Raw genomic sequence first — 258,424 nt, forward strand, 5'->3', positions numbered from 1 at the left:
ATCACCCGCAATAAGATTGATCTTTTTTTACTTCTCTGTCTCGACGAACACCTTGTTTGGTACAAAGCTTCCCAACCTGTGCTTAGTTTTGAGACGAATCATTCAGGACTGGATTGCTGTAGCTTCAATTGTCCAATTTGCAAATAAAAACATGCCAAGCAAATGATAAAGCAAGTTTATAAGATGCATTAATTTCGCCTGGGGAATAGGCAAGAATTATATGCATAGAGATGGAGCAGAAATGAATCTCTTTAGGTTGCCAAATGATTTTTTCTTCCCTTTTATCAAAGTGAAACACAAGTAGTAGTAGCGGTTTTAGCTTTTGTCGAAAATGCCTTTTGCTTTCATCACTCGTCCATATGCTTATATCCACTATCTCTAACAAATTTCAAAAGCTTATGATGACAAAGGGAATGTCCTTTTTCTAGTGACCATTTGAAAGAATATATTCTGAGTGCAACCCTAACCCTTGAGAATGAGCTCACAATCATGGCTGCTGCTCCTTTTTTGGTAGCTCATTGACAACCGATTGACCTTTTGAGATATACGTATCTTAATTTTCAAGGATATATCTTGTCTATAGGCATATCCAGAAGAATTTGGGCAAAACGACGGCCATTTGTCTCCACGATTCATCACAACCCAAATTTTGTTGGCCGTCTCTAGCCTTATCACGGAAAATATTCCCCCGTCCCTTTTACTCATTGGAATAAAATCCGATCAAACTCTAGATTTGATTATTATCCTTCTGTGTGTGTGTATATATATAATATAGTTTTTGTAATTGTGAGGCGGTTTATCTAATTTCATTATTGCGTAATTCATTATGAATATATATATATATAGAGAGAGAGAGAGAGAGAGAGACTTGTATTTGGAAATAAAAGAGGAGTCCGAATCACCCACCATTTATTGGATCAGAATTAATTTATAAAAATTTAATTTAAGTTCCTAATTAAGAAAGTGGGAGTTATATCCATTTATTTCAAGAGTTTTGCTATACATCAGTTATTATTCATTCCTACATTTTATACTTACAGTTTTTTTTTTTCATAAAATATGGAATAATTTTCATAAGGTGTGGATTGTGGGGTATGGGCCATGGGGTAGTAAATAGTAACTGATGATAAAAATTATTCTTCTTTCAAATTCAAGCAAACATTATTTGTATGAAAAATTATTCTCATCAATCACTATTTACTACCCGACATCTTATGAAAAATACTCACACTTTATGAAAAAAAAATTATAAGTATAGAGTGTGAAAGTAAATAGTAGCTAATGCATATATTTATATTAACGAAAGAAAAAAAAAATACTCTAGTCACAAAATGATTTTATAAAAATAATTTCATAAGCTAATGTGATTTGATGTGATTTATTAGATTATAAAATTATTTTTATTATAAAATATATGTAATAAATCATATAAAATTAGGTTAATTTGTAATATTATTTTTAAGTATTTTCTTTATAACTGCCTCAACAAAAATTGATGAGTTGAGGAAACGAATACATAAAGTAGCGTAGCGTGCATGATGCACGACCAGCACGAGGCTGATGTATGACGAACTTATCTGTCCATGTTGATTGCACACTCACACTTTGGTCTACGAAAATTAATACACCATTTCCATTGACCAAATAGGCAAATACCCCTTTTTATAAATTTGAAGACATCCAATAATTCTATTTGCGTCAACTGTGTGGGACCCGACCCATCTTTAGATAATTAAGGAATAACTTGAATTGCGGTGCAGTTAACCCCCTTTTGGCCCCACATATTTTCTGGTTAATAAGGACGCAAATCCATACGAGTTTCTCTACCAATTACCAACTAATGCTCGTGCTTCGTGAGAGGTAAGATCTAACAAATCTTAATTTCAATTATTTTATTTTTATTTATATATTATCATATCTCATCTTATTATCGATAAATAATTTTTAGATTTTTTTTTTTAGTAATGATATACACAATATTTTTCACAATATATAATATAAAATGAAAATATTTTTATAAAATAATATTACTTTTATATGCTATTTTATAATAATATCCATCATTTTAAAACGTGATTGTAAAAAATATTATGTGTTTAGCATTTGTTTTCTTCCAAGTTGTAAAATTATTTATCCATTATTTTATGACAATCTACCATTTCTACGTATCACATTCTATCATTTTCCGTCCATTGATCTTTCAAATTAGAGTCGTGCTACACCCTTGGTTGTCCCTTTTATATCCTTGAATATCTAAAAAAAATCACAACATCATTAATCACTGAGCAAAACAAAATGTCGAGACCCATCATCGGGAGAAGTAGCATTATTCTTCAAATTAATCTATGAATGAGGTAATGTTTGGAAACTAAATTGTTCTTAGACTACTTCACCATTATTTATCAATAGTTCATTACTATTCACAAATTATTTACTATTATTCAGAAATTATTTACTATAACACTATTAATATTTTATTTGAAAGTTTCAAACTAATAATTTTCTTTCTCGAACATCACTGAAACACAAATACTTTTAAACTAATCATTACAACTTTTTCAAAGTAAACATTACAACTTTTCTAAACTTCAACATAAAAAAAAAAAAATAACTTTTTCAAATTAAAAATTAAAAATAATATTTTAATAATATTTTTTATTCAACATTTTATCTCTTATTTTCTAACAAATCGATTCAATTATATTTGTGTGTTATTTGGTGTTATTTGAACACCATTCCAGTTTTGAAAAAGATATAATTCAGATAAGTGATAAGAATAATAAGAAAAAAAATTATATTTTATATAATATTATTTATTATTTGATTATAGTATTAATAAAAAACAAATATTTTCTTATGATATAAAATATGTATTCTAATACAATATATATATATATATATAATCTGATATGATATATCACAATGAGAAATGATAATTGTAGTCGTGAATGTGCAAACGTCGTATAGTCATTTTGAAAAAAGTGAATAAATATGAGATTTACATAAAAAAAAATTAATTTTTTAATAGTAGACCCCACTCTTTTTTAAAGCGACTGCACGGCGTTTGCATATTTTACGACTGTATATAAAATTACTTTTTATAAAATTTTTATCTCATCTCATTTCCAAATATTTTCTTAGATCACTATTCTCTCTTTCTCTTTCTTAAGTTATATAAATCATCTCATTTTATGTTATATAATTATTATAAATTTTTTAAATTTTTATATAAAATATAATAAAAATTATATTCTAATATTATTTTTTTAAAATTTTAATTTTTATCTCATCTAATTATAATCTCATATCTCTATGGCCATTACGTTGACAGGACAATTATGACAGCTTTGACCGATGAGAAAAGCCAGGCCTTCGTAGTTCGTACTTCTTCAGAGCATGGGGTGATGATTCATTGACCAATGTTTAGAGAGGGAGACAGAGATCACTGTTCACCAAAATGATTTGTTTGAAAACTGCAAAAGTAGGTGCCCAGAAATTTCGTCGACTATCGTGTAACCAAATTCCAAAGGGCACTGAATTCGGGACCCATTTAGTGTCCCGAATAAGCTTTTTATTTTTTTTGTTTTTTTAATTTTTTTTTATGTATTTTTTTAATCATCATAAATATTTTTTTAAAAAATAAAAAAATCACAACATCATTAAAAAATATATTTTTAATCATTCAGTAAAAAAAAAAAAAAAAACCTTTCGGGACACACTTTGGGTCCCGAATTCGGGACCCAAAGCATTTCCCAATTCGAAAGGGCACTCCAAAACCTCGTGGAACTCAAATTTGTTTAACTTTTCCTCTGTTCTATGTTTTTTCCAATATATAAATTGACTAATCATTTTGAAATTATGCTTCGACGAGTTTTTCAAAATTGATACTTTTTTCTTTTTAAGTATAAAACAATATTTTTAAGTATAGAAAATTTAAGCTTACTCGTTTTCAACCATGACAGGGAGATGAAATGGGCAAAGACGGAAATGAAGACCCATCTATGAAGGAGAACGATGATGATTAAAAAACAGAGCACAAAATCGAGATCATAGCCATTTAAATCAATTGTCAATGCCGAGATTCTTGCTTTTTGTAATAGCCAAAGTGAATTTAAATACATACGTTTTTATTGTGTTTATTACCTCTGTAACAGTGGTATCTTTTTCGAATTTTATAGATAAATTTCTAAATTATTTGATTATGAATAATAATTATATAGATAAATTTATCTTATAAAAATTAATTTAAAAACAGAAAAAACAAATAAAAAATTGTTGTGCTCAAAATTTTATCTGTAAAATTCTAAGTACAAATTATTAAATAAGAATTTTATTTGTTATGCATTCATACTCATTGATATGAAACTTTTTAGATGGTATCATTTAAGAATGAAATCTGAAACCACTTAAAAATTTCATCATCTTTTTATCTAATCCCAAATAATTGAAAAATCATAAATGATTTATACTTGTCTACTTCTCAAATGATTTCTACAAGTTGAGGACTTATAATATAACCCATATAAGTCCATTAAAAAAAGGGACCCACTTTAAAACCCACTTTTTTATGATGGGTTCCATTATTTTGGAAGGGGGTATCTTAGTTTTTTATTTATTTATTATTATTTCGTGATAGACCTTAGTTTCTACCGTTGATCTATATGTGGGGGGACCACTAAAGTTTCTTCCGTGTGGGGTGGGCTATCACAAGCGGCAAGTGTTTGGGGATAAACCAGCCCCATCTAAAGATTCTGCAGCGTCGTTCGTCTAAAGCCATCCCAATTAAGGCTGGAATGCGAAGTCGGTCTCGGCCGCTCGAATAAGTTGTTGTACTTGTTCTTCAACCAAGGTTTGGATAGTGAAAATATTTTATATATTATTTTATTTTATTATTATAAATTTTTAAAAAATTTATATAAAATATAATAAAAAATTTAATTTTTTTTTTATTTTAAAATAATATTTTTTTCAACTTTTATCTTAATTTACTATCCAAACGATATCTTAAACTGTGTTTGATAAGCAAAGTAGTCTCATCTTAATTATTTAATAATTCATTATTATTCACAAGAAAAATTATATTTATCATTATCTACATCACACATCAATATATAATTTTTTATTTTTATTATTTTATTTAAATACACTTATATACACATCAATATGTTTTTGTTTAAATATAAACATAAAAATAATTAATCACATATTAATTTGTGGTATAAAAATAATGAGTAATATTTTTCTTATTCACAAATTATTTATTAATTTTTTTTATTATTTATTATTATTTATGAATCATATAAAATCACGTAAATATCCAAACACTAGTTGAGCATCGAGTGCAGCCATTGTCCGTGGTCAGCTATTAGACTTTTTTTTTTTTTATTGGAAATCAATCTATTAGGCTCATTGTTGTGAGAAGCAGTTGACTGACCCAATTGACCATAAATTTCCACCTCCATGCCTCTAACATTAATCTCATTTTTATTTTATTTTTCCTTTTTTCTATTTATTTCAAATTATCTTCGTCCATCTACCTCCTCGTGATTAGGGATAGCAATATATGACATGATCCGTTAATCCAATATGAATACGACACGATAAAATCGAATTAGAGTTTAACCTTAATGGGTTCGGATCAAAACGAGTTGACCCATTATGATCCGTTAAGAAAATTAAATTTACCTTTATACCCTTAAACCTAAAGGGTAAGGAGGACACTCTACTTTCTTATTCAAGTTCTAAATTTGTTTAGATCTGTATTTTTAATTTTTTATTATATTTAAGATTGTAACATTAATATATTTACAATGTATGTTTTGTTTATTATATTTGAGATGTAATTTTAATAATGAATATAATTACAAATTATGTGGATCATATTTATTTGGATTGTAATTTTAGACTTATAGTTAGATTTTTATTTTTTGTAGGTATTATTTATATTTAAATATTTATATAAAATCAATCAAGTCAAACGGATCGTATCACGTCATATCGTGTTAATTCAACCCATTAACATAAACGGATTGAAACAGAACGGGTCGTGTCATGTTAATTTATTTCTTATTCATTAACGGGTCATAAAGGGTCGTGTCGTGTCATCCCGTTATCTTACCGTATCATGTTCGGATTTAAAATTTTGACACAAAATTCTTAACGACTTGTGTTTGTGTTGACCCATTAAATATAATGTATATACATTGACACTACACGAACACGACCCGTTAACACAATTTGACACCTCTACTCGTGATTATAAAAGAGAAAATATTATTTACTTCCTTGTATTCAAAGAAAATATGATTTTTTTTTCTTTAAATAGTATTCTTCAAATTTTTAATTGACCCATTAAATATAATGTATATACATTGACACGACCCGTTAACACAATTTGACACCTCTACGGTCGTGATTATAAAAGAGAAAATATTATTTACTTCCTTGTATTCAAAGAAAATATGATTTTTTTTTCTTTAAATAGCATTCCTCAAATTTTTAATTTAATAATAATAAATAAATTTAATTAAATATTTAAAAGTATATTTTGACTTCTCTCAAGCAACACCAAAATATTTAAGTAAATAGAATTCAATTTAAATTCTTACAATATTTCTTAATAGTCAAAACAAAATCTGCATAAATACTAGACCTGATCGGAAGCATTCCTCTCGTATGAAAGGAATGTTTCAGCTTTCAATGAAAAGAACGATTACACTTCCAATAATATTAAATATTATATTAAATTGAGAAACAACCTAAAGCCGGCCGAGTCCAAGTATTACCAATATCAAAGCTCCAAAAAAGGCAAAAAAAAAAAAAAAACAAAACAAAACATAAAAAAGAAAAAAGTATAAAGTATTTTCGTCGAACTCATAAGCCCAATAATATCTTTACGACTCTCGTGTTTGTTGACTCGGCGAACTCAGTGGGAATAAGGTCAAGAGCTCTGGCGGCTCGATGCCTCTCGGCGTACTCAGCGGCGATGGGTGCAAGTAAAATCCCTTATCGGCTATAGCCTTATCCTCGTCCGAGATGGCCGGGGATGACGGAGACTCGGTACCTGAACTCATTCGGTACAGTGACTCGGACCTGAGGGGGGTGACAGGACAGTGAACCGGTGAGTCAAATCGGTTGTTTTGTCGGGGCGAGTCGTGGCTATGTGAGTTGTTGCGGAGGGTGGTGAGGCCCAGCTTGATTTCGAGCTTTCTCATGGTGTGGGTATGTCTCCGCTCATGGAGCTTGAAGGGTGACCGGCGAGGGGCCGTGGGATCACCGGGAGTGAAGGCCTTGGAGGAGAGTTTTGAAGGAAGGGTAACGGGAAGCTTCTCCGAGACAGCGGAGGAACCGGTGAGCTTTTGGACAAGGTCTCTGAAGGTGTTTGCGTCGGCTTGCACAAAGGTTGTTGCCGTAGGTGATGCCGGGGACGAAGTCATTGTGTTGTGTTTTTCCATCTAAGAGAGAGAGAGTGGGGAATGTTTAAAGGGTGGGTTTGGGAATGGGTTTTATATACGGGTGAGTTTGGGTCGAGGAATTTTTCGTACGTGAGTTTGAGTGGAAATTGAATATCAGTATCAAGAGGGAGAATATAAGATAATTTGATAAAAAAATAAAAAAATAAAAAAATCTAAATTTCATTTTGATGAGACTGACATATTACTTACATGGAAGTTTCAATTAGAATTACTGTAGTATTTAGATTTCAAGCCCATGTAACACGTTTGTTTATTGGGAATGCATCTATTTTCGTTTAAATTTGTAGATAAAAACTCCGTTATTAGAGCATTAGTATTAGTTTCATTAAATTCATCTTCAAAATTTGAAGTAACAATCAGCCAGCTTGTCCATTAGTTTTTGTATGAAATGTTGTATCCAACAGTCATGGACTATATTATTTATAAGTAATGATATACACACAATACATGATATAATATATTGCACAACAATGTTACAAAATGAAAATATTTTTATAAAATGATGTTATTTTTATAAGATATTTTACAAAAATATCATTCATTTAAAACATAATTGTGTAAAATATTATAAAAAATATTATGTATAAATCATTTTTATCGGTAGATTTAAAATTAAGGAAAAACCAGAATATAAGGAAAATACACCAAAATTATAAAAACAATTTGTTTTAGACTTTGGGATACCGAAATCTTTTAACCATTGTTTTCAAATTAAGTAATCCATCGTAAGGAGGAAAAAAAAAAAAAGGTACGTTTAAAACTGAAAAAGAATAGACATAAACACAAGATGTGTTTTGGCTATGCATGAATGTGGATGGGGTGGAGTATCAAGCAGTGAGAGTGTATAAAACATGCGTCACTTTGCCTGTGTGATTCTCGCATGTTGTTGGATGGGGCCAATGAATAAGTCGTCTGGCCAACCCATACCAGTTGGCTTATAGTTATAACTGACTCACTCCGTCTACGTATTTTCGCAGGTACGACGTGTTTTCGCAGGTAACTAGACGTGTCCCTTGGACCACTTCGGTACCACACGTCTACCCATGTTGTCTGGACCAGTTAAATCACCACGTCCTCTCTTTAGTTTATAGCCCCTTTGATATTGGCTCGGCTTAGAGCATTGAAATTGGTTTTATTAAATTTATTTTTAAAATTTGATAAAAATACATATTTTTTATAAATTTAAAATTTTTCTACTCATAATTTTATATTAGATTAACTATTAAATTAGTCAAAATAATAATATAATATTATTTTTTTCATATTTTACAATTACACTAACTATATGTTAATTAATAATTTAATTTGATACTTAAATTATTATTTTTCAACTTAAATATATTGTGGCTCAAAATTGAAAAACAAGAATTTAAGTAAATAAAATAATGGTTATAAATGGTAAACAGTTAGTCTTTAAATTTAGAAATTGACTTAAATGTACTGTAGCTAAAAGTTGAAGATTTTAGTATATACCGAATTCAATGCAGTAATTTTAAACACAAATCCTTCAAATTTTAAAGATGACACTCATTTGATGTGTTCAATGCCAAGGCCATAATTTCAGCTAGTGTTGTTAATACCGTATCCGACCGGTATTTTCCATACCGACCACTGGGCTGGTACAGGTACTATATGTATTTCGTACTGGTCGAAATGCCAGCCATACCGGCCTGTATTTTGGCCTGAACCGGCCGATATTTCGACCTGTATTTTTGTTTTTTCATTTTTTCAAACTCCAAGTTCATTTTTTGACTCCCAATTTAAATTAAACTATTTATAATTTATATATATATGTATTTATATATAATTTATTCATATATAGACTATTATTTTAAAATATAATTTATATATATAATTTATTGATATATTGACTATCCCGAAACGGTACTAATATAGAAATATTTCATTCCAGTGTCTTGACCGATACGACATCCGATATAGTATTCAAATTTTTTTTTTTTTTTTGCAAAAAATACCTTCCTTGGAATAAATAATGACATATTTTAAGGGTAGTTTACTACCCTTTAAAAAAACAAAATTTAGCAATTCAGCCCAATGTTGGTCATGTTTTAAATAAGAGTTCTTCTATTAAGTAGTCCTACACTACATATTTGTTAATATGAATTTTGTTTTCTTCAACAAGTATATAGTATAAGATTGTTGAATATTATTTTTCTTTAAATAGTTGATCTATAAAGTCACTTAAAACGTGTCACATAAACCAATGTCAGTAACGATAATAAAATTAAGAATTAAGAGTAATATTGATCTCACCACTTAACTATGCAATTCGTTATAAAAATGTTTTCTAGGTGCCACAATCTCATACATATGGTTAGGAAAAGTAATCTTTTTTTTTTAATTTTATTTTTCGTGTATGATCCGTGCATCACTTTTGAAACTAGAATGATAGGATATCGTGGCTTACATTTGTGGAATTTGTATAAGCTTAATTTATAAAGGGTAATGATATTTTTACACTTCATTTATTACTACTTTATTATTCAACTATTTTTTTTTTTTTTGCTATTTGAATATGAATTAAAAATTCTAGAATTTGACTTTTTTACATAATTTAAAAGAAAATAAATTCAAACAACCAACGTAATTATGTAAATTAATCTAAAATAAATTTAATTTTATAAAAATTGATTCAAAGAGCAAAAGAATGTCAATTTTTATAAAATTAAATTTATTTTTAATTAAATTACATAATTACGTTAATTGATTGAATTTATTTTTTTTTATAGATTATGCAAGGTCATGTTCTTAAATTTTTAATCCAGATTTAAAAAATAAAAAGAAAAAAAATTGAGTGGTAAAATAGTAATAAATGAGATGTAAAAGCACCTTTACCTATATATAAAATAAGTTATTCTACTCATCAATTTTACACTCCACACCTACTGATGCGGATATTTATTTTCTATTTTTTTTTATCAGGCCGAAACCGGTGGGCAACAGAGCGGAGCGGAGATTGGGCTACACAGACAAGCCCAGTTTAAGACCTTGGTTGAGGGTCAGACTTTGCCTCTTGGTCCAAAGGGAATGAATGGGTCAAAGTTGTAGGCTGTTCTTAACGTCTTGAATTAGAAAAACAAAAGAGTTCCGCTACGAATAGCAATCAAAGTTTACGGGAAAGTTATCCCAACTGTGAATATGACTAACCCTAATCCGGGATTAATTATTATCCATCTGCTTTACCCTTATCTGAGTTATCTCCCTCCCCCCGGCAGTCTTCTTCCTTCTTTAAAAACTAGGGAACTTCCTCGTAGCTTTGTGCCACAGAGAAAGAGAGAGAAAAAAGAACAGAAAGGTGAAGAGAATAAAATAAATTAAGAAATGAGGAGCTGTTGTACTAGGCCTGCGATTGTGCCGACACCAATTGAAAATAATACCTTCGGGTCTCCGATTGCCTTTCGGGTCCTTGTTCCTCATGCTAGAAACACCACCGCAAGGTCCGCCACTTCTAGGGTTTCAGTTGTCCGGGCTTCTATGGTGGACTCGTACGGTAGCTCCTTCGATTTCGTCAACCGCATCGAGAAAACCTGGTTAATCTCTCAGGTAACCGTTTACCCTTTTCTTTTTCTCTTACTTTTCCGCATGTATAGTGGTATTGATCAAAACTTATAACTTTTTTAATACAGATCAAAACTGATAACTGAGATATATATTTTTAATCTCTCTCTATCTCTCTCTCCATCTACTAAACCCTCCATCTTGGATTCTTTCTCCATGATTCACAAGGCGGATTACTGAATCTAAATCCCCGTAGCTATTTGTGCAAAATCCTCATGTTGTAATGGATAAATTCTGGCTTTATATCCATTAAAAAAAAAAAAAAAACCTTTGTCCTCAAACCTGGTTTAAGATGGGAATTAAAGAATGTTAGAAATTTTGGGGCAGAAAATGATCTCATACACTGGGTACCAGAGTAGAGTGTACCACAACAATGGAGTAGCAGAGATAAAAAAATGTAAGTAAAATGGATCGGTGCTTTTGTCTTTGAAAACACCCATATCTTTTGGAATAGCCCAAACAAGAAAACGCAACCATCTATTATGGTCCAGAGGGTATATATGAATTGTTTCACGCTACCAGCATAATTCTCGGTTTCTTGGGTCAATGAGATTTTATGCTTGTGGGACTCAAAAGAACAGTAGCGTGGTTGCTCTTTTTTAAGCAGCTCGTGTTTTCTTGATCTTATTCACCATGCTGGCTTTGGGTATTCTTTGATTCGATTAGTATTTAAAAGAGGATCTAGGAAATGGTTCGAGAAAACTCCGTCTTCAGTCGTTGGATAATATTCAATTTACTTCTAGGAAAGATAAGAAAATAAATAATTAATGATAAGAGAAACTACTTTGTTTCATCCTGAACCATATTAAATCCAGGTTTTGTGCTATGAAAAGGTACAATCTTGATAAGATTTGAAGTTTTATATTGATTGACTGAAAAATAGATATGTTGTTGATAGCATACTTTATATCACAAGTGGAAGAATACAGTTTTTTTTATTATCCTGGTGCTGCTTTGTAGATCTGGCTTGAAGTTGAGTCTCACGGGTTCTACAATCTTTGTATCTCTATTCTGATTGTTTTCTTGTTTGTCTAATGTTTATACTATATACAGCAACCAAGGCCAGTTGGTTGTTCTTCTTGCAACTCAAATGGGCATGTTGAATGTAAATGGTGTGGTGGTACAGGCTTCTTTATTCTTGGTGATAACATGCTCTGCCAAGTACCTTCAAGAAACACCAGTTGCGTTATTTGTGGTGGAATGGTAAGTTAAATGTACAAGGTTTCTAAGCTATGACTGGTATAATTCCATAGTATTGAGTGCAAAGTATAATTGCAGTATGGATGACCCTATTATGTTGTCTTGATACTTCCAGGGATCAATGTGTTGCTCGGATTGTAAGGGAACAGGTTTTCGTGCCAAGTGGTTAGGAGAGCCTCCTATTTCCAAGTAGCAGCATTACTTCTCGGTCAGTTAAGAGATCCATCAAGGCTGGAATAGATTTGAAGTGACATCCCATTCATTTTCTGATACCATCTCTTGTTTGTTGCAGTATATGAGGTGAAACAATGATATCTGTAGCCTCTTTCCCCATACTTAGGATTTACACCCTTAATTTTACTGTCTACTTCAATCAAGCCACTCCATGATAGATCAAAAACAAAAACATTGGCCTGCATGGATGTATCATATTCATTTGAATTATTACAATTACAACTATATTCTTTTACAAAAAAATTAGCTGGTGTCAATGTGTCAAGGACTGTTCTCTCAGAGTTTTGTTTTCTGTGGGTCAGCGAGGCGCAACTGCCGATCAAATGTCTCTGCTAAATTATTATGCATACCGATAATATCGAATCCAATGGCAATAAGACTCGCAGAAAAGCATTAGCTCACTCCGAACTTTAAACCAGTGCTTAGAAATTTTTTTTTTTTTTTTTAATAAATAATGCTAGGTACAGTCATAAATTGCGTAAACGTCGTATAATCGTTTTGAAAAATAGTAAAATTTACTATTAAAAAATAAATTAATCTTCTGGCAGGTCCATCTGTTATTCCCTAAAAGGCAATCCTCCAATGAGTGAGTGCCAAGTAAGCTTCCCAACTTAGCTCTCATGTGACTGCATGCCATGAGATCACACATCCTCTCTAGAGCTGTAACCGATCTATGCACCGATTTTGCATTTTCAAGAACCGAATTCGTACTGGTTATCTTCCTAAACTGGTACTTTCGATTTGGTCTGATTTTTCAGTTTTAATATACTATATTATATGTTATATAAGATATAGTATTAGTTTAACTATTAATACAATAGACTATAGTGATAAAATTTTAAAATTTAATATTAATTTAATAAGAAATTTATCATATAATACAAAACTATTTTATATATAATTATATATTATATATAAGAATATTATATGTTATATAAGATATAGTATTAGTTTAACTATTAATACAATAGACTATAGTGATAAAATTTTAAAATTTAATATTAATTTAATAAGAAATTTATCATATAATACAAAACTATTTTATATATAATTATATATTATATATAAGAATTATATACAATATAAAAAATTATAATATATATAAACTGGTTCGGTTTGGTCCGATCTAGTTTTAGAAAAAGAAAAACTGGAACCAGACCGATTTTGACCAGTTTTAAAAAAAATAAAACTGGTACCGGACCAAACTCACTAGCTTGATCCGGTTTACCGATTCACCCGTTTTTGTTTTTACACCCATAATCCTCTCCAACCCTTCATCCCCTCTCCCCCCTCTCGCACGAAAATTGCACAGACCAAAGGTTGAACGAGCAACTAACCAGTTGTACATCACCATTTTTATTAGGATCTTCACCATTGAAGATTACATTAATAGTGGTCTCCTTTGAGATCATATATATATCGGATACTAAATTATACAATTTCGTGCATCTCAAGAGATTGAAGAAGCCGTGGGAGATCCACAAAACAACTCCCGTCTCTCTCGAGGCTTCCATGAACAAACCAACATAATGATGGAGATGGTGTTCAATGGCGAAATTACTAGAGGCTGACGTAGTAGGTGATGTGCGGCAATGGGCGACGACGACAAGATCTAATTTTTGTGATGACTGAGGTTGAGTTTTGCATAAATTTCTTTAGGTTCGTGCTACCATGGCGATGTACGATTGGGGCTTAATGCGAGGTTAAGTTTTGCAAAATGAGTTTCTATTCTATCCAGTGTGATGCGCCTCTTATATTTTGTGTGGAATCACTAACATGGCAAAATTCTATTTTAAGAGCTCCTGTAAATATTCCAAATAAATTCTTCTCTACAGATGCCTATAGTATTATTCAGAATTGAGCATAATAGTGACGTAAAAGATTTTGGTATGCTTGTAATCGACCACATCTGATGAATCTACATGATTTTAAAGAAAAATCACATGAACTTGATCATTCTTCTTCAAGAACAAGGTGTCTTGTCATCTCAAATTATTTGTCAGAATCTAAATTAATAAGTGTCATTTCGTGAAAAAACGAACAATCCATTGAGAGAAAATAATAATAATTAAAAAAAAGATTTCACATAGACAATTGACTTGAAGTGAATAAAAGTATTGATGAAATGTTATGTTTTATAGTGAAAGAATATAACTGTTGGAGAAATATAGTAGTTAAAAAAATATATCATTTAAAAAAATATAGTCGTTTGAAAAAATAAGGTTAAAAAAATATATCTATTGAAAAGATGTGATCGTTGGAATAATATATCAGTTGGAAAGAATGTGACCGTTGTAAAAAAAATACCGTTAGAAAATTATATTCGTTGGAATAATATGAACGTAAGAAAATTAATGTATATTTTTTTAATAACGAATAAATATTTAAATTATAATTAGAATTAAAATAAAAAAATGATAAAATTGATATTTTAATAGAAACTTTATTATTTAGCATTGTTAAAAAGTACATAGCTAAATTTATAAAAATAATTTTTTTAGTTAAATTTTAGTCAAATTTTGGCTAGAGGCTCGTTTGGTTCTTTGACTACACTCAGCTCAGCTGAGTTCGGTTTAGATTTAGATCTATTCTAATATCCAAATATCAAACTCTCAAATTATTAAACTTATCTCAACTCAAAACCTCTTTACATGTGAGACCTATAATTTTTTTCAACTCAACACATATTTACACGTGAGACCCATAACTTTTTTAAACTTATCATAAATATATCTAAATTCATCTTAATATCCAAATACATCTAAATTCATTTTAGATGAGCTCCACAGAACTCACTTCACTATCTCAATTTATTACTACTAATAAAGAACTCAATTCAACTTATCTTAGTTCAATACCCTAATCCAGCATACTCTAGAGATGATAAAAGTATAAAGTTGGTTTAGATTTAAAGATGAGATGAAATTATTTTATTATTATTGATATTTCATTTACTCTCTCATTTTCTTTTACTTTAATTTTTATCATGTAAGTAAATTCCTTTTTATTGTTCATCATCTAAAACACATATATTTCATCTTATTCTAAAAAATAATATTGGAAATATTTTTAAACCAATTTTTTTATATTTTAATTTTTATTTGGTTTATATATTTTTATTTTACGTGTATAAGATTAAATTATTTTATATTATATATAAAAACAAATTGTAAATATAAAAAATATATGGATATTGTAAATTTATTAGTAAAAATAAAATATTTAAAAAACATAAAAAAGAATAGTTAAATAATATAGAAAAAAAATTGATAAATTTACAGATGACATGCTATAAAAGTTAATAGGTAAAAAAAAAAATTAATAATAATAAATTTTAAAAAATAAAATAAAAAATCCGTTGATATTGCATTTAAATCTGCACACTTTAAAAGCGAACTTTCTTCGAGGACCCCACGCCAAGTTGTCCCAACACTGTATAATCTACTTATTTGGCTAAGCATTCTACACGTGTCGTTTTCGAATTGGCTACGCAATAGATCTCGCTGGCCCCACATGATAAACCCTATTATCAATAGCACAGATGAATCAATCACCACCACAAAATAGAGAGAAGAGAGAGAAAGGAGTGCTGCTTACTACTGAGAGAAGAGTACAGAGTGTGGGGTTGGGTTATGGCCTCGAAGCTATGCGACTCGTGCCAATCGGCCACCGCCACCCTCTTCTGCCGAGCCCACTCCGCCTTCCTCTGCTTGAGCTGCGACTTAAAGGTCCACGCTGTCCACAAGCTCGCGACACGCCACGCGCGGGTTTTCCTCTGCGAGGCCTGCGAGCATGCCCCCGCCCACGTCACCTGCAAGGCTGACGCCGCCTCCCTCTGCGTCACGTGTGACCGCGACATCCACTCTGCCAACCCTCTCGCCCGCCGTCACGACCGCGTTCCGGTCACCACCTTCTACGACTCCGTTAACCGCTCGTCTGGTGTCAAAGCCACAACCGCCGTTAGCTTCCTGGACGACCATTACTTCTCCGACGTGGGCGGGGATGGTGACGTCTGCAGGGAAGGGGCCGAGGCTGCCTCCTGGTTTCTCCCGAACCACAATAACAATAATAATAAGGTGATGGCGAGTCAGGATCCTAATTCCGATCGGTTTATCTTCACGGACATGGATCCTTATTTGGATCTGGATTATGGGCCCGGGGAACCGGAATTGGAAGCTCAGGAGCAGAATAGTTCCGGTAATGACGGAGTTGTACCCGTTCAGAGCAAGAGTGTTCATCAGCCTCCGTTGCTGAATGACCACTGCTTCGACATGAAATTTTCGGGCTCCAAGCTCTACGCTTATGGCTGCAACTCTCGGTCTCTCAGTCACAGCGTAAATGTCTTATCCGTTTCTTTCTGAAATTCATTGTTTGGTTGCTCGGAAAACAAATCCCAATTTCTACCATTTCATGTACCTTTTTTGAGCGACCAAACTGCACTCCATTTTTTCACAGATAGGCAAACAAATTCCTCGCTAAGAGATTTTCTGAACCCGCAATTTGCTCTCAGGTGTCTTCCTCCTCCCTCGACGTCGGCGTCGTGCCAGATGGAAACACGGTGACCGATATATCCGATTCTTACTGTAAGCCAACCTGCATCGGAACCGATTCAGCAAACCTGACGGTTCAGATATCAGCAGCGGATCGGGAAGCAAGGGTGCTGAGGTACAGAGAGAAGAGGAAGAACAGAAAGTTCGAGAAGACGATCCGATACGCGTCGCGAAAAGCCTACGCGGAGACGAGGCCACGAATCAAAGGAAGGTTTGCGAAGCGGTCGGACATTGGGGTTGAAGATGATCGTAGATGTGGATACGTCGTGGTTCCTACGTTTTAAGTTGAGTTATCCGTCCTGAACGCAAGTGTTTTTGTATATAGATGATGTGGGATTGGAATGCTGATCGTTGATTTTGTAGACTATAAAATTAATGTTTAGTAGTGGCAGTAGAAGTAGGAAGCTGCAAATCGAAGCTCACACCTCCTGCCTTTTCATTTTGGCGATGCTCTTTCCTCAAAATGTGTATCAAAAGCAAGCTAAATCCTAATTACTGTAGTGTCTGTCCGTAGTTACTGGTTAGGATTAAATTCTAATAATTAAGTCAATTTTCTTTATGCAGGATTAGTGGGAACTTCGTATTTAAATAATTCTTTTGGACAGGTAAATTAAAGTTGTATTTGAATATTGAACTGAGTTGAGTTGAGATGATAAAATATTGTTAGAATATTATTTTTTAATATTATTATTATTTTAAAATTTGAAAAATTAGAATTGTTTATTATATTTTATATTGAAATTTGAAAAAGTTGTAATGATGAGTTGAGAGATGTTTAGTAACCAAACGAAGCCTAAGATTACATTTAGATGTTGAGTTAAATTCAGTTGAATTGAATTCTTTATAAATAGTAATGAGTTGAGTAGTATATAGAGTTATATGAGACCATCTAAACTAAATTTAAAGTGTATTTGAATATTAAAATGAGTTTAATACTTTTTATGAAAAATTAAAAAAAAATTATGAGTTCTATGTATAAAGATTTTTTAAGTTGAAAAATGTTATAAGTTTCATATGTAAGAAGAATTTGAGTTGGGATGAGTTTAGTAACTTAAGAATTAGGTGTTTGGATGTTACACTCAGCTTAAAGTTAGATTGAATTCAACGAAGTTTAACTGAATTTGGAAACTAAATGCAACCTAAAGATGCAATACGGAGGCCACCACTTTCATTATCAATTGTGGCCACTTGCATTTTCCCTAGGTTACCACTACTTTTTATGAGGATCAATTAGTGTTTCAAATACCATACAGTACGATTGAAATATGTCGTATTGGCCACTGGTTCGGTATAGGTATTGTATATATTTCGTATCGGCTCAAATACCGGCCGTATATGCCGGTACCGGCCATACTGACTTATATTTCGACCTGTACCAGTCGATATTTCGACTTTTAATTTAATTTAATTTTTTCATTTTTTTAAATTATAAGCTCATTTTTTTACCTACATTTCAAACTAAACTATTTATAATTTATATATATGTATTTATATATAATTTATTCATATATAGATTAGTATTTTGGAATATAATTTATATATATAATTTATTTATATATCGACTATCCCAAAACGATATCGAAATATTTTGTTTCAGTGCCTTGACCGATACGATATTTAAAATATTGTTATCAATGGCTGATATACATATCTATGAATGATAAGATTTAGATGAATAGTACAATTTCTGTGTGTTTTACATTTAGGACACCTAGAAAAGCAAACAACTATTGTTTCTAACAATTTCAAAATGGGATTATCACTCGTTTATTATAAGAGTATTCACATCTCATTCCTTATAAAATTTCTTAAATGTTAACTCAAATACATCATTCTATAAATTTTATCCTAAATTTTACAAATCTTTCAAAAACATCCTACATCTCATTCCTTATAAATTCTCTATTCTATTAAAATATTAATTTTCTATTATTTATATTATTTTCTTCTCGCACCTATTTACAATCTTAACTACTACCTCTTTTATCTTTTTCCTAGGTTAAGCAATATTAGTTTTTACTTTCTACATAAATTTAATTATTGAACACGAATCTTTTTTTTTTTTTTTTTCATCCTGGTACGAGAATAGTGACAAAATTATTATAATTTTAAAACTAATTAATATTCACATTTTCAAAGGGCATTTTATTTGTAACCGAGAAATAAATGAGTGCATAGCAAATTCTTTTCTCTGAGCACATGTATGTAAATTGCAAGAAAAATCCTAAAACAACACAAACAAGAACAAATCAGTACATCAAATTATCAAAATCACAACAATAACAAGTCTCAATTCAACAACAGAGGCTTGTAAAAAGCTAAGATTTTTTTTCGAGCAAGCAATTCAATGCATAACAAATTGCAATCACTGAGCACATGTATGTAAATTGTAAGAAAAATTCGAAAAATCACAAACTAGAACAAATCTCACTATAAAGCATATGGATGTGTAAGCAATTTCAGTGTTGGATTTGTGCGAGAGAGAAGGATGAAGTCCAGTCATAGAGGATCCAAAAAATGAAATGCGATAGAGAAGCTCGATGGCCAGCCTTTAAGGATCCCGATTCTCTCAAAATCTAGCCATGGAGGAAGTTGAACAAATCAGTATGTATGAAAGAGAATGAGGGAATCCAGCCACAGAAGAAACCGAGAAGGGATGAGGACTTGCATTGATTTCCAATGGAAAGGTTGACGTCGATGGTAGCTGCGATGCGAGGGAGGGGCGAAAATGACGAGGACACCCAATTGTCGAAGAGAAGAAGATGCGAAACCAATGATGGGGAAAGCACGAAATCAAATTTGGAGATGTACAGTAGATCCCCAAATATGGGGAACCGCTGTAGCAATTCCCATTTTAGGGATTCGGCTGGAGGGGGTTTGGGGTGAAAACCCTAAACTTTCTCCCAAAATATAGGGGAAAACATACTTTGCAGCACCAAATGTGAATGCTCTAAGTGTAAACATTAAATCCATACAAAAATTAACATATAACCGTACACCACATCACGACCAAAAGAATAAAAAACCAGAACGCAAAAATATAAATTGTATGAAGGCGTGTTCAAACGCATTTACAGCAAATGATATTGGAATTTCGAGGTTCTTTACAGATTCAAACACCAACATTCTCTAGCTACATTCAAGATCCAGCACAGAAACTAAGCTTTAGGATACAGCTCTATGCTAGAAGCTGATAATATGTAATACACATTAGCAGCCTGATGATCTCTATCTTTAAACAGTACAACGTTATGATTTCCTATCACTATGAATCACTGCATTTTTTGTTGCACCCCATCCTCCACTCTTGTAGGAAACCAAACCCTAGCACCAAGCTAAGGAAGGGCGCTTACCCAGAGCTGCTATAAGAGCAACAGCCTTGATTGGCCAAGAAACGGACAACGACAATAGTAATGTTATCTGCACTACCTCTCTGATATGCTTCCTGCATCAGCCTCTTTGCTGCCTGTTCTGGCTCCTCAATTGGCATAACCATTGCAACAGCTTCCTGAGAAAGTGGGAAGAATCAGAGTTCAAAGGTTGGGATTACCCACACATCTGATTAACTCAAATGTCACCCTCGTTCAAAACAAGTAGCCAGACTTTCCACAACTGACCAGTCACTATCCATTAGGGCTAATGAGGTAGAGAGCCAAGAAAATAATTTTCAAGTTCTGAAGACATAACATCCACTCTTGGTCTTAGCAACACACGGGCATCATCAATGCATGAAAGAAACAAAAAGAATTCCAGAGTTGGAAAGCGTGGCAAACCTCATTTGTGACAACATCCCACAGGCCATCACTGGCAAGGATAAGAAACTCAAGGGAGCTGTCAATCTTTTCCTCCTGCAAGTTCCATAATTGTCAGTGTTTAATGATTCTCACAAACTTAAAAATTGGAGGAATAGGAAACAAGTTTTCAGGCAGTCTACCCAACCATATTCATCAATTAGAAAAACCCCTCTCTTAGATAGGGGCTTACAATAATCGGCAAATGGCATTTCTCTAGCAGAAGCGTATATGAAATTATGGTAGGTAGGTTGAGAAACACTAACAAAAAGCTATATTGTCGAGATCCTGTTTTTGTTTTAGAATAGAAGGATCTAGCATTTTTAATACATGCTCAAAGGTAATATTTTTTTTTTTTTTTTTTGTTGAGGTAATGTACAAAGGAATGCTACCGCTGCAGGCATAACAACATTGGAAGCTTCATTAATCTTCCCCCCCGTGTGACCTTTAGTTTTCATTTAAAACATTTGCCATGTTGAAAAACTAAATCACTTCACTTAAAATTAGATAAGCGTTAAAAGTTAACTTTAAGAATGACACCTGAATTTCTGGATCAGCAACAACGTATTGCTTCAAGAGCCTATCACCAAATGCACGAGAAACAGCAAGAACTCCTCCAACTCTCCAAGTTCCTGATGATATATTTATTAGCCACCAAAAAACAAACCAATCCACCCGATCACTAGAGAGCCTGAAGAATAATTTACACCACATACCATCCATATGGCATAATTTGATTTGTAAGATTCAAATTTTAAAATTTATCTTCCAAATCAAACTATGCCATGTGAATGGTGTGTGGTGTAAAGGCCTTCAAATAGAATTATTCGAAGAATAAAATTGACCTTACCAGCCCACATAACAAATCCTCCTGCATCCTCAATCCGTTGCCGCTCATCAGTTTGGTCCGGCTTGTGATCCCGAGAAACAGCAATAGCTGCGGGAAATCAAAAGATGATAAGCCAATGACATAACAAGAAAGCAGAATAGGAAGCAGATAATGTATCAACAGAATTCTCTCACATAAGAGGAAACAAACTTGAAAATATACCAGCCAATCATTAAGCAGCCCAAGATGATCTGTTCTAACCCAAAACCTTTCATCAAAACTCTTGCATGTTCGAAATGACGTATGAATGATAAAGGACTTCATAGTAGAAAATTGCACCGTATCAACCAAAAAGAAATGGCAAAACTGAATCGCAGGGGTTATCTAATAAGCACATTCCTAAAAAAAAAAATTGGGATGGGGGGTTACTGCATCCTTTCTTTCCTTTTCCATTTTCCATTTTGGAAAGATTTCAAGGGATTTCACAGATGATTAAACTCCCCTAAAGTAACCAAACATAGATGATATATTCCCTCAATTGGAATTATGCACAGTAGAAAGACATAGTTTTGAATGGGATGGTAAGGAAATAACATAATTAGAAAATCCTAGCTACGAAAAAAAATCCTTTGTTGCCGTACTGTAGGAAATAACTGAGTCACAAGGGAAATTAGAAACCAATATTCAAGCAAACACCTATAAACTTATACCTAGTGCCATGTAAAAAGAAAAGAGAAAAAAGTGAGAAGAAAAATGATGAGGAGAAAATAATGAGAGACGGAGATTGGATCCATCTGAATTGCGCTTAGGATTTAACATACGACTACCCAATTGAAAATGATTGAAAAATAGATATGACACAAAGCACTGTAAAGGATAAAAGACGGGAAAAAAATTATAACTCCATTGAACAACAATACAGTAAACACAGCAGCTAAGTATAAATGTAAAAAACCCATTAACACCATAAACAAAATAAAAAGAGCATGGGAAGATTTAGGTTGCGTTTGGGTAGTGAGGTGATCTCTCCACTACCCAAACGGAGCCTTAGATGACCAACTCTATATACATACAACTATAGGCATCACCATCATACTACTCAAAACTTTGAAAGGGAACCATTTCATTAGTTGGTTGGGGGGGGGGGGGGAGATGGGGGAGAGAGAGAGAGAGCATTTCGATATAACCGGGGGAACACTAGTTTCCATCAGATGATGAATGCAATTTCATATGTTAAGGAAGTTTGGCAAGTACAAAACTTCTCCAAACTCCAAAGCCTTCATAATAATGAATGAGTGCCAAAAATGGAAATGCAATCTCTTTAAATGGATCCTAACAAGTGTTGGAACCCAAAAAAGAAAAAAAATACAAATGAGATTTATGATAAAGACAATATCAAATCAACAACTTGAGTAAGGGGGGTGCATGAAACAATGACTAAAAAGTGGAAAACAGCCTTCTTAAAATCAAGAATTTTGAATTTGTCTTGGTAAAACAGATATGTCAAATCCCTATTAAAGTTGAATAGATCTGAAATTACTTATGAACCTTACCATTACCACCCCTACATATTACTGCTCTTGAATCCCCAACATTTGCAACAAGCAAACGGTCACCTACTAGGATAGCAGTGGAAGCAGTTGATCCAGCATCTCTGTTCTGGCTATTTTCCGATTTCAGAAACTCTGAGTCAGTATGGTTGTATGCATCAGCTGTACAGAGAAAAGGATGAGAAAAACATGGAAGTAGAATATAGCAAATTTCAGAACATTAGAAAAGTCATCATAATAGTACAAAAATAAGGAGCGACAGACCTATGGCTGATTTGGTATCAGAAATAAACTTTGGATGCCTGATCAAATTGCTAAAAAGGTTTTGCTTGACATATTCAGCAGCTCGGGCACCACCATGACCTGAACAAACATAAAGGAGATGTTTGAATCATCATCAATCTTTGGTATTCAAAAGGAAAGAAAAATAAGGTAAATTAATGTGAAAAAATAGAAAGTAGGAAACAACACATGGATTTAACTATTTATGAAGTTTGGAAAAGTGACATTAACTTCATTAACAATGTCAACAATGATTACCACAAAATAATTTCTCGTCCAAAAAAGAAAATAAATCCTACAATTAAAAAAAATGCTGAAAGTACGCTCACAAAGAGGTACACATATTATCTCTAAAACACAACGCTCTCATATGAAATGCTCTTTAAGCTAATAAACCATTATGACTAGGTTAAGCAATAGGAGGTTGAAGTATCCACAAGTCATGCCCATGACAAGTGAAACAAAAGTCACTGTAGTTCCACTGTCCCTGATGTTTCTGCTGAAATTATGAAGGGGAGAGAGAGAGAGAGAGAGAGAGAGAGAGAGATACCATCAAAAACTCCAAACAGACCAACTATCTCCCCTTCAACACCATCAATTCGTGTCTCATAAAAATCTTCCATTGAAGACCTTTTTCCTGGAGAGCTTGCATATCCATAGCTGAACTTTCCATTCTGACTGTTGCAACATATACTTTTGGTATTAAAAACATCCCATACAATTTCAAGGTCGAGAGAGAGAGAGAGATGATTCACATTAAATTTGGCCCTAAAACTATTTGGTTGAAAGCTTAACCCATTATAAATAACTAACTCCAAGATAAAAGTCAACAAATTCTATATCACCAACTCCTCTGTTAAATGACAAATTGAAAATCACTGAAAAAACATAAGTTGTGTGTATACATAGAAGTATATAAACCATACATATGGCCGAGTTCACTAGGTCAACAACTAATAAAAAAGTTATCACTTCAACAAGGTAATATCTGTGCCCAACACGACAAACTACGATTTAACAAATCGCTAAGGACAAGGAGGATAACTAACTTGGTTCCCTCAGCGGCATTGTCTCATTAGTGCAAGCCCAATCTGACAAAATGTGATATTTGTACAAACTTCTTGGACAATGCAAGTGTAAAAAGACAGGCACACAACATACACTTGAATTAAATGCAGTACAATGCATTTCAGGGGCTATAACTAATAATAGGTATGCAAAAATTGACTAACTGAACAAAGGCAATGACACATGTGCGAGTATGTGTGCGCATGGGCATAGAAGGGTACAAGACCTTTTGCATGTGCACACATGCATCTATCATAATCGTGTAATGTTCCAACAAATATAAGGTGTAACAACTCAGTTCTGAACCATCATTATCAACACTTTATTTTCCTCCACTTCATTTCCTTATGAACTAATTGAAAGTAATACTGTGATCAATTATCCCATTGGACTGAGATATATTATAAAATTCAGCATTTGAAGAAAAACCGGATCATCAAAGAATCTATATAATGAGAGCTCTTCTCGTAAGCATATGACGCTTTAAATGTCAATATTCATAACTAAATCACTTGGGATTGTAATAAGCAGGAACATGATTCATAATAGTAAATACACGATAATTAACTATAATTACTTGATAAACAAAAGAAATACATGATTCAATAATTGCACTTATAAATACAGTTAAAGTTGATGAACGTAAAACATAGTTTTAGGTAAATAATCGCATTGCATATATTACACTCGATCAAATACAAACGAAGATTAAGGAAAAGCATACAAAACAATAAAGCGGAACACAAAACAGCTACAATTTGTAAATCGAAGCAAGAATTTGCTCATAAAAAGAGTTTAAACCTGAGGCCCCCGCCGCTTACGGGCGCATCTTCGGCATGAACCTGGGTTGAAGGTGAGAGCACTGAATTGAGATAGCCCATGTTATGGCGTGAATTGTTTTAGGAATTTCCGAACAAAAAACAAGAGTGAGTATTTGGTGAATGATTGCAGAAGGGGGTTGTGGACACGAAAGGAAATTAGCTATTTTTGCTCGCCGATGGAGTTGAACGATGGCAAAATTAGAGGGATCATTTGGAAAGTTGAGAGAAATTTTCAACTTTAAGCTGCATATAAACAAGAAAAAGTAAGGAAAAAAAAAATAGAGACAGAGAGAGAGAGAGAGAGAGGAACTAATATAACATGGATCTCAAAAATTGAATAGCGTGTACGAGAGATTAAAATAAAGAGAGAGTGGAGACGTTGAGAGAGACAGGAAGTACCTGAAGGAGGGAAGAGGAATGCCGTCAGAGAGAGGGAAGTCCGGTTTGGGGGTTGATGAAAGTTGCCAACAAACAAACAAACAAAAAAAATGAAAATGAAAAAAAAGAAAAGAAAAAAGGGAAGAGAAATGAGGTGAGGTGGTGGGTTGGGATTTGTTTGTTGACTTATTAATTTTGAGGGTATAATAAATTGAGGGGCCGAACGCCAATTAAGGAATAAGAGTGCGAGACTATAAATAAATAAATCGGAGGTTCCAAAATTAAGACCCAGTCCCCACTATAAATTCAACCCACACGTGTCCTCACCACCACCACCCACCCACCCCTTGCTCTTTCTCTCATTTACCCCCACACGTGGCGCACATGCACTATCTACGTGCCCATAAATTTCTTTTCTTTTCTTTTGCTAATATTTCAGATTTATATGTTGACTCTTTCTAGATTATTATATTTTTTGTTAAGATATTTTTAGTGTCGTATAGAAAGCAAGAGAAATGGGAAAATATATCTATTTTTGGCTTTGACAATTGATTGCAGCTTGTTGATTTTATCTTTTTTGTTTAAAGGTAGGTGAGTAAGCTCTATTATTAAATGATATAGCTACAAATAAAGAAATCAATTTAAAAATAAAAAAATTCAAAAGCCATTTTAATAGAAAATGCAATAGATCGCAGTGTTACCCATCCCTTCTAACGGGGAAAAGTTGCACACGTCAACCAGTTTGGCATATGGCAAGCATTTATGCAATACAGCCCGTGACTTAAGAAAAAAGACAAATGTTTAACCTACACATCAATTTTATTCAAAAATAAAAAATAAAATAAAAATATATGTTTGATTAAAATTTGTTATTATTGTAAAGTATTAACATTAAGTTACATCAATGTATAGATTTTTTTTTTTTTTTTTTGCGTAAAATTTATGTCCAATATTTTATCTACGAAAATAAGGATGTTTTCTTTTGTTTTTTTTTTTTTCTACTCAGGCGAATTAAAATTTAAAAAACGAAGGAATGGAAAAAAGCGTCTAAATGCTATTATATATATAGATAGCGAAACCAAAATGCCCACAATAAGAGTCGAAAGCCGAGCGCACAGGAAGAGAAAGACACAATATAATATATATTATTACAGTGCTGACTCAGGTGAGGGCGCTGTTAATCACACAATCATTACTCATCCACATTCGACATTCGTACATATTAACGACCCCCCCATCTTGCAAATTCTTCCTCGCCATCACTTGATAAGATGCTGAAATCAACATTGATTTCCAGACAAATTATGAGCAATCCTATGCTGTCCCTTTTTCAATCCTCTATTTTACACGGTTTCTTTGGTTCTGTTCCCAAGCCAGTGTGGGCTGAAAACTTTTTATTCAATTCTATGTAGAACTGCTGCAAACATTCTATTTTCTTGTCATTCGAGTACTTGCACTAGCCGAAGTACCCGGGATATCAATATTGTCGGGGAAACAGATAAAACAAAATGAAAGAGAATAGGGATTACTGATGTCTTAATTCATCAGAGCTGCATTTTTTCACCAACATGTGAAGAAATCTAGAAATACAAACCCATGAAGTTTCTGTAAGTTTGAAACTAAAATGCGTGACCAAAGCTGAAATCATATCAAAAATAAATTTATGGACCTCCGGCTTCACGGACATGCGTAATAGCATTGCTGTCCACACCTCCGGGGCCGACTTTACGGCTTCACAGAAATATCGAAAACCATCAACAATCCTTGTGAGCATAGCGTGTTCCTGCCAAATACAAAATTAAAAGCACCAGTATCCCTTATTTTTCCACTTAGAAACAAGAAACACAATTTCTAAACTTTAACATAACGTCAGAATTAAATACCCCTCGGGAACGAGTGAAACAAAATAAGATCTACTTCCGTTTCTTCTTTTCAGATTTTCATATCAAATCTAAATACCAGACTAAAAGAGTGGCCACCATCTATAGTAATTGCCATAGAAAACAGACAAAAATCCGTTGCATCTAAAGTTCTCAAAAGATCTTAAAAACGATCTATGACAGTCTCTCTCTCTCTCTCACAGGTAAATCTATGATAATCTCATTCACATAGGTTATTACCCATGATTGATTTAACTATTCTAGAACAACTATAGATTTTAAATAAGAGGGATGCTACATATCATCCCACACCACACACTTTATATATTTTAAAATTATTTATTATTTTATTTTATTCTTGTTAAACTAATTAAGTTGTTCTACTTATCATCCATATGCCACATACTTGTTATAAGAAAAATGAAAAAAAAAATTAAAATAAGTGAAGTGTGTAATGTGTAGAGATGATAAGTAGAATTATTCGTTAAATTGCAAAAAGTACCACCTGTGCTGTTATGTCCCATTTGTCCAAACTAGACTGATCAAGGCATGGAAGCGTGTCGCCTCAAACAACTACTCAGTTGGCAGTGTGATTAAGGTGCACATGCCAATAGCTAACTAAAAACCGTTGCTGTAATTATCACAACTAGCTTATTCTGCTCTCCCTTTTAAGCTTCTAAGCAAATAAGGGCAAAGAAAAACGTCCTGGTACTTAAAAAATGATTTAAACTAATTCAAGTTTACATCTATTTAAGAAATCATTTCGCAACATGCTCCACCAAAAGTTGGGTATGACTTTAGTACAATCTCAAAAAACTCGAAGAAATCTAAACATGAGATGCGCTTGTTTCCTTTGAAATTATCTTTGTACTCCAAGAAATATTCGTAGCTCAAGTCTGAGATAAATCAATAATAAGATTTAGACCTACCTCGAATTCTAGCGTCTCTCTTGCTTCAACATTCTCACTTGGAATGCAACCACCAACTTTATCCTGCATAAAAACATCAGCTGCTCCAATTATATCCCGAAGAAGGAAAACACGCACCCTCAGACCCTTTTCAGATAAAATGAATAGTAGAAGATCTTCAGTGGCAGCAACGACAGCCCGCATGTCAAATGATTTCCATCCCAGAGGACTTGAATAATTATCCTCAGAATTAGTGGGTTCCCCATTCGACTTGGAAGGCTGTTCAGATATCGCTGCCATCTGAAACAAGATAGAGACAAAGATTCAAAGAAGAGGCGACAAATTACTTATAAAAAATAAGAGATGTCAAATTAGTGGGAAATTCAGATAAATAACTAAGAGATTGAGTTACATAAATCTTTCTGCCAATTTATCAATCTCTATTATGCATTTCGTATTCTAAAGTTGACACCATATAAGCACCACGTGTCTGCAACAGGGATTATTTGTAGTTGCAAATATGCTATGAATGGTCAATTTATCACGCTTTCCACCATGAAAAAAGAAAAACCTGAATTAAAGAGATTTTTGAATGACCTAATGAGTTTCACATTGGCTTCAGATGGCATTTTTTTTGGGATTTACTATGTATCAGCCACTATTCACTCTCACACCCCACACCTATAGCTTTTTCATAGGGTGTGGGGGTATTTTTTTATAGGGTATGGAGAAGTTTTTCATAGGGTGTAGGGTAGTGAATAGTGGCTGATGAGAAGTTTTTTTATAGGTAAGCTTATGTTGGCATATTATCTGTGATTTAGGATCTCTATTGTTTTGAGTAGGTCATACAGGTGATGCATCTCTAGTCTGGTCCGAGGTTTATAGTAATTCGCATCCAGGGTATCCGGGTTAGTCTGCAGATACCCTAGATGCAGATCTCAATATTACATGCATACAGATGGCTTTTAAGTCAAGAAGCAATGCACAAACAAACCAGTGAAGAATTCACAGTTCCCAATTAATGCACTAGAAATTTTCCACATGTATATGCTTATCAGATATTGATAATAAAGAAAAGTGATCATTAACAGAGATGTAGGGTGGACAATGAGTGCATTCATATGAATGGTACAATTTATGAATCAATTATGACAGTTTCAATGGTCAGTAAGGATATTCTCATTTAGAATAAAATGCACGGTTTAAACAAGTTATATGTTGAGTATATGGACTATATTGCCTAAGCTGTGAGTGCTCATGCGTGTGTAAGAAGAGAAAAACCTACCAGCCGCTCTAGCCGATTCCATCTCATAGATCCATTGTTACGGATAAGTAATTCCCTCAAGATTTTTCTCATATCCAGATCCGGGTCTTCCAGAAGTCTCCCAATGACAAAAGGATATGCACTCTCAATGACTTTGAAATCAGGATCCAGAACCTTTGCTGTGCCTTCTAATGATCCCAGAGCCCTTATCACCAAGGCATAGTCCGGGGGTAGAGAGAAGTTAAACTCATACATTACATCATATAGCTGGTTCATTAGTCCCTGAAATCCCATGCAAAAAATAAAATAACAAACCCATGTGCCTTTGTTACCACAATTGCACTCAAGGAGCTTCACAAAAGATGACAAAGAAATTAAGAAAATGTGATCATCATATACCCATGATACCTTTGATTGTAAAGACATCACCACATGGATTTTTTGTTTTCAGAAAAAAAAAAAAAAAAAAAAAACAGTGCCAGGTAAAAATAGGCAACAACACAAGTTGTTATTCACTTGAAGATCCGAACCTCATCTGAAACTTGAGGTTTTCAATGATGGGATAAATATGCCTTTGAGAAAAGCATGAGAGGTTAAACATAATCTCTCTGCTCGTCAATATCTTCTGTGTTTAAATGAACAAAAAAAAAAAACAAATAATAAAGTACGAGTTGCAAACACAATGACTGACTATCTGTCCAAAACCCAAAGCTGCAACACACCCAATGCTAGTCTTGCAGAGATAAAGCTCTGCCTTCCAACTGTAACACACAAAAGCTAAACTACCACACGTCTTTGTAGAGATTGTCACACCTCCTTAGTTCTCTACTTCCCAATGTAGGATTACTACTCTACTAGTATTGAAACTACTGGACCTCCAGACCATTTTTCTTATCAAGGAGAGATTCCAAAACCAAAAAGGAAGCACCTCTAAAGTGAACAACTCAGTTAGGACCCAACAAGTCTCCACTTCCAAACCTTAGGGAGGAGTCTTTACTGGTATCCCTATGGCTACCCTCACCCTAGGTGTGCTCCCCCACATCCTCCATAATTTTTGTGGTAAATAAAGTTCTAGAGATGCTTGAAATTCTCAGTAAAACGTGTCTCCACTACCATAAGAATTACACTTCCAATCTCATCCTCAATCTCATCCTATTCCGCTCATCATACTTTTTCCCGTGTATTTACCAAACAATCATCTTTGACCTTTCTGGGTTGGTTGCATTTTTACTGCTTCACTTCAAACTCTTCCTTTTCATCATCAGAGATGGGGGCTGGATTTCAATTATACAATGGCCTAATCAAGCAGTCCCTATTGCACTTTGACTGCTTTGGCTAAGACTAAATTACTTTTGCAGCGAAGGGATCCACCTCAAATTTTAGGCCTGCCATCTCTAGGTTTCCAAAATAGCTCCTATACCAATTTGTTGCAAAAACCAAACAAAACTGTAAAATATCAAAAGTTTACCAGGGTTCAGCTAATTGCTTATATCCATAAGAAGTCCACAGTAATTGATATGGATTACCAATGTAACCACAAAAGAAAGCCTCAAAACACACTCACAAGCTCAAAGCTCCGAGACACCAATGGCGATCTCTCGAACTAGACGAAGTTTCATCTTCCAACTCTCACACACACAAACTGTACAAGCACCCTTAGAATTGTGTGCCTCCCTAATTCTATTCTTCCGGATGTGGGATTACCACGTTAATATAGGAACTATTACACCTATTTACTACTCATCAATGTGAGATTCCAAAACCAACAAGGTTTACGACCTCATTTTTTATGCCCCCAGAAAAGGGCAAATTATCAATAATATCCTGCACATCTAAAAGCTTATGCCAATTTCGAGCATCCATCTTATCTGGATGATTTAAAGCTCATCTAAAAAATACTTTTCAGGGTGCAACATAGTGGTCAAAGGGCAGGCTAGGAATGAGCTATAGGCTTGGACATCTTGGGTCCGATTCCGCACTAAACAATCACCTCAATTACATGAAAATTCTAGCAGGCAGAGTTTGTATATCCAAAGTCTGTCAACCAAGGGTGAGTCTGAAGGACCCTATCTTACTATGGTTACACATCATTTTAGAAAAAAACATCTAACAGATTTATTCCGTTTCCTTCACAATAGTGAAGCATAATGAAATACTTTGTACGAGATTCAAAGTTACAGCTTCCATGAGCATACATAGTATATATTTGAATTTTTTTTTTTTTTGCAGCTCTCATAGAAAGGTGTGATCATACTACTTAACTTGTGCAAAGTTGCTCATAATTAAAAGCACCTCCTTTATGCCAATCACAGAAAATTTATTTTCTTCTCATTAGGGTTTGGGCCCTTCAATATAACAGAAATTTTGATTTGAACTACCTAATTATTATATGCTAATGCAATCACATCTATACTTCCTATGTACTTGGGCTATGCCTATTTCAATATCAATAAAATATTTTTTTTATAAGTAAAAATATATTAATATCAATAGGCATAACTAAGTACACTGGGTGTATACAAGAGAAAATACCTAGCCCATAATAGAGAGTCCCTAACGAACATCGCCCAAGAGGGAGAAATTATAAACCTACCCAATATACACCAAGCCCTATTGGGACAAAACACGCCTCCACAAAGCAAAGCAAGTCATTGTAACTACCCCAACCCCATGTTTCCCACACGACTAATACTCCACCCAAATGATCCTACGAGGACGGAGGAAGGCTTTATGTCCTCCCTCTAGTCCTCTCTCGACTTGTACTACCTCTCTTTGCGTCGTAGTTGATTGCCCAAGTAAGATGCTTTAACTCCCTGCTATTCTTGAATCTTAATTTTGTTTCAAGCAAGTGACCCGCCTCAATTGCAGTGAGTAGCATACATAGTATATATTTATACACACACACAGAAATTGACAAATTGATTGTGCAGCCAGCAACAGATGGAGAAGGTATACAAACCATAATCACAAACCTGGAAGTCTTGAGATTGTCCAGTCCCATTGCCAAAGGATGCTTGCAGTGCATCTGAAACCGACTGTATTTCAACCCCTTCAGGAATAAATCCCAAAGAAAGAAAGTCATTTGCCAAACCCAGAGAGTCACGATTAACAAAGTGCACAAGCTGAAAGAAACAAAAACTTGTCAACAGATACACAATCTAAGGTGAATCTTAAAATTATCATACATAGATGACGGCAGTGGAGAAAGCACCAAACAAGAGAGTAAATAAAAGCCACTCAAGTATGTTTAGAGAGTAAAACAAACTAAACTGATCCCATGCACTTCTTAGGACATCAAATATGTTTTTTTTTTTATAAGTAATCAAAGATATTGTATTCATAAAACTAGGCAAGGCCCAGGTACAGGACATCAAATATGTTGAGCCCACCAGATATAAGCACTTACCATGACTGGGCACCTCTGGCACATTTTCAGAACTTGGCAAAACTCAAAATTAAGATAAAAGAAAAACAACATAAGGGTAAAGAGAAAAACGGGCAAAACTCAAAATTAAGATAAAAGAAAAACAACATAAGGGTAAAGAGAAAAACGGAACAAAGAATAGTTGTAATAATGAACACATGAATGATACGTTGAAAACTGGGTTTGCACAGAAGAAAGAAGGAAAGATAATTAATACCCTCAACATTCTACTCTCTTCTCTAAGAACCATCATGTACTACAAGCTCAAAAAACAATGACCATGCACTACACTCCTCTTGAAAAAGTGTAAATAGTATAGTGTTTCACTTAAAAGTATCTAGATACATCCATGCCAAAGCAAAGATATCTGTATCTTGTAATAAATGCATCATTCCAAAAGGGGGAAAAACTGCGATGACCATGGCACGTGCTGGTATACAACCTCTTGCATGTGACCTGTAACCCACATATAAAACTGCACAGTGATGTTCTCAAAAGGGCTATCTGGTGCTGTTCTTATACTTTCAACAAAGTCAAAATGTCAGATAAGAATGCTTAAATGACCTATCATGAATCTTCACTCAAATTCAGAACCTTGGCCTCAGTAAATTGCCACGTAAATAGTTCTTACCATTTGGATAAGTCCCACTCGATAGTGGCGAGGAATATCTCCCATCATTCCAAAATCAAAGTACGCAAGAGAGCCATTGTCAGTAGCAACAAGGTTTCCTGGATGTGGGTCAGCATGGAAAAATCCCACCTCAAGTAATTGCCTCAAAGAGCAATATAATCCCTATGAAGAGAAATGATACGAGGATGATAAATCAAAAACTCAAGGCAAAATTCCAGTGAATATATTAGCTTCAAGGTTGTATAATCGTGTGATACACACAAAAACACATCATTATGAACTGTCAACACAGAAAGATAAGGAGCAATTTCTACCAATACCTGGTCAATCAGTTCCCGTCTGTTTAAACAGGCCTTCTTCAAGCCAATTTCATCTGTAAGCTTGATTCCATCAACCCATTCCATTGTAAGCACAGCAGTCCGGGTAAGGTCCCAATATATTTTTGGAACTTTAATACAGTTTGCTTTATCATATTTCACAGTTTTCCCAGTTGCAGGTTTTTTATGTCTGCTATTATCACTACCTGTTTCACCCATCAAAATCCCATGATTAGACAAATCAAACACGAACTTATTCAAATTAATAATGAAACTTGACATGCATACATGTATGCATACACTCAAACACACACTGAGGGAAGGGGATGACATCCTAAAAGATAATCTTAACACAAAAATATCCCATGGCCTGATAAGCATCCAGAAAACAGTTCTATTAAAGGCGGACAGCACAAACGGTTTTGAATAGGCTAAAGGTTCAGATGACTATGTTTATATAGTTTCATCTATCTTGCCCCTATCCTTGAGAATAGAAAGTCATAACAAACAGGAAAACTAGACCTCCTCAAGCAGTTCTTGACATACAAACTTGCACTTCAATATAGATGGCCTAATCAAGACATAAAGGTAAAACTACATGCATATATTGCACTGTTGTACGACCTCAATAGAAACCATTACACTCCAATAGCTACAAACCCACAAGTGAGGGAAAACTTACATGGGGAGTAACCATAGAGAGAAGCAAAACGTTCAGCATTCCTACCCTCTAGGACATAATCAATCTCGTCAAACATGTGCCTGACCTGTTCATTCATGGAAAACCTGAATATGTCCATAAGCATGTACATGGACTTTCTCATTCAGATGAACATAACGTTAAAGATGCGGTACATAATGAAGTAAAAACAAAGTATAAAAACAGGACTTCCAGAAAACACTGACTACATAATCTGATATGATGTCAATAATTGAAACACCTATCAAAAAAAAAAAAAAACTGAAACAAACACACTAGAAGTCGAGCTCAGTCAACAAGATGGATTATAAGAGTAAATTTAGAAAGAAAAGAAGTTTTTTTAGTAGCAGAAGAATTAAGAAATTAGGAAGGAAAGTAGAGTTCTAGAAGGCTTACCACTTCATTTACAGATACCAATAGGTCTTTCTGGGCTTTGGCAAACCGCTTCAATTGACCCCCGATCATATGGAATAACAACGCATCGAGGGTCAATGAGAGTGACATACCTGGCCTCTGTACCTTAACAGCTACCAGCTCTCCAGAATGCAGGTGAGCTGCAAGACTTGAAGCAATAAATTGAACCATTTAGCTTAAGCTTTGTTCAAACATACATTGATCCCAAAAAAAAAAAAAAAAAAAAAGCTCTATTCAAACATACAGATCTTCTCAGAACATTCATATAGTAAAGTGAACTAGTGAAGATAGGCCATATATACTTCCATGTTCAAAAGAGATTTTCTAACCTTTATAAACCTGCCCTAAAGATGCTGCTGCAATAGGCTCTGGGCTGATGTCAGCAAATACTTGTGAAACAGGAACACCCAACTGAGTTTCAATGGATTTAATTGCAAGATGAGTAGGAAATGGGGGTATTTGATCCTATACGACAAATAGAAAAGCTATAACTGCGTGAATGAAAAAAATGGGCACAAGATCTGTAGTCAAAGAACTTCTTAAATTATATTGGTGAAGAGGAAAATAGGAGAAAGAACTCTAGTGAACCTGTAACTTAGCAAGCTCTTGGCAATATACAGCTGGCAGTATATCTGGCCTTGTGCTCAGTGCCTGCCCAAGCTGCAAATACAAATCAAAGCAGGTCATACTCATATATGAAAATCACCATACAGCAACTTTAGAGTCATTTGAGGATTTAAGATTTCATTCCAGGTTAGTCTCCTCATGCCATTTCATGTACAACATTCATCAAGCATACAAGGCTGATGTTGCAAATGGAATCAAAAGGAAATTCTCAGAGAATGCAAGACAATAGGGAATACTGTTTCCTTGCAAAGCTAACTTCACAAGCTCACATTTGTTGTTTAATGTGTTTAAAATGAGAACTGTCTCTACCTCCCCACCCCCCACCCCCTCCCCTCCCCTCCCCTTCCCCCCACCCTAAAAAACTCTTGTTTTTTTGTAATTATTTTCACTTTCCATAAAGCTACAAAAAGTTCTCGAAAAGGCAGGATTTGATCCCAAGTCCATGGTAGACCTTTTTTTTTAACAAGTCAGTCCATGGTAGTCTTTATTTTTTATAGGTAAATGATAGTATAAAAGAGAATAGGCAAAGCCCAAGTATACAAGAAGTTATACTAGAGGTAAGACCTATCTAAGTTGCTATAAAAGAAACAAGAAAATCATGTACATTTAGGCCATTAAAATCTACAGTCATAGCCCAAAAAAGTAAAGTGTGGAAAAATAAAGCTCAAGCTCTGCTAAAGTCCGCTCCTTGTCTTCGAATGTCCGCTCGTTACGCTCTCGCCAAATACACCACATAATGCAGCTAGGAACCATCTTCCACATAGCTTTGATTTGTGGAACTCCCCCCAGTATCACCCAATTAGCCAATAAATCCACCATTGTAGCAGGCATCACCCAGTTTAGCCCTATCCGACTAAATACTTCGCTCCACATGGCTCTAGCTGTCTCACAATGTAGCAAAAGATGATCTACTGTCTCTCCATCTTTCTTGCACATACAACACCAATCAGGAATAATTACCCTTCGCTTTCGTAGATTGTCAGTTGTCAAAATCTTACCCAGGGCCGCTGTCCAAGTGAAGAAGAGTGCCTTAGGAGGTGCCTTATTCCTCCACAATTTTCTCCAAAGGAAATGAGTATTTGGAAGTAAGGTAAGGGACTTATAGAAGGAACACACCGAGAAAGTACCCTTACCTGCTGGTGTCCACCACAGCTTATCCCTACCCCTTCCATTCATCTTCGTAGTATACACTAAACTGAAAAAAGTCTCAAAACTGTCTAGTTCCCAATCTTGGGCTGCTCTATTAAATATTATATTCCATTGGATTTGGTCCCATAAACGCACCATGAGATTCGCCACAAGGCTTCTTAGTCACGTGCCACTCGGAAGACCAAAGGGAACAAGTCCATGAGTTCCTATTGCCCACACCAAATGTCCCTCCAAAATTTTATACGAGTACCCTCCCCCACCATAAGTTTAGTATATCGCGAAAACACCCCCCACCCTCGTCTTATGTATTTCCAGATCCCCACACTATAAGACCCATTCCCTTCACTAGAACACCAACCCCCCCATACCCTGCCATATTTGCAATCAACTACAAGTTTCCAGAGAGCTTCTAGTTCCATATTGTATCTCCAAAGCTATTTCCCAAGAAGTGCCCAGTTAAATTTTCTCAAATTCTTTAACCGTAACCCACCTGAGGAAATTGGTCTGCACACGTTATCCCAACTAATTAGATGAAACTTGAATCTCCCAGTCCACCCCATAGAAATTCGCAATAAAGTTTTTCAATCCTCGCCGCCACACAAGCTGGAATTGGATATAACGACAAAAAATATGTTGGTAAGTTAAAAAGAGTGCTCTTGATCAGGGTCACCCGGCCACCCTTCGACAAATACAGTCTCTTCCACCCTGCCAATCTTCTTTCTATTTTCTCAGTAATTGTATCCCAAATAGCTAAAGCCCGTGATTTAGCCTCCAATGGTTGCCCCAAATATGTCATAGGAAACGCTGCAACCTTACACCCAAGTATATTAGCCAACTACCGAGAATTACTGACGTTCCCAACTGCCACTAACTTTGTTTTATCAAAATTCACTCTCAGCCCTGACGCTGCTTCAAAACAAAAGAGAAGCGCCTTCAAAACACGAAGCTGGTCTTGTTCTGCTTTGCAGAAGATTAGTGTGTCATCTGCAAATAATAGGTGTGAAACCGAGATGAAGTCCCTATTCAGATCGTCCACTGAGATTCCGGACACCAACCCATGATTGACCACTGCCGATAACATCCTACTCAGAGCCTCCATGATGATAACAAATAAAAGAGGGGACAGGGGATCTCCCTGTCTTAAGCCTCGTGAGCTGCTGAAAAATCCCTCTGGATTGCCATTGATTAAAACTGCAAATTTTGCCGTTAAAATGCACCATTTGATCCACCTACACCATTTCTCCCCAAAGCCACATCTCTTCAATAAATACAAGAGAAATTTCCAGTTTACATGATCATATACCTTCTCCATATCTAGTTTATAGATAATCCCTGCAATACCAGACTTTAACCTACTATCCAGACATTCATTGGCAATTAGGACAGAATCTAGAATTTGTCGACCCTTAACAAAAGCATTACGTGCTTTGAGATTATCTTACCAATGGCCCTCCCTAGCCTGTTTGCAAGTACCTTGGAGATAATTTTGTAAACCCCATTTATGAGGCTAATGGACTAAAGTCCTTTACTTCCGATGCACTAGACTTCTTCGGAATCAAAACAAGAAATGTAGTATTCAGACTTTTCTTGAACTTCCCCGCCATAAATAATTCCTGGAACGCATTCATAATGTCTTCTTTCACGACCTCCCAACAAGTTTGGAAGAAACCCAATGAGAATCCATCTGGACCTGGTGCTTTATCTTTTGCCATTCCTTTGACCACTTCATACACCTCCTCTTTCTCAAAAGATCTTTCCAACCAAGACGTTATTTGTGGCTCAATAGTATCAAAACCAAGTCCATCTAACTTTGGCCTCCACCCCTCGCCTTCTCAAAACAAATCTTCATAAAAAGTCACCACATGTTCCTGGATCTCTGAAGCCTCCGTGCTTTCACTACCATTGATTTTAAGCATTTCAATGGTATTATTTATCCTATGGGAGTTAGCCAAAAAATTTTGTGCTTCGATCCCCTTCTTTTAACCAAAGTGCCATTGACTTCTGACGCCACGATATTTCCTCCAGGGATAAAACTCTTTCCAACTCTGAAACAAGTTATGCCTTACGAGAGACTTCCTCTACGGTGAGAACTCTATCTTCAGTGATCCTCTCAATGTTCTGTAATTCCTCCATCTTGGATCTCTTTTGTACCCCTATATTGCCGAAAGAATGGAGATTCCAAAGCTTTAAATCATTCTTTGAAGTTTTTAGTTTGCCTACAAGTATATGAGAAGGGGTACCAAAAAGCTGATAAGAGGACCACCACTGCCTTACCCTTTCCACGAAGCCTTCGCTTTTGAGCCACATGTTTTCGAACTTGAAATAGCGACGACCTCCTTGGATACCACCTTCATCCAATAAAATGGGGAAGTGATATGAAAATAGTCACGGTAATCTCTTCTAACATACCTCCGGATAATGAATTTCCCAACCCGGCGATACTAAGAATCTATCCAGTCAAGACCACGTCTGACTATTCGACCAGGTGAAAGGCCCACCTATCGTGGGAGATCCACCAGATTCAAATAAAAAATGCACTCTGAAAATTCTGTCATGGCTGAACAAATCCGACTATTCCCAGACCTCGCACTAGAAAATCTAACCACATTAAAATCTCCACCTATGCACCAAGGGAGGTCCCACCAACTGTACACTCCCACAAGTTCTTCCACAAACAACGTCTGATATTGTCAGCATTTGGACCATATAATCCCACCCGATACCCATTTGAAGCCAAATATACCCAATCCACATATGGACAACACCACACACTTCTCACTATTCTTCTAGACACCAACTTCAACTTGGTTTCTTGTAAACACACAATATCCGCTTTCCAATCCCGTAGCAAATTCTTTATACGAAGGCGCTTATTAACCTTGTTCAACTCACGTACATTCCAAGACACAATTTTTGGCTTCATAAAGAAACATGCGTACCCTTCCCTTCACTCCTATCACGACTTGAGCTACCCTCATTCAGAGACCATTTAAGTCTGTTAAGTTCCCTTTGCTTCTTGGAACTAGTTTTCTTGGACTGAGAATGGCGTACCTCAATGGCCGTGAGAAGGGCCATAAACTGCTCTTCGTAACCCACACTCTCCATTCCCACCACATGTTGAATATCCTTAACCATTTTGAATACCCATTCGGAAATTTCAAACTCATTAGGAAACAAACAAGTTGACGGGAATGGCTCTCTATCACCTGTTTCTCCCACCCCTCCAAACAGATTCCGTCCTTCCCATTCAACACCATTACCCAAATTGACCACCATATTTTCAGTAGGGAAAGTGCTCACCTGGGTTTCAGACACCGCGACTATGGTAGACTAGCCCGAGGCTTTACCCACAAGTCACCTTCTCAATGACTACAATCCACTACAGAGGAACCTATATGAGATTGGAGCAGATTTTTTCCCCTTTATAGCAAAGAGCCCAAACTGCACCTATTTCTCTCATCTCTATAACCTTCTTTCAGCATCACATCATCAAGTTCTCCTATCTTCTCCCATTCTACCCTTACCATCATCCATTGATAGAATCAAAGTGCTTTCCCCCGTTACAAGTTTATGTGTTACATGTTAGATATACATCTAACAGAAAACATACTAGGGTCAAGCAAGATGCATTTATCAGAGCTAATTACAAACACAACATAGAAATAGCAAAAGCATCTGATTCCAACTACAAACAAAATGAAAAATACAAGAATATATACAGTTTTAAAGACTGGAAAAAGGAACGCCAATAAATGATGATGCAAGTGACTTGCCTTGATGTAGAAAGGCCCCAAGTGGATTAGAGTTTCGCAGAACTGCAATAAATTGTATAAGGTTAGTGCAAACTTCAGTCAGTTAATGTATTCGTGTGTTTCTCCACCAAAGAAATGTGTGTGTGTGTTATAACAACAGTGGTCAAAATGGTAACTGGCTCCGATTGTCTGTGCAGGTATTATTTTGGGAAAGTGTCACCAAGTTAAACCACTATCAATCAGAAAATTCAGATTAAGAAATTTCTAAACAATAAAAGGTTAATCCAACTTTAGAAATTAATCAAGTAGAAAAAACAAGCAAAAGAAACCTAAATTCTACATGAGGCAGACAATAAGGTCTCATTTAACTACGGGACGCATTTAGAAGCTTATGAAACAGTTGAAGGCTTGTATAGCTGTTGTGTAAGAGCAATATACACATAGTGTACCAGAACCAGAAGATTCTCTTATATATATAAGCAATCAGTACATGTTACCCTTCTCTTTTTCGATAAGTAAAATAAAGTTTTATTAAAGCACGAACTAGGCATAGCCCAAGTACACAGGAAGTATACGACTGAGCACGCCTGGCTACAATTAAGAGCTAGAGATGGATACAAGGAAATCATAAAATATATATACCTGTACCCTTTTCTTTAAAGAGGAAAATTTTGAAAAAACTGGGTAATGAGAAGCAACAGAGCATGCAATGCAGCGTATGTAAGTCTTTAATATATCAATCACCATTATTTCTTCTGCCCTCCACCGTCATTGAAGTGACCACCATTGATAGCATTTTTTAACTAGTTCTTTCCTCAAAAAAAAAACTAGTTCTTTCCTCACTAACATAACAAATCTTCAGATGAAGGGGCCTCTAAAATTAGGAACACACGACCAAAACAATTTTTATAGTTTTGTTCATCAAAACTCAATTTGATTTTCCTCGAGGAACTTAGTAATGGATATACGAAGTCAGCAGAAGGCAACAGAGAACAAATAAAAAATAAAATATATATGTCCCATACCTTGACGGCACGTTTTCTGATGTCTTGAATGAAGAATTGCCAGATGCTTAGCTTTATCACATAAAATGAAATAATTGCTGCTCTATACAAAGCCAATAATGGACCAAAACGAGGGACAATGGAAACACTTTTTCCATAAGTTCCAAGAGCACGGCGAAATTCACTTTCGAGTGATTCCTTCCTCAGCTTTGCATACTCTGCTGATGGGCTCTCACCATGCACGCTGGTGAAGCTGGTAGAAAATCTGTACCAATATGCCTAAGGTAAAGTGCTAAAACCATGGAAAGATATAAAATCTTCAACGAAGAATAATGAATCATTCAGGCAGTGCTGGAACAAGGAAGATAACTGTCAAGAGTTCCCAGTATTTAACATAGTCATGCACTTACGAATTCCAGTGCAACAAGCATAATGGGATCCGATTATCTTTTCTTCTAACAATTTCAAGATCTGTTTGACATGCCAATGACGCACATTTCTGCAAGATGGCGTCAACAGTACAATCATGGCGTAAACCTGCAAAGAGAAAGCCAGGTAAACGCAAATAATTCTTGTACTACAAATCATGGTGGCAATTGTGGTATTAGAATGGAAGCAAAAGCTGACTTTCTAAAGCCATAACTAAATCTAAACTAAATCTAACAGCGAATACTCCTCACCGACGGGGAAAAAAACTATTATCATATTCGAGTTTTATCTGCAGGTACTTCATATTTGTGTGGAGCCACTACATTTAGAAAACAGGGTTCTGATCAACTAGGCGAACGAGAAGCAAAAATGGCTTCTCTCATAACGGTTTTATACAGAATGCGCTAGGTATCAAAAATAAAAGAGCAACTCAAACATAGCACATAAAAAAACTAAGCAAGCCTCCCTAGACTGCCTGTAAAAAGATGAATCCCAATTCTCACTGTAGTTTTACCCTTATTATTTAACTCTCGGTACCATTTTTTCAGTTTATGATTCCGTTTTCTATTCCTAAATTTTCCCATCAACCAAGCAGAAGCTATATAAGAAATTCGAAGAAAAGAGCAAATGTTATAAGTGTTACGAGGAGTTACTTCTGGAGAGCACTGAGATATGACGGCGACGGTTGAGACTCGCAAAGACATTCCTCATTGGCTACAATAAGATCTCGGCAGACGTAGATAGGGGGGCAGAGTTCACGAACCCATATCAGATAGAGAGATTTTGCACCACACGCGTTTGCGAGAATGCGAGGCCGATACCTCAATTAAGCATGCGATGACAGTCTTTTCCGTGCGTATCTTGCTGAGTGACAGTGTGAGCGTGCAAGAACGGAGATTTGCTTGCGAACTGGGGAACGTAGCCACGTAGGGTGCACTTGGCACCTTTAGGGGATACCGACGACGGAACCGCCTTGTAATTCGTTTTTCCTTCTTTTGATCGGATTGGCTTTGCACACAGAGGCGAGGCCCAAGCAGATTTGGGAATCCTCATACTAAAATTGGTTTTTATTCTAAAGCCCGCACAAGTTGGGATATAGAATAGATCAAACCATTTTTATCTCAGTAAATTGTAATTTTTTTCTATACGGACACTTTTTTAATTTTACATCATGATAAATTGAGATAAAAGTTAAAAATTGAATAAAATATTATTATAATATTATTTTTAAATATTATTATAATATTATTTTTAAATATTATTATAATATTATTTTTTAATATTATTATTATTTTGAAATTTGAAAAAATTAAATTATTTATTATATTTTATAGAAAAATTTAAAAACATTATAATGATAAGATGAGATGAGATTAAATATTTTCACCATCTAAACAGAGTTTTTCTCATTTCTTTGGTTTTAAATTCGATCAAATTGGTACTTGACTTTGGCTTTTTTTCAATTCAAGACCATCATATATTTCATTAGGCGTGGCATGTCATGTGTTTATAAAAAATAAAAAATACAAGATTACTTATAAATATAAATATTTCATCTATAAAAAAAAATATTTCATTTACAAAATGATTACTTATAAATATAAATATTTCATTTACAAAATAGTTAAAAAAATAATCTCACAAAATGATGTAATTTTGTGAGATATGATAGATTATGAATGACTTTATAAATTTTAAATTAAGTCTAACGTATTACATTCAACTGTATTATTTTGTAATTATCTTTATAAACCTAACACATCTCATTAAAAAAATTAAAATATAAGTTAGTAAAATTGAAAATATAATGAGCAACCAAAAAAAAAGAGTACAACTCAATGATTCATTTACTAAACCCAATATACTTTATCTTGAACTTTTAAAAATTTCATATCACATTTTGATAAATAATTTTTATGAAGCATATTCATTTTGGCCAACTATTCAAGCGATGTCACATTATTATCTAATCAACATTCTAACTAATAACAATCTTTTTGAAGTTTTACCCTCATTTTATCATCACATACTACAAATATAAGTAAGTTCAGAATATGTTACAAAAAAATATGGAAGATGTGAAAGGGTAGCTAGGTTAAAATAGGGAAGTAAGCTATTTTAAGATAGTAATGTGCGTGTATGTGTATTTTAAGTACTTATCTCGTCCTCAAAGTCATCCTAAGAAGAGCTTGATAGTTCCTTTAATGCACCTAGCATACTCTTATTGATTTGATCAATTATCTGGGAAACAATTATCCAAATACCATTTGATGTTAAGAGTCTAAGGTTGTGTTTAGATATTAAACTGAATTTAAATGAGTTGAGTTCTTTATTAATAGTAGTGAATTGAGATAGTAGAGTGAATTTTATGGAGCTCACCTGATATGAGTGTATATATGTTTGGATATTAAGATAAATTTATATTTATTTAAAGGAAGTTGAAAAATGTATAAAAAATAAAATAGAATAATTATCAATAAAAAAGACAACATTATCATGTCCACATTTTATTCCATTATTTGTGTACATATTATTTAATAAGTAGTAGTAAAAAAAAAATTGTGCGTGAGAAAAAAAAAAAAAACTCACCCACGCTTGGGTTGGCACGACTACGAGAGAGATGTCCGGCATGTATACTGTTCATCCGTTTTGTTTTTTTGTACTGTCTTTTGTTTCGTTTCTATGTTGTTGTCCGTTTCAGTTTTTTATAGCTTGTCTTGTTTTCTTATGTTGGTGTTGCTTTTGTTGACCCAAGTGAGGTTTGGACCCTTAGATCGGACGTAATCCGGGGCAAGGCTTTTGAGAGTGTGGGGCGATGCTACGGCCGGTGGTTATACAGCCGGGCTGTTGTGGTCTGTATGTACGCTGGGTGCTCGCTCCACCAGAGCTCGAAATGACGATGCTTGCGGTGGGCGTGTCGTCTGAGGTCTCATCAGAGCTTGTGGTCTTGTAGTTGTTATTGTAGTTTTTTTACAATAGTTTGTTAGTTTTAGTTATAATAAAATAGGAATAGGCTTTGGATTTGATGTCCATAGTAGTGTCCCGTACTCTTCTCCCCTGGGAGGATAGAGATGACCTTTAAGTTCTGTTTTTACAGAGCGCTTTTTCGGGTTCGAGAAAGTTTGATTAGAAGTTAAGACAATATCTACCGCAAATGTATTTGTGTGTGGGGAAGCTACAGATCTGTTAAGTTAGTTGGCTTATTACTGGATTTTCTGTGTATTGGAATTTCTTGTATCGATAAGTCACACTTGTAACTTCGATTTCTTAATGAGATGAGTATGCTCCATTCAAAAAAAAAACTCAGTTTCATAAGACATTTTTTTCGATTTTATATGGGTTTGCTAGGAATAATGAGATTGGGAAATAAAATTATTTTTAACGGGAAAAATAAAAAGAGAGATAGAACAATACGCAATGAGTTAGAAAAGTTACAAACATCTGTGCTACTTTTATCAGTTGTAGATCCTATAGGTTTGGTCGGTCTTAATTTGAGTGACGTTTTGTGAATACTTAACTGTGTGTTTGGATGTTGAAGTCGGTTTAAAATTGAACTGCACTCAGATGCTTTCAACATTTAAACGGGGCAAAGGTTATTTGGTAATAATTTCAATTAAATTAGCTATTTATAAATATAAAATTAGACTCAATAATATAAATATTAAATAAAATTCCATTAACTGTTTGTATGAACTATTATATTATTAAATAATATAAATATTATATATGTATATATTTTATTAAAAACCAAAATAAGTTATTAACACCAGAGTTGACAGAATAAAATTTTGAATTCTTCGCATGAGCAGCAGAGTCTGTTTAAAAAATAAAGGGAAAATGATAATAAAAAAATTGCTAGATTGTTACCTGGTTTTATTCCTAGATTTGACTACTCGTATGTTTTAAAAAAATAGATACAGATTATTTTATATATATTTTTAAATATTTAAAAGATAAAAAAAAATACAAATGTATTATAGCATTATCATTAGTTTCATCAAATTCATTTGCAAAATTTAACTAAAAGTACATACTTTTCATAAATTCAAAACCATCCAAACCATAACCTCATATTATTAGTTAAAATAATAATATAATATATTTTTTTAATAATAATATTTTATTTTATTTTTTCATATTTTACAACTATACTAACTATATGTTAATTAATAACTTAATTTTTACTTAAATTATTGTAGGAAACGTGGATATAACATTTTGGAATAAATATCACTTTTGAAGATGAAAAACGTGGGAAATGTTATGGAGTAATTGGGTATGAGAAAGCTTTAGAAATATTGTAGCTCATATTTGAAGTTTTCATTATTTGACTACTATAATGTAACTCATTTTATCTATATTTTTTCAATTTTTAAATATGTACTGACATTTGGCTAAGTCAATATCAATGCTCTTAGAGAGCCAACAATCTATGAGAGTGGCAGATTAATATCATCCAAAGTAAAAATGCCTCTAATGGTCTAGCATGCATGCTGGTCAAATATTTATGTGTCGTTTGGATAGTGAGTTAAGATGAAATTAATTAAAATAAAAATTAAAAGTTGAATAAAATATTATTATAAAGATAGTGCTAGTATCCCGCTCATCTTTGATCGTTGGGCATGCCCACTAGTACAAATTTCACTTTTTATTTTTTTACTTCTTTTTTGTTTTACATTGTTTCAATATATTTAAATATTTTAAAAAATTATATTAATACATTAGGCCCGTTTGGATTTAGAGATGAGTTGAATTGATTTTAGGCGAGTTGAATAAAATATTGTTAGAATATAATTTTTTAATATTATTATTGTTTTGAGATTTTAAAAAGTTAAATTATTTCTTATATTTTGTGTGAAAAATTGAAAAAATTGTAATGATGAGATGAGATGAGTTGATGTGAGTTTATAATCTAAAGAGGGGCTAAAAGTTATTTTCTTAATTAGTAAATAAAAAAAATTAAATATATATATAGGTTAAAGGAGGGTAAATCATACATACTATGTAAGCTTGACATAGAGAAAGTCTATGATCATGTAAATTGAGATTTTCTCCTTTACTTACTTGGGAGATGTGGTTTCGGTAACAGGTGGATTTTGTGGATTTGATATTGCATAATTACTGTGCGTTTCTCAGTGCTAGTTAATGGTACTCTGGTGAGTTTCTTTAATAGTTCCTGCGAATTAAGGCAAAGGGATCCGTTGTCTCCATTTATATTTGTAATTGTTATGGAGGCACTAGGTCGGATGGTGAAAGCAATTATAGATGGAGGCTATATAGCGGTTTTTCGATAGGCAATGGTACTTATGGTTCTGTCATGCTCTCATATCTTTTATTGGCAAATGATACACTTATCTTTTATGAAGCGGAGGTGGGTCAAATCCAAGTCATACGAGCACTATTGTTGTGCTTCGAGGCCGTGATGGGTCTCGAGGTAAACTTGAGCAAATTTGAGATGGTGGCGATGGGTGTGGTGCCCCATATCAGTACACTAGTAGAAACGTTGGGGGTGTGAAATGGGTTATTTGCCTGTGAAATATTTGGGCATTCATTTGGGTGCTACTTTTAAAACTAGAGGTATATGGGAAGGGGTTATTGAAAGAGTAGAGAAACGGTTGGCTGGGTAGAAACGACTGTATCTATAGAAGGGAGGGCGATTCACATTGATTACAAGTACTTTATCTAACCTCCCAATCTATCTCTATTCCGGTTGCCGACGGGGGTGGTGCATATAATCGATAAGTTATTTCAGACTTTTTTACGGAATGGTCTGGGGGGAAGAAACCAAATTTCATCTTATTAATTAGAATAAAGTTTGCTCCCCAATTTGGAGTGGTGGTTTGAGTATGTGCAATTTGAGGGCTTTCAATAAAGTGCTTTTGGGAAAGTAGCTATGGAGGTATCAAGACGAATGAGAGTCTTTATGGAAGGAAGTTGTAGACTATAGACATGTAGGTGCTTGGAAGGGTTGGTGCATTAATGAAGTAAGGGGGTATGGTGTGGGTTTGTGGATATTTATAAGGGGGGATGGCAATGCTTTGAAAACAATATTAGACTTGTGGTTGGATAGGGCACTTGTATCAAGTTTTGGTAGGATGTCTAGTGTGGAGAGCGTTCTTTGGAGAAGACCTTCCCAGCTCTTCAATACGGAGGCTACGATAGCGGATCTGTTTGTGTTTGCCCAAAACTCTTATCAATAGAATATTTTATTCACTCGGGTTAACCATGATTGGGAGTTGTCTACTGGTTTAGAATTTTTTAATTTGATATACTCTTCAAAAAGATTAACGACACAAGACGATATGTTACAATTGAGGTGCAAGGGCAGTAAGAAGTTCTCAATAAAGACATATTATAAAATTCTGGCATCACAAGGTAATATACATTTTTTGTGGAAAAGTGTTCAGAGGTCACGCGTGCCTTCCAAAGTGACTTTTTTTGTGTGGACTGTTGCTTTTGAAAAAATTATAACAACGGATAATTTAAGGAAGATTGGTCTCATTGTGATGAATTTGTGTTATTTGTGCAAAAAAAAAAGAGAATCAGTGGACCATCTACTAGGTAACGAGAGAGTCGTGGAATGAGATATTTAGTAAGGTGGATGTTACGTGGGTTATGTAGGCAAATGTGGCTGACTTGCTTGTTGGAATAGTCTAAAAGGTTGTTCCCAAGTAGCAACAACTTAGAAGATGATTCCGTTATGTATTATGTGGTGTATTTAAATGTAAAAGAATGTATGGTACTTTGAAGATAGAGAGCGAACAATTGAAGAGCTTTAAAATTTTTTTCTACACATTTTGCTCTTATGGTTTTCAGCCGTTGTTGTTAATAAAAATAGTCTGTATGAATTTTTAGCTCTAATTTAACTTTTTAAGAATGTATTTAGGTATTTTTTATTATATATTTTGTGTACACAAGTCATGTCAATTTTCATTCATATTAATAAAAATTATTTTTTATTAATAAAAAAAATTATGAACGTTCGTGATGGTAAAAAATGAGGCCGCATAGTCATTCCAAAACCCCCCATTTGTGGCTTTACAGCGTTTACGCACAAACTCTCTTTCTGAAAATGGCGAATGAACCACCGTCATCCTCCTCGTGGCCATGGTTCCTCCAGGCAGTGCCTCTCATGGTAGTTGCATTAATCGCAGCTCACGTATTCGCTCTGGTACTTTCAGAAATCCCGCTTTTCGCTCTCTCTTTTTAACTTTCTTCCTTCCCATTCTCACTCCAGCTCCAAGCGGGCCTCTGATTTCCTCTCCATTCATATTCCTTTCTTCCAGGTCTACTGGATTTACAGATTAGCGACCGAGAAACAGCCTCAAAGGAGGAAAGCACACTAAGGAGCGTCTGATTTGGATGCAGAAAGATGAAGAGGGTTGGTCAAACCCTAATCCTTCGATTGCTCTGGAAAGAAATACTAGTAATGCGTTTAATTAATAGAATTCTCTGGTAAAGTTATTTTTTCATTATAAGTATAATAAATGCATTGCTTGGTGTTTAGATAGACTTTTATTACGTGTGAATCGATGGTTGATACGGTTGAAGCAAAGCGAACTGAGACCAAACGGAGTTGTTCTCGGATCTTGGTTGTTGAAATTCTTAGAGGAATTGATTTGTATTCGTTTTTATTTTATTTTTCTGTTGACTAATGTAGTTTTAGGAAGTAGTCGCTGTAACACTCGCTTGTTTGTCCGTGTTTTAAGTTTCTTTCCTCCTATACTTGTGTAGGTTCAGTTTGGTTGCTGAGAAATTAGGGAATAAGACCGTGCTTTATCAATTTCTTTTACAGACTTATATTTTTTACAAACTTCTTAGAGTAGTTTCGCTATATGCTCCGTTTGGTAGCTGAGAAAATTGCAACGGGAAAAAATGTCATGCAGCAAATATGGATTTTATGTATCGCATCCTTAGCCCTTAGGTATTCCAAGCTTACTCGAGGTTTATTGTATAAATATTCTTGAATCACTAAGAAATGAAATGCGCATTTTAAAAAGTTCGAAGCAAGTAGATTCAGATCTGTCTTTGGTTACGAGTTATGGGCAGCTGTTCTTTTTCCTTTTCCTTTTTAGGTGGATCTTTTCTATCGTGAGAAGTGCTACAGATACAAATGGATTACACAGAAGTCAACTTACAAAATAACATGGTTTATTGTGATCCGTTACATTTATTTTAAGATAAAAGAAATTTTACAATCTAATATACCACATCATGTTACTATCATTCTGTGGTTTATTTTTGTATAATCTGTTTGTGACTAAAATATTTCTCTTTTATCTTATAACCAGGCAAATTACTAATGAAAGCTTGTCCATGATTCCTTTCATTTTTTTGGTGAATCGACCTCTATGTCATAGGCAGGTGAATTACTGAATGGTCTTCATATATTGGCCTACATTCAGTTGCTGTTTGGGGCTAAAGAATGTTGGTGTGCGTTGGTGCAAGGCCCATGTTTATTTGATTTCCAGGGTACCTGCCATTTCAATATGGTTTGCAGTGATTTATGTTTTTGCCAATGGATTATTACCTGTTAGTGAGAATATTATAGGTCAGTAGGATTCGTGCTCTCTCTGAAGCCGAATGATTTCCAAGTCACGGTTTTCAGATATTTTTAATTAAGTAATGTTATTATGCCGCCTCATTTTGACCGCTCATGCACTTAATTTTTGAGTAATGATATACACACAATACATTATACAATACATTGCACAACAATGTTATAAAATGAGAGTATTTTTATAAAATTATGTTATTTTTATAAGATGTTTTATAAAAAAATCTCTCATTTAAAACATAATTGTGTAAAGTGTTGTAAAAAATGTTGTGTGTAAATCATTTTCCATTTGCAATAGGTGGCACACACTCTGGCAGAATAGCACCACTCTTTTTAATTTGTGCACTGCATCTAGGAGTTAAAACTTAGAAGGCTTTTGAGTATGACGACACATACCTAGCGTGAACTTGGTAGGAAAAGCTTTCTGCATTATCGGCGGCGCGTCGTAGAATAGAATAACAGACAATTAGATGAGTCAGTGGCTCATGGTTTTTCAAAATATTTATACCTGATGAGAAGCTCATTGAATTGGACCGATTTTTCCATATCAATTGAACGAAATATGGAGGTGATAAGCAAAACATAACTTGGGAGAAGTATATTACGTGTGTGAGTCTGTGACGCCCTGCTATCTGAAATTCAATTACTTTTTAATGTGAAATGTAGGATTATATTCCACCATCTCCTTTTTCATTATTCTTCCCTGCCATTTCTTTTTTGTTTCTTTTTCCGTGCCATTTCATGAAATTTAGAACTGCCCAGCATGGCTGATTGAATTGGGGCTCATTTTTTTTTGTTTTTTTAAGATGTTGGTACTGATTTTATCCACAATAGTATTGAATTTGATGAATACACGACTCAAAGATCTTATTTGAATAAATGTTACTGTGCCGTTCTATTTTGTCTCTTTATTTTGATTGTTTATATATTTAATTTTTTTTAATATTTTTTTATTTTACTTACTGATTAAGTAATTACTGATTAAGTAAGTGATTGTTAGTATATTGATATTTTTTAATATATTTTTAAAAATGTTTAAAAATATTAAAAAATATAAAAAAAAAATTATCTGGGGGCACGCCAGCAGCTCCCTATTAGGCGGTATCTTAGTAGCACTCATTTTATTTTTAGTAATATAATAAGAATGAAATTAAGGGAATGAATATTCTCAGCCTTTGATGAGATGCATATCTCCAAGTTGTTTAGGTGAGGTCGGCACTTGGCAGCTTGACACCTACCCAAAGAGACAAGAGTTGGAGAATAAAGTCAGCCTATCATAAAAGTCATAAAGGGCCAAAGAATTAAAGGTCCCTCTCTCTCTCTCTCTCTCAATTTTTTTTTTTTACTGAACAAATAAGAATTAGGGTCACTACTAATTCTAACCATTAATATATTTTGATTTAAGTAGAAGTTTCAAGATTCGTGCGCTTTATTGTGATCTAAATAGCTTCTTTGTTCCCTTTAAAAAAAAAAAAAATAGCTTCTTTGTAAATATTTATTTAAAGGGACTCCATTATTCATAATCTCGTGCAAACAATAATTATTGTCCAGCGTCATTTGTGACTGGTTATGAGCACAGAGCAGTCCACCGTGTAACAACGTTGTAAGCTGCGACGGTGGGTCCCATTCACAAAATCCACGTGTCATAATGGGATGCTTAAGTGGCACAAGAGCGTCGAAAACGAGTGATCGTCAACGTCGTTCTTGTTCTCATTGAGCACCACGTGCCGCTATCTTGATCGTCAACGTCGATGAAGCACCTCTCGCTGTCAAGCTTATGAACTCATGATCGTTACCTTGTCGATTTGTGCGGTTTATGAGATACTCTCATTATATTTCATTAAATTACCACAATGCCATTATATTGCAAGAATAATAAAATAATTGTAAAAGCAGTAATATATAGATATCTTTTGTACATTACTTCAAGTTCAAAGGGATGAATACAAAAAACTTTTCAAACTATCATTCATTTTTGTATTTACTTGTAATTTATATATTTTGATAAGGATAATACAATTTAGTTCTATGATGTTGATCTCTTATTTTGATTGCTTGTATATATATATATATATATTTTAATGGTTAAAAAATAAATTATTAGTGAATTTGTATATTTTTTAAAATGTATTGATATTTAAAAAATGCTTGAAAGAAAAAGGGGAAACAAATGTAATTGCACCAATGATAACTTTGAGGAGGGGCAAAATCATGGGATTAAGTAGCAGCACCTTTTTTATAATCATTGAAAGATTTTGTGTATTTTTCATCTACTTTAATTGTTGGAATGGGTCCGAATAGATTCCATCGTATAATCACAATATTATGTCATCTATTTTCAATCAAGATAGTTCGAAATTTAACTAATCTTCATCAGCATTTTGTTTGTTAAAACATTTGGGTTTACTTTATAATTTTCTAATTTTCCTTTCAACTTGTTAGTTTTTATAGGTCATTAAAAATTCCAAAAAAAATTCTTTTTGGGATGGAATTATGATACACACAATTCTTTTTTCTTTCTTGTTTTTGTTTTTTGTTTTTTTTGAATTCAAAATGAGCCATTGAGTCAAAGAGCTATTTATTCCATTTCCATCTCGGATTACCTATATTAAGATATCCAAATCAGGCCTGTGTTGTAAATATGCAATTTAATATTATTGTGTCATAGATGAAAAAGTTAAGAAGGCAATTATCATAATCAACCAGTTTTTTCTTCTTTAGGGGTCCATTTCGGGACAGGTGAAATTAGGTCATGCAAGATCATTTATTAGTTTGCAAACCAAATTAGCTGTCCCATTAGGAAAGGGCACCCTCGTAGTTTCTTCGAAATCGAAGGGTACCTTTTAGCTTTTAGTTTCCACTCTTTAATTGGTTATTATACATCACAATTCACAATATACGCCTCTGGCCTCAACCGTGTTGCTCTAACCCCGAAGAGAGTCCTCGCGAAACTAATAAAAGAGCTCAGAGAGAGACGGGGAGGAAGTCTTTAGTGTGTGTGTGTGTGTGGGTGTGACATTAACATGTGCCCTACGAATCAAAAACATAGAATCTCCGGAGAACTATGCTCCCTATCCGGCGAGTCCATAACCACCGCCACTCCCACGGAATGGATATCGGAGTCCATCAGCGGGGGATCATTGCGCAACGTCGACCTCCACACAGGAACCAACGGCTGGGCCTCACCTCCGGGCGACCTTTTCTCCCTCCGCTCCAAGAACTACTTCACAAAACGTACCAAAACCCCCTCCGGCGAGTACCTACTCTCCCCAGCCGGAATGGATTGGCTGAAGTCGACTACCAAACTCGACAACGTACTCGCCCGTTCCGACAACCGCGTGTCCCACGCTCTCGGCAAGGCCCACGCCCTGGGCAAATCCCTAAAGAGCTTCATTTTCGCTGTCAACCTGCAAGTCCCCGGGAAGGACCACCACAGCGCCGTTTTCTACTTCGCCACGGAGGATCCTATCCCCTCCGGTTCTCTTCTGTACCGGTTCGTTAATGGTGACGACTCGTTCCGGAACCAGCGGTTCAAGATCGTGAACCGGATCGTGAAGGGCCCGTGGATCGTGAAGAAGGCGGTGGGGAATTACGGTGCGTGTCTGTTAGGCAAGGCTCTGACGTGTAATTATCACCGAGGATCTAACTACTTGGAAATCGACGTGGACATTGGGAGCTCAGCGATAGCCAGCGCGATTCTGCACCTCGCATTGGGGTATGTAACGAGCGTGACCATAGACATGGGGTTCGTGGTGGAGGCGCAGGCAGAGGACGAGTTGCCCGAGAGGCTGATCGGTGCGGTTAGGGTTTGCCAGATGGAAATGTCGTCGGCTAAGGTGGTGGACGCGCACACGGTGGCGCGTGGGATGGGATTTTCTAAGGTGAACCACGGGGACTCAGGCGACGGTGAGCATGAATGAAGATGACGATGAGAATCCCTAATTAATGGAGATTTTAGTGTTAATTTATTTTTAGAATATGTAATATTAGTCCCCTTTTGTTTTAATTTTGAAGATGGGGGAATCGGTGCCGGTGGTATATTTATAGAGAATAATAACATGTCGTTAACAACAACTGGCTGTTTGCGAGGGTGGCGTTTGCTTCTTCCTAAGAAATGCAGTTATTTTGGTATAATATTAGAATAGTCATCTGGAGCTTTTTAGGTGGGAGCGCTTGTGAGAGTTGATGATAAACTTTTGATGGGCGGCGGTTAGTGACAGAGTGGGGACGAACACTGCAAAGATTTTGGTGGGGGCTCCCTTTTTATGTTTAAGTGGATGCCAAATTCTATTTCAGAGAGTGATATTACAAGCTACACAGTGATGTGAGAAAGTTCATGTACCTGAAATAGATTTCCAAATCGAATATAATACATGAATGTTACCATCGCATCTTTCTTCTCTCTTAGTTGAAAATTCCAATTATTTCTCCTTAAATTTCCTTAGAAACAAACTCATAATTTGTGTACAATTATATCGACGTGGTGCTTGTCATTATTAACTATGGCTTATTAATCAATATTTCATTGTTACTCTGCGCCTTGGCGATGACCTCGCAGAAGTGTTTCACGTTCTCGTCAATTTTGTTCTAAATTCATCGAGTTTTGTTTGGAGATTGAATATTTTAGTAGGTGCGAAACAGTTGTCATTCTGGTTTTACTTTTGAAAGTAGGGTGGAGTTGGGAAGAAGGAAGAATGGTAGCTGGTAGTGGTGATGGATCTGGGTCTTTTTATAGAGATGGTGCCGATGGTGGAAATGAAATGATTTATGTCCACTCAACCTTGAGGGGATTAGATCGTGATGCCGCATTATTTGTCGTGGATCTGCAGCCCGCTCAGAGCAATAGGGACTCTGTGCTCAGAGCAATCTGCTCCAATCTCAAAATCTAAGAATCTCGTGGGTGGTTTGTGTATATAATTATCATCCAGTTGTTAGGCGTTACAACGACCAAAGAGAGACTGACATTTCCCTTTCTTCTTCTTTTTTACATAACAATAATAATAAAAGAAGTGATTATCCTGGCTGTCATTTGTCGGACTTGATGACTGGTTTTCAGTTGATGAATTCTATTAAACGTGATCAGTCACGAGGTCTAATACTTTTGTTGTTTTTTGTTTTTTGTTTTTATATGCCCCAAGGCACTGGTCAAAAGTGGAACTACATACTAGCTTAACTCTATTAGTTTGACATTTTGTTGTACTTTAATAGCCCATTGATCTGAGAGGTTGTTGTGATGAGAAAAGATAAAAGATAAATGGCATACTACTCTTCAGTCTCTCCCTGTAAATCAGGGTTTAAATGCATTTCATTTTCTCGCACGCACACTCACGAGGTTCCTCGCCTCACTTTTTGGGGATATAATTCTCCAATGCCATTTCAATTTAAAGACAAATCCACCTTCGTTTCTTATAATATTTTGCTCTGTTAATGCGTGGTAATAAATGTATTAAAAGCCGAGCCATTGCGTTCCGAAAATACAAATAAGAGTTTTGCTGACACAAAAATCACCAAACTTGAAGGATATATAGTTTATACGATAATGTTTCTATAAGGGGCTATATATCATATACGTTTACATTTCTTTTTTCTAATTAAATATACGTTTCTATTTCTATTGAACGCATGCTAACATGTCAGGATATAAAATGTTTTCCAGATGGAAGAAATTCATCTCTCGAATGGTACAGGAACAGCTTCCCTACACCACTGCAGGGCAACAAGCTGCTGGAACATTTTGAACATTTGGAGGCAGAAAGAGATATCCAATCAAAGCACAAGTTTCAACAGTTTGACCAGAGGCAAGGAACATTTTTGTAGCATCGACTATAACAGGTAAAAAGGAAATACCAGGATGGAAAGGGGAAAAAAAGAAATGGAAATACCTTGAACAACATAGATACAAAAACATGGCAGAGAGGCCTGGCTGCCAAAAAAGTTTAGTGGCAACAAGAGAGCTCTGGACACCACCAAGTGCTGGTCAAATTCGATCGATAAGGTACCTTGCCAGAGAGTTAATTGGCTTACTAGAATCAAAATTTACCATCCTGCGGCTTTTAATCTTGATCCGGGCAAGGTAATCAGCTGCAATCCAGGGAAAACTCAACATCACTACATTCTCTGGACCATCTGGCTTTTGCAACTCCAGAGATTTCTTCACCCATTTAGGATGGTAAGCAACCTGATAGCATGCTGATTGGTAATCCTCTTTCCCCATAAAATCAGGGTACCATTTTGGTTTCAGATGTGGAGGCATGGTGACAATGTGCCCAGTCTTGGGAAAATCAACAGCTTTAGCTGCTAAATCAGCAAGCGTCAAGCAGTTCTCATCCAAAGCCCCGTACTCACTGCCGTCAGCATGAACCACATGTGCATTGCAGATTGTTCCCAGGCTCTCATTCACCATGTTTCTTGCAAAAAAGTCAATTATATCCTACGGAACAAACACAAAATATAAATTTAAGCGAGTTTCTTTGTTGCATACTTGGGGTTCTAATATATTGTATGTGTAAGAGTTTCATCAAATGTCTATCCTATCTTACTTACTCGTTCCTCAAGATTAACTACTGAGAATTTTATCCCAATTTTTTATCGGTAAACAAAACTTTATTGATCATAATAATAGGCAAGAGCCCAACAAGTATTACGGAACATATACAAGCAATGCCAAAGCATGCTAGTTTAGTGATATGAGAATTTTATCCCATTTCATCACATGCTTTTGTCAGTCTATATTGAAATTGCTTATTAGTGCAATAATGCAGCAGTTTCTTGAAACCAAACCAACTAACAAGGGAACTCCATCGTGCTAATCTAATTGTCTTGGTTGTGCCATTGGCTAACATTGTAGCACCATTCGTGTTATAAATTTCATCAAAACACCATCCCAGAATCCAATTGTTCATAGAATATAGTAAATTACAGTCAAGAAATGCAGATCAAGTATCTGAGTAGTGACCTGGCGTGTTGAAAGTTTGGTTTCTGCCAGAGTATACTCCATGGGCGGCCAGCTCTTCTTGCTCTGGGGAATGAGATTTTCATCCCATGTCACAAAGTAGAGGTCCCCATCAAGGTCACTTCCAGATGCTTCATCCGAGTGGGGCTTATCACCCTTTTGAGGGAAAACAAGGCAATCAAATAAATGGTGTAAACCAGGGGCATCAACTGCTTCCAGAATCCTTATATCCCCTGGGTGAAGACAAGGATTTTTTGCTATCACCCCATGCCCTTTAATTACTTGAAGATTATTTGCTTTCTCAGTGAACCTGGAGCCATGCTTTGAGAAACAGTTTTCCAATGATGGGGTAGACACTTGGATAAAAGATTGGCCTTGCTCAAGGACGCCTAGCTTATCGAAGCAGCCCATTAACCACCTACCTGAAGGAACAAAAATCCTAGCCTTCTCCCTAAGGCCACAATGATGAGCAGCTCGTATACAGGTTAACATGCCTCGTAGATGAGGTTCACTTTGAGGCTCAAATCCCTCACTCAGCATAATTGCTGCTGCATTTCCTTGCTCACCACAGGATGCTGTCAGGACATCAAATGCAACATCTGTGTCCACAAGCATTTGGTTTTGTCTGGAGAGCATAGAGTCCTGCATTTTCCAGAATATTTCATCAGGAACGTGCAAAGTTGAAAGCAGTGTCACGATCTGTCTGTTTAGGAAACCAGGCTGAAACCTAGTCCAAGAACAGATTTCAAGAGTAGTATGGTCAGACAGGAACTTGTTCATACTATGCCTTAAAGAAAGTCACACCCCATCACCTTTTGCTGGCCAACAAGCCACAACGCCCTGCATATCTTGATAAGCACATGGAGGGTTCCCGTCCAATTTCAGTTTCTCTGCAACTTCGTTTGCAAGATCAGGAGTAATCATACCAATCCCATCAGAGAAAATGTAATTATTTCTCTCTACGTCTGGGAGCTCGGGATTCACCTCTTTTGGTGGAACTTCTACTGTAGCATACGTAGATGAGCAATTGATTGGATGAGAAGGCTAGAAAAGAATACTCCCTACCACAAACATGAAATCCACTTTTCAGAATGGTATTCACCCTTTGGAATATTTTTGTTTTTTGTGGACAGAGTTTGATGTGATAAACTTTACAATAGGAGCGACGTAGGAGTTAAGAACATTGGAGTTCATTGTCTGCATTCCTTCATCCATACATAAAAGTGACCCTTAAAAACCTATCAGCAACTCCTTTATACTTCCTGAGAACTCTGTTGGAAAGCTCCACTTCTGGTGGAAGACAATATGCTTTTGTTGGTGTAATAACCAGCCTCCTAACTTCAACAATGCTGTCTAGGGCTCTTAAAAAGCTTAGGATTCCGCAACAACCAATCCTGGACCGTTTTCAGTCTCCTGAGGGCATTGACCACCGGGCGTCTGTAAGAACATATGTGCCTTAGTGCGGCAATGTTGACCTCTTTGAAGAAATTGTCTGACTACTGGTGCCGACTGAATATGCCTTTATGCAAGACAGCATTCGCCAAGAACATTATCTCAAAAGCTATCCCTTGCTTGTACTGAATACAGAAGAAAGGATCTAATAAGGGCAGCCCAAATTCAGGTTCATCCCTGATCCTAAGTGGCTTTTCAAGGTAGATCTCGTGCACTCTTTGTTCTTTAAGATATTCCATTGTCCTTCTCAACTTGACACCTTGGCGGGGGTGGGATTGAAACTCTATAAGAACTACACCGACCAATGGCCCCACTTGGTGTAAAATCTGTGGTTCGGATCCAAGGATCATCATCATCTAACAAATGATACAGCACAGATTCTTCAATATCATCATCAGCCGTTCTATACCAAATGCAGGGAGACGAAGCCAGGTGCAACAAAATTACTAGATATGATGTATCATTATAGCGTTTGATCTCGTTGATGTCTCTTACCACAAATTCCATCTTAAAATTACATTTTATCACTGCATACTTGCTTGTGCTTTTAAAAGAGAAAACAGTATCTCTTGTGAAACAAAACTTGCATGTCCAATCAAAGGGATCTACCAGAAAGTCAACCCCACGAGGTGCTCCTCTCCAAGCAACAAAAAACTCATCCCGACTGACCAAGGTTCCAACCTCGACAAGCACGTCAGACAACTTATGAGGAGTTGTAGTCCTGCTCCTCTGCCTCAGGTGGAATGGACTTTCGAAACCTAAACTAACCTTCAATGGTTGCTTGTTCAGAAAAAGATCACAACGCCCTGCAGCATCCACAGCCCAATCTACCGATTCAGGTGTGGCAAAATGCACAAATGCATGGGGCTCCACCTTTTTATAATCATCTTCTATTTCAATGTCTGAAGTGTCAATGACCTCAAATGTTGGATAAGATTCTGGAGGAGTCAAGAAGTTTTCAGTCTGCACCTAAGAACAGTTCCAACTTTGTCTTCTAAGCATTCCACAAGATCTTTCGCTATGACATTACTGTCAAACCCACCAAAACTAACTTGACTCATCACTTTTTCTCCATCCCTTTCACTTCCATCCAACTCCATTTCTTTTCTTCAAAGTTCTGCCACTTTCAAATGCAAAGATTTCCCCATAGTTCAATCACTGTAGTGGGAATTTTAATTTTTACCTGTGTACAGATGAGACGCCTGGCAGTTTCCTTCTACTCAAAATTTGAAAAAGAAGAAGAAAAAAAAACCCAAATTCGTGCCCCATGCAACATAGATTGGGTACCTGAGATTTGAATGGGGAACAAAAAAATCCTGCCCCATGCAACATAGAATGGGTAAAACCCAAATTTGAGTCGTGAAATCAAAGTGCTCTTGGATTTGGAGAACTATCGGGAAATCAAATTCATCAATGGTTTAGAGATACATAGGACTCACAGATCAGAGGAAGACGTTGGAACCTGGTGAACGAAATGGCTGTCGTTTAAATGGCAGTAATACGCAGCGTTTAAAGATAAGGTTTGGATTGAGAAACACTTTTAACCTATCTCATATTATCTAATCATTATAATTTTTACAAATTTATATATTAAATATAATAAATAATTCAATTTTTTCAAATCTTAAAATAATAATAATAATATTAAAAATAATATTTTAATAATATTTTATTCAACTTTTAATTTTTATTTTAATTCATTTCATCTCAACTCACTATTTAAATATAATCTTGAATATGTCGTTTATAACTTTTTTATAATTGCACATCGTTTTGGAAACTAAAAATACCAAACAGTGTGTTTTATGCTGTTGTTATTTTATGTATTTTGTCAGGTCAGTTTATCATAGCATAGTTAGAGGTTAGTTACAAATCAGAGTTTTGCGTACATGAGAAAGGGAAATGTGAACAGAAGGGATATATGGAAAATTGCTAAGGCTTGATTTGTAAGGAGGTTGGCGTGTGATTCTCTTTATCACTTTCACAAATACTTTCGAGACATCCTTTAATTTCATTATAGCAACTTTCATTCCATCTGCAATTAGTTTCCTTGTTACGTTACAATAATTCTCAACAGATTCTAGCATTAAGGTTAGGGTTAGGTAATAGAAAGGGAGAAGTTCTCTAATGGAGAGGAAGCCTCATCGAGCGGAGGAGGCTAGAGGCGCGGGAGGCTTAGGATTTGGAGTTTTCTGTTTGCTTTTGTGTATGTGTTTAGAGTTTTTGTAAATTAAATATTCGTATACAAATAATAATAATGCGAACCAACGAAATTGGTCCCCATTTTTTGGCCCATTACCCATTTGTGGTAATCTACTTGTTGAAAATCCAATTATGGTCCCATTTTGAACTTGAACTTGAACTTGTACTTAAACTAAATTAATATCACATCAATTCAGTCTAATTTTAAACTGAGTTAAACATCTAAATACTTAACTTTCAAATCACTAAATTCATTTCAACTCAAAATTTCTTTATACGTAAGATCCATAACTCTTTTAAACTCAACATTTCTTTACATACGAGATCTAAAACTTTTTGTAACTTTTCATAAATACATACAAATTTATTTTAACATTTAAACACATCTAAACTCATATTAGGTGCATGGGTCTCACAAAACTCACTCCATCATTTCAGTTCATTTCTATTAATAAAAAACTCAACTCAACTTAATATCCAAACGGATAATTTAATGACCCATAATTGTATTGTAATTTGAAACCCAAATTAGTTTATCTCCCTTCATAAACATTTTGATAGAAGCTGTGGTTTGGGTATTGAGATATTTTTATAATATCTCACTATTATTTATTATTATTTTTTACATATTTTTTACTATTATTTTATATTCTATTGTTACTTTTTCTCGTATAATATTTAAAAATATATCACTACCAAATCGCAATATGTTTTAATCGACTGTCAAAGATCCTAATTTACATTGGAGGGTTACATGAGCAAAATGATTTTCCTCATCAATCATCATACGCCGGTCTTCCCTTCCCATTTAGTAAGAGGGACGCGGCTTCACGGACAGCTTACTGAGTACGCGTTGCCTTCCTTGGGAAATCCTCTTATATTAATTAAACACGTGTCTCCGATTTGCACCCTAAGAAATTAAACTGCCCAAGGCTGTAGTTAGTGACCTCGTCTTTCTCGTGCCCCAACTTCAACGCCCTGCCGATTTCCCCACTTTTACTGGTGACTGGTTCGTTTCTTGGTGGCCCGGACCAAAAGGAAAAGGGAAATATATATATATATATATATATAACACAATAAATTAGAATATGTGCTTCCTCATCTTCAACGCTTTATTCTCGTAACATTTTTTCTCCTATAGAACTGATTTGCATAACTAAGTAAAGCATATTATATGTCACTATGTTTTTCGTTGTTAATGTAAGTGAAATCGGGAATACTGACTTAAAAATATTTAATGAGGGTCCCTTTCCCAATTGCTTTTGCTTGCTTGATTTGTGTTGTGCTCTGTTTGCTTTACTTCTATGCCCTGAACGTGAACTTCTTAATTTGCTTCCAGAAACAAAACCTGAAAATTGTAAGACAATGTTTGTGTTCTCCTTTTCCAATAATATCACAGACAAAAAGACTCGTTAACTCTGTCTGTAACTGCACGTATGGAAAAAGAATCGATTGTTTCCTTCTGCAATTTGCGTGTAGTTAACTGGGAAGAAAAAACTCCGTCGTCTTCTATTTGATCTCAGCGATTTTTTTACATGACCGAATACTAAACGAACCAAAACCCAAAACCCAAAAAAAAAAAAAAAAAAAGAAGGAAACAAACAGAGGAAAACAGTCATCAAAATCCCTCTTGTGGAGGCCAAAAAGAAACCAAGCGGCTCACTGGCTGTGCTCTTGATCGTCTGGGTTCTCTTGAGAGTCTCTATTTTCTTCAGTCGTAGCATGCTCGTTACGATCACCCACCTCCTTTTTCATCGTCTCACAGCTCTCTGCCCTGTCTCGCTCTTTGTTCTCACTTTTCACTTCACTCCCATAACCAAAAGACACAGCTTTAGCGCATACAGGGGTGGCCAAGAACGTGGGCTTCTTGTCACCAGCCATGATCACCAGGATCTTCTCCTCGTACACCTTCGCCACCTTGCTTTCAGAGTCCCCTGCTTCTTTTGCTTCGCCGGCACCGCTCTCCAAATCCCTCTCGTCCTGGCCTTCCCTCTCATCCAACTGCCCAGCGAGCCTCCAGTAAGAGCAAGCCAAGATCAATAAAGCGAAAGCTATGAGACCCAGCATCGCGGCGAGCCCTCCGAAGAGATAAGGCACCGGAGAGTGCCATGGAGAGCGCTGCGGCTGCGGCTGTGCGTGTGCCACAGATGGTGTTGGTGACATAAAGGAAGAAGCTTTTGTTGCTGCGCTCATCCTGGCAATGCTTCTCATATTTGCTTCGTTTCTTTATTCAAATCTCTCTCTGGAGCCTTTAATTAGGAAGTTTTGGGGGTGATAGGAAAGTGTGGGCTAAAGAAAAAGAAAAATAGGTGAGCTTGAGAGGGAAGAGACAGGTAGGGCTGGTATTTATAGGGAGAGGCAGATCAAAATGTGGTGCTTTTGCTTTCCCGTTATGTGTGTAATAATATGTTTTGTTGGATCCACTGCATCCGCATGGTGCCTCCCTCTGGGTGAGATGGTGGGGCTCAGTTGTATTGGAGTGATGGTGACCCTTTGATTCACAGTTGTGTGGGCAAAAGACCCGCTCTGCCCATCTTACTTTTTTTACTTACAGGTGGCTGCAGCCTGCAGGGGTACAAATCAAGATACATTTGGACCCCTACTCCTATTTCATGTGATTCATGATGATGTTCTACTATTTTCAATGTATAAGGCTTTAGGAAAAGAAAAAAGAAAGGAAAAGAAAGTAATCCCATCTAATTCATAAGTATTGACATTTAAAGGTAAAGAAATCGCCTTCATATATATAAACATATATAAATAAGTAGGGTGGGTACTGGCTTTAGTTGGCATAAAAAATAAATGATCACTAGTCGAGGCATGGCTAAAATTGTCTTTGCAAATCGCACTTCCTCTTCAGATTAGAAAGATAAAGAGAGGAATATGTAGATAGCAATTTGCAAAACTCTCTGTTGTTTTGGCACGATTGGTTCTGAATTAAGAATGCAATTAGAAAAAGTAATCCATAATCTTCTTTGCTTTTAAAGATTTTTAAAGAAACACACAGAGAGGCAGGTTATATTCTAAACTTCCACCAATATGCATGTGTTCTACAAAGGTACGGTTCTTTTTTTCTTTCTCGATATCATATTTCCAAATTGATAATATATATATATATATATAGAATTAAATCCATATTCGGGAGAGGCACTACTACTTTGGCGTCCCTATCTATCTATCTATCTGCAGCCACAGCTAAAGCTAGCGCACTAAAGTTTCAATATGATGATATGTTTGTACAGTGAAAGCCACCACAATCATTAAGCAAAGATAAAAAAGAGAATAAAAATTGTGGGTAAAGTACCAACAAAGCTAATGTGATTTTCCTTTAGCTTCATCATTTGGAGTACTGTGATTTGATTTCGATCACAGTGTCTGGCCTGAGATCACCCCAACAACTCATCATCATGTGTCTTTATTGCAGCACTACTAAACTCACACGATCGAGCCAATCTTTTATTTTTATTTTTATTTTTTTCTCTTCTCAATTTTGTTCGATTAGTATTTTTAGGAGGACAATCCGTCTATGGGGGTACTTGGATAGGATATTTTCGATCAATTTTCAGTTCAATCAACACATACATATATGGCCCCCACCAATATAAAGATTTCGAGGTGGGCTGGCTGGCTGTTATCATATATATATATATATATATATTGATATAAACGATAAAATAATTATATATATATTTGGGTATGATCTCTGCAGGGAGGCTGATCTGGCTTTATAAGTTTTCTTTCTTTGGGATCGATCGATCAGCTTTTTTTGGTTGTACGAGAAATCAAGGCCGCAAAAGGCAAAAGCTGCCTGCCATGGATTTTATGTAAATTAAGGAGGTCATGTGTATAAGTAGTACTTATAGTATCTGTCAGAAAGCTGCATATATGCCCTCGCTGATCTACCTCGATCTCTATCTCTATCTGTTTTATTTAGTCGAATATAAAAATCTTTGACACAGAGTACCGTGATTATCATCATGTGCATGCATGCATGCATGTTGTCAAACATCTTAAATTCATAATATATATTTTTTTGTGCATACATACAATTATATACCTCATCAACAATTGCATGCATGCAAGCCACCCAACTGCAATCACCTCTTAATTTACGTTGATTTTTCATCTACCGATCGATGCTCGTGCGTGTTGGTGATGCTGTAGTACGTACGTACTAAGCTAGACTTGGATTTATTTTTAATGCTGACTAAATTCTACGTGATCCAAATATTTAATTAACCTATGCATTACACATTAGATTTTCTTACACTAACGGGATCTATTTTTTTTTAAAAGAATTGTATGAGACTTGTCTATTTTAAATTTGTATAAATTATTTCTCTATATACATAAATATTCTCCATTGATAAAGACTAATTAGAGAAGGGATAGGAATCTAGCTAGTAGAAAAAAAAAAAAAAAAAACAAATGATGGAACATAATGGCATTGTGCACCATTAATTAATTGATATTTAGCCCCACCACCGCCACTTTATGCTTTGGTTGATGACACCCTCTCCGCCCACCAGGCCCCATTGCTGGCGGCATATCGTGTTCCTTTGTTCCCTCTCTCTGTATTGGGAGTTTACGCCTTCAACTACGTAACACTAGGGGTGTAAATTTAAACCGGAAAACCGGAAAACCGGACCGGACCGGACCGAACCGGACCGGTTGGTCCGGTTTTGAACCGGTCCGGTCCGGAACCGGTTCCTATTTTATGAAAACCGGCCGGTTCCGGTCCGGTTCCGGTTCCGTAGTTTTTGGGACCGGACCGGACCGAACCGGACCGGTTGGAAAAAAAAATATAAAAATTAATTTATATATTATACAAAATATTTATATATATAATATATAATTATATGTTAAATTTTTATATATAATATATATAATTATATATCATATATGAAAAAATTTTATATTATAATTTATAAATAATAACATAAAATGTTAATCTTAAATATGAACATTTGTAATTTATTTGATCATATGTTATTAATATAATTATATATAAGATAATGTTGTTATAATTTATAAAATAAAAGTTTAATCTTAAAGATAAAAATTTAATTGATCATATGCTTTAAGCATAATATATATATTAAATTTTTAATAATATTTTATAATAAGAATTAACACTTTATTATATGTTTTTTACATTTTAAAAAAATCGGAAAACCGGACCGGACCGGACCGGAAACCGGTAAAACCGGAAGTACCGGTTTAGGAGGGTAATCGGGGCGTAATCGGTTTTGAAAAATACAAAACCGGTACATACCGGTTCGGTCCTAGATTTTGTCCAAAACCGGACCGGACCGGACCGGTTACACCCCTACGTAACACAGCATATTTAAGAGAGGGTCCCGAAACGTGCTATATATATGAGTAATGTTAGAGAGAAATTATTATAATAGTGTATACTTTATACTCATTGTGTAGTTGCTTCTAGTTGATTATTCTAATACTCATTTGGAGAGATGTGTGGTCTATATGATACTACATCATATGTGCAAAATGGATTTTTTTAATAGGACTTTTTTCTATATTTATTATATATATAGAGCAATGCTAGGTACAGTCCCCATTTGGGGATTGCAATGTAAGTCTAAGTTATTTTAACTTTAAATTTTTTTAAAATTATAAAATTATCTCTCCTAAAATGATATTTTCTCTCATTTATTAATGTACCTGCACATACAATCTCTACTTGAGGATTGTAAATAGAATTTATCACATATATATATATATATATATATATATATATATATATATATATATATATGGAGATATGGTGCGCGCGTATGAATGCAGGCTGCAGGCCGGCATTCACTGCATGTGCGAGAATCTTTAGCATGCAGCGATATATGTAGTCATACATGATATATGGCATGCAGAGTTGCCATATATACATGATCGAAACTGGACTTGATCTTATATTCAAAAGTTAACATTAATTTACATGACTAGTCTTAGGATCATCATCATGATAAGATTAATTAAGATAATTTGTTTTTAAATTCGTGTCTATATATATATATATTTACCCAATAATTAAGAAATTAAGTACATGACCTATAAAGTTAGTTTCAATAATAATTAAAAAAACAATTAAAATTGCAGTCACTGTGCGGGATACAGCGGCCTAATCATATCAAGTCCATAATTTATAAAAGCTAGCTAGCTGCGTGGGGTCAATTTCCCCGACATGCTCCATTTGGACTAGTGTTATTAATATTTCATCATTTTCCACCATTTTTGTACCTTTGAGGACTCTCAGACTATTAACGCTACCGCGGCCAATTTTATTTCTCTCTAATTTGTACTAATTATTTGTGGCACATCATGCATGTCCTCTCAATTGTCAATGCACATACATAAATTAATAAAGCTAGCGCACATGATATATATATATATAGATACACACATATAATATATATATATATATATATATATATAATTAGGATCAGTTCTTCTAAAGATTAAGAAATTAAGGCCAATCAAACTTAACCATTTGATCTTGATACTCTTCTTTTATATGGCTAGCTCACTACAAAAAGGTTTTTTGATTCTTTGAAACCTTTTTTTTTTCCTTTGAATTTCTTATATATAGTACTACTATATATATATATAGGCGTTGCAGATACTTATATAATTTGACATGACTAGCCGAATGATGATACCGTAAAAATTTTTTTTGATCATTTTGATAGGACATTTCAATTGCATTAACACATTTAAGTTTACATTGTCAACTAATTAAATGTGACTTACCATAAAAGTAGGTGATCTTCATCTCCATTTTGGGACCGATCGATTTGATAGGAATCTACTCATGATCCATAGAATAATTAAGCTAGCATAATTAATGGACCTTAATTGCATGCGTTGCTTTCTTTGTAATGGAGGAACCCTAATCTTTTCTAAATAGCTAGCTCGCAATTTATAGTGTCCATACTATATATTCAAGAAAAAGGGCATGCACACCGGCCCATCAATGGCAGGTGACTTTAGAGACTTTGCATGATGGGATGAAGATTATAACTTAGAGGGAGAGATGAGATCAGCCTTATATATTTGGAATATAATTAAGGCAATTGATCGTTTGCAGTACTGATCATGATCTATTACGTATGTACATCATGACTGCATTAATCTAGTCCGAGATCCTCTGAGGGTTTAGCTAGCTAGGCTATTAGAACAAACTTTTGCTACGTCCTGTTATCTGAATTTCGCACAGCCGGCCGGAATCTTTTACTTTTTACTTCACAGACCTTCTCTCTCTTACTTTGGAGCTAGGGGGCCGGTGTCTGTAGGTATATGCTTTGCATACAACCAAAGCAAGCTTTTGCTTTCTCTAGATTCCTTCTTGTAATTACCTCGATCAAGGGCGACGATATTCAAAGGGATAGAGCTAGCTAGCTAGCTACGCTGCATGCATGCAGTCAATGATGTTTTGACTTTGAGTTAAATGTACGCGTTGTGTCAAAGCCAAAATACTAAAGTAGCTAGGAAGTAATTACAAGCTGGAAATTATTAGAAATTAGAAATAAAGAATGAAGGAAAGGGAGAACATCAATCCAACTAATATAAAACGTCCAGATCAATCAACTTCAAGCAATTAATTGGACCTCATGATCATATATATATGGCTCAATATATATATACACACACACACCTGCATGCAGTTAACTAAAATATCTCTCTTTCATGAATCATTCATGTTGTTCTCTCTGATGATCTCCCTGGCAAAGTCGTTGTTTATCACTCAATTGGCGCCCCTCTTGGATTCCTTTGTCAATGCCCTCCTTCCTATAATTCCCTGCAAGCTGCGCTATAACTATCAGCTCTATTTTTATTTTTTTTTTCTTGTGATCCCGTCGCTTATTGCCAAATATTCTTTCCTTAATTTTATATTCACTTTACGTACTGTCAAGTCCTTTCTCCTTTGCTTACACTCGTATTCGAACTTAATTTATCAACTTTAGCTCATTGCATGCAACATGTTTCAAATTTGTTTGTCACCTTTCCTGAGTTGATCATGAATATAATATAACGTTAGGATTGATACTATTCTCTCTCTCTCTCTCTCTCTGTGTGTGTGTGTGTATGGATTCCATATTCTATTTGGCTAGCAAGCTAGGTTCACATACAATGGCACCTCCGGATCCAATCTCTCTCTCTCTCCTCTCTCCTCTCTCCACTACGTTTTGTACCTATTTTGATGCTTCATCAAGCTATCACGTCATTAGACATTAGATATTCGCTTTTCATTTCCCCCCCTTTTTTTTTCTCAACGCCACTTGGAGTTGATGTGATAGTTCGTGATCAACTAATTAATTTGATTCTCTAAAGATAATACTTAAATGCTCCTTTCTTTTCACAACCACCTTAGCAGATAATCTTTGGTTCTTCGTACTTAAACTTCATTAATTACTCATAAATCTTTGGTTATAAAGTTTTGATTATTATATCCTAATCGTTGATCTCTCTGCATGCCTTCCTGAACGAGGTTGAATCCAGTGCAGAGATCAGTACCTCCATTAATTAATGGATGGTCTCTGTGTGTGTCATGCATGTATATATATTATCTGATCAGTTACTCCAAACAAAAGTAACGTACGACTTTAACTTACCGATAATTAATAAATAATTAGCACTTATCCGAAAGACTAAACTGATTAATAATATAATTTAATTACTCATGAATCCATATTTTAACTATCAAACACTTCAGTAGCCTAATCATGCAAAGCCAATTTATCCGACATGCATAAACTATTGCCCAACTTTGATCTGTACGTACGTACAGGCTATATATATATATATATATATATATATATATATATTGTTGATCTCTCAGCTTCATGGGTATGTTTGCCATGCATGCATATATCTATCTCTATTATATAAGTGCCTATCAGATGGCTGTGGACAGAAATTCTTGTTTTAACGAAATTACAGTAATTTCCGTTAAGTCTCTGTTTAATACTCTCTCTCTCTCTCTTGATTAAACCATACTCTCCCACAGAAACCGTAGCTTCTCTCAACAGAAACCGGACCCTCTCTCACTCGCTCGTTCGAATCTAGCTGGGGGAAGGAGAGTTTCGGCTTCTTCTTCCTCTTCCTCTCCTCGCTCTCCCCGCCGTCCCTTCGTCTTCAGTGGTTTTGTTGAGTTTTTTTGTTTTTTTTTGTTTTTTCCAGGTTTTTGGCCGAATAAAAGGGGTAGCTGTTTCGAGCTCCTCCGGTGACCATCGTCCGACACGCACACCATCGGGAGAAGCCTCATCCGCCGATCTTGTGTTCGACTGGATTCGAAGCCAATCGGAGCGGCGCGTTGCGCCGACGCGCGGTTTAAAGGAAACGCGTGGGGTTCCCAAACCACCGCGATTCATCTTCATTTTTGTGTCAGTGCTGTGTGGGTATGGTTTTTGTTGATTCTATTTCTTTTCACTCCGTGGGATGTGAATTTGAAAGATGGTTTTTTCTTTTTCCCGTTTGTGTGGATTTTTTTATTTCATTTTTTTGCTTGTTAGGTATTTGTTCTCCATTTTTTTTGGATGTGAATCTGCTTGTTGGATTTTTGTTCGTCGGTATGGACCATTTTTTGGAATCTGAAGGATGTTTTGATTTTATTTTTTTCCCGTTTCGTGTGGATTTTTTTATTTCATGTTTATGCTTGTTGGGTTTTTGTTCCTCCAGCCTGCACCAGAGACTTTCAATCTTTTTTATGACATTATTCTCCTCTCTGATGGCCAGGTTGTGTATCAGGGTCCCCGTGGCCGACTTTCTTCAAGCTTACCCAAGTAAGTTTCTAGCTTCATCTTGATTTTGTGTATTATATAAATATATTTATAGATATTGTATGTATGTATGTATTGCATCTCATTACACATGATTGTGATTAAATTCGCTCTATGATCATGATCATGATCATGTTGATGGCAAAGAAGGCCGTGTTCATGACTCGACCAGTATTGACCATAGAACCTACACATCTTCGCATGGGCAGGACTTCACGTCCTTGTACAATATGTAAATCCCCCTGCCTGAAAACACGCACACACAAAGAAAGAGATTAAAATGATCAGCTTCTTTGATAGAACTAGGAGATATATATGGACCTTTATTTATACATCAGAATTTATTTATTTTTTCTGTTTAATATATCTTTCAAAGAAAAATGAGATTCCCACTTTAACTGGCTTTGAAAAAAAAAAAGAAAAAAAAATGATTTTGATTACTTTAATGAGAATCATGTATGTTAACAACGTTACTAACATTTCTGATTTTTGTTCACAGGAAGGATAAGGATCCATTGAAACCCAAGCATCCAATGTCAGCATTCTTCTTAGTCACAAACAGTAGCCAAGTTGCACTGCTTGTGGAGAAGAAGAGTGTTTTAGAGGTATTTTATTATCACAATTCTCTTTCTCTCTCTATCCTATGGAAAAGACTACATCATATTGCTGCCATCAATGTCGCCGAATGAAGGCCTTTGCCTCACTGAGTGTTGTCATCAACCAAGATCTGCACCAGGCAGAGCCACCCCGAGCCCTCAATACCACCTACAGAAGAAGAAGAATATTACTCCGATTGGCTCAAAGATCGCGGTAATTTCAACTCCGCGCCTTATTTTTTTCTATATCTGTTTATCATAACCAGTGTTTCATTTGTTTGCTTAGGAAAATGTAATGGGATTTTTATTACTCTGCTTGATTGAGGTTTAGATTTTTGTGGAACGGTAACAAAGAGAGAACTGGGGGTCGGGCATTTCTATTTGTTGTTTCTATTATTTGTGTTCCCGATATTCTCTGCAGCCAAACAGGGTCTTCAAACAGCATCCCTTGGGAAATTTTTGTAAGATTTGGTGTTATAAGGTTGGGAATGGGTGCTAGCAGAAGAATTTCTTAAGTTTTGATCAATTTTTACTCGTATTGCTTTTTATCAGGCATGTCTTACTTGAGTTATGGACATCTTTTGAGTATATATTAAAGAACTGATTCTTGTTGAGCCATGTGCCCTGCTTCAAGAATAAATTATATATTTTTACACAGGATCTGGGAGATTCCCTTTCTCAGGCAAGTGGCATTTGCTTTTATACTCTTTCTTGGCCAGATAAAGCACTATTTAGTTTTCATGCATTATAGTTGGTTCATTGTGTGAATACCAACTTCGAGCTGCAAAATTTCAGATTTGCAAGCCAATTAAATCTTTATTTTTAAGAAGATAATATTTCTCTCCTATTTTGCAGTGTTTTAGCATGCATGGATGTCTATGTAATTATTTTTGTTCTTGAGATGTGATGCTTTCTTTCTCCTTCTCTCCCTCTTTCTTCTCAGTGATAATGGGAAAGGTCATATTCTACTCTATCTTGCCTCCTTGGAAAAGGTATACAAATAGCATTCCTTCCTGAGTTAATAATGACTATGTTGTCTGAAGCTTTGGCTTGAGCAATAGATTTTGTATAGAGATGCAAGCAGAAGCAGAACGTAAAAAGAGAGCTCAAGTTCTTGACTCTAAAGGTAATAAAGTCAGTTTGATATGCCAAGTTTCTTAGTATACCACTTTTCAACACTCAAGTAGGTAGCCTTGTGCATTCGCCTTTTGCATTCTTAGAAATTAATGTCTCTTTATAATTTACAGGAGAAAGACAAAGCCAACATCAATGTTGCTGATGGAAAGAAGAGTTCTATAATCTTACAATCTGAAGCTGCAAAGATGGATAAAATTAACATGGCCCAAGTTATTTATCATGTCAATACAGATTAATTCCCACAGAATGGAAGTAATGTTTTTCTTCCATCCTAATATTAGTACTAAAATCTGTTTTGATAAGTAAGTTATTTCTTATATCTGTAGAACATATATACTATTTTGGACACGCATTTAATTTTAGCATGGACTAGGATAGAATTCATAATCAATACAAGCTTTGGTCTGTATTATAATGTTTTTGTTGGAGTGGTTGCCACAAGAAATTTAGGCTGTGTATTGGATTTTGAAAGGAACTTATGTATATGTTAAGCCAGGTCTCACTAAAGGGGGCTTGTTCATGTTCTCTTGTATGGTATGTGAATATCAACCCGAGAAGTCTTATGCTGAAGCCCTTTTTTTCTCAACACATCCTATATATAGCGTGCAAAAATTTAAGAAAATAAATTTTTAATGCTATATCAAAATTGTGATCATGTGAAAATTTTTAAGAAATTTTTAATGCTATATCAAAATTGTGATCATATGAAAATTTTTAAGAAATTTTTTACTAAATCTGTTAAGAAAAAAATTGTAATTTCAATTCCCCCGAGCTTGGATCAACCTATGGCCTATTTGAACTTATTTGTCTTTGTACTAATGTTTTTATCTTCTAATTTATGCAGGCATGTACTTAATTATCATTATCCAAAAATATTTGCTAGAATTTACATTTTTTTTCTATGCATTACATTTGATTCCAATCATTTTTTTTTTTATAAAAAATATATATTTTTTTAAAAATAATCATTTCATCTAGCTAGGCTAACTTGCTTTGCACGTTGCCTTAACCTAGTATATATATATATATATTATATATATATATATATATATATGTGTAAAGGATCAACCCACTATATATCTTGCTAAGAGTGTGATACTTCGCCGCTTCTACATGTCCACTCGATATGCCGCCAGTGTAAAATGCACTTTTCTTTATTTTTGCTTTTTATTTTAAATATTTTTCAAATATATTTAAACATATTTAAAATATAAAAAAATATCAATACTAATAGTCACTTCCTTAATCATTAATTTCTTAAAAAAAAAAAAATTAAATATATGAACAGTCAAAATAAGGGACAAAATAAGAAAGCATACTAGCATTTATCATCTTGCAAAAGCTAATATATATATATGTATGTATGTATGTATGTATGTATGTATGTATAGATGCATTAGATGATCAAGAAGTAGTAGTAGTCTAAGGGCAGGGTCGGGCTATGCATGGGATGAGATATAAAATTCTCATCTCATCTCATCCTATCTTATTCCTAAACATAATTCAAATACAATTTTTTCAAACTAATTATTAAAACTTTTTCAAAATTATAAACAAAAAATAAAAAATAATTCTAACTTTTTCAAATCTCAAACAAAAATAATATTATAAGACTATATTCTTATAATATTTTAACTTTACGATATTTTTTAGAGTACTGCTATATTCACAAATGAATTATACAAAAATAAATCCACAAACTGATATAGTTTTATTTGATTCGTTAGATCTACTTTACAATAAAAATAATTTTATAATCTGACGAACTACATAAAGCCACATTAGTTTGTGAGATTGTTTTTGTGTAATCCTTTTGTGACTAATGCATTTCTATATTTTTTATTCAATTTTTTCTATCTTATTTTCTAAAATTCAAAAAATATATACTCAACTCAAACTATCTCACAACTTTGTATTCACAAACTATCTTATTACTATTCGTAAAATTTTCATCTTATCTCACTCTCCAAACAGCCTTTAGGTGATTTGTAGCTGATTGTATGTATTTTATTCTTAGAAAAAATATATATCAAATAATTAATTCATTGTACCTGGCTGCATATTTGGTGGCTGCTTGTATCATTACGTTTCTCTTGATCGATCTCATTTGATATGAAAAAGAACACGCTTTGTTCTAATAAATTATAAATTAATTACTCTCTCCCAAGCAAGCCTAGTAAAAGAGGAGATCGATTAGAATAACATCATGATATCGTATCTAATCATCGTAAATATATATTATTCATGTCGCAGCGATCGATCGATGTTAAATATATTGATATATATAAATTAATTAAGACTAATGCTCATAGTGGATAGGGCACTTACATGGGGCTATAACTCATTAGTTCATTTTTCTTAATTTAAAGGTTGGAGTCCGAACCAATCTAGTTAACAAAAAGAAACTCAGACATATATATATATATATATTGTCACCGAGAAAGAAGAAACGCCAGAGAGAGAGAGAGAGAGAGAGAGAGAGAGAGAGAGAGAGAGAGAGAGGCATTTGTTTTGTTCCCACTTGATTCCCACAATTTGGTGGATCCGTGACGCGGACTTCCATTTATTTTTATGCTTCCAAGCCTCAAGGGCTAAACCACGGAGGGGGTGGGGTTTTACTACGTCCCACGATGTTTCCAAAGTGACAAAACAATCTTTTATTTTTCTACCTTTTTCCGCGTATGAGAAATAGTAGTTACAATCGTGATTATGCAAGTATTTTAAAAAATTAAATAAATACGAGATTCACATGAAAAGAAAAATAATTTTTTAATAATAGATCCCATTCTTTTTTAAAATAACTATACGACACTTGCACATTCTACATCTGTATGTAAAAAATTTATAACAACTATGAATCATCCTATATTGAATGCATATATATATATATATGTATGTATGTTTACACACGTACGTACATATCATCGAGTAATAATGATGAGTAAAATTTTTCATCATTTTATTTGTTAAGGATCCGATCGATCGGGTAACCAAAAAAATGACGAAGAAGAAGGCTATGATGATGACGTACGTATAATGAGTGAGTACGTAGGATCTAGGCAGAGAGAGAGGCTGGCCGCTTGGCATGCATACCTTTGCAAGTTTGCATGCTCGATTAAATATTTTTCTGCTATTTGAAACCAACTGGCCGGCCGGGGAGATCCTTCTAGTTAATGTCTACTCTTACCTAAAAAGACAATTCAAACTGTAGTCGGAGTTGCTTCTCCCTAATTCCTAGCTTCCTTCCTACTAATTATAAAGTGATTCTAATGTCTCCTAAGTAAGAGCCTAATATTTCAGGTCTCCAGCCCCTACCGTCTGTCTCATGAGTCATGAGTACTCTAAATGGTGATAAAATGGTCAACCCCTTTTTTCTGCCTTGCCGAAAAATCATTTAAATTAAAATACAGCCTATGCAATACGGATCAGCTGACAATTATGCGATGATACTTGATAGCAACATATAGCTCACGTGCAGATAAAGTGTACCATTTATTTATTTTTGTTGAGAACACCAGATTATTAAAAGCCTCTTCCATACAGTTTCCAATTGAAAAGGCAGTTCTCATCAATTCAGTCACCAAAAATTGACATCAGATTTTTTTTTTTTTTAAGAAGTCAACAAAAAGTAGGTCGCTATGTGCATATATATATATATACACACACTTGGGCGCATGTTATTGGATCAAACGTGAGATGGTAATTTATGATATTTTATTATTCAATTCACGAATAACAACAGCAGACGCCGAGTTTTTTCATTCAGTGAGATTTTTTGAACGTCAAAATTAAAGACAACAGCAAACCGAGGAAAAAGAACAAGGGAGCTGGGACTCGATCAACAACATTTCTATTTTGACTTCTGTTGACTATAACGTTGTATACCCTCTATGTCTATGATGCCAGGAGGAAAAACTGGATCCGTTGCTGCTCTAACAGCAACCTTCGTCACCGCATTAACACTGACAGGAGAAGCGAACAGAGGCCCCACAAGTGGCAGCTTGTTCAGCGGTTTTGCATGTTGGAGAACCTGCAACATTTGAGGTGATCAGGTGTGCAAATTTAGTTTAGATACAAGCTGGTTTCTTGACCACCAAGTTTAAAGACAACTTCCTCTCTGCTTTTGCTTCCCACATGATTAATCACATTCTCCATAACCTAATTTATCACCCTTACTTACAGGTGCCTAGTAGAACAGGAAAGAACATGATGGAAACATATAACTTGCAAACGAGTATGATATATTAGTGATCTCAATGCAAGCATGCTATGATCAGTTCTAAGATTGAAAGACAGGTGGAAAACAAAGCAGAGGCGGCGGCCATTGGCAAAGTCTAGCTAAATTAGCTCACATATATTACTATCTTCAATGGTTCCAGGAGAGAGGGGGAACATATAAAAAGATAAATATTATATAAGGGAAGCACAGAGTTTACCATCTCTAAAGGAGAACCGATTACTCCTAAAGGAATCTTCATGCTCCCAACACTGCGAGTCCCATAAATAAACCCAGGCCTCATAATCACTCCTGAGAAAGGGAATGAAACATGTTTCGTCACCTAATCGAAGTTCCTGTCATAATATATATATATATATATATATATATACTTTATATATAACTACTGCTTTAAGACTCCACAACTCGGCACAAGAAGATGATACTTTAAGGCCTCATTTGTTTTCACAACTCCTTTCGACTTATTTCATCTCATTTCATTTAATCATTACAACTTTTCTAAATTTCAATACAAAATAAAATAAACAATTCAACTTTTTCAAATCTCAAAACAAAAATAATATTAAAAAATATATTCTAAAAATATTTTATTCAACTTTTAACTCTAATCTTAACTCATCTCATCTGCGAAAACAAACGAGGCCTAAATGTTTTAAGAAAGTACATAAGTAGGACTGGATTATTGCACTATATGGGTAAATGAATGAGTTCCAGAATTCATATTGCTCATTTAGTATTCGAGTTTAAAAGTTCAAGCAGGTCTACTCAGCTCTCAGTTCTAATTCTAACGACTTCAAATGAAAAATGAAAGTCACAGTGAAAGAATGAGAAATCTCACCGCCATAAGGGAATTTGGTTAGTAACTCTGTCTCAGCAGCTCTCTACATAATAAAAGATGAAACAAAGGATTTTGTGTGAGAAATGGAATCAAGCATCACATGCTCACAGACAATGTTTTTGTGTCTAGCTCACGTCAATATTAACTATTATCTTTGATATTATACGATTGTAACTAAGCAAAGATTGAAAATAGTGAAGAAACCATGCATAAAAGGAGGATAAAATCAAGGCAAAATAGTAAATTTGCTTCTTACTACACAATTCTACTGTAGATTGCGATAATGCTTCCAAGCCTTGCATAAATAGTAATGCGTATTAATGGGAAGCTCTTGCTCATTTATTGTGATATTAGTCCTAGTCCTAATTTTGTATATTAACTTATTCTGCTACCATTTGCGTTGTAGACCTGAAAAAGCTATATTGTCCTATTTTGCAAATTTAATTTTTCTTATAAACTATATTTCTATTATTATAGAACCCAACTGGAAGATTCTAACTAATAGAAAGCTAGGTAAGATACCTAGGCTTCATTAGACCTTAACCACAATGTTTGGAAGAATAGAGAATAACACCCACAATCTCCCAAGAGTCAGCTTGCCATGAAACCCATTAAAAAAAAAAAATCACAAAGAAAGAAAAGTGTGACAATGATGCTACTTGAAAAAGAACTAATAATTCAACCTCTTCAACTTGGTAAGGAAAAAAAAAACAGCCCATCTTAAACAGACTACGTAAACATTATGAAAGAGAAAATTGGGGAGGGGAGGGGGTCACTTACGAAGCTCTCTCTATATTGAGGAACTTGATTCAATGTAAGAGTCCTAAATTACACACAGTTTCATCTGAGGATGGCATCTAAATTTGGAACATTAAAGTAGACCATCTGGTTTCTACTTACTAAAGCCACTTCATTAGAAAGGACTATAGAGTAAAATTTGAATAATTTCTGAATACATATAAATCATTGAAACCCAAAATTAGTTAAAACAAAAACAAAAATATTTAGGCTATGTTTGGGTATCAAAGTATTCTCAACACTTTTCAAGTATTTTCGTACTTTTGAAAATACTTCACATACCAAACAACTTAAAATACTCTCAATGGGACCCACAAACCCACTTCAATCTCTACTCATAACTATTCACAAACATTCTATAATACTTATCACTATTATATATAAATAAAAAATAAAATCACTATAATATTTATCACTATTAAATATAAATAAAAAAAATCACTATAATATATAAATAAAAAATAAAATCACTATAATATATAAATAAAAATATTTATCACTATCATATATAAATAAAAAATAAAATCGCTATAATATTTATCACTAAAATATATAAATAAAAAATAAAATCACTAAAATATATAAATAAAAAATAAAATCACTAAAATATATAAATAAAAAATAAAATCACTATAATATAAATAAAAAATAAAATCACTATAATATATAAATAAAAAATAAAATCATTATAATATTTATCTCTATTATATATAACTAAAAAATAAAATACTATAATATATATATAAAAAATAAAATCATTATAATATTTATAACTATTATATATAAATTAAAAATAAAATCACTATAATATATAAATAAAAAATAACATTACTATAATATTTATCACTATTATATATATATAAATAAAATCATTATAATATTTATCACTATTATATATAAATTAAAAATAAAATCATTATAACATTTATCATTATTATATATAAAAATAAAATAAAATCACTACAATATTTATTAATATTAAAAAATCACTATAATAAAATCATTATAATATTTATTATTAAAAATAAAATCACTATAATAGTTATGAGACCCACACATTTTTCAACTACCTACCCAAAAGTTAGCAACTCAACATACTTCACACATCCAAACGACTCAAAATACTCTCAATGGGACCCACAAACTCACTTCAATCTCTACTCATAACTATTCACAAACATTCTTAACACTTCTCAAATATTCTCACTACCTAAACGTACCCTTAATCATACATATTATGACACCTAAACCAGACACATAATTGGTGACCCAGGTTTGAGTTCAATATGGCATTTCAGATGAACTTTGAATAGATATATATCTTAGAAGAAAATGATCCAATGCTCAGAATCCAAGGTTAATTTCCAGATCTGACAGCAATACCTTTCCCTCGTAATATCCTCGCAGTAAGTAATTTGCCAAGCCAAAATCAGCGGCAGAGATATACACAAATCTTTTCACACCTGCAGGATCAAGAGCCTATCATCCAACCACAAAAGTAACAAAGCATAGGATGGCAGATGAGCTGCAAACCGAGCTTTGTATATTCAAGATTGGCAGTGACGAAAAAAAAAAAAAAAATAAACAAATAAAAAATAAATAAAAAACACTCAAGCTTGGCTCAAGCTCAATTTGAGCACAGTTATTGAATCAAACTCAGCTCTTCAATCATTAAGTGATGTTCTGTCTTATCTCATTTAAATACATGAGCCAATCCAAAGTGCAGCTAATGAGGAGTTTTCAATTGAAAAAAGGATAGATAACAAAAAAAATGTGAACCGTAGAAGATATTAATAAGAACTTCACCAATATAATAAATTTAAAACAAACATAAATGAATTGCATATCATAGACGCTCTTATCATTTGTTCCACAATAGGGTTACTTGCAAGTTTCTTGATCCGAACTAACCCATGTTAGGTTGGATTGTATGAAAGGTCATAAATGAGGTTCACACTTGGCTCTTTCATTAAATGAACAAACCTTTATTTGAATGGAGCATGGGCTATTCATGCTTCTGCAACTCTATCAAGTGTACCAGAAACTGAAGTGGCTAGAAATCACGACTTTAAAACCTCTATCATACTAATAGCCAACTAACTAGTTAAGGTCCAGAGAGTTGTAAAAGATGACAAAAGGTCATACAAATCAAAGCTCCAGTAATGCTACTAATGAAAGGTAGATTTAATTGTAAAATGGGACATGTTTATCATTTCAACTAATACAGATAAAAATAAAAATAAAAAAGTAAGAGGGAGAAGGCCTTCAAGAAATACTCATTGGGTATGGAACCTTCTCCTATGGTAGAAAGCAGAAGAATATAGAAGCCTATTGCAGCTGCCGCGCAAGGAATGTAAAAGTGAACATAAACCACAGCCACATGAAATTTCTATCAATATGAACATTTTAGAGGGAGGGAGAGAGGGAGGGAGGGAGAGAGAGAGAGTTGCTTAAGCGGAGATATTGGATTGTGTGGTCCAACAGGTTCTAGAACATAAGGGTCCAGTAGTACCACCCAGACAACCAAATAGTTAAAGAAGTATAATATTTGTATATCAATACCTTTTTCTGCAGCAGCTCTTATTGCATTGATGTTTGCCGTCCCATTAATTTTATACATATAGGAGTTGGAGCCAAAACCACCAACACAGGAGATCTAAGATATAAGCTTCAATTAGCAAGAAGATAAACATCTTACCAAGAAAGAAATGAACAGAAAAATCTAGCAGTAAAGGATTACATAGAAAGCAAGAAGACAAACATCTCACACTTATGCACAACTTATCCAATGGATATTGCCCCTACAATATAAAAAATGCCATCGCTTTTCGTTTTATCTTCTTTGGCATTGGCAATCATTGACTCCAATACCCACAATCATGTTACAATTAATCCTATGAAAATCTCCTCAACAAAGCAAATAGAAAAGACAAAAATCTCAGCCAACTTGCGCACTTGTCCAATATAGAAAATGCCTTTGCTTTTCATTTTATCTTCTTCTGCATGGGCAATCATTGATCTGAATACCCACAACCAAGCAACAATTAATCCAATGAAAATGCTCCTTCTTAAAATAACAAAGCTCCTTTGGTTCCATTGTTAACTTACAAGAAAATGTCCTTCAATTTGACAACAAACAATTTAAAGGAATCCTCCATCCACAATATTAACTTGTTTATATCTCGTTTTTACTTATCAAGAAAAGAAAAAAGAAACTACTTACCACAGAGGTCACCCCACTCAGGGCTTCTTGCCATGAATCAGGTAAAAGGAGGTTTCCTGGCAATTGGAAGAAAAAATTTAGAGTAATTGAAATATACCAAGTATAAACTCATCAAGAAATATAACATACGAGAAAGCATACCTTGATGCCAGGTCACTTTGTTAGCCCAAGAATCAGCTATAGATGAACGACCAGATCTGAAAGGAAGAAGAAAGCATGAAAAAATATGGTGTACCTTATTTGTCCGTATTTCCTTATTAAACCGACCCATAACTTATTATTTGAGAAAAAAAAAGGTTGGCCAAAGAACAGAAATGTCAATAGTCATACAAGTGAAAAAAAAAACCCTTATATTTTTATCAACCACCATGAGAACCAGAAGTTCATACTAAGAGGCTTCTATGGCATTATTAAAGTTTCATTTGCATTGTGGGAATAAATTTCCCACTGTATTTCCTTTAAATCACGTGTGCTGGAATAAAAATCACTTAAAAGGCCCATCTTGACTTGGGTTCTGTATTGGTATACAGGTATAGTTTTAAATATCACAAAAAGTTGGTGTTGGAGTTCAAGTCAGCTTTCTTAGTAATCTTTATCATTGCATAGTGGTCCAAACTAGTGTAGACTTCTCTATTTCTACTTTTCAATAATTTTTAGTGCTTTTTCTTTTTGCTTCTATACTTCCTGTGTACTGGGCAACACCTTTTTCTTTCATATTAATAAAATTTACCATATTTATCAGAAAAAATGTTATCAGAGGAATGCAGCATTTGGTAGCACAATCAAGTAGCGATATGCAGTAGAACCACGGGGACAGAAATGAAGACGCATGAAAATATATTATTTCTGGTATTTGCAGCAAAGATACATCACTATTTTTATTTCCAAATATCTATTATGCATAACTTTCTTACTGTCACTGCCTCCTTTGGACTTCTAATGGTCTATATCCCTATATGATAAAACTAGATTATCCTACATTTATATGCATATAAATGTGCATATAAATATATTTTTTTGATAAGTACAAAAAATTGCATCAACTGGGAGCAACGCAACAATTGCATCTAAATTCTCTTGAATGCACAAAAAATTGCATCCACTAGATAAGAACCATCAGTGATGGAAACATACAAAAGATTTATGAGTATTAGAGGTTTATACCTGCTGAGACTAGAAACTGACAAACCACGATCTAAAGCTTCTTTACAAACATGTGAGCCAACAAATCCATTTCCACCCAACACAAGTAACTGAATCAAAATGCATATAAGTCAAAGGAAAGAGTACACTCATACGCACAAGACTACTGGATTGCAAAATCCATTGTAAACTGTAGCCCTAGCAGTGTACTACCTTCTCTGTCGGAGGTGGCGGAACATTTACTGTCTCTGCTTCCTCAACTTTGAATGGTTCGTCAGCCTTTGTAGAATCTGTTGAGATATATCTCCCATTTCGGGATACGGCCATTGTACTATATTGGTGGGAATGAGAACTGAGAAGTATAAAAAGATTAACTTAATTGGAGCCAAGGGTAGATCATAAAAGTTAACCTGCTATCTCAACTGAGCATAAGATCCACAGCTAGGATCATTTAGGTCTAGAACAAAAAGGAAAAAAAAAAAAAAATCCTGAGGGGGGAGCTAATAGCCCAGCAAAACTATGTCAACTGTATTATATTTTTGTAAATTTGGGTAGCGAATCACATCTCGCAGTGCAAGTGCTAATCTTGTTACACTTCATAAATAGCTTTATTTCATTTGTAGAATGATAAGCTTAACAGATAAAAAATAAAAATAAAAAGATGCAATGCTAAACACGAGCAACAAATTCCTAAAAAATCGACTCATCCAAGAATATGGGATCGTGCTGATCAAAGGGATGCTCAAAAACTGTTTATTTGTTAAAGAAACATAGAGAATTACAGAAGTAAGAATTAAAACAATGCCGTATATGATACGAAAAATTAGAGAATTTATTGCCAGAGAAAAACGATTAGAGTTTGAAACCTAAGGAGCATTTAGGTCGAACTGTTTGGTAACAGGTACGAAACACAAAATCCAGAACGGAAAGGAAAAAGTAATCAAAGTGACGTCTAAATAAAATGAAAAATTGGCGAATCAATTTTCGCAAACACACGCACACAAAAAGAGAGAGAACTTACTTGAGCCTGGGAACCGATGAAAGGATCAAGCGGGAGATTACTGTCCTCATTTAATAATTTCAGTATCAATGCAAATCTTTTAACTTTCTTTCGGGGTTTTCCTTTTCTTCTGTCGCAGCTATGAAAATTCTAGAATTTTCCGAAAGCAAGAGTCTGAGCCCTGAGGTGCGAGAAATAGATTGCCTGGGGAACAAGGAGTCGGAGAGACACATGGCGAGTGCTACTGCTTCCAGAGTAAGGGTGCAAATGTGGCTCAACGACAGCCTAGAGAAACTGCGAAGTGCGAACCGTGCACTTGTGCGTGCGGGCCATGGGCCGAATGTTATTTGAAGACGTTTCAGTGTAGGTGGGCTTTAAATGCCAGCCCAATCACAACGTAAATGAGGCTAGAAAATGAGCAATGACCAAGAGGACAAATTAGACCAAGACGTGGCATCCCTTCATATTGGTGGAAGAATCAGTCTTCTTCACTTTTTATTTTTTTTTAGTGATTTTAGGTTATTTATATGTATAATTTTTATTTTTAAGGTTCTAAATCTTAATGTGTATTTTGAATTTTGGCATATATATATATATATATATGTTATTCTCATTTTCCAATTGACATGTTTTTCTAATTTTGGAATATATGTTTTTCTCATTTTCGAAGCAATGACGCTTCGAGGTTGGAACTTGGAGGACAATAGCATTCTGGAAGTGTCCACATGCTGGGAGGAAAGAACTAGAATTTAGTAGTAGAAAGAGAGTTACCCATGAAAAAGCAACACGTCTCTACTACTCTCGGCTGGAGTGACGGAGTCTCTCTCTCTCTCTCTCTCTCTCTCAATGGAGAAGACCGGCCGATCTGTGTCTCACTCCCTTCTTCACTTCACTGCACACCCTTCTTCCTTGAAGAACCTGAGAACACCAAACTTCACGATGAATCTCTTAATTATTTACACTCCTTGAACTCATCATTTCGCGGGAATTAAGTATAACTATGACAACTTCATCAACACACCTTTCTTTTCTTGGCAATTCCATTCATCCTCCTTCACTTTCCCATAAACCAAACGGAAAGATATCTGTGTTGTTCTTCGGGGAGCGGGTGAGAACAAAATGTACGACAACCGTTCCGAAGCTGAAGTCCTCAGGCCGTGGTGGCTTGGCGGTGGTGTGCGAGAAGGTGGTGGGGATAGACCTGGGAACTACGAACTCAGCGGTGGCGGCGATGGAGGGTGGAAAGCCGACGATCGTTACCAACGCGGAGGGGCAGAGAACGACGCCGTCCGTGGTGGCCTACACGAAGAAGGGGGACAGGCTGGTAGGGCAGATCGCTAAGAGGCAGGCGGTGGTGAATCCGGAGAACACTTTCTACTCCGTGAAGCGGTTCATCGGGAGAAAGATTTGGGAGGTGGACGAGGAGGCCAAACAGATCTCCTACAAGGTAGTTGGCGACGACAATGGCAACGTCAAGCTCGTATGCCCAGCTATCGGCAAGCAATTCGCCCCCGAGGAAATCTCTGCCCAGGTAAGTTCATTTTTAATTCCTCCTTTATTATATAAGCGATCTATGGAGTATCCACGTGAGTTCTTGGTCGTGTATTCAGGTTTTGAGAAAGCTGGTGGACGATGCCTCCAAGTTTCTGAACGATGATGTGAGCAAAGCGGTGATTACGGTGCCGGCGTATTTCAATGATTCTCAGAGGACGGCAACAAAAGATGCTGGTCGCATTGCTGGGTTGGAGGTTCTACGAATTATTAACGAACCCACTGCTGCTTCGCTTGCTTATGGATTTGGCAAGAAAAAAAACGAGACCATTCTCGTCTTTGACCTTGGAGGTGGCACCTTTGATGTTTCAAGTATGTAATCGTCACTGCAACCTACTTGTAGCCAGTTGTCACTTACTCTATTTTACACGTGGTCACACACGGTGTTTGTTCTTCAAGAAATGATTTATACAAGTTCGAGATACAAGTTTGGCGTAGTCCTTATTCCTGAATTTAAGGTACTAAAACAGAGCAAAACGTTACAATTGTTCAAGTGAAAGATTTTAAAAAAAGGTTGTGGAGACCAAGACATCCCTGCCTGATTTGTGTTCAGATTTGCATAAACATATATATGTTTTTCCTGTGCAGTTCTTGAGGTTGGTGATGGAGTATTTGAGGTACTTTCTACCTCTGGTGACACGCATCTGGGAGGTGATGATTTTGATAAGGTTGAAACAAGACCATAAGTAGCTCTTAGCTCATAATCTTTGTTTTCTGAGTTATAGTGACTCTATTACGTTGTATCATTTGTATTTTTCTTTTTCTAAAAAAAATTGAAACAGAGAATAGTTGATTGGCTTGCCGGAAATTTTAAGAGAGATGAAGGCATAGATCTTCGGAAAGACAAGCAAGCTCTACAACGCCTGACAGAGGCTGCTGAGAAAGCAAAGATAGAGCTGTCATCTTTGACTCAGACCAATATTAAGTATATGGATATTTCTCTCTTTTTCTTTTATATATATGTAGATATGGCTATTTCTGGGCCTTCTTTCTATAAGTGAATCTGTATCTTAGGCATGATCCCTAAGAAAGCCTTTGTTTTTCCAGTTTACCTTTCATTACTGCCACTGCTGATGGCCCTAAACACATTGAAGCCACCCTGACAAGGGCTCAATTCGAAGAATTGTGTTCAGATTTGCTAGACAGGTATTGCCTTCTGTCAACTAGCACTCTATGCTTTCCCTGTGTGTGTGTGTGTGTTCGGGAATAGAGTAATTCTCATATCCAAATACCAGTTTGCTTGATTTCCATTAATTGAATTTTCCTTTTTATGATTATGAATTTCTGCAATCCGGGTGTCTACTTGCCTGCTTAAGTTCAAGTGGCTTACAACCGCAATCTACTTTTCCATAGGCTACGAGGACCAGTGGAATCTGCCTTGAGAGATGCAAAGATTTCTTTCAAAGATATAGATGAAGTAATCCTTGTCGGTGGTTCAACTCGTATTCCAGCTGTTCAGGAGCTTGTGAGGAAGATAACTGGAAAAGAACCCAATGCGACAGTAAATCCTGATGAAGTTGTAGCCCTAGGTGCTGCAGTTCAGGTTTGTTCTTTTCTTAAAATAACTGCTACATCTACAAACAGGTTACACAAAGTAATCCCACAAACTAACGTGATTTCGTGTGATTCGTTAGATCTACCTTACAATAAAAATAACTTTACAAACTGACGAATCACATTAAACCACATGAGTTTGTGGAATTACTTTTGTGTAATCTCTTTGTAGTTAGAGTATTTCTCTTTTAATAAATGAGAAATGAGAAATGAGAAAAAAAAGGAAACATCAAAAGCATAAGAAAATGAGAAATACTCTATCCACAAAGAGATTAAAAAACAACATACAACATGGAACAAAACTTTTTAGGTGCCGTTTCTATAGTGAGTTGAGATGAGATGAGTTGAAATGAAAGTTAAAAGTTGAATAAAATATTGTTAGAATATTATTTTTTAATATTATATATTGTGTGAAAATTTGAAAAAATTGTAATGATGAGATGAGATGAAACACTTCCACTATCTAAATAGGGCCTTAGTCTGGTAACGATTGCCATAATGTTTAGTGGAACTCGCACCAACCGTTGATATGTTGATACTTGTGTCTATGGCCTTTGTTTACAGGCTGGTGTTTTAGCTGGAGAAGTCAGTGACATTGTGCTCTTGGATGTCACACCTTTGTCTCTCGGCCTCGAAACTTTGGGTGGTGTAATGACAAAGATTATCCCACGGAACACAACTTTACCAACTTCCAAATCAGAGGTGTTCTCCACAGCAGCAGATGGACAGACCAGTGTAGAGATTAATGTCTGTCAGGGTGAGAGAGAGCTTGTGAGGGACAACAAATCCCTCGGAAGTTTTCGCTTAGATGGCATCCCACCTGCCCCTCGTGGAGTTCCTCAAATTGAGGTGAAATTCGATATTGATGCAAATGGTATACTTTCTGTCACTGCTATTGATAAGGGAACTGGAAAGAAGCAAGACATTACCATAACCGGTGCTAGTACCTTGCCCAGCGATGAGGTATGCATTCAAAAGAACTGTTAAAAAATTTTGGTAGAGTTTTTCAAAAACTGGGGATAGCAAATTTTAGTGCTTAACCTAAGGCGTGAATAATGAATTAGATTTGAAGTGGTTGAAGCTATTGGCTAGAGATGTTACTAGAATGAATTTGAACTCGAGATTTTTGTTTATTGAGTGGGTTTGAATGAACCGGAAACCCAATTTATCTTGTATTAATTGTTGTTATTAACCTATTTGAGAAATGACATCTATAACAAGTGTAAATGCAGACTGCTGATATATTTTGTAGTTCTAGAAGATTTCATACTTTAATATACAGCCATTGACCATTGTTGGCAGAATATGGTTTTTTTCAGTTCTTAATCTTCACTTTGTTCCTGATACGACAATCTTATAGCTGTAGCACCCGTAAAACATACACTTTTTTTTTTTTTTTTTTGATAAACATAATCTGTTGTACCAAGTTACAAGGAAATGTTCAAAATTTATATTCTACTTATGAAGCTATAACTAGGAGTAGGACCTGTTAAAAAATCAAAAAGTAACCTGACCGTGTTAGACCTCATTTTTGGATGTACGAATGATAAATGATGCAGGTGGATAGAATGGTTAAAGAAGCTGAGAAGTTTGCAAAGGAAGATAAGGAGAAGAGGGATGCCATAGACACAAAGAACCAAGCAGATTCTGTTGTGTACCAAACTGAGAAGCAGCTTAAAGAGCTGGGAGACAAAGTCCCTGCCGCAGTCAAGGGGAAGGTGGAAGCTAAACTGAAAGAGCTCAAGGATGCCATCTCTGGTGGATTAACCCAAGCCATTAAAAATGCAATGGCTGCACTGAATCAAGAAGTTATGCAGCTGGGGCAGTTCCTCTATAACCAGCCTGGCCAACCGGGAGTCGGGCATGCATCTGGCACTCAGCGTGGGTCATCTGGCTCCACTGGGAAAGCTGCTGATGGGGAAGTAATCGACGCGGATTTCACTGATACCAAGTAATTCAAATAATTTTGATGACGTTGGGTGACAATGTGAACTTGTATATTTTGTGTTGTTCTGTACAGGCTATGTGCATGGGATGTGAATGTGATTTTGCTAGGTGTGATGTACATCGTGACTCCGGGCAATCCTGTTCGTACGATCTAATGACCGACGTGATTTTAGAGAAGGGATAAAATTATTGTTAGAAGATGGCATAAATTCTTGGAATCGTTAGCGTAAAACTCTTGGTACTGAAATCATATAAATGAATCGATCTTATTCTCTAATATTTAATAAGTACTTCCAAGAATATACCGAGATAATGACGAAATTTAGTAATGAATATAAACACTTTACTTCTTGAACATATGGTTTATACCTCCGACTTCTAACTAGGAAAATCAAAGGGTAAGGCCACAAAAACGGTTGGTCACCTAACTATGACCTTCGAAACTTTACCATCAAAGAAATCTAGAACTACTTCCATATAATAACATTGGAACTGGGGAGTGTTCTAGGTCTCAGACAGAGCTCAAATGGAAAATTTCAACAAATTCGAAATCTCCATGTACGTATATATATATAATATATAGCCACAATTCCAATAAAAGTAAGGACCTTTAAGACGTGCTAAAGTTTAAGAACCACTTGGATAAAATTTTACGAGCAAAGCAGAATGTTATAGATCATTGCCTTTTCATATTTGTGAGGAGTGAATATTTTAGATCTTTACTCATATATGTGAGGAGTTAACTCTTTGAACGATTCTTCTATTTTTTTTATATAAAAAAGTAAAGAAAAAGCAATCTTTGAACCTTTTTTGGCTTAGGAACAAAACATGATTGATTTAATTATATATAAAACCTGCAACAATTACGAAGAGGGAAGTAGACTAAAACCCAAAGAGGCGCCTACAGGCTTTAAGGATCTTGCCTGATCTCTTGTTCTTTGATCTTCTTGCATGCGTTGCGCTCGAATAGTCATCAACGAGTGGATCACATTGGTGGTGCATCCTATGATAACCCTCTGAAACCGAAGTCGACCTACTCATTGATAATGCCCTCCTCACTACCCTCTCCAACGACGAATTCTTTTGTAATTTCTCAGCCCTTAACGCCTTGGAAGTAGCAGATGAAACAGAACAGGTTCTGCTCAAAATCACCCCAAATATCTCCCCCGAACCATCTTCATGCAGTTCTTGCTCAGGAAACGAGACATGGGTCAGGGTTTTTCTGATGTTTTGGTTTTGTGTCATCTCTTGGTTTTTAGAGTTGTTTGAAATGAGTTTGGGTGTTTGAAGAGGAGAGTCGAGGTCCGAGAAATCTACGGACCTCGACTTTGGGATGCTAATCTTTGAGTAACTATTCATCTTTTACTCTGCTCTTGGAATTGTACTGTGTACTACGAAACTCTAGGGGGGACAGGATGTAGAGGCAGTGAGGCACAAACCTACAGAGAGATGGAGACTGGAGAGGGAGTGTGATATGTCGACGGTGTGGCTCTGATAGGAGGACAGAGAACTAGAGATGGTATAAAGAGATGAGGTCATATAGTATCTGCAAAGATAAGATAATGCATGTAGATTTGCAGGTCTTGGCTTAAAAAGGACAGAAATAGCCAACAAATCAGGTATCAAGATTTTGCATTAAATATTCACACTATATTTACATTTTTCTAATTTAAGAACACTACACTCTACAGAGTGTTGGGTGATTTTTATAGAATCTTTGAGGTAGAGTATGGAATAGTGACTAATGAAATTTTTTTTTTTTATATATATATTTTTAATTAAGTGGTTTTGATTTTATTACTTTGGTAGAAAATTTGGCGTGATGTATTAATTGAAGAAATTTGAAGTAGGAGAAATATTGACATGATCAAATATAAACTATATATTAAAAAAAGAATAGTTAAGATTGCTTTAAGAACAGTATTAGAAAATCTGAAAAACAATACTGATATTTAAGAGACATATAACTAACTACATGATCTTTTAGCGACAATGGTGTCGCGTAAATTCCAAGTCGGGAGGAAGTGATTAAAAGAAGACGACTTTTTCTCCCGCGTTGAATGCCTTTTGTGGAAACAAAGCTCCGGAGGTTCATCAGAGTCAGAATAAGTAGTTGGTGTTTGATTATGAAGCGTAGATAAAAAGCTGCATGGAACACAGGGGAGAGAGAGAGAGAGAAGATAATAATAATAATTATGAAAATAAAATACCTACTCATAGAGTAGTAAGCATTGATCAAATAGCTAACAAGAAAATGACTCTAGAGTTAATTTTATTCATTTAAAGTTATTTCTAAAGTTATTCGTATTACTTTATTGAATATAGAGCTTCTTTCGAATTGATACATTAATAAATTGGATTGTTGCGTTTTAGAATGAGACGCGTAACGGGATCTTAGTTGATATTTGATAATTAGTTTTATTTTTCTTTAAAAAATAAAAAAAGATCTATAAAGTAACTGCACAAGTTTTTCGTGCCAAACGCACTGTGCTTGATGTATCTTTTTTATCTAATGGTTTTGGAAATTTTCGTCAAAGTAAGCTGTCTGTTGCTGGGTTCGTCACGTGAGAGAGAGAGAGAGAGAGAGAGAGAGCTATCACATGGTGGGGATGGTACAGCTTAGGTAAGGCTTTTTACTCGACTATAATTTGGAAATACGACAAACTTGATGAAATTCAAGGAAGTTGACAAACAAACAAACAGAAGAGGAGAGGCGTTTTGCGTCGAAGAAGCACACAAGAATGGCAGCAATAATAATAATAATAATAATAATAATAGAAGGTTATTTTGGTTATTCCAAAAACATAAAATAAAAAAGGAGAAAAAAGAAAAGTGACTTCATCACTTGATTTATGAGGTTTATTAATCATTCCCACTACGCTATAACCCAATATCCACCAAGCCTTACTCCTCCCTCATCCGACTCTTTTCAGACTAAGAGCTTATTGCTCTACACAATCAAACAATTCTCTTTACTGTTATCAGTTGACAATTTCTATCCCCGTCAAAGGAATGCCTGCATGAAGTTGAAGAGCAACATCGCCGACAACCTGTTTTAAAATTAGCAAAGAATAAAGGTGGTCAGGTCCATGGTGAAATATGCATTACTCACAGAATGCACAAATCATCTATTTGTTGGACTGTTAAATAGAAACTAGGGAAAGGCATGGAAACTGCTGTCTACTTCTTCTTTTTTGGGTAGGAAAACATTATCTAAGCAAGTGTATCCAGTAGATTTAGTAAGGTGCATACCTTAGCCATGGATCTGTAAGAAAATTCTGTAACTCCACCAACATGAGGTGTGATTAGAACATTCTTGAATTTCAAAATTGGATCATTAGGATCAAATGGCTCGGTCCAAGCAACATCAATGCCCAAGCCTCCCAAGTGGCCAGACTTGAGGTGATCAAGAACAGCCTCATAGTCCAGAACACCTCCTCGAGCAATATTTACTATAAGGGCACCCTGAATAAGCAATAAAATGACAGGGACATGAGCCTAAGACTCCACTTATCAGAATTTGATGTGAGATATTTTATAATGCTAATGTTCAGAAAATAACGTTTTCACCTAATGATAGTTTACAATCAGTTCACCAAACTTCAGGCATTTGTTAAGTTAAAATGTGAATAAGATGAAGGAAACCCTCAGTCCAACTTCAGAAACTGCTGGTTGAGCTTTCTCGGTCAATATTTTCTCTACCTTCTTTACACGTTATGCTTTCTCAAAAATGCTGGTTGATTGAACATTGCAAAAATATGAAATTTATGCATCACTAACTAAAATGATGTTTCTCACATATACCACCAGTGCATAAAAAACAAACCTTTCTCATTGAAGATATGAATTTCTTGTTTACAGTGCCAGCCTGAAATTCAAAGTAGACAAAATATAAGAACATTTTAGAAAGTGAAATATTGGACACTTCCACATAGAATTTGAATGGAACTTCCTTATCGAAGGACATTTCCCTCACGTGTCTGACAAGGATTAGAAAGTGAGATTAGTAAGCATCTAGTGCCATTTCTGCATCACAAGTGTGTTCTTTTCATGTAAAATAATACAACAACAATAATAATTGTCTTTCCAGCATTTCCAATTTTGGTGCAGGAGTTTGTGTAACACAAAAGTTACCATTCAAGGCAAGAGTATATGGAAAAAACTACTAACAAAATGACCAATCTTACCGTTTCACTATTTAAATTTAAGCAACAAACGACGATATCTGCATTGCTTGCAAACTCGTGAATATCTTCATGAACACCTTTTTCATCAATCAAATCATTTGTGGTACTATTTGGACCTGGAACATCTGTATGTTAAAATGAAACATAAAGAATAAAGCTTTATCCGGCAACAAATTTTACCCTTCTTGCTTATGCCCTTGCATACCATTAGACTGGCAAGAGTCTTGTGATTGTGCCTCCCAGCTCCGTTTTGTAGCAATAATTTTCACACCAAAAGGTCGCAAACGCTTTGCCAAGTCAATGCCGATATTTCCAAATCCCATAATGAAGACCTGTATTGTCAGAGAAAACATTATCCCATAGCCCAATTCATAATGGTGAACATCACACCACCAACATGTGCACACCGAAAGGTATTTGTAGTCAACATTGAGTTACAACACTTGTATAGATCAATATGTCACCAAAAAAAATTACACTAACACTGGTGTAGGTCAAGACTTGATAGTACCACTGATGCTGATGTATAATGGGATTGATATTGGAACCTTAGAATCCCCGATTACATATGTCATATTTTTTAGCAAATGTAACAAGTCACACCTGCATCCCTTCTGCACAGGTTGCAGGACAAATTACAGAGACTTGGTTTGATACAGTAGCCAAAGCAAGATTAAGCTGCTGTTATTTAAAAGTCCATCTTCCTAGCAATTTCCATCAAACTGATTATTCCTAGTAAAAACTCAGTAAAAATCAAAATTGTTTCGCTAATCTTAAGTGGGGTAATGAACCTTGTTGCTCCCTTGCCCCTCAATATCATGATTTTAAAAATTAAGACAGTTAATGCCAATCTATTTGGTTAACAAGCATATCTGATCATCAACCTGTCAATAGACATCTATATGAACAAGTAATTATGCAATAGATGACCCCTGCAAACGTAACTTGAACCACATCATCCCAGAAGCTGTAAGAGGTTTTGTTACCTCAAATTTTAAAAAATATCAAGCTTTGTTTCTTCATTTCGCCAAACATAAGTAAAATCACCAAAAGAGACATGGAATACAATTATCTTTAAACCCAAACACAAAAACTTTGTGACCTCTAATTTCTCAGTAGCTCATGGCCAAGAATTTTTTTAGGACCACCTTATTGAGTTTCCAAAAAAGAGAACTGTGTTGATCTAAAATGGCTTCATAATGCACCAGAACTGGATCATATATTGGTCTTAAAGGCCTAAATCTTAGTCTCAACACACTTTGCAAATGAAAAATTAAATATCAAAGTGAACATGCAGGAAATCATGGTATAGAAAAAAATTATGATATGTAATCTTGATGTTAAAACAATATTTAAAAGGCCGGCTGAATCCCTCCAGGATAGCTTAATTTGCAAAATACTAAAATATTCAAGAATCCTTGTTGCTGAACATTAACAGTATTTTTTTTAATTACATGTGAAATCCCTGTCAAAACACCCTAAAATGTTCTTTCATTTTCCTTTAGGCTACATCTCAACTTCTGCTATTTTTTTTTTGGATATCACAATTTATTTCCAAAGAACAGAATTCAGGGAAAAAAAAAAACTTTAAAATTAATGCATTTATCTGGGTGGTTGAAGATGATAGCCGCAACTTTTATTTATCTCTGTACTTAAAAAAAAAAAAATGATAGCCGCAACTCACGGTTTTTCCAAATAGTGTTTCACCAACTGGTTCTCCGAGCCTTCTCTGCTCTACTGCAATTTGCATCTCATTCTGCAAAAATAATGAAAATTACAGACAAAATGAACATACAAGAAATTCAGACCCTGGGAGCAAAGATAAACATTGGGTGTAAGGCTACTCCCATAATCATAAAGCACTAGGACCTCATAGAAAAGAAGCAAAGCCAGACTTAGGAGTGTATACACATGCATGTAAAAGGCCATCCCAACCAACATAAAAACAAAAACCCCAACAAACGATTTTTATCTTCAAATTTAATAGAAACGTAGTCTCTAATTTTACATGGAATAACTAACCACAATCATCAAATGCAATTAAATTGAGTTTCCAATTTCTCACTCCAAAAGTGGTTCCACTCGTCACTCATGTATTGCGGAAAAAGTCTTATGAAAAGTTTCAAGAAAACCTGTCTTTCTTCTCTTCTCCTCTCTCTACCCCTCCGGTTGTCATGATACAATATGTGTATCAATTGGTTTGTACTGTGAAAAAGTTGTAATGATCTTTACATTGGTTTTGAACTAGCATACTTGCTTTCGAAGAAGGCCCAAAATCAGATATATAACCATCTCTGCACATGATGCTGCATTTCCAGTTACATGACTTGGGATCCTAGCAACTCTGACTCCATACTTCGTAGCAGCATCAATATCAACACCTTTATTAAGGTAATATAGGAAAATTACTCATAAGAACAAAAATAAATGTGTTAAATGATGGTAAATAATAGAAATTACAATTACCATCCAGGCCTACACCATACTGCATTATAAGCTTCATTTCAGTTGCAAGAGAGATAACATTTGAGTCCAGCTTCATGCTTTTCACAATACACATGTGATACTTTGATATAGAATTAGGCACATCATCAATGGGAACCTCATCAACCTACAACATTTGAAATATAGCTGCTTAGCACCAATACTAGGGTCATTTTATAAAATCAAAGTGAAAAATAAACTCAAGAAGTTCTTCAACGTCACCTATGGGATGCCAGGAGATGATTAAAAATGAAAATGCTACTTGACCCCATTTTGTAAAAAAAAAAAAAACTATTGTTTTATGAGTTACTTTGAGTATAAAAGCACATTACTTGACCCCATTTTGTAAAAGTAGTCTTACTAATAAAAGCAGCATGAGTTTCTTTTAGACGTGATTATAATTTAGAAGAATCCCTCTTCTTCAAAAATTTATCACCATCCATGGTTAGAGACCGCTCAATAAACAAAAAACCTCTTTTGGGTTATTTGAAAATTAATCCAAAGGGGTGGATTATGATGAGGTGATCTCCCCAGTTATCAGGCACACTTCCCACCAGGATAGTGTTGGCATTAGTGGCCAATTTTAATCTAGAATTGGAGCAACTGGATGTAAAGACAGCTTTCCTTCACAGAGGAAGTAATATCGCCAAACACAGAGGAAGGCAGTTGATAATAAAGACCGCGATGGAAACGGTCCCCAAACTATTTTTTTTTTTTTTATAGCCGTGGGTGTCCGGGCCAACTTACGCGCATCTCGACTAATCCCATGAAGCCCTAAAGTTAACGGCCAGGTAAACCTCCAGTGGTCTTAAGGGGACTCGAACTAGTGACCACTAGGGAGCAAACCCAAAGCCGGACCAGCTGAGCTACCCCTCAGGATTAAAATGGTCCCCAAGTAACATGGGGGCCACTTACATTACGGGATGGGGGGACACGGCTGTCAAACATCAGAGAAAAAAGCCGTTTCTATGATATGTGTCCATGCTTCAACACAAATGACTTTTGTTCTTGGTCGGAATCTCATTTCCTTGTAAGGTTACTAAAAGGACTTATCAAAAGAAAAATCAAAGCTTACAACACTCACAAATTCGATATATTCAAAACAAATGTATAAAGAAAAGCCAGGCACACATAAAAGATGGAAGAAACGAATGCAGCAAGGAGAAGTACCTGGAGGAAGGGGTACTTTCGCAAATATTCTCTCGTGTAATTATGAGAAGCCGGAAAATGTGGCCCACAAAAAAGAACACGGGTTATTCGTTCTTCGCTATTCCCATCCATACTCTCAACCTTGCCTGACAATCTGCACCAATAACATTGGAATTAGGAAAAGAAAGAAAAATGATATTTAGAGTTGATAAAACAACGCAAAACTGTATATTGAAAGTCCTACGAAATATCATTGTGCAGTTTTAAAGATTTAACGGGTGACATGAGAGAGAAAAACAAACATAACTCCACCAAGGAATGGAATGCGCACAACAAAATTAAATTAGAGTTGTTTGTAATTGGTTCCTCATCAAGTAGATGTCACCATTCACTCGTAACAAAACTAATGTTAAAAGTAATTATTAAGTAGTTAAATTCACCATTTTTACTTAAACCATTGGAGGAACGATGATTCAACTTGATGTTAGAGATACATACTGAGTTCGAACTTGCTTCATAATATACCTGCCGTTTAGGTTAGAAATAGCTTACTTAACTATATGATTAAATCACCATTTTCCCTCGGTTTAAGTTTTCGGGAGAAGATTTAACATCCACGAATCGTGAAAAAGTAAAATGTGATAAACGTAGCCAAGAAGTATCCATGTTAGGCTGTACATCTGTCGCTCTCTATATAACAATTAACAAGAACACAGGCAAGAGTGTCGGTGTCTGACATATATAAAAGGATTCTGGCAAGCAAACACCAGAGACCTAGGACAAGATATTACAATACAGATAGCCATTGGCCATAGGTCTTTTTTTTTTTTTGAAGAAAAACAACAATAAAAAGAGGTATTCAATATTTCAATCCCCTAGGGAGACATATAGACAACAAAACTTGGGTATAAATATTCAATGGTATAAAAACGAATTAAAAAAAGGAACAAGAACAAGAACAAGAGGAAGAGGAAGAAATGAAACTGGTACTTAATAGGAAAAGTGGAATGGAGAGTACTATTTACCCGTGAAGAAGGCGACAGCATTTAGTCAGAGACGAAGCAAGATTTCGAGTAAACTGTCCACCCAACATCGCGGAAAGGCGTGCTCGTCGTTTCGGTATTTATATTTAAGGAAAGGAAAAGGAAAAAAGGCCAGCTTTTAAGACTTCGTGGGGTCATTTACGAGAGAAATGATATTTGCTAATTCAAAAAATTAACTTTTAAATAATAAAATCTCTTTATTCACTTATCAAATATATAGATGATATAAAACTTGATACATCAGTTACTATAATAAAATATTACTTCAAAAAAAAAATTACTATAATAAAATATTAGTATTTTAACTGTTTTTTATAATTATAATTATAAACACATCGAAAAAGAACGGGAGGATATAATTTTAAAATTGAAAAAAATGATATTCTTCATTAGAATTTTTATTATTTACCGTTGCATATTTCCCGCTTTTAATATGCCACGCTTTTAACATATTTCCCGATTAACGGAGAATAGTCTTAAAAAAAAAAAAAAAACTTTTAAGCCATTTAAAGATGTCTTTGTTATTTGGGCAAGCAAAAAGGCCCAAAGCAAATATATATTTCTGGGACTTTTATCGACTGAAAATTGAAATGGGCCCGATATTTCCCCCAAACCCAAATTGAATCAAATGAGCTCTCAAATTTCAATCCGACAGAGTCCGATAGCTCAGATAAAGCAGTATTGCACCAGCGGTCAATACAATACCAAGGTCAACCTCGTCACGCTTCTTCCGAGTCCTCTCTTTCTCTCCCAAGTTCCAAGAAATATACTCCAACAATGAACAAACAATACTCCTTGTTATTGGACGGATCGCCTTAGGACAATGACGGAGCTTCTTGTTTGTTTGTTTTATCCGTTGAATAGTCTCAGAATTCAAGGCAAAGAAGGCACAGGGGACATCATCAGGTAGAACATGAACATGCTCAATCGTATTCTTCAAGTTTGAGCAGACCATCACTTAGGTTTCGTACTTTTCATTTTCTTACCGATTGTTTCTCTAGCTCTCTCTCTCTCTCTCTAAAAGAAGTAGATTTCATTGAGTCTGTTACGCAGCTACGCTGTTTTTTGCCTTTTTAAATTAGAAGAATGAACGAAAAATTATCAAAATATCAGGTTCAATGTCTGTAGACTATAGGGTGGCTTAACTAGAGCCTTAACCGAACCTCGTCTCTGTCAAGTGCGGAACAAAGTTCAAGCCACTGTGGAGGGGAAACTTTTATATGGGCCGTGTCACAGAACTGCTTGCTAATATGAGAATGGTGCGGTTTGATTGACTAGAAGCACAGGAAATGTGTAGCAACATTGAAGGATGACTAGAAAAAGCTTGACTTTCATAAAACCTTTGTGTCTTGGCAGAAACTGTGCTGTAACTTGTGGGTAGCCAAAACTTTCGAAGTTCACATCTTTTCCTTTTAATTGTAGCCTAGTAAATTTTTCTGAGAAAAGTCCTGTAATTCCGATAAAAAAAATTTGTGTATCCTGGTAGTGATATCTTAAGTCAATGCATTCCTCTGTCCTGTTCCTTTCTGGATTACGTCTAATCTTTAGGCTTACATTTCGGATCTGCCATCTTTCGATTGAGGTTGTGATTGAGCTTCGGTTAAGTTCTGCTCCCAAGCCTCCAAAATCTTCTATTGATATCTTCTTTTTTTGCTTCGGAACCGCTTTAGGTTTAAGTATGCTGTTTATTACCAATCATTCTAATTCTAGTCATCAAAGGTTATCGCTGCAACTATCACAAGTACGAAGTTCTGATTCATTTTTAAAACTATTCTGGATATGTGAATATTAGAGTTTCCCGTTGTAGATTTTTGTGAGGGTTGAATTCTTTTACATATGTATCTGTAAGTTTAAAACGTCTACGAATTTTTACTTACAAAAAACTTCTTAGGATTTGTGACAAATACCAGGCTCCATGCTATCTGCTTTTGCAGGGAGATTACGTTTGTAGTCACCAGTAATTTTCAGACATCACGGTTGCCTTGGAACACAGACACCCTTTTTACAATGATTGGCTTTTGCGCCTGCTTGATCATTCCCCTAATATTGCACAAATGTTCGTGCATACATTTCTGCACATGTATGAACAGTCCATTCCCCTTCCTTTTAACCTTACTCAAGAACGCTACTAAAATTGATTTTAAAAAAATGATCTTCGGTTGCTGATACCATTTGTCTTCTCAGAATGGGTGAACTTCTGTGTCTTTTGTAATCTTAAATTATAACTTTTTATTACATTGTAGACGGTAGTTTCCATTAGGAGCACTCTTGCAAATGAAGCTTTTGGTACTACATATCGTTTCTTTCTCTTTTTTTTTTTTCCTATCATTATAGTTGTTTCCATATGAATTGGTATTGATATTTCTGTTGGACACTTTATAATGGAAACCAGGAAAATCCCACACATATACTCACACCTGCACACGTCTTCTAATGACGCCCACGTGACATTTGATCTACCCTCATCTAATAGTTGTACTTTTATTTTTTGGGCTGGAGCAGGTGAGGGGCTTCCCAAAAGAAGGCTAGATCTAGTGTCACTTGAGGTTTACTCATCCCAAATTAATTGAGATTCCCTCCTCAATGAGTACTTGTCACAAAGAGGTGAAAGAGGGTAAGGCCTTCTTGTATCCTGAAGCATTCTAAATCTCATGTAAAAGTGTCCTATACAATGATGACCAAAAAATCCTCTCAACTCATCTCAACTCATCATTACAACTTTTTCAAATCCCAACATAAAATATAATAAACAATTCAATTTTTTCAAATCCCAAAATAATAATAATATTAAGAAATAATATTCTAACAATATTTTATCATCTCAACTCAACTCACTTCAACATCCAAACACAACCTTGACTTGGATGAGTTCAGTTTATGTCACTTCTAGTATATTTGTTTCATAATTTTCTCTGACCCACCCTTAGATAAAACTTCTGTACCCCCCCCCCAAGCATATCTCAAACAAAGTTAATCCTAGAAGTATTTCATGCCATACAGTTGCCAAGTAATTAGGCTCAATAAAGATAAATTATTAGTTGCATGATGAGTACTAGTTGATGGCTACTGGTAGTGTATCATCACTTCACTCCTTGGAGTTCTGTGTAAATTTAGATCTCAATTTTCAATTATTTTTGTTTTCCTACATTTCTATTCTATACTTGCATTTTACTAAGGTATGCCCTTTCATTTATTAAAATCTATTATTATCAGAAAAGACTAACTCAATTACTCAACACTTATCGATTTCTCTTTTTCATAGTTGAGATCCATGAATAAAATTGCCTTTCTTTTTGGCAGTCTTCCACATATCCATTACTGTTTTGACTCTATCAAATGTACTTAATTCTTGCATTGGTGCGTTTGTCATGAACTTAGTAAAGGAAAGGTGATTTTATCACGTGAGTTCTTATTGTTGATATTTATGACCAGATCCACTTTGTTGATTCTCTTATGTATCTTGTTTTCGATCCTTTTCTTTATCATGACTGTAAATGTCTTGCTTTAACCTATGGAAATCAATACAGTAGGTCACATTTAGTTAGTGCTGAATGACTAATGGCACTCAGTCTTTTGGCTGTAGATTAGTTCAGAGATTTACCTGCTAATAAGAAAAATGAATGGGCACGCCTTCCAAACTGAAAATTATGATTATTATTTGATTCCAATTTGTGTATAGGCTTCAAATTTACTCAGTCTTTTGGCTGTAGATTAGTTCAGAGATTTACCTGCTAATAAGAAAAATGAATGGGCACGCCTTCCAAACTGAAAATTATGATTATTATTTGATTCCAATTTGTGTATAGGCTTCAAATTTACCTGGTACTTGTGATGGTACCAGGTAAAGCATTTCTAAATGTCTTTCTAAAATTTGTATTTGTGATGGTACAAACGGCATACAGGTAAGGACATTGAGTGGTACCCCTCCAAAAACTAGATAGTAGTTTCCAATCATAATATTGTCTCCTACTTATTATTATATCGCTTCCACTATTTATTTTAAGACTAGATAGTTGCAAAGTAGTGCTACAGCCAGAAAGAGATTCCACAAAAGTAAATCCACAAATTTACATGGCTTCATATGATACGTTAGATATATTTTACAATAAAAGTAGTTTTACAATCTAATGTATCACATAAAGCCACATCAGTTTATGAATTTACTTTTGTGAGATCTCTTTGTGACTAAAGTATTTCTCTTGCATAAATTTCATTTAGAGAAGGGTGCATGGAAATAAATGTAAATAGGAACTTACCAAAGTGACGCTATTAAATCGTAAGTAACTTGGTAGAGGCAACAATGAAGGTGCAAGTTGTGGTTTGATATTTTCATTATCAATGGGTATTTCTCACACTAATAATGTGATTTTCTTTTCCTGTTGGTATTCCAAGTCCTAATTGACTTATATTTTCCTTCTTTGTGATTACATGGTTGTTTAATCTCTGAAATTTAGAATGAAAATGGGATAATCATTTCTAAATGTCTTTCTGCTGCACTCTTCAATGGGTGAATATGTTTACATTTTTTTCCTTTATTATATTATATAATTTCCTGTAAGGTTAAGGTACTGATAGTTTATGTGAACCACCACCCCGGGGTCTCATGTTTATGATTAAGTAGGCACGATGGCCAAAGCAATAGGCAACAAAAATGCAAGCTTTTTAAAGTTAGTGGTGGAGAGAGCATTGTCAATGGAAGAGAAAAAGAAGCAACAAGAGGCTCTAGTCCCCTATCTTCCTAAAGACTGCATCTCAAACATTCTTGTTCGACTTCCTATTGACTCTCTTCAAAGGTCAAGGCTTGTTTGTAAGGCATGGTATACCATAATTAATAGCCCCATTTTTATTGATGCCCATCTACGTCGATCTGAGTCTGTTTTGATTTTTCTATCATCAATTAAAAGAGGGAGCTTGTACAGTTCTCCTATGGCATTGATCCCACCAGAGAAACCAAATACCATTTCAGTTGAGGTGAAATCTCTTCAGTCAGAATGTGTCCCTGTTTTTGGGCTGCCAAACTTGAGCCCCTTCTTAAAGTCTTATATTCAGTGCTTGGAAATTAATGATGGAAAGAGCAAAATCGGAGAATATAATATAAGTTGCTTGGGAAATATCAGGGCTACTTGCAATGGTCTAATCTTGCTTGATGACAAACTGAAGAAAGGAGGACTAATAGTAATGAATCCCGTGACTAGGAAGTTGATTGCACTTCCTCTGGGTACTTTATTTCCTGCTCATGTTGAATCTTATGGCATGGCATTAAGCAGTGCTACTGGTGAATATAAAGTAATTCACTTGTTTCAGGATGAGCTAGGTTTTATCGGTTGTGAGACCTTAATTGTTGGTACGAGATTATGGAGTTGGGTGAATGGACCTTCTTTTGGACTTGTTAGCTGGTTTGGTTGTGAGCCTGTTTCAGCAATTGGAGCTATGCACTGGGTTCCTCATATTGATCATAGTGATTACGTAGTGTCAATGGATGTGGACGAGGAGAAGTTTCATACAACACCACTCCCAAAAAGTTGCAGGACTCATGATGGGATTATCGAGATGGGTGGTTTCTTAAGTTTTGTGACTCATGAAGAAGTGAACCAAATAGACATTTGGATCTTGAAGGGCTTAGGTGAGGCCTGGACAAAGCAACATAGTATCACTATGGGATGTATAATGGATATGTTTCCCTTTTTCAGTTTGAGGATGAAAGGAGATGTGATTTTTAAGAGGGAAGAAGATGGATCATTTTATGCTTATGACTTCCAGCTTCAAGTGATGACAAGAATTGAGATGGAAAATGGACGCTTCCCATTGTCATGTTCATTTCTGCCTCATGTGAATAGTCTTGTTTCTTGGTCTAGCCGGGAGGGAAGTCAGGATTTGTGCAATTGATTTGTTCCTCGGCGAGCTACACAAATTAGCAAAGTTATGGCATGTATTCCATATAATCACTACAATAGGACACATCTCCCCTCTTTTCTCGACGTTTTCTCTATGCTTTTGCGACTTCTGTAATGTTATGCCTCTACTGTATATAGTGATTGAAAAGTATTCTATCAATGAATGCATTTAGTATCCTCCCACTCCTTTTCTCTCCATTTTATTTCCTCGACTGACGGGGAATCCGAATTATAGCTCTAACTAGGGACTGGTATGGATTGTGGCTACAACAGTCAACAAGATTCTTCTGTTGGCTTATTGTTTCAATTGCTTGGAAACTCGCCAATTTTAGCATGGTTTCATTGAGGTTGAATTCTTGTACGAGACTTGGAAACCAGACAATTTTAGCATGCTCTATCTTAATGAGTGGATCCAAAATCTTGTAATGTTAAGGTTAGACGTGATTGCTCGGTGCGATAACCTTGAAGTCTAGAGTACTCACTAAAGCAAGACTGACATATAACTAGATAGAAATATCAAAGACCAAAACAATATAAAAGATCATCAATTAAAAAAGCAACTCTTTCTTTTAAATCTTTCAAGGTGAGGATGAACGAAGACTTGATTTTTATACTCAAAATCCATTTCTTATTTATTTTTTTTCTACGTTGTTAATTTACAGTAAACGATTAATGCATCTTGCTACTTTCAAATATCAATTAATGAAAAGAAATTGTTGCTTGGGAAAAATAAAAAAAAAGTATAATGCTAGGGTAGGACCAACACACGGAGATTATAAATAAATGTCCTAACCTTGATGCGCGGGCGAGAGAGAGCGAGCGAGGAAGTGATCAAAGATTCAAAATGGCGTGCATCGTAAATTTCTCGGCGATAACGCAGCCAAAGCCTCAGCCTTGCTTTGCTTCACTCCCAGCCTCCACTTCTTCCCATCGCTCTAACTCTCCCAAACTTCAAACTTCATACTTGTCATTCGCCTCAAACAATTCACGCATCTCCCTCCGTTACGATAGAACCCTAGCCGTCTCTCCTCCTAGGGAAACCTTGTTGTCAAAAGCTCCTAATTTCATGGTACCTTCTACTTGATATTTATTCTGTGATTATTTTTTGGTCCATATGGTTTAATTGATATGATTGTCGCTCGGTGGAACTGCGTATTTGTACGAACTTCAGGTGGGATTGATATCGTGTTTTAGTGACCATGAGCAGATAGTAGCAGCTGCTAAGAAGCCAGAACCTCTCAAAATTATGATATCTGGGGCTCCAGCTTCTGGCAAAGGAACCCAATGCGAGCTCATCACACAAAAAGTAAGCCTTTTTTTTTTTTTTTTAAATCCTACATCCTAAGCAGTATACACTCTTTCTTTTTCCTCAATTTTTTTTATTTTATTTGGTAAGTAAGATTGTATTTGTTGGGGTATATTATTTCACGGTATCTTTGTCAAATGATTAGATTTTTTTGAGAAATAGATTTTTTTTTTCGGTGTTTGAAAGATGTCTTGATTGAAGTTTTAAATTTTCTGAAACCAAACATATCCTTAAGTTTTCCCATAGAGATCTGTTTGATGGTAACTAACCATGTCTAAATAGAATACCGATTGTTTTGGGGTGAAAGTGGTTGCTTTGTTTGTGTATTAATTGCCTAGAATTAAACGTGTCAGATTGTTCTGCTGTATAGTTTAAACCGTATGTCAGTCTGTGTTAATGGTATCTGTAGCCAGAAGATTAGCTCACAGACTTTAGATTCAATGTTTCAAATACATTTATGCCCTTTCTCCATTAAGATACACACTCAAAGTAAATGGTCCATGGGGAAAGAGATAATTACCTCATCTAGATTACATTTGATTATTCGTTATCTAGGCAATTTAAGACACTTATCTGTTTGACATTCTGTTTTTCGGTCTTTGTATTTTTATTATTTCTCCCAATCACCGAGTGTCCTTTTCCATGTAAATAGTGGTATATTTCATGAATTTCTCATTTCGGAATTGCCCGTGAAGAAGAACAGATTGAATCAAGTCATCCTCCTATATGCAGTATGGCTTGGTGCATGTTGCTGCTGGCGATTTACTCAGGGCAGAAGTTGCGGCTGGTAGTGAAAATGGAAGGCGAGCAAAGCAATTCATGGAAAAGGGACAACTAGTCCCTGATGAAATTGTTGTCATGGTAGGGAAATTAATTTCAGCTTGACATATGATCCTGCTGTCATTCCTGAATTTTGATCCTGTAGATGGTGAAGGAGCGTCTATTGCGGCCAGACGCTCACAAAAATGGCTGGCTTTTGGATGGTTACCCAAGGAGCTCATCACAAGCAACTGCTCTTAAAGAATTTGGGTTTGAGCCAGATCTTTTCATTCTCCTAGACGTAAGGATTTATTTTTATTGCTGTTGAGATGGTAATGAGCAATTTATATAAATAACAAGGAGAAAGATGAACTTGATGCTTGTTTTAGCTGATTTTTTTGGTTTACATATGCTTTTATTAGCTTTGGGATTCTGTATGATGATACAATATGCCAATGTGAAGTTTAATCGAAATCTTGTGTGCTATTTCTTTAACTCCCTTTTCAAATTGATATATGGTCGATATGGAATTTAAGTGTGTGCTTTCCACATTGCTCATTAAACATGCCCACCTGTTTCTTCAGGTTGCTGAAGATACTCTTGTTGAGAGAGTCGTTGGACGAAGATTAGATCCTGTTACTGGGAAGATTTACCACTTGAAGTATTCTCCGCCTGAAACTGAAGAAATTGCTGCCAGGCTTACCCAGCGATTTGATGATACTGAAGAAAAGGTATATTATAAACCATCTACCTAGTTTTAGCACTTCAACTTCAAAGAACTTGTGGGTTATTCAGGAGTTGTATGCTTCTATTTTATCATTTATCTTCATTTTTTAAATTGTTATTCACAATCTTGGTTTGTGCTCATCTCCTGGCATTTTGGATAGCTGTGAGTGTTTAATGAACATTTGTTTTGTTGCCTGATTTAGGTAAAATTGCGGTTGTGTACTCATCATCAGAATGTTGAGGCAGTACTTTCAATGTATAAAGACATTACTGTGAAGGCATGTAAAGCCTCTGCTCTTCTTTCTCATGTGTGTGTGTGTGTGTGTGTGGCATAATGTGCTTACATTGCATATAGGACAGTATGAGGGCGAAGCAAGTAGGATATGAAGTAGCGATTTTGTATCAATGGTAGTGGCAATGGCTGACTGCTCCTTATCTTGAAATTTTTACTTCTTTTCCATTGCGGGTCTTAGTTACCTTGTTTTGTATCATAGTTCTGTTTTGGTCTTGCAGCTATTAATATTATATAATAAATAATATTTCAAAAAACCAGAACATAAATAATGAAGCAGACAAAGAAGATACTTCTTCTATGTCTCCTACAGCTTCAGATATGCAAGCCCCAGTTGCACCTGTTCATCACAGTTTGAATGTTTTGAACAAATCTTTTGAAATTGACTTACCTGCTCTTTTAAAAGATTTTGCTTCTCCTAAAAACAAACAAAGGCGAAAAGCCTATGTTGCAAAATTTTCAGATTTAGAAAAACAGCGTGTTAAGCGCAAATGGAAGGAAGAGATGAATAAGCTCCAAAAGCATATTTCTCTTATGGACTTTGCAGAAAACACCTATGTTTCAAAAATTTCTTTAAATGTTGTTAAAAAAGATTTTGTCAAGGAAGAAGGAAGGACTATATTATTTATTATATAATATTAAGAATTATATTTTTTTTTATTTAGAAAACAGATTATATATATCCAATCTCTAGTGGTGGTGGAAGTGTCTGTGTGTGTGTGGGGAATGCGATTGGGTTGTCAATGTGGAGATACTCAACAACATAGATATTGCCCAAAAGAGATGTTTTCACATATGAATTTGAAAGCCAAGCGATAATAAAAAAGGGACATAAGGGACAATTACATACATAAACTGCTATGAGTTCGCAAGATAGAGTTGAGTGCCTGAAAGGCTTGTTGCCACCGTTAGTTTGGATTCAACTAGTTAAATTTAGGGGTTGCCCCCTGGCATCAATCTCATGGAAAGTCAATAATATCCGATTTATGAAGGGGTCTTACCAAGCTTTTGGCGAATTCTTAGTTTGCAGGTAGTTTGGCTATCCTTCCTTTCTTTTTGCTTACTGCTTTCCACTGAGAGCAGACAGTTCCGTTTTCATTTTACTCCACAGTATGCCAAACTAGAGCCAATAAAGCGCCCTGCTTGGATTGTCATTCCTGCAAGATAAAGTAGGTGGTGATTTTCTTTGGATGGTCTGCTGTCCTAGAAATCGTCCGCTGGGAAACAAATGTTTGTGTGAATTTTTATGAAGGAAAATTTCTATTAACGTTGTGCTTATTATGTAGTATATATGATTTTTATTCAATAGAATCCAACTGGGAGCCCTTTTTGTTTTGTTCCAGGTCAATGGTAACCTTTCCAAGAATGATGTGTTTGCCAAAATTGATAGTGTGCTGGATGAACTTCTTGAGCAAAGGAAGGCTGGTTCAGGATATTTGGAGGCAAACAAGGCATAGAAGCATAATAGTCGGGCCTCACTTGGGCAGGTTTCTGTAAAATGGCTTGTACCTTGAAGGAACTAAATCATAAAGGCTTTTGGAAAGGAATAATGCGATGAAGCTGTTTGGATGAATATTAGTGCTTTAATAAGCACGAGGTTTTTTTTTTTTTTGTTTCTTTTCTTGGTCCAAAGAATATGTAATGCTACAACAGGAGCCTCGGTCCTTGCCCATCGATAAGCTTTCCATTCCAGCTCAACGAGATATTATTGGATCCAACTCTTTATTGAATGATTAAGCGAGTTCTAACGAGTTAAAGCTGCTTAGCACTTTTAACATATGATTCGCTCCCACTGACTTGGGTATTTTGTAACCTTCGTTGTTGATAGTCAAAGCAAAAGCTAAATTGCAGCTTGCTCGACAAAGAGCAAGTGGTGGTAGGTGTAATTAAGGACTGGTGTGACGGGTGGTGGTGGTGGTGGTTTGGTTCAGAAAGCTAAATCTAGTTTTGATAAATATGAGTCATGACGATTAAAAAAGAAAATACTAGAAGCAGTGTACCCCTGCTGCTTGGTCACATGACGTTGAAGAAGCTTTTGAGAAACTCCATAAGAGATTCAGGTGGCAAATAGGCTCTGTTTTTTTACTGTTTGATTGTGAAAAAACCCACCATTTCCTATTAATTTATGTTAAATTTGTGGGCTCTAATTGTTTCAAAGAGGTGTTATTAGGGTCTCTATCCTCTCATTTTGTTTTGTAATCTCAAACCGATACTTGTGAATGGTTGGTTTGGATTTGAGATGGTTTTAAATGAAAGTTATAAAAAATATTGTTAAAATATTATTTTTTAATATTATTATTATTTTAAAATTAAAAAAAATTAAATTGAGATTTAATGATGAAATAAAATATTTTCTAAATCCAAATAGGACCATTTCGTGAAGTTTGAGTTCTCAGCTTGTACAAGAAATAAAAAGTCTTTATGCTACAAAAATCTCGAACAACAAACGGCGAATAAGAAGTCTTGCCTTGAACATTATTAGCGATGATCAAAAAGTCTTAAAAAGGAAAACTTTACAAAGAAAGACCTTCGCACCAAAGAGATACCTTGTCCTCATATTTTGGTTAAAGTCCTACGCTTCTAATGGTTGAGCCCGAGGTTGGCTTCTTGAAAAGGTTCCCACCATATGATTTGGTGCATCCGGAGACTTCCATTTCAAAATTTTCCACCTATTTGACCTTGTCTTTGAATAATGAAATTCAAAGCTTAATTTGAAGGGAGGAAAAAGTCTTGGTTAAACAAACCAACAAACAATCAGTGGGTTGAAAAGCAAGCACATTCAACTCTCCTTCCGTGCTAGTTACTTTATTGCACACTTTTAAATTCATCTCATTATTACAATTTTTTTAAATTTTTATATAAAATATAATAAACAATTCAACTTTTTTTAAATCTAAAAAAAATAATATTTTATTAAACTCATCTAAAACTATATCAACTCATCTCTAAATCCAAATCGAATCTCAACCCAATTAACAATTGAGGGGTGGGAAAAGTTGAATATCATGTATCAGAAAAGTAAACAACCAAATAATCTTTTTTGTTTTTTAATGTGTTGCTCTACAAAATGGGACTATTTCATGGTATGCGTGCAAAACTATTACGTAGAAGACCCAGTTGTAGATCGAGAAAGTGCTGGGTGCGCTAAACATGCAGCCAAGGCTCTTTCTAATATGCTTACAATCTCGGTCATTGATGGTCGATCTCGACCTTCTAATTTAACGCAATCTGCCGCTAGATACCCAACATATGCCACTGCCTCAATTTCAAATGGTGTAGGCGGCGGCACTTTTGGGTCCAAAACCCTATGAATTTCATCTTGAGCAATGTAGGGTACTACAAAATCAACTACATTGCGTGGCACTCTATTCTCGTTTCTATGAATTGCCTTGTACCCTGACAACATTTCTAGCAATACCACTCCGAAGCTATAGACGTCACTCTTGGTAGTCAATTTTTGAAGTCTATAGTACTCGGGGTCCATATAGCCAACTGTGCCAGCCGCACGAAGCGAAAGGTGCGACTCCTCGTCTACAGGGCCCATCAATGATAGGCCAAAATCGGACACCTTGGCAGTCCACGTGGCATCCAACAATATGTTGGAGGACTTGATGTCGCGGTGTATGATTGGTGGAACCGCGTACACGTGTAGGTACTCAATCCCCCTAGCTGCGTCTAATGCAACCTTAATGCGTGCAGCCCATGAGACTAGAGGAGAGCTTTGGAGCCTGTGGAGATGGTCGTTGAGGGTTCCATTGTGCACGTACTCGTAGACCAATACGCGCTCGTTGCTATCTTCACAAAACCCATATAGGCGGACGAGGTTCTTGTGGTGGAGGCGGGACAAAGATTCGAGCTCGTTTAGGAAAGCATTGTCTTTGTCATCCTCGCGCTTTGTGGCATATGGTGAAGTCGTTGAAGACATTGATATCTCAGCGCGCTTGATAGCCACTTCTCGGCCATCATCTAGAGTCGCGTGGTAGACGGAACCGAAGCTCCCCGTTCCAATCTTGTGGTCTTCAGAGAAGTTATTTGTGGCTTCAAGTAGTGTTTGCAAAGAGAATTCCTCCAATTGGCCTCCACCATTTCCCAAGCTAATCAAGTGGCTCAACCGCTTCTCCAGAACGGGTGCTGGCACCGCTGGGCCTGGTGGTGGTGCAGCTGGTCGATCCTCAGCCTCAGCTGCGGTTCCTGTCTCGTCCAAGCGACCTGAATCATGGACGCGGCAGCCTTTACCTTTGCAATATCTGAACAGAAAGAAACAACAGACTAGTAAAAGAGCCGACGACCCCACGCACCCCACCACTAGGAAAGCCACCATCTTGTCATCCCAACCAGTGCTTCCGGTTTCCTCTCCAGGTTGCGGTGATGGAGCGCACGGCGATGATGTCAGCGGTGGTGGAGGGGAAGTTCTCCTTGGACAAGGCCTGCAGATCATTTGTTGACCACAAATTATGGAAGACCCTGCCAATGGACCGCATGGACATTCACTTCTACTTCTACACGGCCCTGGCAAAACATAATCAAACACCGGGTGGTTTGAATCAAGAGTATTACTATTATCACCCCAACAATAAAGGGAGTCCGATGATGCAACTCCACAGAAAACGCTGCTCTTTGCTTCAATCGCTTTGAAATATTTCCCCTGCAAGTTTTCTGGCAGACTGAAATTTTGTTCGCCCCAGCAAACAATTCTTCCATTAAGCTTCAGAGCACAACTACGGTTCTCTCCCAAAGCCAATGATGTGAACTCCCCCTGAGGTTTCTCGCCCACCATAACTCCCCAGCAATACAAGCTACTGTTGTCCGAATAGATGGCACAAGCATGCCTGAACCCGGCAGAAACCACGCTATAGTTCCCGCTAGGCTCCTTGCCAACAACTTGATTAGAACTATTGCTCCCAAAGCAAGTAATATTTCCAATTTGCGATAACCCACATACAAAATTCTCACCCACTGCAATTCTTGAAAAGTTATGATTGATACTCGGAGAGAATCTGCGCCACTGCCAGCATTCTAGGCGACTGGTCTCGTTTACAAGGCCACAAATGTGAGAATTCCGAGCATCAAGTTCTTTGAGAGCCGGGCCACGATAGATACGCTTGGAGGACACAGTACGATCGGTAGAGAACCTCCAACAACGCATGATCGATATGGATGAGGAAGATGGCGGCCTCAACGCGCAGAAAAACCCGTTTCCAGCGACTAACCCAGAAAATGACTTGTTCACGAGGATTCGAATTCCTTGAGGGAAACTAGTACAGTTGAGGGAAAGTGGCTGGTTAGGAGGCTTAGTTATTGCACAGATTAATGTTCGATCAGAAGTCTCAGAAATCGATACAGCGGAGAGTGAATAAACGAACGGAATACAAGAAACCAAGGATAAGGAGAGGATTAAGGGGAGGATAAAGTTGGAGTTGTTAAAGATGAAAGCCATGGAAATAATGGGCAAGTTTTGATAATATCATGGTGGGTAAGGAGGAGCATGAGGTTTTCGGCCAATTTGAAGTGTGTATAGGAGTTTCGAAAAGGGGGGGGGCGAAAGAGAAAAGTGAAGGAAAACGCGGTTTCTTTAGGGAGGGTTTGTGAGGACCAAAGACCAAGCAAGTCATTTGAAAAGTTAATAGTTTGAGAAGTGGACCGCTTAGTCGTTACCCCAAGGAGAGAGCTGAAAACTACAAAACACTAGTCATTAATCCAAAGCCTAAACTCCTAACCTTCCGTTCAAAATTAGGTCGAGAAGATGATTTTAGAGCTGAGCAGCCACAGTTGTCTGGGGATGGATGATGTAGGTTCGTATCATACGTGCAGGTTAAGGAAGGAAGGAGTCAGGACCCACAAAAGCCATATAAAATAAATCTCATCCTATGCTTTGTGTAATTTCTCTGTAATTGCATCATCAGTGATTAACGACTTTCATATATATATATATATATATATATATATTTGACTCTTCTTATTTAATATTTTGTTATCTACACCAAAATACAAGTTGTTGAAGTCAGCTGAGTCCATTATGCAATCATCATTCATACATCTAAAGTCCATTATCCACGTATATCACAAATTGGTAATGATCGCCATAAGAGCAACCAATTATATGTTTTTTACCCAAGTAAGAATTACTTTATTTAATAAATAAGTAGACTAATTTATGAACCCGAGTAGGACATTTTTAGTTCCATCTGAAACTTTTTGTCTCGATCCCTCTGGATTTCAACCCAATCAATCCAGAGTGGTTAAGCTGATTCCCTCTTTAATTGTGTTTTTTTTTTTTTTTTCTTTTACTTTTCTTCTGAATTATGTCGGTTTTTTAAGTCGGGCTATTACATCTAAAGAACAAATAACAAACATTCGGCCCCTAATGTTCATGTTTTGCTGCTCTATAAATTTTGGTTTCTTGAGACCAATATATAATTTATACATTCCACATCAGCAATTTACCTTTAGGTATTTTTAAATATCAAGTAGTTGATTTCGAAGTAATATTGAATCAAATCTGCTTGAAATGCTTCTTCTGCCTTTCATATGCAAAATTATTCCTGAATCAATATATATATATATATATATATATATATATATATATTTATATTGCATATACAAAACCAGCAATAGGCTCCGCATCAGATTACAGCAACCAACTCCATTTCGTCTAATACGTGTACTCTAGGAGGTCTTATCATCATAATCATAGGAACTACAATTTGGCCAACAATTGCGGAAGTCCTAAGATTTGCATCAAGTTTTTGAACCTCAGCTATTCCTGAAAGCAAATATGACTGACTAGAGGAAAAACTTGCTGTTTTTGTCAGAGTCGTTTTTTCGGGACTTGAAAGCGCAAGGATCGGCATCAATAAGCATTTTGACCACCTCCCTCATAGTAGGGCGAACGGATGGAAGCTTAGTAGTACAAAGGACTGCAACCTTCAAGACCTTAATCATGTCATCTTGGACAGAATGAGTTGCCACTTTATCATCCAGAACCCTGAGAACACTTTCACGGTCATTGAGATGATTTAAAACCCAATAAACAATATCTTTTCCTTCTCCATATTCCTCTTCAACAGGTCTTCTACCCGTAATTAGTTCTAGCAGCACCACACCAAAGCTATATACGTCACTCTTTTCAGTGACTTTAAGACTATATGCCAGCTCTGCATAGTAAAATTGGAGTCTAGACATTAGTAACAATAGACAATCGCAATTCCCTAAAGGACATTGGATTTATATAAAAACCTCTTCATTAGTCACAAAGGAAACCTCAGCCACGCAAGTTTACAAAATTAGAATTTTCATCAGGTTATCATAACTAGTTTCCCTTAGTTTAATAACTTTTTCCATTTTATTGTGGGGCGGGGGCAGGGGGTAATGTAGACATAACGATAGATAACTTGAAGGAATGAACCATTCTTTTTACTTCGGTTACACTTCAGAAACCATATTCCAGTGGGTCATATCTTAGTGAGGGTTTTCAAGTAGACGCTCTATAAGAAGCAATCATCAAAATTACATTCTCAACAAAGAACATTTAATACTAACTAGTTCTGAAAATGTTACCTAAGATTTATTATATCCACGTTTCCTGCAAAAACCACACATGATCCTTTCATGAAATATTAAGGTCCTATGGCTAGGAGACAGATAACCGCCAACATGAGGGCTTAATGAATATCATTCATGGTTTATTTATCCATGCATGAAAAAAGAAAAGAAAAGAAGTTTTGAAACTCACCAGGAGCAATATAGCCGTGAGTGCCAGCAAAACAGCTATAATCAGACCCTTTAAGAGACTTCTCAGCAACCTTTGCAACCCCAAAGTCAGCAATTTTTGGCTCATAATCCTCATTAAGTAAAATGTTGCTTGATTTTATATCCCTATGAATGATAGGTGGTGAACAATCATGGTGCAGATATGCAATCCCCTTTGCAGCTCCCAAACAAATTTGATACCGCTGGTACCAATCCAATTCTGGCTGCCCAACTTTGATGTCTCTGTGAAGAGCTTGAAATAGATTACCATTTTCCATGTACTCAAATACCAGAAAACTTGAGCCTCCTTTTAGCAGAGATGCATAAAGCTTCAGTATATTTCTGTGCCTGATTTTTCCCAGAATCTCCATTTCTGCTTCCAAAATCTTCACGCCATCTCCTTTCCATAGTTGCTTTACAGCCACTGTACTTCCATTTTTCTTCAAATCCAGTCGATAAACTTTTCCTGTAGCACCACTTCCAATCACATTTTCTTCTTCCAGATCACATATTTCATCAGCATTGATATCTAGTTGGTGGAAAGATGCAAGTTTCCATTTAGGATCTACTTTCTTCTCCCCTTCCAACTCATTTTCCATATCAGCCTCACTAAGCTTGAAGTTCTTATAACTCACAAGCAATAATCCAGCTAATAGGACAACCAAGGTGGATGCTATAACACATAACAGAACGAATTTACCTGCAAAGATCCCTCTTTGACTATGGTTTTTAGTACAAACATTTATGCTTGAACTGATTTTAGAATTTTGGTTGACACAGAGTCCCTTGTTTCCAAGATATGCTATGTCTCCACCCATGGTCAAAAGATCAGATGGAACCCTTCCCGATAGCTGGTTTTCAGACAAATCAATGGAGCTTAACCTCAGTTTCTCCAAGTTTTCAGGAATCAAACCTGTAAGTTCATTTCTCGAAAGATTCAGAGAGTTCAACGAGGCCATTGAAGAAAATGTTTCTGGTATATTTCCTGTCAAAGCATTTAAGGCAAGATTCAAGTCAACAAGCCTCACACAGTTACCCAGTTCAGGGGGTATTGATCCTGTCAAAGAATTCTTTTCCAAGTGCAAAGATGATAATTGCAGCAGAGCACCGATTTCAGAAGGTATTTTACCAGTGAAGTTATTACTGCTCAAATGAAGCCTCTCTAAGTTGCTCAGCTTGCCAAGTTCTGGTGGAAGCTCACCTGAAAAGTTATTGTTCAATAAAACCAACTGACTCAAGCTAGCAGAAAACCTGATCTCGGCGGACATACCTCCACTAAAATTGTTATCACCAAAATCAATCATTCTTACGTATGGAAGTGCCCAAACCCCATCGGGAACTTTCCCAGACAAGCGGTTCATATTGATTCTCAACCTTTGTAGAGACTTGCACTCAGCATAAGACTCTGGCAATTCTCCGGAAAATTCATTTCCCAAAGCAAGTAAGAACCTTAGCTTCCTGTTTTCACACAAGAACTTTGGGAAACCACCCGAAAACTTATTCTCAGATATGTCGATGCTGTCCAACGGTGAAAACCGGCCAAAATTCACAGGAAACTCCCCGGTAAAGCTGTTACCATAGATTGAGAACCCAACAAGATGCTGCATATCTCCAAATCCTGCAGGGAATTCCCCGGAAAAGTTGTTCTTATAAATATGGAAAACCACCAAATTCTTCAGACTCCCAATTTCATTGGGCAACTTCCCATGCATCCTGTTGGCAGAAGCATCGAATTCTCTCAGAAAGGTCAGGTTGGCAAGCTCTCGTGGGATTTCTCCAGCCAAATTGTTATCGAAGAGCTCGATCTTGTTCAGTTTCTTTAATTTGACAATCGACTCGGGGAAGTTCCCGGAGATCTTGTTACTCGACATATCAAGCGTCTCCAGCTCCTTGAGCTCGAAAATAGACTCTGGAATGTCTCCCTTCAAGTTAGCACCCCCCAGATATAACCAAGTCAAGTTCTTCAAATTCCCAAGAGTCTCAGGAATTTCACCCTCGTCGAATACATTCTCACCGAGCCCCAGAGCAATCAATCGGGTTAAATTCCCCACCCAACTTGGCAATGAACCCGAAAAGTAGTTTAGTGAAAGATCGAGAATCTCCAAGCTTCTCAGCCCGGAGAGGTCGGGAATACGTCCGATCATGTTGTTTTCTGTGAGATTCAACACTCTAAGGTTGCTGCAGTTACTCAGTTCCAAAGGAAGCTTTCCGGAGATGTTATTGGACGGTAACGAGAGTACAGTCAAGCTCTGGAGGACAGAAATAAACGGCGAGATCACCCCCGAAAGAGACTTGCTTTCAAGAGAGATTTCGGTTACTCTACCGGAAACCGGGTGGCACGTAATGCCGGAGAACTCACAGGGAGAGTTTGAAGCTTTCCAGGATTGCAAGCAATGGTGGGGGTCATTGAGCTGGTTTTTCCAGCGGAGGAGGGCTTCGGATTCGGCCGTTAGGGGCGTACAAGGCGGGAAAAGAGAAAAGAAGAGGAAGAACAGGAGGGTTGTGAACCGGAGGGAGGGAATGGGGGTAGTTGTGGCCATTAGGGAATAGAGCAGGGGCCAAATGGTAATTAAAAAAAGGGAGGGGAGGAGATGGATCTAGTAGTGATGTAGAACTAACTATACGTAGTAGGGGGTGTGAGCATGAAACGCCATTAGTACCCGATTGGTCACCATCTTGGGAACAGCTGAGCAGGAAACAAACGTTCACAAATGAAATAATTGAGCCGATTATTATTATAATAATATTTATTTATAAAATAAATAAACTTCTGTTGAGAGCGTTGAAGGTAATCAACAGCGAGAAGACAAAGAAAGCTGAAGGTTAAAACGTCAATTTTGTTTGTAGCTGTGGATGAGTGGCGTACCTGATAATAAAAGAATCAGACCGTACTTCAAAGTTACTCATATCTTTTACATTTGCATAAAGTGATCAGTAATTTATCTCAACTAAAACTAAAGGTCGGTTTGGATTGAGAAGTTACATTTGCATAAATAATTTAGTTTTTTTTTTAATTTTTAAAAAATAATAATATTAAAAAATATCATGTCATATCATCAATCTAAACGAATTTTAAAATAAATTTATATTTTTAATATCATCTCATCTCATTTCATCTTTATCCAAACGGACATAAAACATATCCATATTCCTAATGATACCAATGTAATTACCAATTCTAAATCCTAACATTTTTCAAAACCACTAACACCCAACTTTTGTGAACTACCTTCAAGCATTCCAAATCTAACACCCAACTTTGTGAATTTCCTGTTTTTTTAGTCTACTTTATGAACTATACCATTAAAAAAGGAAACTTAAAAAGCAAACAACTTACTTGAATCAAAGCTGATTCGGAGGGGGGAAAAGAGGGAGAGAAAGATATAAGGAAAGAGAAAACAAGCGAAGAAGTTGGAAGCTGATTATGTATGTAACCATTTAACCTGAATTTTGATAGATGCGAGAACCAAAAGACCGCAGCTCAACTCTGATCTGCTCCTGCTCCTGCTCCTGCTCCATGCATGTTTTCCAAGTCCAACTGCTTGCTGCTTCGGTTTCACAATTCAATGGAGAGAGATTCCTCCTCAAAAGAAAGTAATTACTCAAAACAGAATTTATAAAGTAGAAGATAGCAGAGCTCCCTGATCTGGACGTAAAGCTCCCGGCCACAGCTTTTCAAAATGGACGACGATGAGAAGCCGATAAATCTGTCAAGGAAAGGAAAGAAGAACAAAACATGGAGCTGTATTGAGCAGAGAGGGTACGTGAGCTAAGCAGTGGCCAGTGGGGTGTAGGCCATAGGGCCACGAGATGATGGAGTGGAGACAAATATGCTTTGGTAAGGTTTTCTGGAGTTTTACTTACATCCCCCACCACCTCGATAACTGCGAAATTAAACGTCCTTGTTGTTTCTAGAAATAAATAATAAATAAATGTGTTCCCTTAAATTTCGGTTACTTTGGATATTTTGGAGATCGGATTAGAGTCAAAGTTGTCATCGAAAGTGTGGAGGACAATATAGGACTTGGCTTTTTTCCACGCTATTCATACTTCTTGATGTCTTGTATATATTTATAATTTTTATATCTATTAAATAAAAAAATTTATATTATTAATATTTTTTAATTCAATTTTTTAATTTCATAATCTTTAATATATTAATAACTAACACATCAACACATATTTTTATATAAAACTTATAAAAAATATTTTCTCACAACATCATGTTCGGAAGTGAGACAGAAGGTGGAGAACTGCTCAAATTAATTCTTAATTATTTTTGTTTTTTTTAAATAACATTAAAAAAAAAAAAAAGAAGAAGAAGAAGAAGAAGAAACAGTAGTACGGTAGTTGTACCGTCCACTCATTTTTCTTCAAGTGTTGGACAAAGTAATTAAAATTAAAGTATGGTTAACATATTTGTGTGCGGGCGTGAGAGATCAAGTATCCCATCATACCGCAACAATAATAATTATGAATGAGCAAATTGATATAGATTAATTGAGTAAGAGCTTTTCTCAAAAAAAAAAATAATTAATTAATTAATTAAAAGTTTATTTGGATAATAAGATGGAATGGGATGATTTTATATAAATAAAATAAAATATTATTTTTTAATAATATTATTATTTAAAAATATTAAAATATTTATCATATTAAAATATTCTTGAGCTCAATCCCCTTCCCAATGAATAAAAAAAAATTTAGGAGAATAAAAGCTATTTGGATTTAGAAATACCTTCAATTCATCTAATTTTATTATTATTATTATTATAATTTTTTCAAATTTTCATATAAAATATAATAAATAATTCAATTTTTTTAAATCTTAAAATAATAATAATATTAAAAAAATAATATTTTATTCAACTCATTTAAAATTAATTCATCTTATATTCTTATCTTATATTCTTATCTATACAAGTCCTAAAAATTTAATATTACTATTTTCCGACCCAATGGTTGGCGTTTGAATTCAGAATTTGGGACCCATCTACAAGGAATCGCATTAATGCAAGGAGAGGGGTGGGGGCCAATTGATCGAAATATATTAACAACTAACACACCAAAAAGGAAAAAAAAAAAAAAAAAATGGGGTTCATGTGGAGAACAGAAAGTTGATACAAACTGGCAGATTTGAAGGCCGACATGGTCCATCTGATATCCATGGTCTTTCATCTATTTCCAGACCTTTTCTATCTGCAACCGACACGGGCGTTGCTGGGCATCCATCTCTGTATCATGCGGTTCATAATTAGGACAGCCAGACTTTCTTTTTTAGTTTTAGAAAAAATACAAAACTATATTTTTTCTTAATAAATAAATAAGAAAGGATGTTTTGCATGCATAGTAATCGGATTTGAAATTTTTATTCACTCTAGTCCCTACCAACCACATAACACTAATACGATGTAATCCTAAATAATGTATATAATATTGCCTCATACACATCAATTCTGGCGATGTTTATCTTAATTAATGCCATGTTCAAAAAGTAACTAATTATATCCAAGGAAAAAAGATTTAAAAAGTAAGGAAATTAGAAAAAGTTTGCTGTGTGGAGGAGGGAACGGTGCAGATCTCTTTCAAAATGGAGAGCGATATAACACTCTCGTGCATTTAGTAAGGAATAGCTAGCACGACTTGACTCATTCAACCACGGAATTATGGATATATATATATATATTTATTGTGGGGATGTGCTCTCTCTACTGGTTAAGTGTTTAGTGCATCCAGCTCAGGCTGAGTTATTCTAAAGCTACTTCAGTAGTACTGATAAAACAATTACCTGATACAACGGTAGCCTGTGACGTCGCATGATCCTCTCCCTGTCCGCATCCTTCTTCAACCCAAAAATCAAAAGAAAAAAGCTACACGGTAGTGCTCCATTTGGAGTGAGTTGGGCTTGGGACTCACGGGTCTTTCTTTTTCTGGATTCGGCCTCGGCTTTTAAGCAGTGGACCATATTGGGCTTAATTTTGGGCCCTAAAAAGTGAGTTGCATCGGCGTCCTATTTTTCTTTGGCATCTGTTTTGTTGCTAACGCTATTGCTTAGGTAAATATTCCCTGCGGCCTGCAAAAATAGTTAATACAAAATTTTAACTATTCTTCCAGTCGATAATCCCAGGCTGAACGCAGGTATTGACTTGTGGGAGTGGTAATATGTGATACGTCTCGTTAATTTAATATGAATATGACAAAATAAAAGTGAGTTTGGATTTGACCTTAACGAGTTCGGGTCAAAACAAATTAACATTTTAAGACACAATTATTTAACAGGTCAACCCGTTATGACCCGTTAAGAAAGTTGAATTTATATTTGTATCATATTTGAGATTATAATATTTGAGATTATAACATTAATATTTTACAATATTTGTTTATCATATTTGGAATTGTAACTTTAATATTATTACAATGTATGTTTATCATATTTGTGCAATTGTGTGTATATCATATTTGGCACTGCTGGGATTTTAATATCGGTATTTTTATTGTTTTGATTGTAATTTTAGAATTGTAGTTAGTTTTTTATTTTTTATAAATATTATTTATATTTTCATGTTTATATAAAATCAATCAAGTCAAACGGATTGAAATGGGTATGTTCAACCCATTGACGTAAACATGTTGAAACGGGTCGGGTCGTATCGTGTCAATCTATTTTGTATTCAGTAACGGATTGTATCATGTCAACCAGTTATTTTAATGGGTCGTGTTAGGGTTTGAAATTTTAACACAAAATTCTTAACAAGTCGTGTTTGGGTTGACCAATTAAGTATAATGTACATGTCTTGACACAACACTAACACGATTTGTTAACACGATTTGACACTCCTACTGACGTGGATGTCGTTTAGTGAAACGGGGCATTTTGTCCCAAGGGGCTTAATGAAACAGGATTGAGATCCAAGGCGAAAAACGAAAATGCAAAGAGGAAATGCAATGCAGGAGAGACAAACTCCATCTAAAAGGTGCGGATTGGTGTTTACCAAAATACACCATTTCATTAAGGTTGTGTTTCGATAATGAGATATTCTCATATAGTCTGTGAACAGCAATACAAAAATAATAAAAAAGTAATGATATAATATTGAATAATAGTGAATAGTAATAAAAATATATAAAAAATAATAATAAAATAATGAATAGTATTTCTCAGTATCCAAACTAGGTCTAAACCTCATTTCCCCTTTCCTTTTTTTCGTCTCCCTTCTCCTTCCCCATTTCGCTTTCCCAATTCCCATCTGTGAACCTAGAGTTTCTCTTATTCCCTTTCCATTTCCCGTCCCCATCTCCATCGCGTCACTAGCTAGGATTCCTCTTCCAGTCGCCACCCCTTCCCAGTCGCCTACGGTGATTCTCCCTCCCCTTCCCCGTCACTACGATAGTTACAACTTCCACCTCCCTTTCCTGCATTGCTCTACCACATCTCGATCCGTCAACGCCTCAGTAGGTCGAGCTCAAAGTCATTCTATAATCCGAGGTGATTTAAGACTAACTCCAACTTCAACGGTTGTTCTGTTTTAATTTACATAGAGAAAATATTTTTGAGATGTACGTGAACTGCTGATGAGATATGTTTTGTGAATTGATTGGATTCAATAATATGTTTTGTTTGGACCTGCCAACCATTTCTTATGTCCAGGTATAATGGGTTTTTGGATTTTTGGGTTTTCTTCATTGTGACTTTGTGAATTATGCTTCTTTGAATACCTGTGATGGAGTGTAATATGATTGCAATCTGTCCAGTCTTTTTGTGTCATCATTTATTTATCAGTCATGATCGTTACGTACTTTTATTCATTAAAACATTCATTTCCTTTCATTTCTTTTCATTCCTTTCATTCATCAGTTGTTTCATAAAACATCTTTTCGCAACATAAATCATAAAATCTCGGCATACATTTCGTGGAACATACATACAATACATACTACATATAGTATCCATTTACATGCATACGTACAAATATTCTTAAGGTGGATAAAAAGGAACTGCCAAAGAGGATCAATACATACATATACTTAAATCTGAATACCTTAGCATAGATTTGTAAAATATTTTCATACTAAAAAAACATTTTTTATCATTTTATAAAAAAACACTCACTTCTACAATAAGCACTCCGACTGTGTCACATGTCAAGTTGTATCTGTGAACATAATTCGCTGTATGATTAACAATATTCCCTGGGCCTGCAAGAACAGTTAAATACGCCTCCTGAATCGGCCAACTCATTTCCATAAACTTAATTAAATAGAGAAAGATCACAGCGGGTGGAATATAAAAACAATTCTTTTATCTGTCTTTTTACTCGAATGCTCAAAAAAACTCGCTCCTACTGTTTTGTGAGCGGCAGCTGTTTTAACTAAATAAATCATATTTAGCACCAGGTCGGGTCGGGTCATAATCATCACATACTAAAACAAAAAATGGAATTTATATTTTCCTCGTCTGTCTGTCTCACCTTCCTCTTCCTTTATTGAATCTATCGGTCTTTAGTGTTTTTTTTTTTTTTCAAAATAAGATTATATTCTCTTTCTTAGTTTATTGGTTTGTGAAATTACTTTGTTTTTCTGCAATTATTTTGCATTATCTTCCATTCTTTTGAACGCGCCGTCAATATCTGCCCTGCTCTGTTTTCCTTCTTTCACTCGGACAAAACAAAAGAGCATGGCACATGCAGTTATCATCTGAAGCAAGCGTATTTACTAATGGCAGGTGTTATCAAATATGTCGTAGGGATCTCAAGATGTTTTGGTCTGATTTCTAAATGAAAAAATAAGGTCCGAATCCCATATTAGGAGGATGGTCATTCGCAGTTAGACCTCAAATCAAAAGGGACATACATGATCACGTCCAACAAAAAACAGAATTTTCTTTTGATTATCGAGACAAGAAGAAGAATAATCAATTACCTCTGATAACTTAAAAAATTCACCATAAACATTGCCCCTGTCTACTCGTGAAAACAACAACAACATACATACATACATACATACATACCCTCTCTGTCTCTGCTGGCCTATTTAAATCCCAGTCGTGTTTTGCTGTTCCTCGCCAAATACAAACGTACGTTCCCTAATTAAGTTGTTCACTAGTCAGTTCTTGTTAAGCAGAAAGATATGGATCTCTTTCTTTCGTATCTACTTCAGATTGTAATCCTGTGCATTTCTCTTCCTCTCATCGTCCGCATTTATAGACGCAAATCTTCTTCCCGCAATCTTCCGCCAGGTAGAAAAGGATGGCCCATCATAGGTGAAACCCTGGAATATGCCATGGCGAGTAAAAATGGTGATCCAGACAAGTTCATTGCTGATAGAATGAGCAAATACTCACCAGAACTGTTCCGAACCTCCTTGCTTGGAGAGAGCTTTGCTGTGTTCTGCGGCCCTTCTGGGAACAAGTTCTTGTTTTCAAGTGAGAACAAGTATGTCACCACCTGGTGGCCACACTCGATGGAACGAATTTTGCTTTTTCCCCTCGACGTCGAGTATTCTACCAGAGTAGAAACCGCCAAAATGCGTAGCTTTCTCCCCGAGTTTCTCAAGCCAGAAGCTCTACAACATTACATACCTATAATGGATTCTTTGGCTAAAGAACACTTGGAGACAGATTGGTTTCCTCATAAACAAGTTAAGGTTTTCCCATTGACGAGGAAGTACACCTTTGCATTGGCTTGTCGGTTGTTTATGAATATCAAAGACCCCGACCATGTGACCAGATTCGGGAATCCCTTCAGTCTTGTCACGGCTGGCCTCATATCCATTCCCATTAACTTTCCTGGTACAGCTTTTAGCCGTGCCATCAAAGGAGGCAAACTCATTCGCGAGGAGCTTTTATCCATCATTAGAAAGAGAAAGATGGAGCTCTCAGAGAATAAAGGGTCGACACAAGTAGACTTGTTGACTCGCATGCTCCTTATAAGAGATGAAAATGGCAGGGGAATGGAGGAGAAGGACATTGCTAATAAGATTATAGGTTTCTTCATTGCTAGCCACGATACGGCAAGCACTGCAATTACATTCGTCCTGAATTACCTTGCAGAGTTTCCCCGTGTCTATAGCGAGGTCTTGAAAGGTAACATTTTGATCAGTATCTCCTATGCATATTGCAAGGCCAAGCCGAAAGGCAATATTCCTTTATTTATGCTGCAGCTCTTAGGAAGTATATAGTTTAATTAATTAGATCTGATAGTGGTTTGCTTGTTTTAATAGAACAAATGCAGATTGCAGAGTCCAAAGGTCCTGATGAATTGTTGAATTGGGATGATATTAAAAAGATGAAGTATTCTTGGAATGTGGCATGTGAAGCAATGAGGTTAGCACCACCTGGTCAAGGGGCATTCAGAGAGGTCACGTCTGAATTCACTTATGCAGGTTTTACAATTCCAAAGGGATGGAAGGTATGCAGTTTTTTAAGTATCTATGCATATATACAAGCCAATTAATTGAGGGTATCAATCATTTATAAACAACTTGGAATTTGTCTCTCTCAATCTCTATTTTCTTGCAGACCTACTGGACGGTAAGTTCAACACACAAAAATCCCAAATATTTTCCTGACCCAGAAAAGTTCGATCCTTCAAGATTCGAAGGAAAGGGGCCTGCACCATACACTTTTGTACCGTTTGGAGGAGGACCTAGAATGTGCCCGGGGAAAGAATATGCACGATTAGAAATTCTCGCTTTCATGCATAATGTGGTCACCAAATTCAAATTGGAGAAAGTAGATCCATACGAAAAGATTACATACAATCCATCACCTACTCCAGTGAATGGTCTTCTGGTTCATCTCGACCCTATGACTTAACTTGTATGAAAAGTTAATGGTGACTCGATTATGTTAAATAAAGCTTGTACCAGCAGCTATCATCCCTTAAGAGTACACCTTCAGCAACATATACCTTTGTTATCCATCTGCAAGATCAATGTTTAGAGATTTCTATCGTGTCTTACAGATGTTGTATTTGAGAGAGAATTAATTAAGTACTTCAATTTCATTTGGTAAAATATTTTCTTTGCTCTAGTGTGTCAAAGTACTTCAATTATGCATATGGAGAAGATCGCAATATCAAGCAGGTAGAATGAAACCAGTTTTTGAAACTAATCAAACAACAAAATGGCTATTGTATTTCAGGTGCCTATTCCCCTTACTAAACGTGATCTTTTTCTCTCTGGCTAAACTCGGAAAATGTAATGCCAAAGCTACGGGTACCTGTTGCCTCACACATTAACAAGGGATCATCACAAGTTCCTCTCAAATTTTAGCGTGAATTTGAGGGTCTCAAGTGAAAAAGAGAGTGATACATGAAAGTTGATTTCTAAGATATTTATGGTTACCTGTATAAATGAATATATAATAAATGGCATAAGTCTTCGTCTATCCCTCTCCTACTCAAAATTCTCAAATTCAGACAAAAATACGAGAGACACTCTCCTATTAGTAAGCATTGATTTCCTCTATTTTCATGTTGGTGTACCCAATATCCAAGACGGATGAGGGAAAAAGTTTCTTTAGCAGATGAATGAGGCATACATGATCATGACGGCCAGCTAAGAAAATCATTATCCTCTTATTTCCGGCCTACAGAAAGATAATGATAATGATAAATACAAACCTAATGATGATTGACGGCATTAATTACAAAGGCTTTGCCCCTTCTTCCCCCAACATGAGTTTGTTCAAACGTTGAAGTAGTAAATCAAAATCGTCTTGGCTTCGTATGAGGCTCAGACGTACGTAACGATCTTCAGCACTATACATGCTGCCTTCACGGCCATTAATATTGGCTCCTTGGAGGACCGCATTACAATCTCTGTCCTCTTCCCTCTCACACTTCACCCATGCATAAGCTGTCATTATAATTAATTGAGTTAAAAACTGTTAAAAATAAGAATGCTGGATTAATTCAAGCGGGTCTTAATTTTTTTTTAATCTTTGCTTTCCAAAATGGAACATATAGTGGTACTATCTATGTGTAACCATGTTTGTTTACCTGGTGAAGATTCCCTAACTTCATGGAAAAAACTGCAGTACTGAGGTGCAATTTTCTGGAGAGAGAAGCGTTTCGACTTGGATAGAGTCTCACTCAATTTTTGCCATCGATCTCTCATGGTCTTGTAGCCAAATTCAAAGATTTCTCTTCCTCCCCCTTCAATGACTACTTTTAAGAGCTTTAAAGCTCTTAATTGAGAATCTCGAGAAACACCGAAAGTGTTCAAGTTCATATACTGTATCATTCGTTCGTACACAGCCTTATCCTTTATTATTGCCCACCTGCATGCATGGAACCCAACATATATGCGATTACCCAAATGCAGCCCATATTAATTTGGTATTAACAATTAAATTATCTACAACGGTTTAGAATTTAAGTACTAATACAGTCTTGTTAATATAGTGATAAAGGGTTCTCTTCTTACCCAAATCTAGTGCTGGCATGACCCGTCAGTTTAGAAATTGTGAACACCATGACATCTTCATCTGCTGGAGTTGGAATGGGTGAAAAGTGTGGCCAATAATAGGCATGATCATGAATTGCTTTGGCATTTGGACCACTAAGAACTGCCTTGTTCGGCTGTCCATCCGGATTGTTTGGTGAAGTTACAAACTCAATGACATTCACAGTAGCATCTGAAGTACTGTTCTTCCATAGGGATGCATCTCCTTCAAACTTAAAGATAATTGATTGAAAAATGTCCGTTTGCATTTTATAAACCTGTTGCAGTATTTTGATTCCAGCTTCATGTACATCATTTAAAAAAGAACTCAAGAGGTAAGAATGAACTAGGAATAAAAATCTCCTAGTTTTAGGACAACTCTTGAATAGAGAAATAAAATTCTAACTGCTATTTTTTTTTTTCAATTATAACTAAGACGAATTTTATCATCTCAGCAATTTAATGGTCATTCCATAATCTTCAATCCTTCTATCTCTTATCGAGAGGACGAATCTAAATCATTCAATCAAAAGATAATATCTAAAATGTAAACTGTACTACACACCCTAAACAAATCTATAGAGTACTTGATATCATGAATGAATTAATACCAACCGGATAATAAGGAATTGATGCAACTATCGGTGCAGGCATAGAGGAATTATCAGTGGATAATGCGTTAACAGCTGCATTAAGAAGTTGAGTCGAGCCGGCACCAAAGACGATGTACCTTCCGGCAGTGACTGCATTTCCAACAATGGAATGTAAGATGCGGACATGCCTCTCTAGCTCTTGACTGATGAAAGTGTGGTCACTGTATGAATACCCCATTCGATGCCATCCCGCCACTACAACTGCACTGCTTGCTGCATGTTGCCTCCAGAATGGCTCCAGAAAATATGGATCTCCACTACAATATATAACAATTTATATGTAGATGCTTAATCTTATAATATAGGCAATGTAAGGATCGAGGATGCATTATTAATGGTACTGATTATATGTAACATAGACTTGTGATCATGGATTTTCCTTCTTTAAAACAGAGATAAAGGAAAGGTGATATCGATGAAGTACTGGGAATATGATCCCATGCCTTTTTTAAAAAAGAAATTGTTGCTAAAACCCTTTTAAGGCATGTTTTTAATTCATGAAGAATATTTAAAAGCCACTACTGTTGATTCTCAAAACACCTCTTTCATTTCAGCACCCCACCAACATTGAGGTTGCATCATGGTCGCTCAGATGAATTTTCGTGAGTAATCTATATAGGAGTGTAGATCATCATGGAAGATGACGTGGTTCCACCATTAATGCACCTAGCTGTTACTTTTTATAACCATTTTTTAATATAATGCCAAATATTCATTGTAGTATCAATAACTAATATCTAAACTTCTGTTAAATCTTGTTAAGAAAATATAACTTGAAATTTTAATCTTCATGCATATCAAGTTTTTGGATAGTTGAGAACACTCTGTCGTAATTAGAACAGTGGATATCGACCGGACATCGACTTTGACCAGATCATCCTTATTGGCAGAGGATGTGTTGCCACAAACTAATGATTGCTTAATTTAGGTTGACTTTTTCACTGTACCGTTTCAACTGGATACGAAAAGTTTCTCCAAGATGAAAACAATATATCTCAAAAACCCATATGCACATATCAGAGAGAGAGAGAGAGAGAGAGAGGTACCCATCAGCATTTACAGCACAAGCAGGTGAAAACTCAGAGCAGTCAGGGCCTCCATAGCAAGAATTGCACTCACAAACCGGAAATCCCTTTTCGTTAAGAACCAACCCATCCAAGTAGGCTCTGCCATGGCCTGAGCATGATATAGCAGCCACAGCCTCGGCATCTGCTGCAGCTTTTTTGCTCCAACTGAGGCCGAGCTTTGAATCTTCACCCACGTACAGATTGATGATAAAGAAGAGATTGAGAACCAAGGAAGATACAAAGCACGCTACAAACATGGACATATTTTTCTTGGCCATGTTTCAAGCCCTCTCGACTATTTTCTTGTTTCTTTTTGGGTGTGTTGGAAGGATGGTTGTTTTCTTGAAGATTTTGGATCTGCAGAGTGATGCCGGCCATTATATTAATTCTATTTCCACTTGCTATATATACATAATATATATATCACGTGGGGACAACACAAAGTGTAAGAATTTCTCAGAAAAGAGAGGATCCAATTATATTAATTAATATATAGAAAGATTACCACACGAGTTCACTACTTTTATATCTTTGTGAATTTATTCAATTTATGTAGGCAGCTAACTCAAAAAACTTGAAAATTTCAACGCCTTCGCAATCGAGGAAAGATCAAATGTTTTCGTAACATATCATGGAATGGGTTATCAATTTGTGCTTCTTTTATTTTTTTTCTTTTTTTCAGAAGAGGAGACTAGAAGACGATAACGAATGATTTAGATACATTATTTTCGTGGCATAACAGATATAATATGGAGTACTTAGTTATAGTTTAAGATTAGTTCAAAACCAAATTGAATAATCTAATCCTTGTTCTTAAAACTCCTTTTAACTTGGGATCAGTATTCAAAAAACATTGCTATATAATCCTATTCAAGACTGGAGAAAATTTTCTAAAAATATTATAATGAAAAGTGGAAGACTGACTGAAGAGATATGTTGAACAAAAGGCTCCTTTACATTGGATCAGTATTCGACGGAAGAGAACAGATATTGAAGAAATAGCTCCGTGACCTTGGATAAGTATTCAATAAATAGTACTTATTACCGACGAAGATTCAGGTTACCTTTGAGTAGGAAAGTCTTCTCAATACTTTTCAAATATTCTCATCTTTATGAAATTATTTCACATGTCAAATAATTTAAATACTCTCAATAAAATTTACAAATTCACTTCAATTTCTATTCATAATTATTCACAAACATTCTATAATATTTATCACTATTAAATATAAATAAAAAATAAAATCACTATAATATTTATAACTATTATATATCAATAAAATCATCATAAAAAAAATCAATCATTGATAGGAACCTATACATTTTTCAATTATATATCTAAAAGTTAACAATTCAACATATTTTATACATTCAAAATATTATCAATGAGACCTACAAATCCATTTCAATTTTTACTCATAATTATTCATAAATATACTTAATACTTCTTAAATATTCTCACTACCTAAATATAACCTCATATTCGAGATTCGAGAAAATACTCCAAAATATTAAAACGACGGAAGGAAAAAAAAAAAAAAAAGAAGAAATGGACTGGCGTGGGGAAGTCACCAGGCATGCATCTTTGGCCCACCTGTTGATAGAGAAAAATAAAAAAGCATTTTTCTAATCCTGAAAAAAATAAAAAATCATCAGGAGCCATCATCGGATGGATCATCGGTGAGTTAAGAATTATTCTTGTCTCTTTGTCGTTGTGTGCTCGTATCGTATTCATGCAAGAATAATTCTAAACACACAGAGACAAATACATATTAAAAGCCGGTCCACCTACGGAATGGTTTGTTTCTGTAAGCAATGACGTCTTTGGTACCGTAAAAATATAATAACATAAGTTTCATTCATTCTCACTTACATACATACTTCACAAAAAATATTTTCTTTTCTTTAAAACATTATAAGGTAAGATTTTTCTTTTAAAAATATTTTATTTACTCAAAACATTTCCCACCTTATACTTTTCTTCATAAAACTAAAATTTTTCATGCATACAATTAATCTTATCGCTTTTTCTTTGACCATTATACACTATTATGCTCCGTGTATTAAGATTAGTAATCTTTTGGACCCAATTCTGCCCGTAGCTGCGGGTTGAGAATCCCTCAGTCAGGGATCAGTACTGAGTACACTATCAGTATTACTTATTCGTCATTGCAGTCTGTCCAGCCTTTTGATACCATCATTCATTCATCAGTCATGACTGTTACGAAGTTTCATACATTAAAACTTTAATTTATTTTCAGTCCTTTCATTCCTCTCATTTATCAGTCATTTCATAAAACATATTTTCATAACATAAAGTATAAAACATCGTCATTCATATCATGGAACATACATATAATATATACTACATATAGCATTCACATTCGTACAACTATTCTTGAGATGTGTAAAAAGGATCTGTTAAAGAAGATCGGTACATATATATACTTGAACCTTAATACCTTAACATAGATTCGTAAAACATTTTTATCGTAAGAAAACATTTCTTTTCTTTTCATTTTATAAAAGAACATTTTTCATAAAAGCATTCATTTTCATATTCATAAAACAGTTTCAGCGACCTGCAAATAATCCGAGAAATATCAACACAAACTTTCTTAACACTTAAAACATGTTTAAAAAAAACGAAATAATACGAGAGATACTCTTCTATTAATAAAAAAGTGAGTGAACAAACAAAAAGAGGATCAAGAAAGGTTTGGTGACAGTTTCATGTGTAATGTAATGTTTAACGTCCCCAGACGTGGGCCAGCTATACATATACATTCATGTTCTTTTCCTAAAGTGGATTGCCAAAGCCATAAATTCTCGTGCAGACTGCAGATGTTAGGCTCAAAATCTGAATAGCGGTCCCTGTTTCTTGGACCCCAAAGGTTTCATCTGCTCTAAAAACTTGTAATACAAGTTTCAAACCATACGTAAGTAGTAAGTATAATGTACTTCAGTCAAACTGCATTCACTTCTCTCCCCCAAAGTCAGATTCCTTTCCATTCACACCCTCCTCACCTTCCTTTGGATGGAGAACATATCTCTTCTCATTTTAAGCATTCATATATTATTCAAACCATTTTGTTCTCATTCTCTTGAAATATTAAGTTATTACATTATTAAATCAAAAAAATAGTTCACCTTTCCATAAAAAATATTACTTTATGTCCATCATTTGTACACCATCACTCTGTGGTGTGGAGAAAAGGCAAAGCCACATCCCCAACCCTCTGCTCATCTAAAGAGATAGGACAGTCCAAAGGGGAAGTACAGAAAAAAAATCCCAAGCACCATATAAATAAACCCACAATCTCTCAGTTTACCTAGCAAAAAAGTGAATAATAAATGGCATAAGTCTTACTTTATATATTATATATATATATATATATATCTCCCACTTAAAATTCTCAAATTCAGACAAAAATACGAGAGATACTCTTCTATTAATAAGCATTGATTTTCTCTTTTTTTATGTTGGTGTGCCCAATATCCAAGACGGATGAGGTAAAAAGTTTATTAAACGAATAGTGATAGGATTACTATCAATCTACTACTCACTTACTATCTAAGCACATTTTAAAATTTTTTTAATTTTTTTATCATTTTTTTAAAATATTTTTTTACCATCCTTAATCATTAAAAAAATTAAAAAAATATATAATTTTATTAATATTTATTTCTTTAATCATTAAGTAAAATTAAAATTAAAAAAAAAATCAAATACAATTTAAATAGTAAATAAATAGAAATAGGATAGCATTATTTTTATTAAACAGAGGAATGAGGCGGTATACATCAAGACGGCCAGCTAATAAAATCATTATCCTCTTATTTCCGGCCTACAGAAAGATAATGATTATGATAAATACAAAGCTAATGTTGATTGACGTCATTAATTATAAAAGCTTTGCCCCTTCTTCCTTCCCCCTACACGAGTTTGTTCAAACGTTGAAACAGTAAATCAAAATCGTCTTGGCTTCGTATGAGGCTCAGACGTACGTAACGATCTTCAGCACTATACACGCTGCCGTTACGGCCATTAATATTGGCTCCTTGGAGGACCGCATTACAATCTCTGTCCTCTTCCCTCTCACACTTCACCCATGCATAAGCTGTCATTATAATTAATTGAGTTCAAAACTGTTAAAAATAAGAATGCTGGATTAATTCAAGCTGGTCTTTTTTTTTAAATCTTTGCTTTCCAAAATGGAACATATAGTAGTACTATCTATGTGTAACCATGTTTGTTTACCTGGTGAAGATTCCCTAACTTTATGGAAAAAATTGCAGTACTGAGGTGCAATTTTCTGGAGAGAGAAGCGTTTCGACTTGGATAGAGTCTCACTCACTTTTTGCCATCGATCTCTCATGGTCTTGTACCCAAAGTCAAAGATTTCTCTTCCTCCCCCTTCAATGACTACTTTTAAGAGCTTTAAAGCTCTTAATTGAGAATCTCGAGAAACACCCATAGTGTTTAAGTCCATATACTGTATCATTCGGTCGTACACAGCCTTATCCTTTATTATTGCCCACCTGCATGCATGCATGGAAACCAACAATGTGATTACCCAAATGCAGCCCATATTAATTTGTTATTACCAATTAAATTATCTACAACAGTTTAAAATTTAAGGACTAATACAGTCTTGTTAATGTGCTCTACATAGTGATAAAGGGTTCTCTTCTTACCCGAATCTAGTGCCGGCATGACCCGTCAGTTTAGAAATTGTGAACACCATGACATCTTCATCTGCTGGAGTTGGAATGGGTGAAAAGTGTGGCCAATAATAGGCATGATCATGAATTGCTTTGGCATTTGGACCACTAAGAACTGCCTTGTTCGGCTGTCCATCCGGATTGTTTGGTGAAGTTACAAACTCAATGACATTCACAGTAGCATCTGAAGTACTGTTCTTCCATAGGGATGCATCTCCTTCAAACTTATAGTTGATTGATTGAAAAATGTCCGTTTGCGTTTTATAAACCTGTTGCAGTATTTTGATTCCAGCTTCATGTACATCATTTAAAAAAGAACTCAAGAGGTAAGAATGAACTAGGAATAAAAATCTCCTAGTTTTAGGACAACTCTTGAATAGAGAAATAAAATTCTAACTGCTATTTTTTTTTCAATTATAACTAAGACGAATTTTATCATCTCAGCAATTTAATGGTCATTCCATAATCTTCAATCCTTCTATCTCTTATCGAGAGGACGAATCTAAATCATTCAATCAAAAGATAATATCTAAAATGTAAACTGTACTACGCACCCTAAAGAAATATATAGAGTACTTGATATCATGAATGAATTAATACCAACCGGATAATAAGGAATTGATGCAACCACCGGTGCGGGCATAGAGGAATTATCAGTGGATAATGCGTTAACAGCTGCATTAAGAAGTTGAGTCGAGCCGGCACCAAAGACGATGTACCTTCCGGCAGTGACTGCATTTCCAACAATGGAATGTAAGATGCGGACACGCTTCTCTAGCTCTTGACTCATGTAAGTGTTGTCACTGTATGAATACCCCATTCGATGCCATCCCGCCACTACAACTGCACTGCTTGCTGCATGTTGCCTCCAGAATGGCTCCAAAAAATATGGATCTCCACTACAATATATAACAATTTATATGTAGATGCTTAATCTTATAATATACGCAAAGTAAGGATCGAGGATGCATTATTAATGGTACTGATAATATGTAACATAGACTTGTGATCATGGATTTTCCTTCCTTAAAACAGAGATAAAGGAACAGTACCTTCCAGCATTTACAGCACAAGCAGGTGAAAGCTCAGAGCAGTCAGGGCCTCCATAGCAAGAATTGCACTCACAAACCGGAAATCCCTTTTCGTTAAGAACCAACCCATCCAAGTAGGCTCTGCCATGGCCTGAGCATGATATAGCAGCCACAGCCTCGGCATCTGCTGCAGCTTTTTTACTCCAACTGAGGCCGAGCTTCCTATTTTCAGCCACGCACAGATTGATGATAAAGAAGAGATTGAGAACCGTGGAAGATACCAAGCGCGCTACATGCATGGACACATTTTCCTTCGCCATGTTTTCTTGTTTCTTTTTGGGTGGGTTGGAAGTGTGGTTGTTTTTCTTGAAGATTTTGGATCTATAGGGTGATCCCGTCCGTATATTAATTCTATTTCCAGTTGCTATATATACATAACATATATATATATATATATAGAAAGATTACCACACGAGTTCACTACTTTTATATCTTTGTGAATTTATTCAATTTATGTAGGCAGCTAACTCAAAAAACTTGAAAATTTCAACGCCTTCGCAATCGAGGAAAGATCAAATGTTTTCGTAACATATCATGGAATGGGTTATCAATTTGTGCTTCTTTTATTTTTTTTCTTTTTTTCAGAAGAGGAGACTAGAAGACGATAACGAATGATTTAGATACATTATTTTCGTGGCATAACAGATATAATATGGAGTACTTAGTTATAGTTTAAGATTAGTTCAAAACCAAATTGAATAATCTAATCCTTGTTCTTAGTCCCAAAAAACTCCTTTTAACTTAGGATCAGTATTCAAAAAACATTGCTATATAATCCTATTCAAGACTGGAGAAAATATTCTAAAAATATTATAATGAAAAGTGGAAGACTGACTGAAGAGATATGTTGAACAAATGTCTCCTTTACATTGTTGGATAAGTATTCAATAAATAGTACTTAAGACCGACGAAGATTCAAGATTCGAGAAAATACTCCAAAATATTAAAACGACGGAAGGAAAAAAAATGAAGAAATAGAGTGGCGTGGGGAAGTCACCATGCATGCATCTTTGGCCCACCTGTTGATAGAGATCAAATATTGGTTTGTGTTTGGGGGTTTATCTTTTCATTTTTTGGCGCTGAAAATACGCAAGTCAGAGCTCCCTGATTTGCATGTCGGGCCGTGCAGGCTGTAGCACGAGGATGGCTACCGATAAGTTATAATTTTTTTTCTTTATTTTTTCTGATTTTTTTATTCATTTTTAAAATATCCTTATATATTAAAAAAAAAAAATCACAACATTATTTTAAAAACATTTTCTTAATCCTAAAAAAAAAAATCATCGGGACCATCCTCGGGATGGATCCTCGGTGAGTTTAGAATTATTCTTGTCTCTTTGTCCTTGTGTGCTCCTATCGTATTCATGCAAGAATAAATCTAAACTCAGAGAGACGAATACATATTAAACGCCGGTCCACCTACGGAATGGTTTGTTTTTGTAAGCAATGACGTCTTTGATACATACCCAGCCATCATAGATTTGACAACCCAAGCCCTCCTCATCCACTTTCCTCAATGCAATCAGTCTTTCAACAACCATTCTCTCTCAATTTCCACCATAACTTTCTACTTTGATTTTTCTCATCAACACAAACACCAATAATTATTTGTTACAAAAAACTCTTCTCACATTTATGCGGCGCTGCCTTTACAGGAAAATTTTCATTGATTTTCCTCGACAGTTTTACGACTTATTTATATTACTAAGGTCAAAACAACGTGCGAATCATGTTTATCTAATTAGATCAAACAGTTACTTTATAAAAATAATATATTCTTTTGCATAATTTGTAAAAATAATTGATGACATGTATAGCTTAGAAGATATTGCTTTAATTTTTATATAAATAATAGAATTAATAGAATATTATAAAGAAATTTTAACAAATAAATTAACTATTTTGATCCGTACTTTAATTCTTGTTAGCACACGTGCAGCAAGAATTTGTTTGTTGCCCATCCCTGCCCCAACATAGTATGGTCCAAGGAAAATTATACCAACGGATTGGGCTAGTGTTTCCTTGCTGCCCTAACATAATTGCTTCTTTTGTAATACCTAGTATTTTCGTGTGTTTTAAATAAATAATTCTTTTATTTATTTGTAATATTGGCTCTCTTATTTTAAATTTAACGTGATTTTTATTGTATTATTTTGTGATAACTAAATTGTGAAATTTATTTTGACATGGTTTCTTGATATTAATTATTGTTTAGTATTTAAATTGCTCTCTATTTTAATTTATTTCATTGTTCGGCTTTATTGTTTTATTTTATTTTATTGGACCTGTATTTTTCGAATAGTGCTTGTTTTTAGTGGGTTTTCTCTATTTTGAGCCCAGCCCATTTGGCTTTGTGAAGCCCAGCCCGTAAGCTTGTTTTCAGCCCAACCCTCGCTTCCTCAAACAGCGCCGTTTTGGTCTGCCCTTAGGGTTTTCTTCTTCTACGCACCACTGCCTTCCTTCTTCTTCCTCTTCTCGGTTTCCTCAGTTTCCAACCCATGCAATCCCCAACAGAAAATGCAATTACAACGACAACACATGAAGCAGCTACAAAATCAGCAACAGAGGAATCAGAACCTGTTTTTTGAGAACAGTTCTCTGACTTCTACCTTGGAAGACAACACTAATGCCATCGGCAACAATAGTCATCTACCAATGCTGTATTCTCACGTTGGGTTTCTTCTTGTTTTGTCAAATGTTTAGCAGATCTTAATTTCTAATTGGTTTATTTCTTCGTATGGAAGCAGAATGAGAGATTGAGATCAATATTTGCAAGAGCAGAGAAAGGAACAACTTGCAGGACTGTTGAAGTATTTGGCAATGAAGAAGAGGTCGGAAGATGTGCAAGGCAGGGCAAAAGTTAACGGAAACAAGAAAATTTAACGGGAGAACAAGAAAAAACACTAACAGTTAGATAGGCACTTATATAATAGAGATGGATACTGCGTTCCTTTTATTTTATTCTATTCAGACACTTATTTCTCCTCAAATTGTAATAAATATTATACAACAATCATCTTCAAGACATTAGAAACGAGCAACTCAAATCATTTTCCCGAGTTCATGCAAAAAGGAAAAAAAAAGTAAAAAAAGTTTACCATTTAACTGCAGTTATAATCTCTCAATTCATCTTTCCTAATATAAAAAATTATGTTAACCATACTGACCAAGCCACCTTGTCGTCATCCTCAGTTCCCATTCAAGTAGCAGATCGAATAATCAAGTTAGCCCCAAATCCAGATGTACCATTGAGGTGTTTAATTTTGTATGGGGTATGAACTAACACGGGATTATTGAGGTTCCCAATAGTGGACTATGGCAACCGAAACCCACAAAACCCATAATCCATTGACACTGAACCCAGATCCCTTTACAAAGCAAAGCTAAAATGTTAATAAACTGAATTACACTATCAATGAACACAGTTGCATCAGACAATAGCCCCATTCTCCTGTCACTAGATCTGAACAGAACAACTATGTTAACATCTTTCAAAGATCTTGTAAAGCTTCTCCAGTGAAGCGACCTGTAGAAAACGGCAACCCAAGTAAGTTCCCAATCCTAAAATGTAAAGGGCATATACGCCCTTCCCACCTTTGGACCATCCCAAAATTGAAAAAGAAGAAAAATAAATAAACTAAAGAACACAGAGTGAGTGAGTGACTGAGTGAGGGAAAGAGAGGAGTCCTTATATCTAAACGATCAAGCACCAAGAAAACACCTAATTATGGGACTTCTTTCTTAATGCTGGTCAACTGATAGCGTTGTCAGAGTGTGAAGCTTCCTACACAAGATGCATGTGACAAAATAATTTCCAGCCTAGGTCATAGCTCAATATGTTATTATTTTTTCTGCTTATAGTTCGAGATTTCATTAGAGCCTCAATGAAATAAGACTTACCCGGACAAAGGTTCCATTAGTAGCCATAGAAGTAGGTGGCTTGAAAAAGAGTCTCATGGATGGAAACAAGACATGTTGGATTGACCATTCACGCTGGGCCCACACAGTCTCTGCCTCCGAAAGTAGTTCCTGCTCAATTTCATTCTCTTCTGTAGTATCATCCCCTGGAAACACCAAATAGCACTCTGAGGTTGAAACCCGACCAAAAAAAGAAGTGCAATGTTCCCCCATAAGGGGTTGAGGATGTAGCTTTTTGATTATGATTGGATTGATGACAACAAAAGGTTCTAAATTTTCATTGCAACAAGAAAGCCAGTTGCTTATACAGTTTAACAGAGCGTCAAATATTGCACCCTACCCTCCTTTCCCTTCTGGGAAATTATGCTAGAGTTAACATGTGAATACAAAAATGCCTGACTGGCAAACATAAAAACATTTTAACCACCCGGAGTTTTAGGTGTAACACTTTTAAAACTTGAATTCTCATACTGTCTAAATGTGTACTCAAAGGTCGAGGAAAGTGATGAAATCAAATGTATACCATTTTTTGGCTTTTAAAGTAAGTTCATTGAAAAGGAAAGAGCATAGAGACATGAAACTTTAGGTAATTTAGCAAACAAATATTATGGACAGAATGAAAGCACAAGCTACAACACCATACCTATATTCTCCGGAATATCTTCTTCATCTTCAGAATTCCTGAGAGGTTTTCTCTTTTTGTAGAACTGCAAACCATCACCTGATGGGTTGGGTAACATGGGAGGATGCATTGCATAAAAGTTTCCAAGAGCAGCTGAAATTGATTGGAAGCAATTTTTCTCATCCTCCCAGTCAACCTATGACAAAGACCAAATCAAAGTTCACAGAAACTAAAGTACACATCTCAGCCAAGGAAAAAGAATGTGAGCACTGATACCAGACTCCTCATGTTTCACCCATAAGTTTCCTACTTTTTTTTTTTTTATATGTAAGAGATAAATTTTATTAATGAAAAAGGCCAAAACCATGTACAAAGGAAGTATTCCACAGAACACCTAAATACATTCTAAAAGTGATGAACTAGAGACAAAAAGTCATGAATATTATCCCCCACTAAAACAATAGCAGAAAACCAAAGCAAAGGGACATGCATCAGCACAATAGCTGAAATTACTTTCAATTTTCACGTGTTCTTTATGCAGGTGTATCAGCACAAAAGGGACATGCATCTCTCATACTTAACATCAGACTCTCAGATGGAGTGGAAGTTGAAACCAGTTGTTTATAGCACAGTATTATAATTTCTCTCGCCCATTTGCATTCTAGTCCCAAATAAATACCAATATACAACAAAAGAAGAAGGTCTTAGACATTGATCGTGTAAAATAGTAGCATAGACATGGCTGTATGTGTTTGAATGTACATGCGTGTTAATATATCTTTTCAAGTGTGAGTAATAAGGAGACAATCTTTCCAGAGCAGAAACTGACGATGCCAATAATCATAAACAAAAAACTTGATATTATATTGAAGGGGAAAACAAAAGCATAAAGGAATAAGTTATATAAACTTGAATGCGTACATCATTGCCCAAACAAAGTACAAATTCAGGGACACGATCCATGTCAGGTGTGTACTGCTCAAGTATGACTGGAAGTCTAGACAAATTTCCATGTATATCAATATGAATGCAGAAATAATCCTCTAACAGTCCAGCCTTTTGCTTGAGCAATTCGGTATTCATCTGGATAAACATCAAAATATGATGTTAGTTAAAGAATCAATCAAATGTGGCTAATGAAATTAAAAAGGTGCATAGGTGCGGGCAATTTTCTGACATATAACCTCAACTCTATTATAATAACTTATCAAAGGATTTCAAAACAGAATAGATATCTAGAGAACTTAACATAAACAGTTTCAAATTGATTATTGAGGTACATTGAGAAGAGAATTCAGATAGTTAAGAATAAAAGATAAAATTCTAGTAAATTGAAATGGTTCCAGATCCCTTTTGCTTGTGTTTTCATCAACCTGGAAGAGAGCTCAGATCCATCAATATTCTTGCATCATGATTGGGTAATCTCTATAGTCACCGTAAACATTATTTACATATTACCAAAAGTTATCAATATTAAGTTTTCTGCTACTGTATAAGGAGTGTATCAGTAGATGAGCACATGTAGACCTTAAATACATATTACATAGACCTTAGTTATCAGTATAGAAAAGATTCACCTAAAAATTACAACTTACATAAAGCAATAGAATCTACAAAAGAGAAGAATATTGCTGAAAGCAAGTAACTACAGCCTAACTTAGAAGAGAGACATAGCAAATATAAGAAAGGAGATCACTCCAAGGAAGCCAAAGTTACTTCTGCTATTTTGTCTATTAGGTCATCATTCTCATGGCATCCCGGATCTGAATTGTCTTCTTTCAACGCCATCATAATCAACTCAAAAATTGGAGCCGGGTCACTTAATTGCATAGCATTAAAATGGGCAAACCGGCGCAGAACTTGCTGATACATGAGCTCTTTGCTGTAATTGCATCAAAACAGAAAAAGAAACAATCAAGTCGTATAACAAGTCAAAAATTCAGGGAGGTATGAGAATTAAATATCCAGCACCTACTTCTTTCGAGACCAATTATTTAGTGTTGGATCTTCGTCACAATTTCATTTTATATCTTGCCTATGTCCTACAACAACGTAATTCGTACCTCAAGTTCACCACATTTGCAAGATAGAGATGAGTGTCGTGCTGAAGCACTGCAAAGATGTCGTCTGCCATTCCAACATATGTACAGTGTGTTACAACTTCCAGCAGACCTGTGAAAACATATTTCTGAATGAACAGCTGCATCTGCTAAACTCAAAGAAAGCACATCTGCTTAACATTCAAATGAGCATGCAAAAACCTCACCAGAATGACAATTACAATCAATTTCATCAATGAGCTCCTGAATGCTAGTCAGATCTGCCCCCTCCTTTGGGTTTCTTCTTTGTCTAACAGAAGATCTACAAGTGAAAATTATATTTTCCTTAAATAGAATACAGGTTACCAGCTATGCATACAGAGCACGTTAATTCTATTTCAAACAAAAAGAAAATACTCCAACCTCCCGAGTGAAAGCACATGGATCTCCCGTGTTTCCAGAATTACTCTTCAATCCATGTCAGAGGGATTCCACCAACAGGAAGAGAAATTGAGGAGCCTACCCTTTGCATTTAAAAAAGAAACTCACTTGTACCTTCAGAAGAATGAAAATTCTAACCAACAGACTTGCCTAAACCCAGTCACATGCAATCCTTCTCAAACCCCTTTTTATGGAGAATCACATTGCATTTAAGGAATAATAAAATATTTCGTATTCTAACAAAAAGAAGCACCTAATTGCTAGTTTTTGCTCTATTATCAATCCTATAAGAAACCATTAACCTACCGAATGACCGAAACTGTGATATATATTCACCATTTACATAAAACTAGAAGGTCCTATTAATCTCGATGAAGCTGTGTCCTATCATAACTGGTCCCTGATAATCATAATGACAAAAATTCCCACAAAAAGCAAAAAAAAAAAAAAAAAAAAAAAAAAAAAAAAAAAAAAAAAAAAAAAAAAGCAAAAAAAAAATATTAACATGATAATAGCATAACAAGGCCAACAATAACAGTATATCAAAATAGTTAGTCTACATTTTCTTATAAAAAAAAATCAAAATAGTTAACGCTTAGGTGTATCTCTTATATACTCCAGTACTTGGATTCGGCATTTGTTGAGTTTGAATGAAATTTCATCTGCTTATATATATATAAAAGCATAACAAAATAGCAACAAAACAAAAGCCTATGAAAATCTGAAGATAGATCATCTTGTTCTAACAGAGTTACCATGCACTTTTCACACTCATAAGAAACAATGCAGAAATCCATCTCTCCAAAGTATCCTTGTTAAAGTTATCCACGTAAAGCAAAGGCATATAAACCAAAAATGGGTCTACCTCACAGTAGTCAAACTCGGATTATTTTCAAGTGGTCCACAAGGCTTAACTTGCAAGTAAGCATGCAACCTTCCAGCAGGATCTAATGAATCTGTTCTGACCATTTTATGCACTGGAACTTTTTGTGATTTTGATCCTATCAATTTATAAGAGTACGAGGCAGTTAAATACTGGGGGAACTCCCAGATTGTGAGCAAGTACAATCAATAGAATATACTACAAAACATTAGGCCAAACAAGGACATGCAAAACAATTGAAAGGGAAAATTTTTTGCATACCAGATGGCGAGGGGCTGAAATTAGGGTCCTTGTCCATAGCAATATTATCTGATGGAGATTGTTCAACTATCTACCACACCATGCAACAAAAGATGCCAAAAAAATTTTACAAGTTATACAACAACATCAATCAGAACTATCGAGACATAAAAATGGCAAATATTAAAAGCGCCACATGCTGGTCAGACTAGATGAACTTTAGAATACTGATCAAATACAGAAACTATAACCCTCATAAAAGAAACGAAGTTAAAGTTTCATACGCATCATTTTGGTAGCATGGCCAGGCCCTGAGGTGGGGGACTGCATATCCTTTGTCAATGGTTCAAATCCCAGTGCCCACAGTAAGAAAATTTTGATGATTTTTAAATGTTATGAAGAATAAGCTCACTAAAATTTGTGTCCAATTATTTTTGAACTGGCCATGGAACAGTCCAAATATATACATGGTTCAAAGAAGCATATATTTTTCTTATCAAACACCGGAAGACATCTGGTTTGCAGTTTAGTGACCAAGTTGTCAGGAAATACCTGCTCCCGAAATGTCCGTGACTCATTCGAGTTCCTCAATTTTGATTCAACCACTGACTGTATCTTCTCAATAATAACTTCTTGATTTAAAAGACTTACCTGCATATCAACAAACAGTGTCTTGTTTTATTAAAACCTACCAATATAGTGTTCTAACAAGGGTTTTTTTTTAATGACGAGGAAACCCGGAGACTCTGCAAACGCAACATGCCTTTTACCCGGTAAACCTCAGACCTGGAATGCATCCCAATCACATGGATTCAGTAAATCATTGACTTTTCATCAATGGGACGTGGCTCCTAAAAGTTGTTTACACCCAAGGGTTCAAACCTTGGACCTAGTCACCTAGAGGGAGCATACCACTCTTTGCTCCAATCGTATTGATAAGAAACAATCAAAGAAGCTAGAACAACTCAAGATGTTTCGGCTTTTTCACTTTATAAGTCAAAAGGGACTCTTGACTATTTCAAAACATCAGATAAACAAGGCATAAATAGTAAACTCAAGATATGGACACATATTGTTGAACGTCTGCATGTTTACATGACCGATGAAGTACGAAGAATACAGAATGGGGCATCCCAAATTCCGTTACTCTTGCATTGAATCTCCAAATCTTGCGGCTACATATTTTCATCCCTGTTTTAAAACACAGTTTTCTGTTCCCAGATATACCACGATAGAAAATAGGAAATAGTTCTTAGTATGACATGTAATGGACTAAGAAAAAATCAAATTGTACAACTGCAGCCTGTTGCTATCCAACACTGCATTAAACAATAAATAAGGGGAAAATACACCTTTCACCTCCAAATAATAGGCTGCATTTTACACTTTACACCCCAAACTACCAACACCATACATTACACCCTCCAACTACAAAAAAAAAAAAAAATGACAAATAGCATGGTCATCCAATTATGAGTCCTGATCATTAAGATGAATAAAAAAACATTTACTTATATAAAAATAAAAAATAAAAATAAAAACGAATGAAAAAGATGTGAATGAAAAAGATGTGATATCGGTAGTGTTGCACAATCTCGATCATCAGATCTTAATAGAGAATGCATATTGCAACTTTTGGGTAGTTTGAGACTGTAATGTGTCAATGTTGGTTGTTTTGGTTGCAAAATGTAAAGAACCTATTAGTAAGGGTGAAAAGTAAATAACTACTCTCCAGGCAACCAGAATCCTCCTATTTTTTCAAATGAATGTTCTCTTCTAAATAGCAACAACAAAGCCACTATTACACAAAAATTAGCAATGACAAACCCCAAGCTAATCCGCAAAGCTGACCAAGGTTGAATCAAGTTACTCGCCCTGATACAACTTATTTATCAATTGTTTGATTCATTGCTTTAAATTACACAACACCATATGTAGACAAAAAAAAAAAGGATTGAAATATATTTACCTATGGTGTTCGACTAGTATTTCTTGAAAGGAAAGCAAATTCAACCCACCTTAAAAAGTAAAATACTGACATGTTGTAGAAGCTCATTTATGAATCAGGCATAAGATAAGCAATCACAAGGATGTAAGACAAGATGGAATAAAATCTCAGAATGTCAAGGGTACTGGTGAGATTCACTGGGTTTTTTCTGTAACTCTAAGGTTTGAAGTTGGCTATGGCATTGGTACAATTGCATCGTAAAACTTTAAGCATGTACCTTGAGAAACATTGTTTGTGTTTTTTTTTTCATTTTTCTCTTTCTTCTCCTCTTACGTAGTCTCGTGATCTTTTTCATTTCTAGGTTGGGCTCCGTGAGAAACAAACAAATATTAAATACTCTTGGAATCATGTACCTCTCTCTTTGTTGGGTGCACATTCACATCAACATGTTCAGGTGGCAATACGATTGACATGTATATGAAGGGTTTAGATGCTTTGGGCAAGGTTGCAGCATAAACAATTTCAACAGCTCTCTTCAATGCAGTGCATTCCACCAATCTATCTGAATAAGGAGGGGAAGGAGTGAGAGATAAGTGAGACTGTGCATACCATTTTATACTCTACCAATGCAAGTACGTAAAAACTATAAATAAATTTAAAAAAAAAAGAGTTTCGGGACTTTCAGTAGAAGATTGAACAAATACAAAATTAGGTGTCCCTACTCAAATTTTTTTTTTTTTTTTTGGATAATTAGGTGTCCCTACTAGGGCTGCAAACGGGCCGGTCCGGTCCGGCGATGGACCGAAAATTTTCGGTCCATTATTTTTCCGGACCGGACCGGACCGAACACCCAAAGGGACCGGACCGGACCGATAGCTATCGGTCCGGTCCGGTCCGGTCCAGTCAGGTCCAGTCGGTCCGCCCTCTTTTTTTTTTTTTTTTAATAATTAATAAAAAAATTTGTTTAAAATACTAAATTAAACTAAGTGACTTATTAATGTAGATTATGTAACAGACTCAATAAAAAAATATTTTATATGGTCAATGATAATAAATTAGATGAAAATTATATTATTAATTTATATAATTACTATATAATTAACTAATTGATATTATATATTTATTAATTCATAGAATATTAACAAGTGTTAATAGTACATTTAAAATTTTATATTGTTAATAGTGATAGGTTAAATGAAGATATATATAAAATATTGTTAATTTATAGAATATTAACAAGTATTAATAATATATTTAAAAATTTATATTGTTAATTATACAATTATTATATATAAAATATATATAAAATTTTTTTTTTTTTTTAATTTTTCATTCGGTCCTGTCCGGTCCGGTCCGGTCCGAAAAAACTGTGGACCGTGGACCGGACCGAATGATTTCGGTCCTCTAAAATATGGACCGGACCGGACCGGTCTAAGTCTCGGTCCGGTCCGGTCCGGACCGAAACGGTCGGTCCGTTCGGTCCGACCGGACCGTTAATCACCCCTAGTCCCTACTCATTTTTCTCACACACAATGTGCTTATTAAGGGAGAGCATCTAGATAAACAAAATTTGGCATCCATAAAAACATATTTTATCTGCACATACCATTGATATAAAGTACCATAATTATCTTTTTCGCAACATAATTTGAATTCGAGATGAACCCATCCATCTTGAAAACTGAACTAGATGGATTATGGTCAGAAGTTTCAATTTTGATAAGCGATCGAGCAACTGACACCCCATAAACTGATCGAATAGCATCAAGCCTAGATGATGCAGCAACTGTATGAACATCTGCTCTGCCAGCTCCATGCTGATTAAACGAAGGTAGAAAAAGCTTTACTATGGTGCAAAAGCAAGTTAATCATGCAACAATAAACTTAAAATCTCCATTCACTTTGGTTGGTTGAAGAATTAAGAAATTTTATGAGAAAACTAAAACTGGCAAACTTTGGTTGGCTGAAGAATTGAAGTCATGTACATATATCTTCTGGGATACATAATAGTATAACACATTTTTATTTTTATTTTTGTTATTGATATCATAGTCGCTTTTATATTGTTTGTTGAATGCTGTATTTGTTCATCCATGATTGTGCAGAAGCTCAAGCTTTTTGAGTCTTCAACACTGTGGGTAGAGTAACAGTGTTTGCTAGTTTTAAAGGGAAGATTGATCCACCATCTTTGGAAACCTCCTGCCGGAATGTCATGATATTTGCTTAAATTGTTAGTCTTAACTTATATACAGTTACCATATTTATGTGCATACATACTTGGATTTCAGCAGTCTCTTAATGATTGGTATGTTCTTTATCACAAACCTACATCACTAGGTCAGCCCTAGATTTCAAGACCACATAAAAAGACAAGTCCCGTTTTTTAAGCAACCAACCTTTCGGCATGAGAATCCAACATGTATGTGATGAATGGCAAACCGGCTTAGCAAGTCTACAATCTTCGAATAATCATCAGCAGAATTTTGTAGAGTCTTCCTCCGGGCAATCATGTTATAGAATAGATTCTCAACCTGATGGCACAAGAAGCAAAATTCAAAACCTTCAAGAAAGAAAATGGAAATCTAGTTTTCTGCATGAGCACATCCTACGTGTTCGTGCATAAAACTGAAAATATCAGCAAATCCTGGATTTTCCATTAGCAAATGAAGTTCAATTTCATATTATGTTTTTAATAGTTAACAAAATATAATAAATATCTTCAATTGTTCATGATAGAAAATACCCAAATCATGGGTAATAGTCCGTGGAAGTTGGAACACAAAGCTTTTGCAAATGATTCCTAAAATACTCAAAGCTTTCACATTCGATCAAATGTCTGCTTCATACCATTATCTGAGTTCCTTTTACAGCAGCGCATGCCTTCGGCTCATGCTCCATGACACCATCTCTATAAGATACTCTGAACAATAAGCTCAAAATATCAAATTAATTCACACTCCGTCACTAGCAAACAAGCATTCAAAGAAAATGAGCTTATTCTTTAATCTCAATTATCTCGCTATTCAGCACCCCAATTTCTCACTTTACATGAAACATAAGTTTCGAAAGTCTTATTTCCTTTCCGTTTCCTTTAAATAAGATGTCTTGGCCAAAAATTTAAAAAAAAAAAAAAACATTCAAGCTTTGTAAGATGCATTTACTCAAAACAACTAGCTCCGCATAGCCACCTGTAACCATGCAGCTGCCCTTTGGTAATGGTAGTGACAGTAACATGACCGACATAAGTCATGCTTGCCAGAGCTTCTCCTCGGAACCCCATTGACTTTATCGTTTGTAAATCTTCAAACGTAGAAAGCTTTGACGTTGTGTGCCTCTCGCATAATATCGGCAAGTCGTCGTACTATAGTGCCAGCACCAAAGACAATGGCCACATTATTATCAAATGAAGAAAGAATGAATGAAATGAATCATTAACAAAATCCCTTTCTGTTTGGTTGTCGAGAAACTTAAGCGAAAACCAAACCAAAATGCTCAAAGTTTTATGAAATTGAAGATTTTTTTTTTTTTTTAAAAAACTTATATTCTAAAAGCATTAACCGCTGCCATCTTAAGGCTCAGCCAGGTTGCCAAGATAATTGAGGAGAAGGCAAATAAAGCGGAAGCAAAAGATAAGTGACTCTGTTTCTGTTCGGTTTTCGAGAAAGAAAATTTAGGACGAAAGGGAAGCGAATTTCTCAAAAACTTTCTTATAAAACGAACAAAGGAAACTGCATGTCAAGCATTAACGTGGAGTTCTACCAAAGTTTCTGTTTGGTTGCCAAGGAAATTGCAGATACGCGGAGGAAAAGAAATAGAAAGGCTCAAAGAAAATACAACCAACTAAAACTGCGAGTTGAATAGAAGAAGAAAATAAACAATATCATGTGAAACAACGAGGCAGGCTATTTTCCTTTCAACTTATTTTCCTGCAGTATCTCCGACTCCAAACAGAGCATTATCATTTCGATTTTTCTTCCTTTCTCTTATTTTCCAGACAAAGAAAACGGGGACATAGAAGGTAAGAGATTGAAGACAGAGGGCGAAGTAACAAACTCGGATTCCGTGACCGTCGTCGGAGACTTGGATGAGTTTGAGGCCGCCGTCCTTGACAACTACGCTTATGGAGGTGGAGTGGGCGTCGAGGCTGTTCTCCACCAGCTCTTTAACGGCGGATACCGGCCGTTGGATCACCTCTCCTGCCGCGATTCGGTTGACCACGGAGTCATCGAGGCGGGAAATTTTGGGAGGATCTTTTGGTTGCGTCGCTTCGTCCATTTCCATCGGGAGAGGCACAGCGTCGCAATCGCCGGGTTGGGTTTCCATGAGTGAAGTTCAGACTAGAGAGAGAGGGAGGGAGGGAGGGAGCAGAGAGGCTCCTCGATTCCTTTTCGTGTAATAATAATGTGGATGTGAACAAAATGCACATGACATCCTAGGTGTAGCCCACCAAAGACAATTCGGCCCAACCCAAAATAGCAGCAGACTGCAGTTAGTCGTTAAAATGGACGAAAACAAGGCTGCCTAGCCTTGCGGTTGCCAACGGAAACCGTGGAATTAAGTTTTTGGGTAAAGCGAGAATCAGTAGCCAGAACGAAAACGTGGAGAATCAAAACCCAAGTGTTCATGTAACTCTACTCTACCACCGTTTAAATGTTGTTATTAGATTGCTGTGGTGTTGAAGCAATAATGTCTTCTTCATTTGCTGCCATTATGAATATGACATTATTAACAACAAAATAATTAAATTCCCCACAACACCCATATATCAACGTCTCCTTACGAAAGTACCGGTTTGGTTGGAGAAGGGTGAGGGAGGGGGGAGGGGGAAGAAAAACGAGCAGAGAAACTAGGGACGAAGAGGCAAAGCTTTTAGCTTATATACAAATCATGTGTATCCAAGTTCTGCTCTCTCCTCTCTTGGGTTTCAAATATGTCAGCGGGAGAGCTTATGAACCTCCATGACGGAAATAAAGTACAGATCGGTAAATGGCAGCAACATGGAGGAAGCAGATGAGCACTATAAGAAGATCATCCAAGAGGCCAACTATTCCCAATATTCCTGCAGTATTGTAGATAAGATTATATCATCTTCAGTTACCAAAACATGTCCACCCACCACAAAAATATAAAAATATTTGGTGTACAAGCAGCAAGATACCTTCTGGAATGATGTCAACGGGGCTGACTATATAGACAGCACTTAGAAACATCTGTACGTAAGAAACAGAATAAGAACTTGTCCCTCAAATACCACCAAGGATAAATTTATTCATATAATTTTTGGGCAGCATGCAAAATGGAAAACAAAAGAGGGATTGTCATCTAGACATCCAGCATGACCAAGGCAACCTCCTTAACCATTATACAGATACGGGTCTTAAGCTACGTCACATATTTCAACAAGTACAAGTTACTCAAATTGATGGAGTTTCCATAACAACTTTGATAGTACGAATCACAAAAAACGTTGGATAGTTTGTAAAGGGCTCTAGGACTTCAAAGATCCAGATTGATGCCATGAAACAAAAAATGCCACCATAGCTATTGTAACAGACCATGCAGCTAAGGCTGAAAAGATATATGCCTTTATTTGATTAAAAAAACAAACTGGTATCCCAATAGACAAATAAATCGGATGCTGATGATGATGATAGCAGAAGTAAGCACGAATCTAACATAAATGAGATGCTAACATACTTGTCTGCATATCTGTATTGTTCACTTAACTGCTATGTAGACACGGGCTCTGATAACAAGAGGAAGGGATCTCCGAGGATCAAGCAGTTCTTGTAATAACCTTCGGAGGAGAAACGGAAGATCCCGCATTCTCTATTGCAAAAAAATAAAAAATTAAATTAAAACATCTTTCAGATGTCAATTCAAAGCGACACACTGCCAGGTCCCTAGATATGAATGCAATTGTAAATAAGAAAATATGCAAGAAATGTTGCTAGCATATTTAAAAAATATATATATTATGGCCACAAATATATTACCTGAACAAGACCATTGGTACCCCCACCAAAAAGCCGATTGTATGTTTCAACCTTTTCTAGAATCTCAGCAGCCTCAGGGTCATGTCGCTGCCTTAATGAAGCTTCTCCAGGAATCAACAAGGTAATTTGACGGCGACACAGAGGACATCTACACGGCTGGAGTGCTGATCCATGATGCCAAACAAGCATAATGCAATTGCCTGAACGAGAAGAGACAACAATTTAACCACATGATTATCCTAATATTTTTAGAAAAATGCATTATTATCAATGGCCCTTCAAGTAAAATTCTTTTCCTTATTACATAATTCATAATGGAGAGCATACATATTTACAATGAGAATTCAAAGGCTAATAAATACAAGAGAAATGTGATGATGTACTGTGAGTATGCAGCTAGTGTGTTCAATCATTTCAGGTAAGTAACTTGTAATTACTTAGAAAGAATACATGCTTTTATAGGTATGTACAGTAGAAATGTTTTGGAATAAGTTTTATAATTTCATAGGGAAACTGTTTTTCAAAAATAAATAATTCTTTTTATAAGAAAATTTAATGACCCTCATAATTAGGCATAACTCAAGTACACAGGTAGTACACAAGAGAGAATTACCTAATTACAGCCTACGATAAAAAAGAAGCATACAAGTCATTAAAATTAGGAAATTGATAGATATACAACCCTTTTTACAACCTTTTATACAAATATGTTTCAAAAGAACCCCCTCTAATACAGTAGCCTTAGTCCAAGTCATTACATTTATTTATTTATTTATGTTTTTCAAAAATAAATAAATAAATATATTCCTATACTAATATGATTAGACATGAGTGTAGTTAAAGTGAATAACATAAAACAATTCGTTCAACTAAGCTATTTGTATGGATCAAAGATTAATATTCGCGATACAATATTTGTAGATGGATCACTCGAGTAAACATATAAGCAACTTCATTCAGAATGAAAAAAATAAAACATTTGCATGATCCTCAACCGAAGACAGAAATCATCATATGCAAATGGAGAGTTTTGCCTACAATCAAGATAGTGAAGACATTAAATCTTATGTGGCCTAAAGATGTTTCACATAGCAAGTGATATTTATCTTAAAAATAAAACTCAACTCTAGCACAGCCTTGAATATTAGACCCTGAGACAACCATACGAACCCCTTTTTTTATTGTTCAACTGTATCTAGGGAAATTATTACCAACTTCATTCAGGAAATGAAATCGGCATCACGTCGCGGGATGTCATCTGAAGTAATCTGATAAAATGACACTCGAATCCTATGTAAGCCTGTAAATGGCAAGCGCTATGTTTGGCAGCCGATAAATGGAGGAAAAGAATGAGAATACGGAGGTTTTTTGTGATTAAGACTCCCAACAGTTGTTTTATCAGAGGGCATTATAGTTTTCTAGAATTGGCAACGGTAGGCAACGAAAAAGGCAAATTGAATCTCCAAAATTTTCCCAGAAATCAAACAGAGGAGAAGAAAAAGAAGAAGAAGGGCACCGCAGAACCAGTGGGAGCAGTTGGCTTGACATGGGATGTTGAAGCTGCTATGGCACACCGAATAGAAATCGTTCGCCGGAGGACCGTCCATCTCTCAGGCACGTTGTGAATCTGGGCCCTGTACCAAGTGGGCCACTGAGGTAGATCTGGATATATGGAACTGGAAGCAAGCTCTTCCCTCTAAAATATTGCGCATATTAAATTGTTAATATCAAATAAAACCACGCCGAAATATTAAAAAAAAAAAACAAAAAAACAACAGTCGTATATGTGAATTATTAAGAGCACTCTAATGGTTTTTATATATTTTCTTATTCATCTTCAAAATTTACTCTTTTTTTTATTATTTTAATTAATGATTTTTGCAATACACCATGTATCAAGTTATCTATTCTTTTTTAATATCATTTAAATATTCTTTTTTCTCAATATCATTTAAATATTATTTATTTCTTCTTTTTTTATAAAATTTAAATATTTTTTTAATTACCGACAAATTTATAATATTTCAAATCTTTTAATATTTTTCATTTATTAATACGAATACAATATCTCTAATGTCAAAATGACATCAATATAACCCAATAAAAATTAAAAATTAAATAAAGATTGAAAAACTTATTTATCCTTTTTTGTGAACTTTTAATCATGTTTTGCAAAATTTTTAACATGAGTATTTATCTTTTTATTATAATAATATTGTAACTTTTTTCATGTTATATAAATAAAAGTGTAAATGTTAGAAATATAAAGTACGATTAGGAAAAAGAAATAATTAATAACAACAAAATTATATAGATGAATAGTGCATGTTAAATGTAGAAAAACACTTTAGCTCATATATGTATTTCACATTTCTTTTACCTAATCCGATTGAAGCTTTATCTTGACATATTGTTAGTCATTTTACATCAATTTGCAAAATAAATAAGCCATCGAAAATGCTATTAGGTTGCGTTTGATTCGTTATGTTTCACATGATGATTATTTTCATTCTTTTAAGAAATATGAATCCATGTTCTCATTCACGCATAAATAAGGATGCTAATTGTATTTCTTACACTTAGGATAAAATTAATACCGTTCACTTAGATATGGATTCGGGTGTCCAGCTATAACTCGAATTATGCCAAATCTTATGAAAAAAAAAAAAAAACTTCAGATATTCGGGTTAGGCTTAATTTATTTTGTTAGAAAGTAAACCGGATTTTAAACCACCCGCCACATGTACCTCCATTCTCGCTCCCAGTCCCAGATATGAACGAATGGATAATCAATCTCATTATCGGTCTGGTTAATTCGATTATCCAAGTTCCAGATTGGACTATTAAAAAAATTGACCCGGATGAACAATAAGCTAGAGTAGTCGAGTAGATAAACATAACTTATCAAAAAAGTAGTCGAGTAGATAAACATATGATTGAAATTATAGTGGAAATTTTAAAATATGACTCCGTTTGGTTTCACATATGATTTTCGCCCATCTCATTTTAATATCTAAATACTATTTAAATATAAATACTTTTTAATTTTAAATTTTAAATTTTTATCTAATAATTAGCTAATTATTATAATTTTTTCAAACTTAAAAAAAATACAAAAAATAATTTGGTTTTTTTTTTCAAATTTAAAAATAAAAATAATATTAATAAATAATATTTTAACGATAGTTTATATTTATAATATTTTTATTCAATTATTTTTACCTCTCATTTCATAAAATCTCATACAATATATTTAGTAAGACTATTTAATTACTATTTGACTATTATTTTATAATTTTTTCACATCATCTGTAATCAAACGAGAATGCCTCATTTGTTATCATAAATGAGATGAGATTCGTTAAAATTAAAGTTAAAATTTAAATAAAATATTATTAAAATATATATTTTTAATATTATTTTTATTTTATAATTTAAAAAAATTGAATTATTTATTTTATTTTATATCAAAATTTGAAAAAAATATAATAATTATATGAAATAAGATAAAATAAATTAAAAAATTTTCTAAAAATAAACGAGATTATCTCAAGAATTTCGAAGCTTAGACCAAGGCCGGAAGGGCGGTCAAACCAACCCAAATTTTCTAGATGGTTGGCCACCCATACATTTTCAAAAATTTCTGACAATGTTTGAATAATTTTATATCATGCACTCAAAAAGAGTTATTTCTCTCGTGTTTTCTTGAAGAATATTCATTCCTCACATTTCTTATGAATACTATTATACCATAATTATTATTTATATTGTAACTAAATAAGAAAAGTGTTTTAGTCACATATGTATTTTATAATAATAAATTCATAAATTAGTGTATCTTAATGTGGTAAGTTATATTATAAAATAGATTTAATATATTACATAAAGTTACATTATTTTATGAATTTATTTTTAAAAAATATGTTTATAAATAATATTATATGACAAGTCAATAGATCTACGTTTGGATAGTGAAGATATTTTAATACTTTTTAAATATTTTCGTACCGATGAAAAATATTCCACATGTCAAATATAGTGAACCATCTTCTTATCAAGGTCTCTCAAAAGTCTCTCAACTTTAATATTTATCACTATTATATATAAATAAAACCATCATTAAAAAAAATAATCATTGATGAGACCCACACTTTTTTCAATTATCTATCCAAAAGTCAACAACTCAACATATTTCACATATCTAAATAACTCAAAATATTATCAATGGGACCCACAAACTCACTTCAATTTCTACTTATAACTATTTACAAACATTTTATAATATTTATCATTATTATATAAAAAATAAAAAATAAAATCATTATAATATTTATCACTATTATATATAAATAAAAGTATAATTAAAAAAAATCAATCATTGATGAGACCTACACATTTTTCAATTATCTATATAAAAGTCAACAACTTAACATATTTCATACATTCAAACAACTCAAAATACTTTTAATGGGATGCACAAACCCACTTCAATCTATACTCATAACTATTCACAAATATTTTTAACACTTTTTAAATATTCTCACTACCCAAACGTAGCATCGTTATTCTAAAAGATCGTGGGGCTCTTGCTAGTTAATTTTGGTCTTTAAAATTTTTTTTACATATGTTTTGTTAACACTTTTAAATATATATATTTTAAAAAAGTTTATAATATTATTAAAAAAATTTAGTTAATTATTAAATTTAAAAAAAAATCAGCAATAGCTTTCATTGGGGGCTATAAGCGGGATGACTAGCCTTTTTCTATAATATACATTATAAAACATTTTAAAATATTTAAAATATAATTATTCTACAATTAAATCAGTGTATAAAATATATTTAATCAAAATATTTATATAATTTAATTTAATTTAAAAGATAAATTTTAAAATTTAAAATTTATAAATATTTATAAATAATATTTTTTATCGAATATTATCATTTAAGTGATATGAATAATGTGTTATACATATTGTAAAAATTGTATAACTATTAAAAGATATATAGTAAATCACGTACCTAATACTAAATAAAAAAGATTAATTCTTAAGCTGATGTATATAACACACAAAATAAAATATTTAAATAATAATATTTAATTTAAAAAATAAATTTTAAATTTAAATTTTATAAATTAAATATTTTCATTTAAGTATGTATTCCAATTTGAGCTTAAGAATAGAATAGAATAATCGTATGTTAAATAAATAAATTGCCGCGCCCTCCCGCTTTTGAGAAAGAATCGAAGTCTGAATAGCCTGTAGGGCTTCCCCGAAACTCAGAAACGAAAAGTAAAGAAGAAAAAGGACACCGAAAGCAAAGGACTGTGTGCTCCAACATCAGAAATCAAAAGGAATTTCAAAGAAAAAGGAAAATGATTCGGTAATCGGCCTATCTCATTGATTTTTCTTCTTATATTTGTTTTAATTTCATCATTCTTTATTTATTAATTGAACGGATTTTGTAGAATGTCCTTTTTATATTTCGTCACTCTGAGTCTGGGTTCCAAGTAGTAGAATGCAGTCCAATGGCTTTTCCGATTTCTGTCACCGCAAAAGAGTTATCTGCAGCTTCATGAGGACGAATTCTACTGAAAACAAGAGAAAATAACTTTTTTATTCTCCTCCTGAAAACAGATTTTCTATTCCTTTTTCTTTTATGGGAAACGTAAGCATACTGTTTTTTTTTTTTTTCTTTATTTATTTTAGATTCAGTCACGTTTTTTGTTGTATTCGGGGCTAATTCTTTTACGTAGGAGCTATGGCTGATAAGTGTTGAGAATTTAGTTAGAAATAGTTTACTCCCAACTATTACAAGCGATGACATTGATATCTCAATGTCTATTCCATCTCTTTGAGAGGTGCTTTATTCTTAGTGTGTTTCAGTGAGTTGGATCTGAAGTTATTTGATTCTTACACTCCTGATTGCAGTTTCTAGATTTGGGAGGGAGATGACCCATGTCTGTTATCTCACACTCTCCGGGGCCTCGTAAGTAAGAATCCTTTACTTGTGCCTTCATTTTTTCTTTCATATTTAATTTTTGAGTGAAGTTTTTAGGCTATAGTCGTAAATTCCAAATCTCTGTTTAATTGATGAGAGAGTGGTGGAAAAGAGAAGAAAATGCTACTTTGAATCGTGGTTTTTCGTTTTTTAATTTTATTTATTTATTTTTTCTGAAGAATGAGAAACCCAACTTGGACAGTAGGTGTGTTAGGCTTGGTCGAGTGGGGATTGTTATTTTTCCAAGCATACTATAATGAAAAACTTAAAATTTATTTCTTAGTTTATTGCACTACTATTTTTCTATCATCTAAAGCCTCTTTTATAGAGAATATTTTTTGGTCTCTAGGAATTTCGGAGGATCAGCACTAGGGAAGTTACTGAAATCTCAATTGAACTTTCCTTGCAAGTGTCCAATTAGGCAGATTCGAATGGCTGCTCACAATTCTATCCTAAGTGAAAGCAACAGTGAGTCGAGAGGTGCCTTGATTGTTCTAGAAGGCTTGGATCGTAGTGGGAAGACATCACAGTCTAGTAGCCTACTCAAATACTTGGAAGGACTGGGACATTCAGCTGAATTATGGCGGTTTCCTGACAGAAGTACAGATGTTGGGCAAATGATATCATCATATCTTACCAACAAATCACAATTGGATGATCATACAGTCCATATACTCTTTAGTGCAAATCGTTGGGAGAAAAGGTTTGTTATGTTGTTGTTTTTGTTCAACTTGCCGTGTTCTGGTTTGTGGGATTTTCGATTTATATTCTTTTTTTCGTTTTCTTTGCAGGATTTTTTATATAAGATGAAATACCCTGTTTGTTCTATAGTAGTTTCTTGCTTATTCTATTTCTTATGCATATATAGAAAGGGGAGGAAAATGATAAATCTTGGCATTTGAGAATAAAAAATTCAATGCCTGAAGTATTTTTCCTGGTTGCAGTTTCTTTGTTATCAATCTGCATATTAAACTGATTTGTTGGAGTATCATTTGACAGCCTAGTTTCATTTAAATTTTGATAGTTTTTTCTTTAGCTTGAATGGATCATAGCATATTATTTGTAATCACAGCTCAATGAATAAAATTGTAGTATTCGGAGACTATAGCAGTATCAAATCAAAGTATCTCTAATAGTTTGTGAACTTTTCAATTTATTATATTTCTTTTGTGATAAAATTTTCCAAATTCTTCAAGCCCCCAAGCATTGCTGGGTGGAATGGCACTGGTCTTCGCTCTTTGGGCCATCTGCAATGCAGCACTTAAATAATAGATATATTGCCGTTTGAAGTGGGGAGTGTTGGTAGATAGGTTTTCTTAGCTGCTTATGGTGACTTAGGTGATAAGAGGATCCTAATTAGTGGCTTGAGTCGTGGACCACAATGTGTGAATGCTGGGGGGTTTGGGCACTTATTGGTTAGAGAAGCTCTTGATACTTGAAAGTAGCCTGCATTGTGCTGATGAAATAGTAATAGATGCAATTCTATAATTCTTCCGTGGGTATCCTGTAAGATTGATCAATACTTCCCATTTGGGAAAATTCAAACCATTTTGTTGATAGGATGGCTTTCAGTGCACCTTCTGGAAAGAAGACAACTTGGGTTTTATTTTTTATTTTGAAACATTATCTCTTGAGACACAGAACTTAGTGGCTGTGCACAAGCAGAATTTTGACAATGGTTGGACTTGTACTCAGTCACTTGTAATGAATTCGCAGATCATTGATGGAAACTAAACTGAAATCTGGAACCACCCTCATTGTTGACCGTTATTCTTTTTCTGGGGTGGCTTTCTCGTCTGCCAAGGGACTTGGCATTGAATGGTGTAAGGTAAAGACATGGTTCAGACTGTTCTAGAATGAAGTTTATGTTTATTTTATTCTTGTTACAAATGAGGTCTTCTTTTGAAGGCACCGGAGGTTGGGTTGCTGGCTCCAGATCTGGTGCTGTACCTTGACATACAGCCAGAGGTAAGTTGTAGGTACCACTGTGTAGACTATTATATCAATGAAATTAAGCATGAAAGGCTCCAGCCTGATAGTGTCCTGTCCAGTTATACTGGCAACTTGCTTTCTTCAAATGTTATTTGGGGCATGAAACTGTCTTGCCTGAGAGCTAGTTTAGTTTTGCATTGTATTGCGATGTGTTATTTTTGTCTAAACTCTAACCTGTATTTTGAGACACGCATACCCCACTTGCAGTAATGTGCTTCATACATGCATGCTGACAGATTCTAGGCTGTCAAGACCACTTGAGCCGTCTAAAAAAGGAAGAAAGGGGAGTGTAAGCAAGATGGATTATATACCCTTGTATGCAGGGGAACTCATAACCCAAATCAACTGACTTTGATGTTTCTGCAAAATTGGCACTTAAAAAAAATTACTGTGAAATTGGACAACCGTCCATTGCGCCTCTGTGATAAATTATTAAAGACAGGTTTTGCATTTATAAAATATTCTTGATGATGAAAATGAATGTAATGAATGATAGATTTCTATTGGAATAGCACTTGATGTGCCTTAGCAATTGTAGAGATAGCATAGTGCTTCTGTTAATGAAAGTATAATACTGGTGGAAGATGAACCTGATGCACACATAGACAAACTTACGGGTTCCTCACATATACTCACACAAATTCACACCCTTCTATGGTGTGCACACACAACACGTGCACAAATACATTCATACATGCAGACTTGCATATTTCCAGGACTGAGAAGTCTTTTCAAAATCTTCAGAAAGCTGCAGAGAGAGCAGGATATGGAGGTGAGAGATATGAACAGCTTGAGTTTCAGAGGAAAGTTGCCCAATGCTATGAGGTCCTTTGTGATGCTTCCTGGAAGGTAATTTCATGCTGGTTGTGGTTCTTCTACCTTGGAGCCTGCCACTACTTGGTATAAAGCCATTCATCAACAGATATTACCCTTCAGTTTTTCTTTAACTTGTAGTTAAAAGATAATGCACTTGTACCAGACGATGGTAACACGGCTTAACTAGAATATTGTTGTCGATTGATTTCCTCTCTAACCATTCATGTATGGATTGAATTTTATTACTGTTTGACTGCAGATAATCGATGCCTGCCAACCAATGGAAGACATCGAGAAACAGCTCCAAGAGATTGTGTTGGATTGTGTCACGATATGCCAGAAAGGCAAGCCCCTTTCGAACCTCTGGTCAAGTTAATCCTCTGCCCATTCTGTTTCTTAATTTTCTCTTCTTTTTCTCTCCGTGGAAAGGGATTCTGCATACGTATCTCTGCTACTCGCTTTTGGTCTTTCTGAACATTGTGGCGTGGCGTGGTTTTAAAATGTTTTAATTCAGTTCCAGGCCTTGTGACAAATTGGGGTTTGTAAGTTTAATAATCCGGGATTTCCCTTATGATCAGTTAGTTTGGTAACTATCTTCCAGGGTTACTTTAGACGAGAATTTAATTTGAAACAAAAAAGAATCTTACTATAATTAGCACTGACACGTGATTAATTTTAACAACATGACGTTTAGAACATGTTATGATAATTTGTAATGCCATGACATTTATATAGAATTACAGGACAGAAATATTATGTAATAAATAGTATTCATGTATTGGTATTTTCGTTGATCAATTTAATCTTTCTTAACAACATGATGATCAAAATATCTCATATTTAATGCTAAATGAATACTACTCTCATGAATCCTTCACTTGGAATTTGGTATTACAGTTCATAACACAAACGATTATGTTGGAGCGAGATCTTCAAGGCTCATTCATATTCATGTTGCATTGCTAAATTAACATATATGTTAAATTAAGTATCGTATCTAACAAACAATTAAAAAAATAATGATTTCGTATGAAATTCATTATTTTAAAATTTTAGTACATATGCAACAAAATACAAGTTTGTAAACAGGTTAAGTGTAGTAAAAAAAAAAAAGAAGCACCAGAGTGTACAAATTTTATTCATCCAAAACTCTTAGTCCATATTTTTATTTGTTTTTAAATTTATGTGATATCAAATAAATAAAAAATTAAATTATTATTAATTTTTACTTGTGAATTATCAAAGAACGATAAAAGGATGATACTCGACTAAAAATAAAGCATTTTTATCCGGCCATTCCAGTAGTTACAAGCAGAGAGACTGCAACGAGGGAGGGACTAGAAGTCTAAATTAAAATAAAAAGTAAAGCAAAACTGGTACCTCGAGTGAGAGAGTTTCCATGACTTGTGCGAGTACTCTTATCCTCAACTCTATTGCTACCAGTAGTACAACTCGACTTCGACAACACCTCCCTACCCGAAACACGCTCAGCCCCCACTTCTCTCATTTCCTTCCTTTCCATTCTTCTTCTGCCAGAGCCACCAACATTTTTCGGAATTCCGGACTTCCTCTTATCAAACGACGCCGTCTGCTCCCTATTGCCAGCTCTCTTCAGCTTCCGCTTCTTCCCTTTAACATCAACGAGGTATAATTGTAATCGCCTCTTTGTTTTGACCAGATTATTGAGTTTGATCAAATTTACGTTTCACAAGTTCTATGTTTTGTGGTTCAACTTATTTACGCCTACTATTGAATTTGTTACGACGTGAAAATCTTTTCGTTTTTTTTTTTTTTTAATTTTTTATTTAATACCAGGTTCTTGTTCCAACCGAGCGTAAGACGCTACATTTATATGAAGCAAGATATTTATCCCTGCTGGATGAGGTACTGAATATCTATCTTTATTTTTCTTATCGATTTTGATTATACGTCGTAATGCATCTCTTAATTATTTTGGTTGTAGTCGTTATTAAGAAAGAAGAAGCTTTTTGTGCATTTTGTGTTGGACCCAATTTCAATTAGTGATTTAACCGGTGAAGCATCATTTGCTGCTAGATATGGCTGTTTGATTCTTATAGAAAACGTAAGCTTCTGAATTTTCCAGGATTTTTACTTAATAAAAATATTAGGCTATGACCCAATTTAAGACTCAGCTCTGTGTAGGTTGAACGCTTAGATGTTGGAGCATTGGTCACTATAAGGGGCATTGGTCGAACCAAGATTCTGAATTTTGTTAAGGTGAGTGAACACTGAACCTCAAACGTTTAAATTCCCGTTGATAAACTTTCTGTTAATATTTCATGTCGTTAAATCTCTCAAACGCCTTTCAATTTCATCGTCCAATGTGTGTGCGTGAGGGGTTTTTTATTGCATTTAACAAGTTTCAATCTTTCAGCCTAGTTGCTCTTTAATTAACGTTCTCTTATTTCCGTGCTTGCAATTGTAATGTGCAGGCAGATCCTTACTTATTAGGTGTAGTCATACCAATGCAGGATCAGATTCCTGAAAGTTCAAGTAAAGTGAGCTCCAAAGTTCTGGAAGTAAGGGAAGCTATCTACAATTTGAATAGTTTGGAGATCAAACTGAAGGTATCACTGTGTTTGTGTGCACGTGTTGCTTGCAAATGCACACTCGTGAAAATGTGCACACATGCATTTGTTCACAAAGAAATGGAGATACTCCTCGGCACGAGGAAATGCTTAAACCACTATCCTTACTCCAAAATGAAGCTTCAGAAAGTGGAAAAAGAAACTCAGTATATTAAGTATTTTTTGTTTTCTTTTTCTTTTTCCACTTTCTAAAGAATAATATTTTTGAGAATAAAGTATTCATAACAGATGCATCCTCTAGCATCTTTTCTATCAATTTGCTAACTTCTATCAGAAGTAAAAATGTTGAGCATGAGTGCAATTGCCTGGGATAGTCGAAGCATGTGCTTTGGTTATTGTCATCCAACCAATAGCAATGGTATTTCTGAGAATATTACTTGCATCTCTGGTACCTATGATTCCAAAGGGAAAATCAGGTTCTTATTTCACAGGAGTTTGGAGGTCAAGCTTTTCATCTAGAAATTAGAAATTCATTAGTGAGTGTATTTGATGGAGATGATGCCTCAAAAATGCACAAAGAGGGAGTCATGATGGTGTCTGACATAGACCTCTGGCATCATAACTAGCATTCGTATTTTATGATTGTTTTGTTCAGGATACTGACTAACTGATCACAGATGCTGTGTCCTGCATATATCACATCAGAGTGCAGCTCTTATTTCCTTGTTACTTCAAATTTATTCTAAAAGATAATGACTCTTTCACAATACCACCTTTCTGATAATGACTGTTGGTTAGATGGTTTGTTTGTCACATAGTAGACATTCCTAGAGGTGAACTTTCTGGTAAAAAATCTCTGAGATGGAAAATCAATCATTTGTGTGAATTAGCATTTTATTGATGATAGTACGATTCCTGAGTTGCTCATTGTTGTAGATTATATGTCATTGATAGACTCTTTGTAGTGCTATTGTGCATAAAAAGACATCATACTTCTTTTAATAATAATAAAAAAAGTCGGTTGCATTTTTCGATGTGTAAGAGTTGTCTGTATATTATCTTGTGACAGCAGACCCCAAATGAAGCATCGTTGCAGACTCACATTACAAACTCTTTGTTGTGGGCTGAAAAGGAGCCATCCTTCGAGTGTGATGAAGATTTCATTCCGTCCCTGGCAGAGCGTGTATCCTTTGCAGCACTCCAGCCTATTACAGGCAAATGTCTCTCAATCCATTATTCAACACTCTTTAGCTTTTCACTAGCAAAATAGTCAGTTCTGTTAACTTGCGGCGACTGATTATTCTGCAAGCTCATAGAACTCCCATGGCAAATTCAGAACAATATGCACGCCAACTTATCTTCCTCTTCTTCTTCTTCTTCTTCTTCTTCTTCTTCTTATTTTATCAGTCACTATATGCCAACTTATCTACATTAGCCTTTGGCTGTTCACTCCATTACTAGTTGTTCATTATGCTAACTTGAGGATAACTTGAGGACTACATTAGCCTTTCTCTCCCAGTTCGTGTTGTGTTCATATCTGAAATAGAGATAGCCCATATTATGCTCTTCAGGGCTGTTAGAAGGCCTTAGCACTAACTAAAATAATTACTCGTGTTATATTGATGTTCTTGGAATCTTATGGAGCCTTCTATCCAAAATAATCTTAGCTTGGCATGATGAATTATATGGATTTGCTACTTTGACAGGATCAACTGAAGCAGAACTGCTGAAGTTACAACGACTGAAGCTAGAGGCCATGGATCTTAAAGACACGTATCAAAGGCTAGAAGATTCCCTAGAAATAGTTAAAGAGAATATTTCCATGGTTGCAGCCAAGCTCGCTATACAATCATTGGAGATACAATAGACTATGTAACTTCATATTACAGCTTCTGCTGCCTCCCAAAGCGAGGGGAAACTGTGATTATTTTGATTTTGGCTGCCAAATTTTAACTGTAATAGTTACGTACAGACGAGAGGGAGACAGAGAGAGAGAGAGAGTACTGTGATTGATTTGGCGGATTCTGGCCGCCAATATATCCTTTTCTTGTAAGATTACCTAAACGCATTGCTTGGGAAGTCTACGTATTTGGTTGGTCATAGATGTGCCTTTTGGCTAACGCTGCCTTGTTATCCTAATCGTCATTTCCCCCCATATTCGTAGTTTCCGCTGCTAGGTAAGGAACATAGAGGTTACTTTTATCTGCTTTTATCGTGAGATTCGATTTTAACAAATTATATGTGATGAGTAATGTTATATATCATATTTTCATCTTATTTTAAACATACTAAGTAGTATGTGGCATATTCATTACCATTAGACGATAAAAAAGTCTATAATAAATGATCATTTAATGGTGATAAATGTGTTACATCTTACTTAATAAGATGAAAATGAGATAGTAGTATGATGTATAGAATTTTCCTTTTTTAAAGCTCAAACTACTATTTTTTTTAGTCACTTACCAAGTTTTAGTTGACTAATAGAAAACTATGGCTTCAAGTTGTATAAAGGGGGGCTGTATCTCTTCTATGTCCACCAAAATTAGGGGTGATAATTCATATTTTTAGGTCGTGTTTGTGTTCTGTCAAGTTATAGACGTTTGACTATATGAATCAACATGAACTTGACCTATTAAGTTAAACATGACAAACTTTCAAATCATAACCTGATATATTTAAATAACGGATTGTATCATTCGTTTTGATTCGTTTAATAATGAATTAGAAATAGATCAACACGACATGACTAATTTTAATTTGTTTCATGTAAATGTGGTGAACTAACACTCATAACCCATTTGACATAATTAATATAATTTTACTTAAAAGTTAAAATTTATATTTATTAGTAGTCATAATATCTAAAAATTATAATAATACTAGCCACTAACAAAAAAATATTAATATTTTTTAAGTCTTAACTTATAATAAAATCAATATTACAAATTTTACAATAACAAATATGAGCATACGTCCAGAATTATAATTTTAAATTTTTAACAATAAAAATATTAGCATATTAAAAAATACAAATATTGCAATCTAATAATAATAAAATTATAATTTAAAATAAAATCTAAAAAAATTATTACAAATTAATTTCAAATTAAGCGAATTAACCCTTTTATTAATCGTATCTTAACATCTGAATCCATTTTAAATCCAACTATTTATATCAAAACCCAAATTTACTGATTTTCGTATCGTATTTTGGATAGACATATAGCATCATCTATTGCAAACGCCAGCCAAATCCTTTCCAGGATAAAAACAATGAAAAATTGTGGATACGTATATCCACCAAATCGTAATAAGGGGCTCGCGTCCGTTGGAAGAAAATAAATATCTGACAGCCTGTGTTGGTGACTGAGATACGGAGTTAACGAGTGAAGAGGGATATGGGTTTAGCTTCAACGGGAGCCCCTTGGTTTCGTGCTTCAATGAGCTCCGGCACCTTCAGTCTTTTGTCTCCTAGAAGCCCACTCTCAGTACCAATATCACCCTCTCGCAACGTCTGCTTATCCTCTGCTCTCCTCTCTGTACGTTCACTCCCATTCCTCTTTAATTTTCTTTGTTTATACAATCTTTTGAATGCTTATATTTTGGGTTGATGGCCAAAGTGGTGCAATTTGTGTATGTATATGCATCTTGTGCTATATCACTTGCAATCTTTCTTAATAAACTTTCTATGATTTATGTATGAGCAGTGTTACGCCTATTTATACTTTTACTTACAAGAATTATTTTATTAGTATTTTTTGAATTTTAAATTTCATCATTTTCAGCGTATCAATAACTCATATACGTGGAGAAGGAAGTTTTTTGTAAGTTTTTAAGTATATTTAGCATTTTCCTTTATGTATATATGGGTGTCTGTGAAAATGAAATTTTAGACCCAAGTTTATTTGCTTAGTTTTTTTACGAACTATAGAAAGGGTGTGTTTGCAATTGGGCAATTTGGCATGCTTGTGGATTCTGATTGTTACTAAAATGGAGCCACGTAATTATTGAAGACATGGTTAATTGATTTCCTGATCTCTAACCTGATTGGTGTATCGAACTCTATTGGCCAAATCTTGCCATTTATTCTTCTTCATATATTTAACATTTTAACACCAGTTAAATTTTAATGGGTATGTCCGGTTGATATGATGGAATTTTTGCTTGTGCTGCTGCAGCAAGAGTATGAAATCGTCCTGCAAGGATAAATCTTCAGTAAGAAAGAGAGCTCATTCGCAATCCATTTGGGCAATATTTCTTCCCCTTCCGTAGCTAGCTAACTCTTTAAGCATGACCCATTTCTTTTAGCAATAGTCTTAAGAGTCTAATTTCCGCTCCCTCCAAGAATGCTGATCCTTAGATGCCTCGAACACACGTTTGGTAATTTGTTCTTTTGAGGTTTGTTCCAAGATTGTTAAACCTGAAACCCAATCTGTTTGAACTGAAACTAGAAATGCGAATTTTGAATCTTGTTGATATGATAAGCAAAAACCCAAAGTTAATCCTAAAAGATATTCTACATGATATCTACAAAGAGTTTGATATCTAATATATTAATCCCTAAAGTTTGACTTATGGTATGAACTATTCCTTCATTTTTGTCGGATATTTAAATTGGTTTTACCAAAATTCGTTCTTTTTTTCCTTCTTTATGTTTTTGGTAAAGCAATCCATATGATCTACTACTTGTGCATATCAAACTGTGGTCATCTTGATTTTTGCATAGTGCAACTGTTTATCTTGTGCATATTGGAAGAAGTCTGCAACTCTTGACTGTAAAGCTTCAGTTTATGTTCAGAGAAGATGCACTCAAAATTTTAGAAGATCAGTTACAGAGAATAGAGTAAGAAAGGTATCATGTAGCCTATTGAAAGTTGAAGATGGCATTAACGATGAGGCATGCGAGTTAGTCAGTGGAGTGGAACTTTCACTTGGGGAGGGTGCTGATAACATCCAAGCGTATCTCTTCAAGGCAGTTAAAAATAATAATGGAACTGGCATACTGCTCTTGTCTGATGTTTTTGGGTTTGAAGATTCTTCCACAAGAGAGTTTGCATATCGTATTGCTTGTAATGGTTACAAGTATGTTGCTTAGCCTTGAAGCATCATTATTTCCATTAAACTTTATATCATTCTGTCATGTGACGGGCTATTGTTCTTTGACAGACTCTTTAAACTGCTATATATAATTTTCCTTTGGTTGTTAAACAACTGCAGTGTTCTAGTTCCAGACTTATTTCGTGGAGATCCATGGGGAAGGGACAGGCCAAAGGCTATGTTTGAAGAATGGATTGGTGGACAAGATCCCCAGAGGGTGGCCAAAGACATTGAATCATCAACAAAATGGATGGTGGATGAATTTGTTGCTGCAGGAATCTCAAAGAAGCTTGGCATAATTGGTTTTTGCTTTGGAGGAGGGCGCGTGATAGAGGTGCTGGCCAGAGACAGGGGCGCATGTTTTGGCATTGGGGTCTCTTTTTATGGTACCAGGATGGACCCATCTATAGCTTCTAAGATAAGTGTTCCTGTACTGTTTATTTCTGGGGACGATGATCCACTTTGTCCTGTCAATGTCTTGAGGGATATGGAGAAGAGCATAGGTAGCGGAGCCAAGGTAGTGCTTTTCGGGGAAAGAGGACATGGGTTTGCACACAGGCCTGCATCTCCTGAAGAAGATGGAGATGCAGAACAGGCTTTCACGACGATGAGAAACTTTCTGTACGATGGCTTGGTTGTAAACAAAAACTAAACGTCTTGGTAATTTTAGAATTATGTCAAGTCACCTGTGTAATTTTTTTTTTTTTTTTTATTCTTTAGAGCTGAAGCTAATGCTAGTGCTTCCTGCAGCCGAGGGTAATGTTATTTTCATTCTTTATCGATTTATTTCTTTTGTATGTATGGTCGAAGAGATGGCAATGGATCGGATATGGTAGATTTCTGATCCAGATGTCATATGTGCTAGCACTGCAGCCGATGGTAAAGATAGATAGTTGTCATTCTTCGTATATAGGTTGTGTTTGATGGGACCAAACATAATTCATCTCAAACTAATCATTGATAAGAATTATTACTTTTTAAAAAATGATTTACACTATTTTTTACAACACTTTACACAACAATGCTTTAAATTAGGAGTAATTTTGTAAAATACATTATAAAAGTAATATTATTTTACAAAAATATCTTTATTTTATAACATTATTATGCAATGTATTGTATAATGTGTTTTGCGTATATCATTTTCAAAGTCACACCACTTTCTTTCAAGCCCGCAAGAAACTAAATTATTTCTTCATTTTCCTCCCCAAAGTACACTCCACCCAATATAGTAGGATTACAGAACTAGAGATACTGGGATTCGACATACACCAGGTTACTCATTTATCCATCAAAAACAATGTTTTGTACTAACTATTCAAAAAACATCCACGGTGAGAAAATCCACAAACAATCTCGATCCAATTCTCCAGCCAACTTATGATTAACTTCAAGAGAATCAATTCTCAGTCCCGGCCTCCTGAAAGGAGAAAAGGAATTCATAATAAGCACACATGTTTCTTCTTTAAAATGAATTAAATGTACGCAAACAATAATAAGATTATGGACAATGTTAGGGGACCCTGGCATTGTACTGATAGTGCAAATTGTATTATTTTTTTCAAAAATTTTTTAAACCCCTTTAAACATTTAAAAAAAAAACCACAAACTCATTACAAAATACTTCCTTAACCAACAAATAAAAACAAAAAACAAAAGAGGATCGGTCACTTTTGGAGGCATCATTCTCGGTGGCCCAAGCATTTTCCTAAGATCATAGCCTTTGGGGTCATAAATTAACTGACTAACATGCAACTGTCATTTTCATAGTCTTGATACCCTCTATTGAAAGTGTGGCATAGGGATCGGCCAGGAACAATTCCTTGATTTGAACTTGTACCGGACTACTAAAACTCTTTTTTCATTCAAAGTAACTCCTATTTTGCCCTTTTTATTTAGAAGATGACTTTGTGCCAATGTAAATGCCTATGCTTCAAAATCAGATCCCATTGAAAAACATCATAAACGCCAACAAAATGGCTTGATCAAACCTAAGTTGTGGTGTTAAATTCTCATATAGCTTAACCCAGTCATTATTTCAAAAGAAGTGTCTACCTGAACTGCGGGAGTCTCAGTGATCTTAGGACCAGGAGTCTCCGTGCTCCCGGGAGCAGGCGTCTCTGCGCTCTTAGGAGCTGTCACCTTTGCTGGAGATCCATCAAATAAACGAGAACAGTCTGTGTAAGCAGATCCAATGCCCACCCCAGCACCAAAAGCCACTGATGCCCAGCGAGTAACAGGAGTCCCTGGGTTGATATATCAGAATATATGGACCAAGGAGAAAGCTTTAAATTAAGAAAATGTGTATCATTATGCCAGGGATAGAAGCCTTTAGCAACATCATAAATGAACATAGAGTAGAAATTTATTGTGCATGATTCAAATATGCATTCATACATGAACATAGAGCAGAAACTTATTGTGCATAATTCAAATATGCATTTCACTTACAGTGCAAATGAGAAAAGTCATAATCACCAAACAAAGGGTCCTGCCTTCAAATGCTTATAAATAACTAGCTATACCTACCACATGACTCTCTCACTACAAGATTCTTTCTCGATATGCTATAAACTCTACTTGATTGGTGGAAGTGACAGAAAAGGAATCGTGTTGCACCAACCTGATCAACATGGCCACCCCAACAGCCCAACCTACCTACATCTAATACTAAGAATCTCATTATGAGGTTATTGGATTGGGCTAATGGCATAATGCAAGCAGTACTCCTAAAAGAGTGAGACTGCGACCTGAAGATATATCATATAATACTAAATCCAATACCCCTAGCATTTTCTTTTACAAACCTAAAAAAAAAAAAGTATGAAAAATGCAGCACACAGGTATAGAAATATTATATTAATTTCAAGGGAGTTATTAAAAAGAAGTTTTTTAAGCAAAAAGATCTTAAATAGTATGCATCCCCGCACGCAATAATAGCACGTAAAAGATATTCCAACAGAATGACAGTCTTAAAGATGTAAAATAGGTTTGTTTTAAGTGTTCAACAAAACATGAAATAGAAAATGCACTCACAACACTAACATCAAATGCAGATTAGAAGAGGATTGACAGCCTCGTCATATAGTTGCTTCCTATATCCTTACTTGCAACTTGTAGCAAGCATAAAGGAACAAAACTTAGTAGCAAGTCTGGGATAAAGGCTCTGGGAAAAAGGGGGCTCAGGTTACAAAGAAGAAAAACAACAGCAAGCAACAACAATGAATGGTCAGGTCATCTAGGTAAGGGCTTATAGTGGAGCTAAACCCCATCAGCCTGACTAACTCAGCCATCGATCAGTAGCACAGTTTTAATTAAAAATTGACTTTCAGGAGGTCTTATCCTACTCAGTAAAATCCACTTAATCTGTGCCATCTCTCTTCCTCACACCTACAGAGACGGCCGATCTTTTGCAGGTACCAATGAAGCGTTTATTGGTGTGCCTTGTATCAACTCCTTATCTCAAATCAAGAGATATCATTCTAGTAACTGGAAGTAATATTAGAATCAAATGAGACACACATAGATCCTAATAAATGCATATACAGTTGCATTGTAAAATCAGATTGTCATCAACACCTCTTAAATTTCATCCAATAAATCGGTAGATTCCACTCCGCTATGTGGCCATGGGCTTTCAGCACCGGCACTTTGCTGCTCAAAATAAGTGAGCCAGCCTGCCTGCATTATTAGGGACACGTGGCCTCTATTAGATTTTTTAACATGACAAATTATCATAATTTTTCCAACCCCGAACCTCTCGGGTGTCACCAAAATAGATTCCAAAGGCATTCTAGACTTCTATTAAAACAATTGGGGTTGTGTTTGCGAGAAATATTGAAGTATTTAGGATTAAAGAAGTTGGCCAATAAAAACCAATTCATAGTTAGTTTCTTGTCTAACTCAAAATTCAGAGCCAGTAAGGAAATCGAACAGCAGAGCAATCACATATTCAAATACTCCGAAATCTCAGTAAAAGCAGGGAAATCGAGAAGCTACTCCCAATATAACTGCTGGTCTGGGGAGAAAATGTATTATCTTCAGTAAAGAACAAGTGATGGGGCAAGAAAACTACAAAAAAGGAAAAAAAATATTTATACAGTAAGCTTTTATTTATGTTTGAAGTAAAGTTTTCGAAGCAGCCGAGGGAGAAAATTAAGATAAGGAAAGGAGAGAAAGAGAGGGTGAAGAGAACGGACTGAAGAGGAGGAGGCCACCAAAGGCGCCGGCCAAGGAGGAGTAGACGAAGCGGCGAACGGTCAGGTCGAGACAGGCGTCCCATTTGGCGTCCAAGTCGTATTTGGGAGGCACAATCTCTTTTTTCTCGGCCATTCCTCTTTCTTCTTCTTGTACTTCTTCTAGGTTTCTATTAGACTATTAGCACTGTGATTGCGGAAGATATGGATTCTTCGATGGAGTTGCTATGTATCTCGATACGAAATAAAGGGGGAGGCCTTGCCTTGCGTTCCGCTCGAAGCTGACTTGGGTAGTTGGGTATGGTTCGTTTGGTTTTGGTTTATCAGTGAGGGGTTTCTGTTTCGTTGCAGTGCTGATGGCTCACCAATTTTAGAATTTAGGGTGAAATTATGAATTGTGGGCTTTCGTCCGTACGAGTGCGAGTAGGTGCCACTTTGGGCTTATTAGGGTTGCACGAACCCCTTTAGGCCCTATTCGTTCTCCAAGATTTTATTTAGACATTTCATTTTGCACGAACCCCAACGGGCCCAACTCCTTCTCCAATATTTTGTTTAGGCCCATGAACCTTTTTTCATTTTGTTTTTTTTATTCCTGATTTTGAGATGAGTTTTTTATTACTCATCATCCTTACATGTCATATATCATTTTTTTTTAATTTTTAATTTTTTTTAAAAAAATTATTTTTTCAAAGTTATTGAATTTTTCTACTAATTATCTAGATAAACTACGCATTTAATAAAAAAAAATATAATGTGTGGAGATAATGAATATATATAATTTTTCTTTTAAGTTGCTTGATCATTTTCTCAAATCAGTTTGTTTTTAAAAAAAATGATTTTTAAGGATATTTTTAGTGACATGGATTATTCGTATCGAGGGAAATATTTATTTATTTCTGTCAAAGAGAATAAAATAAAAAAATATGAACTTTAGAGTTTGTAATTTCTACTTAGGATTGTTGGAACACTTTGACAATAGATATTCTCTTCTTGAATACTATATTATCATAAATGCTTTGGGTCTAAATGTTTAGTTTTTTTTTTTTTTGTTACTCAATATTAAGAAAGTATTTTTAATAATATTGTAACTTTTTTATTTTTTTAAAACAATTTATGATAATTAAAAATAAAATATAAAATATACTATTTCGTAAACTCATCCGAACGCTTTTTCGGTGGCCGCAGCAGGGCTCCTATATTATTACTACACCTTGAATGATGCAGACATGAAAGTTTTGGACTGCAATGCCTAGGATTCCCTTCCGTGTCGGTGTTCGCCCACAACCCTCAGTTCACAGCCGCGTGTCGCTATTGGGAGCCTACCGACTGTCTGTGTAAAGCACTCTCAATTTTTTATAATACATAGTCAAAACTCTATTTTTTTTTTTATTTTATCTACTGATTTTATAATATATTATTCATTAATTTATCTTTTTTAAAAAATAAAATTATATTTATAATCATGAATATGAGACTGCATATACATATACTATTAATGAATATTAAAAAAAATTATTATTTTAAAATAAATATTATTATAATTTTAAAATATAATTATATAAATTTGTATGAATAATTTTTATTTGAGAATTATATGTAGACTATTTTTTTTATATTATTTTTTTTATATTTTATTTCAATCAATAAATTTACAATATCTATATTTATATATATATTTATATTTGCAATTTGTTTTTATATTATAAAATTATTTGGTCTTATACATGTAAAACAAAAATATATAAATCAAATAAAAATAAAAATATGAAAAAATTATTTTAAAAATATTTTGAATATATTCGCTGAAATAAAATATATGTATTTTAAATAATGAATAAAAAAATTATTTACATGATAAAAATTAAAATAATAATAAATTTTTTTTTACAGAATAAACAATATCCATTACGATACTATTTAGTATCCGCTGAATGGCTTTTATATAATATAACTAATTATATTTTATAATTTCTTTTACATAATCTGATGAAGTTTTATTTTAGAGTAATTTTTAAATAATTTATATTTTTTTTGTATAATATAAAAGCCATTGAAAGTACTTATTGTAAATACACAAATACGGTACACAAAGGAATAGTAGCTTAGAGTTGTAGTACTTCCACCCCCTTCGCGAGTTCGCTCATTGTCAGAATCTCATCCCTTTCTTCTGTTCTCCCAGGCGGTCCCAACCCCCTCTTCCTCTTCACCCAACACATCGATCTCTCTCTCTACATTCATAACAAAATGGCCGATGAAACTCCAAGGCCACCTCCTGCACCATCCTCCGACCAACCAACTGATAAGGAGGAATCAGAGTCACCGGGCCCTGTGTCGGTGGTGGTGACGGAGTCTGAATCACTCGCTATGACTGAGAAAGAAGAGGAACCGCCTACCCCACCTCCAGCACCATCCTCCGACCAACCAACTTATATGGAGGATTCACCAGCCCCAGTGTCCGTGGTGGTGACGGAGTCTGAATCCATCACTGTGGCTGAAAAAAAGGAGCAACCGCCTACCCCACTTCCAGCGGCCGAGTCAGGTCCACTGGTGGTGCTGGAGGAGAAAGAAGAGCTTCCGCCGTCACCTGTGGCTGCAGTTGTGGAGGTGAAAACTTCAGCTACCCAAGACGGGGTTAGTGTGTTTGAGGATGAGAAACAGAAGCCGACTGAGAAGAAAATGATTCCTCAGTCTCTGGTCTCGTTCAAGGAGGAGAGCAACTTAGAGGCTGATCTCTCAGATTCCGAGCGGAAGGCTCTGCAAGAACTCAAGCAGCTTGTCCAAGAAGCTCTCGACGGTAGCCGATTTACTTTCGTACCACCACCTAAAGACGCAGAGAAACAGAGTTCAACCGGAGAAGCACAGACAAAGCAAGAAGATACCCCAGCTATGCCCTCCGAATCCACACCGAGAATCGAAGAAAACCCAGAAAAGGAAGCCCAAGAAGTATCGAAAGAAGTGGAGGAGGTGTCCATTTGGGGGGTTCCTCTTCTTAAGGACGACAGGACCGATGTGATTCTGCTCAAGTTTTTACGAGCCAGGGATTTCAAAGTCAAAGACGCTTTCGTCATGATCAGGAACACCATCAAATGGAGGAAGGAGTTCGGGATCGATGCGCTTATCGACCAGGATCTCGGGGACGAGTGGGAAAAGGTGGTCTTTATGCATGGATTTGACAGAGAGGAGCATCCCGTGTGTTACAATGTATATGGGGAGTTTCAGAACAAGGAGGTGTATGCAAAAGCATTTTCAGATGAGGAGAAGAGAGCCAAGTTCTTGAGGTGGAGGATACAGTTCTTGGAGAGGAGTATCAGGAAGCTTGATTTTAGTCCTGGTGGCGTTTGCACCATCTTTCAGGTCAATGACCTAAAGAACTCTCCAGGACCCGCGAAGCGCGAGCTTAGGCTGGCCACAAAGCAGGCTCTTCAGTTGCTTCAGGACAATTATCCCGAGTTTGTAGCCAAACAGGTATGATAATCCCGCTTTTTTTTCTTTTTGGTATTTGATGTTTCTGTTTTATGCCAAATATGTTTTAGATCCATCAAAATGGATGAATTTGATTGCTTCGCTTGGGTATTGATCTCTTAAGGTGTTTATCAATGTTCCTTGGTGGTATCTTGCGTTCTATACGATACTCAGTCCATTCTTGACCCAGAGGACCAAGAGCAAGTTTGTCTTTACGGGGCCATCTAAGACTGCTGAAACCCTTTTCAAGTTAGTAGATACTTTGTATATTTTGAATGCTGAATTTTGAACTTATTACTTTGCTTTATCAACTTTGCTTCTTTCTTTGTTGCTGATTTTAACGTTAAATTGCTCTTGGTAAATCAGATACATATCTCCCGAGCAAGTGCCAGTTCAATATGGTGGATTGAGTGTCGATTATTGCGATTGCAACCCAGAATTCAGCATTTCTGATCCAGTCACGGAGGTTACGGTTAAGCCAGCAACTAAGCAAACTGTGGAAATCATAATTTACGAGGTCTAATTGCATTTTTAACCTTGGTTTATACGTTTTTCTTTTCTCTCTATTTTTTTTTTTTTTTTTTGCTAATTCTAATATAAAATTGCTATTTAGTAGTGTTTTATATTTATCATTGATGATGATGAATGAAAGAGCCATCCTTTTACTAATTGGACATTGGGTAAACTGTAGAAATGCATCATTGTTTGGGAGCTTCGAGTGGTTGGCTGGGAGGTGACCTATGGTGCTGAATTTGTACCCAATGCCGAAGATGGATATACCGTTGTTATACATAAATCTGCAAAGAAGGCCCCTACTGATGAACCAGTGGTGTCCAACAGCTTTAAAGTTGGTGAACTAGGCAAACTACTGCTCACGGTTGATAACCCAACCTCGAAAAAGAAGAAGCTCCTTTACAGGTTCAATATCAAATCCTTCTTAGATTGATGATACCAAATGAACTCAAAGCACACGAAACTTTTCCTGTGCTCGGGATGAATTGAGAGTAAGAAGTTTCGGTTTTCATTAATTGATGATCCTTATACTGATTGAAGATTTCTGCTCGATCATTGTGCTGTAAATTGGTGTTTACTTGAGGCTTGGAATTTAGTATTTAAACATGGATATATAATTATTTCCCCTTTTAGTATTTGGGTGAGTCTGTTCTCATATGGGTTTTTTGTTCCTGGGGAGTAAGATGTTGGAATCGGTCTGCTTAGTATCTGGTGCTGGTTTGTAATACCAGCACTATAACTTCAGTTTGGCAAACAAAGAGAAATTTGAGGGCAGTTGGTGTGATTACGGTTGTAAAATTTTGTGTTCAGGTGTGACACTTTGTTTTGTTTTATGGATGACGTCTGAAACTGTTATGACCAAATTGATATGTAGTATATTGGAAGTACAGTCATCAGTATATTGCAAACTACTAGTGGTTGGCACGTGTAAATCTTCATTTCTTTCATAGCATTTCTCATTCAATCTGACACCCACCTGTCGTAATTTGCGAGCATTGTTAATGTTGCTTGTATTGGTTCTGAACATAGAATCTGTCCTTGAGATGTGCTCCAAATGTAACATTTTATTGAATGCTTGGTGTTTCTCTTTGTTCTTCTCAATTCAATGAATTTGTTTGTGTTGGTTGAAACTCTCGTGTATATTTAGCGTATATGAGGAAACGCGCAAAGTGAGAATAGAAAAGGGAGAGGGAGAGAGCAAAACAAACATTGGAATTTGAAAAGGAATTACCATGTCTAAAGCGAGTTAAAAAAAAAAAAAAAAGTAGGAAGACCTGGATTGGGTGAAATATATACTGCTACTACTACCAATTGAGGTATGATTGATGGGAAAAAGCATTAAAAGATGAAACTAGAGTTAGATTGCACAAAATGAGAAATTGTCCAAGCGGTGTGGGATGAAGTTCTGTTGAGGTGGTGGTTCTTAGGTTCAAATATATTACTGAATAAAAATCAGTAAGTGGTGGTTATTAGCGATGTGAATTAGAATAGTAGGTAGCAATGTAATCTTAAATCTTAAATCTGGGATAAGTTAAAATAGAGAGAGTTGGTATATGAATGTGAGAAGGATTCTTTGTAGGTTATTATGTTTTGGCTCTGTTAAATCAGTATATTTGAAATGGAGGATGGGGGCTTTGTTACATCATTCTTAAAATGGTGGGGAGGATGGCCGCTATCATCATCAAAGTTAATACTTTTTGTTAAGAGCTTAATTCTTTATGCAATAATCTCGTGTCATATGCATATTTAATTTGTACCTTTTGGGAGAGGGAGTGAGAGAGAAGATGTATTTTTTTTAGGATCGACTGCAGGAGGTGGTGCATGCTTGCTCTTGCTGGTGTTTGACATCTTAGCTGACGGCGCAGTGAGCAGTTATCAAGGACTTTGTGGCTTGCATCGGATCGGATCATGAGATGGTGCACTGCTCACAGATCCAGGATAGGAAAGAAAGAACTGAATGAAAATTAAACTCCATCTCCATCTCTCTCAATTAGGTTACAAGCTATCATTTTTTGGTTACAAGAAGTTGATTTCCTTGTATATTAGATTTGAATGTGTTTTTGGAAGTTTATGCTAATTAATAAATAAACAAAAGAAATGTTAATGGAAAGCCCCGGCTGTCTGAAATTGAAAACCAGCCGGTGATTCTTATTCGTCGTGATCTGATCTGATCATCTAGAAATTTTGCAATGCTTAGGCTTGGAGTTGGAACCACCTGCCCTTTGTACATCCCACCCACTATTCAATGAAATTTGTTGAAACTTCAATTCGTATGTCATTGGTTGGTGACTTTACCCATTTTTAAATGTTATCATTTGCCTTTTTGTCTACTCCAAACCCCTCTTTTTCCCTTTCCACAATCATCATTTTCTTTTCTTTGTACCTCTTTTTCAAAAATAACACCACACCGTCCTATCAACTAATTTCTCGTTACAGCATTTGAAATATTGCTCTGCACCTCTTAACTAAATTCAAACGTTCCTTATCATCTAACCTTTTTGCTTAAATTCATCATAAACCATTACTATTGCTGAGGAATCTTCCTGTCTTTTTTTTTTCCTTTTAATTAAAAAAAAAAAAAAAAGGTGGGTGGCCTATGGCTATAATCATTGACATACTGTTTCATGCGAGGCCGTTTATCAATTTATTATTTGTCATAGTTGGAAAGCTAGCTGTTTATGGATGGCAAACAGCTTTTTACAGATCAAAGTGTCGTCATGCATTGTAATGTTCATTTTCTTTGTTTGGGCTGGGAGTATTGGCATTGCGGGCCCACTAGTAAACCTGGGATCGGGCCTTGCCTATGGATTTGGCCTAATCTTTCAAATAAAGATCTACTACATACATAGCCATTTATATGATATTGTGCGTAAAACGTGGTGGATCAGCAGTAGTTCTACTGCATCTTGCTTGCGCTGGTGCAGACTCTGATTCAGCAGGCCAATAATGTATATTGTCGCAGGGATTAGAGGATCTACCCAATTATATAACGCAGCTATTCATATAGAATCCATTATCTCCTCTGTCGGCATCTCCTTTACGGATTATAGGCAACAAATTAAAATTGAAATTAAAAACGTTTTTTTTTTTTTTTATTTCATATACATGCAGGGTAGATCCACAACTACTGTCCCATGAAACAAACAAAAACAAAAAAATTTAAAAATATGTGTAGTTCTAAGATTTCTAATTAATTTGGAGCTCTACTCTCGAAGCTTTTTAACGTGACTCTCTGTATATTAAGAGAGAGAGAGAGAAATTATTCATAAACTTGATATGAAGTCGACGCATAATTAATGTGTTAAGATGTTTAGAATTATATGAGTGGTATTAATTAGGCGGATTCATGTATGATCCAATGATTTAGATGAATATCAAATTAAGCTTATGTTACACGCAATATATATGGATTGGAGTATGTGCGGAAGAAGAAGGAGCAGTTCTAGTGGTGATGTATGTATTAAGAGATCAGCAAAGACAGGAGGCGGTTCCGTCGGGTGCACTGTGGAATCAACAAGGCTAAGGTTAGTCGGGTATGTTGTTGTTTTCTGATGTCAAATTAGGCAGAGCAGGAATGGGACAATTTCTTATTTCTCTTGGAATCCATATCATTTAACTGAGTCTGACAAGGATCTCATTATCATAGTCTCTATTTGTTTTCACTTTTTTGTTTGGGGGAGGGAGGGAGGGAGGAATTAGGATTAGCAAGAGGTAGAGATATGCATACGCATTGTCAACTGTTTAAAAGTAAACAAAGGAGTTAGTGATGAGAATTCAATCGTTTAATAGTACGCAGTATCCTCTCTCTCTCTCTCTCTCTATGTTCATTGTTGAAGACTTGCAGCACATTTATTCCGAGACATGATTGAACTATAAGCAAGGGCAGATGACATGAATCACATATAATACAGAAAGAGAAAGAAAACAGACAAAGCCAAGCTTAGCACAGCACAGCACATGCATCATCATGTTCATGTAATGCAATGCAATGACTTCATCGAATCAGAGATTTAATTGTTTGTAAAAAATGAATGTAGGTAGTCCTAGTCCGACAGATATTGAGGGCTATGCACATGGCCTCTTTAGCCTGCATCCTCTCCAAACGCCTGTCCTTCTCATCTTCTCAACTCAACTTTCCATTCACACATACAGAGTGAAGCAAAGCATGTCCTGATCGATTTATTCTCCTTTCTTTTTTTTCACCACCGCCACCTTCTATATAATATTAGAGAATTGATACTCACCATAGCACATTTCACAACACAAAGTTTAAAGTGAGGGCATTTTCATAAAGTGATGTTACTTTTATAAAGTATTTTATTAAATTACCCCTAATTTTAAAACATGGTTGTATAATATGTTGTGAAAAATTATGTGTGTTTATCATTTTTCTATAATATAATTTATATAGATAGATGACCAGTGCACCCCAAAATAATTAATTTGAAATAATAAATTCTCAAAATGATTCTAGCAGCCTTCTGCCTCTATACTCTACTGTTACCAATTTGAGAAAATAAAATCCACTGGTAGTTGCAATTTAATGTATGAGCAATGCTACACAACCTCTCAATCCTTCACACACCATATTTTTTTAAATTTTAATATTTTTTAAATATTTTTTGAGTTTATTCTTTTTAAATTAATTTAATTTTTCTATTCATTATTCATATATTAAATATTTAATAAAAAAATTAATAAAAATTAAAAAATATATAATGTGTGGAGGTTATGTAAATAGTAAGAGATTGTGTAATTTTTTTCTTAATACATTTCTCTTTTCGGGAATATGGACTTGGAACATGGGTCACATTGATAAATGGCTTAGAGACGAAATGACCGATAAAATAAACATAATTTTCACATTATAATCCGTTCGGATTCTTCGTTTCATTTAATCTAATCTAATTTAATTATTATAAATTTATTAAACTCTCACACATAATATAATATATAATTTAATTTTTTTAAATTTTAAAATAATAATAATATTAAAAAATAATATTTTATTTAACTTTCATCTCATCTTAACTTAATATCCAAACCTCACCATATTTCTAAAATATCAAATATTTACTCCAACCAAATAATTCTGATTTTTTAATTTTAAGAAGACTGAAAGATAAACGAAATTTCATAAAATGAAGAAGCTCTTTACACTCATTTAGGAAGTCATTATTTATTTAATATTTTATTATTATTTTTTATTATTATTTATAAAATATCTAAAAATATATGACTACTCAAACCCAACCTAAGTCAACATAGACAGGTGTTCGATCCTCTCCTCAGTTAACCCTTAGCCGCCATGTCAATATCACCTTGTGCATAGGATTGACAAGATGTTCCCCATCTTATGATTACTCTCTATTTTTACATGCTCAGCTTAAAAGGGAGCGCATTACGTTTGTTTGTTTTTGTATTTGTTGGGCGGATGAGTTGGGGTTAAAATTAAAAATTAAATAAAATGTTTTTATAAAATATTATATTAATATATTTTTATTTTAAAATTTTAAAATATTTATTTTATTTTATATAAAAATTTAATAAAATTATAATAATTTAATAAAATAAAATAAAATGAGTTGAAAGAAATTATGAAAATAAATAGAATTAAGGTTTTTTCAAAGTTTGAAGTGAATGAAAGCTAGACATGTGATACAGCATATTATATGTATGAGAAATACTACTTTGTCGTCTGAAGTCTACCGCTCAAGTGTACCGTTTGCTAGTTTAATTTTTTAATTTTTTTTACTTAATGATGAAGAAAGTAGTTTTAAATGTATTGATGTATTTTTTTATTTTTTAAAAGTATTTAAATATATTAAAAAATATAAAAATAAATTGAAAATAAACTAGTGGTACACTTGAGCTATGCTACTTAGACGGCAGAGTAGCACCGCTCTATATGTATAGAGTCAAGCTACTCTACTGCCTAGAGTAGCCTGCTCCACTTTACAGCTAGTCGTATTTTAATTTTTTTTATTCACATTTTTTAAATATTTTTAAATATTTAAAAAAATAAAAAAATACATCAATACACTTAAAATCACTTCTTTAATTATCAAATAAAAAGAATTAAAAAAAATATTCACCAAATGATACATTTGAGCGGTTAGTTTGGAGTGTCATAGGAGGTTTTTTCATATGTATATTGTATACAAGAGTACTGCTAGAGCCACCGCTGGTGGCTCCTGGAGCCACCTGGGAGCTACCGCTTGCTCTAGCATATATTTTTTGATGTGTTTTTTTTTCAGTTATTTTTTATAGAAATTTTTTAATACTTTTTAATATTTTAAAAAAATAAAATTTGAATATTATTAAAAAATATTTCCTTAATCACAACGAAATATTTTTTAATAATATTATTAATATTTTTTATTTTTTTAAAATATTTAAAATTATTAAAAACATTTATATAAAAAAATACATAAAAAAATATATACCAGAGGCTGCGGTAACTTCCAGCGCTACCAAGTACCAGCAATGACTATAATTATTCTTGAATACAATAACCAAAAGAGGAGAGAAAGAAATAAATACAAAAACGCTATTTACAGTCGCCTTACGTAAACGGCTTGCAAACGACTGCCGATATAGAATTAAAAACGACGCCATTTTGAATTTATTGAGTTTGCCCCTGCCCTCCCTCATTCTCTCCAAGTTTCTAATCATCTTCTGTGTTTCTCCTTCCCTGAAGACCTATGCGTGTTTTCGATCCCTCTCCCCGTTTCTCTCCCCAGCTGCCCTTTCCGTCTGTCCTCACTGTTTATCTTAGACCCTCAAGAAATTTCTCTCTCTCGAAGCCCCTTCCTTCCTTATTCTTTGTGTTTCGAAATGCAAAGCCCTTCCATTTCCATTCATCCCGACTTCTCATCTCCAATTATCTGCACAAAGTTCTCCTCGACCTTACCTCCTCTTCATCTAAGGTGGGCTTTCGATCTTTCCTCAAAAGGGTCTCCAGATTTGGGCTTCTTGAGACATCTTGGAGATCCAAGTGCCCATTTCAACAGCCTCCACAATTGAATCTTGCCAGGGGATTGGAGGAAGCTCAGTGGGGAGAAGAACAAAGGAGGAATTACGTCAAGAAGGGGATGACAAGGAAACATATGGGAAGTAATGTTCACCTGCTGATTCCTATTTTGGTTCCAAATCTTTTACTGTTTGCTCTCTTGATTTGAAACCCTTTTCCTAATTTAGATTCCTGATAATTTTGAAGCAAAATATTAACATGAGTTTTTGTAAATGTAGAATCTTCATTGATTATTTGCATTAAGTACAACCACATATGGTTGCTTCGAATATCCATAATTTTGTTCACAAATTCGTTTGTTAAATCAAAATCTAATGGCGAGATGTCGTGAGAATGGGTGAGGGTCGATTGTCTCCAATAGCATGTGGTGTACGCGATAGTGGGGGAGGGCATGCAACTTGACTTTTATAAGAATGCATGAGGAAATCAAGAATGTATAATCAAATATCCAAATAACATGTTGTCGTTGATGAATAAGTGAGATTTAGCAAGCCAAAAATGTTATGGAGCAGAAGGGGAGGAACAGTAGGTGAGAGTCTGTTTTCGTATTCGTATTCGTATTCGGCTCTTTCTCTTTGGTTGTTTTTTATTTTTTTTTTCAGCTAACGTCAGCCGACTGCACAGGATCTACATTAGACGACTGCATAGAAGAACTGAAAGAAATAAAGTCCAGTGTGGGCGAGGCCGTACTCTTGGTAAATCCCAAAAGTTAAAATTCCTTTCACGGTCACTGTGGTGTACAGATGTTTGCGGATATTGTACTCCATCGCATTTACTGCTTGTCCTTAACTGACAAGACATGTTTTTTCTTAAAGAAAGAAAAGAAAAGGAAATTACAAATTAGAAAGAAGTAACAGCCTTCTATGCCTACAGGACATATAGTTTTTAATGATTGTTATTATATTTTCTAATCGAGACAAGTGCAGTTTAAACTCCCATACATATAAGTGTTGTACCTATAAATTCATATATATACACATTCATATATATATATTAGGTGAAAATAACATGTAAAATACGTTTGCTTAATTTAATTATACAATTATTTTTTAGAATTAATATTATTTTTATTAAGAAAAAATTTATACTAGCTTATACATCTTTATAAATCGATACATACATATACCTCTTGGTAGCAACAGCCTGAGCAACCTGTCAAAACAAATAGTCATTCTATGATGACATTTGTGTTATCAATTACGGTTTTCAATACAAGAAAACTAAGCTACAAATGTGTTAAATAACAAAACTCAATTACATTTTAGTTTCTTAAAACCAAACAGCCCAGAGAAAATTAAGAAAATAGAAAGGAAAAGAACATAAAAAATTAGAGCAGTATGATTTACAGTTAAAACTTGTGTTGAGATTTTGTTCTCGAAGATGTTCATGGTTGCCACGAACAATCTTCTTCCGTTCTTTAATTAAATCCTTAAAATCCCTTGACTTTTTTAATTTTATTCACAAATAATAGACTTTTCATCTTCTCTCTCAGGCACTCTCGGTCTCATCCCTCTCTATCTCCTCTCTCTCACTATGCGATATAATTTACTAAAGATAAAAAATGAAACAACTGGCTCAAGGTGGGAGAAACATGCATTTGAAGTGACATACAAACATTTTCAAGATATATTTCACTCTAAGAATTTATATTTTTCCGTGACTTACAAACAATTCAAATATTCCAAGAAAATCGACAGCTCGGTATGATTTCAACACAAATAAAGCACATTTATCAATTGTAATTCTAAATCTTCAGAGTCGACAATTTTCAAACGTTGAAAGTCATTAAGGTAAACATTTTCCCCTGGCAATGAATGTGAATTTCATTCCAACAAATAGAGAAATCATTTCCCATAAGAATTTTTCTCTTCATAAGCAAGTCCATATCAAAACACTCATCCACAAGAAATCTATCGTAGAGGACTGAAAAGATTATCATAAGTGTGGGCTAATTGAAGTAGGAACGAAGATGCGACAACGATCCAAATTGGGCTGTGATGGGGTTAGTCGAGATGGAAATCAACGGTGGCGCATGTATGACACCCGCTACATTGGAAATGAGTCGTTCGGCCGGTCAAGACGTTGCCGGAGTCGTTTGTACTGAGCTGTCGCACATGGCGTCGATGAAAGATGAATCGCGGTGGTTTGTGAACCCCACGCATTTCCTTTAAACTGCACGTTGGCACAATGTGCAGCTCCGATTGGCTCACAATCAGATCAACCGCAAGATCAATGGGTGAGACTTCTCTTGGTGGTGCACGTGTCGGACGATGGTCACTGGAGAAGCTCGAAACGGCTACCCCCTCTATTTGGCCAAAAACCTAAAAAAATAAAAAAACCAAATGAAACCATTGGAGGTGAAGGGCTAGCGAGGAGAGGGAGGGGAGGAAGAGGAAGAAGGAGCCGAAGCCGAAGCTCCCCTTCCCCCAGCTGGATTCAGACGAGCGAGTTTTTAGAGATAGTGAATTTTTGATTGGGACTAAAGCTGCATTTTTTAATGCGAATTTAACAAAAAGTTAACGGAAAACAAAAATTTTTGTTTGATAGCCTCTTATAATAGATAATATATACATATATATATATATATGGTTGGTTTTAACCCTAAATATTTTTCGTGAAAGTAAAAGTAAAATACTTGATTTACTCGTGCGTTTTTTGTGATTGGACCTCATAAATATGATGGTTTTAATGCAATACGAATTAATTAATTTGCTAGAACTTGATTATAGAAAAAATATATAGTTAATTTAATACGAGGCAAGTAATTTTTGTTTCCTCATTTTGGGGCCGCGGGGAAGGGGAAAATAATGGGACAGAAAAACGGCACATCAACATATATATAATCTTTGATATCAACCGGAGCAGAGGATCTTGCATGATAAATACGAAAACGACAACAAAAGGTAAAAACGTAATTGATGAGAAGGAAGGCCGCTAGATTAGACATTGAATAAAACAAAAAAACACACACACTCACACGATAGGAAGTTCTTTTGATGGTGAAAGACGTCCACCGAAATGAAATAATCAGACTCACTTGATATATATGTATAATAACTCACATTATTGGAGGAGGGACCCCTCGTCATCATCCATTAAACTTTTTTATAACCGATAATCTATTACGACTCTGCTAATTGATTGAGTTTAAGAGCGATAATCAATCACACATTTGGCTCTTTTAAATTTGAGATTCAGTTTAACTCATCTCAATTTATTATTATAATTTTTTTAAATTTTAATATAAAATATAAAATATAATAAATAATTTAATTTTTTTAAATTTTAAAATAAGAATAATATTAAAAATAATATTTTATTAAATCCATCTAAAATTATTTCAACTCATCTCTAAATCTAAACAGAATTAACTTGACGAAAAACTTGATTACCAATCATACTTTGAAGGAAATAGTCAGTTACTTGATTCCACCCTCAATATGTCAGAAACTATAAATATATGCAACATTATAGGTATAAGAAATGATCAGCTAAAATAGATAGACCAAGGAATATATAAATACAACAAATTTACACGAATTTTACAGGCAGAGAGAGGGAGGGAATCAAGAATAGAAACAGTTTCTGTCCACCGATCACACGCATGATGCCCATTCCCCAAACCTATGTACCTCAAATGTGTCCCCATCTCGTGCATCTCATGCTGTTGTTTCACCAGTAATTGTTTGCAATCCAAAACCCCCCCAAAAAAAAGATATAACAATAATAATAACCAACAAAACTTGGAAAAGAAATACAAATAAATCCCCAATCCCCCATTTTATAAATTTCCAAACAAATTAACTTTCAACCAACGGAACGAAATAAAGAAGGAAAGAAAGAAAGAAAACCTTGTACTAAAAACAAATTTAAGAACCCTGCTCTGTAATTCCAATGTCTCCCAATCGAATTGGCTGGAAAGTTACGCCCACAGGCCATAAAAGTCGTCGATAATTTTGAGCTTAGTCAGAAGAGGGTTTGGTCTTGGACCTGTACAGCAGCTTCTTCTTCTTAGAGGTTTGGTTATCAAAAGTAAGCACCACCTTCCCTTGCTCCCCAACTTTGAAGCTGTTGGAGATCACAGTTTCATCAGCAGCGGCAATCTTCCTTGTCTTCTGTACGATCACGGTGTACCCGCCCTCGGCAGTCGGCACAAATTCAGCTCCGTGACTCACATCCCAACCCACCACTCTGACTTCCCAAGCCAGCAGACCGGTCTGCAAATTCATCAAATGTCACATCCAATTACATTATAAAAGTACAAACGTAACATCAATCTTAATTAATGAAATTTCTTTGTTGCCTGCCCACCTCAGAAACCGGAAATTCAATGGTGTGTTTGGATACCGGTTTAATTGTAACCTCCGTAACAGGATCAGCAGTTGTGAATTCCTCTTCCTCCTCCCTCTTCAGTCCACCGTACTGCGCTGGTACTTGTTCAGGAGCTATATATCTGTTTAATCAAGTGAGGCTAGGGTTAGAATATTTCATATTAGTGATTCCATTTTCTTCCACAAGCACAAGCCGAATAAAAAAGACAAAAAGAAATGAACGAATTTATTAGACTCACTTGAAAAGGGTTTCGGCAGACTTTGATGGCCCAGCAAAGACAAACTTGCTCTTGGTCCTCTGTGTCAGGAAAGGACTGATCATCCTATTATAGGCTATATACCACCATGGAACGTTGATAAACACCTTCAGTAGCCACAAAGTCCCACGTTCAATTGCGATGAAAACTCAAAATAAATTACGACAGAAAAATAAACAGTTATCTTAAAATCATTGGGACTTCAGTTATAAAGTACCTGCTTGGCCAGGAACTCGGGGTAGTTATCCTGGAACAGTTGAACGGCCTGCTTAATGGCCTGCCAGAGCTCCCACTTGCCGATTCCAAGGGAATTCTTGAAATCGTTGACCTGAACAATGCTGGAGATGCCAGTAGGACTGAAATCAAGGTTCCTGATGCTCTTCTCTAAGAACTGAATTCTCCACTTGAGGAACTTGTGGCGCTTTTCCTCGGTGGCAAAGGTGTTCTGATACAATTCTTTGTCCTGAAACTCCCTGAAGACGTTGTAGCAAACTGGATGGCCTTCTTTGTCATACCCATGGGTGAACACCACCTTTTCCCAGTCACTTCCATGGTCTTCCTCGAGAAGGGCATCGATTCCGAACTCCTTGCGCCAGCGAACAGTGTTCTTGATCATAGCAAAAGCGTCCTTGACCTTCAAATCCCTGGCTCTTAGGAATTTCAAGAGGATCACATCGCTTCTCTCGTCCTCAAGCAGCGGGATACCCCAGATGGAGACCACCTCAGGCGGAGGCGGAGGAGGGGCAGTCTCAGAAGCTGGCTCTGCTGGTTCAGTTGTTGTTGGAGGAGCCGAGACCTCGACTATTATGGTCTCTTTGATCGCCTCCACAGTCTTCGCGCCGTCCTCATCAGCAGCCGTCACTTTTTCCACCACCTCCTCAGCGACAACCTCAGTGATTGGTGCCGGTGGAGCCTTCTCTTCTTGTTTCGTTTCGACCTGTGGAGTTGTCTCAGTCACAGTTTCCACCGCGGCCACCACCTCAGTAACAACCTCCTCTTTCTTTTCCACCGGTGGTGGTGCAGTTACAGATACGTCCGATTCCACTTTGGGAGGTTCTTCTGTTTTGGGGGGTACTTCAGCAGAAGGACCGGTGTCCTTATCCTTCTCCTCCTCCTTCTTATCATCCTTCTCCTCCTCCTTCTTATCTTCTTCTTTAGCGGGTGGAGGAGGCGGCGGAGCAGTGAATTCGTGCTTGTTGAGGGCCTCCTGGATGATTAGCTTCAGTTCCTCAAGTGCCTTCTTCTGCGGCTCCGGTAGCTCTGCGACTACGTAGGTCTCTTCCTTGAAAGAGACCGATTGAGCAATCTTCACTTCCTCGTCCTCGGTCTTGGGCTTCTGGGCCGCCTCCACCTCTCCCGCAACCGGAGTCAACTGTTCCGTTGCCTCGACTTCCGGTACGGGGGCCGGAGGCACTTTGTCAGCGACGGGTTTCTCGACGACGACATCCTCGGTGGATGGGGAGGCTTCAGGGCCGGGATTTTGGTGCTCCTCAGCCATGGACAAAAAAACAATCCGCTGGGGTTTTAGTGAAAGTTGGAAAGGGAGGGGGAGGAACAAGACAGAGTGTGTGTTGGAGCGTAGATGCGTATAAAGGAACAGAGGTTGTTGGGGGATGGTGGAAGGGCTTAAAACAAGGGATTGCGAGAGAGAGAGAGAAAAAACCAGTCTGTCAGACCAGCAATGCCAGCTAGTAGCCTAGTACGCCACTTCGTTAGTGGGACCCATTCCAACGCCCCCCCCTCTATGACTATGAAGCTCCCCCCCCCATCCAAATTTGGTAAAAAAAAAAATGTAAAACCGAATCAACTGATACCTTCCCCGTCCTTTCAGTTTGAGTGGCTTCCGCTCCCCGAGTCCCCTCCCCTCAACTGATTTTTTGTTTTTCTTTTTTAAATATTCTAGTTATAAAATAATTTTATAAAACTAATTATATAAATTAACAAAATATATTAAATTATAAAATTATTTTTATTATAAAATAAATATAACAAATATAAAATTACATCAATTTATATAATTATTTCTTTCAACTTTACTATCCAATTCTTGAATATGGTAACTCCCTTAGTTAAAACGTGAAACTAGTGCGGAATCTCGCCAACATCGGCGGGGAGTTAATTACTTTCCATTCCAAAAAATATTTGGCTGTGCACTCAAACTTTCCTTTCCAAATCTAATAATAATTTGCCTTTTTTTTTTTTCCTCCATATTTTGAAATCTAAATGAGTTTGGCAGAAAAATAATAATAATAAATATTGTTGCGTGTTGTAGATTAAAATGAAAGCGTTGTATATAGTTTCCTTATCCAATTATCACATAGCTACGTGATTCCGAATAAACAACATAAAATAAAAAGAGCTATTTAGGTGAGTTAATTGTAAAAGTTAGCTGTGGCCATGACGACTTTCCTTAGAGGTTAAAAATATGTAATGATGAGATTCCTTAAGAGTTTAGAATATATACGCAATTAGGTAGTCAGGACAGCAGTTTCCTTTGTCCTTTTGTGTTTACTAACATATGAATTATACTCCAAACCCCCCGTTTTAATGTATGAAAATCAATACCACGACTTGCATATCAAACCCGCAGACATTGATGCTTTATGAGTTATAACCAATCACACTTTTAGTATAAATTAGGTTATGATGTGAGTAATAGTACTTGTGCTAACGTGACATATTTAGTTTGAATAATGATATATACAAAAATTTAAATCTTCTTTAAAAAAAAAAAAAAGAATCTCGCCATAGAACACATTTTTTTTTTTTTTTTATGATGAGGTCAATTTTTTATATAAAAGACTTAGGAAAGTTCGTGCATTTGGAGCTTATAATTTCAAGCATGCATGATTCATATGCATGGTTTTCAATTGCCCAATAATATGTAATATGTAATAGTAAAGGATAAGAATAAGAGCTGGCCAATTAGTTATCTTGTTCAAATTCGGATTCTTAAACACTATATATAGAATTTTGAGCTTTTATTTTCACATTTTAATTTGTCGATCACGAGCTTCGCAGGAGTGCGTACGATCGAGAACATCTATCTATCATTGTTGGCCTCCATTACACTACACATCAAAGGTGGGAATACAAGACTTTATTGTCAAAGCTATACAATTAAAGGAGAATAATAAAAGTGATTGAACACGAATTGTAAAAAAGAGAATTTGTACCTTTTTTTTTTGGGTTATTAATTATATATAAAGAGATATAGATCAAGTGTTGTATGCAATATGTATCAAGTTTGTTTAGAGTATGTTAACAGTATTAGGCCTAAATGAATAGTTAGAAATAAAAGCTTATATATTTAAAGTGTGAACTCGATCATCATGAAAACTCTATCAAACCATGCATATTCGGGGATAGATAATGCAAAAAATCATAAGCATACGACTTTATTTATTTATTTATTTATTATTATAATTAAATGGCACACCACTCTATTATTACTAAATAGTTATGAAAAATAAAATAAAAGAACCAATTAACCAGCTGCAAATTAAATAGTGGTGGGGAGAACGTCAGTCAGTCCAATTGTGATCCACACAACCTGATAGACTAAATCCTCCTCTTTAATAATTATTGCCTTTTAATTTATTTTTCCGTGCAGTCTTTATTTCTTTTTCTTTTTTTTTAAATAAATTAATCCTTTGAAAAGGTAAAACAATGGGCGGCAGAGGCATTTCTGCTACGCAATAGACGACACAACCACCACGCAATACTCTTCGACACGAAAATCATTCAAATCCGATTTTATTCCACAAATCTTATCCATCCCATGGTAGAAAAATCCACGGCGACATTACATATGGTCTCTTCCTTCCTGTCACACGTGTCAAGACACCCGAAACCTTGAACTCATCGTCCGTCGACAGACGCACTTATATCAGATGTCTCAGGAAGGGAACCCATCTTTGTCTTTCAGCCTTCTTCCTTTGTCCTGGAAAGCAATCCAAATCTATCATCCTTTTTTCAACTTTTTTTTTTTAATTTTAATCTCAATTTCGATTGAATAATAAGAAACTGGAACTACGGTCGCCTGCTCTGCCTTCTTCCTTGTCCTGGAAAGCAATCCAGAACTTTCCTTCCGTTTTTCAACGTTTTTTTTTTCTGAGATTGACGTCCCTAGCTTTCTCCATTTCGATTAAAGAAAAAGACATCGTAAATTAAATAATTGTTAGAATAAATAAAAAAATAATGATAGGAAAGTGAACATATATACGTTATATATAGAGGTTACACGCACATGATGCATGGGATTAAGAAACTATAAGTTACAGGCGGAACAGATAGACTAGTACTATATATATAGACAACAGAAGATATTCTACCATGATTATGAATGATTCAATGAATTAATATCAAATACTCCGGCCCACTGTTCTTTCTATATGTATATAAATATATAAGAGTTGAGGCATCGAACTGCAACTGCGGCAACGCCAAAACAAATAATTATAAACTGAGATCAATTAATATACCGTTGCACCCGATAGATCGAGTGAAAAAATAAACAAATTAAAGGCTTCTTTGAAATCAAACAAACAAGAAAGAATTATTAGTTAGAAGAAACTAGTTATAATTTTGTATAGAATAGATCAAGAAGGAAGATAGGAATTTTAGCATCCTAATTATAATTAATCGATATATATATATGATCTATAATATTATTTTGGACGGTGCCTATAAAATGTGTCAATCAAATGTGCACACTAGTATAAATAAGTTATTTTATTTTATTTTATTTTTCTTTAAGTATTTTTTAAACATCCTTAATCATTAAAAAAAAATAGAAATTTACTAATAGTCATTTTTTTAATCATTAAAAAAATAAAAAATATTAAAAATATATGAATGATCATATTTGGTAGATATATTTAATATTCATACTATCATTTTCCTACTATTTTAGCATTTCAATTACGTAAATGCGTACAAAAGGACAGTCGATGATGAGGGCAATAATTTAGAATCTCTTAATTGGTACTCATTCTTCACACACACGCGCGCATATATAATTAGGGCAATAATAAGATAAGATAATATTATATATATATATATATATATACATGATGAAGATTTATATTATATATAGGCATAAATTAAATATCGTATTAATTTGCTAATATTGTTGCATGCGCGCGATTAATTTAATGATATTTTTATATATTGATGATCATCCTCATTCACAAGGGATTATGTTATGGATGGATGCATCTCGTATACCCTCATGATACGTACCCTGATAAACACTTGATGATCAATAGAAAAAATAAAACCATATTAAAACCCTCCATCTATGATCATCTATTTGTGTTGGATATTTAATTTATTACATATGATTTTGTTACATCAACAATATTATGCATCCCATCCCTCTCTCAAAACATAATAATAATATATATGTTATATAAAGGAAGAGTTTATAAAAATAGTAAAAGTAATATCTACTTTTAAAAAATAATAATAATAATAATAATAATAATTGTAGCAACAAAATTTGAAGGAACTGGTCATAATCATAAAGATTAAGTATGTGTTACGTACCACGAGTACCGATCAATTCATAAAACTATATAGAGACCAAATATGAAACTGACGATGACGTAATTAAGAAAGTGACAATATTATATAATTAATTACTCCAATATATAAATAATAAGAACTATTTATGAAAGAATAATGTATGATAGGCCAACTGATAATTGTTTGGTGGTCTAGTATTTTGCTTAATTTCGACGTTATCTACCTAATATATTATTAATGTATATATCGTTTTTTCAAACTGAGGAGTGGTTTGGATTTAGAGATGAATTGAGATGGTTTATAAATACTAGAATAAAAATTAAATTATTTATTATATTTTATATAAAAATTTAAAAAAATTATAATAATAAAATAAAATGAGATAAATTAAAGTGGATTGAGATGACTTACGTATACAAACAAAGCCTGGAAATAACTCAATTAATGGCTTATCGGTATATTTTGCCCGACTTAATTTGAATATTTGGTTATATTATTTTTACTGTTCATTAATCATGAGGATATAGAAAGTGGGAATCCATATTTGGGATCCTGTCAGCAAGTGGATGTTTGCTGGTTTCGTCGGCCTGACTTGGAATCCAAGGGGCCTGCCTGCCAAATTCTGTTGACCTTTTCTAAATGTAACATTACAAAATATATATATATATATTCACTTTCCAAATTCCAACCCCCGAATTACATCTCATTATTCAATAACACCCGAAACTATAAAAAATCGTTCACTTAAGACCCCAAAATCTCAATTTCCTTCCATTTTAATCCTCTTGCAAAATCTTAAAAAATTTATGAAATATTGAAATTAGTCTAAAATTAGAATACTGATCTCTTACAGCAGAATACAAGATAATAATAAGAAAAATAAGACTCTTACCATTAGTTTGTATCGCTGTGAGTTTTTATTTTTTATTTTTATTTAATGATTAAGTATGTATTTTTTAATAATATGATGATTTTTTTTAAATATATTTAAATGTCTTAAAATATATATATATATATAAAAATACAAAAAAACAAAAAAAACACATTTTAAAAACACTAGCAGGAACCCAACAAAAGCTCCCAACGGTGAATAAGTAAAGGACAATTAAAAAGGCAATTAATTAAGGGCTTTGGTGAGTGGCCCAGCAGCTTGTAGGATGATCCGCAGTCATAGGCCTAAAGGCCATCCCATTGTGAAGGAGTGGTTGACGAGAACCACGACCGAAGCTTCGGTTGCCTAAAACCGGCCGTCCAAGACATTGTTCACGAAAGCCATATAATATCCTAATTATGTATATAGTTGGCAATGGGGGTTATTAATTTCCCTTTTTTTCTTAATTATCTAATGGATTGTGATTGAAAGTGACTGTATCATGTTAATCTTGGTTTAGTATATAATATCTAACCTTACTTTTATATATATATATATAATCTAGATCATGTGCTACCATTAATATTAATATCATAATATATAGTAAAAATTATCTTCAACTAATTTGTTGAATGTCAAGATCAATATCGTCTACATAAATACATTGTAGAAAAACTGATCTAGGATGATCCAATCTCCCGAAATGTGCAAGAAAATTCAATAAAGTCCAAGAACTTGTATGGAGAAGAAAATGAATCTTCTGTGTTATCAAAAGTGAAAATGAAGTACAGAGTAGTTCATACACACACACACACACACAAGAGAAGAGTGCATGTGCAACACGTGCAATAAACTAAATTTACAACTGAAGTAACTATTTACAAATAACTATTTACATACTTCAATATGCATACATACATACATACATACATAAAGTAGCTTTTCTTCAAATTAACTTACTCTCGTTTTTCTATTATATATTCAAGGTACGCATGCAGTATTACTATTAATTCTCCTCTCGTTCATCTCTGTCCAATTAACAGTACTCTTCCACGATCAACTCTTTGCGGTGCGGTTTTCATAAATGTCATGCATGATCATCACCACACGTATATGTATATATATACATATATAATATACATGACTTTATGTGAAAGATAGAAAATTGCTCTAATTATATGAGGATACTCTCATCTCGTCACGATATATATATATATATATATGTAAAAATATATATATTTTTATGAGCAAAATGCATGGTTATTGGGATTAATGGGCAATGACAGGTAAGGTCCAACTAACACCTCATGTCATACTTGAAATCATTGCAATCGATCCAACGTTTAAAATTAAAATACCAACAACAACAACAACATGAGCAACTGGAACCGGCGCCATTTGTGCAATTAAGCAAAGCAAGCATGCCCTACCTATAATATAATACACATCATATAAATAAGATTAGAGAAGATGGAGTAGTACATTTGCAACCGTACGTTTTGTATAAAATCAACATGATCAGTACGTAGGATCCAGCTGGAATGAATTATATATGATTAGATCATATATATATATATATATATATGTATGCTTGCTAATTCATGCACGCACCCTCGATCCTAATTCTATATATATACATATACGCATCAATTGGCAACATTAAGATTACGTTTGGATGTTAAACTGAATAGAATTGAGTTGAGTTGAGATGATAAAATATTATTAGAATATTATTTTTTAATATTATTATTATTTTGAGATTTGAAAAAGTTGAATTGTTTATTATATTTTATGTTTAGATTTAAAAAAATTATAATAATAAATTAAGATGAATTGAAATGAATTTAATAACCAAAGGCATCCTTAACTCACTATACATATATCATAAATATTGGTCATTAATTTGATGCTTTTCGATTATTTAATTTAATTCCAAACATAAATAAAATAAAATTCCTCATTATTAGTGCCAGATCAAGGCACAGGAATCGTCAATGATTTTATATATAAATAAAGCTGCATGTTAGTATATATATCTTCTCGACGAAAATGAGCCGCACAATACTTGACGATTTATTAATTTCATGTATTAGTACTACTCGAGTATCATGCATGAACGAGTACTTAATCATGCTATATGAATTATTAAATAAAATAGTTTAACAATATATAAGACATTAAATTTTAATTCTACAAATTTTAGGTTGAATTAATTAAAATAATGGTCACAAATATACGTTTTTCTTGTAATATATATAAATGCTATGCCCACAGACATTTCTTATTAAAACCCTCCACCGATTTTTTATTTTTATTTTTTTGCTTAGTGATTAAAAAAGTGTTTTTAAATGATGTTGTGAGTTTTTTTTTTTTAAATTAAAGATATTAAAAAATGTATGAAAAAAAAAAAAACAAATTTACTCTCTTTTTGATGGAAGTCATTTGTGGACCTAGCAGCTCCCATATATATATATATATATATATATATATATATATATCTCCTTATACTTGAAAGAGCCTATCGGCTAATGAACATGAATGAACAATAATAAATAGTGTAGACTCCGTCTTCCACTTATGTCCCTTGATCTCTAGCTCACAACCTCACGGCAATCACAGCAACTACAGTCCCAACTCACCGTAGGATGATCACAAACTCACCGTAAATTATCATATTTCTCTACAAATCACAAAATGTACTAATTCACAAAATCACAAAATGGGAGAGGTAGCGGCTCGACTGGTGGTGGCGTCGTGGGTTGTAGGCAGCGGATCTAGGCTGTCATGGTGGTGTAGTGGCGTGGGTTGGCTAACGGTGGTGCTACGGGAAGAAACACGTTCGTGTATAGGCCCTGCGTGGGTGGGCTATGGAGGAGCTACAGGTGGTGGGTTCCTTGGAAGTGGTCCACAGCATGAGGAGAACTCGGTGGTAGTGCTTGGTGGAGCTGGGGCTGAGTCGCGGTGGCACAAGGGTGGAGAACCCGTGCGTTGAGACCCATTTCGAGTTGCTCGCTTGCGGCTAAGAAAGGAGCTGCCAAGGGGCTTCGACAGTGGGGTTTGGTCGCCAGCGTGAGGGGAAGCCGGTGAAGTGGGCTGCTTGAGGGAGGAGATCGGGTTAGAGAGTGCGAAGATGGGGCTCTGAAGCGGAAGGAGAGAGGGAGAAAATGAAAGTTTTGGAGATTTAAATCTCAACCTTTTATTTTAAGTCCTTAGATTTGATCTAATAATATAAATTTAAACACTGATTTAAAATTTAAATAATTAAAATATAAATAGCATATCATACATAAACTATCAAATTTAATTTATAAAAACTAATCTTTCATCATTAAATAAATTATGAAATTTTACTAAATATTTATAAGAAATTAAAACCATATAAATAATTACAGTTTTAATATAATTTAAGTATGATAATATTCTTAATTAACTAAATAAATAGCATATTATACATAAACTATCAAATTTAATTTATAAAATGCTAATCTTCAATCATTAAATAAATGATGAAATTTTACTAAATATTTTTAAGAAATTAAAACCATATAAATAATTAGAGTTTTAACATAATTTAAATATAATAATATTTTTAATTAACTAAATTAGGCAAATGTCCATTGGACGTCACTCTATTGCTAGTATATATATATATATCAAAGTTTAAAATTAATATTTTGGAAAGTTGTTGTAGATCAAGCTAGCAGTAGTAAAGAATCTTAAAAGGGCATGCAGGGAGACACCACGTACATTTTGGCTTTCTTATTTCGTATACTTAAAACCCTAACTATCTTCTGTAATAATATGTATACTTAAAATAAAGCCTTCACATAGTAAATTAAAAGTAAGTGTAACGTATAACCAGGGATATTTTTGAAAATTGACCATAAATATGTATGGATTCTTTGGGAAGGGCTGTAATTCAATAAAAACTTCTAAAACTATAAACGCTCCAGACTAACCTGTGCAATAGAGAGTAAAGTTCTATATCGAGAGGGAGGGAGGCACAGGACGGAGGAGGGGTTGGTCGAAGGTCGAAGGTGTCGGCGCGGTGGCAGGTCACGATGTTGTGTGGGGTTGATGGGGTCAACGGTGGAGGAGAGAGCTCACTGAGAGGTAGAGAGGGGAGTTATCTAGCTTGTTGGTGCACATACTACAATATGGATGTGGAGTGTCTCACTGTGGTCGCGGTGACTAAGTGGTTGGTGGTGGCTAAGATCAAGACAAAGAAGGAGAGAGAGGGAGTTACCATGAGGGAAAAAAGGGACAGAGAGACAGTAGGGGAAGGTTCGGCATGGACGTGGGCTGCTCTACTTTGAGTTTGGTAAAACAGAGGCTTTAGTTGGCAGTGATGGTGCAAAGCAGTGGCGCACGACGAGGCTTTGGGCTCACAGTTTGGCTATTCCCACAAGGGTGGTGCTTTCGCGTGATACTTCTCGTGGCTGCAGATGTTGGTTCACGGCCTTGCGTGTGGGGGTGGTAGTGGAACTTGAAAGGTGCAAGTGGCCGTGCCATTTGGTGGTTGTCGTACGTTGGTGGCTCCTGGAGTAGGTTGCCGGTTGCTACTGGGGTTGGACAGTGGGAGTCTCGTGCGATGGGCATACACGGGTTGGGTGGTTTCCAAAACAAGGGGTTGGCCTGGTGGCTTTCAAAAGTGCTACTAATGTGCATGGAGGAATTGGTTTGGTCGTGGGTGGCGGTCATAGAGAAAGAGACATGCCATGAGTGGGAGCCGTGGTGGAAACGTTCAACGTGGGAGAAACCGATGTGCATGTAGTGTGATCTCAATGTATGGTTACATATATATACAAGCTATTGGAAACCCTAATGAAAGCAAAGGAAGAGCTCAATGTGCATGGAGTTTATGGACGTGCCTAAGGCAATGCTTTTGGGATTAGCTTGTGGGCTAGGGGTTTTGAGTCCATTTAGAAAATTTTGGGCCTACATCTTGGTGGGATATGAACTTATCAAAAAAGGTTTGACCAGTTAAAGCAGTTCTAATAATCTTTTTGACTTATTCATATTTTCATGAATGGGATATATAATAAATTTTAATGGACCTCGATTCAAATTTTAAAATAGTCCAATTTGTTCCGTAAAATTTTTCAGGCCAATTTCCAAATAAATAGATTCTACTTGATACATAAAACATTGATTAGATTACCTAATTATCATGCTCAATAAAATTCATATTCCATCATAACAAATTTTGGGTCCGTAATCCATTTCAAAACTTATTGTTAAATCTCAAGTGGGCTTCCCATACATAAAAGAAGAAAAAAAAAAAAAAACAATTTATATAACTCGTGCTCGGCTTGACTCGGTCCTGGGCCTTACAGCTGAAAGTGTTGGAACAACCTAGCTAGGCACGTAATATCATGAAACTTTTGATCAAGGGGGCTTGGGGGTACACAAGTCGTTGTATGTATGTACATCCAATTAATCCAAGTAGGACTACTACTAGGTACATAGTCCGTTCTCAGGGTCGGGGCCTAAAAAAGTTGTTGGTATTTAAATTAATTAGGTACGTAGGTGTGATGTATATATACATACATGATGCCAGCTCCAAACTTCGAAACTTGTTTTATTAGTCATTTGCTAAATTTATGATTTTACATGATATAGGAAGAGAGTCAGTTGTATTGCATTAACTCCGGCGAGTGTTATGAACGATAAGATAAAAATTAAAATTAAAATTAAAAGTGAAATCAATCGCGGAACAAAGTTTATGTGGTTCAATTATTCCTACCAGTTGCTTCGATGAGAAAACTCCCCCACTCCCAAAGATACTAGGGGACAGGTCAAGCCCCACACTCCTCAATTCATTTGGGACCTGATCATGGAAAATTCTTGCGGATCAACCATCGGGTAAACATCAGAAATCCCGAACAAGACATATTGAGGAACCAGCCACCATATGCTGATCATCGGGGACCTTCACCTACAGAAAATCAACGAACCCATATTCTTGAGTAGTTTTTACCCTTGTAATCTCGACTTGAGCTACAATTGCCGTCGAAATAAAAGCATCCCGGTTCCAATTCTCTGTAGCGCTGTGATGCCAGGGTTTCCTGGTGGAAGCTCTCGCTATAGGCGCCGCACAAAAATGCAGTCATATATGGGACAAGGAGAACAATGGGGAAGGCTGCTAAAGGATTGAAGAGAAGCGGCTGGCGGAATTGCTCTATCCAATATCGTAGCTCCTTGCTTTGTAAAGAAAGTCAGGGGCTGTGCAAACACGATAGCATACACCAAGCTTGTCATCCATACCTCACTGATGCTACACACCTTCCCCACCTTCGTTGGAATTACCATCTGGTGCAAGAAAAACTTTGTTGAGGAACCTACCGTATCAGGAAATACAAGTCGCTATTAGAGATGAGTTACTGTTATGATGATCTAGACAAGCAACTAATTTAATTTTGTCCCTTTAGCCGCGTGAATAGAAAAAGTTATCCAATACTTGGGAATCTAGCAAGGTGGGTTGAGACAGAGACTTGAGTTATTTTAGCAAGTAATCTTACTGGACTTCCTTTATGGAGCATGGATTGCTCTGCTTCACGACCAAGAATTCTGTTCTATAACGGTAAATGAAACCCTCCTAGCGAAGAGAAATCCAAATGTGCATAGAGTCCTACGAGAGAAAGTCCTGGACGGTTAAATATTTCAAAATTCTAATTGAAGCTCCTTGAGTCTTTTATATTCCTTTCCCACCCGCCCCGATCGAATAAAGGCTGTCTTGTATAAAGTTCAAGATGGCAAGTGTTACCAAGCCGCTGACAGATAAACCACCAAAATACCAACAATTCAAGAATGAGCTTTCGGCTTTGAGCTCTTCGATCGGGATTTAATTCGTCCATCAAATTGATCGCCCCCAAATGCCTGAACGCAAGATTGAAGATTGTCATCACAATGGGCGAGGGGTTCCTATAAAATAATTGGATCCGAAGTTATAAACTCAAAAGGTTTTAGACAAGCTAGCATGCATGCTACCAAGCTCGTATCCATTAATCTACGTACGCTGCCATTTGGGATCTTATCAGAGTTTGGCTTTTAACTCTCTACAAATTGATGGTAAGTTAGCCCAAAATACTTTTTCCTTAATTTTCTGACAATAGTTAATTAAAAATAAAAAATAAAAATAGCAGAAGAAAAAGAGAGAGAGAGAGAAAGACGGACCAGGATGCAGAGGACAATGGTGCGGTAGAGACTGAGGCTGCGTTTGGTTAGTAAACTACTCTCAACTCATCTCAACTCATCATTACAACTTTTTCAAATTCCAATACAAAATATAATAAACAATTCAACTTTTTCAAATCTCAAAATAATAATAATATTAAAAAATAATATTTTATCAATATTTTATCATCTCAACTCAACTCATTTCAACATCCAAACTCACCCTGAGAAAGGAGTCGGCCGGCCAGAAACGCACCCCAAGAGCGGAAGCAACGATCACCCCATTCCCGACCAGATGTTGACGTTCTGTGCCATAGTGGCCGTTGACTGCCCCAGGGGCCCTGTCAAATACGTTAACAGATTGGGGTCTGCGCACCTACAGCATACACACATTCTCAACTGAATCCCCCCTCCGATCAGTGTACAAATTTCATACATATGGGAGGGAGGGAGACTAGCTAGAAATAAAGTATACTAATCTATATGGTTATAAACGGATGGCTGTAATATTTTAGGGGATCGAAGATATTTGAATAGTAATTTGAGAGGAGTGAGTTTTTATATATATATATATATATATATATATATTTTACCCAATTTTTAATATAGAGAATAATGAGTATGCAGTTAGCTTCATTTACATTTACAGATACGCATACCTGGCTAATGATTCAGTACAAGTCTCCCTCTCCCATCCCATATATATATGCTGCATCAATAATGAGATAATACGCTAACACTGCATTTTTTTTCCGTGAATATTACTCCCACCTACATTACATATTTGCTTACTACTCGCAACCAATCGAAATGAAAATATAGTGAAGGTATCTAAATCGTTACTCGCCTATTATAAATGTAAGATCTTGCAAAATACAAGAAGGCAGCCAGTGCAGCCCCATTGATTCCTGCCAGTAGCCAATAAAAGTAATCAAGATGTGCCCGATTAAGATTATCAGCGAACCAACTATCTTGGCCATCCCCACCAGTTGCTTCGTCGATTACAGAGACAAGAAAGCTGCTCAAAAAGCTCCCCACGCCTAAAATACTGAGGTAGAGGCCCAGACCCACACTCCTTAATTCCATTGGGACCTGATCGTAGAAGAACTCTTGCAGACCAACCATGGTGAAAACATCAGCTGTTCCAGACAATACATACTGAGGAACCAACCACCACACACTCATTAGAGCAGTAGCATCAGGCATGTTAACCGGCCAGTATTCTTGAGCAGTTTTTAGCCTCTTCTTTTCAACTAGAGCCGCAACTACCATGCATATGATAGAGAAAATCATCCCAGTTCCAATTCTCTGTAACATTGTGATGCCGGCAGGTTTCCTGGTGAACGCTCTTGCTATAGGAACAAAGATGCGGTCATATATGGGAATCAAAATAATAATGGACAGCCCGACAAAACACTGTAGTGAAGCAGCCGGTATCTCAAAGCCGGGGAAAATTGTTCTGTCCATAGTAGCCCCTTGCTTGGTAAAGAAAGTTGAGATCTGAGCAAAAACAATGGCATATCCCAAGCTTGTAACCCATATTGGAGCGATCCTAAGAATTGCCTTTGCTTCTTCAACCTCACTGAAAGTACAAACCTCGCCTTCTTCATTTGAACCATGTGGGGACAGAAGGGCTTTGTTGAGGAACCTGCCACAATGGAGGATCCAAATGGCTATGTAACTTGCACTGTAAATAAGCGTGCGCGCGCCCCGCGCGCGCGGGTGGGGGGGGGTGCGGGGTGGTGGTGTGGGGTTTAAAGTTACATCTTTCAGTACACACAAGTTCGTAATAGACCGAACAGCTTTAATGAAAATAACTTACAGACTATTTTCAACATTTGAAACTGTAATGGACCTGGCAAGTCTACAGAAATAAAAATACTATTGGAGATCTTGTACGTATGTAACTATTTCATTGGAGCTATCTTGTAGCTTTTGGATATTCCTCATAAAATACAAGCGTAAGATGAAATGCATTGGTCTTACCTGCATTGTCCAGAGCTACGATGAGGCAGAATTCCAAGTGCTTCCTCTTCAATAGCTATTGCCGAAGGGGAAGTCCGCCAATTTCTAACTGCATTTACAAACACACGACCAATCCTCAAAAATGGGCTTTTTCCGTGCCCTTTAACACTATACCGATAAGTCCTGGTACCAAGCAAGAAAATACCCAGTGCAACCACCATCACAATACAAGGGATTCCAAAACCCAAGCTCCAACTAAGATTGTCTTGTATATAGCTCAAGACCAAAACTGTTACAGCCGCAGCCCCACATACACCAAAGTACCACCAATTGAAGAATGAGCTTTTGGCTTTGCACTCCTCTGGATCTTGTCCATCAAACTGATCTGCTCCAAAAGCCTGAACACAAGGCTTGTGCCCGCCTTGCCCAATTGCTACTAGATACAGAGAGAAGAAAAAAAGGATTGTTTGGAGCTCATGCGAAGAATCTAATGTAGTTTTGATGCGTACATAGTCAGAAGTGCTTGTAGAAGAAAGCATAGCCGACACAGACAACAAACCTAGTCCCTGTTATTCATCTCAATCCATGTCAAAGATGATAAGCAGTAAAAACATGCAAAACACGGATGCTGAAACAAGACATTCTTCCTAAAACTTCGATAGATATCCAGTTTGAGCTCGTGTGTTATTCATTTATAGTGTTATATGTTGAAGTGAACCGCTTGCAAAACAGATTCCACGCATAACGATGCGGCCAATGACCCATGGTTGGCTTAAAGGCGGTGCATAAATGTGAAACAACGGTTGATCTCACTAGAACCAGTTAGTAGAATACATACTTTGCAAGTGTTGAGTTTCAAGTATAAGAAAAGCAACTTTTGGAGTTTCACCTGAATTCCCATAAACAAGAAAATGACTTATTATTGTAAGGGAAATTTCATTTTACACTTTTGTTTTTCAATTCCACCCCAAACTATCAAAACCAACAATTTGTTTTTCCAAACTATAATTTTTATTTTTCCAATTTTTACTCCAACCATCCATCTGAAGGTTAAATTTAACGGAACCATAATATCATTTCATTATAAATTGTATATTACCCGAGTGACCTAATTTAATATAAAAATTAAAAAAACCATTATAATAATTAAAAAAATCAGGGCCATCCCTTAACACTCATGCGTGACCGATCAAGGAGACAGGGGGTTGATAGCGAGGGCCATCTATCGTAGGTGGCATTATTGTTTTTTTTTTTTTTTTCCAATTAAATATCAGAGAAGATATATTAGAAAATTCACTCAAAAATTTTAATATTTCATCAGAGTGGACGGGTCAAATAGATGGAGGGTGCAAATGGAAAGAAAGTAATAGTAAGGGTGTAAATAAGATGAGCAAATCCGAGTTTTTTTTTTTTTTCTTTTGGGGGGGGGATAGTTGGTCGTGCGTGTGTGTGTATGATCAGGAGGCGATCCAAAACAGGCACGGGTGTATATTCTTACGAGAACAGAAATTTGAATGTACACATTTTGATGCTTCTTTTTTTCCTCAAGTTGTGAATTGCGGTCTGTGGATTAGCATACACCCGACCCAGGAGTTGTGAGATGATACACGTGCATGTTTTGGGCGAAAAAGCTAAAAAGAAAAACCATAGGCATGATATTATGAGCTTAAAGGTCATTGAGCCCAAATAAAACCCATTGGCTTTAAAAGAGAAAAACTTCAGAATTTCTATTTTTCTACGAAGAAATTGCGAAGCAATCAAGCCGGGGAGAGAGAGAGATACCAAGATGTAGATGAGTGAAGCGAAGACAATAGTGCGGTAGCGCCCCAGAAAAGAATCGGCCACAAATGCGCCCAATAAAGGCAACAGCTGCGACGTTCCGGACCAGGCATTCACGTTCTCGGCGGCAGTGGCCGTGGACTGCCCCAGCGGCCCCGTCAAATAGGTTATCAGGTTGCAGCTTATCCCATAATATGCGAACCTCTCCGCTACCTCCACACCTACGACAAATCCACGGTGACAAAAAAAAAAATATCGATTAAAATCCATGATCTAGCTAATTCTCATTTGGTCAAGTCGATCCCGCGGAGGATAAGAGTAGTCTAGTCTTACCTATGATGAAAGATGCGGCTCTCCAGCGCCCGGAGTCATATCGGAGGACCGGACGGCCTTTGAAGTCAACGGCACCATCGACGGTGTGGAATAGCGGTGGCGTGTCCACTGTAGAAATGGCCATTTCTACAAAGCAAACGGGATCCAACGACAATACTCAACAGTCGACAGTCCACATGCAACGCAGCTACCAACGTAGCATTAGAGCATTGAAATGGACTATCTAAATGTTAATATAAGTTTAAATTTTAACTAGATGTGAGAAAAATTTTTTATATTAAATTAGTCAAAAGTTCAAAACTTAATATTTGAGTTACAGTAAATTTTAAGTCCTCTCTAAATATGACTAGCTACTACTCACAATGAAAAGTAATATTTTATTATTTCATCACTTCCCTCTCTCTTTGAATGGTAAAATATGCATGACATACACATTATTTATTCTATTGATTGCGAATATTGATAAAGTATATATATTATTTTTACAAAATATGAAGATCTAGAAAATATATGAATTGTATTTATAAAAAAAAATATTATATTATATTATTATTTTAACTTTAAGATAACTAATACAATATAGATTTATTTAGTCAAAAATTAATACTATAGTTAAAAATTAAGATTTTAGCTAAATTTTAGTCTTGACAATGGACTAATTTTAGCCATTGCCAATGCTCTGCCTTGATTCATCAAATCATCTTTCAAATTTAGTTAAAAGTATATATAAATTTAAAATCATTAAAATCATAAAATATGAAAAATGCGGAAATTATTAAAATAATTAGATATAATATTTTAAAATAAAATATTATTTTTGAAGGTGAATAATATATTTTTAAATATAAAAAAATACTTAATATTCATTTGGATAGTATGATGTGAAGAGAATGTGATATTTATATGTCAAAATCTGGCCTTTTTTTTGGTTAATTATTATAATATCACAACATGAGACGTGACCACACACGATTGACGATGCGAGTAGTCAAATGACAATTACAATTGAATATTGGCCACGCTTTGTGTACGTACCAGGAATTAATAAATAAATAATAATCTAATTTGAAAAATAATATCATTTTTGTCCTAACCCCGTCTATAACTCATTTTTTGATACGGCATTGCTGGTATTCTACCATCCAAATCCACAATTTTTTAACCAACTCCTCCAATCTGTTTGGATTCGACCCGTACACCGGGGATCCATGAAGTTGATCCAAATTTGAGCTAGGCCCATTAGTTGGGCCTCCTTCCTTTTTGCTTGACGCGATTTACAAATACTGATCCAATTGGATATACAAAACAATCTTATCTCATTTCATTTCATTTTATTATTATAATTTTTTTAAATTCTCACATAGTATATAATAAATAATTTAATTTTTTTAAATTTTAAAATAAAAAATTATATTTTAATAATATTTTATTCAACTTTTAACAAAATATCTCATTTCATCTTAACTAAGTAACCAAAAGAGATCAATTCTACTCGGCTTAATTTGCTTCTACTATGCACTATTTCATAGAAAAAATGTGAAATTGATACTAAATTGGTAAATTATCTTTAATTCCACTTATAATAGGATTAGGAGACAATACACGTAACTACTTTCACAATATAATTTCTTATCTCGACAAATTACCATTCCTTCCATAAACATAACCTAACAGGAAATTCTTCTGAATTCAATCACTTCACAAATTATTTTAACGCATGCACAATATTACCCACTAGGTGACATTTTTCAGAATTTCGATTTTTTCATTAAAAAAAAAAAAAATCATCAACATAGTACAGTTGAATTACAACAAGAGGAGAGACTGGGCCAATCTTTGTACACAAGCCTCATTTCCCATGTGTTGCAGCTTCTGCAAACCGGTTTCAGTGTCTTGTGGTGCAGTCTTATGGGAGGAAACTGCATTTTTATTTATTTATTTTCCTTCTACGACCCTATATATCCGTCTGCCTACTCAGTTACACCCAAAATAATAATAATAATAATTGCACTTACATTCTGCTGCTCGACCCACTGTAAATGTAAGATTTTTTTTTTAAAAAAAAGGCAGTAAATGCAGCTGCACTGAGTCCAGCAAGTAACCAATAAAAGTAATCGAGATGCGCCCTGTTAACATTATCAGCGAACCAACTAGCTTGGCCATCAATGCCGCCAGTCGCTGCCTCAATGGCAGATACAAGAAAGCTGCTTAAAAAGCTGCCCACGCCAAGAATACTGAGGTAGAGGGCCACACCGACACTCCTCAATTCAATTGGGACCTGATCATAGAAGAACTCTTGCAGACCAACCAAGGCGAATACATCAGCAATTCCAGACAACACATACGGAGGAACCAACCACAATATACCCATCGGTATAGTCACGTTTGGCATATCCACCAGCCCATACTCTTGAGCAGTTTCAAGCCTTTTCTTTTCAACAAGAGCAGCAACTACCATACAAATGACAGATAAAAGCATCCCAGTTCCAATTCTCTGCAGCATCGTTATGCCAGAGGGTTTCCTGGTTATAGCTCTCGCTATTGGAACAAAAATTCGGTCATATGTGGGAATAGTAAGTACAATGGCCAAGCCGATTAAGGATTGTAGTGAAGCCGCTGGTATCTCAAAACCGGTAAATATTGTTCTGTCCATAGTAGCCCCTTGCTTGGTAAAGAAAGTTGAGCACTGCGCATATACAATAGCATACACCAAGCTCGTTCCCCATATAGGAACAAGACTAAGAGCTGCCTTTGCTTCTTCAACATCATGCACGGTATAAACCTTGCCACCACCACCTTCTGAACCAGCTCGGAACAGCAAGGCTTTGTTGAGGAACGTTAGAGGAACCAATCACGACATAAATTTTGATCCGAGTAATCGGAATTTTTTTGACGTGTTCGTTTGTCCCTAAAGGGACAGTTGTGAATCATAGTATGGTGGCGTGAATCGTGTTGGTTCCTCTTACCTGAAGTTTTTAGAGCTATGGTGCTGCAAGGTTCCGTGAGTATCCTCATGATCAATAGTGGCAGGGAGGTCTTTCGCCAATTTCTAAGTGCAGTAACAAAGACCCCACCAATTCTCAGAAATGGGCTTTTTTCTTCCCTTCTTACACTGTACCGATAAGTCCTGGTTCCAAACAAGAAGAGGCACAGTCCAACGATCATGATAATGCACAGGGCTCCGATTCTGTAACAGTTTGCTTGTAATAGAGATGGATTGAGATGGAAATAGATGGAAATAGTATTGTAAATTGATAAACTCTCTTCGAGGGAGAGCACCTCCAGTTGTAACTGAATTACACAGAGCAAATATTCCAGATACTTGTCATCGTGAAGTTAGTTACGCTATATACTAGAATGTAAAATACTGAACTGCCTTTTTGTAATGGGCCTAAGGAAATTATTACAGATATGAAATATTAAAAGAACACTAGGTAGAAAAGGCCCATGGTCTTCAGCCCATTGCTAGGCCCTTAAGTCCGACCTCGCCCATATGCAGCTTGACCCGATGCTAGCCCTTAACCTTTACCCATTTGCTTCTGCTTATGATTTAGGGTTTCCTTTAGCCGCTACCTTCCTCACGCTCTATCACGCCGTTGCCTTCTACCAAGTTCCTTCAATGTCTTCTGTGGTGTATAACAAATTCCAAGACTCCAGCTAAGGTTATCTTGTATGTAACTCGAGACTAAAACTATTAAAACGGCACCCGAACATACAGCGAAAAACCACCAATTAAGAATGAGCTTTTGGCTTTGGACTCCTTTGGATCTGCTCCATCGAACTGATCAGCTCCAAATGCCTGAACGCAGGGCTTCTGTCCTCCTTGCCCAACAGCTACTAGATATAGAGAGAACAAGAATAAGATCTCTACAAGCTGAGAAGAAGATGACATTCTTTTGGTTGGGTCTGTGTAATTTGAATTGCTGAGAGAAGGAAGCATAGACCTGCTATTAACACAAATAATCCAAGCACGGCAATTGAAGAATTACCAAGCATAGACGAAGACTTACCAAATGAAGAACCCGTAATCACAGCCTCCTCAATCACAGCAACGTCGCAAGATAATCCCACTCCATCTCCAACGGCTAATTCTTCCAACGGCTAATTCTTCATTATATTTCTTTGTCAAACTTACCTTGTATACTTTGTCTTCAAACAGTACAATACCTCTGGTGTTGATGTAATGAACATATAAATAGCAATGGTAGACTCTCGGCATACTCACGATGACTGAGACTTTGTATCAAACAGCTTGAGTTCTTATTATCTTTATGGTATCAAAGACCGTGTGAGTGAAGAGAGTCTTCCTCCATGGCAACCGTTGCTCTCAATGTTGGAAATTTTGTCACTCCACGCCTCAACAACAGCAATTACTCCCTTTGGCGTGAACAACTCCTAGCCTTGGCTGAGAGCCAAGACTTAGTAGATCATCTTCTTCACGGGGGCTCTGCTCCTCCCGAATTCAACCCACCTCTTGATGGAGCATCAGACTTGGGAAAACAAGAACAAAACTCAGAGTATCTTCAATGGCGCAAATTAGACCGCCTACTCAGAGGATGGATTATTGGTACCCTCTCAGAAGAGGCAATTGGCCTTGTTGTCAGATTGGACTCTGCTTATCACGTATGGATGGCACTCAAGGCAGTGTATGCTCATGATTCACAAGAGTGTGAATTTCATCTTACCCAGCAACTTACATACCTCAAGAAGGACCCATCAACGCCCCTTGCCGATCATCTCAGAACTTTCAAAACTTTGTGCGATAGCTTGACATCGATCAGGAGGCCAGTTGCGGACAAAATAAAAGTATTTTCCCTATTGAACAGCCTTGGTGCCCGCTATGAGCCGTTCACCACCTCGATGCTCAAGCCTCCCATGCCTTCCTACGCCGAAATAATCCCTCTCCTTCAAAGGTATGAAATTCGCACTAATCTTCATGAATCTAACAATTCCTTTGCATTTTATGGAAATCGGACAGGTACGACGACCTTCAAAGACCACCGTGGTGGTGGTCGTTCGCAGCAACGACACTTCTCCTCTCGTGGCCGTGGGTTTCACCCAACCAATCACTCTACACGCGAGAATCAACAAGGGTTGGTTCCTCACACAGGGGCTTCTTCAGATGGCACTTCTACAACACGTGAGCCCACTAACCGTCCCACCAAGACCCGTGACCCACCACCCACATGCCAAATTTGTGGAAAAAGGTAAATTGATTATTAAGTCATGGAAGGTTATATAAGGTTACAACTTATCCCAAAATACGCCAACCTCTCCGCGACTTCCACACCTAATATGCGTACGTGCATAAACCATGACCCCAAGTACCTCAAGAAACTAGTCGATGCAAAATTATTTATTTGTTTGCAAGGGGATCATACTTGGCGGATGTTAAAGAAAAAATCAGATACAGTTGCCATGAAAATCAAATGTCGAGCGTTAACAAGAAGCTTAAAATGGTTGATTGTAACGTAATTGAGAAGATGAGTCTAGGTAGGTAGTTAAGGTTCTTACCTATGAGGAAGTATGCGGACCTCCAACCACCGGAGCAGGCTTTAAGGGCGGGATTGCCATGGTAGTCGATGGCGAAGTCTACGGCGCATTGCACAAGCGGAGTATGGGCATCCAGAGAGTCGGAGTTGGAGAGGGGAGAGCTGGCGATCTCTATAATTATTCTTAGCCATTGAATTTCACTTTTCTATCCGTTGCTTGTATTGTACGTCGCAATGGAGATTGCGCACTACCGGTATACATGATTTCCTTTTCCTGTTATGAATAGTACGTTTCTAGGATTGAATTATATTTGATAATTGATTGGACGGCCCACCCACTTAATTCCCTGTCTACAGAATAATACACCGCTCTTTCTCCACTCTGGTTCTTACTTTTGCCTTTTATTTTTATAGAGACTGAGAGAGATATATTCTATTGTTATATATATAGATATAAAGAAAATAGTAATAATTAGCGTTGTAACTTGGGCATGCATGCATGATTTCTCTAGTTTTCAAGGTTTATTTTGATACGATGCGGACCGTTCATTTACTTCATTTTGATTTCTCTTTTGCTATTGGCGGGCATTGAATTTGTATTATATGATCACATTCAACATTAAGAATTTGCATCCAAATATGCTCCTCTCCAATAGAAAGTGCTCATCTGGTTTCCTCCACTTCCTCATTGCACCAATTGCACTAACATATTGATCGTTCATTTGCTTTAAAGCTTTTATTATACAAATAGAGCAAATTATAATCCAATAGATTCTCTTTTTTCCACTTCCGTTCGAAAATTGTTGACATGCAATTAAATTAAGAAGAATGCTAAACGTAACTGCCCCTTGTAATCACCGCTCAACCGGCTCCACGTCAGTAACTAGCAGGTGGGATATAATGTTTAATGAACACATTGTTTTGATTCTCCTTCTACCTCATTCTCCTTTATGATAAAACCGTTACTCCCCTTCTCCTCTTCCTTCACCAAAACCTTCAAAATCTGCGGAACATAAGTTGCTCTGCTTCACTACATTTCTCTTCCCGTTGAGATGAGATAATTGTTAGGCCCTCGGGCTCGGGAAAGCACAGATCTGCGAAACTTGTACTCATCTGTGTGGGGCTATTCAGATTTACGCTCATCGTCGATTTTCTCTGGGCCTCTCTTCACGCTTTGCTTTTTCTTTTTCCCCCTCCATCCCTTCCGATTGGGCTTCTTCTCATGATCGCTCACAAAACACCCTAATTTTTTCCAGAAAAGATTAACTGAAGGAACCCTCGAAATTGGTCAGCTTTGTTGATTCACAATTATTCAATTCAAAGTTGCTTAATTAACGACGTTTGTTTTTTTGTTTTGGTCTTTATACTTGTGTTCTTGTAATTCAGGTGTATAACCTGGATTCTTGTTAAGTAGGGAAGAAGAAAGTTTTAAATGCTGGGTTTTTTTTTTATTTTTTTATCAGAAAATTTGATGACCAATTTACGTTAGTTGTGGGGAGTAGCTGTTTTTAAGAGTAAGGATGCTGGCTCTGGGAGAGCCTTATCAGCAACTTTTGCAATACATTTGGACAAGATTCGTTCCCTTCCCAGTTCTGTATGTGAGATGAAGTCTTTGTGCTGGTTGGATGCTCACTTCAATGAGCTCCATGGCTTTCCTCTTGCGATTGGAAGATTGACTAATCTTGAAATTCTCAATCTTAGCAGTAATTTTAGTGACCTAAAGGAGCTTCCTGACACATTGTTGATTTGACAAACCTCAAGAAACTTGATCTCAGCAACAACCAAATCCATGCTCTTCTTGATATATTTGCAGGTCGGCTTGACAATTTGACCAGACTCAACTTGGAATAAAATCCTCTTGTAATTCCGCCAGCTGAGGTTGTGAGTGAAGGAGTTGAAGCTGTCAAAGTTTTTATGGCTAAATGGTGGCTTGAGATACTGACGGAGGAAGAAAGGAAAAGCGTGCTTGAAATGCAAGAACATGCCCAGACCAGATGGTTGACTCGCAGTACCCCATGGGTGAAAAATTATGTTTCGAAGTGTTTCGGATTATTTGGGGTCTCTTAGGGGATCTCCTAGGGACCTTTATCTTGATTAGCAGCTATGATGTTGATAAATTTGATTTTGATGTCTCACTCTCATTTGCCCGAATGTGAAGTTGATGTTAGGCCTTAAGGTCAAAGAGATGGCCATGATCTGCTGCAATCTTCTCCCTTCCTATTTTTCACTACATCCAGTCAACCTTCAGGGTGGCTGAGCATTTTCAGATCTTGCTCTTTTTCCAGTTCAGTTGTTTTGGTATACGAGTTTTGTAGGAAATCTAATAGGTATGGCCTGCTGTGACTTATTTATTTTTTTTTTTTTTATAGTAGTTGATTTCGGTTTGTTTTCTTACTTCCCATCACCATGCTTGTTTGATGGTCAGAATTATGCAGCAAAAGGTCATAGTTCCTCTCATAGCTTCTTCACCATAAACCACATGATGTTTCTTTCACAAAATTTCACTAGCTGCTCATTTGTTTCTAGATATTGGAATTTCGAGAAGAACTGCAACCCTTGTCTTTGTAGCCGTTTCTGGAGGCTAGACTCTTATGTCCTCCACGCACTGATGCTATGACACGTCGATTATGCTTTCTCAAACGCTTCGTTAATTCAACATTATTATTATTCGTAGTCTGATTCTCTTCCTCCTGGAGTGACAGTAAGTAATATCTGAACATATCGATATTAGCAGGGACTATCACATGGATGATACAAGCAAGTAATAAGAAAAATCATAAAAAATTAGGTGTTAGTGGTGTATTTTTGTTTTAATTGGAGGAACCACATCGAAACACATCGATATTAATAGAGACTGTCACATGGATGATATATCTGAAACAAAGAAGCATAATATATATATATATATATAGAGAGAGAGAGAGAGAGAGAGATTTCTGGCCAAGCCCAAATATTATAAGATTCTAAGTTATAACTCAACTTTTCACAGCTCAATCAGTAAATATTGTTCCTACTCCTTATGCTTTTTCTCCCATGCTGAATATAGGTTTTGAAATCATGGTGACTGTTAGAACAAAATTAATAGGACTCTAACATTCTAGATGAAAGAACTAGTGTCCAAGTGTAAGCTCGTGTTTTGGCTATTGGTAGGAAAAAGATGGCAAAAAAATGTGTAAACAATTATTTTAAAAAGATGTAAACAGTTATAAATACACACACAAAGCACTTGGCTTGTAACCAAAAAAAAAAATGTGAACTGTTACGGATACTTAGGGGCTTGAAAGGAAGGGACCAAATGCACGGCAGAAGGGAAAAGGAAGGGGCTTGATTCTAAGATTATGAACCAAAACCCATTTACATTGGAAAGAAACTTGGACTCAAAGATGATTATGCATACTGATCAATTTTTTCGTATGTTTTGAATTGAACCTTGAGGTTAATGATGCTGGAAACTCAAGCTTTTCAATTGTTCAGTACGATGCAATTTTTGCAAAAAGAACAAAATAAAACAATGATAATAATTAGAACAATAATTTATCGCATCCCAAGAATTAAATGCATTTCTCAAAAGAGATAACTTTCATATAAAACTCCTGAAATGGATGTTCTTGTCTTTTTTCTTCCACCAATTGGTCCAAGAAAGATCAAAAGAATTATAGAAGCATGAAAAAACAAAAAGAAAGCCTACCTAATAATGGCGAACTCAAATCAGGAAATAGATTATGTTCTCAGTGTTCTTCTGGAAACTTCATATGGACTTAAATTTGAGCAAACAACACTTAATCCACTATCAAGGAAACCCAACGCAGATGGTTTATAGATGAAAGAAGCATTTGTAGATGGTTTACAGATGGTACCTCGCGTTTTCCAATCAGATTCGATTTTCCAGTCAAAATGTTGCAGTCGTCTTCTCGATTTACAAATAGGTTTCGAAATGAGTTTGGAGTTCGGGTGTTTCTCTCTTCTCACAAGTCTTCTTCCTGCTCAATTGTCTTCTCGATTTTTTCATTTTTTTTTTTTAATTCTATCAGATGATGACATGGAAAACTCGATTACCGGCAGTTGTGCATGGCCGATTATAGAATTGTTAAATTAAATACGATATCTGCTACAATTACTTTTGCATATTCTTGCCCATTCCGAAGATGTGATTGATTGTATTAATTTTTTAATATTTAAAAATAATAATACAGTCAATTATATTACGAATGCGAAAAAAATATGCAAAATTAGTACAAGTATAATTTTGATTAAATACACCCCAACCCCCAAACCAATTAATTCCAACTAATGAAAATTTTTGAAGAAATTCTCTGGTAAAACTTACGTATTCCCAGAAACCTCAATTCACCAAACAAATTTACCAATCCAAAATATGAACATAACTGATATCTAATAACAAAATTCCATCATGCCATTTACACACCTAAAAAATACAAGAACCCCAAAATCAGCCCAGTAAAGGCGTCCTGCTCCCGCCACTTGGACCATCGTCATCGTCATCGCCGCAGTCGTATACCGATCCAACGAGAAGCATCTGATCCTCCAAGTACCGCTGCAACAGCCCCACTCCTTGGTCCTCTTCTACAACGCCGCATCCACAGCCCTCCTCGCATCGCCTCAGCGGCTCTTCCTCTTGGGATCCGTGCGCGGCCTTCCGTCTCCTGACTCGGCGGCGGAGGCAGATCTCGGCGGCGCAGATCAGCGGGAACGCGGCGCAGAGGCATGGCAATAGAAGGGGCGAGCATAGGAGCAGCAAGCAGTAGCGGATCCGGCGGGAGCCGAGCCAGGACGCTACGGCGGCGACGGATAGCATGATCGGCGCGGTGTTGGAGGGAGTCGGAAGGTGGCAGGGAGGTTGTTCTTCATTGGGAGGCGGAGGGTTTGGAATTAGAGGGGGGAGGAGTGTGGTGGGGACGGTGCCGTTTGGAGTGGAAAAGGCTGGATTCCCACATGAGTGGGTGGGTTTGTACATAGAGGCCGCTGAAATATGAAATTCTTTTGTCTTCTTTTGGTTCAAAAGTCTGAAGGATCGCGCACACATCTAATACAGCTGTGGTAGATTCCAATTTCCAACAGTGGAAAAGGCACGTGACAAGGGAGAAGGATTGAGAAATGCAACTCCTCCAGATGGGCTTCGGAGTCTCGGACAGTGTTTTATTTATTTATTTAATGATTAAATATATTTTTTTTAATGATATTGTAATCCTTTTTAAAATATTTAAAAATGTTAAAAAAAAAAAGCAATGCTAGATACAGTCTCCATTTGAGGACTGCAATGTAAGTCTAGGTTATTTTAACTTTAAAATTTTTTAAAATTACAAAATTATCCCTCCTAAAATTATATTTTTTCTCATTTAATAATGTGCTTGTACATACAATCCTCACTTGAGGACTGTAAATAAAATTTCTCTAAAAAAATATACTCTTGGAAGCCCTATGTGTGGCCGTAGATTCACCCTTAATAATTTTAGGCGATAATGATAAAGAAAATGGTACTAACGATCGTAGGGTAGGGTGTGTAACTACCACAAAATTATTTTTTTGAAAAAAAGTAAGTAAATTTATATGAAATAAATAAATTTTTTAATAATAAATTTCACTTTTTTAAAAAAAAAATTGTGTGCGATATTTGTATATTTTACAATTGTATCTAACATTACTCAATAATCAAATACCTTATTTGTAAGGGTAGTTTGATAAATTAACTCTGAACTTTGAATTATTTATTTCTTAAACATCATTTAAATATAAAATAATTTTTAATTTCAAATTTCTCAACTAATTATTATAATTTTTACAAATTTAAAAATAAAATACAAAAATAAATATAACTTTTTTTAAACTTTAAAATAAAAATAATATTAATAAATAATATTTAAACAAAATTTTAAATTTATAATATTTTTATTCAATTTTTTTTCTCACTTATTTTTTAAGATTTAATAAAATATTTTAACTATTATTTACAAAATTATGATATACTTCAAGCATCTAAAGTCCAAAAGAGTCCTAATCTTACCTCTCTTTTAATACTTGTCAATATATATTGTTAACACATGTTTTAATATTTTTTTCACATTAGACCCTAAATTTGAATAAAAAACAATGATGTTATATACCGCATTTCTATACCATTTTCATTTTGTTACGTATATATAACAATTTTTTTTTTTATCATCTTTAGATAATTATTTACTTTTTTATATAAAAAATCGAAAGTTAATAGGTAACGTTACCTCATTAGAAAGAGATCACAGAGGGACGACAATGTAATCTATAAAATCTTTTATATGAGAATTGAACCTACAACATTTTTATAATTATTTTACAACTTTACATTTTTAATTGAAAGGGATACTTACATTAGTTGAATGTAAAATAATTATAGAAATATTATAAATCCATCGCTTCTCCAATAATATTCCCAAAACATTTCAAAGGAAATTTATATATTTAGATAAGGGTGACAAATTGTATTTGTGGATCATGTTCTTGTCGTATCAAGTTATGAATATTCGATTATATAGGTCAACTTAAATCCGACCCGTTAAGCTAAATGTGTCAAATTTTCAAATCCTAACCAAACACATTTAAATAATCGGTCGTGTCGTGTCGTTTCATTTCATTTGTTTCGATCAATTTAATAATTAATTATAAATAAATTAAAACAACACAACCCATTTAGCCCTGTTTGGATACTAAAAGGAAAAATGCTACTCTCACCGATAGTTGGGTCTTGAAGATTTTTTTTGTCATTTTTTGTATTTTATTTTGTGATTAATGAAGTATTTTTTAATGATATTGTGAGATTTTTTAAAAAACAAATGTTTAAGGGTATAACAAATGAATGAAACAAAATATTTTGCTCTTATCGGGATCCGTCTTATGTTACGCCCTCGATTGGTGTAACACTGTTCTAGTGAAAGTATTTCATCTCATCTCATCTCATCATTACAATTTTATAATTTTTTACATAAAATATAATAAACAATTCAATTTTTTTAAATTTTGAAATAATAAATAATATTAAAAAATAATATATAAATAATATTTTATTCAACTTTCAACTTTCATCTAAAATAATTTCATCTTATCTCACTATCCAAACCGTACCTTAAACTATTTTCATGTAAATGAACTAACATACATAACTCATTTAACTTGATTAACATAATTTCACATAAAAATCTATATTTATTAGTAGCTACAATATCTTAACAAATATATACCAATATTTTTTAAATTTTAACATATAATAAAACTAATATTACAAACCATACAATAACAAATATGAGTACAGGTCTAAAATTACAATAAAAACAATAAAAATATAAGCATATTGTAAAATATCAATATTACAAGTTAACAATAATAAAATTTTAATTTTGAAATAAAATATAAATAGGTCAAAATAGGTTTATTTCGTGTGAAACAAGTTGACCTGTTAATAAATTGTGTCTTAACGGGTTAATTCGTTTTGACCGAACCTATTAATATTAAATCCGAACTCACTAATTTCATATCGTATTCGTGTTGAATTTATGAATTGTGTCACATATTGATACCCTACATTTAGAAAAATATTAACTCATCGGCTGTCATAAGTCAAAATTAAATTATACATTTTATTTTTACCGTACAAATTAAGCTAAAAACAAACCATAAAAAATTAAAATTCTTACAAATTATGATCTTTACGTTCGTTAGCATTGGTAAAGCCACGTGTAGACTTGGGAGGTCATAGCCTCCAAAAGATTTAAAATCTCCTTCCCCCTCTCATCCTTAAATAAAAACTTTGAAAAAAAAAAAACTCTTGATCCATAACAAAAAAAAAAAAAATATATCCATTTCATTAGTCACCCTCTCGAATTTAAAATTGTTCTCGCAACCCACAAAAGATTCAAAATAACCTCATAATGTACATAAATTTGATAAACAAACCCGGACTTTGTTAAAAAGAAATGAAAAATTATAACCTTACAATTATTTTACAACTTTTTTAAAACTTTACATGAAATTAATGACAATTTTGTAATATTAATATTTCTTTTTAATAAAGTAGCATGATTTCAGTAGTTATTTGAAAACAAGTTGTAAAATAGTTGTAAAATAATTATACTTATATTATTACTCAATAAATAAAATTAATTGACAAGTTGTTGAAGATCAATTACGTCAAATCTAAGTTCAGCTTGATTCATTTATTAAATGGCCGTTAGTAAATGTTATTAAATTATAATTTGTATAAAAGATTGACACAGCTCAAATATATTCAAATACCTTTACATTTATTATTTTTGTGGTACTGTATTTAAATTTTTAAAAAGAATATTTATAGCCTCTAAAAGATAAGAAAAAACTGTGTTTATACTGTTAGTATGTGTGCAACGCGTTACTTAAATTCTTATAAATAGAATCAGACTTTAGTAATGTATTATTATTATTATTATTATTATATATAAGCAAGTATACATATTTACCTAAATGAATATAAAGAACAAAAATATGCTATATAAAATATTTTATTAACTAAAACAAAGCTCCAAGAGCAGCCGTGAATCGGGATGCCAATTTATACGTAGTGCATATGAGCAAGGCTTTTTTTGAAAAAAATAGGGTAATGCTATACTTGTAATTTCTTTTACATATATTTTACAATTCGTTTTAAATCAATTAATATAATCGTATCATTTCATTAAAAATTTTACATTACTATCTTTTATTTTAAATAAAGTTGTAAAATAGTTGTAAACTAATTCTAGACTTATCATTTTATAAAAAAAATAATGAAGAAAATGTTTCAGAAGCTGTTTTCTTCTAAGCCTCGTTTGATTATATATATGAGATGATATGAAAAATCTATAAATAATAATGAGATAATTTATGAATAGTAATAAAATTTTTACGAAATTTTAGAAAAAAAAAAGAGAGAAAAAAGTTAAATAAAAAATTATAAAGTTAAAAAGTAGATAAAATATAATTTTTTAATATAAATTTTATTTTAAAATTTAAAAAAATTAAATTATTTTTTATATTTTATTTAAAAGTTTAAAAAAATTATAATAATTAAGTAATAATTGGATAAAAAATTTAAAAATTTAAATTAAAAAATATTATATATTTAAATATTAAGATAAAATAAAATAAAATAATTAAGATGTCCAGAATCTAGTCTCTCTCAACGTTACGAAGAAAAAAAAAAAAAAAGAAAAAAAAAGAGGACCATGAGTGGTGCTGTTCCATCCTCTTACGTGGTGCACCTATCTCTGCCCGCTCACCTCATCTCTAATTAATTACCGTTGGCTCTCCCTCCCGAACAGAAATATCGTCGGTCTTCTTCTTTAAGTTTTCGTTTGTTACGATTAAATATCTCATCCATCTTATTTAATTTAATTTTATTATTATAATTTTTTTAAATTTTTATATAAAATAAAATAAAAAATTTAATTTTTTAAAATTTTAAAATAAAAATAATATTAAAAAAATATATTCTAATAATATTTTATTTAATTTTTTAACTTTAATCTCAATTTTTTTCATTTTATCTCTAAAAATAAACGGGTCCTAAATGATTTCATGCAACCAATCTACATTAATAAAAAAAAAAATTAGAGATAAAAATAATTTTTATAAAATAGAAGATCTTATTATTTTCCTAAATTTTTTTTATAATAAAAAAAATACGTAAATATTGATACACAATTTATTGCGTCTTTTTACCTCACCCTTACTGTATATCGGCTATCGAAAATAAGGTAATGTGAAGACCTCCACTCCACCTGGGTTATATCGGAATTTTCTTATTAAGAAATGGCAATAAAAACAACTAACTGCCATTGATAAAAGCAAAAGCAAAACCAAAAAAAGAAAGAAAAGACCGTGAACCGAACTTACCAAGATAACCCATAAAAAGCAAAAACAGAAGAAACAGAGGGCAGAAAAATATATAATTTAAAGTACTATTAAAAGAAGGGTTTCTTTCCTTTCTTAATTTAGAAGCTCCTTTGAAGCCTCAAGCCAGAAAAAGAATACAAACCCCTCGTCCCAGATGCGACCGACGCCTGCCGGTACAAGTGGCAGCACTGGTGGTGGTGGTGAACTGAGTCGTGGTGGACTCGCCCGCTTCCGCTCTGCTCCCGCCAGCTGGTTAGAGGCACTTCTCGAGGACGACGAAGAAGACCCCTTAAAGCCCAACCAGAGTTTAACTCAGTTACTTGCTGCTTCCAACTCTTGCACTCCCACTCCCACTTCCAGAGAAGACTCCGCCACCTTTGATTCTTCCTCCGCCGATCCCGGACTCTTTGACTCCGGTTCCTCCCCCGGCATCTTCAGGCAGAATAGCTCTCCAGCTGAGTTGCTTCAGAATTCGAGTCTTGGGTCTGAAGGCTACTTCTCCAACTTTCGTATTCCAGAAAATTACAACTATGTGTCGCACAATATCGACACTCCTCCCGGTAGTAAGCGGGAGAGGGAGGTTGAAGCCCAGCAATTGACTGCAGCAATTTTTTCATCTCGGCCGGTAGGCTGTTTGTTTATTATTTGAAGCTAAATGTGGGTTTCTTTTTATTGTGTGATTTGATACGAGTGAAGATTAATTTTAAGAAAAACAAAGAAACAAGATTTGTATTATTCGCTTTTGTTGATTGTGTCTTTTTTGGGTGTATTGGAGAGTGTTGAGTGTGGTATATATGAGATTTTAGAATATGTTGATATACCATTGGGTAGTTGAATATTAAACCTACGCCAATTTGACTGTTAATATAGAGTTGTACAATTTTTTTGACTTATTCTTTACAATCTTATTTTGGGGTAGAAAGGGGAACAAAGCGGTCAGGGACCTGATGGGGTGGGTGGTCTAAGAGATATGGAGATGGAAAATCTTTTGGAGGATTCAGTTCCTTGCCGGGTTCGGGCAAAGCGTGGTTGTGCTACACATCCCCGTAGCATCGCAGAGAGGGTGAGACTGATTACTTTGTTGCTGCATTATTCGATGTTATCGAGAAAGAATTTTTAAGTGTTTATGTTTAGTCCTAAATAAAGTTTCCTTTACCTCCCCCCTCTCTTTTGGCTTAGGTTCGAAGAACACGAATAAGTGATCGCATAAGGAAGCTTCAGGAACTGGTGCCCAACATGGATAAGGTAATTCTCAAAATTACAACTAATCGGAAATGTCTTTTCTTTACTATATTCTACACCATTAAATGCTTGACTTCAAGGGAAAATATAGTTTGATACCTTCATATAAATAATAGTGTGATCCTAAGTTGCATTGTAAATTACTTATCAAAAAAAAAAGTTGCATTGTAAATTGAATCTAACTGGAAAACATATTTGAGCAAATGGACTGTAATAAGTGTTGTTCACAGCAACTGATCCAGGAAACTGTAGATGAGGGAGCCAGAGCAAAGGATTCTGTTTGTTTGGCAACAGTCCATGTGAAATAGATTTTTATAATGGTCCGAGGAAATTGTCCATCAATCCAATCCATAATATACGTCAGATTAAAAATTCTAATCAGGTGGTTTTGGGGGCCATGGACTCCCTTGGCTTCCACAAATTCCCTCTCTGCATGTATCTGTGATGTATTTTTTATTATTTAAAGAATACTTACATATGATAAGTAATAAGCAAGAAAGTAGTGTATTAAGGAAGCCAAATTGTACTTGATAAATTTCAAGTAATATATAGAGCGAAGCTCTCTTTGTTGTAACCATCCCTCCCATTATGTCTTTTCTCATTGTATCTCCCCCACATCCGGAAGAACTCAAAACGGTCGATCAAAAGAAAGTCAGATGCTGTTGGTCCTATATCATTTTTAAGGACTCTAGGGCTGTCTGCCTGGACTATTATATCTGCAGGGCTTCAGCCCCATTAACATACATTAGCATGGCCTAATTCATCTTCCTTTACATAATATCCCAGTGATTCTAGTTTAGGTTTTTGTGTCATGGATATGCCAAACCTCTTATTTTTCTACTGTTGAATAGCACTTGATCTCATTCTGAATCTAGTTTGTTTGGTCACAATTGTGATGTCCTCAGCGGTTTTTTTTTCTAATCTTTGATTGTGTTCAAAGCTTACAAGGCCTTGGCTTGTGTCCTTTGTTTATTTCAAAATATCTTGTGAATGTTTGCAAATGCAATTTAAAATTGAAACAGTCGGTTGACTTTTTGTGTTGTGTTGTGGCTAGTTTGTTCTTTATCTAAGCTATTTGTTGGTTATTAGTCATGTGGATGGCATATATAATGCTGTTTGTGATGGCTGATTCTTGTAGCTTTCTCACGATATGTCCTATTTCTGAGTTTGATAATTGAAACAGATTTGTGCATTATTTATTGTGGCTAAAGCTGGTGATGCGTCAGTGTAAGGAAAAAGTTAAGAGGTTAATCCTGATTCACTCTTTACTATGAGATGATAAAAATTTTCGACAATAGTTCACTATCGTATGAAAAATCATGGATCCTTCTGCGAGCTATCGTCATGCTCTGAGGACAATTCAGGAAATATTTTAAAGTTGAGATAATTGGATTAGGCCTTATTAGTGTCGATTTGGGGGAATGCTTGATGATTTTAACCAGTATCATCCTTTGGCTTCTAATGATGGAGAGAGGAATTACAATTTTCTGTCCAGGCTGCATTTTGACCTCAGGAGCATTTGCTGTTAGCTCTTGGTGGGATGAGAACTTCCCATTGCTTAGTAAAGTTTGTATTTGAAGGGCCTCTGTTTACGTATGTACGTCCCCCAAGTTCTGCTGGATAAGACAATTTAGGCTTAGATTACCAGTAGTCAAGGTGCTCAGAAATTGAAATAGTGGCTCATGGTTACTTGATTATGACTGACATAATTTTGGTTGTTTTCGTAGTTGGTTCATCCAAGCTAATTGGCATGTTGTGCGTCCTACCTTATGTATATAAAGGATGCTCCTTGCTTGGGTCATATTATTGCTACTCCCAAATTGGAAAGTGTGGATTTCTTAACAAGGACAATCCACTGTTGCTTCTCCAAATTTGGACTAGGCTAGCGATCGCCTTGATAGGAGGTCCATGGATGAACTTTGTACCTATGTAGGATGTAATGTTGCTTGGAATGGAACATCCAATAATGTGGTGGCGAGATATAGTGCATAAGTGGCGTAGTGCGTACAGGGTCATGTCCCATACAGCGCATGAGATGCATAGTAAGATCTTTCCCAGAGTACATGAACTGGTGTTCTTGAAAGAAAATCAAACACGTTCATGTGGAAATTAAAACGTTATTGGTAGATCATGTGATCAATTAGGAATTGCCGGTGACTAAAAATAGAGTAGTGCTATTTACGGATAAAAAAAAATAGAGTAGTGCTATTTACAGATAAAAAAAATAGAGTAGTGCTATTTGAAGGCATTTATGTACACTACACACCATCCACATGACATATTTCATTTGTAAGATTCAAATTTTAAAATTGATATTCCAAACTAAATTATGCCATGTTGATGGTATGTGGTGTAGGTAAATGCCTTTAAATAGAATTATTCTTAAAAATAATCATTTTAAAAATATTTGAAACAAGCTGGGAATGATGGACATGTCTGCTACAGGTAAAAGGCAAGAGAGAGCTTTAAATGGTCCTCAATGTGCAAAACCTGACATATTGGTGGATTGAAGAAGACTTTTGTTCTTACTTTATGGATGGCCAAAGACTATGGTTCGTACCTAACCCCACCCCCCAATGTGCTAAACCTCACTGCAGTTAGTTTTTTACCCAATGTTAGAGACAGCGTCCTGCCTCCTTCCATTCACACTCGGTAAGTTGCATGGCTGGAGAAAAGTTAGAAGGCATAGATTGAGTTTTCAAAGCAATGTGTTTATTTTGTTGATTTTGATTGTGGTTAACCTGTCATATGCATGCCTGAAGGTTAAAAAGTATGTGGACAAAAACTGAAGGGTTAATATTTTAATGAGTGGGGGGTTGTTTCTTTTAAATCACTTGCTGCATCTTGATTAACAAGCAAGGTGATAATGGAGATATAAATTTATGCTTCTGAATCTTTAGGATTTAGCAGCAATTATTTATTTTTGGCATGTTCATTGTAATTTGCAGCAAATAAATACTGCAGATATGTTAGAAGAAGCAGTGGAGTATGTTAAGTTTCTTCAAAAGCAGATTCAGGTACTCCCTGCTTTGAGCTACTTTGAAAGATTTTTTGAGTTTATAATAAGATATACAGGCAGATGAATGAAATTGTGAGATTTTGTAGGATTGCCATTTTATTTTACGTAACTGGCAAATCCAAATGTTCTTTTTCTTCCCCCCCTTCTAGGAAATTGATTAGATGCTGAGAGGTATGATTTGATTGTGTATGGTGTTTGACTTAAGTACAAAACAGAATGCATATTGTTCACAAATCGAGACTTCCGGAACATTGCAGGAACTCTCCGATCATCAGCAGAAATGCAAATGCATAGCCAAGGATTAAGCACGAGAGTGTATTAAAATAGCTCCCAGAATCGTGTAATTATATGATTTTTGAGGTTTCAGAAAAGGTTCGCCATATTGATTTGCCATTAATATTCTCTGTGCTCTCAAATATACGCTTTGTAATTACAAGATCAAGCACACTCCTCCTTGATATGTAGATTTCAGGTTCAATAATTGAGTCTATAATTGGGTCTGTAATTCCGACTTGGAAAAAAATGTTTGTAGTTGCAAATAATGCATTTTTTTTTTCCCAATTGCTGTTGCCCCAACTTCCTTATTTAAGATGATGTATTTCTTTCATAGTCACTTCCATGTTTACGGAAAATTTGTCTTTTCCTTGATGAGTGGAAAATTTATATTTTCTGAAACCATTGTGTTCACTAATTACCAGAAGCCCTGGACATCCATTCCAAGTGAAGTGTTTCAAGTTGATAGTTTTGCAATCTTCTATTGAACGGGGCATCGTTTTAATGTAAAGGGAAATGATATTCCTCCAGCTTAATTGAAGATCCCTCAATCGGAGAGTTTTGAGCTCCCCTTCTAATCCAAAGCGTGAATTTGCTATCCAGGTGTAACGTTATAAAAAAATCAGAAGCCGAACGTTGCCTTGGATTTTCTGTGCAAAATCTCTTTCTAACGTTACATGCAATATTAAGAAAGTTTCTCATGTATTTCCGTCCGTGTCACAACCTAGAGCGTAAGTATCACATATACATATATATATATACACGGGAAGAACAGATCATATATATATATATATAGAGAGAGCAGCATATGTACAAAACAGCACTTCCATTAGCAGGTCAAGTGCTGAGGACGCTGGCCGAGGTAAACGAGATGCCAACTGAGAGCCATCAAGGTCAGGATGTTAATGAAAGACGAGTAGGTGTTTAACTTCTTAAGCTTGTCATTTAATCTAACAATCCGAATCCTGATAATTTCCTGCTCTGCTCCTTCAAGTGAGGGTGCAGTTGTAGTTGTGGTTGAAGCTGCAGGATCAGCATCTTGTTGCCGCTCAGAGGCCCGGTTAGGTTCAGCAGTCAGTTCCTCTCTTTCTCTTCCTTCTTCCTTCTCCATCTTTATCCTCTCAAACATGATCTGTATTTTACAACAGAGAGAAATGAAACTTTTGCTAGTGAATTTAGCAAGGGATGTAAAGATATTTGAGATATATACCTTAGTGGCTCGTGGCTCCAAGAAGAGCATATTGAAGAAAACCATCAAAAGCGAGGCCAATAGATAATAGCCTTGAAACATTTCGGCTTGGCTTGAGAACAAACTCTTCGTATTGCCCAACAAGAGCCCCATCAAAGACGCCCCGATGCTAACAGCCATGGCACTGAAATACACAGGATATATCTTGCTCTGCACTATCACGAACTGCTGCCTCGGAAGGACCCCGGCCAGTATATAGCTCGAAATGAATGTAACCCAGACGCACATCCCGTAAGCCGTGGCCAACCCCAGTAAGTTGATCACACACATCAAGCAACTCATTGTCTCCGGGGACTTCACGTACTTGGCAGCATCACGCCCAACCTCTCGTCCTCGCTCGAATTTCCAACTCAATTTCTTCTTACTCTGATCAGTCTTTAACTTGTCCGCAGCGTGCTCTGCCGTCTGTTTGGCTTCTTTGGCCTTCTCCACCACCTCTTCTTTAGCCATCTCCACTCTATCTGACACGTTCCTGGCTATATCCTCTGCAATCGTCTTGGTAATGTCCGTTGCATCCTTTACAGACTCTTTAACGCGTTCTTCAACCTCGCGAGCTTTCCTGGATACCGTTTCTTTCGATTTACCTAATGTGTGCCCTGCAGCCTCTCCAACCTCGCGTGCCTTCTCCTTTGCCTCTTCTTTTGCTGCATGTGCCACCTCCTTCGTCTTGTCAATCGCCTCGTGTGCCGTCTCAGAAACCATCTCTTTAGCCTTACCCATTGCACTTGCTATCTTGTGCTTGCATTTGCTTAAGGCGTCGCATATGAGCTCCTTATTAGTGACATGGCTCTCTCTGATCTCCCCGTTTTCAGATGACTGTGTAAGGCCTTGGCCGAGATTCGGAAGGAATGAGGAGGCTTCTTTTATCTTCTCCTTAACGTTTTCTACCATACCCGATGCGGCGGATGAGATGCCCCCTTCAGCGCTGGCAATAGAATCGGGCTTGCGTATGTGGTGTTGCTCTGGTGAGATAGAGACTATGGTGTTAGGCTGGCCATCTTGTTCATACTCAACAACAATCGTTCTATGGCCTTCTTTCACTATCACGTCCCGACCATCTCCTTGCCTCTGCTTCTGCTTCTGCTTCTGCTTCTGCTGCTCTGGGGTTGGAGACCACACTCCGGCTGCTGCCAGTGAAGTGAGAAGGAGACACAAGGACAACAGGTTCATCATCGATCTTAATTTGTTTCTATTGATCTTCCAGTTTTATTTGAATCAGAGGCTTGGTAAGTAATAATGGTATGATGAGGAAGTTGAGTTGATGGCTTGATTTTGCGGTGGGAAGGTAGCTAGCACGTTGCGGTTGAGTTCAAGTGACGTGTGGGTGTGCATCACTGCATGCACACGTAGTTTATCCGCGTGTCGAATTTGCAGGGCCTTACTTTAAGTAATAGTTGTGATAGGGCCGGCCAGAAGGGTGTCGAATGAATGTATGCTGATATTTTGTTCTAGAAAAAATGAGTGAAAAAATCTATTCATCGTATAAATTTTTATCATTCTTCTATTATTTATGATGTGAAATTAAACGATAGACAAGTAAAATATAATAAATAATTTTCAATCACTTAATATCACATCATAAAATGATGAAAAGATGATAAAAATTAAGATGATGAGTAGCATTACTCTTGACTATACAATTTACTTCATTTAATTAAATACTCAACATGTTGGGCTCACTCGTTGAATGAAAATCTGATCCACACTTGAGAGGAAGCGTTAAAATATAAATTAAAAAAAAATTCATCTCATCAATCACTATTTATCATTTCACACCTCACACCATATAAAAAACACTCATATATACCGAAGGGAATGGATTTGGTGGACTAAACTACCTGTATTAGGTTAATTCCAATGAGCTCATAACAAATCATCATTACACTGAAGTGGAATGATCCCAAAACACTGCTTTAAGGCCCACATCAAGTTACCTATGGACCGGCATGATCTAAAAGCAATTAGGGTGGTGAATGATGGAACATGCCCTGATGGAGCGCTGGATTACAAAATCAAGATCATGAATCCAATGATGAAATTAGTTGTCGTGAAGCTAGTAAACTGCCAGGAATGGAAAGGAATTATCTAATTTCTTCCACTGATTGTACCGTAGAAAATTTGGACAGTCTGAGACGACAATATTCTGTCATTTCCACAATAATTAAAAAAGAGTCAGTACTTGAGAAAGAACATTGTGCCGAAGGGACTTCTACGGAAATGCCCTGTTGTGATGGACTTGAAGACAAGGGGAATTTGATGTAGGATGAAGCATCTGCACTTTCCCCGGAAGGAAATGCTTTTAAAATGAAAATCTCCATGAAGAGTGATATTAGCTCAGACAATGACCAATCTGTTGACAGAGAAAATAGTGAGTTAGAAGACGGGAGAGTGGACGGGTGTTGGTCAAATGCTGGTGAAAGTGGACTGAAGTCTGTGATGCAGGCATGCATCTTCTCACGAGAAACAATATAGAGCCGAGTCTTCATCTTCTAACACAATACATATAGCTCTTCCAGCTTCTTCAAATGACAGCTATCAGGTAACTTCAGTGGATGCTAAAGCCTGTATGCATAGCAAAACTTGTGCCATCGAGACTTCCATTTGCATGGACTTAAGGAGTAATCTCAAAGAGTCTGCAGTCCAAATTTCAGCCATGGGTATGGAAGCAAAAGATTCCAAAGATGTGCTGGATCTTACCATATTTCAACCCGGAAAACTACAAAATGTGGATAAGGCTTCAGCTATTGTCCATGTCATATTGAGCAATAGTAATAGGGTAGTGGGGATGATTTCAGACCATAACTCTCTTGCTGCGGAAGATGTTGATCTTCAAAATCCAATCTTGCTTAAGAGTAGAGTTGCAGAAGTTACGAATAAAGATAAAGTGCAGCCTTTTTATGAGCTGGATGATGCACTGGAGGTGGCTCGGAGAGTTGCAAGAGAAGTGGAGAGAGAAGTTGGTACATATGGGGAGATCTCAGGAAGCTCTTCTTCTGTACAAGAGAAAATTGGTGTGGAAATTCAAACGAGCTCTGTTGATTCGGCAGATTCAAATAAAAAAGACTGCTTAACAGAAACTGGAAGCAGAATCCAGTTATCAAGTAGTGAACTAGATAACTGTAATAGTTGTACTTGGAAGTCAAAGAGCCTTCACATGGCATGGATCCCAAGATGTAGCTGCCAGTGACAAGACCAAGACCAAGACCAAGACCAATCTCTTTAGAATTGATCTTGTAAGAAAGGGGCACCCATAGTGGGCACCCCTTCATCTCCTCTTGGGGGTTATGAAGTGGCTCTTAAGCCACTTCATGAGGCTTGATGGCTGGTCCTTAATGGCCAGCTAAGGGGGTTACACTGGAGAGGCTATTTAAGTAGTCTCTCCCCCTCTTTAGAGGAAAGACTTGGACAAACAAACTCTCTCTCAAATGGTTCTCTCTAGTCACGACATCTAGGCTGTGGAACGTGTGAGTGTTGCTCTGGTATTACCACGTAGCACACTCTACCATCGATGTGAAGATCATGGATGAACAACGATATTGGAGAATCCGTGGAACAACCGCACTAGATCCGAGATATTTCCTGTATGGTAATATCGCTTCCGCTGTGTATTCTGATCTATTATTTCTAACAGATCTTAATGAAAATATCTTGCCCAATGAAGAGGGATACCCCAACCATTCAGTCAATTTAACTACATGAAGCACAAGCTGGTTCTTGCTCTCTTGTACACACATAGCTTAAGAAGCATCGGACCAAGCGTGTCCTTTCTTGGAGCTGATTTTTTTTCATTTATGCAGTTGATAGTCTCGATCCATTCTCCAAAAACCGACCATCTTTCCACCCCATTTGTTATCTTTACCATATACAATAATTTCATTTGAAAATCTTTACACACCACATATCAATTTAATTTTAAAAACTGAATCTTACGACTCAAATTATGTCATCTGAAGTTCAAGGCATATACTCTCTAGAGCAACCACTACACCTGCATGCTCTCTGTACCCTACGAACTCAAGTGATATTGAACAAGTAGAAAACGCATTCCTGTCGTAAGGGAAAGCTTCAAAGGCCTTATTTATTTATTTATTACTATCTATGGAAGACAATTGTAAGAAAGCCATGATATTGACTAGCATGTATTTTCTGATTGGATTGAATTGGTTCATGGTATTAGCCGAACGCACATTGCCGTCTTGTTTCCTCAATTAATTTACATGATGAACTTGCATGACGAAGAATGACACCTCGCAATTTCATCTGTCGCAATTTCAGTTATCCAAATTCTTTCGAGTCTGCCCTCCATTTCATTATATGGTGTGAAACCTTTTCTATCCCTCGGCCCAGCAGGCTGCGTCCCTAAAATTTATAGAGATTGACCAAAGTTTTAGAAATCATGTTTAGATGAATCTTAGAAAGATCCTTGTATGGTGAGACATACTCTGTCAAGTTTATTTGAAAACGATAAAGGTTACATACTAGTTTTAGATGTGTAACAGTTAATACTTTCACGATTGAGTATTTTTTCTATAAAAGGACTGTCAAGGATTATATACGTACAAATCATTTATATGTCAAAAAGAGTTTTGTATTTCTATCTAGTTAAGTACACGTGTCAGTGTGTGTGTGTGTGAGAGAGAGAGAGAGAGAGAGAGAGATGACCAGTGGCTCTGGTTTTAGCATTGGTGGGTGTGATGAGGTTATTATTATCCACTGGTGCCAAATTCAACTTGTAAGGGAAAAGAAGCCACTCACCCCGATAATGCTTTAGGGTCCGGCAACTGCAAGGCCAATCTCACAAATTCTCTCTCTTTTTCATTAAGAAGATCGTCATATACTTCTTTTTTTTTGGGTAATTAAGACAGATGGCCGAGCTCTCTTTGTGTTGCAATAGCTTGACTCCCCGAGCACTACCACCACGGCCAGTTCAGCATCCTCGGTCAAGTCCAAGCTGGATACCTACAGGTGGCTTAGAGCAAAGACGTGGAACAAGAGCAGCGTTCGCAGCAAAACCTGGTGGATTTTCGCTTAATTCGGTATTACTCTTTTGATTTGTAGCTCTAGTTTCCGCAACGATTTTTGGACCACGTTTGTTTCCCTCTCATGGCTCTTACTTTTAAAGACGAACCAACTATGGTCAGCAAATGTATGCCAGATAGTTTGTCATATTAATATGAAGTGTGCAGAGACAGTTCCAATATCGTTTGCCTGTGTAGAAATTAAAACGAGTCATTACAGCACACTCTAAAAGCATACCCATTTCATGGCTTAGCGTCTCGTTCTTCATAAGTAATGTCACCAGCACAAATCATCAACTCTTTTAATCACACTTTTAGTAATTCCTTAGTGGCATTGTGTCACTTGCGAACCCTAATCAGTAACTTAATTAGAGAGTTTCGGTCCTAGAAACCATACCACAACCTGTTCAAAGCTCTGCTAGCCTAGTTGTGGCTTCTATATTGCATCTGGGTCCGAAATAAAAAATCTTGGCAAAAGAGCCCTGCATTTCCCAACTTTTCATATGCCCAAAAAATTATAAAACAAATCTGAAAGTACTTCAAACAGCTATACAAATGAGCCGGCAACACCATGTCTCTGCATGAGGATTGATTTTATCCTTGGCTATAATCCTTGGCGTGGTTAATTGGGATGTGTTTGACAGTTATATATATGGCAGTCTCAACATTGCCTGTGTGTGAAAGTCAACACCATCTCTCTGCATGAGAGAAGGAGAGCAGATATAGAATATGGAACGGTCAGATCACTGTTTTATCATTTATGAGAAAGAACCTAAAAAACCTTTCGATCGGGAGCTTGATTGACTGGATTATAAATTACGTGAACACAAAGGAGCGACCTACTAAGCAAAGAGTATCTTCGAGTTATATCTCCATTGCTTTTACTGATGGTATAAATATAATGCAAATTCGAATTTAGATTATCATGTATGTTTGCATTTTTTTCGAATGGTGTGCAGATCTCGAAAAGTTGTCAAACATGTAGAGGAAAAGGTGCTATAGAATGTCCAGGCTGTAAGGTAGTGCTTGTGCATGTGCGTGTGTAGGGGCCAAGGCTCTGCAGGGGATCATTAAGATTTTATTTATTTGTTTGGCCTGGACTGACTTGTGCTTGAACTCAGGAGAACAATGAGCCTTCATATTCTCGTTTTTGTTTTATTTTCGATATTCTGATCAAGCTAAATAATTTTTTCATCTGTAGGGAACAGGAAAAAATAAGAAGAATGGAAATATTTTTGAGCGCTGGAAGTAAGTTCATTGTATTTTTGATGAATTAGCTTGGCTTATCTATGAATTGAAGAATGTATATTAGTTTTTAATGTGCATTGGTTTAGATGTTTTGACTGCCAAGGATTCGGGCTAAAGAGTTGCCCTCGCTGTGGGCAGGGTGGGCTAACGCCAGAGCAAAGGGGAGAGAGATAACTTCCAAGTTGTTTATAGCACATTGAATTTATACATTGTACCTATTTATGGAAATTGATCCGAATACTTGATGAGAAATCAGGATCAATAGTTAAAACTTGTATTTGTTACTCTGCAAGGAGTCTGATTAACTTCGCTAGCTACAGTTGGACCCCTCAATTGTCTCGACCTGCAAAACCAAGTATGCTTATTAATCAGAAGAGACGAGAGCGTGCAGTGTGCACAACACTATCCAAATACAGGAAACTTTTGAGCTCTATTCACGAGAAAGATGTAGAATTGCTGCTCCCTCCCAGCAACAGCAGAGAGGGGTAGGTGTGGCGTGGTGTGTTGGTATCGAAGCCTAGCTATCATTCATCTATCTGCTTGGTAGTTGCCAACACACGCATCTCTATAAAATAAAGAGGAAGATGAGCAAGTTCAAATATAAGCCCTGCGCCTCCAAGACTCTGTTATATATATAGTGTTTAGTGCATCGTGATGATAAGGGTGGACACTTGTTATATATATATTAAATACGGTATGTATGAGAGAATGTCTCAAAATGTACGTGGACACTTGTTGCGTAACATGACGTTTTGACTAGGAAAACATACTAACTAACCCCGTTAACCATGCAAAGCCCTCTCTCTCTCTCTCTCTCTACAGCCACTCTTCCTCTTCCTAGGGGTTGGCTTAATTTCCATGTACGTAATCGGCATTGATCTCCAATTTCATTCAGGTATTCATATCTTATGTTTTGTCATGATCTATTTGTGATTCTCTATTTTAAATCACCATCTATTTGTGAAGATTCATCATGTCCTTAATTCTTTCATTTGTTCGATTCCTTTTATCGCATTAATTATAGATCGGGAAATTGGAAGAATTAGTTGCGTTGCGTTGCGTGCATATATTTAATCAAATAGTTCATCGTATTTCGGAAACCATGGAAACTACTGCATTTTATTTGTGATGATTTTCATAACAATGATTTTTTTTTTTTTTTAAATATCGAGTACTAAGCTATTGTTTTTTGGGATATTAATTATGCCCTCGCAATATATATGCATTGTTTGTTTGTCTTTCCATATGGTTTTCAAGAGCTTTTCCTTTGGAATGGTTTTGACATGATTTTCTTTTATTTCCTTGATATTACAAGAAAAGGAACGGAGAGTGAGTGGCTATCCATTTTTAATATGAAACCGAACGTACCCACCCCGATGGATCCATCGAGTTTGAGAGACAGACAATTGGTTACCAATAAACTGATGAGACAGTCATAAATTTAGGAAGATAATTAGAACCTAATTTGGAATTAATACGCGAGGGTGGCATTAAAAACCTCAGTAGTACTGATTAATTCAGCAAGAAGATGATCATCATGTAGCTAGCTAGCGTTGATTTATTTATTCCTGATCGTCGATCGAGCATCAGATTGTTTTAAAATATGATTTCTTATTCATTGGGTTGGGTACTTACGTAAATGCATATATGGCGTCTATTTTTCTAAATACTCATCGAATTAAACGTACGTACGTACTGTTCTCTCTGCAGTTTAAGATGGATTCCTTTAGAGGACAAGGTGGCATTCAGATGCTGTTAACTGCGGAACAGGAGGCCCAACACATCGTTTCCAGTGCTAGAAACTGTAACGCCTAACTTTATAGAGCATTGCTATTCATAAGCTCATACACCACACACCATAATTATTTTTATTATTTTTTTAAAGTTTTTTTTGGTTTTATTATTCTTAAAATAATTGAATTATTTTACTCATAATTCATATACCACACATTTGATAAGAGAATAAAATTAAAAAAATTATAAAAATGATGGTGTGTTGTGTATGAGGCTTAGAAATAAAATTTTTCAACTTTATATATATATATATACGTTCCACCTACACCTGCTTCTCCATAATTAATATATCAAATTAATATCTGTCTAATTAATTAAGAGTTTCATAATACTACGTACTCTTGAAGACTATTTAAATCATATCTCCCAACATTAATTAGCCTCATCATCCCCCCAATTGTTTTAATTAAGCTTCTCACTTTTTTTTTTTAAATGTCATTTTTTTCATATGAATCTCTCACTTTGCCTTATATTAATGATCAGTAAAGATAAAAAGGTTGAAGCAAGCGCAAGAAGACGCAGATAGGGAGGTGGGACTCTATCGCTCTCATCTGGAAGCTGAGTTCCAAAAGAAAATTGCTGAGGTACCTCCTCAATTTGTAACCATTCTTGTTTCCATCAACTCGACGTGTTTAATGTCTTTATGAAATTCTTATCATCATGATCGCCACCATGAATTTTATAAATCATGACTTTTTCTTTGGGTGTGCGTGTGCAAGCTGCAAAACATGAGATTTTCGAGTTTAGCTTGCTTGATTTCAAGATTTTGTTCTTTTTGTACGTCATTGGGTCTTATATAATTATCTTCATAGACTAGTGGGAGCTCTGGGTTTAATGCAAAACGGCTTGAAGTGGATACTGAAGTGAAGATTCAAAACTTGAAGGAATCAGCATCTAGAATCTCATCTGATGTGATTGGCATGCTCATCAAGCATGTTACAACATTGAATAAATGATCTCATGTGTACATGAAGGTTAGTTTAACTACTTTCATCAATTAAGATACCAGCTACCAACATATTATTATAGTTTTTGTTTCGAGTTGGTTAATAGATAGGGCAAAATTGTAGCCTTTCGGATTCAAAAACTTCAACTCTTGCATGGCTAACCCTTTCTCGATGCTAGAGAAAACAGGACAGTGGCAGCATGCTCTGGTAAACAGCTAGCCCGATCGAAAACTTCAAATTAACTAGGCAGATAAATGTCTGAGCGAAAGAAATAAGAAAAGTTATCATGTCGGTCATGATCACCCCTCACCTAAAATAGTTTGTTTATGTAATTTTCTACGAGGACCTCATATCAGGTTTGTGAAGTCTGATTTATTTTTATAACAGCTCGATTTGGTGACTCGAGTACACGATAATGATTCATTACGGTTTTATGGTAAAGTTTCAATGAGCCCTTTGGACGAAATTTTTTTAACCCTATTTGTGGCTTGATAAACGCCAAATAGAAAGTTAACTCGATGTTTGTAAAACAAATTGTTTGAGCGAAATTCAGACAGAGAGTTCGCTTGACTCTCTCTCAACATGTCGCTCGAACAAATATCAGACAGAGAGTTTTCTCAAGCGCATAACGCGATAATTGAAGAATTAAGATTTTCGCTATGTAACCATATATATATTTATTATGAGCAGTATAGTCATCTAGAACAGTATATTTTGTTTCACGAATAATTTGTCATTCCTCAACATAATTTGGATATATATATATATATATATATAGTCGTGAATCTCATGAATGGAATTAGATGAGTAATATATCTGATTTCGTCTGATCCCACAACTTTTTGTTTGTTTTCTTGGTAATACTGATTATGTTGTTGCGTGTTATGCAGGCAGCCATAATGAGAGAAGAAGCCATGAACGCAATATTAATAAGCTGCAACTGCATGTATGCTGCATATATAGCAGGCCAGATGTATCTACTCTCTTTCCAATAAGCATATTTTGCCATATTTTCTTTTCTAAGCCTATTAATGTAGTCTTGATCTGCAATTAATGATCTTTTATATTCTTTAAAATTCTTGCAATCCTACCCATTTATTTTTGTTTCCAAACCTAGTCTCATTCTTTAACATTCGCTCCGCAGCTATTAAAAAATAAGAGATCTTGTGATTAGTTGAACGTGAACCTCCAGTTAGTTCTTACATCCATGATGGTAGTGACCAATCCAAGGAGGGAAACAGATAGCAAACATGTGGGAATAAGTAGGATATAGAATGTATAATAAATAACATGCATTTGAGTTGAAATAATTAATTTAATAACTTGAGGCTTAGGATATAAAATTTGGTAAGTAATTTTAAAGACCAAAGACTTTTTTTTACATTTATTATACAATGTCAATGAGTTTGGAGAATGCCAAAAAATGTGAAATGCTCTAGTCACTAAAACATCTCATAAAAGTAAATCCAGAGACTGACGTGATTTGATATGATACGCTAAATTGTGAAACAACTTTTTATTATAAAGAAGATATAACATATCATATGAAGTTATATCAATTTATGACTTGTGAGTTTATTTTTCTGAAGTAGCTGTAGCACTTCTCAATCCAACAGATAAATCACATGATTAGACCCCAACACTTCCAAATTTAAAAGCTAAGTGCAATTCTTAATCCAATGGTGACATTCTTTATCGAGTACTCCATAAATTACATTCTCATCTCATTTCATTGTATAAAATGTGACACTTTAATAACTATTAGACCATCCTTTATTTTTTTCAAAGAAAATATTAAAAATTTGATGCACAATGCAATCTCATAGTGAGGTAAAAGTGGAAGTAAGTATAGTTTGTAAAATTTTCCATCTTACCACATCATCACCACTTCACTTATAAGACTGTACATACTACATTCATTGCATCCACATTAATAAAGCACAAATTAATTTGTTTTTTGCACTGCGTTTATAATAATTAATTACAAAAGTGAATTAAATGTTTTTTTAAGATAGTGTATTACAGAAAATAAAGTATAAACGATCAAGAGAGGAAGAAGGTTCGCTTCCAACTTCACAATTAATTAGAGAGTAGAATGGCTCTATTCTGGCAAACTATATAACATCGTATCAACCATAAAATACACTTTCTTCGTATCCCTCCGCCCAGTCTTTTTTTTTTTTTTTTTTGTAGGAAAAGCGGGTTTAGATATTAGAGGTTATACAAAAAATCTATTGGAGAGAATTCATTCCCCTTACTACTAATAATAATAAAAGGTGTGCAACTGATATATGCCTACATTGTGGCCTGTTTCCAACTGACAATTTCCCCACACACGTAGATCAAATCATGACAATAAACAGTGAGAAGGGAGAGGGGGGTGTTCTTATTACGACATATAAGGTAAAGGTGATTTCCTCCGTTTTAGCATATATACAGCAACTCCACAACACTACTTACAATACAAATTCAACAACTGCTCGGTCTAGCACAAAAATTATTAGATTATAAGTTTCATTTACAAAGGATGAGGATGTTGTACAGTTGAACGATTGTAGATACTAAGGAGTAACTAAGGATATGTTGCTTTATTTTTTCACGAAATCTGTAGCTTCCCCATCTGGCAAAACAAATCGTTGCCACATTACAAGCATTGATAAGGACACATTTAACTAATAACAAGTAACAAAATTACATAGTGCTGGATATATGCAAGAGGGAAAATTCTACAAACCACACTCTTATCCCGCATTCATCCCTACTTTGATGAGGTGCCATTACCTATCAACATTTACGTTTCTTCTTTTAAAACATAAAGGATGATCCAATGGTCATAAAAATGCCACATTTTACATAATCGAATGAAGGTGGAATGTGAGTACGGTTTGTAGCATTACTTAAAAAGTAAATATTCTTCGTCTTATTGATAAACACTAGGTGGCCTAATTTAAGGAGACTATTACATCCTTGCATCTGGTGGGTACCACACATACTCCGCCATAAGAAACAAATGCAACTAGGAGCAACTCACCACTAATAGGGTTGCAAGCCTTCTAACAGCAAACAGAATAAAATATCATGACACAGGAACCGGATGAGCTTGTTAAGAATATCATCCCAATGTAGTCATTCCAATGGAAGGGCTAGACATTAGATGCCTCATATAGAAGGCTATAGTTGATATAAGAAGCATTAGGTACCAATAAGCAAAAGGAATGGCAGCTGTAAGACTAAATGCTAATACAGGGTCTTACTAAATTGACCCCAAAATACGGATATTTGGACTGGTTTACGGATTGAGGTTGCAGACTCAGAAATATAGCTAAAAGGTGAGGGCTTTAGGTGTCTTCTAGTCAAAAACTGTCCACAAATTACAGAAGTCAAAAGATGAGGAAAATTGGAATAAATCAAGAAAGAGTAGATAGGTGATAGGCCACGTCGTTCCACAAGACCCCGTAAACCAAATCCCAAATATTTGGGATAATCTGATACGTGAAGAAGGCATGCAGCGTGACTGGGTCAATGAGCAAGACTGGGTCCGTGAGCATATACGCATGAGGCGCGCATGAAATGCGCACGAGCGTAGCATGCATAACTGGTCAGCGAGCTTATACGCATGAAGCGCGCATGGCGTCCGCACGAGCGCACGAAGCGGATGATTTCCGTTAGTGTCATTCTATTTTTAAGCTCTGTTTTTATTCTGTTTTAGGCTCTGTTTCGTGAGCTGCAGTTTCGGTTCTTAGTCCGCAAGTCAGTCCGCATTTTCCATTATTGTTCCGCAAGTCAGTCCACAAGTCTGCTTTATTGTTTCCTTTTATTTCGGTGTAATTTTGCTATTTAAGCAGAGGAGAATTATTAATGAAGTATCAATCATTGTTGAGTCAAATTGTGGTACCTTCTCACCCGAAGAGAACAACTATCCTAGCATATTTACTTTATCCTCTGTGTTGGGACCTATCAATTGGCCTCAGAGCCAGGTTCATTTTACTATGGGAACCAATAAAGAGAGAATTGAACATCTGGAGGCTGGACTCGGTGAAGTTCAAGAGGGGCTACACCGGATGGAGCTGGGCATGGCGGATCGATTGCGACACGTTGAAGAGACTCTTAACCGTCTCTCTGATGTGCTCCTTGCCAACCAAGAACCTCCAAACCAAGGTAATCCAAACCGTGAAGGTCACAATGGGGGACGGTTTGTGGTATCCTCCAAAACGGCAAAATTAGAATTTCCGCGATTTTCAGGAGATGATCCGACGGAATGGTTCAACCGTGTAAACCAGTTTTTCGAGTTCCAAAATACTCCCGACAACCAAAAGGTTTCTTTAGCATCTTACCATTTGGAAGGAGAAGCCAACCAGTGGTGGCAATGGATTCGCAGGACTTTTCAAGATGAAGGTCGAGTTCTGTCATGGATCGATTTTGAAGAGGAACTCTGGGCGCGTTTTGGGCCATCAGACTGCAAAGACTTTGACGAGGCTCTGTCCCGTATTCGGCAGAAGGGTTCCATGCGTGATTACCAACGGGAATTCGAACAATTAGGCAACCGGGTCAAAGGTTGGACACAGAAGGCTTTGGTGGGCACCTTCATGGGTGGTTTGAAGACAGAAATTTCGGATGGAATCCGTATGTTTAAACCACAAACTTTGAAAGATGCTATACGTTTTGCAAGGATGAGAGATGATCAACTAATGAGACAAAGGAGGGTCTTACGACCTGCCCCTCCATTACGAGCTCCCCCAGCTCTTCCACCAGCAAATCGGGCAGCACATGGCGCTCCAGTTCGACGACTGAGTTGGGAGGAAATGCAGCGACGACGTCTCCAAGGTTTATGTTTCAATTGTAATGAACGTTTTACTGCAGGTCATAGATGTCAAGGGCCACGGATACTAATGTTGGAGGGCTACGAGGACGATAACAACGTTCCCTATGATGAAGTCAATGAAGAAAGAGATACGGGAAGACACCAGGAGGAGAATCTAGAACCAGAGATTACGTTGCATGCGTTAACGGGCTGGTCAGCGCCCAAGACCATGCGAGTAACGGCTAGAATCGGTGACCACGACGTCATTATATTAATCGACAGCGGATCAACTCACAATTTCCTGAGTGAGCGTTTAGCTAACTTGTTGCGATTACCGGTTATTCCAACAGAGACTTTTCCCGTTCGGGTTGCCAATGGAGAATCTCTTAGATGTCAAGGAAGGTTCGAAGGGGTACAAATCAATTTGCAGGGCACTGTGTTTTCCTTAACTCTTTATTCCTTACCTCTCACAGGCTTGGACGTAGTACTTGGGATTCAATGGCTTGAATTACTTGGTGCCGTGGTGTGCGACTGGAAACAGTTGACCATGGAATTTTTATGGGAAAACCAACCCAGGAGATTAATCGGCGTCGACGGGCAAGACATCCAAGCCGCGTCACTCAAGGAGCTAACCAAGGAATGTCGCCCCAGTCAAACGCTGTTTGCGTTATGCTTCCAGATCGCTCAAGCGGAACCACCGATGAAGATTCATCCCAGCATGCAAAAATTACTGCAGGAATTTTCTGATCTATTCATAGAGCCCTCTTGCTTACCACCACCAAGGGAAGTCGACCACTGCATTAATCTGAAGGAAGGAACCGAACCGATAAACGTTCGGCCTTATCGGTACGCACATTATCAGAAAAATGAGATCGAAAAGCAGGTCCAGGACATGCTGCAATCGGGGCTTGTTCAAACCAGCACTAGCCCATTTTCATCACCCGTATTGCTAGTAAAAAAGAAAGACGGGAATTGGCGCTTTTGCACAGATTATCAAGCACTCAACGCCGCAACGATTAAAGATCGATTTCCGATACCAACAGTAGATGATATGTTGGATGAGCTCCACGGTGCTTCGTATTTTACCAAACTCGATCTGCGAGCGGGCTACCATCAGGTACGAGTTAAACCCAGTGACATCCATAAAACTGCTTTTCGGACACATAATGGTCATTACGAATACTTAGTAATGCCGTTCGGTTTATGTAACGCGCCTTCAACATTTCAAGCTATCATGAACTCCATCTTTCGTCCGCATCTTAGAAAATTTATATTAGTTTTCTTTGATGATATTCTAATCTATAGTCCGGATTGGGACCACCATTTATTACATGTAAGGCAAGCCTTTGAAATATTGAGGCAGCATCGATTTTTTGTAAAAACTAGCAAATGTGCATTTGGGCAGCAAGAACTGGAGTACTTGGTGCACATCATCACTAGTCAAGGCGTGAAAGTGGATGACAATAAAATTACTGCTATGGTAGCCTGGCCACAACCCACTAACATTTCGGAACTGCGTGGTTTTTTAGGCTTGACAGGTTATTACCGGAAGTTCGTCAAAAACTACGGTATCATAGCTAGACCTCTCACCAATCTTCTAAAAAAGGGGCAATTCGGATGGCACGAGGAAGCTGAGCGTGCCTTTCTTGCGCTCAAACGGGCCATGACGACCACTCCTATATTGGCCATGCCAAACTTCAATGAATCTTTTACTATTGAAACGGATGCGTCGGGAGAAGGCATCGGAGCAGTTCTATCTCAACGTGGCAAGCCAGTGGCTTACATGAGTCGAGCTCTCGGAGTGGCTAAGAAATCATGGTCAACGTACGCTAAGGAAATGTTGGCTATCATCGAAGCCATACGTACATGGCGGCCTTACCTTCTAGGCCAGAAATTCTATATTCAGACCGATCAATGTAGCCTCAAATATTTTTTAGAGCAGCGAATAGCAACTCTGGAGCAACAAAAATGGGTCGCTAAGCTGTTGGGTTACGATTATGAAATTACATACAAACCGGGCCGCGAAAACTCTGCAGCTGATGCTCTCTCTCGAAAACAGGGCAGTCCCGTCCTTCAAAATATTTTTTTTCCGCAAGTTAGCTTGTGGGAAGAAATTAAAAAAGCTGCGGAAACGGACCCCTACATCCAAGCAAAAAGCCGTGTGGCCACGGAACAACCTGGAAGTTCGTATACATGGTGCAAAGGACTCTTACGTTACAAAGGCAGGATTATTGTTCCGAACGACACAGCCTTACGGGCTAAATTGCTGCACGAGATGCATGACACCAAGGTGGGGGGTCATTCGGGTGTCTTATGTACATTTAAGAAGCTGGGACAACAATTTTACTGGCCGGGGATGCATGGAGCAGTGCAGAACTACGTAAAAGGATGTGAAGTTTGCCAGAAAATTAAAACAGAAACCTTGTCTCCAGCCGGACTCCTTCAGCCACTACCCATTCCGTGCCAAGTATGGGACGACATCTCCCTAGATTTTATTGAAGGGTTACCGACCTCACAAGGGAGAGACACCATAATGGTAGTTGTCGACAGATTCAGTAAGTCTACACATTTCCTAACCTTAAGCCATCCTTTCACTGCAAAAAATGTGGCAGAAAAATTTGTCGAAGGCATTATCAAGCTGCACGGGATGCCCAAGTCAATTGTTAGCGATCGGGATCCGATTTTCATCAGCAATTTTTGGCAAGAATTCTTCAAGATGTCGGGCACCAAACTGAAGCTCAGTTCCTCATACCATCCACAAACGGATGGCCAAACGGAAGTCGTCAACCGTTGCGTCGAACAATATCTACGGTGTTTTGTTCATCAGTGGCCCCGGAAATGGTGTTCATACTTACCTTGGGCTGAATATTGGTACAATACAACATACCACATTTCGACTGGAATGACTCCTTTCCAGGCGCTGTATGGGCGGTTACCACCCTCTATTCCGACGTACAAAGATGGCCTCTCTTCAGTACACGAAGTTGACCAACAACTCATGCGTCGAGATGAACTGCTACGGCAATTGAAGGTTAATTTGGAGAGGTCGCAGAATCGAATGAAGCAGTTGGCAGATAAAAAAAGAAGGGACATTACGTTCAATATCGGTGACTGGGTGTTGTTGAAGCTACATCCATATCGCCAGCAAACGGTCTTTAAACGGGTCCACCAAAAACTTGCTAGCCGTTTTTTCGGACCCTATCAAATTCTCGAAAAAATTGGGCCAGTTGCATATAAATTAAAATTGCCGAAGGAAGCACGCATTCACCCGGTGTTTCATGTATCGCTATTTAAAAGCTACTAGCTTAATGAAGACCTCAATCGGGAGGGGGCTGAAGCTAAACGAGTTGAGTTACCACCTTTCTCCGACGATGGGGTAGTCATCTTAGAACCTCAAACTATTTTAGATTACCAATGGCTCAAGCAAGGGACTCAGATGGTTGAAGAAGGCTTGGTGCAATGGAAACACCTTCCACCCGAAGAGGCAACGTGGGAATCAACTGCCAAGCTGAAGGAAATGTTCCCGCGTCTGGACCTTGAGGACAAGGATCCGCTTGTTGGGGGAAGTAATGATAGGCCACGTCATTCCACAAGACCCCGTAAACCAAATCCCAAATATTTGGGATAATCTGATACGTGAAGAAGGCATGCAGCGTGACTGGGTCAATGAGCAAGACTGGGTCCGTGAGCATATACGCATGAGGCGCGCATGAAATGCGCACGAGCGTAGCATGCATAACTGGTCAGCGAGCTTATACGCATGAAGCGCGCATGGCGTCCGCACGAGCGCACGAAGCGGATGATTTCCGTTAGTGTCATTCTATTTTTAAGCTCTGTTTTTATTCTGTTTTAGGCTCTGTTTCGTGAGCTGCAGTTTCGGTTCTTAGTCCGCAAGTAAGTCCGCATTTTCCATTATTGTTCCGCAAGTCAGTCCACAAGTCTGCTTTATTGTTTCCTTTTATTTCGGTGTAATTCTGCTATTTAAGCAGAGGAGAATTATTAATGAAGTATCAATCATTGTTGAGTCAAATTGTGGTACCTTCTCACCCGAAGAGAACAACTATCCTAGCATATTTACTTTATCCTCTGTGTTGGGACCTATCAATAGGGAACTAAGGGATCCGGCCTTGGGTTTTTAGGCATCATTTCCAATAGAAGATGCATGATACACATCACAGCAGAAAGTGCTTTCAATACCTTCTTCATTAGCTTCAATATATAATTTGATAGACAACATGGAATGCGTGCACAAGCATACTTGGACACCAAAACAGACTAGTTGTTGAAGGACCGACGAAAAAATCAAAACACCCACCAAAGGTCCAAAACTGACCCAAACACAACGAAAACAAAATAAAGCCCAAAACACATTGAAAACCAGCTGACCAGAAGAACTGCAAGAACGAAATTATGGGTAAGGACCTATGTCAAGGAGAAGTAAGGCAGCAATTACCTCTCATCGGTTGCTTGAGCTGCCAACATCAAAGTCCATAGTGTAATCATATTCGATGGTTGGAATTACAGAGGCCACAAATTTCAAGAATAAGAAAAGGTACCTATGGTGAGAGAGAGAAATATATTAAAGACAAACAAATACAAAAACTGGGAAGATTGAGAGCCAGAACATACATGAATGGCAAGCTAAAGATCGACATCCATTAACTTGGAAATAAGAATGGGTTGGAAACTGAGAATCTACATGTTTAACAAACAGCTTCTTAGCTACCCGCCCAACAAAATGTCACATTCTCTTTTCTTTTTTTGACAAGTAAAGGATAAATATCATTGAATTGAATGAAAAAGGCATAGCCCATGTACACATGAAGTATACAAAAGAACATCCTCTTTTCTATATGCATTTCAATGCACTGGAGAGAATTATCATGAGAAAATGAGCATCTGAATCTCCTTTCCTCAATTAACCATTCGTGTGCAAACGTCCTTGTCAAATTAATTGCAATGAATCAGATTACAGGATTCAAAATACCATTCCCTTAACGTTAGTATTAATACAGTTATTCCTTCCTCTATCCCATAACTGCCATTACCTTATTGGTGTGTGAAATTTTATGCAAGTTCAACTTGATGGGCATCAAGGTAAAGTTAAAATTTGAAGTTTTCCCTTTTCATATAAAAATAACTTATTGAAAAAAAAAAGTAATAAATATCACTTGTTTGGGATGGAGGGAATGATATTAAATCTAATTGCTTTGGTAGGCTGCACAATGGGTTAGCTTTAGCCCTCTCTTGAACTGACCAAGCTTGGGTGAAAGTAGGAGTTGATCATAGTTTTAAAGATGCAAATACTAAACTAAAGCTGTTTGAGTTGATACGCTTAGCAATGAACTGAAGAAGCAAGGATATTAGTAATGGAATGTTGAATCAGGGAGCTACAAGCTCATGATTGACACGATGACAGGAGCAAGGTCAAGGTCAAGAATTCTTATTTCTTAATGCTCGACTAAAGAGACTAGAGTGGTACGGTGTTAGGTCATGAGTAGTTTAATACTAGTTGGCTCAACTTGTCTGCATGAATTTTGTGATAGAACTCACAGACAATCCTAATTTCCAGAAGAATGGACCAATCAAAATTTTCAATGTGTCAGTGACCGATAGAAAGAAGGAACTGAACTTGTCAACTTCCGGCTCGACCCCGCGTGACATTAGAACATCAATAATTTTTTTCATCACGGCTCCATGTCGACATGGATGAACAGATGCATGCTTCCCAGGCAAGTGAGGATGATCTTCAATGGTTACCTGTCATTAATGAATTAGAACATTTACTTCTCCATAAGTAATTGAATTAGATTGGTTACATATTGCTAGCAGTCACACAAAGGAAAATTAAACATAAAAGATAGTGATACAAAAGCATATACATTGGCGGAAGAGAAATTTAGGAAAGCAATTCGTGTGAAGTGATTTCAAACAACATTGTAATGACACGTGGCCAAAATCATGCTAAGTAAGACATTCTATTTTTGAAACAGGACCACTACCGGGATGATGACGAAGCAATTGAATGACTCATAAAAAAAAAGATGAAGAAGCAATCGAATGAGCATACTTTCCAGAAGCATAAGAATAATATTGAGACTTCCCAATCGACTTATCCCGACTAGCATCCGCAACTACTACCCTAGTCAAACGATAACTGAAATTACAATCTTTTTTTTTTTTTATAAATGATATAATTTTTTATTAAATCAAGTAATAAGGCATAGCTCAATTACACGAGTATTCAAGAGAGAGCACCTACTTATGGGTTAGGAACTACAAAAGGAGAAAGAAAATCATGAAAACTAGCCCCATTAAGAACAATAGAAGAGGCCCGAAGAAATAAAGTATCAAAAATGACTAATATAAAAGCAGAATATGGACAAGAGTGAGATATAAACACCAAAAAATTCTACCACAAACACTTGTTTCCAAACCGAAAGTCCTTAGATAACATGATCCAATAAGTTCAGTGTCTGGCTTCCAAAGAGGATTTTTCTGCTCTAATCATGTAATGGCTGCAACATTTAGATCGCTTGGAAAACCACTCATAGAGTACGAAGAAAAAGTCGAAAAGTTCCAGCAACTCGTCAATTTAGACCTCCAAGGTATATCATTTGGTAGACATCAAGATAAGACTCTAAAGCATTTATTAAAATAAATAAACAAACAATGCCAATGTCATATCCCACCGTTTTGTGTGCATGGTCTTGACTAACATCTTCAAGTACAAGTTCAGGCTGCAAAAGCATCTTTGACTGTCACAAAAACGCCAGAAAGAGCTCAATTATGAGGCTAACTAATCACGTGGAAAGACAAAAGTTAATTCTAATCTGGTAGTCACAAGCCAAAATAAAAATCAATGGGCCATGTTTACACTACTCAGTATGCAACACACATAAGCTACAAAGATGAATTATAGAGACAAACCTCATCATAGCCAGTAAGCCATACTCGAGGTGTTTGATAATATTTATCATACCTGAAAAAAAAAAGACACGGGACGTCATGACCAACTAGGTTTCAGGTGTGCAAATATTATTTTCTAGAACGAAATTGTTATTACTTAAGGAAGAGCATGTTCCTATCCATAAAATGATTTGCCTGCCATAAGAAATCTACTAAAGGCTGACTTACGATCATCAGGGTTCTGAAAAGTATGTAATCAGATGACAGGGAGGTTGAGACTTGTTAACAATATTTTAACTTTACCTTCATTTCTAAAGTAACATTCCATGGAATTGTGTTCTTTTTCTTCATCTCTATAGTTGGGTGTTTCCTATTGTACACTTCCTATGTAATTGGGTTGCGCTGCTCCACGCTTTGAATTAAATTTCCTTATCAAACACTTCCTGAAAATTCTAACCTTTGTATATCTATGTCCAGAAACAACATTTTTTAAAGCTTTGTGCCTAAACATTAAAAAAAAACCCAATTTTTAGTAGGATGATGCAAAAGACAGTTGAAAACAATTTCATTTTTCATCCAAAATGAGTAAGTTTGAAGTCTTCATATATATGTTTTGCCCATGACCTGATGGTCTTTTCAGCTGCTCAAATTTCTCAAACATAATAGAATTAAGCAAGTTGTGATATCCCATTCCGATAAGTGATAAGGGTAGGTAGTGTATGAGATCTCACATTGTTTGGGAATGAAAATTTATTGCTCTTTATAGTGTTCTTAGGGGCTCCAATTGTATCATTGACTAGTCCTTTGGGAGTATAGACCATGTGGGTTGGGCCTTCCATTAGGGCGTCACAAATGGTATCAGATCCTATTCCAACCAGAAACATGGAACTTGAGCCGTACCACCTACAACGGATTGGCCTAATAAGGACATCGAGAATATAAAGGGAGGTTGTGATACCATATTCTGCTAAATGATAAGGGTAGGTGGTGTATGGGATCTAGCATTGCTTGGGAATGAGAAGTTCTTGCTCTTTATAATGTTTTAATGGGGCTACAATTATATCATTTACGAGTTCTTTTGGAGTATAGGTCATGTGACTTGAGCCTTCCATTGGGGCATCACACAAGTACTTCATGAGTTCCAAGAACTCTCTAGTATGACAGCAAACACAAGTAGAATTTAGGTGTTTTTTTCCTTTCCTTTTTTATTTTTGAGGAGTTTCAGCTCGCTTAAAAAGGCCAAAATTGTTTATACTTTAGTTTAAAGGGAGACTGCCGATAAGATATTTGGATACTCCTCTGATCTCTAGGAAGATTTTTTGTCAGGATTGATGGCTAATTGATAAACTCATGGACATCCAAGCATTTATATTCAAGGGTAGATTAGCATTTCTGCAACATGTATTACAAAACCCTTTTTTTTTTTTGTGTTTTTGATTGGCAAAATAGACAGCACAAAACATTTTTTAATTAGTGCGTTCAAGTATACCAGAGCAACATTTCAATTCTTTCTCTGGGCTGTGAATGATGACAAAGCTTCTGGTGCCAATACATAAGATGACCGATGCCCCATAAACATTGAAATCTAAAGTCCAACATGAAAGAACAAGCAACTTTATTTAAAAGTTTTATCTTACGTGATGCTGACGTCATAAGTTCGGGTTCGAAGAATATTATCCTCATCAGGTTCCTCAGCCACAAGATATGTAGACTGAAGTGTCGCCTGCATTGGGCATAGACATATAAACCAAGACGATTTGAACTCACCTAATTAATTTCCAATTCTATAGGAATAAGGAAAAAACACTTATTTATAGTCACCACACTACGTAAGTACCACATGAAACATTTATTTGTGGTCATCAAGTTACTGCATGTAACACATGAAATCATCAAAACCGTTCACGTAGAACACATCATGCAGCATTTCCTATATTAATTTTCCAAGAGAACGCCAGAGCTTGTTCCATCACTCTGATGAACCTCACAATTTTCTAGCAAAAACAATATCAAACTACCATGAAAAAGGTCAACAATTAAAATGTGTGGCATTTTTTTATGAAAAAACGGGAGGTGCAAATCTTTTTTTTTTTTTTTTGACAAGAAATAATATTATTGATATGAACGAAATAGGCATATGCCATGTACACAGGAAGTATACAGAAGAACACCTAAAAACATTCTAAATAGGATAAATTAAAGACAAGAAATCATGGACATTGTCCCCGTTTAATACAATAGCGGAAAACCAAAGTATTAAGTTGTCGAGAAAGAAATTCTTCAGCTCAATTACTAAGCATTCCTTATCTTCAAAGTAGCGTGCATTCATTTCCGTCCAAATACACCACATGATGCACAACAGGATCATCTTCCACACTGCTGCCACTTGCTGACAGCCTTGCATCTTCCTCCAACAACCCAACAAATCCACCACCCTCAAAGGCATAACCCAAGCAACATCAACCCTTTGGAAGATCTCATCCCACAACACCTTTGTTACTTCACAATGTAGTAAGAGATGGTCCACAGATTCTCCATTCTTTTTACACATGCAATACCAATTTATCACTACACATCCTCTCTTCCGCAGATTGTCCGTAGTCAAGATCTTCCAAAGAGCGGCGTTCCATATAAAAAATGCTACTTTAGAAGGCACACGAGACCTCCAAATATTCTTACAAAGAAACGGATTATGGTCATATGTAACCAAAATGTTATAATACGCCTTAACAGTACATTTTTTGTGATTATTAGACCTCCACTTCAAACTATCACACTGTGCCAAAGGAGTCCCCATGAATATAATAGACTGAAAAAATTTGAGACAATAGATAGTTCTCAATCATGAAAATCCCTATTAAAAAGAATATTCCACTGATGAGAACCATGAACAAATAACCGCATATCTGCCACTGAAGCCTCCCTATTAGCTGCAATACGATAGAGAGCAAGAAAAGCCATTTCCAATGCATGATCACCACACCACACGTCTCGCCAAAAACGGATACGATTGCCTTCATCGGTTACAAAATGAATCTGTTTTTCGAAACAAGGCCAGCCCTTCCTTATAAACTTCCCTAAACCCACACCATACCCCCCTCTCATTTCATTGGAACACCAACCACCTCAAGCAGCACCATATCTAGTGTCTATAATCTCCTTCCACAATAATCCTCCTTCCAAGTGACATCTCCATAACCATTTCCCCAATAAAGCTTTATTAAAAGTTTTCAAATTACACACTCCCCCCCTCCCCCCCCATATACAACTGGGGCACATACTGTCTTCCAACTAACCAAATGAAACTTTTTCTCCTCCCCCAAACCCCCCCATAAGAATGTCTTAAAGAGTTTCTCAATTCTATTCACCACCCCTGCAAGCATAGGAAACAGAGATAAGAAATATGTGGAGAGGTTAGTAAGGGTACTCTTAATAAGAATGAGACGACCCCCCTTCGATAAATACACCCGTTTCCAACCAGCCAACATTTTCTCTATCTTTTCCACTACATCATTTCATATAGCTCTAGTCTTGAAAATTACACCCAACGGAAGACCCAAATATTTCATTGGTAAAAAGAACACCTTACAATCCAAAAGGCTTGCTAAACTAAGGATATTTGAGACCGCACTCACCGGAAGCATCTCGGACTTACCAAGATTCACTTTAAGCCTTGACACTGCTTCAAAGCAAAGTAGCAATGCTCATAAGGTTTGGATCTGGCTATTACAAAAGACTAAGGTGTCATCTGCAAAAAGAATGTGTGAAATGGTAATAAGGCCATCAGACCCACTGCCCACCTGAAAACCAGATAAGAAACCTACCCAAACAACAGCCTGCACCATCCGACTTAAAGTCTCCATAACTATAACAAACAAAATAGGAGAAAGAGGATCTCCCTGCCGTAAACCCCAAGAACTATAAAAAAAAACCAGCCAGTGTACCATTAACTAGAACTAAAAACTGGGCGGTTGAAATACAATGACGCATCCAAAAAATCCACCTATTCCCAAAGCCACACCTCTCAAGCAAGTATAAGAGGAATTTTCAGTTCACATGATCATACGCCTTTTTAATGTCAAGCTTGCAAATAATACCTGAACCTCCCTCCCGCAGTCTATGATCCAAGCATTCATTTGCAATAAGCACCGAATCAAGAATTTGTCTCCCACGGATAAATGCATTTTGAGGCTTGGAGATAATATGTTCCAGCACAGGGCTTAACCTGTTGGTTAGAACTTTCGAAATAATCTTATAAACACCAATAACCAGGCTTATAGGGCGGAAATCCTCAATAATCGAAGCCCCATGTTTCTTAGGAATGAAAGCAATGAACGTCGCATTAAGGGATTTTTCAAACTTTTGAAAAGAGTGAAATTCACTAAAGACCTGCAAAACATCACCTTTCACTATGTTCCAACAAGTTTGAAAGAAACCCATAGAAAACCCATCCGGGCCTTGTGCTTTATCCTTAGCCATCCCAGAGATAACCTTGTAGATCTCTTCTTCATCAAAAGGTCTATCCAAAACACTCACAGTCTGAGAGTCAATTGCTTCAAAAGACAAGGCATCGAGCTTCAGCCTCCAAGAAACCGTTTCTGAGAGAAAGGTCTCATAATAGTGGACAATATGGTTTTCTAGCTCAGGGGGAAAAGATAGCACCTGAGAGCCTGAATGTAGCGACTCAATAGCGTTGTTGTGCCGATGTGAATTGGCCACTTTATGAAAGAACTTCTTACACTTATCATCTTCTTTCAACCAAAGGGTCTTGGATTTTTGGCGCCATAAAATCTCTTCCGATAACAAAATCCTATCCAAATTTGCCACAATCGTGCCCTTCCTCAATAACACCTCCCCCGAATTATCTCCCAATATTTCCTTGCCCTCTAACTCCTGCAATTCCTCCAACAATGTTGACTTCTGATCATCGATGTGGCCACAAACTTCCAAGTTCAACTTCTTCAGGTCTTGTTTCAATGCCTTCAGCTTGCCTGCAAGAACAAAACTTGGAATACCAATAAATTGATACGATGACCACCAAGCACGCACCATCTCTACAAATCCATCCGATGTTAGCCACGTGTTTTCGAACTTAAAATACCGGCGACCCCTGTGAATGCCCCCACAATCTAATAATATAGGAAAATGATTTGCGCTAATTCGGGCTATCCGTTTCTGACTGACTTCAGGATAGTGGGCTTCCCACGAAGGAGAGACGAGGAATCTGTCCAATTTTGACCACACTTGACCATTTGACCAAGTGTACTCCCCCCTATCAGAGGGGATCCATGAGATCCAGATAAAAAATGAACTCAGAGAACTCCTCCATGGCCACAGTGTTCCGATAATGCCCTGATCGCTCGCTTAGAAAGCAAGTAATGTTAAAATCACCCCCCATGCATCACGGCACATCCCATAGTGCGTATATGTCCGTCAACTCCTCCCACAACCTTCTTCTCTCCCTATCCACATTAGGACCATAGGAGCCTATAAATACCCATTCTCATCCGTCAACAACATTTTTAAATAAAGTCGCAACCGAGAAATCTCCAATATACTCCTCAATCGCCTTAACCACTATTTTATCCCACAGTAATAATACTCCGCCTGAGGCTTCCCAAGAGGCTAAATAAGATCAACCCACATACAAGCACCCTATAAACTCCGCACAATTCTTTTATCAATAAAACGCAACTTTGTTTCTTGAAAACAAACCACATCACCCTTCCACATTCGCAATAAAGATTTGATTCGAAGGCGTTTATTGCGATCATTGAGCCCCCGTACGTTCAAAGATAAAATCTTAGGCTTCATTTGGACATAGATTGCCCCTCCCTTTCAATCTATCGCTTCCGCCACTCCCTTTACATCATAATTGATGGAGCAAGTTAGCCTTTTAAGTTCTCTATCCCGTTTTGTGGCTGACTTCGAATAGCTATCTTCAAGTGCCACAAGAAGGGCCTTGAATTGTTCTTCGTAACCTCCAAAAGAAATCCCAATAACAGCTTGTAACTCCTCTACCTTCTTAAACACTCAATTTGACGGACTACTCCCATATTTAGAACTGGGAGGAAGTGTACACAGAGGGGTTAAAACAGCCCCCTCTCCACCAACACTATTATTGTCAAACAGAGCCAATTGCATGTTTGACTCTGAACATGAGACACTAGTTGCAACAGATTCACTAGGTACCACAAGATTCAGAAAGTCCCATCCTAGCTTCAAAATCACCTCCCACACAACCCCCCAACTTTTTTCCATAAAAAAAACCCATCTCTAGAGGAAAAAAACTTCTTGGAGAGCCCAAATCCTTCATTGGATTTGGAAGCCCACACTCCAGCATTACAGACGGCACAAAAAAGTCATTGGGACCTCCGACCACCACTCGGCTGCTTCTGTGCAGACTCCGGTGACAACATGTCCTTCTCAGCACTACACAACCGTTTCTCAAAAAACTGTCGGCTCAAAACTAGATCTTTGGAAGCTGCCGGCTCACTCTCCAAACCCCCAGACCTCGTCGGCGAACCTACCACCATCGACGATGACCCCTGCTCACACGACGGCTTATGTGCACCTTCCGACAAGAAGATGGGTCTCACAGGATTAGTAATGACAAATTCCCTGAACTCTGCCAGCATGACCACCGACGTCCCTGACCTCGCTAGCGAGTCCGCTACCAACGGCGTCAATCTCTGGGCCACCACTGGCGGTGGAGGTTGAGGCCCATTCAACGACGAGGGGATGACCTCGCTCGACTCCCTACGTCTCCACACAAGATTCACAGCCTGGGCATGAGGCTGGGCTTGGGCCAGTGGAATCGGGTGAGCCTGTTGCCCCATACGACCACACGAGTGGACCTGCGAACCAATCCGCTGGGCCACTTGAAAGGCCCTTGGTTGAAGCTCGTCTAAGTCCAAGCCCTTCCCCTTATAACCCACAGCACACAGCCCACTGCGAGGGCCTATTTCCTGGCCCAACTCCAAACCCCACTTCAGCCCCTCCTCCACTCACCGTTTCACATGAGCCAAGTTAAGTTGCAAAGTACTCACTTGTTTCTCCATATCAACCACTGTGTAGCAGATTTTCCATATCCAGCCCCGACATGCACCTGCCAGTGCCATTCCCATTGTCGTGTTGTGCCTTCACCACTACTGTCCTTTCTGCAAATTTTGGCTCTTGTGACAAGGCCTCCTTGTACGAAGAGAAAACAAGGTGCCCCTGTCCCTGTCCCTGCCCCTGCAACAGAGAAGAAAACAGCCATGGACAACTTCCTCTGTTATTCCCCCCCAAAACAGAGGATGTATCAGCAAGTACCTTCAACATACCACCAAAATTTCTCCAACCTACCCTCATTCTCCCTTCCGGAATCACTACTAAACCACCCCTCTTCTCTTGACTAAACTCCAATAAGGAGAAAAAATTCCCATACGCGTTGCGCTATCTCTGCACCACCAAGACCTGAGACCCAACTCTTCTCGTTCTAAGGAAAACAGAGGAGCCCCCAAAGGCAAAGGCTATACCTTCCTTCACCATGACAGCCAACCATCCCAATGCTTCTTGATCAATGATAAAGTATTTCACAATGCGACAACTACTTTCCGTGATTTTCCACCATCTTTCATTAACCTTCTTGAACTCAAAGCACTTTTGATCAATGATAACATTCCTACTCGACCCCATCACGGCACAACAATTCATAAAACGCAGAAAAGAAAGAACTAAACACCACGGAATATTTCCACCATACGCAGAAAATTACCAATGGCAAAAAGAAACAACATTTTTTCTCAAGTGTACGGAGAGAAAATTTAGAGAGAGAACCTCTCGATTTCACTTAACATGAACGAGAGGTGCAAATCTTAACAGGCTATTACAAAATAGTTTAAATAACAACAACTTACAGGATCCGTTTCAATAAGGTTGTCAGGTTCATCATACTCAGCCATGTCCGGAATATCTTCTTCCTCCTCACCCCCAAAGTACGAGGGAATTGATCGAATAGGATTTTTCTGACTGATTTCTAGGATCTCCATGGAAGGCAAGTCATCATCCTCGTCATGTTTATTGTCTAAAATATGAAAAAAAAAAATCAACAAGGCAAAGATCAAAAGGGTACACTTTGGTCAAAAAATTTCTAGCCCCAATTAGAAACACACCTTTTGGTTTCCCATGAGTTGCCAGCCAACCATCGTTATCTTCACCATCAAGTAGCACTTCGCCTCCAGCAGCTTCATATTCTTCTTCTACAGACGCAGCCCTTCGCAGACAAGGAACTGAAAAGGAGGTTTAAAATTCCCAACGAACCAGGACACTAAAATTCAGGAAGTGAAAAAGTGAAGAGAAAATAAATGACTTCGGTAAAGTGACACAGAATATTTGCGTAGGAAATGAAAAGAAAAGTTGCTCTTCTTCTGTTTTCAAAATTCGTTAAACAAAACCAGGTTCTCTCGCCGGGTAGTTCTGCCGACAAATCTCATGTATGCATTGGTGATAAGATTGAATAGAGCACTCCTTTGTACGTTTATAAAAAAAAATACCGCATCTCACTGTACGATTTGTTAATGTGGACATCCGAATCGCGTTACGGCAATGCTGACAGGATTTTGGTACCGTCCCCAGATTTACAATGACTTGATTGGTAAATATAATGATACAAAAAAGAATTTAAAAGTAAAAGAAACAAAAACTGCGACGGTGCCATTACCATTTCTAGTGATCAAGAACTGCTTTTCGGGTGGCAAGTATGGCTTCCGCTTGCTTGGTTCACCTGATTCCCTGCTTGAAATAGTTATCCACATTAAATTTCAATTTTTAAGGAATTAAAAATCCATAATTTCATCCATCATAACTCATTATAATGTCATTTATGAATTATTCCGTACTTTTTTTGTTTAAAAATCCAGGTTATCGAATCAAAAGCATTTACTTGTCTACAACATAAGATTTTGAAGAGAAATTTACAAGGAAACAGATAATTGGAGGGAGAAAAAGGTAAAATTGAACAAAATAATTAAAAATACCAAGACCATGTGGGACATTTGGAAACGAGATTATCGCCAGCGACGACGAATTCGGTGACGCTGAGAACACCTTTCTCCTTGAACGCAGAGACAGTGCGAGGACCAGTGATTCTCTCTACGGTGCCTTTGAAGGCGTCGTGAAGCTTCTGCGACAGCACCATCTCTGTCTTTCTCAGAATTTCAGGAAAGCAGAAGAGGAGAGATTCGCTGGTTTTCTTTTCTCCTCTTCTTCCTTTTTTTTCTCTCGTTTTTAGCTGCTTTTCTCGTCTTCTAACTTCCGAGCTCAACTACGTCTGTCATTAGCTGCTTTTTATTTTTTTTAAAGTTTTTTTTTATTTTATTATTCTTAAAATAATTAAATTATTCTACTCATAATTCATATACCACATATTTGATAAAAGAATAAAATTAAAGAAATCATAAAAATGATGGTGTGTGGTGTATGAGGCTTAAGAATAGAATTTTCTTATTTTATTTTATTAGCAATAAGAAAAACAGTGTTACATATTTTATTCAGAAATGCAATTTTATTATTTTCACACTACACATTAATATATAATTTATTATTTTTATTATTCTATTTAAATATATATATATATTTACATATCAATATATATGTATTAAAATAAAAAAGATAAAAATAACAAATCACATATTGATACGTAGTATAGAAAATGATAAATATAATTCTTCATAACATAAAAGCAATTATTTAAAAATTAAGATTTAGCTCAAATGAGAAACTCAGATTTAAAAAAATAATAATTTTTTGATAAAATAATAATTTTTTTATCAATTATGGTAATTTTTAGCACTCTTGGATTAATCTCTATTAATTTAAAAAAATTATTTATAATTTTTTACAATACACACCAATATGTGATTTATCATTTTTATCTTTTTATTTAAATATATATGTTTATACATCAATCTGTGTGTGTTTAAATAAAATGATAAAAATAACAAATCATATATTGGTATGTGTTATAGGAAATAATAAGTATAATTTTTTTAAAATTAATAGAGATTAATCCAAGAGTGCTAAAAATTACTATAATTGAATAATTGCTTTTATGTCACGAAAAATTGTAAAAGTAATTGTGTTTATATTATAGCTTGTTAGCTAGTTTACGTGTTTCAATTTTTTTTTTAAGGGAAAATGTCATTATTTATTTATTAGAAAAATTTACATTATTGACCGGATACATGCAGGGATATCCTCATATCAACTATTACCTCATAAACTAATTAATGCATTTGGTGCTCCACTAGTATGCTATTTTTCTTTATGATTAGTCTGGTCTTCACTACTATTGATATTTTATACAGGCAAACGTCCAACTGACAGCATTCTGCTTAAACAAAGATTCAACATCACCCTTCATAGAAATAGAGGACTAAACCTATACAGAGAAACGTCCAATAAACAAACTCTTTTTTTTTTTTTAATTACTAAACAATAAGAAAAATACTAAGATAGATACGAAAAATGACGGATTATAATTTGGATCAATTTTGGTAGACTTCAAAATCTGTGATGGTGAGTGAATGCACCATGCTTGTCTATTTTCAGTCACAAAAATCAGATATAAAAGATCTGATGGTAGTGATTCCCGGTGATTCGGCACGTGTGGCAAAAAAATTTGTCGAAAGAGATGGCACATAAGGACCATGGGTAGTGTTCACACGCGGTGATTTTTGCAAAACCGTCATTATCCTCAAAACGATTTGCGGTCTAAAAGTCTTCTTATGCTATGTATGTTTCACAAAAGTTGAGAAAAAAGTATAAATATGATATATCTTTTTCGGCCTTGAAGGAAAAAAAAAAAAAAAAAACTAAGATAGCACCATCTTGATAAACAAAGTGGGTCAATAAAAAAACGAGGGAAGAAGAGGGAGAAAGCCTCCTCCGACAAAACTCAGATCTACAGACTTTTTACGAGAGTTTGCCTAAGACTTTTTAACCAACCGTACGTATTTAAACTTTTAATCAAACTAATGAATGATGGATATAATTGATAATCAAATTCTCACGTTGATAATTTAAATTTTAAATCAAATTATGTTGATATAAGGTGTAAAAATATTTAAATAAAATTATTCTTTATTTTTGACATATCCATCTCGGATTGCACTCATTATCATCGATTAGAATCTCTATTTCAATTTATTACTTTGAAAGTAAGAAGTTGTGTCTCGTGAAATCACATCTTCCTCTTTCAACTTACAAATTTTAAAAAATTTAAAAATCAACGTTATGTTATTTTGTGAGTAATTTTATTTAAAGATTTTTACACCACACCATCCACATGACACAATACTATTCAATTTTTAAAATTTATGCCTCGTGTAGCTTTATCATTTTTGCCTTTATTTTGTAAAAATCCAGTTTCAAATTTGAGCTTAAAATCAATCCGAAAATCTTTTTGATTTTTTTTAAATAGATATATTTTGCCATGAGTTTTATAAAAACTATATAGTGAAAATGCTTTAATATGAAGTTTTGACGGAATAGAAGCTAGTTAGGTTTTTTTTTTTTTTCTAGATTTTGCTAATAGATTATGAATTATAACTATCTACACTCTACAGTAGATTCCACCCAAAGAATCGCAGTCATGAACATATATCAGTTACGTTGGAACACATGAAAGAGTAATCTTACAAAAAAAAAAAAAAAACATGGGTTCTTTATGCGATATATGCATGAGATCGCC

At 35.7% G+C, this 258,424-nt stretch overlaps 30 protein-coding genes, 3 long non-coding RNA genes and 2 pseudogenes across 88 annotated transcripts; 15 read left to right on the plus strand and 20 right to left on the minus strand.

The window, feature by feature from the left end:
• Nucleotides 1–6,700: 6,700 nt before the first annotated feature.
• On the minus strand, nucleotides 6,701–7,527 carry LOC109005192 (VQ motif-containing protein 33-like). Its single transcript, XM_018983997.2, has one exon. The coding sequence runs from the start codon at nucleotides 7,452–7,454 to the stop codon at nucleotides 6,894–6,896; it is 561 nt and encodes a 186-aa protein (XP_018839542.1). The 5' UTR covers nucleotides 7,455–7,527; the 3' UTR covers nucleotides 6,701–6,893.
• Nucleotides 7,528–10,664: 3,137 nt separating this feature from the next.
• LOC109005191 lies at nucleotides 10,665–12,731 on the plus strand. Its single transcript, XM_018983996.2, has 3 exons — nucleotides 10,665–11,039; nucleotides 12,108–12,257; nucleotides 12,370–12,731. The coding sequence occupies exons 1-3, from the start codon at nucleotides 10,818–10,820 to the stop codon at nucleotides 12,445–12,447; spliced, it is 450 nt and encodes a 149-aa protein (XP_018839541.1). The 5' UTR covers nucleotides 10,665–10,817; the 3' UTR covers nucleotides 12,448–12,731.
• A 3,279-nt stretch (nucleotides 12,732–16,010) lies between these two features.
• LOC109005190 (zinc finger protein CONSTANS-LIKE 4-like) lies at nucleotides 16,011–17,672 on the plus strand. Its single transcript, XM_018983995.2, has 2 exons — nucleotides 16,011–16,822; nucleotides 16,999–17,672. Exons 1-2 carry the CDS (start codon nucleotides 16,121–16,123, stop codon nucleotides 17,320–17,322), a joined length of 1,026 nt encoding a protein of 341 aa, XP_018839540.1. The 5' UTR covers nucleotides 16,011–16,120; the 3' UTR covers nucleotides 17,323–17,672.
• Nucleotides 17,673–20,056: 2,384 nt separating this feature from the next.
• Nucleotides 20,057–25,984, minus strand: LOC109005189 (probable protein phosphatase 2C 59). 2 transcript variants are annotated; one of them, XM_018983992.2, is made up of 9 exons: nucleotides 25,779–25,984; nucleotides 25,360–25,622; nucleotides 24,041–24,168; nucleotides 23,473–23,571; nucleotides 23,212–23,370; nucleotides 21,680–21,766; nucleotides 21,370–21,461; nucleotides 20,812–20,886; nucleotides 20,057–20,546 (listed from the first exon to the last, which is right to left on the minus strand). In XM_018983992.2, exons 2-9 carry the CDS (start codon nucleotides 25,437–25,439, stop codon nucleotides 20,388–20,390), a joined length of 879 nt encoding a protein of 292 aa, XP_018839537.1. In that variant the 5' UTR covers nucleotides 25,440–25,622; nucleotides 25,779–25,984; the 3' UTR covers nucleotides 20,057–20,387. The 2 variants fall into 2 exon arrangements, with proteins under 2 accessions (XP_018839537.1, XP_018839538.1); XM_018983993.2 differs by having other exon boundaries at nucleotides 25,360–25,780.
• Nucleotides 25,985–27,256: 1,272 nt separating this feature from the next.
• On the minus strand, nucleotides 27,257–43,294 carry LOC109005187 (uncharacterized protein slr1919). 2 transcript variants are annotated; one of them, XM_018983991.2, is made up of 14 exons: nucleotides 42,910–43,294; nucleotides 42,238–42,364; nucleotides 41,849–42,092; nucleotides 40,845–40,886; nucleotides 35,884–35,955; nucleotides 35,625–35,760; nucleotides 35,278–35,435; nucleotides 34,864–34,948; nucleotides 34,185–34,387; nucleotides 33,865–34,026; nucleotides 32,782–32,931; nucleotides 29,831–30,091; nucleotides 28,567–28,629; nucleotides 27,257–27,540 (listed from the first exon to the last, which is right to left on the minus strand). In XM_018983991.2, the coding sequence occupies exons 1-14, from the start codon at nucleotides 42,965–42,967 to the stop codon at nucleotides 27,283–27,285; spliced, it is 2,019 nt and encodes a 672-aa protein (XP_018839536.2). In that variant the 5' UTR covers nucleotides 42,968–43,294; the 3' UTR covers nucleotides 27,257–27,282. The 2 variants fall into 2 exon arrangements, with proteins under 2 accessions (XP_018839536.2, XP_018839534.2); XM_018983989.2 differs by having other exon boundaries at nucleotides 28,567–28,845.
• Nucleotides 43,295–49,272: 5,978 nt separating this feature from the next.
• On the plus strand, nucleotides 49,273–52,765 carry LOC109005186. 5 transcript variants are annotated; one of them, XR_001998424.2, is made up of 5 exons: nucleotides 49,273–49,427; nucleotides 49,543–49,682; nucleotides 50,548–50,728; nucleotides 52,020–52,120; nucleotides 52,365–52,765. It is a non-coding gene; the product is annotated as an uncharacterized LOC109005186 (long non-coding RNA). The 5 variants fall into 5 exon arrangements; XR_004802738.1 differs by having other exon boundaries at nucleotides 49,543–49,637; nucleotides 52,012–52,120; XR_004802737.1 differs by having other exon boundaries at nucleotides 49,543–49,637.
• A 945-nt stretch (nucleotides 52,766–53,710) lies between these two features.
• LOC109005183 (protein ENHANCED DISEASE RESISTANCE 2-like) lies at nucleotides 53,711–55,220 on the plus strand. Its single transcript, XM_018983987.2, has one exon. It carries the CDS (start codon nucleotides 53,837–53,839, stop codon nucleotides 54,731–54,733), a length of 897 nt encoding a protein of 298 aa, XP_018839532.1. The 5' UTR covers nucleotides 53,711–53,836; the 3' UTR covers nucleotides 54,734–55,220.
• Nucleotides 55,221–56,483: 1,263 nt separating this feature from the next.
• LOC109005185 lies at nucleotides 56,484–60,317 on the minus strand (annotated as a pseudogene).
• A 2,586-nt stretch (nucleotides 60,318–62,903) lies between these two features.
• Nucleotides 62,904–63,744, minus strand: LOC109005184 (protein GLUTAMINE DUMPER 5-like). The gene has a single exon (XM_018983988.2). It carries the CDS (start codon nucleotides 63,628–63,630, stop codon nucleotides 63,079–63,081), a length of 552 nt encoding a protein of 183 aa, XP_018839533.1. The 5' UTR covers nucleotides 63,631–63,744; the 3' UTR covers nucleotides 62,904–63,078.
• A 6,977-nt stretch (nucleotides 63,745–70,721) lies between these two features.
• Nucleotides 70,722–71,782, plus strand: LOC109005178. The gene is made up of 3 exons (XR_001998422.2): nucleotides 70,722–70,835; nucleotides 71,173–71,219; nucleotides 71,716–71,782. It is a non-coding gene; the product is annotated as an uncharacterized LOC109005178 (long non-coding RNA).
• Nucleotides 71,783–76,641: 4,859 nt separating this feature from the next.
• LOC109005182 (uncharacterized protein At1g32220, chloroplastic) lies at nucleotides 76,642–84,448 on the minus strand. Its single transcript, XM_035682886.1, has 10 exons — nucleotides 84,210–84,448; nucleotides 83,402–83,540; nucleotides 83,210–83,298; nucleotides 82,187–82,242; nucleotides 82,046–82,101; nucleotides 81,385–81,478; nucleotides 80,206–80,285; nucleotides 78,025–78,067; nucleotides 77,386–77,477; nucleotides 76,642–76,979 (listed from the first exon to the last, which is right to left on the minus strand). The coding sequence occupies exons 1-10, from the start codon at nucleotides 84,257–84,259 to the stop codon at nucleotides 76,800–76,802; spliced, it is 879 nt and encodes a 292-aa protein (XP_035538779.1). The 5' UTR covers nucleotides 84,260–84,448; the 3' UTR covers nucleotides 76,642–76,799.
• Nucleotides 84,449–84,894: 446 nt separating this feature from the next.
• LOC109005180 (stromal 70 kDa heat shock-related protein, chloroplastic-like) lies at nucleotides 84,895–89,435 on the plus strand. Its single transcript, XM_035682624.1, has 8 exons — nucleotides 84,895–85,719; nucleotides 85,799–86,051; nucleotides 86,328–86,407; nucleotides 86,522–86,664; nucleotides 86,787–86,885; nucleotides 87,093–87,282; nucleotides 87,858–88,256; nucleotides 88,853–89,435. The coding sequence occupies exons 1-8, from the start codon at nucleotides 85,189–85,191 to the stop codon at nucleotides 89,246–89,248; spliced, it is 2,091 nt and encodes a 696-aa protein (XP_035538517.1). The 5' UTR covers nucleotides 84,895–85,188; the 3' UTR covers nucleotides 89,249–89,435.
• Nucleotides 89,436–92,022: 2,587 nt separating this feature from the next.
• LOC109005179 (hydroxypyruvate reductase) lies at nucleotides 92,023–98,164 on the minus strand. 3 transcript variants are annotated; one of them, XM_018983983.2, is made up of 10 exons: nucleotides 98,086–98,164; nucleotides 97,082–97,214; nucleotides 95,894–96,038; nucleotides 95,681–95,808; nucleotides 95,112–95,183; nucleotides 93,633–93,759; nucleotides 93,428–93,543; nucleotides 93,067–93,108; nucleotides 92,493–92,705; nucleotides 92,023–92,290 (listed from the first exon to the last, which is right to left on the minus strand). In XM_018983983.2, the coding sequence occupies exons 1-10, from the start codon at nucleotides 98,151–98,153 to the stop codon at nucleotides 92,222–92,224; spliced, it is 1,113 nt and encodes a 370-aa protein (XP_018839528.2). In that variant the 5' UTR covers nucleotides 98,154–98,164; the 3' UTR covers nucleotides 92,023–92,221. The 3 variants fall into 3 exon arrangements, with proteins under 3 accessions (XP_018839528.2, XP_018839527.2, XP_035551338.1); XM_018983982.2 differs by having other exon boundaries at nucleotides 93,428–93,552; XM_035695445.1 differs by lacking the exon at nucleotides 98,086–98,164 and adding an exon at nucleotides 97,559–97,984 and having other exon boundaries at nucleotides 93,428–93,552.
• Nucleotides 98,165–98,796: 632 nt separating this feature from the next.
• Nucleotides 98,797–104,175, plus strand: LOC108987658 (F-box/kelch-repeat protein At3g23880-like). 4 transcript variants are annotated; one of them, XM_018960616.2, is made up of 3 exons: nucleotides 98,797–99,065; nucleotides 100,606–100,717; nucleotides 102,722–104,175. In XM_018960616.2, exons 2-3 carry the CDS (start codon nucleotides 100,687–100,689, stop codon nucleotides 103,987–103,989), a joined length of 1,299 nt encoding a protein of 432 aa, XP_018816161.2. In that variant the 5' UTR covers nucleotides 98,797–99,065; nucleotides 100,606–100,686; the 3' UTR covers nucleotides 103,990–104,175. The 4 variants fall into 4 exon arrangements, with proteins under 4 accessions (XP_018816161.2, XP_035551288.1, XP_035551289.1 ...); XM_035695395.1 differs by having other exon boundaries at nucleotides 98,797–99,009; XM_035695396.1 differs by having other exon boundaries at nucleotides 98,797–99,009; nucleotides 102,725–104,175.
• A 602-nt stretch (nucleotides 104,176–104,777) lies between these two features.
• On the plus strand, nucleotides 104,778–108,855 carry LOC108987660 (adenylate kinase 2, chloroplastic). Of its 5 annotated transcripts, none has more exons than XM_018960623.2 (7): nucleotides 104,778–105,066; nucleotides 105,169–105,303; nucleotides 106,036–106,164; nucleotides 106,229–106,363; nucleotides 106,647–106,793; nucleotides 106,992–107,066; nucleotides 108,424–108,855. In XM_018960623.2, exons 1-7 carry the CDS (start codon nucleotides 104,842–104,844, stop codon nucleotides 108,535–108,537), a joined length of 960 nt encoding a protein of 319 aa, XP_018816168.2. In that variant the 5' UTR covers nucleotides 104,778–104,841; the 3' UTR covers nucleotides 108,538–108,855. The 5 variants fall into 5 exon arrangements, with proteins under 5 accessions (XP_018816168.2, XP_018816171.2, XP_018816172.2 ...); XM_018960626.2 differs by having other exon boundaries at nucleotides 104,780–105,066; nucleotides 106,992–107,070; nucleotides 108,424–108,541; XM_018960627.2 differs by having other exon boundaries at nucleotides 104,781–105,066; nucleotides 105,205–105,303; nucleotides 106,992–107,070; nucleotides 108,424–108,541.
• A 1,174-nt stretch (nucleotides 108,856–110,029) lies between these two features.
• On the minus strand, nucleotides 110,030–112,952 carry LOC108987657 (serine/threonine-protein kinase-like protein CCR4). The gene has a single exon (XM_035695686.1). The coding sequence runs from the start codon at nucleotides 112,515–112,517 to the stop codon at nucleotides 110,181–110,183; it is 2,337 nt and encodes a 778-aa protein (XP_035551579.1). The 5' UTR covers nucleotides 112,518–112,952; the 3' UTR covers nucleotides 110,030–110,180.
• Nucleotides 112,953–113,708: 756 nt separating this feature from the next.
• On the minus strand, nucleotides 113,709–118,673 carry LOC108987664 (receptor protein-tyrosine kinase CEPR2-like). Its single transcript, XM_018960630.2, has 3 exons — nucleotides 118,273–118,673; nucleotides 114,813–117,515; nucleotides 113,709–114,234 (listed from the first exon to the last, which is right to left on the minus strand). The coding sequence occupies exons 2-3, from the start codon at nucleotides 117,367–117,369 to the stop codon at nucleotides 113,864–113,866; spliced, it is 2,928 nt and encodes a 975-aa protein (XP_018816175.2). The 5' UTR covers nucleotides 117,370–117,515; nucleotides 118,273–118,673; the 3' UTR covers nucleotides 113,709–113,863.
• A 4,957-nt stretch (nucleotides 118,674–123,630) lies between these two features.
• On the plus strand, nucleotides 123,631–126,145 carry LOC108987665 (beta-amyrin 28-monooxygenase-like). Its single transcript, XM_018960631.2, has 3 exons — nucleotides 123,631–124,910; nucleotides 125,048–125,235; nucleotides 125,346–126,145. Exons 1-3 carry the CDS (start codon nucleotides 123,956–123,958, stop codon nucleotides 125,640–125,642), a joined length of 1,440 nt encoding a protein of 479 aa, XP_018816176.1. The 5' UTR covers nucleotides 123,631–123,955; the 3' UTR covers nucleotides 125,643–126,145.
• Nucleotides 126,146–126,269: 124 nt separating this feature from the next.
• Nucleotides 126,270–129,386, minus strand: LOC108987666 (tryptophan aminotransferase-related protein 4-like). The gene is made up of 5 exons (XM_018960633.2): nucleotides 128,973–129,386; nucleotides 127,889–128,183; nucleotides 127,256–127,551; nucleotides 126,829–127,109; nucleotides 126,270–126,685 (listed from the first exon to the last, which is right to left on the minus strand). Exons 1-5 carry the CDS (start codon nucleotides 129,269–129,271, stop codon nucleotides 126,474–126,476), a joined length of 1,383 nt encoding a protein of 460 aa, XP_018816178.2. The 5' UTR covers nucleotides 129,272–129,386; the 3' UTR covers nucleotides 126,270–126,473.
• Nucleotides 129,387–132,734: 3,348 nt separating this feature from the next.
• On the minus strand, nucleotides 132,735–135,175 carry LOC108987667 (tryptophan aminotransferase-related protein 4-like). Its single transcript, XM_018960634.2, has 5 exons — nucleotides 134,771–135,175; nucleotides 134,323–134,617; nucleotides 133,692–133,987; nucleotides 133,255–133,535; nucleotides 132,735–133,114 (listed from the first exon to the last, which is right to left on the minus strand). The coding sequence occupies exons 1-5, from the start codon at nucleotides 135,067–135,069 to the stop codon at nucleotides 132,930–132,932; spliced, it is 1,356 nt and encodes a 451-aa protein (XP_018816179.2). The 5' UTR covers nucleotides 135,070–135,175; the 3' UTR covers nucleotides 132,735–132,929.
• Nucleotides 135,176–138,033: 2,858 nt separating this feature from the next.
• LOC108987673 (DNA mismatch repair protein MLH1) lies at nucleotides 138,034–152,602 on the minus strand. 6 transcript variants are annotated; one of them, XM_035695620.1, is made up of 21 exons: nucleotides 152,413–152,602; nucleotides 150,897–151,096; nucleotides 150,598–150,729; nucleotides 150,059–150,110; nucleotides 148,954–149,959; nucleotides 148,089–148,261; nucleotides 147,748–147,820; nucleotides 147,297–147,431; nucleotides 146,507–146,717; nucleotides 145,314–145,462; nucleotides 143,505–143,603; nucleotides 142,974–143,043; nucleotides 142,695–142,830; nucleotides 141,616–141,710; nucleotides 141,413–141,521; nucleotides 141,066–141,231; nucleotides 140,271–140,432; nucleotides 139,371–139,545; nucleotides 138,710–138,873; nucleotides 138,531–138,593; nucleotides 138,034–138,335 (listed from the first exon to the last, which is right to left on the minus strand). In XM_035695620.1, the coding sequence occupies exons 5-20, from the start codon at nucleotides 149,221–149,223 to the stop codon at nucleotides 138,561–138,563; spliced, it is 2,220 nt and encodes a 739-aa protein (XP_035551513.1). In that variant the 5' UTR covers nucleotides 149,224–149,959; nucleotides 150,059–150,110; nucleotides 150,598–150,729; nucleotides 150,897–151,096; nucleotides 152,413–152,602; the 3' UTR covers nucleotides 138,034–138,335; nucleotides 138,531–138,560. The 6 variants fall into 6 exon arrangements, with proteins under 6 accessions (XP_035551513.1, XP_018816192.1, XP_035551516.1 ...); XM_018960647.2 differs by lacking the exon at nucleotides 138,531–138,593; XM_035695621.1 differs by lacking the exons at nucleotides 138,034–138,335; nucleotides 138,531–138,593 and having other exon boundaries at nucleotides 138,763–138,873; nucleotides 139,371–139,502.
• A 3,525-nt stretch (nucleotides 152,603–156,127) lies between these two features.
• LOC108987656 (thymidylate kinase) lies at nucleotides 156,128–160,300 on the plus strand. 9 transcript variants are annotated; one of them, XM_018960606.2, is made up of 7 exons: nucleotides 156,128–156,281; nucleotides 156,830–156,891; nucleotides 157,228–157,602; nucleotides 158,616–158,727; nucleotides 158,808–158,867; nucleotides 159,636–159,740; nucleotides 159,967–160,300. In XM_018960606.2, exons 2-7 carry the CDS (start codon nucleotides 156,857–156,859, stop codon nucleotides 160,081–160,083), a joined length of 804 nt encoding a protein of 267 aa, XP_018816151.1. In that variant the 5' UTR covers nucleotides 156,128–156,281; nucleotides 156,830–156,856; the 3' UTR covers nucleotides 160,084–160,300. The 9 variants fall into 9 exon arrangements, with proteins under 9 accessions (XP_018816151.1, XP_018816153.1, XP_035551379.1 ...); XM_018960608.2 differs by having other exon boundaries at nucleotides 157,249–157,602; XM_035695486.1 differs by having other exon boundaries at nucleotides 157,321–157,602.
• Nucleotides 160,301–161,014: 714 nt separating this feature from the next.
• LOC108987677 lies at nucleotides 161,015–164,458 on the plus strand. Of its 3 annotated transcripts, none has more exons than XM_018960651.2 (7): nucleotides 161,015–161,352; nucleotides 161,523–161,591; nucleotides 161,671–161,790; nucleotides 161,871–161,945; nucleotides 162,161–162,295; nucleotides 163,326–163,470; nucleotides 163,963–164,458. In XM_018960651.2, the coding sequence occupies exons 1-7, from the start codon at nucleotides 161,107–161,109 to the stop codon at nucleotides 164,121–164,123; spliced, it is 951 nt and encodes a 316-aa protein (XP_018816196.2). In that variant the 5' UTR covers nucleotides 161,015–161,106; the 3' UTR covers nucleotides 164,124–164,458. The 3 variants fall into 3 exon arrangements, with proteins under 3 accessions (XP_018816196.2, XP_018816198.2, XP_018816197.2); XM_018960652.2 differs by having other exon boundaries at nucleotides 161,017–161,352; nucleotides 163,329–163,470; XM_018960653.2 differs by lacking the exon at nucleotides 161,671–161,790.
• A 1,098-nt stretch (nucleotides 164,459–165,556) lies between these two features.
• Nucleotides 165,557–168,142, plus strand: LOC108987670 (carboxymethylenebutenolidase homolog). 8 transcript variants are annotated; one of them, XM_018960636.2, is made up of 4 exons: nucleotides 165,557–165,798; nucleotides 166,045–166,083; nucleotides 166,986–167,341; nucleotides 167,477–168,142. In XM_018960636.2, the coding sequence occupies exons 1-4, from the start codon at nucleotides 165,658–165,660 to the stop codon at nucleotides 168,006–168,008; spliced, it is 1,068 nt and encodes a 355-aa protein (XP_018816181.1). In that variant the 5' UTR covers nucleotides 165,557–165,657; the 3' UTR covers nucleotides 168,009–168,142. The 8 variants fall into 8 exon arrangements, with proteins under 8 accessions (XP_018816181.1, XP_018816182.1, XP_018816183.1 ...); XM_018960637.2 differs by having other exon boundaries at nucleotides 167,016–167,341; XM_018960638.2 differs by having other exon boundaries at nucleotides 165,558–165,798; nucleotides 167,019–167,341.
• A 378-nt stretch (nucleotides 168,143–168,520) lies between these two features.
• Nucleotides 168,521–171,902, minus strand: LOC108987672. 2 transcript variants are annotated; one of them, XM_035683033.1, is made up of 3 exons: nucleotides 171,556–171,902; nucleotides 169,412–169,575; nucleotides 168,521–168,776 (listed from the first exon to the last, which is right to left on the minus strand). In XM_035683033.1, the coding sequence occupies exons 1-3, from the start codon at nucleotides 171,686–171,688 to the stop codon at nucleotides 168,756–168,758; spliced, it is 318 nt and encodes a 105-aa protein (XP_035538926.1). In that variant the 5' UTR covers nucleotides 171,689–171,902; the 3' UTR covers nucleotides 168,521–168,755. The 2 variants fall into 2 exon arrangements, with proteins under 2 accessions (XP_035538926.1, XP_018816189.1); XM_018960644.2 differs by having other exon boundaries at nucleotides 169,412–169,602.
• A 1,725-nt stretch (nucleotides 171,903–173,627) lies between these two features.
• Nucleotides 173,628–177,675, plus strand: LOC108987669 (patellin-3-like). 2 transcript variants are annotated; one of them, XM_035695615.1, is made up of 5 exons: nucleotides 173,628–175,017; nucleotides 175,139–175,263; nucleotides 175,381–175,531; nucleotides 175,706–175,932; nucleotides 177,327–177,675. In XM_035695615.1, exons 1-5 carry the CDS (start codon nucleotides 173,797–173,799, stop codon nucleotides 177,370–177,372), a joined length of 1,770 nt encoding a protein of 589 aa, XP_035551508.1. In that variant the 5' UTR covers nucleotides 173,628–173,796; the 3' UTR covers nucleotides 177,373–177,675. The 2 variants fall into 2 exon arrangements, with proteins under 2 accessions (XP_035551508.1, XP_018816180.1); XM_018960635.2 differs by lacking the exon at nucleotides 177,327–177,675 and having other exon boundaries at nucleotides 175,706–176,465.
• An 8,358-nt stretch (nucleotides 177,676–186,033) lies between these two features.
• On the minus strand, nucleotides 186,034–188,813 carry LOC108984856 (patellin-1-like). Its single transcript, XM_018956936.2, has 4 exons — nucleotides 187,366–188,813; nucleotides 187,131–187,255; nucleotides 186,872–187,013; nucleotides 186,034–186,777 (listed from the first exon to the last, which is right to left on the minus strand). The coding sequence occupies exons 1-4, from the start codon at nucleotides 188,644–188,646 to the stop codon at nucleotides 186,523–186,525; spliced, it is 1,803 nt and encodes a 600-aa protein (XP_018812481.2). The 5' UTR covers nucleotides 188,647–188,813; the 3' UTR covers nucleotides 186,034–186,522.
• A 10,405-nt stretch (nucleotides 188,814–199,218) lies between these two features.
• On the minus strand, nucleotides 199,219–201,250 carry LOC109016896. 2 transcript variants are annotated; one of them, XR_004797599.1, is made up of 3 exons: nucleotides 200,948–201,250; nucleotides 200,725–200,755; nucleotides 199,219–200,427 (listed from the first exon to the last, which is right to left on the minus strand). It is a non-coding gene; the product is annotated as an uncharacterized LOC109016896 (long non-coding RNA). The 2 variants fall into 2 exon arrangements; XR_004797598.1 differs by having other exon boundaries at nucleotides 199,219–200,472.
• A 144-nt stretch (nucleotides 201,251–201,394) lies between these two features.
• LOC109019305 (protein NRT1/ PTR FAMILY 5.10-like) lies at nucleotides 201,395–207,667 on the minus strand. Of its 2 annotated transcripts, none has more exons than XM_035682633.1 (5): nucleotides 206,887–207,667; nucleotides 204,802–204,927; nucleotides 204,472–204,689; nucleotides 202,711–203,255; nucleotides 201,395–202,372 (listed from the first exon to the last, which is right to left on the minus strand). In XM_035682633.1, exons 1-5 carry the CDS (start codon nucleotides 207,452–207,454, stop codon nucleotides 201,556–201,558), a joined length of 2,274 nt encoding a protein of 757 aa, XP_035538526.1. In that variant the 5' UTR covers nucleotides 207,455–207,667; the 3' UTR covers nucleotides 201,395–201,555. The 2 variants fall into 2 exon arrangements, with proteins under 2 accessions (XP_035538526.1, XP_035538527.1); XM_035682634.1 differs by having other exon boundaries at nucleotides 204,802–204,909; nucleotides 206,836–207,667.
• Nucleotides 207,615–208,897, minus strand: LOC118343752 (annotated as a pseudogene).
• Nucleotides 208,898–214,496: 5,599 nt separating this feature from the next.
• LOC109018724 lies at nucleotides 214,497–215,312 on the minus strand. The gene has a single exon (XM_019000884.2). It carries the CDS (start codon nucleotides 215,266–215,268, stop codon nucleotides 214,744–214,746), a length of 525 nt encoding a protein of 174 aa, XP_018856429.2. The 5' UTR covers nucleotides 215,269–215,312; the 3' UTR covers nucleotides 214,497–214,743.
• A 4,964-nt stretch (nucleotides 215,313–220,276) lies between these two features.
• Nucleotides 220,277–225,049, plus strand: LOC109018728 (transcription factor bHLH80-like). 3 transcript variants are annotated; one of them, XR_002000640.2, is made up of 6 exons: nucleotides 220,338–220,815; nucleotides 221,110–221,253; nucleotides 221,370–221,435; nucleotides 223,878–224,084; nucleotides 224,381–224,449; nucleotides 224,709–224,734. XR_002000640.2 is itself a non-coding variant. In XM_019000894.2 (5 exons), the coding sequence occupies exons 1-5, from the start codon at nucleotides 220,345–220,347 to the stop codon at nucleotides 224,754–224,756; spliced, it is 798 nt and encodes a 265-aa protein (XP_018856439.1). In that variant the 5' UTR covers nucleotides 220,277–220,344; the 3' UTR covers nucleotides 224,757–225,046. The 3 variants fall into 3 exon arrangements, 2 of the variants coding, with proteins under 2 accessions (XP_018856439.1, XP_035551650.1); XM_019000894.2 differs by lacking the exon at nucleotides 223,878–224,084 and having other exon boundaries at nucleotides 220,277–220,815; nucleotides 224,709–225,046; XM_035695757.1 differs by lacking the exon at nucleotides 223,878–224,084 and having other exon boundaries at nucleotides 220,292–220,815; nucleotides 224,657–225,049.
• Nucleotides 225,050–225,395: 346 nt separating this feature from the next.
• Nucleotides 225,396–227,253, minus strand: LOC109018725. The gene is made up of 2 exons (XM_019000885.2): nucleotides 225,935–227,253; nucleotides 225,396–225,856 (listed from the first exon to the last, which is right to left on the minus strand). Exons 1-2 carry the CDS (start codon nucleotides 227,144–227,146, stop codon nucleotides 225,554–225,556), a joined length of 1,515 nt encoding a protein of 504 aa, XP_018856430.2. The 5' UTR covers nucleotides 227,147–227,253; the 3' UTR covers nucleotides 225,396–225,553.
• Nucleotides 227,254–230,644: 3,391 nt separating this feature from the next.
• On the plus strand, nucleotides 230,645–236,092 carry LOC109018726 (V-type proton ATPase subunit G-like). 8 transcript variants are annotated; one of them, XM_019000889.2, is made up of 8 exons: nucleotides 230,645–231,009; nucleotides 231,951–232,010; nucleotides 232,193–232,239; nucleotides 232,378–233,134; nucleotides 233,950–234,043; nucleotides 234,517–234,617; nucleotides 234,846–235,007; nucleotides 235,871–236,092. In XM_019000889.2, the coding sequence occupies exons 5-7, from the start codon at nucleotides 233,956–233,958 to the stop codon at nucleotides 234,987–234,989; spliced, it is 333 nt and encodes a 110-aa protein (XP_018856434.1). In that variant the 5' UTR covers nucleotides 230,645–231,009; nucleotides 231,951–232,010; nucleotides 232,193–232,239; nucleotides 232,378–233,134; nucleotides 233,950–233,955; the 3' UTR covers nucleotides 234,990–235,007; nucleotides 235,871–236,092. The 8 variants fall into 8 exon arrangements, with proteins under 8 accessions (XP_018856434.1, XP_035551651.1, XP_035551652.1 ...); XM_019000890.2 differs by having other exon boundaries at nucleotides 230,969–231,009; nucleotides 231,951–232,025; XM_035695758.1 differs by lacking the exon at nucleotides 231,951–232,010 and having other exon boundaries at nucleotides 230,646–231,009; nucleotides 232,326–233,134.
• Nucleotides 236,093–237,330: 1,238 nt separating this feature from the next.
• Nucleotides 237,331–255,989, minus strand: LOC108981918 (autophagy-related protein 3). 6 transcript variants are annotated; one of them, XM_035695756.1, is made up of 10 exons: nucleotides 255,717–255,989; nucleotides 255,395–255,465; nucleotides 254,847–254,963; nucleotides 254,592–254,758; nucleotides 248,328–248,413; nucleotides 246,712–246,763; nucleotides 246,474–246,521; nucleotides 245,414–245,541; nucleotides 244,235–244,337; nucleotides 237,331–237,600 (listed from the first exon to the last, which is right to left on the minus strand). In XM_035695756.1, the coding sequence occupies exons 1-9, from the start codon at nucleotides 255,869–255,871 to the stop codon at nucleotides 244,238–244,240; spliced, it is 924 nt and encodes a 307-aa protein (XP_035551649.1). In that variant the 5' UTR covers nucleotides 255,872–255,989; the 3' UTR covers nucleotides 237,331–237,600; nucleotides 244,235–244,237. The 6 variants fall into 6 exon arrangements, with proteins under 6 accessions (XP_035551649.1, XP_035551644.1, XP_035551646.1 ...); XM_035695751.1 differs by having other exon boundaries at nucleotides 246,474–246,539; nucleotides 255,711–255,988; XM_035695753.1 differs by having other exon boundaries at nucleotides 237,331–237,761; nucleotides 246,474–246,539; nucleotides 255,711–255,987.
• Between the last annotated feature and the right edge of the window lie 2,435 nt (nucleotides 255,990–258,424).

The sequence above is a fragment of the Juglans regia genome, chromosome 11 (genome assembly GCF_001411555.2).
Source record: "Juglans regia cultivar Chandler chromosome 11, Walnut 2.0, whole genome shotgun sequence".
In the NCBI taxonomy this organism is placed as follows: domain Eukaryota; kingdom Viridiplantae; phylum Streptophyta; class Magnoliopsida; order Fagales; family Juglandaceae; genus Juglans; species Juglans regia.

Coding starts and splice junctions, on each gene's coding strand:
- LOC109005192 (XM_018983997.2), bottom strand. CDS start 7,454: ATGGAAAAACACAACACAATGACTTCGTCCCCGGCATCACCTACGGCA.
- LOC109005191 (XM_018983996.2), top strand. CDS start 10,818: ATGAGGAGCTGTTGTACTAGGCCTGCGATTGTGCCGACACCAATTGAA. Junction 11,040..12,107: donor AAACCTGGTTAATCTCTCAG/GTAACCGTTTAC, acceptor TACTATATACAG/CAACCAAGGCCAGTTGGTTG. Junction 12,258..12,369: donor GCGTTATTTGTGGTGGAATG/GTAAGTTAAATG, acceptor TGATACTTCCAG/GGATCAATGTGTTGCTCGGA.
- LOC109005190 (XM_018983995.2), top strand. CDS start 16,121: ATGGCCTCGAAGCTATGCGACTCGTGCCAATCGGCCACCGCCACCCTC. Junction 16,823..16,998: donor CTCGGTCTCTCAGTCACAGC/GTAAATGTCTTA, acceptor ATTTGCTCTCAG/GTGTCTTCCTCCTCCCTCGA.
- LOC109005189 (XM_018983992.2), bottom strand. CDS start 25,439: ATGGGCTATCTCAATTCAGTGCTCTCACCTTCAACCCAGGTTCATGCC. Junction 21,767..23,211: donor AATATGTAGGGGTGGTAATG/GTAAGGTTCATA, acceptor GATTTCCCGCAG/CTATTGCTGTTTCTCGGGAT. Junction 21,462..21,679: donor AGGATTTGTTATGTGGGCTG/GTAAGGTCAATT, acceptor ATATATCATCAG/GAACTTGGAGAGTTGGAGGA.
- LOC109005187 (XM_018983989.2), bottom strand. CDS start 42,967: ATGAGGAATGTCTTTGCGAGTCTCAACCGTCGCCGTCATATCTCAGTG. Junction 35,761..35,883: donor AAGAGCTTGCTAAGTTACAG/GTTCACTAGAGT, acceptor TTTGTCGTATAG/GATCAAATACCCCCATTTCC. Junction 35,436..35,624: donor TTTAGGGCAGGTTTATAAAG/GTTAGAAAATCT, acceptor CAAGTCTTGCAG/CTCACCTGCATTCTGGAGAG.
- LOC109005183 (XM_018983987.2), top strand. CDS start 53,837: ATGTGCCCTACGAATCAAAAACATAGAATCTCCGGAGAACTATGCTCC.
- LOC109005184 (XM_018983988.2), bottom strand. CDS start 63,630: ATGAGAAGCATTGCCAGGATGAGCGCAGCAACAAAAGCTTCTTCCTTT.
- LOC109005182 (XM_035682886.1), bottom strand. CDS start 84,259: ATGAGGACAGTAATCTCCCGCTTGATCCTTTCATCGGTTCCCAGGCTC. Junction 83,541..84,209: donor TCATCGGTTCCCAGGCTCAA/GTAAGTTCTCTC, acceptor TATACTTCTCAG/TTCTCATTCCCACCAATATA. Junction 76,980..77,385: donor TCGGTTCTCCTTTAGAGATG/GTAAACTCTGTG, acceptor CAAATGTTGCAG/GTTCTCCAACATGCAAAACC.
- LOC109005180 (XM_035682624.1), top strand. CDS start 85,189: ATGACAACTTCATCAACACACCTTTCTTTTCTTGGCAATTCCATTCAT. Junction 86,665..86,786: donor TTGACTCAGACCAATATTAA/GTATATGGATAT, acceptor TTGTTTTTCCAG/TTTACCTTTCATTACTGCCA. Junction 88,257..88,852: donor GTACCTTGCCCAGCGATGAG/GTATGCATTCAA, acceptor TAAATGATGCAG/GTGGATAGAATGGTTAAAGA.
- LOC109005179 (XM_018983982.2), bottom strand. CDS start 98,153: ATGTTGGGTGGACAGTTTACTCGAAATCTTGCTTCGTCTCTGACTAAA. Junction 95,184..95,680: donor TGGGCCTTCTTCGAAAGCAA/GTATGCTAGTTC, acceptor TTATTTTTGCAG/AATGAGATGCAAATTGCAGT. Junction 93,760..95,111: donor AAACACTATTTGGAAAAACC/GTGAGTTGCGGC, acceptor CTGACAATACAG/GTCTTCATTATGGGATTTGG.
- LOC108987658 (XM_018960616.2), top strand. CDS start 100,687: ATGAGTACTTGTCACAAAGAGGTGAAAGAGG. Junction 100,718..102,721: donor TCACAAAGAGGTGAAAGAGG/GTAAGGCCTTCT, acceptor TTTATGATTAAG/TAGGCACGATGGCCAAAGCA.
- LOC108987660 (XM_018960623.2), top strand. CDS start 104,842: ATGGCGTGCATCGTAAATTTCTCGGCGATAACGCAGCCAAAGCCTCAG. Junction 105,067..105,168: donor CAAAAGCTCCTAATTTCATG/GTACCTTCTACT, acceptor TACGAACTTCAG/GTGGGATTGATATCGTGTTT. Junction 106,364..106,646: donor ATCTTTTCATTCTCCTAGAC/GTAAGGATTTAT, acceptor CTGTTTCTTCAG/GTTGCTGAAGATACTCTTGT.
- LOC108987657 (XM_035695686.1), bottom strand. CDS start 112,517: ATGGCTTTCATCTTTAACAACTCCAACTTTATCCTCCCCTTAATCCTC.
- LOC108987664 (XM_018960630.2), bottom strand. CDS start 117,369: ATGGCCACAACTACCCCCATTCCCTCCCTCCGGTTCACAACCCTCCTG. Junction 114,235..114,812: donor TCACGGCTATATTGCTCCTG/GTGAGTTTCAAA, acceptor TTTACTATGCAG/AGCTGGCATATAGTCTTAAA.
- LOC108987665 (XM_018960631.2), top strand. CDS start 123,956: ATGGATCTCTTTCTTTCGTATCTACTTCAGATTGTAATCCTGTGCATT. Junction 124,911..125,047: donor CTATAGCGAGGTCTTGAAAG/GTAACATTTTGA, acceptor TTGTTTTAATAG/AACAAATGCAGATTGCAGAG. Junction 125,236..125,345: donor CAATTCCAAAGGGATGGAAG/GTATGCAGTTTT, acceptor ATTTTCTTGCAG/ACCTACTGGACGGTAAGTTC.
- LOC108987666 (XM_018960633.2), bottom strand. CDS start 129,271: ATGGCCAAGAAAAATATGTCCATGTTTGTAGCGTGCTTTGTATCTTCC. Junction 128,184..128,972: donor TGTGCTGTAAATGCTGATGG/GTACCTCTCTCT, acceptor TATATATTGTAG/TGGAGATCCATATTTTCTGG. Junction 126,686..126,828: donor AGTTAGGGAATCTTCACCAG/GTAAACAAACAT, acceptor TTATAATGACAG/CTTATGCATGGGTGAAGTGT.
- LOC108987667 (XM_018960634.2), bottom strand. CDS start 135,069: ATGGCGAAGGAAAATGTGTCCATGCATGTAGCGCGCTTGGTATCTTCC. Junction 133,536..133,691: donor CATGCCGGCACTAGATTCGG/GTAAGAAGAGAA, acceptor GCATGCATGCAG/GTGGGCAATAATAAAGGATA. Junction 133,115..133,254: donor AGTTAGGGAATCTTCACCAG/GTAAACAAACAT, acceptor TTATAATGACAG/CTTATGCATGGGTGAAGTGT.
- LOC108987673 (XM_035695623.1), bottom strand. CDS start 152,503: ATGGACGGTCCTCCGGCGAACGATTTCTATTCGGTGTGCCATAGCAGC. Junction 143,604..145,313: donor TGCACCCAACAAAGAGAGAG/GTACATGATTCC, acceptor GTTGATATGCAG/GTAAGTCTTTTAAATCAAGA. Junction 141,522..141,615: donor TGATTGTAATTGTCATTCTG/GTGAGGTTTTTG, acceptor ATGTTTTCACAG/GTCTGCTGGAAGTTGTAACA.
- LOC108987656 (XM_018960604.2), top strand. CDS start 156,850: ATGACCCATGTCTGTTATCTCACACTCTCCGGGGCCTC. Junction 157,603..158,615: donor GCAAATCGTTGGGAGAAAAG/GTTTGTTATGTT, acceptor ATGAATTCGCAG/ATCATTGATGGAAACTAAAC. Junction 159,741..159,966: donor TTTGTGATGCTTCCTGGAAG/GTAATTTCATGC, acceptor GTTTGACTGCAG/ATAATCGATGCCTGCCAACC.
- LOC108987677 (XM_018960651.2), top strand. CDS start 161,107: ATGACTTGTGCGAGTACTCTTATCCTCAACTCTATTGCTACCAGTAGT. Junction 161,592..161,670: donor ATTTATCCCTGCTGGATGAG/GTACTGAATATC, acceptor TTTTGGTTGTAG/TCGTTATTAAGAAAGAAGAA. Junction 161,791..161,870: donor GTTTGATTCTTATAGAAAAC/GTAAGCTTCTGA, acceptor AGCTCTGTGTAG/GTTGAACGCTTAGATGTTGG.
- LOC108987670 (XM_018960636.2), top strand. CDS start 165,658: ATGGGTTTAGCTTCAACGGGAGCCCCTTGGTTTCGTGCTTCAATGAGC. Junction 165,799..166,044: donor TATCCTCTGCTCTCCTCTCT/GTACGTTCACTC, acceptor CATCATTTTCAG/CGTATCAATAACTCATATAC. Junction 166,084..166,985: donor CGTGGAGAAGGAAGTTTTTT/GTAAGTTTTTAA, acceptor ATTTTTGCATAG/TGCAACTGTTTATCTTGTGC.
- LOC108987672 (XM_018960644.2), bottom strand. CDS start 171,688: ATGGCCGAGAAAAAAGAGATTGTGCCTCCCAAATACGACTTGGACGCC. Junction 169,603..171,555: donor TGGTGGCCTCCTCCTCTTCA/GTCCGTTCTCTT, acceptor ATATCAACCCAG/GGACTCCTGTTACTCGCTGG. Junction 168,777..169,411: donor CTGAGACTCCCGCAGTTCAG/GTAGACACTTCT, acceptor TTCTCCTTTCAG/GAGGCCGGGACTGAGAATTG.
- LOC108987669 (XM_035695615.1), top strand. CDS start 173,797: ATGGCCGATGAAACTCCAAGGCCACCTCCTGCACCATCCTCCGACCAA. Junction 175,018..175,138: donor CCGAGTTTGTAGCCAAACAG/GTATGATAATCC, acceptor TGATCTCTTAAG/GTGTTTATCAATGTTCCTTG. Junction 175,532..175,705: donor TGGAAATCATAATTTACGAG/GTCTAATTGCAT, acceptor GGTAAACTGTAG/AAATGCATCATTGTTTGGGA.
- LOC108984856 (XM_018956936.2), bottom strand. CDS start 188,646: ATGGCTGAGGAGCACCAAAATCCCGGCCCTGAAGCCTCCCCATCCACC. Junction 187,014..187,130: donor TCTGCCGAAACCCTTTTCAA/GTGAGTCTAATA, acceptor TTGATTAAACAG/ATATATAGCTCCTGAACAAG. Junction 186,778..186,871: donor TTGAATTTCCGGTTTCTGAG/GTGGGCAGGCAA, acceptor ATGAATTTGCAG/ACCGGTCTGCTGGCTTGGGA.
- LOC109019305 (XM_035682634.1), bottom strand. CDS start 207,454: ATGGACAGAACAATATTTACCGGTTTTGAGATACCAGCGGCTTCACTA. Junction 204,910..206,835: donor AAAAAAATCTTACATTTACA/GTGGGTCGAGCA, acceptor CCATTTCTACAG/TGGACACGCCACCGCTATTC. Junction 202,373..202,710: donor CGTAGCTCTGGACAATGCAG/GTAAGACCAATG, acceptor CCATTGTGGCAG/GTTCCTCAACAAAGCCCTTC.
- LOC109018724 (XM_019000884.2), bottom strand. CDS start 215,268: ATGTACAAACCCACCCACTCATGTGGGAATCCAGCCTTTTCCACTCCA.
- LOC109018728 (XM_035695757.1), top strand. CDS start 220,345: ATGCGACCGACGCCTGCCGGTACAAGTGGCAGCACTGGTGGTGGTGGT. Junction 220,816..221,109: donor CAATTTTTTCATCTCGGCCG/GTAGGCTGTTTG, acceptor ATTTTGGGGTAG/AAAGGGGAACAAAGCGGTCA. Junction 221,254..221,369: donor CCCGTAGCATCGCAGAGAGG/GTGAGACTGATT, acceptor CTTTTGGCTTAG/GTTCGAAGAACACGAATAAG.
- LOC109018725 (XM_019000885.2), bottom strand. CDS start 227,146: ATGATGAACCTGTTGTCCTTGTGTCTCCTTCTCACTTCACTGGCAGCA. Junction 225,857..225,934: donor TGGAGCCACGAGCCACTAAG/GTATATATCTCA, acceptor TGTAAAATACAG/ATCATGTTTGAGAGGATAAA.
- LOC109018726 (XM_019000886.2), top strand. CDS start 230,839: ATGGCCGAGCTCTCTTTGTGTTGCAATAGCTTGACTCCCCGAGCACTA. Junction 231,010..231,950: donor GTGGATTTTCGCTTAATTCG/GTATTACTCTTT, acceptor AATGGTGTGCAG/ATCTCGAAAAGTTGTCAAAC. Junction 232,240..232,325: donor AATATTTTTGAGCGCTGGAA/GTAAGTTCATTG, acceptor GCATTGGTTTAG/ATGTTTTGACTGCCAAGGAT.
- LOC108981918 (XM_035695751.1), bottom strand. CDS start 255,871: ATGGTGCTGTCGCAGAAGCTTCACGACGCCTTCAAAGGCACCGTAGAG. Junction 254,964..255,394: donor GTTCTTGATCACTAGAAATG/GTAATGGCACCG, acceptor CCTCCTTTTCAG/TTCCTTGTCTGCGAAGGGCT. Junction 254,759..254,846: donor AACTCATGGGAAACCAAAAG/GTGTGTTTCTAA, acceptor TTCATATTTTAG/ACAATAAACATGACGAGGAT.